This window comes from Geotrypetes seraphini, chromosome 11, assembly GCF_902459505.1.
Source record: "Geotrypetes seraphini chromosome 11, aGeoSer1.1, whole genome shotgun sequence".
Classification (NCBI taxonomy): Eukaryota; Metazoa; Chordata; class Amphibia; order Gymnophiona; family Dermophiidae; genus Geotrypetes; species Geotrypetes seraphini.
The window spans coordinates 110308920-110552712 of NC_047094.1; the positions used below are offsets into that span (position 1 = coordinate 110308920).

The 243793-nt window shown below is 44.3% G+C and overlaps 1 protein-coding gene across 2 annotated transcripts; it reads left to right on the forward strand.

Moving 5' to 3' along the window:
* The first annotated feature begins 33526 nt into the window (after positions 1–33526).
* Positions 33527–238332, forward strand: KCNB1 (potassium voltage-gated channel subfamily B member 1). 2 transcript variants are annotated; one of them, XM_033962685.1, is made up of 3 exons: positions 33527–33933; positions 35618–36294; positions 235647–238332. In XM_033962685.1, exons 2-3 carry the CDS (start codon positions 35728–35730, stop codon positions 237705–237707), a joined length of 2628 nt encoding a protein of 875 aa, XP_033818576.1. In that variant the 5' UTR covers positions 33527–33933; positions 35618–35727; the 3' UTR covers positions 237708–238332. The 2 variants fall into 2 exon arrangements, with proteins under 2 accessions (XP_033818576.1, XP_033818577.1); XM_033962686.1 differs by lacking the exon at positions 33527–33933 and adding an exon at positions 33950–34315.
* Positions 238333–243793: the final 5461 nt, after the last annotated feature.

The following is a 243793-nucleotide window of genomic DNA, read 5'->3' on the forward strand; positions in this document are numbered from 1 at the left end:
CACAACAGCAGCTCTGTTACCAGAGACTTAAACTCTTCACACTAAAGGGAAATGTTATGAGGATGGGCTGGGAGGGGGGGGGGCTGCAAATGCTGGGAGGGTGTAGATGGGCTGGAGTCGGTTTTGACGGAGATTTCGGCAGTTGGAGCCCAAGCACAGTACCGGGCAGAGCTTTGAATTCTTGTCCAGAAATAGCTAAGAAGGAAAAATTTAAATTGAATCAAGTTGGGCAGACTGGATGGGCCATTCGGGTCTTTGTCTGCCGTCATCTACTATGTTGTCAATGTGGACTACTGTTATTTTACCAGAAATTGTGCTAATTTAGCACAGGATCTCATTTTATACACAGCCTTTGCACTAAGGAGGCAGTTCTATAAAATAAGCACTAATATTTGTGCGTGTGTTATAGAGAGATGCGCAGGGACAGAAATCCCACCCGTCCCCATCCGTCCCCGCCAAAGTCCCACCCGTCCCCTCTCCCTTCCCGGCAACAGGAACCTTTTTACTCAGAATCCCTCACCAGCACCCTAAGGTACCCTTACCTCAGGCACTGATGAGTCTGCGCCTTTGGGTTTTTTCCTCCCCAGGATTCAATCTCCCTTCCGCATACACTGCTCTCCGGTCGCCTTTCCACTCGAACGCTGCTGGGCTCGCTCCGGTCCTCGTCCTCCGACCAGGATCTCCGGCCTCGTAGCCTCGTTCTCCAGCAACCTCCGTGAGATTCCACCAAAACTCCAAAGAAATGAGACGTTAATAATCACTGTCCCAAAATAAAAAAAAAACTGTAATCCACAGGCAGTTCCAATATTGTTTCAGTCTCTTTATACTTGAGCAGCACTCAAAACATGCCCCCAAGCAGTATGCGATTTCTTAGTTCAAAAGTCAATTCTTCAAACAAAATTTGAAAAACCAAAAAAAAAATTCACTGTTCCAGCATATTCCTGTGAGTGGCGCTAAATCCCACCGCTGCCACCATATTCCGCTCTGTGGCGGGGCCGGGGGTAAGCCTAGCGCTGGCAACCCAGCTCCCGCCCCAGGCGTAAGGACCAAGCGCTCCCAGGAGGATTCCCACTGGGAAACAGTGAAATAATTAGTGGAGGCTGCGTTAGTGGTAAAGTTCAGCTTTTCTTTTATTTCCCTCAGTTTACAGCACTAGGGTTCCAGCAGTCCCTCTGTGTTGAGGAGACTTAAACAAAAACATACTTTCATACAGTCCAGCCTGCTGTCCAGGCAGAAAAGCCAAAAATAAAAACCAAAACGTTTTCTCCTGATTTTGCTTTTTCTGTTTGAAAAATCTTTAGGAAGCTTTAGCACTGTCCCACCTGAAGCCCAATGCCCCCACTACCCCAAACTCCCAGGGTAGGCTAGGGAACTTTATCTCCCAAACGTTTCAGACTGCTCTTAGTCCCCTCCCAAAGTTCCTGCTTCAGGGTTAAGAAATCTCGGGACTCTAAGTTCCGTGCAAGCTTTCGGGGGAGGTTAATTACAGGTTCTCACCTCCTTCCCTATCTTCACAGGCTTTCCTCTCAGGCTCCAAGTAATTTATTCATACTAGTTCACAGTTAGACTAAGGGAGAAAGAACGCTACATCCAAACATTCACTTTCATTCCCCTCCCCCATTCATACCTCGTTATCTGTGACTCTCCTGGAGATCCCATGCTGCGAGATTGCATTCCATGTCATTGCTCTCAGATAACGCCCTTTCTAATTCCATTAGGGAATCACCGTCCTCTGAGCCAGGGTAAGAACTCCCTTCAGGGCCAGCTAACGGACAGCCCTGTCCTGGAAGTCTTGCTACTTCCCTGCCCTTCTGTTGAGAAGTTAGAAGTCTGGTCACTCGGGAGGGTTGTAAGACCAGCTGTGCTTTAGCTAAGGTCTGGGACAGAGACCTCTTGGCAGGCTCTATCCTGCTTAGTGCAGCCTGGCTCTTCCCTGCATTCCTCCTTCCAGTCTTCTCCCCAGTATTCTCCACAGTGTTCGTAATCTCCTCAGTTCTCCCCCTATTGTTTCCACCTGGGCTCATTTTATGCTGCAAGCCTAATCTCACTCTCCCTCTGGGTTCGTCCTGCTTGCTAGCCACACCCCCCTCATTAACCATGCCTGTGCTGGTTTTCTTTCTCAGAGGTTTTGTCAGCGCTTTGCCCAAAGGATCATAAAAGGAATTATAGTGCCCTAAACTAGATGTCGTGGTTTCTGTCCTTGCCTCTCTGCCTTGCCCTGCCTGTTGGCTCTTAGTGATAGGCACAGGGTTACTAGGCAGTTTCCTGGGCTTAGGAATAGGGACAGCCCTTTGCAAGGCAGGGTTTAAAACCGGGTTTAAACTGCTGACAGGCACTTCCCTGTCACAATGTAAATTGTCAAAACTATAAAGCAAGCGAAGCCATTTCAAACCCCGATGTCAGAAAAGGAAAAGTCTGCCAACATTGATGTTTTAAACAGTTCTACCACTAGCTACTGCGTAATTGCCTATGTCTGCAATTTCCATTCAAAGACCCTTTAAAGTAGCTATAAAGTTGTATTATTGAAAGAAAATACTATTCTTATAGATTGTGCAGACGTAATTGGATTTCAAATTGCTCATAAGCAAATATTTATGATAATCTGAGTTTTGGCTATGCAGTGTAAATGTCTTGCATTCATTACTTGATATAAATAATGCATGTCTATGCTGTAATATTTATTTCACTGCAAGGTGTTTTGAGAGAACTATGATGTATTTATATACAAAATAAAACATATATTAAGTATTTTACCTGGTTCTTGGAATCTAAGAAAGTTATTCTGTGGCAATATGTGAGGGGAAAAAAACTTCCCCTTTGCACGGTGACAGCAGCATTGGTCTCCAGTGGTCCAGTGGACTTCACTTCTCACCCACCCCTTGCTTAGTAGAGGACTGACCCGGCCTCCCCATCGGGACCTGACCACAGTCACCTCTATAGGTCTGAGAGACCTGCCCTGCTGGCTGTCTATACTTTAAAGTGCCAGCAATAAAAGGTCTCAAAAAGTTTATAAAGAATTCAGGCTAGCAGACCTCAGAAGTACCTTACTGTATGTCTATTTTTCTTTAGAGAACATACAGGTCAATTATGGCACCCATGATCGTCATAGGCCTTTATATCATTTTTTATCATTTTTTAAATTTTAGAACATTTTTTTAACTTATCAGCAAATAACTTATCTTTTATCTACGCGGGTGGGGGTGGGCACTCTGACATAGACTATGTTTCGCCCCGAATGGGCTGTATCAAGGACAATCCCCCTGCAACAGTAAAAATACATTATAGTTTATCATCTTTAAATTAGTCATCTTTAAATTAGTTCTAGTAAATCTAAAACCAATGTATAGAAAAAAACATTTAGCAATACCTTATATCCAGCGACTCATGCTTCCCGCTATAGATTTTTAGTTCAGGAAACATGGCCGCGGCGTTCTAGGCTATAAATAGCCACAGCACTTTTTTTGAAAAAACGGGATGACATCATATTTAGCGTGAAACCAACCCCCCGTCTGATTGGATAACTAAATCCATTTTAGATTAGAGAAAACCACTCAATTTCAGCGTTTAGACCTAAAGGTATAACAGTATTTAACATGTATATCCATCTTTGTTCCTTATAATTTAGCTTTTCTTTGATATTTCCACCCTCCCACCCACCCATAACCTGATCTATGACCCGCCATTTCAGATCTGTAATTTTATGCTTTTTCTCCCTCCAATGCTGGACAAGGGGAGCCTCTAAATTCCCTGTATTAATTCTGGATTTATGTTCGGTTAATCGTACATTAATTTTTCTACTCGTCCGCCCTATATAGAGCAGTTGGCAGGGACACTGAATCATGTAAATATTCGAGTCTGGTACAGTGAGTTTGTATGGACAAAAGAAACATGACTCAAAATAAAGGTAGCTTTGAAGGTTACACGGAAGAACAATTCCAGCAGATCCTTCTTAGACCATGTCTGCTGGATGAGGGAGGTGACTTAGTGACGACCAGCTCCTGGGACGATCTAGAGAACGCCTGGAAGAGACTGACTCGTGCCGAATTGCACGAAAGTACTCTAGTACAATACCTACGTAAAGAGCAATGATTCCCCGAGGTCTTCGAATTCTCAAGGAGCCAAAGACGTTTACCATGGACAAGTTGTTCATGGATAAATGGACTGCTATTCTAAATAAATGTAGTAGAGACCTGATGATACTGCTAGTTGAAACTACTTCCACTATAGAAAATGAGCTGCGGGAGCAGATTAAGAATATCGAACATATGATCCAATTGGAACAACAAGTTGAAAACGAAGATTATATACTGAAAAGAAGAACTTGGATGATATGATTGCTGCCTTTAAAGATTCCCTGCGTATAAATAAAATTAAGAAATTTAAGCGTGATGAACGTGACTACCAGTATGACCGGGTTTATTACTTGGATGAAAAAAATCACTGGGTAACAAAACAAGGGGAAATCCGAAAGGAATATATAATAATAACAAAAAAGTGGCATTCGATGGATCCTCTGGCACTTCAGATGGAAGTAGCGGAGAAACAAATGACAGCTCTAGTATACAATCAATTGCTGATGACGGCTCAACGTCGTCTCTAAAACAATTCGAAATATCCAAAGGGAGAGGGAAATCTGTACAGAGACCTCGAGATCAAACAGGCCCAAGTCTAAGATCGAAACAACATCAGAAACATTGATTATTAATCTATCTTCCACTACACTTTCAGACTCTCAGATCCAAGTTCTCCAGTTCGGTCTAGGATTCGTCCCTACTGTGAAATATGATTCGTTCATGATGAGAATTGCTTTTTTTCGGTTCTTTAGGAAGCTTCAATTGAGAGTATTTTTTGAGGAATATCCTCCTGGAATTGATATTTCAATTATGAAACGTCCATCAAAATGGTGCCCCCCAGGATTTTTGAAGCCCTTTCTCTCAACTTTCAGGGATCTGGTATTAAATGACCTTAATAAGCTGGAGGAACAATATTACCAACAAGATAAGAACTTTAATCTTACAAAAAACTTAGGGTTGGCTCTTAGAGAGTTACAAGACAACCCTGATATAATGATTATGAGAGCAGATAAAGGGGGTGCTATTACTGTTCAAGACCGGGAGGCATACCAAATGGAGGTTTGCCGACAATTGTCAGATACTGCGGCTTATGTGAAGCTGAATAAAGACCCGACGGAAGCTCTTAAATCGGAGATATCAAGTCTTATAGAAGAAGGCATCCAGAGAAAATTTTTAACTCAAAAGGAAGCAGCGTTCCTTTTGGAAGAAGGTCCATCTACTCCAAAAATCTATATGTTACCAAAGATACATAAAAGGCTTCAAGCCCCTCCGGGGCGACCCATTGTGTCCACTAGACGTTCGATCCTCGAACCATTGTCTAAATTTGTGGACTATTTTTTTAAATCAGAAATCCCGAAAATCCCATCTTACCTAAAAGACTCTGCCCATCTGCTACGTATACTTGAGAATAAAAATATTGGCAATACTACTCTGCTTGTGACTCTGGATATAACATCTTTATATACACAAATACCTCAAGAATCTGCTTTGAATGTGATTAAAGAGGTTTTGATGCAGAAAGATCTTGGCAGATTCAATTATGAATGGCTTTTAGATCTGGCCAGGTTAGTGATAACTGAAAATTTCTTTTGGTTTGATGGGGATTTCTATAAACAGAATCAGGGGGTCGCGATGGGAGCCACTCTGGCCCCATCGGTAGCAAGCTTATATGTCGCTTACTTTGAACAACATAAAGTGTTTGCTGCTTCTAATTTCCAGCATGTGGTTCTCTGGAAGAGATATCTTGATGATATTCTAATTTTTTGGGACGGATCTGAACCTGAACTGGATAGTTTTTTACAGTGGCTGAACTCTCTCGACCCCCTGCCTGATTTTTACTATGACTTACCATAAGGACTATATTTCATTTCTTGATATTTTTTTGATAAAAGATAAAAATCAACAAATTAGAACAACACTGTTTAGGAAAAAAGTAGACAGAAATCATTTTCTTCATTTTTCCAGTTTTCATCCTTTTTTTCTAAAATTTAATATCCCTGTGAGCCAATTCCTACGTATTAAGAAAATCTGCTCTTCTGACGAAGAATTTGAAAAACAAGCTAAGATACTTAGTGATCGGTTCTATGAGAGGGGTTATTCTAAAAAATCTGTTCGGCGAGCGTACCTTAGGGCGAAGTATGCCCAACGATCCCTTCTCCTTAGAGAGAAAAATGAAGATATTCAGGATGATCACCTGATAGCAGTACTTCCTTTCACGCCTTTGAGCACTGCATTTTTTGCCGTTATTAAAAACCATTGGCAGATTCTTCAGTTGAGCTCTCAGTTTCAGAATTATCCGATGGCTTCCTATAAGAGAGGGAGGACGGTGGGAGAACTTCTTTCTACTTACCGATATGAGATTAATAGAAGAGATGAGGGGACTATTTTTAATCATAATGCCTGTACACAATGTCAATGGTGCGACTTAACAGTACAAGGCCCTACGTGGTCTGATCCGCGGACTAGTAAGATCTATCGGGCCCGTTCGAATACGTCCTGTCGGAGCTCTTCAGTTATCTACATGATTCAGTGTCCCTGCCAACTGCTCTATATAGGGCGGACGAGTAGAAAAATTAATGTACGATTAACCGAACATAAATCCAGAATTAATACAGGGAATTTAGAGGCTCCCCTTGTCCAGCATTGGAGGGAGAAAAAAGCATAAAATTACAGATCTGAAATGGCGGGTCATAGATCAGGTTATGGGTGGGTGGGAGGGTGGAAATATCAAAGAAAAGCTAAATTATAAGGAACAAAGATGGATATACATGTTAAATACTGTTATACCTTTAGGTCTAAACGCTGAAATTGAGTGGTTTTCTCTAATCTAAAATGGATTTAGTTATCCAATCAGACGGGGGGTTGGTTTCACGCTAAATATGATGTCATCCCGTTTTTTCAAAAAAAGTGCTGTGGCTATTTATAGCCTAGAACGCCGCGGCCATGTTTCCTGAACTAAAAATCTATAGCGGGAAGCATGAGTCGCTGGATATAAGGTATTGCTAAACGTTTTTTCTATACATTGGTTTTAGATTTACTAGAACTAATTTAAAGATGACTAATTTAAAGATGATAAACTATAATGTATTTTTACTGTTGCAGGGGGATTGTCCTTGATACAGCCCATTCGGGGCGAAACATAGTCTATGTCGGAGTGCCCACCCCCACCCGCGTAGATAAAAGATAAGTTATTTGCTGATAAGTTAAAAAACTGTTCTAAAATTTAAAAAATGATAAAAAATGATATAAAGGCCTCTGACGATCATGGGTGCCATAATTGACCTGTATGTTCTCTAAAGAAAAATAGACATACAGTAAGGTACTTCTGAGGTCTGCTAGCCTGAATTGTTTATAAACTTTTTGAGACCTTTTATTGCTGGCACTTTAATGTTTGATATCTAAGAAGGTCTAAAATATTCAAGTCTGGTACAGTGGGGCTGTCTATACTGTCATCTTGCAGTACTACCACTCAGGGTTTTACCATGAGACTACAAGTAGGGAGTTACCCAAACAGATAGCTGCCAGAGCAGGAGTGAGTAGCGTTCGCCTCTTCCCCATCACCCCTTGTATCCTTAAGGGTGAATTGGGGTCCCAGGGAAGGCCAAGATGGTAGATCCTCAGGGGTGTCAAATGTCAGTCTTCGAGGGCCGCAATCCAGTTGGGTTTTCAGGATTTCCCCAATGAATATGCATGAGATCTATTAGCATACAATGAAAGCAGTGCATGCAAATAGATCTCATGCATATTCATTGGGGAAAATCCTGAAAACCTGACTGGATTGGGGCCCTCGATGACCAACATTTGACACCCCTGCTCTACTATATTAGGGGTGGAGCTTCAGGGAGGTTTTTCTCACACGTTAGCTCCATGTCAGGGCTGGGGAGGAGAGGGAGAGGATGGTATTGAACCACCAGGGATTGAGGGTCTGAGTGCTGCCAGTGGGCCCTTTAATTTTCTGAATGAGTGAGTGTTATAAGTTATTGTCCTTACAACTATGAGGCTTTTTCCTCTATTTTTATTCTCATGCTATTGGGGGGGGGGAGGTGTTTGGTAACACTCACCCGAAGATAATAAGATCCCTCAGCACTACTTGATTATCTATTGGAGGTGATTTTCTATTAAGTTTATGAATTGTCATTCAGTCTTCTTTTTAATTTTGTTTGTGTTTCAGAACATTTATGTTGCTGTGCTGATCCTGGTGATGTTTTATACATTTATGGTTATAAAACTGATGCTCCCACTGCACATAAATGTCCTTCCCTCCTTGCATTGTACGAGCTTCAGGATATATTGGCATACCTTGTTCTAGAATACTAGCGGAACTTGAGATGTTCCCAACTGGATATCTCAATTCAGCTTTGTATGTCCTTCCTAAAATGCCACTCTATGTGAAATCACTTTAAAACAGAGACAGAGGATACATTTATGTGTCACCGTGTTTATGTAGGAAGCCATATTGCGTCCCTGCATTTTATTCTCACACTCCTCACCAGGTATTTTCATTGTGCCTCAGTTCTTGGAATATGTTCTCGACACTTACTATAAACAATGACTTTGTCCCTCAAATTCTAAACAGGAAAAGTACTGGGCGGGGGGTGCTGTTGGTAGAGAAAATATGTAAGATTTACAATCTTCTGAACACTTTACAAGATTAGACAATTATCTAGAGCAGTGGTTCCCAACCCTGTCCTGGAGGAACACCAGCCAATTGGTTTTCAGGCTAGCCCTAATGAATATGCATGAAGCAAATTTGCATGCCTATCACTTCCATCATATGCAAATCTCTCTCATGCATATTCATTAGGGCTAGCCTGAAAACCCGATTGGCCTGGTGTTCCTCCAGGACAGGGTTGGGAATCACTGATCTAGAGACCACTGAAGTGCACTTGTATATAGTATACAATATAATGGTAAACTAAAATACAGAAATATCTGAGCAATTCTGAAAACAGTATCCCTTTCACAATGACAATATTCTGTTCTGACCACTAGAGGTCAGCTGTGACAGAAACCAAACAATACAAAGGCTGCAGCAGTATACCTGTAGGTCCTGGTATTTAGATTAAATTGGGTGCCATTCACCAAATGTTCACTAGATGGCATAGCAGCTGTGAAAGTAGGAATCTGTAGGTCAAAATATTTCTTTAGAGCCAGGCCTGGTAAAATCTGTGCAGGTAATCATAGGCTTTAAGGAGGAAGAGCAGATTTCTTAACTGGTTAAGCTACAGTTATCCATGAAACAAAAACAGGCAGAATTATCTAAATAAGAGGATCCACTTAGTTTGTTTGCAGTCTCCAAGGAATCAGAGTCATCCTAAAAGTCTATGGGTTATCATATGGCGCCAGAAAAAGGAGGACGGATTGAGACATCTGGGTTTTACTTCCTTTTAAAGCAATGGAAGTAAAACCCGGATGTCTTAGTCCGTCTTCCTTTTTCTGGAGCCATATGATAAGTGTCTAATAAGAAAAGTTAACTCATGCTGTCATTCCTCCTTCCCCAGATGTCTTTGTATCCTGACTGTTAATGGATTAGGAAAAGCTTCATACTCAGTTGTCCTTGTGAAAGGAAACCCAGTCTTTTTCTCTCCTTGGCTTCAATTACATGTAATATATTTGGTCAGTCCCAAATGCAAGGCATTAATTACAGGCACAGGGGCTGAGGCTTGATATTCCATGTTTTCTGTGGTTTACACAATCAAAGCAGTTTACCGTATATATTTTAGAGGGGCACTTATTTGTAACTGGAGCAATGAAGTGTTAAGTGACTTGCCCAAAGTCACAAGGAGCTGTAGTGGGAATTGAACTCACAACTAGAGAATGACACGGAGACAAAATTCATCACCGTTCCCGTCCCCACGGATAACCGCGGGAAATAATCCCATTTCATTTTCTAGTGTCTATTTCAACCTCAGTCCTTCAACATCAGCATTCTTCAAAGCAAAGCTTGCGGGTCAGTGGTTGTGGCCATTCATACTCTGATTCTTCCCTCTCTCCTTAAAGAATGACATGAAGATGGTTTCCCGCGGGGACGGGAACGGTGATGAATTTTGTCACCGTGTCATTCTCTACTCACAACCTCAGGTTTCTGAGGCAGCTGCTCAATCCAGCCATGCCTGCTTTTAGAATTTCAGAGAGACAGGTTCAGACCCAGCACTCACGCATTGGTCATTAAAAATACTGGTGCACACAATTGTAGTCTAGTTGGTTCCTAGTCTGCACCCAAAAGCATCTGAAAATGAACAGATCCTACTCATCTTTCCCCCCTCTCTGAGTCTTATCATTGGTTTGTCTGTTTCTGTCAATTATCATAATTAATTCAATCAGTCAGTTATTGCTCTGTCTTCTTAAGTGCAGAGCAATTTGCAACACTGGCAGACAAATGGGAAAAATTCTCCCTGTCTAGGGAGACTGATTCTTAATTCATGATGGTGTCTCTATGAATTATATGATAAATGAGGCATTTTAAAATGCATCCATATATATTACAAGTAAGGTAAACTGATAGCTCCATGTTATAAGGGAGAATATGGACCTATCCTGCTTTTATATTTGCACATCTATGGACTTATCTTGGCATTTATCTCATTTTGAGGCTTCTGGTGATGTCATCGGTGAGATGTCAGCAGCAGCCTGAAGCTCCATGGAAGCCCGGCATAAAAGATGCATTTTCAGCTTCCCCAGCGCATCTTGCACTGTAATTCCTCTGATCCCAAGCTCGGCTGAGTGAGAGATTCGATTGGATTAGATATGTCTTGGAGGTGCACGAATGAGATAAAACAATATTTTCAAACATAGGGCCAAGAGGACGCTGGAGACTGAAGTGCTTATGCATGATGATTTGAATATGACGGCCTCAGAGAACTCAATCACAATAACCCAAATTGACGCAGCAGAAGCCCCTAACAAAACAAGATCTACAGAATATGGTGTAGGATCTGGAAAATTATTTACAATGTGAAGTGTTGATGCTCTGGTCTCCAATACAAGACCTACAGTATGTGGAGGCCTGGGAGACCTGGGGCTTCAAGTTGAGGAGGCTGAGCAGAATATTGAAGCACAGACCCAGAGGCTGGATACTAGAGAATGACACGGGGACAGATTTGTCCCTGTTCCCACAGGAACTCAATTTCCCTGTCCCGTCCCTGTGCGTTTTGTCAGTGCCCCTGTCTCTGCCCCATTTCTGTAAACTCTGCCTTAACCACACAAGCCTCGAACATTTATGATTTTAAAGTGTTTGAGGCTTGTGCGGATGAGGACGGAGCTTAGGCATTGGTAGAATGAGGCATTATGAAATCACAGTCTGAGCTCTAGAATGTTGCTACTTATGATTTTAAAGTGTTTGAAGCTTGTGCAGATGAGGACGGAGCTTAGGCATTGGTAGAATGAGGCATTATGACATCACAATCTGAGCTCTAGAATGTTGCTACTCATGGCTTGTGCAGATGAGGACGGAGCTTAGGGATTGGTAGAATGAGGCATTATGACATCACAATCTGAGCTCTAGAATGTTGCTACTTATGATTTTAAAGTGTTTGAGGCTTGGGCAGATGAGGACGGAGCTTAGGCATTGGTGGAATGAGGCATTATGACATCAAAATCTGAGCTCCAGAATGTTGCTACTCATGGTTTGTGCAGATGAGGATGGAGCTTGCAGGAATGGGGCAGGGACAGGAAAAGAACTCGTGGGGACGAGGCAGGAAAATGAGTTTCCGTGGGATGGGGAAAAATTTGTCCCCCGTATCATTCTCTACTGCAGTGTCTCGCAAACTTTCTGGCTGGTGGCACACTAAATCCAGTGCCCCAGCCGGAAGGCACCCGGATGCGCGCGAAGTCCCATCTGTCCGTGATTCGCTGGTGGAGGAATCCAGGAGGTGCGGGGAGAGGAGGAGAGACGCCGGCCAGAAGGAGAATCATCTGCCCCAGCTGACAGCTACAGGATGTGCTTCTCACCGCGAGAGGCACATCCTGTAGGCAGGCAGCCGGCGTGGACGACTTTCCTGCTCACCAGACTATGCATGAGATCTATTTGCATGCTCTGCTTTCATTGTACGCTAATAGATCTCATGCATAGTCATTGGAGAAATCCTGAAAACCCGACTGGATTGCTGCCCTCGAGGACCAACTTTGGCACCCCTGCTCTAATTGAACACCGCCACGAGCAACAACTTCGATGTGCTTTCTCATGGCCGAGCTGTCTCTCCCACTGAAGTCACTTTTGGGCACCGCGCATAGGAAGTGGCATCAGAGGGAGAGCCCACGGGGTCGCGGGGAGCATGTTGCTCTTGGCGGTGAACAACTAGAGGTAGGGGGGAGGGAAGGGGGTGCACACGCGGCTGGGGGAGCGGGGCAGGGAAGTGGCTACACCGCCTCGGGCGCCTCTCACCCTTGCTAAGCCACTGCATCCGTCTTTCAGTTATGATAAATGTGTCTTTTGTGAGCACGTAGATTGAGGCACACAAGTAACTATCATCACATTGTTGGTTTTATGACAGTCGCTGAAAATGTCCACAGGCCAAGCCTTTAATATGATAAATGCACATATCTCAGGAGCTCACTGCTTATCCTTGCCGGTTCTCTGCGGCTTTTGCAAGTTGCATGCCCAGATTTAAAGCAAACTCCTTATTTTATAAATGGCACCCAAATTTAGGCGTGCAATTGGGCATGCACTTATCAAAAAGGATCATAAATTCATTGGTGCAATTACTGCTTAATTGGAAATGATGATCAATAATTGGCTTTTAAAAGTGCTAATTGGCACTCATCAGTATTTATATGTGTAACTGTCCTACATCCCATTCTATAAACAGTGCACCTAATTTCTATAGCACACAACTGCAAAGGGGTGAGGCCAAAGGAGGGGCCTAGGTAGGGTTAACTGCAAAAAAATGCAAACTTGAGCTCATATTCTGTATGAGGAGCCATTGAAAAGTTCTCAGCCCAACCAAGAAGAGACTGACGAGGAGCCATGAAACTTAGAAGTTATTCCACACTTTTCTTGACGTTTCAATGATATGACGTTCATGTTCAATGACGTTCCACATTTTTCTTTTCATTTCAATGATATGAAATGAATGAAAAGCGGCAAGAAAAGTGTGGAATAACTTGTCAGTTTCATGGCTCCTCATCATTCTCTTCTTGGCTGGGTTGAGAACTTTTTTCAGAGGCCCCTCGTATTATGATGTTATAATGCCTCATTCCACCAATGCCTAAGAGCCAACCTCATCGGTGATGTCACAATTGCTTGGTTTCCCTATACTTGTGCCCATTTACTAGATGCATTTGCCTCATGAAAAGAAAAGTGTGGAATGACTTGTAAAATTCATGGCTCCTCGTCAGTCTCTTCTTGGTTGGGCTGAGAACTTTTCAGCTGCCCCTGGTATTGGTAGTTCTGCCCATTTTCAAACTCGATGTATTATTTGCTGATTTTAACTCTGAGAATAACATACATGGAAAACTGGAGAAAAATGCTTCTAGTAGCTACTGCTTTAATGTATTTCTCTTTCTACAAAACGCATTGATGTGGTTGATGCCATATTGAAAGCTGATGATTTTAGAATAATTGCTCACCAGCTTGTGATTATACCAATCGATTATTGAAATTCCATTTTCTAGGGTCTTCCAAATGCTATTGTTAAGTACTTTCAAATAATCCAGAATGTTGCTACTTGGTTAATCACCAGATGTAGAAAATGTGATTTTATTATCTTCAATCCTATACAATTACACTGGCTTCCAATTGAATGACGTTTTCACTTTAAATTTGTATTAATGTTGGAAGCACCATTGTTTTTATCTTATCCTTTGTCATTCTGCACCTCGCAGTGTGTTTCATGTTTGCAGGAACAGATATGTTGCCTCAGATATGTTTGTGGCACCATGTGAAAAACATGTTAAAGGGTTCTTTCTGTTGCTGGACAGATTACAGAATCAATTACTGTCTATCTTGTGCCTTGAGACTTTTTTTTTTTTTTTTTAGATAATTAAAAGCTCATTATTTGAGATTAGCATTTGAAGGAACATTATGAGTTTGAATTTGAATTGTGACAGGCTATAATTAATGTATGTTTGTGTGTTATTGTCTGACATTTATGTCTAGGATTATTATTTCAGATGTCTGCATATTGCATAGGACTACCAGCAAAGCGGTTTACACTGTTAGGAGGCTTAAGATAGGCAACTTTGGGTAAATATTCAGCTATCAGTGGTCAACGTTATTTTAGCCACTGCTGGCATTACGCCCAGATTTTCAATGCTGGGCAATGCCTGGGACTGGCATTGAATATACAGGTTTGTGTGGCTGGCCATCCCTTATCCTGGTAAGTGTAATATTCACAAATCTATTAGGCACTCTAACTCTATAAATACTATATCTAGATTTTTCCAAATCCTATTTATAATTACCGTATTTTCACGCATATAACACGCGCGTTATACACGATTTTTACAAACCGTGCATAACCGTGCGCGTTATAGGTGTGAGCACGTTTTACAACTTTTTTTTTTCATTCCGATCCGGCATCCCCCCTGCGAACCGGCATCCTCCCCCCTGCTCGCATCACCCCCCCCTCCCCCGCGATCCTACAACCCCCTCAGCACCGCAAAACATCTCTTACCCGATTGGGCACCAGCACCATTGCACAGACGTGCCAGTGCCAGTGCCCGAAGATCCTCCCTCGTTGGGCTGGGCAGTGCAGGGAGATCCTCCTTCTTCCCTGTGCCGGGCTGGACTGGGCTTTGAGCATTTGCGCATGCTCAAAGCCTTCTGATCTCGCTCTCTCCGAGATTCTCAGATTGACAAAGATAGGACTGAGTTTCATGTTGTCCGATTTGGTCTGTTAACTTAGGCAGTGAAGTGTCGACTACTAGCACTTAACTGCATGAGTACTGACTCCATCTCTGGACGGCCCACAAAATCGCTGGCTACGGCTTTAATGGTTACAGTTGACATTCCCTGATGTGTCCAGACACTCACAGCATAGAAGAAAGCAGTTCCTACAGCTTAAACCTAAAGTTGTAGTTGTCGGAGCTAATTTTTTCTTAAAATTCCCTTGCAAATGTATCGTTAACTTTAAAGCTGATAAATTTGTTTTTGTAGATCTGTCGCAATTGGAGAATTTTTTGATTGATAAGGTTTCACTGAAAGTTTTAGATACTAATGTAATTATTGTTAGAAGTTTAAGGACATATAGGATTTGGTCATTTGGCTTGCAAAGGATGATTATATATTGTTTTTCTATAAAAATTTTTACTTTTTATATTGAGTGGTCTTCCTTAATGTGGACTTGGCGCAAGTTTTATTTTGATATTGTAAGTTTTGGGGTTTTTTCCTTTTGCTTTTCCTGATTTTTGTTATTAATGTAACAAATATTAATAAAATATAAATTAAAAAAAAAAGATATTCAGTGGCACTATCTAGTTAAATGGTGATGGGTCTTAAGCGCGCGAGAGAGACGCACGCCGACAAATGAGTGCCGACAATTCAGCACAGGACTTCATCGCGCCAAAGAAAAACCTTCTTTTAAAGGGCTCTGATGGAGGGTGTGGGGGGAACCCCCACTCTACTTAATAGGGATCGTGCTGGCGTTGGGGGGGGGTGTGGGGGTATAACCCCCACATTATACTGAAAACTTAACTTTTTCCCTAAAAAATAGAGAAAAAGTTGAATTTACAGTATAATGTGGGGTTACAACCCCCTCAACCCCCCCAACGCCAGCGCGATCACTTTAAGTAAATTGGGGAGGGGTTTCCCCCCACACCCCCATCGGAGCCCTTTAAAAGAAGGTTTTTCTTCGGTGCGATAAAGTCCTGTGCTGAATTGTCGGCGCTCATTTGTCGGCACGCGTCTGTCTCACACGCTTAAGACTATGAACCAGTTAAATGCCAGTGAATAGCCCCTTACAGGCAATTTTGTCATTTCTTGGACTGATTTCAGGTTCTTTGCGCCGTCGTCTTCAAACTTTATAAAGCTCAGCAGCTAGGCTCCTTTTGTAAGGCTAAGCGATGATTCAGTTGCCGTGGTTACCAGTGCACTACAGATGCCGGTGTAAACTCTCTCCCTCACTTTCCAGATGTTGCCTTTGGGTGTCTCTTCATGTCGCTCCTTCATTACTATTCCTTACACCCTCCTCTCACAGGCTGGTTCTTCCATCCCCTAAGCAAGCCCACTATGTATCCACTCACTCTGCTGCTTACCCCTTTTCTGTGAAACAACCTCCCACCCCATTTGCAAGCAGAATTTAAGTAAGTTTAAGACCTTACTAAAAGTGTATTTTTTTTACAATGGCATTTGGCGTCCCCTTGAGTTGAGTTTTTTGCCGTTTCCATTGAGTTTGTAGGGCCCCGGCACCCAGGTTGAGGGCCTGATCCTATTTTAAATTGAATGCGTTTGTATTCTTCATGTGTGATTTGGTCTTTTCTTTCCTATCAACAATTTGGCATTCCTTTCCAATTTTTAATTTTATTGTTAATGATTTACCTGCAAGCTGCTTATGATCTCTTTCGGTAATAAGTGGGCTATCAAGATTTTAATAAAAATAAACACAAAACATTTAAGCGGGTACAAGAGGCTCCTGCCAGATTAAATTTCTTTGAATATTGACCCCCCCCTTCCCCCTTGATATTAGGAGGGAAAATCGCTGCCATTAGAAGATTTGGCTAAACAGGTTTGGCTACTTGAGTGCATTGTTGAATCCATGCCAAGGCTGAACTTGAGTTGAGATGAGGTAAGGCTTATGCCACTTGAATTTTGCCTTCTACCTCTTTCTCTCTGCACTGCATTTGAATTATATCAGTGAAATTTCATGTTGACATTTCATTGCATGAGTGTTTAAAAAAAAAAATGCACTTGGCTGAGGACATGACATCATTATCTCCTAGGGGAGAGAGTTTGAATTTTTTGCTAAAGTTCCCATGAAATGAAAGAAAACAGCTATATATATTTTTCATGGGAACATTTCGTATGTTATCGAAGGCTCCCAAAGGGATATGCATTTCTGTATGTTACACCATTAGATCAACTAACCTTTCGAAGTTCCTGGAATCCGCTGCTGATGTTCCATCAAAAGCAACCTTGATTGCCACTTTTGCCTTGGAACACGACAAAGCCTCGGTCCCACGTCTTTATTTTTGCTATAAAGATGAGAAGTTTTGGGGATATAAAATATTAATGTTTCCTGACCTCTCTAGAGCCACACAAGGGAGAAGAAAGGCCTTTTTGGCCTATAAGTCCCAAGTATTGACTTTGGGACAGTGGTCTCAAACTCGCGGCCCAGGGGGGCCACGTGCGGCCCGCCAGGTACTATTTTGAGGCCCTCGGTATGTTTATCATAATCACACAAGTAAAATAAAACAGTTTCTTGATCATATATGTCTCTTTAGCCATAAATTACAATATTATTTGAAAGACTTAGCCAAAAGGAAAGATTTATAAACTATAAAAGAGTTTTACCTCGTTAAAAATTGTCATTTCTTTAATAAGACATTAACTATTTTTTTCTGAGGCCCTCCAAGTACCTACAAATCCAAAATGTGGCCCTGCAAATGGTTTGAGTTTGAGACCACTGCTTTGGGAGGAACCTTTTTTCCTTTGATATCCTTCTAAGGGCTCCTTTTATCAAGGCACGCTACGGGGGTTAAAACGTCGGACATTTTTTCACGCGCTAACCCCCGTGGCAAGCCTAAAAACTAACGCCTCATCAATGGAGGTGTTAGCAATTAGCGCAGCAGGCGGTTGAACGCGCAGTATTCCGCACGTTAACTGCCTACCGGACCTTGATAAAATGAGCCCTAAGTTTTGTGAAGATTGATTTAAAGATTTGTATTTATGGGTCCCACTCTCTTGAAGAATTTTCTCGCAGCAAGGACTCTGATTGTTCCAGGTGCTATGTTCTCTCCTATTTCAGGGGTGAACTTACTTAACTAATTTGTCTCTTTTCTGAAAAATCAACACTACCCCTGCTCTGAGAAAGATTTCTTTTTATTTTCTTATTAATGGAAGGATTCTCCTACCTTCTTATTTTTCCTAATTGCCCCCCGATTATTTCTTAGATTCCTTGAAGTGTGATTAAACATACCCTTTCGATGTTTCTAAATTTGTTTTCCTAGAAGCGATGATTGTTGACGTGGAGGAACATGTTCAATATGATGTCTAAACCCAAGTTTGGATGTTCTGCAGAAGATGCACAAAAATCCAACCCCAAACATGCTCATTTTCAAAACTGCAAAATGTCTATCTTCTTTTTTCAAAAATGGCCATTTTTCAGACGTGTGTCTTTATCTTTTTGAACTATTAAAGAAAAAACACGTCCAAAAGAAAAATTTAGGAGGGGCTAGCATTCTTAATAGACTGACCACATAGACATCTCAGGAGGGCAATGGGGCACCTTATGGAGCATTGCAGTGAACGTCACATAAAAAGGCCCAGGTACACATCTCACCACAACCCCTTTAAAGTGTATGGTGAGCCCTCCAAAACCCACCTAAAACCTACTGGACCCAACTATACACCACTCCAAAAGCTCTTATGCCTGTAGGTGTCACCTATATGTAGGTACAGTGGGATTTGGGTGAATTTTGGAAGAGTCACAGATTCCACTATAAGTGAAGTAATAAGAGTGGAGTTTGGGCCTGAGTCCCCATCTATATGGTTGTCTACACCCCCCCCCCCCCCCACCCACTAGGCTACTCCAGAGACCTGCTTGCTATTAGGACTGGGCATAGCATCTGAAGCTGTCAGACAGGCAGGTATGGGAAGGTTAGGTTTTTACCTCGACAATCTTCTTTCTACTAGAAAAGCATATGAGTCTTGAACCAGTGGATTATTCACCTCTAGTCGCGAGTTTGTGTTGAAGGCATTATCTACATTTCTCAGCTCCGTCTTCCCTATCCCGGCACTGTGTTCTCCTCCTCAGTTTGTACCACAAAAGTTGACAGCCACTACAACAGGAAAAAAAGAGGCCTAGTAGGGGTAGGAGGTGCCCGGGGCTCCCCCAACACCCTCTTCTTCAGCTTGAATATCCAGGAGCTTGTATTTAAAAGTTATTCATAAATAGATCAACTGATCGTTTACTGTTGGTTGCTTAGCAGAACATATATAATAGATGGGCTCAATACTAAGGGACCTGTTTATCAAAGTGCGATAAGGTTGTGTACCTACCCCCAAATTAGAAACATGAAGGAAGCTAACCCCCTCTTTTACTAAGGTACGCTATGCTTTTTAGCACGCAATAAATATTAGTGTACACTAAACACGTGCTAAGCGCTAATGCGTGCATGTTATCCTATGGATGTGTTAGCGGTTAGCGCACGCCTTGATTTAGTGCATGCTACATCCGTGCTAAAACGCTTAGCGTGCCTTTGTAAAAGAGGGCCTAAGTAATTTGCAATTTTATTTTTCTGGCAATGATTATAAGCAGGTTGATCAAACAGTAGTGTTGTCTAGTCTTGATTACTGTAATTTAGGGGTCATAAGAACATAAGAAATGCCTTCACCGGATCAGACCTTAGGTCCATCTAGTCCGGCAACCCGCACACGCGGAGGCCAAGCTAGGTGTTCCCTGATGAAGACCTTGTTTACCCGTATCCCTCAATGTGATTTGCAAGAAGGTGTGCATCCAACTTGCCCTTGAATCCCAGAATAGTGGTTTCCGTCACAACCTCCTCCGGGACAGCATTCCAAGCGTCCACCACTCTCTGTGTGAAACAGAACTTCCTGACATTTGTCCTGGGCCTGTTGCCCCTCAACTTCAGTCCATGACCTCTTGTCCGAGTCACATTTGACAATGTGAATAACGATGTTTCTTGCTCTATTTTGTCGACTCCTTTTAGTATTTTAAAAGTCTCTATCGTATCCCCTTGCAGTCTTCTCTTCTCGAGGGTGAACAATCCCAGTTTTCCGAGGTGTTCTTTGTAGCTCAGATTCTCCATACCCTTTACTAGCTTTGTGGCTCGCCTCTGCACCCTCTCCAGCAGGGTTTAACACGCAGAATACCGCGCATTAAACCACCTGCCGCGCTAGTCGCTAACGCCTCCATTGACGAGGCGTTAGTATTTTGGCTTGCCGCAGGGGCTAGCGCATGATGAAATGTCCGATGCGCTAACCCCCATAGCGCACCTTGATAAAAGGAGCCCTTAGTATTTCGGGGTATGTCATCTTTCGCCATGCATGCATTTTCAAGTTACTCAGAATTCAATTATGCGTGTTTTGTTTGGGATAACAAAATGTGAACGTGTTTCATCGTACTATCCCCCTCTTTTACTAAGGTGCGCTATGCTTTTTAGCACACAGGAAATATTAGCGCTCGCTAATCGCACGCTAAACGCTAATGCGTGCATGTTATCCTATGGACACGTTAGCAGTTAGCGCATGCATTGATATAGCATGCGCTAAAAGCACGCTAAAACGCTTAGCACACCTTTGTGAAAGAGGGCCTATGTTGTACTTTATTGACTGAAGATGGAGTATAAGGTGCAGTATAAATTGTGGCTGTAAATCTATTTTGGCACCACAATATTTGGTAGATTGCGTTCCATCTTACGTACCTCTCTGAGCATTACGCTCTGCTGAACATTGTGACTTAATTATTCCTACCTGAAAAGAGCTGCACTTGGAATCAATAAGAACTAGTGTTTTTTTTCATGCGCAGGCCCTACGGAATGGAATGAACTTTCAGTTTATATTAGACAGCAGGAGGACTTATGCATTTTTTTTTCCCATTTCCTTTTTATAAATTCTTTATTAATTTTCAAAACTACAATAGTGCAATACAACCAGTGCAACTCATACAATAAAAGCACATTCATCTTTCTCATGTTCATAATCATCCTTCCCCCCCCCCACCCGAACAATTATCGTTCCGTATAACACAAAAATATATTATCATAAATATCCTATCTATTCTGAATAATGATTTCTTCACACCCATCCCAATTATAAATATTCAAAATCAATTTATGACATAAAGAATCCCTCTGTCCCCCCTGCCCTGGATATGTACCATAGTGAAGAACAAACTGATTCACAATTAACAAACTATTACAATGAGGTAACATAAGATGCCAATGGGCCCCATATTAATTTAAATATATTACCATGTCCTAAATTTTCAGCATTTATTCTTTCAAATCTTTAACTAGAGCAAAGACTTGGCCACCAGAACGAAAAATTTAAACGATCACATTTTAAGAAATTGTTGATAATTTTAGGCAATCGATGGATAACTTGAGTAAAATCATGAAGTGATATTTGAATCCCTAACTCATCACACCATTTTTGTAACATACGATCAAAGGTTTGGAGGGAATGTACATATAGAATGCTACATAGGACATATTTCTCACAAGTGCAAGCATTCCATGCGGGATTAGTTAATTCTCCCAATTGTATTAAATGTGATAAAGCTCCTAATACACTATCTCATGCTTTGTGGCAATGTCCTCTTATTAAGTCATTCTGGTCTGCTATCCTATTATATTTAGGTTCATTATGGAATAGACCATTAGTGGAATCCCCAAGGGAGGTGTTATTTGGTAAAGCTGCAGCTTGTGGGGTATTTGGACAAGGAAGAAGCATTTTATTTCAAGAAGCATGCATGATTGGTCACAGATGTATTTCGCAATATTGGTTACAGAAAGATCCTCCTAGTTTTTGGAATTGGAGGAACCAACTCCATCGTTGGCATAATCAAGAAGGGTATTACAACAAGGACAAAAGAAGTTATCCTGCCATTGTATCGGGCGATGGTGCGCCCGCATCTGGAATACTGCGTCCAATATTGGTCTCCGTACCTTAGGAAGGATATGGCGTTACTCGAGAGGGTTCAGAGGAGAGCGACACGCTTGATAAAAGGGATGGAAAACCTCTCATACGCTGAGAGATTGGAGAAACTGGGTCTCTTTTCCCTGGAGAAGAGGAGACTTAGAGGGGATATGATAGAGACTTATAAGATCATGAAGGGCATAGAGAAAGTAGAGAGGGACAGATTCTTCAAACTTTCGAAAAATAAAAGAACAAGAGGACACTTGGAAAAGTTGAAAGGGGACAGATTTAAAACGAATGCTAGGAAGTTCTTCTTTACCCAACGAGTGGTGGACACCTGGAATGCGATTCCAGAGGGCATAATAGGGCAGAGTACAGTACAGGGGTTTAAGAAAGGATTGGACAATTTCCTGCTGGAAAAGGGGATAGAGGGGTATAAATAGAGGATTACTGCACAGGTCCTGGACCTGTTGGGCCGCCGCGTGAGCGGACTGCTGGGCATGATGGACCTCAGGTCTGACCCAGCAGAGGCATTGCTTATGTTCTTATGTTCTTATGTTTAATTTTGTTTGAGGATAGGGAGCTGTGCAAGTTTCCTAGAAGAACACGATTCTTTTTGAAAATATGGGACCCCCTATATTCAAAATCTTTCTCCCAGAGCACAAAGTATGATTATCAATATTCTACACTGAAGCTTTGGTATACATTCATTGCATCACAATACCTAGTAATATGTGCCATCTTCCATTCAAGGGGAGGGAAGGGAAGTGGGGAAGGGGAGGTAGGAAAGGGGGAAGGGGAGGGAAGTGGGGGGTATAAGATGTTTTTGCAATGGGTCATTTGGAAAAATATTTTGAAGGAATGATATAAAATATGTATGAAAATATAATAATTGTGAATCTAATTGAAATGAAAATCTATGTATATTATATTATATTTCCTTCAATAAAATGGTATAAATTTAAGAAATTGTTGAACCGGCATTTATTTTTGTAAGATAAAATACAGGCATTGATGTCTATGTATGATGGGAATTGTTTTATTGATCTTTTTATGCATGTTGGTTTGTTATATTAATTATGTATGTGAACTTGTAATATGCCTTGTTAAAGGCGGACTGTAAATAATAAACTCTGACAGCAGATAAACGCCAAATGGCCTATCCAGTCTGCCCATCCGCAGCGTCCACTATCTCCTAGCTCCCTAACAGATCCCGCACGCAACATAATGGTTTAACAAGCCTAGTCAGTGCCAATAATTAACAATTAATACCTCACAATTGATGCTAATTGGCAGTAATTAAAAGTATTCTATAAAGTGCTGCACGCCAGTTCTAATGCTCAAATCTGAAAATTGGGCATGGCCAGGAGAAAGGCAGGGATGGATTATGGGCATTCTAACAATTTATTTATTTATTCAGTTTTCTATACCATTCTCCCAGGGGAGCTCAGAACGGTTTACATGAATTTATTCAGGTACTCTAGTATTTTTTTCCTTGTCTGTCCTGGCCAGCTCATAATGTATCTAATGTACCTGGGGCAATGGGGGGATTAAGTGACTTGCCCAGGGTCACAAGGAGCAGTGTGGGTTTGAACCCACAACTTCAGGGTGCTGAGGCTGTAACCACTCTAGAAATCAAAATGTAGCAAAAGTGAGCCAATTACAGGACAAACAAAGCCATTGTGACATCACTGATGAGGTTGGCTCTTATTGGTGGAATGAAGCATTATGATGTCACAATACCAGCTCTGCTTATTAGAGGCTGAAACTTTTCACATTATTTATTCAATTTTCTATACTGTTCTCCCAGGGGAGCTCAGAACGGTTAACATGAAATTTTCAGGTACTCAAACATTTTTCCCTGTGTGTCCCGGTGGGCTCACAATCTATCTAATGTACCTGTGGCAGTGGAAGATTAAGTGGCTTACCCAGGGTCACAAGGAGCAGAATGGATTTGAACCCACAACCTCAGGGTGCTGAGGCTGTAGCTTTAACCACTGCGCCACACTCTCCCCTTTTATGTGCACTGTTGTACAACACGACTGATGTATTTAGGCCTGGTTTTCTGTGGCTGAATAGGTGCACCTAAAAGTTATGCCACACACTGATGCTTAGAGTGATTCTGTGAGATCCAGGTACCTTTTATAGAATTGCCCTAACCACCATTCTAGTCAACACCAATTTTTTTGGTCATCACGTATAGAATGTGGCCCTTACTGCACCTTAACAGCAATACTTACAGAGCGGTAAGTGTAGGGTTATCGGATTTTAGTTAAATAAAATCTAGACCCATAGCCACAACCCCAGGCACACCCAGTTCCACCCAGCTCTGCTCCATTACGCCCATATCACGCCCCAGCCTCACTCTCTCAACTTGTTCTTGGGTTTTGAAAAGCTGTCCGGACACCCGGACATGTAAATGCAGGGGGTGTGGCCAGCATCGGCCCTCCATTTATTGCACAGAGCAGACACTGGACGCACAGATCCACGTTATATCCGAAAGCAGATAGCATATGTGCTTCAAGGTGACACATAAAGCATGGTCCCTAGTGCTGTCTAACCAAAGTAAAAAAGAATTACAGCTAGTAAATCCCCCGTTCCCACCCCCCCCCCTTTATCAGGAACCCCATTTACCATCATCCCCAACACAAAACCACCTGATGGTCAGTCCGCACCTACCGTGTTCTTGCCCCTTTGTCTACTAAACCTATCTCCCACTCCCGCAAAGCTTCCTGGTATCTTAATTAAAGCAGAAATGCCAAGCCCTGGAACGTAAATGGAAAAAATCGAAATTCCCTTCAGACAGACAATCCTGGAGAGACAACATCAAGTTCTATAACACAGTACTAAAAAAAGCAAGGAAGAATTTCTATGGAGATAAAATCACCAGATCAAAAAACCAAAATAGTACTGTTCAACATCTGGCGCAACCTAACCTCAAAAAACGACTCCACCTATCCCCTTTCCCCCCCATCCGCAAATGACCTAGCTAAATTTTTCAATGAAAAGATTACTACCTTACGGAGTTCTTTCCCCCCAGCAGTCTCTTACAATTCTCTGCCTCCCAATGACTCCAACCCTATCCCTGCTGATAGATCCTGGACTGCCTTTGAACTCATATCCGAATCCCAGATCTCTAAACTGTCTCAAACTGAAATTCCGCAATTGCATCCTGGATCCTTTATCTTCCTATCTTTACGAAAACATTCCCACGCAGGCCATCTCCTCCCTTACTAGGCTCATAAATTCTGCTTTAATATCGGGCCTGTTCTCCACAGAAATGGGACACATTGCCTTGTCCCCTCTTCTGAAAAAAGCCGATCTCGACCCTTCCGTACCATCTAATTACCGCCCCATAGCAAATATCCCTCTCCTAACTAAACTGCTAGAGGCCATAGTCGCCACCCAGCTCTCTTCTTACCTAGAGAGATTCTCCATCCTCCATCCCTACCAATATGGCTTCAGACCCAGCTTCAGCACCGAATCCCTCCTAGTTTCCTTAATTTCTAAGGTGCAACAGCTACATTCTTGTAACAAATTCACTGTCCTATTACAATTCGATCTCTCTGCAGCTTTCGATGTGGTCCACCACGACATACTACTTTATCAACTTTCCGAGATAGGAATTGACTCCACCATCCTAAAGTAGTTCTCGAACTTCCTACGCTCTCGCTCCTACACTGTCAACACAAATGGCACCATGTCTGTTCCTTGGATACCATCTTGCGATGTCCCTCAGGGATCACCCCTATCCCCTATTCTCTTTAACATCTATATGTCCTCCCTGAAACTCCTCCAATTATCCCCCCTTGAAACAATCTACACATACGCTGATGACATCCTTGTTCTCCTTGAGACAGACCAGAACCTCACCAACCTCCACGAGAACATTACAGCTTTCATAATGAGACTCCATTCCTGGTCCTTTTCGGTACAGATGAAATTGAATGAATCAAAAACAAAATTACTCTGGCTCGGCCCAAAATTAGAACACCTGCCCACCCTCTTCACACTACCCTCAGGCGCTGCACTGCAGCTTGAATTCTCAAGTAAGGTTCTTGGCATCATTATCGATTCTTCTCTCTCCCTCAATGACCACCTCAACTCCTTGGCTAAATCATGCTTTTTCAGCCTCCACATGCTGAGGAAAGTAAGATCCTATTTTCGCCAACAACATTTTGCCGTCCTTGTCCAATCCAACATCCTCTCCAAACTAGACTACTGCAATGCCATCTACTTAAGCCTATCAAAAAAAAAGTCTTCAAAGACTCCAGCTAATCCAGAATACTGCAGCCAAGTTGATCTTTGCAAAACGCAAGTCTGACCATGTCTCCCCACTCCTAGCCAAACTTCACTGGCTCCCAGTGATTTCCAGAATCCATTTCAAATGCTCCTGCCTGGCTTTTAAGATCATTCACGGCATCCTTCCTCCCTTAATCCCACTATCTTATAACTCCTCGAGTCTTGACTCTATCAGACCCGCCCAAAGGTATAAACCATCCTTCCCCTCTCTACCCGGTGTTCGCTATGCATGCAAGCTGGGAAAATCCCTTCTCTTCAGAATCACAGGTCTTTGGAACGACCTTACTACCCTGCTGCGGAACCTGGGCTCCCTCCAATTATTCCGCAAGCAACTGAAAACCCGGCTTTTCATTAAAATGTAATTCTATCCCCCCTTACTCTTCTCTTCTATATATAAGTTCATGTAAACCTTTTTTTTCCTTCTCTTCCTATATTTTAAGTTCTTGTAAACCGTGCCGAGCTCCATGGAGATGATGCGGTTTAATTTAGTTTAGTCCCCCTCATCATAAATCCCCCTCATAGTCAAACCCTCTGAACAGAAGATCTTCCCTCCACACCCCCCAGACCACCCATAATGTAGGTACACCCCTAGTGATAATGCTGAAAGACTACTCTTAGGAGTGATATCTGCCATTTTGAACTTAGAGCAGCTACAGGGCAAAAGAGGAGGACCACTATTGCCTGATCCACTACTAGACTATGAGAGAAACCCTCAGGTGAATCCCAGTAGTAGTAGGAGTCCAGGATTGGCTATGGTGAAGTTGCTTCTTATTGTTGGCATAACAGAAAAGAATGCATTTCTACACTTTACTGAATGCTTGAATAGATTCTTTCTTTATGACTGTGAGAATGTCCCTGTGGAATCATAAGCCCAGTCCAGTTCCTTTAGGAAAACTTCTATAAAATGTTGCAGGTAATCCATGTTTGAGCTCTTTTAAGTATTATACAATACAAAGAAATAGACACAACTCCACGGGCGAACTATAGGAACAGCAGCGATTCCTTTTGAGATTGTATGTGTTCTAATATTGTGCCAAGCGGCAGAAACCTTGTAATACTTACCGCAAGTAACCTCGTTTTTGCTTGATTTTATGTCATTTGGCGCCATCTACCGGGCTACTTTTTACACCCCCTGAAGAAGGCCGTTGTGGCCCCAACAAGGACCGTGTTGGGGTCCAGTATATGTTTTATTACAAAGGACTTTATATGCCTGCCACATTTTATTTATATATTTGTGTGATTTTAATTGAAATTTGTTTGACAATTTAAATAAACGTATTTGTCCACACACTGGCTTGACCTGTGTCCCTTCCCCACTTCTTTTTTTGAGCTCCTTTAAGTACATAACAGAAGATACATTTTTGGTCCCATCCTCTTGCAAGATAGTTTAGGGCAGGGATCTCAAAGTCCCTCCTTGAGGGCCACAATCCAGTCGGGTTTTCAGGATTTCCCCAATGAATATGCATGAGATCTATTTGCATGCACTGCTTTCAATGCATATTCATTGGAGAAATCCTGACAATCCGACTGGAATACGGCTCTCGAGGACCAGAGTTCCCTACCCCTGAGCTAAAGCGTTTATATTTTGAGGTGGAGGTATGATGGGCAGAGAAATGCATAGTCATTGGGGAAATCCTGAAAACCCAACTGGATTGCGGCCCTCAAGGAGGGACTTTGAGATCCCTGGTTTAGGGATTCCACATCTTTTTCAATCCTGTCACTGTTTTATTTTTCTCCAACCACCTCCACTGGGAAGGTGTTCTAGGTATTTACCGCCCTTTCGGTGACTAGTATGGTGCTTTCAAGCTTACCTCCTTACGGTTTTGTTTCATCTCTTCTAGTTCTACTCCTCCCCTGTCTTTGAAACAGATTTGTTGGCTCATTAATACCTTTCAAGTATTTAAACATTGGCACACGTGCTCTCTACATGGGTATATTTTTGCATAATTTTATAAAAGCCATTTTGAATATGTAAATGAGGCTTTATTACATTTTAAAATTTACCCCCAAACATAGCTATACCATTGTTTGAAATTCCTATCCCGAGGCTGCCAAGGAAACAGAAGACCTAAGGTAGTAATCAAACCCATGCCTTCTGCTAAGCAGTGCACGTTGCTTCTGAGCCACCCAGCCAGTCCTGAGCCAACCTCTTATTTACAGTAGCTGGGAAAGTTTATTAACTCCCACAGGATCTGGCGTGTCCATGGGTGGGCTGTCTATTTTCTTACTGAAGCTAACACAGCTGTGAGTTAGAAATACCCCTCTCCTCTGCTTAAAATTACCCAGCTGATTACGGTTCTTTACCAAACCTCACTTTCCCTTGCATTTATTTATGACCTAACTCCTATTTTAAAATATTTCCTAAATGTCAGAGGCAGTGAAATCATTTCTTTGTGATGCATTTTAATGAAGAAGCCAAGATTTCTGTACTCTTTCCTGTGCATCTTCTTGGTTTCCCTCCTACCTTCGATAGGCAGCTATGAGTCAATGGATGATGGCTCAGGTCAAAAGTGGGGATGTCAGATACAATCCCCCTCATGCTAGAACTTGGCACTTATGTTAGACACTGAGGAATAGATTAGAGAATGACATAGTGACAAAATTCATCACCGTTCCCGTCCCCGCGGATAACCGCGGGAAACCATTTTCATGTCATTCTTTAAGGAGAGAGGGAAGAATCAGAATATGAATGGCCACAACCACTGACCCACAAGCTTTGCTTTGAAGAATGCTGAGATTGAGCAGCAACATTCCAGAGCTGAGATTGTGATGTCATAATGCCTCATTCCACCAGTGCCTAAGAGCCAATCACCTCAGTGATGTCACAATGGCTTCATTATCCTTGGCTCACATAAGAATCAGAGTATGAATAGCCACAACCACTGACCCTCAAGCTTTGCTTTGAAGAATGCTGGTGTAGAAGGACTGAGGTTGAAATAGACACTAGAAAATGACATGGGATTATTTCCCGCGGTTATCCGCGGGGACGGGAACGGTGATGAATTTTGTCACCGTGTCATTCTCTAGAATAGATTCTATAAATGGCACCCAGGCTTGGGTGGTGAAAAAAAAAAAAATGAGCGATGAGCACTGACCTACAAAACAGTAGGGGCTGATTCTGTAAGCGGTGCCTGTCTACAAAACGGGCGTCTGTCGTCTGTCAATCACCGGCAGGTGCCGCCTCCAAAAACGGGATCCTCGGCTTTCACAGGCCTACATTTCCAGTGCCTAGGCTCCCGTCAGAACCGCGGCCTTCGGCACATAGTGACGCTGAAGTCCGGCTCCGCCCTTAACCCTGCCCACTTCTGAGTTTCAACATCGCTATGCGTCGCTAGCTGCCAGGGACCTAGGCACCGGGCCCGGAGGCCACATAGAGGTGCCTTATTTTTGTTATTACTTTTTAATTAGTTTTAAATGTTGCGGTCAATGATCACGTCGTTTAGTGCCAATGAAAACAGATAAGTTAGGACGCCTACTGCTGCTTACTTTTTCAGCATCCCGATGAGAATCCGGGCTATAGTGCTGGGATCCATGTCCAACTTTTGGCATGAGGATTTACGCCAACTAAAAACTGCTCATACATAAACTAGGCAAGGATCCTCTGAATTCTATAATACCATGGGCATTTTTAGTGAACACCCCAGACCTGCTCACGCTCTTCCCATGGCCACGCTCCTCCTCTCATATGAGGAGAGACCAAAGAGGTTAAGGCTCTTCAGCTTGGAAAAGAGACGGCTGAGGGGAGATATGATTAAAATCTATAAAATCCTGAGTAGAGTAGAATGGGGTAGAAGTGGATCGATTTTTCACTCCGTCAAAAATTACAAAGACTAGGGGACACTCGATGAAGTTACAGGGAAATACTTTTAAAACCAACAGGAGGAAATATTTTTTAACTCAAAGAATAGCTAAGCTCTGGAACGCGGTAAGAGCGGATAGCGTAGCTGGTTATAAGAAAGGTTTGGACAAATTCCTGGAGGAAAAGTCCATAGACATGGGGGAAGCCTCTGCTTGCCCTGGATCGGTAGCATGGAATGTTGCTACTCTTTGAGTTTTGGCCAGGTACTAGTGACCTGGATTGGCCACTGTGAGAACGGGCTACTGGGCTTCATGGACCATTGGTCTGACCCAGTAAGGCTATTCTTATGTTATCTTTACAGAATAGTGCTTCGTAAGATGTGTGCATAAATCCAAATTGTTGCCATGACCAGTAATTGACCGTTAGATCCAATTATTGGTGCTAATTGTCTCACTACTCAATTAGATTGTGTGCGCCAATTGGCCATGCGCCCAAATTTATGCATGTGATTATATAGGATCCAGCGGCTGAATGCAAATGTTTTAGAACATTATCACTTACATACATCAGAGATGGCAATAATTGTGTGTCACATGTATAAATGCTTGGTGTATTCTATAACGTACGCACCAAAGTGAGGGGGACACATGTGTGGGTGCAGCATGGGTAGAATACGACCAGTTGCACACATTCACCTTAATTCTGTATGTGGTACTCAGTTTAATTGATAAGCTCGTTAGTACTGATAATTGGGTGCTAATAATTGTCAGCGCTAATTGTCATTAAGTTAAGTTTGTGTGTGCGTCTTTACGCCCCAGGATCCATTTGTAAATTTTATTTGCAGATCGAAAAAGAGGCCATGGCAATGGAAGAGGCATGGGCACATCAGGGGTGCACCTGGAAATCTGCACGCAGTGTTACAGAATAAGGGAGATCCACCCCTAATTTCGGTGTGAGAATTTATACCAGGTTTCAGTGGGTGTAAATCCTCATGCCCAAAATTGGGTGCGCATCCTGATGCGAAATGTTTTTCTATAAATGAAGCCCCCCAACTGTAAGCACCATTTAAGTTTGGTTGCTTTTGCTTCAAGGTGTTAGCAGGCCTCAGACCCAACTATCTCGTGGATTCGTTAGGTCAAACCACTTTATTTTTTATTTATTTATTCAATTTTCTATACCGTTCTCCCAGGGCAGCTCAGAACGGTTTACATGCATTTTCAGGTACTCAAGCAGTTTTCCCTCTCTGTCCCGGCGGGCTCACAATCTATCTAACGTACCTGGGGCAATGGGGGGATTGAGTGACTTGCCCAGGGTCACAAGGAGCAACGTGGGTTTGAACCCACAACCTCAGGGTGCTGAGGTCGGAGCTTTAACCACTGCGCCACACTCTCCCCACTTTAGACACTCACATGCTCTATTCACTTTTCCATCGGTCTGCCCAGTACTGCCCTTAGTTCTTCAATATTTACCATTATTTTCTGATTCAAGATCCCACCCTTTTTTGAGCTCTGTCACCATTTTCCTCTCCACCACCTCCCTTGGGAGCGCATTCCAGGCATCAACCGTAAAGAAGAATTTTCTTACATTACTCTTGAATCTACCACCCCCTCAACCTCAAATTATGTCCTCTGGTTTTACCATTTTCCTTTCTCTGGAAAAGATTTTGTTCTACGTTAATACCTTTCAAGTCTCTTAACGTCTGAATCATATCTCCACTGTCCCTCCTTTCCTCTAGGGTAGACCTATTCAGAGCTTCCAGTCTCTCCTCATACATCTTTTGGCACAAACCTCCTACCATTTTCATTGCCCTCCTCTGGACTTCAAGTCTTATATCCTTCGCCAGATATGGTCTCCAAAACTGAACACAAGTGGGGCCTCCCTCCATGAGGAGGTAACCCTTTCTGTGCATCTCCATGCTGACATCCAGTAGGTGTTTGTTTATATTTTTGGTAGGCTGCATACATCAGGATTAATGTAGCATTCAATTAAAAATACTGACAGCTGTTTCTTCATTAACCTGATTAAGGTCAGCATAGCTCTTGAAAACTAATTATAGATGCATTTAGTCCTGTAATAAGGTGTCACCTGTAACTGGTTTGTTGGCTCTTATTTCTATGTATCCAAGTAGACTAACATGGCCACCACCGTACATTGCTCCGATTCTGATAGAATCACATCAGCAACAACAATTGTGCATGCAAGAGATGGTCCTTGCCCAGAAGAGCTTACAGTCTAATTTTGACAGACACAAAGAGGGGGCTAAAAGGTGGTAAGGGACTCTAAAGGGAATGACAGACAGATAATTCGGTTGGGTCAGTATTTAAACGTAGTTTCAAATAAGTGTTTTTTTAGTCTGGCTTTGAATACAGCCAGAGGCGGAGCCTGATGTAGCGAACCAGGTAGGTTGTTTCAAGCATGCAGTACAGCAAGGTAAAAGGGATGGAGACGGGAGTTGGCAGTCGAGGAGAAGGGTATTTCTATTGGTACTTTTCCATTGCCACATTCTCAAAATTCCCCCTTATACGTGCACTCTACTCCAGTATTCCTCCCATTCTACATTCCCCCTGCCACAGATGATTTCATTCCAATAAAGTACCATTGCAGACACCAGGCTACCTCATTCTTACCAGCGGTTCTATTCCAGGTGTTGCTTGCCAATTGCCACATGCCACAGGTGGACAAATGCAGAATGATGCATATTGGGAAGAATAATCCAAATCTCGCACTTATCAGATGCACTGGTAGGCGTCATAAGCTTAGCGCCGGTATATTCGTTCAGGGTTTTCTTGGTCTAAAATACCAGCAATTAAGGTAGGTGCGTGCGAGCACCTAGTTCTATCCACACCCCTAACCACGTCCACTTTTCAGGCAGGCATGGCTCCTAAATTTTGGCATGCAAATAAGGACTTAAACTAATATTCTTTGGTGCATGCAATTGTCAATACAGAATTCACGCTGAATGTACATCATCCTGATGCGTAATTTAGGTGATCTATAAACAATTACTCCCCACTTCCTCCAGACCCAATTTGCTTATTTTGTAAAGGGACTTAAGCTACTGCACTGCCTTTAGAAAATAATCATTACATAGGCACCCTATCCCCATTTTTAAGTGCACTGCTGTAAAATTCCTAGTGCAAATGTCTGTTGACAGGAAAATTATGCATCTCCGGTCCTTTAGGGATGCGCATTCATTAGTACGCATTCGGTTACTTAGCAAGTCTTTAAAATAATTAGTGGGCAGAATTGATCTATGGTGCTGTAAAGGTTAATCTGTTAACTTCTAAAGCATATTAAAAAATATTTTTATATTAAAAAAAAAAAAAAAAAAAGCTTGAAAAGAACTGAGAAAAATTCAAAAAATGACCTGGGAAACTAGTGCATTTTTTTGCTTTCTTGTGAACATTTCAAGAAAAGTGTAGTTACTTACCTGTAACGTAGGTTCTCCGTGGACAGTAGGATAGTCAGCCATACATTTGTCCTAAGTTGAAGAAGTTGCGCAGGTATATTCAACGGCAACAGCAGGGAGCAGGTTAAAAATGTCGCCTGGCAGGCTGCCTGCGACCTGAAGGTGGCGCTAGATTTCCTCCGCGGAGAACCCAACTTAACGTGCACTTCCAGGCTACTCAAGACTGCAGGCACCAGCTCTGCCTGATCACAGTTGCACTGGGGTTGGGGGGAAGATTAACCCCCCCCCCCCAACAAAACAACAACTCCAGAGAGCGCAGAAGGTTCAGACCCAGCAGACTTGTTGATCTCCATTAAGAGAGAGCACTGAAACGTCCTTCCTTCACCTCCCCCCCTCTTTTTCATCCTGGAGGATCCCCAGCTAAGCAAGCGAGGCAAGGGGGGGGGGGAGGGGGGGAAGGAAACAGAGACACGAGCCAAGGCCTTGAAAGCGTCTCGCGAAATGCTCCAGGGGTAAATCGGCAGCCTTGATGCGGATGCATCATCGGGAGAGCGCGGGGGCATCTCGGCGCCGCTGGCGATCGGGCTTGAAGGAGGTATGCGAGGGGAAAAGCTTGCATCGATCGCTCGCTGATCACGATCTCTGTTGCACACGAGTGGAGCGTGGCTGCAGTGCAAATGAGTATTTTCATCCATTTCCAGAGCTTTGCTGGCCCTGATCGCGTTTAAGGAGCTACAGCCCCAGTTTAAAGCGACAGTGTTTATTTTTGCTTGAACTGTGTGCGTGTGTACGTGCCTATGTATTTCACGTTTAATGACTAAATATTCTAGGATATTTGCAGAAATGGGCCTTAAGAAATACTAGAATGTAACAGCATATAAAAGAAAAAAATAGTACCACAAAAAAGCATATTTTTGTTGCATTTTATTCTCTTTATTTTCTAAAGCTGGAGCTGGGGATCGTTTTATATTGTCAAGGTAACTCAGATTTTTATTTTATTTTTTAAAAAATTTTGTGCACCTCTCGGATCGTGCTAATTGAAAGCCCTTAACGTATAGCTAATTTACATCACATAAATGACATGTAAATTACTTGATCAACTCACCCTAACAGACAGAAAATAAATGTCACTACCACCTTTGGGAATATTGGTAGACCAAGAGCTGTCAGGTGGGGAACGGTTGTATGGAGAGCAAGGTAGCCTGGGCTGGGGGATTGGTGAAGTCTGCCTCTGTGGGGGGAGGGGATTACCGAGCCAAACCACAAGGTATTTGAATAGTCTAAATTGGTCAACAGGGACTCGCTCTAAGCCCCTGGTGTACCTTGTTCTCTAGCAAACCTGCTTGATTGCTGCAGTTTTGTGTGTTTTTTTTTTTACAGAATTGTTCTTGTCTTATATAAAACCCATCATGTACAGTTTTGCTATTGAACAACTTTTTTAGTGCAAAATGCATCCAGTCTTAGATCCTGATGACCCCAAATCATCTTGGAGCATCCGCAGTGTGTGACATATGTCTTTAAAGAGTTTCATGTGCTGTAATCATTGTTTATGTAAGAACTTCGCATGCCTTGATAATCACGCGCAAAATGCGAGCGGGGCTTTCAGGTTTTTTTGGTTCATGCATTACGGTGCATTCTTCATCTAATGACTTGATGTGAACACAAATTCGATCAAAAGCCGTTGGCTGAGGGACTCCCCCGCTCCTTAAATACCACGGTATTAGTCTCTAATTTTAAAATACACCCACCCTTCTTCCCTCACTGTTGCATTTCGAGTTGGCAGTATAAAACAAGGTGACCTTTATTTAGCTAGATTAAAAAAGCGTAATAGGTTTTCTGTGAAACCGAAACGTGAATCGCTTTGAGGCACAGTGCCGAGATGAACCTGTGCCATCTGCAAGGCTGGTGCTGGGGGAGTGACAGATTCAGCACCACAGTCCGGGACAGCTTTGACTAGTGAAGGACGGTGCAGATGGAGCTTAAAGACAGGTGGCTGTAGCCCAGTGAAGTTCGGCAGCGCTGGAGGATTGCACGATCCAAGAGATCGGGGTTTGTTTTCAGCACCGTCCGAGTGGACAGCGCCCAGGGCACCGCAACGGCTCCCAAGGAAAAGAGGGCTGCCGCTTCTTCCCTGAGCAGCTTAAATGGGCTATTTGTTCGTCTGGTTAATGGATAAAGTCAGCTGATACTGTCTGCGAAGATGCTCTTGCCTACTTTGTAGGTCACTGGGATCCATAAATATACAAGCAAATGACACATAAATGTCTCCTCTTTTGCAGGTTTCAGAATGGAGGTGAGAGAGAACAGATGAATATCCATCATTGACTCTTGATTGCTGGGGTAGAAAAAGCAATTTAATATTCGACAGAGCCTGGTTCCAGTGATAGAAATGCCTTTGGGGATGAATAAGAATGCCTCCCGATCCACTTCCTCGTTGCCTCCAGATCCCATGGAGATTATTCGGAGCAAGGCATGCTCAAGAAGGGTCAAACTAAATGTAGGAGGACTTGCACATGAGGTTTTGTGGAGAACCCTGGATCGGTTGCCACGAACACGGCTCGGTAGACTCAGAGACTGCAATACTCACGAATCTCTCATGGAAATCTGCGATGACTATAACTTGGAGGAAAACGAGTATTTCTTTGATAGGCACCCTGGTGCATTCACTTCTATTTTAAACTTTTACCGGACTGGGAAGTTGCATATGATGGAAGAAATGTGTGCTTTGTCATTCAGTCAAGAGCTGGACTACTGGGGGATTGATGAAATCTACCTGGAGTCCTGTTGTCAAGCGAGATATCACCAGAAAAAAGAACAAATGAATGAAGAACTGAAAAGAGAGGCGGAAACCCTACGAGATAGGGAAGGGGAAGAGTTTGACAACACCTGCTGCGCTGAAAAGCGCAAAAAACTCTGGGATCTGCTAGAAAAACCCAACTCTTCAGTCGCTGCCAAGGTAATTTTAAATTGCCTATAATCATATGAGGATCATTATGTTTTTGCATTAACTGAATAATAAACATGCATTTAATAATAGAATATGCATACCAGTTATGTTTTCTTGAGAATGTGCAAAAATTAAGACAGTCCACAATTTTAAGGAAAGAAAGAATGTGGAATTTTATATATATATATTTTTTTTTTGCATAACTGTTAGAACAATAACTAAGATACATCTCGTTAGCTGGTATGCGATTTTGCAATTGTCTTTGGCTTTTGGATTTTTGGAAAGAGCTGACTTTTTAGAAAGTATGGTCACTTGTATCCTGTGGGTGCTCCCTGAATTGGAAAACCTGGATTTTATAGGATTACTGCATGTTGGGTGTGTGTTACTTTACGTCTCTTTTTCTGTTCCACTGGTAAAGCGTTAGGCAGCTTTGGCCTTTAGAGATTAATTCCTACTTCAGGTGTCAAAGTTCTAGAATTTCTTTCTAAAGTTACTCTGCATGAATGGTTCTAAAATGGTCTAATATACCTTTACAAACACCTCTAACAGGTTAGAGTGCTAGAATGTTAACTTGTTGAATGAATAATTAAGTCTAGTCAAATTCAGGGAAAAATCGTTACAAATAGTAATTGACTCTGCTAAAAGCTATTTTAGAAGAAACCTACAAGCCTTCTGGGGAGTAGGCCTATGTTAACTCCTTTAGGAATTATAACAGAAATGCACAGGTAGAAGAGGAAATAGGATCGGAAAACGCATTGAATGTATCCGGAGATATGATGGAAAATGTCTAGTACATTTTGGAAAGCTACCAATGAAATGGAATGAGCTAAATCCACATACAATGTTTGTAGAGAATAGATAATGGAGCCTTCAGCAAATTTTGGATTTCAGAGGGGGTGATAGGACAGAGTATGGTTTTGGGGTTCAAGAAGGGATTGGATGATTTCCTGAAGGAAAAGGGGATAGAAGGGTATAGATAGAGGATTACTATACAGGTCCTGGACCTGATGGGCCGCCGCGTGTGCGGACTGCTGGGCATGATGGACCTCTGGTCTGACCCAGCAGAGGCATTACTTATGTTCTTATGCTTTTTAAACACAATGACACTACAGGTCTAAATCATTTCAAACACTTCCTGTAAAATATACCTAGAAATAAATTGGTCATGATCATTTCAAACCTCACAAAAAACAGTGGGAACGAACAATGAACACTCCACTGAGGGTCACTGATGTCAAAAGGTCTTTTTTATTTCAATAAAGGACACGCATAAACTGTGGACACGACACAGCACTGTGTTTCAGCGACGAAACGCCTGCATCAGGGGTCACTGTAGTGTTATAATCCACAGGTTACAAGTCCTTTGTTAATACAAGGCTGAGTCGATCAAACACACAAAAAGAGAGCCAAGCGCAGGAGAGTTGTTGAAGCAGTTCAAAAAAACCCCCAAACTCAGCCTTGTATTAACAAAGGACTTGTGACCTGTGGACTGGATTACAACACTACAATGACCCCTGGTGCAGGCGTTTCATCTCCGAAACACAGTGCTGTGTAGGGTCCACAGTTTGTGTGCGTCCTTCATTGAAATAAACAAGACCTTTTGACATCAGTGACCCTCAGTGGAGTGTTCATTGTCCGTTCCCACTGTTTTTTTGTGTGATTTTGAACCCGTGGGGTGTTTTTTTTTTTTTTTTGTCCTATTGGACTTTTGTTGCTTGTCATTTCAAACCTCATTCAGAAAATTGATTTAAGCTGTTCCAACTACCTTCTCAGGGATATTTGTAGGATTTGGGATATGGGCTTGAGCAATTGAAGACTCCGCCTTTGTCTGTACAAGAGGGTGGTTTGAAAAAAAATGTGGTACAAAAGCAAGTTAAACAACATAGGGTCCTTTTACTAAGGCGTGCTAACCGATTTAGCACTAAATGCTAAGGCAGCCATAGAATATAGTATGGGCGCCTTAGCATTTAGTGCACGCTCATCAAGACCATACGCTAAATCGATTAGCACGCCTTAGTAAAAGGACCCCATAGTCTCCATTGAAGGCTATACACCCGTAGTCCAGTGAGTTTCCAGTTTTTCTTTTGTATCATAGGAAAAATAGCGAACAAGAAAACGGGAAACTTGCTGGACTGAGCTAAGTGTATAGTCCTCGGTGGAGACTATGGCCCTCTTGTACAAAGGCGCGCTAAGCGTTTCAGCGTGGATTTAGCACGCGCTAAATCAACGCGTGTGCTAACCGCTAAAGCGTCCATAGGATAGCATGCATGTGTTAGCGTTTAACGCGTGTTTAGCGCACACTGAAAAGCGTAGCACACCTTTGTAAAAGAGGGTGCATGTTGTTTAACTTTTTTTTTTAGCAAATTTTTCAAGCCTTCCGTGTAAGAAATAGATCTGATTTTTTTTTTTTAAGTTCGAAATGTTTATTGGTTTTATATAACAAACAATAAAATAACAGTACAAGCAGAGTCAGTGTATAAAACAAGAACAGTAAACAGTCTGCAGTACATGTTATAACACAGAATGAGCATTAGAAACGCAAGTACAATAAGTAAAATAATCATGAAATAAGGAATCATAAATGTAACAGCTGTCAATGGGAATAGAGACTTATATCCACTAGGGTTCGCAAAATTCAGTTAAAGGCGCCCAGAGTTGCTCATGTTTGTGTACATGACCAAACTTTATCGCATAACATCTCTCATATCTCATTATTAAACATACTTCATGCCACCACAAGTTGTAAGACAAGTTGTCAGCATTTTAAATAGATCTGATTTTAACCTTTTCCTATCGTAATAAATTTTACGTTACGCTGGCTCCAGTCGTAATTATTTTAGCAAAGTTTTGTATTATTCACCGTTATTTACGGCTATTGTAAACATAATGTAAATAAGTCATAAGTCTGTAAATTCAAATATTTTGTGTTCCTGGCTCTTTATTAGTCCATACAGACTGTTTATCCACTGTCTATGTCATTTTTGGAGTGTCCCGTCATCCGGGACACACGATAGGAAAAGGTTAATGTTGTTTAAATTGACCTCAGTCTTCCCAAATGATTTTTCCAACTGATACGCAGATACCGATTTGTGCCTACAGAGATCAGAACTTCCGAAGAGGCACAGTAATGCGTGAAATGGCGTCGGGGCCAGTTCACTGTCCTGTACCAAATGCTCTTGGGAGGTCAGGAAAACCCGTGATGTTATGCGACCTTCAAATAACGGAAGTTTTCACGGGTGTGTGTACGGAGATATTTTTTCCATTCTGTTGCACTAGTGCAGCACTTTAGACTCTAAGGCCCTCTTTTACAAAGGCGCGCTAAGCGTTTTAGCGCGGATTTAGCATGCGCTAAATCAACGCATGTGCTAACCGCTAACGCGTCCGTAGGATAACATGTACGTGTTAGCGTTTAATGCGTGTTTAGCGCACGCACCAGATTAGCGCATGCTAGCCGAAAAACTACCGCCTGCTCAAGAGGAGGCGGTAGCGGCTAGCGTGCGTGGCATTTTAGCACGTGCTATTCCGTGCGTTAAGGCCTTAATGCAGGGGTGTCCAATGTCGGTCCTCGAGGGCCGCAATCCAGTCGGGTTTTCAGGATTTCCTCAATGAATCTGCATGAGATCTATGTGCATGCACTGCTTTCAATGCATATTCATTGGGGAAATCCTGAAAACCCGACTGGATTGCGGCCCTCCAGGACCGACATTGGACACCCCTGCCTTAATGCGTCTTCGTAAAAGGAGTCCTTAGCGCACCTTTGTAAAAGAGGGGTATATTCTTATATTCTTATGTTTATAGAAAATGAATGGTATAAACTGAAGGACTAAGGCCGGTACTGGGCAGGCTTGCACAATCATATAGGGCAGGGGTAGGGAACTCCGGTCCTTGAGAGCCGTATTCCAGTCGGGTTTTCAGGATTTCCCCAATGAATATGCTTGAGATCTATGTGCATGCACTGCTTTCAATGCATATTCATTGGGGAAATCCTGAAAACCCGACTGGAATACGGCTCTCGAGGACTGGAGTTCCCTACCCCTGATATAGGGCAATTCAGTTTAGGATGGGCTGCGGGGGGCTTCGATGGGAACTCCAGAAATTTGGAACATGAGTACAGTGCTAGGCAGACTTATATGATCTGTATCCCACAAATGACAAGATGATCTGGATAGGCTGGAGTGAACTTTGACAGCAGCTTCAGTAGTTGGAACCTAAGGATGGTACTGGGTAATCTTCTAAGGTCCATGGCCCAGAAATATCAAAGAAAAAAGACAATTTAATTTATTCATTCATTTATAATGGGTGTAACTATTGGGCAGACTGGATGGACCATTCAGGTACTTTATCTGCTGTCATTTACTATGTTACTATGTTAGCACTTAGCGTAGATCCTATGCCTAATTTTTGCTGAAACTAGATGTAAATGCCAACATCCAAGTTAGGTGCGCTTAGGCTTTATTCGGTAATTCTGGGGAGGGCTTCGATGATTGGGATAGTTAAGGTGAGCTGGAGTGGGCTTTGAATGAGACTCTGATAGGTGGCGCTTAGGCACACTACCCGTGCAGGACTCTCAGTTTCCGGGCCAGAAATATCTAAGAAAAAAGATCATTTAAATGAAATGATTAATTTATGGAGTATGTATGGTTGGGCAGACTGGGTAGACCATTCAGGGCTTTATCTGCCGTCATTTACTAAGGGCTCCTTTTACTAAGCTGTGCTTATTGAAATCTTCTTTTCCAGATGGCCCCAGCATGGCAGCCATTCTCACAGGCTACCAGTGCTGTGATCTGCCTCCTTCTGACACAACTTCCTGTTTCCACTTGGGTGTTTCGCAGCAGAGGGAAAGCTTCCACTTGGGTGTTTCGCAGCAGAGGGAAAGCTTTTGGGCAGCGCTGGCATCCTGTGAGAATGGCAGAAAAAGAAAAAGATGATTTCAACTTTAAAAGGAGGCTGGGAAGGTGAAGGAAAAAGGAAAAGAAGATTTTGACTTTGAAAGGAGGCTGGGAAGGTGAAGGGAAAGGAGGGAGGGAGATGGACAGAAGGGGATGAGATGCCTGGACTGTGGAGCCCCCTGGAGCTGTTTTAAGTTAGTCTAGGGGTGTGGGTGGGGAGGTATGAGAGCAGGGAGAAACACAGACTGGGGGGGGGGAGAGGGGAGATGTTGCACTGCAAGGGGCAGAAAGGAGGAAGGGAGGGAGAAATGTTACACTGGGAAGGAGGAGATATGACTGAAGGAAGGGAGACATGTCAGATTCCAAAGAAGAGTGATGGAAGCCAGACCATGGGAGAGGAGAGAGATACCACACTGTGGGAAGGAGAGGAGAAAAATGATAGTCCATGGGTGTGGGGTGGGGGAAGACAGAGATGTCAGACCACAGGAGTGGGAGAGAAAGGGAGGAGAGAGAGAGAGAGAGAGAGAGGGAGGAGATGGTGCACAGTGATGGGTGTGGAATGAAAGAGAGATAGAAGAAATGCTTCTTATAGATAGATGAGAATAGGGGAGAAGAAAGAGGGAGGAGATGGTACACATGGATAGATGTGAAGGGAAGACATGAAAAAGTGGATAGATTTTGAGAAGAAAGCAGAAAAATGTAAGAGAGTTGAATGTTAAAAGTTAAAGCCAAAGATGGATGTAGGGCAGAAAGAAGAAGGAGAGAAAACCAGCAAAGCCCTGATACACAATTAAGAGCACAGACAGAAGGAAGTGCAACCAGAGACGGGGAAAAGATGATTAGAAAAATAAAATCACCAGACAACAAAGTTAGGGATTTTCTTTTCAATTTAGTGATTGAAAAGTGTTAGCTTTGAGAATTTATATCTGCTATCTATATTTTGCACTGTTCTGGTGTTGTACTGCATGCGGAGTCTGGCATCTTAGGACTTCGTTTGTGTATCTTCGTACTTTTAGTTTGCGGTTCCGTATTTGCAATAGGGGTTATCTATGTTCTGCACATGTGACCAAGGCCAGGTGGTAGAAATGAATGCTAAGAAGCGTATAGTGTAGTTAAATTTTGTGGTTGACCATTATGTATTGTTAATAAGATTATATGGTGTGTATAAATGAAAAATGAAAGGAAAAATGGCTTTACAATTAGCACTATTGAGAGGGTGGGGTCGAGCTTGAGCGGGAACTGTGGCGAAACTTTGGAGCACCCCCCAAACATTTTGAAAAGTTGGCTTCTATGCTTGTATCTGAGACAGTGGAAGGAGAGAGAGATAGGAAGGGAAGGTAAGACATGGAAAAGTAGATTTTGAGAAGCAAGCAGAAAAATGGAAAAATTGAATGTTAAGTTAATGCCAAAGATGGACAACTCTGAGGCTGCAAAGAGCAGTAGTAGTAGGGTTTGAACCCTGTATTCTTTGTTTCTTAACCCACTGCTTCAACCATTAGGTTACTCCATTGTGTCTGTATTTGCATCAAGAATTCGGTTATCTGTAAACAAACTCTTAAAAAGAGTAGCATTGTTGCAGAACTTAAAAGCTGCAATTGCGATCAATGTATCAGCATTTTTTAAGGCATCTGAACCAAATTCTTTTGGTTTATTTATTCCCCTCCCTCCCCCCCCCATCAAAAAAAAGGTCCAGATGATGATGACTACATTAATAATTGATCAGGCAGTTTTGGCGCGGCTCAGGAATGCTGAAACACATGCCGAAGACTTTGCTGTCTGTGGCACGGAGTCAAAATCCATTAGTGGCTGTTGATGCACATGATTTCTTGTATAGGAAATGGGATCCTTCCTGCCAAATATTTGTCTGGTGTGATTTATAAGTGAAATAAACCCTGGAGTTATCTCCTATGAAATGTCTGAGTGTAAGTTTATTGAATGCTGCCTACGTCTTACTAATTTAGAATAAATTATAAGCACATTACTGAGCTTTTCCATTTTATGGTAACATACACAATTTATACTTTAGATATAGTATGTGTGTGTGTGCGGGGGGGTGGGTGTTTATACAGAGTTCTATAAAGCAGTGGTTCCCAACCCTGTCCTGGAGGACCACCAGGCCAATCGGGTTTTCAGGCTAGCCCTAATGAATATGCATGAGAGAGATTTGCATATAATGGAAGTGAGAGGCATGCAAATCTGCTCCATGCATATTCATTAGGACTAGCCTGAAAACCCGATTGGCCTGGTGGTCCTCCAGGACATGGTTGGGAACCACTGCTATAAAGGATTCTAAAAATTAGGCAACCAAAATTTGGGTGCTAAGATAGTACAGTAAAACCTTGTTTTTGTGAGCTTAATTCGTTCCAGAAGCTTGCTTGTAATCCAAAGCACTCATCTATCAAAGCAAATTTCTCCTTAAGAAATAATGGAAACTCAGACGATTCATTCCACAACCCATAAACTTTAATACAAAATACTATATGTACTCGTATTGCAAGACTTCATTCATTTAGAACAGTAACTACACTCCTGCAGCGTCAGAGAGAGAACCATCAGCTCAGTTGTGATGATGTCACTCGTGTATACTGTATGTACTCATATCGCAAGACTTTGCTCGTATAGAACAGTCACTACACTTCCGCAGCGTCAGAGAGAGAGAAGAACCATTGGCTCAGTTGTGATGATGTCACACGTGTATACTGTATGCACTCGTATTGCAAGACCTCACTCGTATAGAACAGTCACTACACTCCTGCAGCGTCAGAGAGAGAAGATCCATCGTCTCAGTTGTGATGTGTGTATACTGTATGTACTCGTATTGCAAGACATTGCTTGTATAGCAGGTTAAAATTTAATAAAATGTTTTGCTTTTCTTGCAAAACACTTGCATACCAAGTTACTTGGAAATAGGGAGAGAAGGAGAGAGAGATAGGAAGGGAAGGTAAGACATGGAAAAGTAGATTTTGAGAAGAAAGCAGAAAAATGGAAAAACGGAATGTTAAGTTAATGCCAAAGATTGATGCAACTTCGTTAGAAAAACATACAGGGACTCATGTGAATACTAGTCAGTAAATTAGATGAAATAATAAGTAGGAGACTGACTATATTGATACTATATACCAGTGGGAAGAGAGCCTGTACAACCACAATCTTTAAAAAGCTTGCACAGATAAGTGTACAGTTTCCAATGAGCAAGAGTCTTTTTGTAAAAATTTTTGAACATTTTTTGTCAATTTACAAAACATTTAAACTGTTCACAATTTTACCAGTGGCTAGAAAGTGAAGTTCTGTAAAGTAAAATGCAATGACTGGACGGTAAACTCTTGTCCCAAGGGAAGGTATCCACCTCCCCTTCAGAGTTTCACTTCTCTGAGCGTTTTTAGGAGTCATTTGCTCTCTTCCCACTGGTATATAGTATCAATATAGTCAGTCTCCTACTTATTATTAAAGATTGATGCAAGGCAGAAAGTGAAGACGGAGAGAAAAACAGTCATTGGACAAGAAGGCCATGGAAACATAGTTAAAAGCACAGAAAAATAAAGTCACCGGACAACCAAGGTAGGGAAAATGATTTTATTTTCAATATAGTGATTGAAATGTGTCAGTTCTGAGAAAGGAAAGATGTTAAACTTTAACTGTGAGGGCCGCAGAAAAAATAGTTAATCTTTTATTAAAGAAATGACAATTTTGCATGAGGTAAAACTCTTTATAGTGTATAAATCTTTATAGTTTATAAATCTTTCCTCATGCAAAATTGTCATTTCTTTAATAAGACATTAACTATTTTTTCTGCGGTCCTCCAAGTACCCACAAATCCAAAATGTGGCCTGCAAAGGGTTTGACTTTGAGACCACTGCTCTACTGGGAGAGTTTAAGATTCAAATGGAGCTACTTCAACTTCCTCTGGCTCTAGCAAGGGACCAGAAACCTGCTTGCAGTGAGTTAGAGGATAAGGTTTTTTTGATAAAGGTAATTGAACCTTAACTGCCAAGCAAACAGGCATAATCCTACCAGTGGTGCCCCAGATAAATATTACTTGGGTTTTATCATGATTATATAGCTGTGCATTGACTACATTAGGATAGCATTCTGCTGCCTTCTTGCTTTTGATTTTATGTATTAGAAAGGGTGTTAAATCACAAACATGATACAATTTGGAATATTATAGGATAATGGCAATTCAGAGGTCATTATTTGGGAAAATAACTCAAGGAGAGGTGAGATAACTGTGTTTCTTACAGGATGCCTCATCAGTTCATGATGTCCTAGCCGATCACGTCTTTGTAGTCATCAGTGATGGGAAAGAGGAACAGTAGACCATGAAGGAAGAATGGAATTTCAGGCAGACCTGGGTTTCCACATAGGCATACTAGGCCTGTGCCTAGGGTGGCAAAATTCTGGAGGCTTTGTGATGGTTTGACGTTCAGTTCCGCGGAACCTGAGTTAATCTCCACATCATGGACAAATTTTTTAGTTGATCGTTCTGATTGATGTGTTCGGTGAATGACTCAATCATTATAATTTTATAAGATAGAACAGACAACATATACTGTATTGATCAAAGCATTAAGACTTCTGAGGCAGGGCTTCAGGCCGAAGCACGTACGTGTCGAATCTTCATAGAATAAAGATATTGAGCACCATCTGGTTGCTTTAAAAATTCTGGAGGCAGCAGATTTCTGAGAGTGTCGTAAAATGTGGTTGAGGATTTAGACCACAGCATTCCTCACAATGGTGGTTATTTTAGAAGCTTTATTCGTGACTTTGGCATCAAGACTTGTATATCAGATACACATCCAAAGCCCGATTTTAGTAAGTTGGTATGGGCGCATCCAAATTGTGAATATGTGCATAATTTTGTTTTCTTATGCTGTTTTTCTTTATCCCTACCCGACAGCATTTTTCAAGATTTCTAAAGCTAAGTGCAATTTCCAAATTGGATTTTTAGATTTTTGAGATTATTGGGAATAAAGAAAGAACGCTTGATCTTATGAAGATCGCGGTGCGCTAAGTTTCATGTAGCACCGAGTGCAGCTCATGTGAAGCACATCTGAAGATCTTGCAAATCATATATTTAATATGTATTGAAGGGACGATATGATATTGCATATTTGCTTAATATATCAATTACATGCATAGCAAGTTGCACTTAAATGCATGCTTTTATCAGAAGTCCAAACAAGGTCAATATACTACCAATATATTTCTATGATTTGCAAAAAGTGAAGTAGCTGCTTGTCAAGGCTAAGTATACCAAGAAATCTGGCTAATGAAGCTTAGCTTTGATAAACAGCCATTTCTTCGCTTCTTGCAAATCATAAAAATATATTGGTAACAAATTGACCATGTTTGGACTCCTGATGAAGACTTATGCTGAAACATGGCCTCCGTTGAGTCCTGATTGTACATCCTACATAAGAACATAAGAAATGCCTCTGCTGGGTCAGACCTGAGGTCCATCGTGCCCAGCAGTCCGCTCACGCGGTGGCCCAACAGGTCCAGGACCTGTGCAGTAATCTTCTATCTACCCCCTCTATCCCCTTTTCCAGTAGGAATTTGTCCAATCCTTTCTTGAACCCCTGTACTGTACTCTGCCCTATTACGCCCTCTGGAAGCGCATTCCAGGTGTCCACCACACGTTGGGTAAAGAAGAACTTCCTAGCATTTGTTTTGAATCTGTCTCCTATCAACTTTTCCGAATGCCCTCTTGTTCTTTTATTATTAGAAAGTTTGAAGAATCTGTCCCTCTCTACTCTCTCTATGCCCTTCATGATCCTATAAGTCTCTATCATATCTCCTCTAAGTCTCCTCTTCTCCAGGGAAAAGAGACCCAGCTTCTCCAATCTCTCAGAATATGACAGGTTTTCCATACCTTTTATCAGACGTGTCGCTCTCCTCTGAATCCTCTCGACTAACGCCATATCCTTCTTAAGGTACGGCGACCAATATTGGACGCAGTACTCCAAATGCGGGCGCACCATCGCCCGATACAACGGCAGGATAACTTCTTTCGTTCTGGCTGTAATACCCTTTTTGATTATACCAAGCATTCTATTCGCTTTCTTAGCGGCCGCTGCACACTGTGCCGACGGCTTCATTGTCATGTCCACCATTACCCCCAAGTCCCTTTCCTGGGTACTCTTATTCAATAACATCCCTCCCATTGTATAGTTTTACCTCGAGTTTCTGCTCCCCACATGTAATACTTTACATTTCTCAATGTTGAACTTCATTTGCCATCTCGCCGCCCATTCCTCTATCATAAAACAAGGCTGTGATCCCTGCCGCCGTGATTTGTGCCTCCATGGCCGTGTTCCATTTGTGGTGCGTGCAGCAGTTTGCGACGCACGGCGCGTGTGGCTGTATGCGGCGCACGCAGCGGTTTCAACGGCGGTTTGTCTCCTGCGGGTGCTGCAAGACGTCCGGCTGTCAGAAGAGGTGTTTAGTTGTTGAATGAGTCCTCCCATGCTGGTAAGAATTACATGATGTGCTACTGCTGCACAGGGAAGTTGAGGGGGAGAGGGAAAGGGGGCTGCTTTGGGGGGGGAACAGAAGGGGGCCATGGAGAGACAGGCAGGCATGGCACAACAGAGAGAGAGAGGCAGGGATCAGGGAGAGAGACAGACAGAAAGAATGACAGCTAGCCAGGGGGCCAGAGACACAGACAGCGGCAAAAGAGAGAGAGACAAAGAAAAAAATAAAGAAAGACAGCGGCCAAGGAGAGAGAGAGAAAGAAAGAAAGCGCTACTGTTGGACAAGGGGAGCAGGCAAGGGGTGGTGGTGGACAGTCGAGAAGAGAGAGAGAGAGAGAGAGAGACAGAGAAACAGACAGACAGCGACCAAGGAGAGAGACAGAGAGAGACAGAAAGAAAGACAGACAGAAAGTGGCCAAGGAGAGAGAGAGACAGAAAGAAAGACAAACAGCGGCCAAGGAGAGAGAGAGACAGAAAGAAAGCGCTACTGTTGGACAGGGGGTACAGGCAAGGGGTGGTGGTGGACAGTCGAGGAGAGAGAGAGAGAGACAGAAAGACAGACAAACAGCGGCCAACAAGAGAGAGAGAGAGAGACAGAAAGAAAGACAGACAGAAAGCGGCCAAGGAGAGAGAGAGAGAGAGAGAGAAAGAAAAAAAGACAGACAAACACTTCTGTTCTATCACCCGTTAATGTAACAGGCTTAAAGACTAGTTTCTACAACAAAGAGTTGGCTTGATTATATCCCATTTGCTTGCCTGGCATATTCCCTCTCGTTGGATTGCTTTAGTTGATCTTCTTGTGGGGAGGGGAGGTTGTGCATTTAAGTGCAACGCATTTACTCCTGCCATTGACCTGGTGTGAATGAACTTAACTAATTTTAGGAGTACCAATTTGGATTTATGCTTGTATAATGGCATCCTGGCACATAGATGCTGTTGGAGAATTGGTGCTCAGCACACAGCATTGGTGTGCTTCCCTGAGGATGTCCAGTTATAGAATTGCTCCATAGGTGTATCACGCCCTAAGACATTTATAATGCTTCTGGTAAATTTAAAATTGTGAAAATAAGTATACTCTACGCTGGGTTTTACTGAGCCACAGTTGAGGTTTCTACCATGGCCCGGAGCACTAAATGCTCCGACACTCATAGAATTCCTATGAGCGTCAGAGCAGCGTTGGCGCATTTAACACTCCGGGCTGCCGTAAGAACTCCTACCGCAGCTTAGTAAAAGGAGCCCCTAGTTTGCACACGTATTGCGGTTTAAAGTGTTCATAATTCCTATATTCACAAACTCCCGTTTTCTACCAAATGCCGAAATCAATAGCCCTGGAAAGGAGTGTTCCACGAGAAGTTGTGTAATGAAGAATAACGATGTGTTATTAAGATCATTCATCATTTTAACATTTGTTTTACACAACATTGATCTTGGAAGCCGTAGGAAATTCAAGACATTTTATTCAGAATAATTAAAGAAGTTTGTTGGGCAGGAGAAAGCGGGCACATGTTTGCTGCATTAATTAGATTAAAAAAAAAAAAAGAAATCCATCTCTTATGAAATAAGCCCACAGAGTCTACTGGGGTTCTGTTTATTCAGCTGTGTTTACAAAAGCCTTTCTTTCATTTGGCTTCATTTTGTGGCTGTGAGGATTATTCAATAGAGGTTTTTCAGCACTGCACAGAATGGAGGAAAGTTGTTTTTATGAAAGATTCTGCAGCAGAATTAGATTTGTGAATGAGGCCTCTGTGACTATAACCTTGGCATCTTCAGTAACTTAAGAATATGCTGGACATATAAGAAACTTGTGTGTAAATTCACAGGTCAAGTTATACTTCTCCTTCAGTATTCACGGGGGATAGGGGAAGAGCCTGACCGCGAATTGAGAAAAACCGTGAATAACTTCTCGTCCGGCTCTGACAGACCCCCGCCTCCCTCCTGCCTTTCCCCTGGCATCCCATCCTTACCTGGTGGTCTAGCGGGCTTTCGGGGTAGGAGAGAGCTTCCTACACTCCTGCCCCGTGCAGATCGCCAATAGGAAATGGCTGCTGTGAGTTCCCGTAGTCTCTCGAGACCATGACGGGAGCTCACGGCAGCCATTTCCTATTGGCGATCTACACGGGGCAGGAGCGTAGGAAGATCGCTTCTGCCCCGAAAGCCCGCTATACCACCCGGTAAGGCCGGGATGCCAGGAGGAAGGCTGGAGAGAGGCGGGAATGTGGTAAACTATAGGAGGGTTTTCTCCCCCCCCCAAAAAAAATTGCAAATATGTGAAACCGCGAGTGTGGAAACCGCAAATGGGGAGGGGGAAGTGAATTATATGTGTGATTTCTATAGCACATTCCAGGTTTTCATATAACCATACAGGGAAACATACCATCCTCATTCTATAGCTTAGGGCCTGATTCTATAAACATCACCTAGCAGCATCTATACGTCGTTTATAGAATCTCACCTAATAGGGAGGCGTGCCAGATATCCAGGAAAACCCAGACATGCCCACTTCTTAGAGGACTGTCCAGGCTCCCAGATGGACTTTCCGAAACCTGGCATTTGTCCGGGATTTAGAAAGCCCATACGAGCTCCGGCTGCATCGAGAGGGCCTCTGAGCAAGCGCAGTTGATTTCACACACATCTGCGCATGTTCCAGGTCCTCCAGACGCGGCTGGAGCTCGTCTGGAAGATGAGAGGAGGCTCTGTGGGGGCAGAGCTTGAGGCGGTACTGGGCAGGGCTTGGGGCGGAACTGAGTGGCGCTGGGGCAGAACGGGTGGGGTCTATGATAATCCTACACTGCTTAGGCATCCTAGAGGTAGGTGCCGGTATATTAGGCCAGGGTTTTCCCGGCCTAATTTTCTGGCACCTAACTTGGACACCTAACGATGCCTAACTCAACCATGTCTATTCTCTGTCCCTAACTACACCTACTTTTCAGATAGGTGTCGGAAGGCGCCTCCACTTTGTTGTTTACAACCTTCGGCTTCTGCTCTTTCACTGTTCATATGAGCTCCTTCTTAAGGGACCAGTGAGTACCATGACACCTCTGCAAACCATGCCTTTTTCACTGCAACAGACGTCCCACTGAGTTTTGAAAAATCTCGGTTGTTGAAGGCCGTACAGCTCTTTTTCTTGTAAATATCTTAATACTTTATTCAGCAACAGATCAAAGTGTAACAATAAATATGTAACAGAGTCATAAAACAAAAGTAATCTCGGTGTTTATAGACATAGTCTATCGATCCTAGAGTTGTATTTAATTTGTTTCCCTTACATTTCTTGGCATAGCAAAGCAGTGAGTTATGAGAGCCATTGAAACTCGGTAGCTTGATGTTTACTCATCACAAGCATATGCTTGGAGATGTCCTTTGAAAATAGGCTGCCCTTCCATGCGGGTTAGTCCGCTGAACCATTTTTGCAGAGGTCCAGATAATGCCTCCTGATGATGCCAGATGTGCATGTGGGATTCATCTGTACGTGTTAGAATGTGGAAGGCCTTGATGCCTACTGAGTAGAGGTCTGCACGGGAACGGGGATCGCGGGAATCACGCGGGTCCCAAGGGGGTCCCGCTGGAATCTCCTCCTAACCCACGGGACTCCCACAGGGACCCCTCTCTGGCCAACGGGACACCCACGGGGATGGAAGGCTTTGGAAGCAGGGTTCATCCATATAATATAATGGACACGTCAGCCTTAGTAAAAGAGGGGGTTTATAAGTTAATTACCTGAACAGAAAACAAAAAAAGGGTTCCACCAAAGAGATTCCACAAGGAAAACAGCAGCGCAAACACAAAAGAAACTGTGGAATTGATGATCCTGTCAGAAGTAATTGCTGCTTTTTATGGGGACGGGCGGGGATGGAGGTAATTCTTTGCGGGGACGGGTGGGGATGGAGAGGATCCTGGCGGGGACGGGTGGGGACGGAGAGGATCCTGGCGGGGACGGGTGGGGACGGAGAGGATCCTGACGGGAACGGGTGGGGACGGAGAGGATCCTGGCGAGGACAGGTGGGGATGGAGTGGATCCTGACGGGGACGGGTGGGGACAGAGAGGATCCTGACGGGGCAGGTGGGGACGGAGATCCTGGCGGGGACGGGTGGGGACGGAGAGGATCCTGGCGGGGACGGGTGGGGACGGAGAGGATCCTGACGGGGATGGGTGGGGACGGAGAGGATCCTGGCGGGGACGGGTGGGGATGGAGAGGATCTTGGCGGGGATGGGTGGGATTTCTGTCCCTGCGTAACTCTCTACTACTGAGTGCTTTTTGCCGACTTTTGCAAGGAGGCAGGTGGGAGGCAGCCCAAAAACCGTGCTGTGCGAGTGCTTCTTTGGCCGACTTGTGTAGACTTTTGTACAGCACCTAATGCTACTTCCAGAATTAGCCACGCCTACAGTGGCATTAGGTGTCTTAAAGCGCCTCTGTAGGTGCACTTCCAGCACTGTGTTTTTAAGCACCGGTAGGCACATTGAAATTTGTTTTAAAAGTGTTTTTAAATGACCTTTTGCACTTAGAAGCCAGTAGAGGGCCTTCTGGCGCCTAAGTTAAGGTGCCGTTTATAGAATATTGGTCATATTGAACAAGGAGTCAAAATCACTGCTGTATGTAATAAAAGTGAGCCAGGTTTAGGGCAATCAAGCCATTGTGACATCACTGATGAGGCATTATTGGAATGAGACGTCATGACATCACAATGCCAGTTCTGATTACCAGAGTTAAGGGGGAAAATTAACAATGTGGACTATTTTAGCAGAGGCCTCATTTCGTGCCATGAAACCTAGTTACTAATAACTGGGGTTAACGGTGAAATAAGCAGTCTTCCTGATAACCCATGTGAATTGTGGACAGACAGCTGAAAACGTGAGCTTCTTGCCACAATAAAGAAAAAAAAAAAAAAAGCAGAGCAAAAATAAACGGTAAAGCCACATTCCCAAAGTGTAGGCCCTGCACCTTTTGCAGGCGGTTACAATGCATTTGTTCTCTCTTGTCTTCCCTGGAGCGACAGCTGTGGAATGACAGGCAGCGTTGACACGGACGGCCTTTCTATATGTTTTTCTGCCGTCTCTGCGTCCTTTATCCGTATTTTACTTGCTATCCTGTCTAAAATTGCAGTTTGCTTTCTTTTTCCACGGATTAGTATGTAAATTGATCTGCTACTGCTGGTGTGTCTAATAATGGCAAACAGAAAGAGAAAACACTTCTTCCTGCAGTCACTGGCAATGCTCTGCTGTTTCCCAGAATTTAGCCGTTGAGGCCCATAATAACAAAACATAGATGTCCAAAAAGCATCCTAAATCAGCACTTAGACGTCCTAATCCAAACCGTCTTTCTGTACGCCTAGCGAGGTGTTCCAGCCTCTGTATGTTCCGAGCATGAGATGGGCATGGTGGAAGCGCGTTATGGGCCGACTTTGGGCAGTCTCAAGGGTGGGTTAGAGAGGGATGTCTTGCAGCGATAATCGAACATTTTTCAAGACATCCTGAGGTTGGGCAGACTGGATGGACCATTCGGGTCTTTATCTGCCGTCATCTACTATGTTACTATGACAGAACTTATACGATTGGAACTAGATTTGTTTTAGAAGGGTCTAAGTGCCACAAAGGTGCCCAAACTGATCAGATGACTACTGCATGCATCAAGGAAAGACACCCCCACACTCCCCCAGTGCTCATGAACCTCCTCACATCCACAAAGATCACACGTGTATCTTAAATAACTGGGGGAGGGGGGCTAGTGAACCATAGAGATGAGTAGCAAGTCCCATAAGCCACTCTAACCACTACATTCATGGTGGAAAATGTGAGTCCACCAACCAACCCTTCTCTACTGCTATATAGGTGCCATGTGGAGCCATAAAGACTATTTGGGTTCTATACAGGTGGGTATAATGGGTTTTGGGGGGCAAGCCATAACTTATATGGAAGTTCTGGTGAGATGTTTATCTGGCACCCTTTATGTGAAGTTCACAGCCGTGCCCTTTAAGGTGCCCCACTGCTCTGTTGCCATGTCTTGGTGGCCAGTCCATTGCAGGACTGGACCCTCCCACATCCAAATGGTCTTATTCTGGGCGTTTCGGACTTTGGACGGCATTTTAGTCTAAAATGTTGTATAAAGATAGACTTCCTGGCACTCTGGGCATCCCAATGGCTGGATGTCCAGATAGAGGATTCCCCCCCCCCCCCCCAAATTTATTTCTAGACGTATGGTGGTTTGCCTTTTGAAAATAGGCATTTTCTTACTGCTGACTTTGGATGTCACAGCTGAGTTAGACGTATGTTTGAAAATGCTTCTCTATGTCACCTCTGCTTGGTTATGATATTTAGGTCTAAAACTTCCATTATGGTTATGGTTATTTTTATTTGATGCCTAAGTGGTTTGCAGTACATTGACTAGTAATCAGGTATTCTAAGCATTTTCCCTTTCTGTCCCGGCAGGTTCACATTCTTCCATAGATTTCTTTATGGAGTAGAATGGGTACAAGTGGATCGATTTTCCACTCCGTCAAAAATTACAAAGACTAGGGACACTCAATGAAGTTACAGGGAAATACTTTTAAAACCGATAGGAGAAAATATTTTTTCACTCAGAGAATTGTTAAGCTCTGGAACGCATTGCCAGAGGTTGTGGTAAGAGCAGATAGCGTAGCTGGTTTTAAGAAAGGTTTGGACAAGTTCCTGGAGGAAAAGTCCATGGCCTGTTATTGAGAAAGACATAGGGGAAGCCTCTGCTTGCCCTGGATTGATAGCATGGAATGTTGCTACTCCTTGGGGTTCTGGAATCTTTTGTTACTAAGAACATAAGTAATGCCTCTGCTGGGTCAGACCAGAGGCCCATCATGCCCAGTAGTCCGCTCACGCGGCGGCCCATCAGGTCCAGGACCTCTGTATAGTAATCCTCTATCTATACCCTTCTATCCACTTTTCCTTCAGGAAATCATCCAATCCTTTCTCTTTGAGATTCCGGAATCTTGCTATTCTTTAGGATTCTGAATGGAATGTTGCTACTCTTTGGGTTTTGGCCAGGCACTGGGGACCTGGATTGGCCACCTTCAGAGTGTCCTGGGAAAAGGGGGGGGGCTGCCCTGGGCACCATCTTGGTGTTCAGGCATCTCTCCTCCTCTCGTCCCTCATCCCCCCGCTCCTTCTCATTCCTCTTCCACCGTGTGCACGCCTTCACTTCCCCCACCATACCATTAGCTCTTCGCCGGCGCGAACAGCAGCTCCATCCTGCTGCTCACGTCGGCCTCAGCGCTCATCTCTGACGCTACTTCCGGGTGCAGCAACTAGCAAATGACATCAGAGGGAGCACTGACATCGGCGCAGGCAGCAAGTTGGAGATGGTGCTTGCGCCGGGGAAGCTGAACAGGTGTGGGGCGCGCACATGGCAGATGGGGCAGAGAAGAAGCAAGAGGGGGCAGAAAAAAGGGTGAGGTAGGTGCTGCCCACCCTTGCTATGCCAGTGCCTGGAAAAGGTAAATTGTGTTCCGGTTATCACCCCTCATTCAGTTTTAAAAAGTCAGCTTCTACTACGACTTTTTGAAATATATTTGAACCTTTATAAGAAAGAGAGGGAACAGACATTACCTCTGGCCTAAGATCACCTCTTTGGAAAAGTGGGATGAAAAGAAGGAGCAAATAGCTCAGAGAGAAGTAACCAAGCCGGCAAAGGCGACCAGATGAGCTTGAAGAGCAGAATAATCCCACCTTCGGGTTGCAGGCATCCTCATTGGGTGTGACAAGATGATTGCCACATTCTTCATCCTGTAGCAGCCTGACAGTTACTCCTGATGCAGACTATTTAGCTGAAACACAGGCCTGTATCGAGTCAAGTCAGCAAAGAGTAACAGGATTTAATAAAGCTGCTTTGAGTTGCTCCCATTTGGCCATCGCCACTTTTTTCTTCTGTTCATTGATTGTGGAGTATGTGTTCCACTGTTTTTGGATCCTATGTCATAAAGAAAGCTATTTGCAATTTTTTTTATTTGGCTTTAGCTCACACCCTTTTCAGTAGAAGCGAAGACGAGTTGTATACAGATAGATCAAGTATTTTCTTGTCCTCAGAGGGCTCACAATCTCATTTATTCGACAAGTTCGTCTGATTCTTCCAAAAGCCCTCGGCCCCTCTTTTCCCGCTTCACTCCCCTGCCCCCTCTACTTCCTCTCCCTCCTCCCCCTATCCCCCAACTTATATTGACAACTGTCTCTCTTTGTAACTATCAACTTCTGTACACTGTCTTGAACCGAAAAGGTCCATTATCTACTTTGTACTTTCCACTACTGTATACCATCTAGAACTGAAAAGGTATGATGGGATATAAATAAAGCTTTATTATTATTTTATATTTGAGACAATAGAGAGTTAAGTGATGTGGCCAAGGTCAAAAGGAGCAGCAACGGGATTTCAACTAAGTTCCTCTGGGTGATTCCTAGTGGAATAATAAGGGAGGGGGTCCGCCAAGGGCGCTGTCTCAGTGAGGGTGCAGGCACCCGTCCCCCTCTCTGCCTCCCCGCTCCTTTCCTGCCCCCATTGCCATGCGTGCAGACCACTTCCCTTCCCCGTACCTCTGTAACCTTCCCGGCACGAGCAGAAACTTGAAAACTGTGCCGGCGCTGGGAGAAAGTCTACTCGCTCGTCTTTAATCTGCCGAACCAATATAATCCAAATATAGCATGGAGGGGCTGTTCGCAAATTCCCTTCCTCAGATGTGACTCCACCAAAATGAATGGACCTACAATGTCACATCTGAAGAAAGCACCTATGTGGGCATTTCAGTTGGACCATTCCTACGTCAGGCCAATAGAAAAAGCATCACAGTCCGCAAAGAATTCTGATTCAAATCAAATATGATTTTCATTTCTCCAGCTGACGGCACCTGGCATCTTAAAATGTTGTGACGCTGAATGCATTTGAGGTTCATATAGATAAAAGGAAATGATCTGACAGATTTATTGCAAACAATAACTCTGATTTCTGTATTCCTTCCTGCTGCTGTCGTCCTGCTTTTACATGTAATAGCTCTATATCCTTCTACTGCATTAGAAAAAATAATATTTTCGTCAGTGGTTTCTGCAGTAATGTTAAAGCTCTCAAGCAGGGCCAGCTCAATATATAGGCAAAACGAGGCAGTCGCCTAGGACAGCAACTTCTTAGGGGCAGCAAAAAGCAGCCGCAGTCATAGCAAAACAATAGGTCCTAACAGCCACACAAACTGAAAGAACCATCAGAAGGGCGGCCAGATTTCTTCTCCCCGTTCCTCGCCCAGTCCCGCCCTGTCCCACCTCCAGTCCCATTCTGCCCCTATCCCCGCCCCCATCTCCTTTCCCAAGCTCTGGGCTGTGTCTGGATGATGTCACACCTCATCAAGTTTGTTAAAATTTGTTTTACCGCCTATAGGGGGGTCTTTTACTAAGGTGCGCTAGCCGATTTAGTGCGTGATAAATGCTAACGCGTCCAAGGAATATAATGGGCGCGTTAACATTTAGCATACACCACATCGGCTTGTGCACTTTAGTAAAAGGACCCCATAGTAACTTCTAGGCAGTGCGAAATAATAAAATTATTACATATAAAAGACAAATATTAGCACTTACAGGTTGGACAGACAGACAAAACATTATTTATGTTAATTACTTTGATTACAAGAGGTTAGAGGGAAGAACTACAATTTTGAATAGTGAAGAAAGACATTTAAGGTTTATACACTAGGGAAGGGGAGAATTCCACTTGTGCGGGAGGAAAAGAGAAAGAAAGAAATTCATAAATCGAATGCATCCTTGAATGAAAAGATCTTCCAGTTTGATTTAAATTTATCATCACGTCACGCGGAGGCCCTCCAGATGCGGCCCCTAGCTCGGGAAACCCGGACAAATTACCAGACTGAAAATCCGTCCGGGCACTCGGGTAGTCTTCTAAAAAAGAGGACCTGGCTGGGATTTTCCAGACGTCTGGCATCGCTAACCATCAGCATATATTGTATTTAACCTGCATTTTTATAGGACATTCTTTCTGACCATCTTGGTGGGGAGGGGTGCAGGCTACGGGCCTGAAAAAGGGAAAGGGTGTAAGCCTGAAGTTTCATCTAGTGCAGGGGTGCACAACTCCGGCCCTCAAGGGCTGAATCCAGTCGGGCTTTCAGGATTTCCCCAGTGAATCTGTGTGAGATCTGTTTGCCTGCACTGTTTCCATTGTACACATATTGATCTCATGCGTATTCATTTGGGAAATCCCTGAAAACCTGGCCTGGCGAGGGCTGAAGTTGGGCACCCCTGAACTCGTGCACCCACTACCCTAGCACCAGCTTGGCTTCGAAGAGCAAGGGGTGATCAGATGACTGCAGTGTTGGACATATGGTGCATCCCTTGAAGCAGAACAACTCAACCCTTTCCTGTCACCTTTACGGGATTGCCACAATGAATGAGATACGGTAAATGACCATATATTGGAGACCTGTTGTATGCCAATGTATGTCATGTATATTCATTGTGGTAATCTTGAAAAGTTGACTGGTTGGGTATGCCTCCAGCAGAGTGTTGACAAATCAAAGAGGTTGGGCGTGTTTATAGCCAACATTTTTGATGCTCTATAAGCTGTGGATAGCTTTAGTGCTGCCTAAGGTTTCACCTGGCTCTACCCTGTCTTAGAAAAGAGCAACCAACTGCTTTTAGATTCAACATAAATAACTGAACACTTTGTTGCTGATTGACGAGCACACTGTACAACTTGTCTATGTTTACACACAGAGAGTAATTTTATATGCGTAATTGAAGACTTTCGGCAGTACCAGTGAATGCAAATGAAATGCGATCTTGCCAAATGCCTGACGCACAGGGGCAAAAGCAAGTATGAGATATTGGATTTGCAATAGAAAAACACAACACTACCTCCAGCGACATACAATTGGCATTGTATCCAAATGGTGATTGATTCCTGTGAATGACGACTTTACCGCTTCCCGGGGCATGCCTAATTCTGTATTTCTGGCTTTTCATTAAACTATAAAACAATCTGAGGCTTTGTACATCTGTTGAATACCCTGGCTCGTAAGCATATGCAGCCTTGGAATTGTTCTGGAAGACCTTTTTTTATGGAGCTTCTGTTTTGGAAAGTAAATAAAATATTTCCATATTGCCATTTGATCATAAGTGTTCCTTTAGAGGTATGTTTATTAAAAGGCACCAGGAAATGGGATTAGCACGTGCTAATGTAGGACTTTCCCACCTGCTGAGCCTGTTTCCATCACTCCCAGGAAACAGAACATTTTCAGGTACCGTATTTATTTTTCACTAGGTAAAATCTGACCTCTCCTCTCTGAGCACTCTACTGAAAACCTTTATCCATGCTCTCCTCACCTCTCACTTAGACTACTGCAATGCACATCTCTGGTCTTCCGCTCAACCGTCTCTCTCCCCTTCAATCCTTTCAAAATGCTGAGCATGCACAGAATTGGGGGGGGAGGGGTTCCAGCATGGCGGTGGCACATACAGAGTAGTATGAGAGTGTTCTGGCCATGGGCTGCAGAGCACAGATTGTTCCAGCTGCTGGAAAAGGCCTTCTTCAGCCGGTGGGGCTTGGGGATCTCCGTCAGTCTTAATAAGGCTGCTACAGTTTTGGGTGGGCCTAAGCTACACCACGGCTGTGATTGTGAGTCAAAATTTCGTACAGCGGAGGAGTGATATTGTGGTTCTTGAGGGAAGGAGATCTGCCTCCACCATGACAAACATCCTTTTATTCCCCAGGTTATTAGCAATAAATATTCACTATCAGATAGATAACGACATTACATTTTGGTCTACAAGCCAGGTTAATTTCGATGTGTCGACTAGGACCTGTTTACTGTTCTAGAGAACCAGAGCTGAGTACCTCTGTCCTAAGACACTGTGGGGATTTACTATGAATGCCAAGTATCTGCCTAGTATAGTATAAATATCACTTGGAAAGGAGAGGATGCCAGCTGGCTGAATGATGCCTAATTCTGACATTCTCACCAGGGAGCTCCTCTGTTTTTGGGGGGGGGGAGTGGGGTGGAGAGGGTAAGGTAAGATCCTTATATAATGATAACGGGAGATGTTTAGCAAGTAATTAATCTCATTCGTTAATGGTTGCACCAGGTCCCTGCTTCTCTGCTGGTGACAAATCACCTGGCCATAAAAGTTTGGTAACGTAAACAACAACCAGACTTCGAAACCCATTCAGGCAGATTTATCGTTTGATTATGGAACAGAACTTTTGCTTGGGCTATATGCCACCGGAGATTAATACACAACTTGCACTCTGGATTCCCTTTGGAAAATGTATTGAGGAAAACTGCTGTTTCATATCTTACAAGGACTTACCATCTCTGTGGCGCAGTGGTTACAGCTATAGCCTCAGTACAATGAGGTTATGGGTTCAAACCCCAGCTGCTCCTTGTGACCCTGGGCAAGTCACTTAATCCCCCCACTGCCCCAGGTGTATTAGACTGTGAATCAACCAGGAGAGACAGGAAAAAATACCTGTATACAATATAATACAATCTTTATTTGTATACCTCCATGAAGCTCACAGCGGTTTACATAAGTAATTATGGTGATACAAATTAAAAACCAGTGTTACAATATTTAGGAATTATTAGTAACAAATTCATGAAACAGATAGGTCTTTAGGTCTTTGGTGAAACATTTGAAATTAGATTGCTGGTTAATATTAGTTTTGCTGCTTGATATGCCCCCGTGGAGTTAAAAGTTCTATTGTATCTAATGTTCCTAATCCCCGGATACCAAAAAGTATCATTGTTTCTTAGGTTCAAGGATTATTAGAAAATTTAATGAGATGTGGCATATAATCAGGAGTTTCTTTAAACTGTATTGTAAGTAGAATATAATAGAATTTATAAAGTATTCTCCCTTCTATAGATAGCCAGTGTAATAAATTCAAGTAAACCGTTCTGAGCTCCCCTGGGAGAAAAGTATATAAATTGAATAAATAAATAGTGTGAAAAGCTTCAGCCTCTGATAACCAGAGCTGATATTGTGACATCATAATGCCTCATTCCACCAATGCCTAAGAGCCAACCTCATCAGTGATGTCACAATAGCTTGATTGTCCTGTACTTGGTATTTTTCAGGATTATAAGAACATAAGAATAGTCTTACTGGGTCAGACCAATGGTCCATCAAGCCCAGTAACCCATTCTCATGGTGGCCAATTGAGGTCCCTAGTCCCTAGCCAAAACCCAAGGAGTTTCACTTCTCTGGGAGCTTCTTCAGAAACCAATCTTCCCTCGTATCTTATGCACGCTACTTCATTCCAGACCCAGATGACATAGGTTCTCATTGTGTGGCATTAGGCCACCTAAAAGGAGGTGCCCACTTATAGAATTGTCTCCATAATGGATTTGAATCTGACAAAGCAGTAGAATACTAGTGACGGCAGCCAGAGAGAGACTACATTTAACTGCTGTAGGCTTTGAGATTTCTGAGGCTGATTTTAAAGTGCAGCTTGATCTGTTGGGAAGCTGTTAATCTGCTGAGTACTTAAAGCTTCATTTGACGCAGATGTTCTCCATGCAAGAGCCAAAGGCCCTGTAGTCCTTGCCGCCTTCTGGGACTGCCGTTGCTGTCGGGAGCTGCTCTGCCCGCCTGCCTTGACTTTCAACACGATTTGATTAAATCCTTCAACATTCGGCCCCATGCAAGGGAAGAAGTGACAAAAATATCTTTTCCCTTTTCACCTGCGAGATAAAAGAGCATCTAATGACTTTTCGGTTGTGCTGCAGTCTCTGCGCCTGATCTTGTAAACGCTGCCCTAACTGCAGGTTGCACGGAGCAAAGATTTCAAAGCCTTTGAAGCTCTCTAAACAGTTTGAAACTTGGTTTTCTGAGCAGGTTATTTGTCATCTGAAATGTCTGACGTGTTGCATTAAAACGATCTAATTAATCTAATTACAGCACTCACATAAGTATTATAATTGATATTTTGAACCTAAAGCTGAACTTCCCAGATAGCTAAAATACTCTGTCATTATGAAAGTAACTGTAGAACATTTTATTTGAATAAAATAATGACAACTATAAGTGACTGGCATCAGCGCTGATATACCTCATCTCGTCTAGTATGACTATAACAGAAAGAAGTTTAGCTTAGACTACTGCAACTCGCTACTCTCAGACTTTCCGCTTAGCCATCTCGCTCCCCTCCAATCCGTCCACAATTCGGCTGCACGGCTCATATTCTGGGAGAGCTGCTTTACTCACTGCATGAACTTGTGTTTCTGAGCATTAAATTTTAGCTGCCAAAGATCTGCCTTAGAGTAGACACGCCGGATGGCGTGAAGAACGTGAAGAAAGGACTTAGCGAAGCTTGAAGAATGGTCTGAAATTTGGCAGCTAAAATTTAATGCTAAGAAATGCAAGGTCATGCATTTGGGTTGCAAAAACCCGAAGGAACAGCTTAGGGAACAGTGTTTAAGTCTTAAGAATGTGTAGGGATACCAGATTTGTTCAAGATAGAAAGAGGACATGTGGTCTCGCCCCAGCCCCACACAAATTTCATCTCTTCTCGTTCCCCGAGTCCAGGCTACGTCCAGACGTGTCCCTGAGCTCGGGGCCTTCCCAAACCCAGACAATCTGCCGGGTTTTGAAAATCTGTCTGGACACCTGGACAGTCCTCTAAAAATAGTTTTCTCAGACGTCTGGTAACCCTAAGCAGGCGTGAAATAATCATTCTGGCCTGGGCAGCGGTGTAGCGAGCGTGAGAGGCACCTGGGGCAGTGGCACCCCTCCCTGCCCTCTTTTCCGCCCCCTGCGCCTTCACCCCCTCCCCCCTGCTGCACGCGTGCACCCCTTCCCTACCCCGTGCCTCTTTTAACTTCCCCGGTGCAAGCAGCGTTGCCAACTTGGCTGTCGGCGTCTGCTCTCCCTCTGACGTCACTTCCTAGACGCGGGACCCGGAAGTGGCGTCAAAGGCAGAGCCGTCGCTGGCGCAAGCAGGTTGGAATTGCTGCTAGTGCTGGTGAAGAAATAGAGGTACAGCGGGGGGCGAGAGTGAAGGCGCGCACGTGGCGGGGCAAGGAGCGGGAGGGGCAGAGAGGAGGAGGGGTGCCGGTGCCCTCACTAAGATGGCGCCCAGGGGGGGCCTCCCTGTCCCCTCCTTTCTACGCCACTGGGTCCTGGTGTCTTTAACTGCAAAGGATAAAGCTGCTCACTTCCCCCCAGGTGGGCCACATCTTTTGTGAATTTTGGTGGGGAGGATGGGAGGCAATGGTATAATTGAAGAATCAATTACTGGTAGCTTTCAGCAGATAATTCCACTCTTTGTAGCAGAATTGTGAAGCTCAGTCGCTCCTCGGAAACTAAGACAAAAGCAGAGAAAGCCGCTGCCCTCTCCCCATAAACTGAGCGTGATTCAGATGAACAGTTTAACGAGAAACTTCCAAGGTGGTGCCCGATAAGCCTTTGACAACCTGCCTTTTGGAAGCACTTTTGTCTAGAACCGAAGTGACTGATGAAAGTAGGCAACATGAAACCACAATAGATGTACAATATACTTGGGTTGTAATCTCCCGGGTCCTAGCCGCGCCGATCTGTAGTGTGCTTAACCCTGTTCACCTTGTGTAACTTTCATAAATATCAGCCTTACCAGACACATCTTATTTCATTGTTTATTCTGCTTTTATATTCTTAGGCCGTAAGCCACAATCAAATACCCCCAGCGTAATAATAATAATCAGGGTGACACAGAGCCTGTGCTCACAGTATGCCACAGCTGTGTCTTTCTCTCTCTGTCAGGTTTCTGATTAGACAATTGCTGGGAACGGCTTACTTTCTTGCCTTAAATCCAGCATATCGCTCCATGGCGCATCTTCACCTTGAGTATTGCGCACAGATCTGGTCGTTGTAGCTCAAAAAAAAATAAAAAATATATATATATAGTGGAATTAGAAAAGGTTCAAAGAAGAGTGACCAAAATGATAAAAGGGATGGAACTCCTCTCGCAAGAGGAAAGAGGAAAGAAGTTGGGGCTCTTCAGCTTGGAAACGAGACAGTTGTGGCAGAATATGATTGAAATCTACAAAATCCCGAGTGGTGTGTAGAACGGGTAAAGGTGAATCTATTTATCGCCCTTTCAAAAAGTACAAAAACTGTAGGCCCTCTATAGCAGTGTTCCCCAAGTCGGTCCTGGAGTATACCCTTGCTAGGGTATGAAGGAGATTTGCATTTGATGGAGGTAGTATATGCAAATCAATGCCATGCACATTCATTGTGGATATCCTGAAAACCTGACTTGTAAGGGGGCACACCAGGACTGACTTGGGAAGCACTGTTCTGGAATGTGCATGTGTAATTAGGTGCACTAAGCGTAAAATTGTGTGTACAGATTACAGAACAAAAGGGAGGGTACGTAGCCCAAGTACTATTCCCAGATACCCACTTAACCTAGGTGGCCCATATTTGCAAGGGGACATACACATGGGTGGATCGTGGGCTGGACTAGGCAGGGTTTCCAACTTACATACGTAACAGTGCCTCCAGCACTGAGCTAAAATTGTGCAAAGCTCATTTGTAATTATGGCGCCATTGATCTAGGCCAGTGTTTCTCAACTTGGTCCTGGAGTACCGCCTTGCCGGTCAGGTTTTCAGGATATCCACCATGAATATGCATAAACTTGATTTGCATACACTGCCTCCATTCTATGCAAATTTCTTTCATTCATATTCTGTGTGGATAGGGGGTACTGGACTTGTACGTCTTCTTTACTGTCTAATATACCAAGCCTGTTGGTAGATGGGAGCTGCTGAGCATGAAAGGCTGGTGGCTTATCTTCCATTTTAGGGGTGATAAGCTGCTATGACATTCTAGCAAGTGGCGAGATGAAACATGGCAAAATAGCTTCGGTGACTGCCTTTTAGAAAGTTATTTTCTATTGGAAGATGCACACTGGTATGGATATCTACCAACTCTTTTGGTGGAGGATGTCGGGCCGTCTGATGGAATATGAATTGACTGTTTTATACTTGAAATGTCTGTGTCTTTAATATTTGCCGCTAGTTATAAGCAAGATGTAGAACTTATGAGATATTCTTTTTTATGTATAGGATTATACCTATAGAATTCCAAGAAAAATATATTCTTGTTACAGAAATAAAACAAATCTAAATGAAAAGCCGTAAGCATTTGAAGAAAATATATATTAAAGAAAACATTCGATTGTTACTTCAGTCCACAATCTTAAGGGAGCAATCCAAATTACCAGGATAATCTTTATGAGATATTTTGAACATAAGAACATAAGCAATGCCTCCGCTGGGTCAGACCTGAGGTCCATCATGCCCAGCAGTCCGCTCACGTGGCGGCCCAACAGGTCCAGGACCTGTGCAGTAAACCTCTATCTATACCCTTCTATCCCCTTTTCCAGCAGGAAATTGTCCAATCCTTTCTTAAACCCAAGTACTGTACTCTGCCCTATAACGTCCTCTGGAAGTGCATTCCAGGTATCCACCACACGTTGGGTAAAGAAGAACTTCCTAGCATTAGTTTTGAATCTGTCCCCTTTCATCTTTTCCGAATGTCCTCTTGTTTTTTTATTTTTCGAAAGTTTGAAGAATCTGTCCTTCTCTACTCTCTCTATGCCCTTCATGATCTTATAAGTCTCTATCATATCCCCTCTAAGTCTCCTCTTCTCCAGGGAAAAGAGACCCAGTTTCTCCAATCTCTCAGCGTATGAGAGGTTTTCCATCCCTTTTATCAAACGTGTCGCTCTCCTCTGAACCCTCTCGAGTAACACCATATCCTTCTTAAGGTACGGCGACCAATATTGGACGCAGTATTCCAGATGCGGGTGCACCATCGCCCGATACAATGGCAGGATAACTTCTACCGTCCTTGTTGTAATACCCTTCTTGATTATGCCTAGCATTCTATTTGCTTTCTTAGCGGCCGCTGCGCACTGTGCCGTCGGCTTCATTGTCATGTCCACCATTACCCCCAAGTCCCTTTCTTGGCTACTCTCATTCAATAATATCCCTCCCATTGTATAGTTGTACCTCGGGTTTCCGCTTCCCACATGCAATACTTTACATTTCTCAACGTTGAACTTCATCTGCCATCTCGCCGCCCATTCCCCCAGTTTGTTCAAGTCCCTTTGCAATTCTTCACATTCCTCTTTAGTCCCAGCTCCACTAAATAGTTTTGTATCGTCCGCAAATTTTATTATCTCACACTTCGTGCCTGTTTCTAGATCATTTATGAATATATTAAATAGCAGCGGCCCGAGCACCGAGCCCTGCAGAACACCACTCGTGACCCTCATCCAGTCCGAGTAGTGGCCCTTTACCCCTACCCTCTGTTTCCTACCCGCCAACCAGTTTCTGATCCATCTATGTACGTCTCCGTCCACTCCATGGTTCTTCAGTTTCCGGAATAGACGCTCGTGAGGCACCTTGTCAAAGGCTTTTTGGAAATCAAGGTATATGATGTCTATGGGGTTTCCTCTGTCCATCCGTTTGTTAATTCCTTCGAAGAAGTGCAATAAGTTCGTTAGGCATGATCTCCCCCTGCAGAAACCATGTTGGCTTGTTATCAGAAGTTCATTTCTTTCCAAATGTTCATCGATGTGTTCTTTAATCAGTGCTTCCGCCATTTTCCCCGGAACCGAGGTCAGACTCACTGGTCTGTAGTTTCCCGGGTCACCTCTTGATCCCTTTTTAAAGATGGGCGTGACGTTGGCTATCTTCCAATCCTCTGGGATCACGCCTGTTTTCAAGGATAGGTTGCAAATTTGCTGCAGTAGTTCCGCTATCTCTTCCTTTAATTCCTTCAGAACCCTTGGATGGATTCCGTCCGGACCCGGGGATTTATCAGTTTTTCTATCTGCCTGTGTACATCATCAAGGCTCACTTTCATGGATGTTAATTTTTCTGCTTGATTTCCATTGAAGTTTTGCTCAGGTTCCGGTATGTTGGTTGTGTCTTCGTTTGTAAATACAGACGAGAAGAACATGTTGAGTCTTTCTGCGACTTCTTTCTCCTCCTTCACCGCTCTCTTCCTGTCTCCTTCGTCCAGCTGTCCTACCTCCTCCCTAGCTGGCAGTTTTCCTTTAACATATCTGAAGAATGGTTTGAAATTTCGTGCCTCCCTGGCTAGCCTCTCTTCATACTCTCTTTTGGCTTTTCGAACCACACGGTGACATTCTTTTTGATACTTCCTGTGCTCCTTCTGGTTCCCTTCAATTTTGTCCTTTTTCCATTTCCTGAATGAATTTTTCTTATTGCCTATCGCTTCCTTCACTATTTTAGTCATCCATATCGGGTCTTTTGTTCGACTCTTTTTGCACCCCTTTCTGAATCTGGGGATGTGCAGATTTTGCGCCTCGCTCACCGTGTCCTTGAAAAAAGACCAGGCATGTTCTACTGTTTGCCATTTTTTGGAAGTGTTCCTTAGTTTCTTCCTTACCATTTCCCTCATTGTTTCATAGTTTCCTTTCCTGAAGTTGAATGTTGTCGCTATGGTTCTCTTTCCGTTCGGTATTCCTACTTCAACCTTGAACTTGATCATGTTATGATCGCTGTTTCCCAACGGTCCCACTAATTCCACTTCCTTTGCAGGTCCCCTTAGTCCATTTAGGATTAGATCCAGAGTGGCATTTCCTCTCGTCGGTTCTCTAACAAGCTGCTCCATGAAGCAATCTTGTATAGCCTCCAGGAATTCTGTCTCCCTAGCGCATCTTGAGCTTCCAAGACTCCAGTCTATCCCAGGGTAGTTGAAGTCTCCCATAACAACTGTGTAACCGCTTTTGCATTCTCGCTTCATCTCGGCATCCATTTCTTTATCGCTATCTCCGGTTTGCCCGGGTGGACGATAGTATAGTCCCATCTTTATTTCATGCCCTTTCCTACCCGTTATTTTAACCCATAGCGATTCCAGTTTGTTGGTCGTCTCCACTGTGTCCATTCTTGTCAATTGTATGCTTTCTTTTACGTATAGGGCTATTCCTCCTCCTTTCTGTCCATTTGTTTTCCTCATTCCACCACGTTTCAGTGATTCCAATGATGTCTATGTCATCACTATTGGCCATGGCTTCTAGTTCCCCCATTTTGTTTCTTAGGCTCCTTGCATTAGTATATATGCAGTTTAGATCCTGGCATTTTGTGGTCTTCATTTCTTTTCCCTGTGCTTCGGTCTTTGGTGTCTTCTCTTTTGCTACAATCTTTCTAACCTCCTCTTCTGGGTTAGTTGACTCCTGTAATTTGTCCCTTGTTTCTTCCCAGCCTTTTTTCCCCTCAGTATCTTCACTGGATACCTTCTTCCGAATCATCGACGCTAGGTCGACTGTCGGCTTTCCCCTTTCTCTTAGTTTAAAGCCTGTTCTAGTCCTCTCTTGATGTTGTTTGCTAGAAGTCTTGTTCCCGCCGTGCTCAGGTGCAGTCCATCTCTCCTGTAGAGCTTGCTCTTGCCCCAGAACCCTAGAGTTTTAAATAGAAGCAATACAGTATATGCACTTATGGCAAAAAAAATATGTAAAAAAAAAATATAAAAACACAGAAATTGAACCAATGATGATATCTTATGTGCAGAAAGGGGATATCTTTCTCATATACCGTTATCTGGGTTAGTAATTTTCTAGGGCGATCCACAGTGGCGTACATAGGGTATGTGACACCCAGGGTCGATAATTTTTTTAACCTCCCCCCCCACACACACACATCTAAATAAATATTTTTAGTAATTTTGTTTGTTTATTTATTTATTTATTTTTAAATCCTGTCCTCCCCAGAGAGCTCAGAAATACAATGTAACATTACATAGGGTTACAACCTCTCCAGCCCCATGCCAATGCTGTGGTATAAACAAAATACAGTACACAAAAAAATTTTCCTCTCTCTGTTAGCTCATATTTGCTGTCTAACACCAGCTCTGGCAGGATACACATTTCAAATCTGACATATTGTAATCACAGAACAGAAAATACAATTATTTTTTCTATCTTTTGTTGTCTGGTCATTTTATTATTCAAACCATGTTGGTCCCAGGCTCTGGTTTCTGTTTGTCTTCTGTTAATGCGCTCATCAGGGTCTGCTGCCCATTTGATGTTGTTTTCTTTTTCCGTGCTCACCATCCATCTTCCATCTCTGTACCTTCCCTTCCACTGCATTAGCCAACATTTCTGTTTATTTCTCACTGTCTTCCATCCTTCTCTCTCTCTGCCTTGTGCCCTAGGTGAAACATTTCTGTTTTCCTTCATGCAGCATCTCTCCCTTCCTCCCCTCCATTATCATGTGCAACATCTCTCCCTCCCTCCATCCTATGGCCAACATTTCTCCTCTCTTCTCCATGCATGTCTCCTTCCCCTCCCCCATATGCAGGATTTCTCCCTCTCACGCCTTTCTACCTCTTTGTTGCATCTCCCTTCCTCTTCTCCAGCCCATGTGCAACATTTCTTCCTCTCTCCCCCCTTGTACAGCAGCTTTCCATCCCTCCCTCTTATCCCCCTGTGTAGCAGGGCAGGAATTAAGGTGGTGACTTCTGATCCTCTCTCCTCTTTGCCTCCTCCCTCTACACCCCTCTCCTCCCATTACTACCACACATAAAAAAAAACTTTAAATGACTTCTTCACACACACACAAAACATAGACCTTTACTAATAAATTAAACTCAGCAAGAGAAAGAAAAGCAGATGTGCACTTTTTGTACTGAACACTGGGCCCAGAATCTCCTAAAATTAGCCACCACCCTTGCTGATGGGGATCCCAAAGTGTTACCAGTTGAAGATCACCTCCTCTGGTCTGGCAGCCAGAAATCTCCAAGCTCTGCAGCTAGCAGTAGTGTCCCCGAGCTGCCACCAGCTGCAGGTCTTTGAGAGTTCTGGCTAATGGACTGAAACATGGAAACATAGAAACATGATGGCAGATAAAGGCCAAATGGCCCATTTAGTCTGCCCATCTGCAACATCGACTATCTCCAACTCTCCCTATTGCCTAAGGGGCTCATAATCGAAAGAGAAAAACATCCAAAAACCAGCCTAAGTTGGCACTTGGACGAACATTTCTCAAAAACGTCCAAGTGCCTATAATAAAACCGGGTTTTGAACGTATTTCGAAACGACCTAGGCCTTCATAGTGCCGCTCTACGTCCAAAGCTAAACGGGGTGTTTCAGGAGGCGTGTCGAGGGCGGGAGATGGGTGGGACATAGGCCGGCTTAGACTTAGTCGTACAGCATGTATAACCGAAAGTTTAACAACAGAGCCTAGACGGAACTTGGGCGTTGTGACTTAGACCATGTAAAACATGGTCTAAGTCACAAAAAACCACCTAAATTCACCAGATAAGCACTGAAAACACATAAAACAGATCCCCACACACTACCCCAGTTATCACCAACCCCCCCACCGCCATAAAAATTTTATTCACAACTTTAAAAGTCAGCCTCCAGACCATCATCACCTGGCCGCCTGGCATAGGAAAGCCTAGTCATCCAGCCCAGAGGCAGCTTAAGTCGTCTTGGGGGTGGGTTAGGGACCCATAGAGAGGAGGACCCATGTCCATAAGCCCCTGTAATCACTGCATTGATACTTAAACATGTGCACTGCCCTATACATCCCCAAAACCCTCTTTTACTGGCATATAAGTGGCTCCTGCAGCCATAATGGCTTTTGGGGTGGTAGATAAGTGTGTCTAGGGCAGGGGTGCCCAACACGTCGATCGCGATCGACCGGTCGATCGGGAAGGCAACGCCAGTCGATCTCGTGTTGCCGTTCCAATCGGCCGGCCGATCAGCCTTCCTCTCCCCAAGGTTCCCCACCGGAATCTCCCCAAGGTTCCCCATGCACACTCATTCTTGCTGCGCCCTTCCTGCCCGACTGCCAGAACCCTGTCGTCCGACTGGGGGATGATGTCACTTCCTTCGGGAGAAGGCGGGAGGGAGGTCTAGGGAAGTCACGACCCTTGAGAGCTGAGCTCCGGCTGCCCCTGGCGGAATTGACAAGCCAGACTGGAGAAAGGCGGTCGGGAGCAGGAGGTGCTCTGCCCAAAAATGCCGGAGCTGCTGCTGCTGCTCTGACGTCTTGAGCCTGAAAATGGGAAGTTGAGTGTCGTGCTAAAAAGAGACTGGAACGGCTCTCATGGAAGACTGGCTTTTTTTCTTTTCTTTTCCTCGGCCCTGGGGATCCAGAGATTTGGGCCTGCAGAAGCCTCATGCTGACCAGCATTCCTCTCCCCGACATCAATTCTTACATCGGAGAGGAATTTCTGGGCCAGCCAATCGCTGCCTGGCTGGCCCGGAACTTCCTCTCCGACATCAGAATTGAAGGGGAGCAGAATGCTGGTCAGTGCAAGGCTTCTGCATGCAGAGCTTGGGGGGCGGTGGCTTGGAGGCCTGTTCCCCAGTGGCGACGGCAAACCTAGTGGCTTGGGGGAGGGCAGGGAGAAAGAAACAAAGGGGGCAAGCAGGGAGACAAAAAGAAAGTGGGCATGGAGAGAGAGAGAGAAAGAAAGAACAGGAGGCAGGGAGAAAGAAAGAAAAAGTTGGGGGAGAGAATGAGGTATGGAAGAGAGAAAGCATATAGGAGGCTGAAAGAAGGAGTGGGCTGAAATCAGAAGATGTCAGAAGAAGTGCAGCCAGAGTGAAGTGAGAAGAAGTCAGAAGAAGAAAGTGCAACCAGAGACTCATGAAATCACCAAACAAAAGTAGGAAAAATGATTTTATTTTCAATTTAGTGATCAAAATGTGTCTGTTTTGAGAATTTATATCTGCTGTCTATATTTTGCACTATGGCTCCCTTTTACTAAACCACAATAGCGGTTTTTAGCGCAGGGAGCCTATGAGCGTCGAGAGCAGCGTGGGGCATTCAGCGCAACTCCCTGCGCTAAAAACTGCTATGTGGTTTAGTAAAAAGGGAGGGGCTATATTTGTCTATTTTTGTATGGTTGTTATTGAGATGACATTGCATAGAGTCATCTGCCTTGACCTCTTTGAAAAAAACCCGGAATATGAATGATAATTAACATTTTCTCTGCCTTTCAGTGTGCTTTGTGGGTTTTTAAAATTTTTTTTATTGTTGGTAGATCATTTTGACTTGGTCATTTTAAAAGTAGCTCGCAAGCCCAAAAAGTGTGGGCACCCCTGGTCTAGGGGATTCTGGAGGTGGTTTGGGGGAGCTTACCGTCACCTATAGGGGAGCTGTAGTGAGGAGAAGCCATGACACCCTTTTTGTGAGGTTCACAGCACTGTAAGGTACCCCACTATTTAGGTGGCATGTCTGGGTGTGCAGTCTATCACTTTGCAGACCCCTCCCACGTCCAACAGAGCTTGTTCTAGGCGTTTTGGACTTGGACATAAGGTTGGACGGAAATGTGGTATAAAGATGGACGATTTAGCGGCTTGGACGATCAGATTGGCAGGACGTATAATTAGACAATTTTCGAAAGTAAAAAAAAGTTGGACGTATCTTTCGAAAATGTGTCTTAGGCTCTTTTTAACTTTGGACGACTTGCGAGTTGGACGTAAACGGACTTAGATATCCCTTTCGATTATGCCCCTCTAAGGCTCTTAACATTTGCATCTCCTCTCCCTATTGGCTAAGGCTCTTTACAGCTGCATTGTGATGTCATAGAATTTTATGGTTATAGAAACATTATAACATGATGGCAGATAAAGGCCAAATGGCCCATCTTGTCTGCCCATCTACAGTAATCATTATCTCTTTCTCTCTCCGAGAAATCCCAAAGGCCTATCCCAGGTCCTTTTGAATTCAGACATAGTCTCTGTCTCCACCACCTCTTCTGGGAAACTGTTCCATGCATCTACCACCCTTTCTGTAAAAAAAAAAAAAAAAAAAAGTATTTCTTTAGATTAATAGAAGAGGTCTTCAGCTGACAGGGCTTTGGGATACCCCATCTGCTTAGCTATTTATATTTTGCATTTGAGCATGGATCATGGGGAAGGGCAGAGAGAAAATTTGGTGGTCATTCATTTTGGGTTCAGGGCCTCTGCCCACCCTCCCTCCTCCCCCTTCCCCCATCAGTTGTCTGCTGCTTTAAATGATGCTCACTGCCTCCAGCTGAATATCTACCCAGAATTGTATCCTAAAAGCAGAAAAGTGACGTTTTGGGTCAGCGACACTGGTAAACCAAGTACTCGCTTGAACTTGCATTTTGAACATACCACGGTCATAGTGAGATCATCATCACGGCTGCAGGAATAATGCATTATTGTTCAACTGTTTCCATTCCTATTCAGGGATTGGATCTGCTTTCTCCTCACTTTCCTTCTGAACAGCTTGTGATGGCACCCAGCGATTCAATTACAGGGAACCTCACGAGCCTTGTAAACATATGTTGCCGTCCTCATTGTGAGAATGAGCAATCAGGGCTGCCAGGCCGTATGCCTCATTTTCCTGAATTATAGTGCTGTCATTAGCAGGGCTATCGTTAAGGCTGATTTGGCGTTTCACTTACAAACCCCCATTTTTACTTTTCCCTTGGGTTAAAACTCAGTGCAGATTTGTGAATTTGTTTGTTTTGTTTTGTTCTTACAAGCATTTTCAAATTTTGTTGGACTGTGGAGTTTAGCTGGATAATCTAGTAGGAAATAAATTTGGGGCTGTGCTTCTAATTTCTAAAAAAAAAATATATCATCATTATTTCTTGTATTTAGTTTATTGAAATTCTATATGTGGCTATACTTTTATGGATGAATGGGAGGAAGGGGGGGGAGAAAATGATTGTTTTCAGAATTTTTGCATATTTAAAGTGCTTTTCCTGATTCGTTTATTTTTAAAATTTTTGCAATGCACTATTAATATTTGAAAATTAATTAAAAAAAGAAGAAAAGAAAGAAAGCTCATCTTTCAGAAATAGACACAATTTGCTTTTACATCCAGTTAAAAGAAAAAAAAAAAGATTGAGAAGCAGGAAATAGAAATTAACTGTCTGTTAACTTTGAATTCTACCATACGTAGTAAATGTCAAAACCAAGAAAGGGAAAGCTTGTTGAGTCTTATTGTTAGAAGCTCTTTTGGGTCATTTTTTTCCTGCTTCCATTTTTTTTTAATCAGGTTAAATTATGGTGACGTGCAAAGAGCTCCCCTCCATCTCAAACTCCTTAATTGTGGGCTCGGTGGACTGCCATCTGTTACATTCAATGAAGATCCATGAGGCTGAAATGGGCACATCATCTTTGGGGAGAGCTCCCTGATGCTGGATACCTCTTTGTCCCCAGTTGCTAATCTCACTCCTTAGACCCCAATGTTGCTGCCCTTAGAAGTGGCTAGGAAATTGGTGCACTTTGATGATATGAATCAAGTTGTGCAGAGAGGTGGAGTGACAAAAATCAATGAGCCAGCACTGAAGGAGTCTGAGAACACTCTGGAGTAGGGGAGGTTGAGCCCTGTTGCTTTAGAGTGGAGGCCAGTGGGTGATGACAAGAGGAGGAAGCCAGCAGTTTAAGTAGCTGGGGCTGAGCAGCTGGGTATGCTCCAGTAGGAACAAGGGGAGGTGAACTGCGGAGATTCCAGGATGACAAAACTTGCAATTTGGGTTGATTGCTTAATTGTATTTTATGTTCCCTACCCTTTTAATTTTTATACTTACTTATTTTAAACTTTTATTTTAAACCGCTTAGATGTACCCTTGGTTTTATATTTGCGGTTTATTAAATAAATGGAACTTGAACCATAGCGTGACATTTTACTGCACCTGCTTTTGGGGGTGAGGGATGTGTCATATGCTTTCAGTGGCCATGAGAATTGGGGTTGTGGCCACTGAAAGATTGGTGAGTGGCATTGTAAGCCCTCAGGGGATAAGAAAATATATATTATATATGAATGTAACTAGGCTTTAGATACCAGTAAAAAGTTGTGGGCTAATGCTAAATGCCTCCCCCCCAAAAAAGAAAGGAATTTCATTTTAGGGAGTAAGATGGAAGTGGGCTGCACCTTGCAGGTAATACATATTTCATTAATACACATTAACCATTAAGCGATCACCTTTTTTTTTTTTTTTTTGTGCATTAGGAAGTCATGTTAGAACACTAGTTTACATGGCATTTTAATATTAATAAGCTTATTTGCATGGTCGGATAAGGGAATGAGCGAGCGTGCGGAAAACCAAGCGGCGAGCCATTTTCTGCATCGGGGACGGCAAAGGCGATCGTCGCTGAAGCTATTGAAATAGCTGTAGCGACGATCGCTGACTTTAGTGCATCTGGGCATAAGACACACAGGAATATAATGGGATTCTTAGCGTTTAGCATGTGCTAAGCATTAGCGTGCACTAAATCACTTAACAATTCTTTGAGATGGTGAACAAACATATCGATAGCGGAAAACCAGTGGATATAATATACTTGGACTTCCAGAAAGCGTTCGACAAAGTTCCACATGAAAGACTTCTCAGAAAATTACAAAGCCATGAAATAGAAAGGGATATACTGAGATGGATGAGCAAATGGCTGGAGAACAGAATGCAGAGGGTATGCTTAAACGGGAAGTTATCGGACTGGGAAAAAGTAACTAGCGGCGTGCCACAGGGCTCGGTTCTTGGACCCATCTTATTTCATATTTTTATAAATGACCTGGAAGAAGAACGACCAGTAAAAATCATCAAGTTTGCAGATGACACCAAGCTAAGTCGGGCAATCGGGTCACAAAAGGACAGCGAAGAGCTCCAGAGAGATTTGAACCAACTAGAAAGATGGGTAGAAAACTGTCAGATGAAGTTTAATATAGAGAAATGCAAAGTGATGCACCTGGGCAGAAAAAACAAGGAGCACGTATATAAAATGTTAGGTGTAAAATTGGAAAAGTGCGAGCAAGAAAAGGACCTGGGGATACTAATAGACAGGACCCTGAAACCGTCGGCTCAATGCGCAGCGGCGGCTAAGAAGGCAAACAGGATGTTGGGCATGATAAAGAAGGGAATCATGAGTAGATCAGAGGATGTCATAATGCCGCTCTAAAGAGCAATGGTCAGACCACACTTGAATACTGTGTCCAGCACTGGTCTCCCTACTAAAAGAAGGATATAGCAATACTGGGGAGGGTGGAGAGGAGAGCGACGAAGCTAGTTAAAAATATGGAGAACTTGAGCTACAATGAACGCCTTGGAAAACTGGGATGGTTCACCCTCGAGAAGAGAAGAATGCGCGGGGATCTGCTAGAGATTTTTAAAATACTAAAAGGAATCGACAAAATAGAGCAAGAAACAACGTTATTCACGTTGTCAAATGTGACTCGGACAAGAGGTCATGGACTGAAACTGAAGGGAGACAGGACCAGGACAAATGTCAGAAAATACTGTTTCACACGGCGAGTGGTGGACGCCTGGAACGCACTCCCGGAAGAGGTTGTGGCGGAAACTACCATTCTAGGATTTAAGGGCAAGTTGGACGCACATCTTCTTGCAAGACACATTGAGGGATACGAGTGACCAAGGTCCTCGACAGGGAACACCTAGCTGAGCCTCCGCGGGTGCGGACCACCGGACTAGATGGACCCACGGTCTGATCCGGTGCGGGCATTTCTTATGTTTCTATAACACCCGCTGATGAATTCCCCCTAGTTGGTTAGTGCATGGTTAATGCGTGAGCCCTTACCACCTCTTAAACAGGTAGGGGGCAAGCGTTCCTGTGGTCATATTTTAAAATGGGCGCATGAGAATTTTAACATTAGCGCACGGTCATATGTTTAAAAAAATTAGAAAATAGCCCTTTTTCACAGCTGTGGTAAAATGGCCTTAGCGTGTGGGAAAGACCTGTGGAAGATTGTGCTATAGCCATTGCTTACCACAGCTTACTAAAAGGACCCCTTAGTAGACAGTTTTCTGAATAAGAGTTAAGAGAACATCAGGACATGCCATCTGACAGTGCTTGGCTGGAATACCTCCCAGGTAGAACCCAGGGCGAGAGAAAGAAATTCACACGAACACAGACTCTGATAGTAATACAGTGGAAGCTTTCGGGTCAGCGTCCGCTTAGGGGCAGCGACATAACACCTGAATGGCTTAACCCCTCTTGCTTCTTCTGCCTTTTTAATGAGATGTTTCTAACTGACGTTACAGGGGAGTGTGTGGTGCAGTGATTAGAGCTTCAGCCTCCGCACCCTGAGGCTGTAGGTTCAAATCCCACACTGCTCCTTGTGACCCTGGCAAGTCACTTAATTCCCCCCCCCCATTGCCCCAGGTGAGTCTACCAGGACAGATAGGGGCAAATACTTGAGTACCTGTATGTAAACCACTTAGATTATAAGTGGTATATGAATACTGAAATAAATAAAATAACAACAGATCGGCGGTTGCTAATTATTATAAAAATGACCTATCAGCAATTAAAAGATAAAATCCAATAACTTTCAGCAGTTTGATGGAAAATCCTTGGCAAAGTCCAGGTATTACAAGCAACTATGCCTTAACAGGGTATTAATACAGTGTTATACATATATATGCTGTATTACATATGCAATATTCTAGTTCAGGAGATAAAGAAAGCTAAAAAAAATGTAAGTTCAATGTTGTCCTATATGCTTGTTCTTCTGTCAAAAGGCATATTACGACCTTCAGAAGATTTCCAGCATCTGCTTAGGGATACTTTTTCATGTGCTGAAACGTATAAACTGCTTAGTCCCATTTTTTTATTTTGTATATTATGTATATTTATTCAATTTTCTATACCGTTCTCCCCGGGGAGCTCAGAACAGTTTACATGAGTTTATTCAGGTACTCAAGCATTTTCCCTGTCTGTCCCAGTGGGTTCACAATCTATCTAATGCACCTGGGGCAATGGGGGGATTAAGTGACTTTCCCAGGGTCACAAGGAGCAGTGTGGGGTTTGAACCCACAACCTCAGGGTGCTGAGGCTGTAGCTTTAACCACCACCTCTGGATAGGGTGGTCCTATTCTCTTAGATGTTCTCAGGGGTCATCAACAGAATTTAAACTGCTGGCAGAAAATGATAAGCAAGATAAACGTGACGGGGGGCAGCATTGCTTGCGGGAATCACACTTACCTTGCTTACAGCAGAGCATGACCTGTGTTGCATCACTGCTGCACGTCACTCGTTCTGGCAGGAAGTCATCAGAGGGGGCGGGACCAGTCTACACTGAGTGCAGGCTTGAAGAGGAATGCCTCATATCAGTCGCAATGACTGCAAAGGGAGGGGGGGAGGGCAGCTGCAGGCCCAGGGTAGAAGGGGTGCTGATCAATAGTTGCACGGAGCGCTGGCGACCTTAGCTCTGTCTCTGATATACAACCAAATTTGCTAGAGTTTTATTCTCCCCTGCTGTGTCTCGGGGGGGAGGAAACAACTCATAGTTTTTACTGTGGAGTCATGAAAATGTGCCCATAAAACATTCCCTTAATCCAAGAAAATCTCTTCTGGGCTCTGCTGGTCAGTTGCTTTTCTTCAGCAGAGACGGAGGTGTGCTAATAATTCACAGTCTGACTTGGACCAGACAGCCTCTGTATTTCTCCTGGTTTCCTCCTCCATATAGAGATGCATTCACATCACATTCTCTCCTCTAGATTTTAACCTTCTATCCCAGCCAGAGCAACTCTAGACTCCATGAAAGGAGGGCAGGGTTAGGTGAGGGGGCCAAGACAGTGCCAGAAACTATCCTTTTTGCCATGGGTCCAGTGCAGTGTCTAACTTTTATTGGCTTCCACTGCAACTGAATATTCGTTCCATGTTTAATAAGTCATCTGCTGTTTTTAACGAAAAAACATACTTTCAGTTGATTTAAAATTGAAATGATCTACAGCCTGTAGATATCCGTATATTATGTTGAGAGGGATGGTGTCTGTACTAGAGGTCTGCACGGGAACGGGGATCGTGGGAATCCCGCGGGTCCGACGGGAATCCCCCCTAACTCATGGGACTCCCATGGGGACCCCCCCCCTTTGGCCCATGGGACTCCCACGGGGACCCCCCTCTAGCCAACGTGCCTCCCACGGGGATGAAAGGCTTTGGAAGCAGGGTTCGTCCATATAATATAATGGACACGTCAGCCTTAGTAAAAGAGGGGGTTTATAAGTTAATTACCTGAACAGAAAACAAAAAAAGGGTTCCACCAAAGAGATTCCACAAGGAAAACAGCAGCGCAAACACAAAAGAAAATGTGGAATTGATGGTCCTGTCAGAAGTAATTGCTGCTTTTTATGGGGACGGGGATGGAGGTAATTCCTTGCGGGGATCGGTGGGGGACAGAGAGGATCCTGGTGGGGACGGGTGAGGATGGGTGGGATTTCTGTCTCCGCGCAACTCTCTAGTCTGTACTGAGTTTTTCCTGGTTTTCATTTGGTCTTAATTTTGGTTTACTATGGGACCCTTTTACTTAGCTGTTCTAAAAAGTGGCTGCCACCATTATTAACATGTGAGTTTCCCATGCACCGAGGCCACTTTTAGCATGGTTGTAAAATGGCCGCATTTTCTATTTTTTTGAATTAATGGCCACATGCTAATTTCCAAATTAACACCTGGACATGAGCATGTGAGCCCCTAAGGCCACCTATTTACTAAACAATACAGGCTCTCTGCTTCCAATCAGGGCAGGTTTAATTCGTCGAGGGCCGCTAGGCACACAAGTACACTGGGCCCCCTTGCCCCGCCACCATGCGCCCAGGCGGAAACAGGAAGCTGCGTCAATTACAGTTCCCGTTGCCTTTCTTGTCTTACATTCCGTCGATGGGGGGGGCCTGTGTTGCCGATTGGAGGGGGGGGGAGGCCGCATTGCCGATCGATGCTGGAAGGGCCCATCGCTGTTTGGAAAAAACAATATTGATGCCTTCCTTCATCGGGCCCCCCTGAACATTTCAGGCCCTAGGCACGTGCCTACTTGGCCTATTGGTTAATCCTGCCCTGCTTCCAATCACTCCCCCCTCCCCCCCCCCCGAGCTAAGTTCTATTGTAATGTAACATATTGGTTGCTTTTGATGCGGTTGACCATGTCTTGCTGTGAGTGAGAGAGATTGAGTGGATCTGGGATTGGTGGCTCTGTGTTGAATTGGTTGGGGATCTCTTATCTTACAAAATAAAAATCTGTGGCTTTACCTAGAATTTTATACAAATCTGAAGCTAAGTTGTTCGATATATTAATGGGGCTTGCAATACAACATATCTTAACTGAATGGAAGAATAATTCTGTTTTATCTGAGGTTGCATGGTGGAATGTTGTTTGTTTAGTACGGAAGTATGAAGGAGGAGCTGCTTGTCGAAAAAATGTAACTTAATACAGTTTCGTAGGTTGTTCACCCTCTCCAAGGTAGGGAGAATGAGAGGGCACTCTCTAAAGTTAAGAGAGGATAGATTCCGTACAAACATAAGGAAGTTCTTCACCCAGAGAGTGGTGGAAAACTGGAACGCTCTTCCGGAGTCTGTCATAGGGGAAAACACCCTCCAGGGATTTAAGACAAAGTTAGACAAGTTCCTGCTGAACCAGAACGTACGCAGGTAGGGCTGGTCTAGAGTTAGGGGCCACCGCGGGATCGGACTGCTGGGCATGATGGACCACTGGTCTGACCCAGCAGCGACAATTCTTATGTTCCTCTGGGGATTTGCGCTGTCAATCTGCTGAATAATCAGGGACCTGACTTTTGGGATGTTTTAATGGGTGGGTGAAGGGGTTTTACTGTATTACTGTAGGTTAATGCTGCTGTCTAAAATTGAATAAACAATTTGAACTGAAAAAAATAATCTTGTTTCCCAGTCTAGGATTTCATGTTGTGGTGTCCCTCGGGGTTCACCATATTCTCTGTTGCTTTTTAAATTATTATTATTATTATTATTTTTTTTTGCCAATTCAGGTTCTATTGGCTTAGGGGCAGGAGAATTATTGCTTTCATATGCAGATAAATCGTTGATGCTGGTTCCAATACATGATGATTTAGGAATAACCATAAATAGAGAGTATCAGATTATACGGAAAGAATCCAGTGGGCTTTTAGAAAATTTACTTAAGGTAAACACAAGCAAAACTAAGAGATCCTTTTACAAAGGTGTGCGCTAGTGTTTTTAACGCACGCACCGGATTACCGTGTGCTAGCCAAAAAATTACCGCCTGCTTAAAAGGAAGGTGGTTGCGGCTAGCGCGTGGGGCAATTTAGCACACGCTATTCCGCGCATTAAGGCCCTAACGCACCTTTGTAAAAGGAGCCCTAAATTTCTGGGGTTATTCTTGATTCTTCTATGACTTGAGGTTCATGGGAATTTTCTTTGGCAAAGGACTTTTTTTTAAAAATTAAGCTAATTACATTTGATTAGGGCATATTTTAATCAACCCACATTTGCCATATTGGTGCAGCTGTTGATACGATCACATTTGCATTATTGTAACTCACTGTATTTAGGGCTATTTTCCAAATTGTTAGATAAGTTACAATTAAATCAGAATACAGCTGCCCGTCTGATTTTCTTTTAATGAAAAAATTTCAGTGTGCTTCTTCTGTATTAGACTACCCTGGTTTCCAGTTTGTAAGCGTATTCTATTTAAAGCAGTATGTCTAGTCTATCAGACCTTTTATAGATTAACTTTTGAACTATTACTCAATTTAGAAAGGGTACGGCATTCCCGTTCAGCTCTTCATTTACAGAACAAACTTTTACTACACTCTTTAAATTGTAATGGTCTTTGTTATTTACTGATTTTTAATACTGTATTTACGGTCTCTGTGGTCCCTTTTTGGAATTCATTACCTTCTTTTTATTAGGTTACAATCTAACCACTTTTCCTTCTGAAAAAGACAGGAAAGACTAAAAAGGTTAGGGCTCTTCAGCTTGGAAAAGAGACGGCTGAGGGGAGATATGATTGAAGTCTACAAAATCCTGAGTGGAGTAGAACGGATACAAGTGGATCAATTTTTACTGCATCAAGATTTACAAAGACCAGGGGACACTCAATGAAGTTACAGAGTAACACTTTTAAAACCAATAGGAGGAAATATTTTTTCACTCAGAGAATAGTTAAGCTCTGGAACGCGTTGCCAGAGGTTGTGTTAAGAGTGGATAGCGTAGCTGACTATAAGAAAGGTTTGGACAAATTCCTAGAGGAAAAGTCCATAGTCTGTTATTAAGACATGGGGGAAGCCTCTGCTTGCCCTGGATCAGTAGCATGGAATATTGCTACACCTTGGGTTTTGGCCAGGTACTAGTGATCTGGATTGTCCAACATAAGAATGGACTACTGGGCTTGATGGACCATTGGTCTGACCCATTAATGCTATTCTTATTTTTTTTTATTTGATAGACGTGTTTAGCCCAACTGAATGCTGTAATCGATATGTTTTATATCTTGTGTGTAAATTCTATGGAACTTATACTGTAACTGATATACTTTTTATCTTGTATTATATAAATCGCATTGAACCTATATCAGGATAAAATCCTAAGACCCTGATTGGCCCAAGCACCTAAGGCCTTTCCCATAGGAGGGGCTTTAGGCACCTGGGCCAACCGGAGTCTTGGGCCTCTTTCCTAGTGCATTCTGGGATGCACTGTGAGTGACCTAAGACTCTGATTGGCCAGATCCCTAAGGCCCCTCCCTTGCCGTGATCAGCTGAGCGGCAACGCGATTCTCTAAATGGCATCTGTGACGTGGACACCAGTTAGAGAATCGAGGTGGTTAGGCGTCTGTCCGTTAGGATAGAGGTGGTTCTGTATCGCCTGTGTGCGATTCTCAAAAGCCACTTAGGCGGCTGCTGAGACCGGGCGTCCTATACAGATTCAGGCCCTTAGTGCTTTGTAGCAGTGTTTGTGATGGTATTTTCAGTTATCACGCCATTAAGTTCTGTGTGTAAACTGGCCAAGCGCTGCTAAGCACCACTGATTTACAAACATAACGGCGCCTAATTTAGGTGTTATTTATAGAATCAGGTGCATCATCCCAGTGCTTAACATAAGGTGATCTATCAAGATTTACCCCCTGCATGACTAAGGGCTCCTTTTACTAAGGTGCGCTAGCGTTTTTAGCGCACGCAGAAGATTAGCGCACGCTAACCCCGCGCTACGCGGCTAGAACTAACGCCAGCTCAATGCTGGCATTAGCGTCTAGCGTGCGCGGCATTGTAGCATGCGATATTCCGCGCGTTAAAGCCCTAACGCAGCTTAGTAAAAGGAACCCTAAATATTAAGTAAAAGAACAAAAGTGGCCTGGAAGACCAAACAGAACATAAAGGGGTTTTTTTTTTAAAGCTGGCAGAACAGATTTCCCCTCTCGTCTCCCCTCTCTCTTTCTCCTCCCTCTCCATTTTTCACCTCTGAAACCTTTGCTAAATGTTGCCAAAGATTTCTGCTAGATAAGAGGTTGCACGCACAGGGGGACGAGGGTTTTTGATGTTTTTTGTGTTGAAGATTAATCGTCCGGCTGTGTGATTTTTCACAGATATTGTCAGAGATGGAAATTGGGGGCAATCCCATTTGAAAACCTGACTTTAAAGTGTTTTGTCTTCATGCAAAAGGAACCTGTCAATGCTGAGTTTAGGGATGATAGCACAGAAATGAATCTTTCACAGTGGCTGGGTCTAAGATCCATTCCTCACTGTTTATTCATGCCCTCAATGAAATATCCTCCAATTTGTAGCTCCCTGTTAACAAATTCTTAATAATGATCCCTTCACAGCTCTCTCATCTTGATACGAACAGAAATGTGAACATCTTTGGGAAAAAGTGACAAAGTCACCAGAAAAAAAAAAAAGTTGTTTTTTTAAAAAAATTAATCTTTATTAATTTTAAATTTGAGAACAGTGCAATAAAATATACAGCACTTACAATATTATCCCCCTCTCCCTTCCTCCCATCCTAATTTGAGAACAAAGACAAAGTGCTTTAAATTATACATGCAATTAATATCAAAACAGCACTTGTATTTGATCAGTGAATATTACAAAATATATTACCCCCCTCCCTCCCACCCTTCCTGGATATGCAAATCAACAAAGAAAAATAAAGGCATAATCCAAATAATCAGAGTTAACAAAATTCGTCAATGGACCCCCATGTTAATTTAAACAGCTTATTATGACACGATATTTATGAATTCATTTTTTCATATTTATAACATAAACATAACATTTCCCACCAAAAGGAAAAATTAAATCTGTCCCCGTTTTTCCGGTTCTTGGTAATCATTTGCATGGCTATCCCAGTCATAATGATAAAGAGTCTGCTTTTATACCTTTCTAACGAAGGTTTAGTTGACAACAATGTCCCACAGATTACCACCTCATAGGACAATGGAATCGAAATCAAATTAATTTGTCCCCATATTGAGTTCCAAAAATGGAGTATCAAGGGACAATAGAAACAACAGATGATCCAGTGTCCCTATATCAAGATGAATAAAGTTTTAATGAATTCTGGCCCTTTTACAAAACTGCAGTAGCAATGCTATAGTGATAAATGCAGTGAAGCCAGTGGCGTAGTTAAGGGGGGGGGGAGCAGTCTGCCCCGGGTGCCATTTTGCTGAGGGCATGGCACCTCTCCTCCTCTCCTTGCCCTGCGTGCGCCCCTTGCCTTGCCTTCCCTTTCTTTTTTTAATTTTTAAATGTTTATTGGAAATTTTTTGTTTAGATAATAACAATAAGCATAATCAAATTATAAACCACTATATAAACGGTTCATAGTCTAAAGCGCGCGAGGACAAAGGCACACCGACAACCGAGCGCAGGACTTAATCGCGCCGAAGAAAAAATGTATTTTAAAGGGCTCCGACGGGGGGTGTTGGTGGGGACACCCCCCCCCCACTTTACTTAATAGAGATCGCGCTGGCGTTGGGGGGGGGTTTTGAGGGGTTGTAACCCCCCTCATTATACTGGAAACTTAACTTTTTCCCTGTTTTTTAGGGAAAAAGTTAAGTTTTCAGTATAATGTGGGGGGTTACACCCCCCTCGCCCCCCAACATGGCAGCGTGAGGCAGCGCGATCCCTATTAAGTAGAGTGGGGGGGTCCCCCCCCCACAGCCCCCATCAGAGCCGTTTAAAATACGGGTTTTCTTCGGCGCGATTAAGCCCTGCGCTCAGTTGTCCGCGCGCCTTTGTCCTCGCGCGCTTTTGACCCGTCACCACATAAACATTGCAAGAGAAATAACAAGGCCAGTCGCTGTCTGCTAATACCTCTGGTCAGATAACATCATACCAGAGAGAGACTGGTGAACCCCCCTCGGTCAACACACTAGAAAACCAACACAAAACTACTATATAAAATCCTAACCCCTACTTTCCTCATCATCCTCACAAAGCAATCAATAAAACCCCCTTACCCACCTCCCCTCCCTGCATATATATATATACCCCATGAGATGAACCCTCTGTGGTTTCTTCAGAGGATCCACCAAATATCACCACTTTCCCCCCCCCACCCGCAGAATTAACTAAGGCACTGAAATATTTTACTTCAGGTGTGTTCTTATTGTTCAAAATATCCTAAATGTTTAGCCGCCAGACATTCCATCTGGGTCAACTTATTACACTTAAGTAACCATTCTTCCTTAGAAGGAGCGACAGAGCATTTCCAATACAGGGCTATAAGACATTTCAAGTTTCAAGTTTATTAGGATTTTATATACCGCCTATCAAGATTATCTAAGCGGTTTTACAATCAGGTACTCAAGCATTTTTCCTCTCTGTCCCGGTGGGCTCACAATCTATCTAACGTACCTGGGGCTATGGAGGACTGAGTGACTTGCCCAGGGTCACAAGGAGCAGCGCGGGGTTTGAACCCACAACCCCAGGGTGCTGAGGCTGTAGTTCCCCGTACCTTTCTTACTTCCCCCGGCGTGAATTTGCTCTCCGCGTCGGCATCGGCACTCTCTCTGATGTCACTTCTGGGACCCACGCCTAGGAAGCGATGTCAAAGGGCGCTCCGACACCAACGTGGGCCTGCTGGCCGCACCGGAGAAGTTGAAAAGGGAAAGGGGTGCATGCGCTGCAGGGGCGGGGCAGGGATGAGGGCGTGGGAGGGGCTCCAGCAATTCCACATTGCAGTACATATAAGATTCTGCTTTAGACTTTCGAGATTCGTTCCACTGAAACCCCTGTCATACCTCCTCGGGCACCTAACGCCTTACTGCGCCTCTCGTTCACTCTGATCAGCCAACCCAAACCTCCCTGTTGTTCCAAGCGATCGCAAAATCGTATCTGCTACGGTGACGGGACAATCACGCGTCAGACACCAGCACGCTGACAATCGAGCGCTGACAATTTGACGCAAGACACAAGCGCGCTGCGGGAAAACTTAGTTTTAAAGAGCTCCAATGGGGATGTGGGGGGGGGAATATCCCCCCCACTTTACTGCATACTGTGCGCGCTGCCGTTGGGAGTGTGGGGGGGTGCAACCCCCCACATTATAGAGAAAACAAAACTTTTCCCCCCAAAATTGAAAAAGTTCCTTTTCTCTCTAATGGAGGGTTCCAAACCCCCAACCCCCCCAACAGCAGCACGAACACTATGCAGTAAAGTGTGTGTGTGGGGGGGTTCCCCACTCACACCCCGCTTCGGAGCTCTATACAACTAAGTTTTCCCGCGGCGCGATGGTGTCTTGCACTGAATTGTCTGCCCTCCATTGTCGGCACACTGGTGTCTCGCGCGCGACTGACTATGAACTTTCGCTACTGCCCATTACGCGCTCTTTTCAACTCAGGGACCAGAATTGTGGAACCCTCTTTCCATCCCGCCTAAGATTATAAACGTCCCTCGAAAAATAGAAGCATCGTGAACTTGCCGCCCACGTCGTTGTCAGCTCTTCCTCTGACGTCACTTCCTAGGTGGGGGGGCCTGGAAGTGACATCAGAGAGAGCCGATGTGGTCGCAAGTTCGCGATACTGCTCACACTGGGAAAATGAAAGAGGTACGAGGGAAGGGGCGCATGCGCATGGCAGGGGGGGTCAGGAAGGAGCGAGGGAGCGAAGATGAGGATGGGTACTGGCACCCCCACCAAGATGGTGCCTGGAGCGGAGCACCCCCCTCCTTACTATGCTACTGGGAGGTGGTGAGCCTGGAGCAGAGCAGAGGTTGTGGTAAGAGCGGACAGCGAAGCTGGTTATAAGAAAGGTTTGGACAAATTCCTGGAGGAAAAGTCCATAGTCTGCTCCAGTCCTGGCCCTTGCCGCCGTCCCCTGCTCCATAGTTTGATTTCTTTTTGATGTACAAATTAAGCCCTGTAGATAAGTGCTATTGAATATTGACCCTAGCATATAGATATAGATAAATTTATTTCTCTTAGAGACTGCCACTTTATATTTTTCTTTCTGTTCTTTTCTGGATTCAGAAGAAAGGTGAAGTTTTAAAATTTGACAACTAGCTGATTACCTGGCGTTGCCCAGGTATGTATTTATACCATACCATACCATACTGATTCTTGTATCCCACAATGTCGACTAGGAATCATTGTGGCTTACATAATATTAGAAATGATACAGAGTAGAGAATGACATGGTGACAAAATTCATCACTGTTCCCGTCCCCGTGGATAACTGTGGGAAACCATCTTCATGTCATTCTTTAAGGAGAGAGGGAAGAATCAGAGTATAATTGGGCACAACCACTGACCCGCAAGCTTTGCTTTGAAGAATGCTGGTGTAGAAGGACTGAAGTTGAAATAGACACTAGAAAATGACATGGGATTATTTCCCACGGTTATCCGCGGGGACGGGGACGGTGATGAATTTTGTCACCGTGTCATTCTCTATCTAATACAGAGGTACATGCTACATGTACATGAATGCGTTGTAACAGATCAGTGCAGTGAGGAGAACAGATGTGTTTTCAGTGCCTTCCTGAATTGGAAATCTGTGGCAAGTCGTCGTAAGCTGCTTGGGAGTTCGTTCCAGACTTTGGGTCCTTGGAATTCAAAGGTGGACTTGAATAGAGCTTTTCTCTGGACCTGGCATGGGGAGGGGAGTTGCAGCTTCCACCATTGAGTTGTCCTCAAGTCATTGAAGGACTGTAAGACCAGGATGGCAGAAGAGAGTCCAATTGAGTTTTCTCCATATATGCAATTTTGAACTGAACCCTGCTTTTAACTGGTAGCCAGTGCAATGCCTTAAGCGGTGGACTTGCCCTCTCATATTTGGTTTTGCGAAGGATGAGCCTTGCTGCTGTGTTTTGGAGTACCTGCAATTTCTTAAGGTCTTTCTCCACGATGCGGCAGTAGAGGACGTTACATTAGTCCAAGTAGGGTAGAAGGACTGCTTGGGCCACTGTCCTGAAGTTTTTTGGGGCTTAGAGCTGATCTGATTGTTCTCAGCTGTCTTAATCGAAAGAAGACCTTCTTGACCAGTGAGTTGACTTGGTATCTCATGATCAATTTCGAGTTGAGTATTACCCCAAGCACCCTTGACGTTCTGCTTGTAGTATTTGCTCGCCCGTGTTCAAAGTGATTTCCTGTGGAGGTGGTGTGTTTTTGGCTGCCAAACCCGAGCACCTTTGTTTTCTGTTTGTTCAATTTGAGGAAGCACTTGTAAGACCATGAGTTTGAGTCTTTTATTAGTGTAATAATGTACTGAATTGTGTCTTGTACTGAGTCTTTAGCCAAGCATAGGAGGTAGACATAAAGGTCATCTTCTATTAATCAGGAAAAGGCATAAAATGTATACGTAGTGCATTTCAGAGTTATCCTCGAAAACTATGGATTAGACACTAATATCTTTCATTTTCGATAATTTTTAGATGTCACCCCCCTTCTCACCCCCACAGTACTTGTTCCCAGATAGTAAGTGATATGTATACCAAGTTTGGTTGAAATCTCTCCATGCGTTTCAGAGTTATGCTGGAACATACACATATACACATACAGATACATCTGATTTTATATATATATAGATGTTACAGAATTGCAGTGAAGGTCAAAGAGACATTCCATTTATTCTTAATAATATCTTGCAGTACTGTTGAAGCTCCTTACAAGTAAAATAACACTGATTACTTTTAGCAGCCAGAGTTTCTAAATTGCTCTTCCTAATATTTTGCTGAGAAATAACCGTGGTACCCTGAGAGGATTATAGCTCTGGGAAAGCTCATTTGCACTCCACACCAGTAGGCTACACGGCAACTAGAAATAACTTACTAATGAGCTATAAAAGCGATATCTCTGCTCACAATGTAGAGTGGCGTTTTAGAAAGGTGGTGCAAATCGGAACTGAGACGTGGCTCGGGATCTCTCAAGTTTCTCTAGGATTTTACAAAAGGATTTGCCAGGTTAGAGCCTGTTCTAAAGTAGACGGAGAAATGGAGGTGAATGTGCTGGTGTACACAAAGAAAGGGGTAAAGATCTGCCACAAGTTAAGCATGAAACCAAAAGTAGATCGATCAAATAGAAAGGTTTGGACAATTTCCTGGAGGAAAAGTCCATAGTCTGTTATTGAGAAAGACATGGGGGAAGCCACTACTTGCCTTGGATCGGTAGCATGGAATGTTGCTTCTATTTGGGGTTCCAGAACCTTGCTATTCTTTGAGATTCTGCATGGAATCTTGATACTCTTTGGGGTTCTAGAATCTTTTGTTATTCTTTGGGATGTTGCTACTCTTTGGGTTTTGGTCAGGTACTAGTGACCTGGATTGGCCACCGTGAGAACAGGCTACTGGGCTTGATGGACCATTGGTCTGACCCAGTAAGGCTATTCTTGTGTTCTAACCAATGTCCTGACATAGCCATGTTTTGCCCACAGTTCTGCATCAGGGGTGACAACTGTAGGGGAAAGCCATCAAACAAACCCCTGCAAGTTAGCACTTCTCTCTACATGTCCAATCAGAACCACCTCCTTCAAAATGGCAGCATCTTCTCCTCTCAAACATTGGTTCAATAAATCGGACTTCTTTCTTTTTGATTCAGTGGCCATAGTAATAGGGGTGGAAGAGTGGACCAACCCGGGTGCTATCTTGGTGGAGGCATCAGCAATTCTCCTTCTCTCTGCCCCTCCCTCCCCCATACCTCTTTGGTTATTTGCCGGCTCCAACCTCAGCTCTCCTTCTAAAGTCGTCTTCATTTTTTTGTTTGTTTTTTCATTTTGTTTTATTTAGGTTTTTTCTTTATTAGCTACTATTGTGCAATGAGAATGGGAGCGGGAGGCTATAACCCTATTTACTGCAGTTTCCATATTTCAAAAACCCTAATGAATATATATTACCACATTTCCTCTTTGATTATGATTTTATCACCTTTAATTTTACAGTAATATAGGGCCCCTTTTACAAAGCCATGAAAGCAGCCCTGGCATGGCTAATGCGATAGAAATTGAATGGGCTGCGTTGCATTTGTCACACGGGACTTGCTATTGCAGCGTTGTAAAGGGTCCCATAATAACATAGCAAATGACGACAGATAAAGACATGAACGGTCCATCCAGACCGCCCAACAATCACACTCATTAATTCGTGATTAAATTGTTTTCCTTTGGCATTTTTGGGATATAGATTGTAGCAGTCCACCCCTGTCCTCATGTTTAGGGTTACCAGATGTTCGAGAAAACCCGGACATGTCCTCTTTTTAGACTTTCCAAAACCTGGAGGACCTCTGAGCATGCACAGATGATGTCACAAGCGTCCGGGCATGCTCAGAGGCCCCTAGGCGCTGCCCAGAGGTCAGGGATTGAAAGATGAGCCTTGCTGGGGGAGGGGCTGTGGGTGGAATGGGGCGGGGTTAGAGGCAGAATGAGACTGGGCGGAACAAGGTGGGATTATGGGACACAAAATCTGGTAACCCTACTCATGTCCCAGATTACTGGCGTTTCCATTGAAGCCCTCTCTAGTCCATCTTAAACCGAATTGCCATATAAGGGAATTGCCATATAAGGGAAGCATTCATTCTCAGTAGCATAAGTTCACATTAAGAGCCAAAATGCAAATATTTTGGAAAGGGTTTCCATGATGGGGGATGGGGGGAGGATAGAGGGAGAGGTCTACCTCAGGAAATGTAAAAGGACCCCTGCTTTTTCTTAGGGTCGCAATGCACTGCAGGGGCTGCTTCCAAGGAATTTATGCTAATAATTGTTCTGGGAAATCAAAGAGAATTTCTTCCTCCTCCCAACAACTTTTCTCAGTTTGGCGTTCTTTCACTTATGGGAGCCTAATTAGTGCCTTAGGAAAATGACCTTTAATTTTTGAAATAGCATTTCGTAACCTCAAGCTGCTGCATTGCTTCTGGAAAAAAAAAAAAGGGTATCTTTGGGAGCTGACAGGAACTAGAGATATCAGCTAGTTTACCTCCATTGTCTTCCTAGTGAAGCTGGCAGCTTAGGCCTGAGCTACAGCTTTTCCCTGGCTGCATTCAACGCAGCGTCCCTGGGACCAAGTTCTAAAAAGGAATTATTTACGTTTTCTGCATATTTCTGGACTTCACTGCCAAAAATGGCAATCAGCACTCGGGAACGATTATAGGCCCGATGAAAAAGGAGGATTCATGGGCTGTCACAGGGAAAGAAACACACAGAATAACTATAATGTCTGACAATCCCATGCATCGGGGGGGGAGGGGGGAAAGGTCTTAAAGAAACAAAGTGGCAGCTTAGGGTGAATAGTAGCATTCCTTGGGGTCGACCCCTAAGCCATATTATGCAAGATTTCACACTGTGGCTTGCAAGAGAAGAACAAATTCTGTAACGTTAAAGTTTTTGTCTACATTTATGTGGCGTTTGAGTGAATCCGATACACTTGTTTTTCTTCAGAGATTAAAATTAGAAGTCGGTGCATGAAATATGAGTTCAACTACAGTGCCTCAGCGACCTGTCATGAAAAATACAAAGCCCGTTGGTAAAGAGGCCATAATAATTCGAGAGCTTAGCCAGTGACATTTTTATTTAAAAAAAAAATATTTTATTAAATTACAACAGTGTAATACATTTGGTTAAAAGTGTCAACTTATTACAGAAAATACACCATTTCATATGAATAGTATATAGAAATATTACTATATCCCCCCTACTAACAATAAGTGATAATACTAAACAACTTTATTACTATAATAACAATATTCCATTTCTATTTTTCCAGTATATTTCCCTCCCCTACCCTTCTCCCACCCCGGATGAGTAATGAAAAAAGTCAGAAAGCAAAATATTCTCATTTACTGTGAATCAACAAATAAAGCCAATGGACTCCATATCCTATTTAATAAAACGCTAGCCGCGCATGCGCACTCAGACCTGCGTGATCTGTAATCCCTGATCTGTGATCCGTAGGTCCCTGGCCAGAGTGCGTATGCGGCGCACAGATCGGGAAAGCACAGCACAGCTGGCGACTCCCCCCCTCACTCAGCCGGCGACTCCCCCCCTCACTCACTGCCAAAACCACCACCTCCTCCTTCTCGCCGGCTCACCCGCTTTTAAATGAAGAGAAAAGCGCTGCACCGCAGTAACGCTGGCTTTGCTGTCTTCTGTCCACTGCGGCCCGCCCTATCTGACTACTTCCTGTTTCCGCTAGGGTTGGCCGCAGCGGATAGAAGACGCCGAAGCCAGCGGCTGTAGCCGCCGATCTCCGTTCCTCCGGGGGGGGGGGGTGTCTGGGAGGAGAGGGATCGCGGCCACTCAGCGCCCCCACCAAGGAGCCCAGCAACTTTCCGCTGCCCGGGACCCGAGTCATTTGCCGCCCCCCCTCTTCCCTTACCGTGGGCCCGACTGGCGATTTAAGCAGCGTGTGCAGCAGTCTTCACACGCTGCTTCGGGCCCTTCTACTGCCCTGATTTGCTCCGGACGTGCCAGAATAAATCAGGGCAGTAGAAGGACCCGAAGCAGCGTGTGAAGACTGCTGCACACGCTGCTTGAATCGCCATGTGTAGTCGGGCCCGCAGGAAGGGAAGGGAAGGGGGGGCGGCAAAGGACTCGGGCCCGCGTTTGTAGTCACGACTGTGGGAAGGGAAAGGGGGTAGAGGAAACGCTAATGCTGCTGTACAGGGAACTGGTGTGGGGGGAGGGAAATGGAGGGGGAGGGAATGCTGCTTCGGACAGACAGACAGAGGGAGGAAGGGAGACAGAAAGACAAGAAGAAAGACACAGGGGCAGGTGCACAGGGAACTGGTGTGGGGGGAGGGAAATGGAGGGGGAGGGAATGCTGCATCGGACAGACAGACAGAGGGAGGAAGGGAGACAGAAAGAAAAAAGAAAGACACAGGGGCAGGGAGATATACAGAAAGACAAACAGACAAAGGGGGCCTGGGACAGAGACAGACAGAAAGAAAGACAGCGGGAGTCGCGTCAGGAGGGGTGCGGGATGCCACAGAGGGAACTTTTCCAATGGGTGCAACTGGGCGGCTGTCGGGAGCCTCTGATCAGGGGCAGAGCAAGGTAAGTGTATCATAGGGATAAGAAGGAGGAGGGGGGGAGAAAAAGGAAGGGACGTCTACTGCTGGACAGGGGGAGAAGGAAAGAGGTTCTGATGGACGGGGGGGGTGAAGAAAAAGAAACGGAGGCCTAATGTTGGACAGGGGGGAGAAGGAAGGTACTGCTGGACAGGGGGGAGGTAAAACAAAGGGAGAAGGGCTGCTGCTGCATAATGAGAGCTGTGAAGGGGTGGTGGTGGACACAGGGGAGGTAAAAGGAAGGGAGAATGGACAGGGGGAGCAGGCAAGGGGTGGTGATGGACAGCCAAGGAAAAAGAAAGACAGAAAGAAAGAAAGCGGCTAAGGAGAGAGAGAGAGAGAAAGAAATAAAGAGAGACACACACACATATATTCTAGCACCCGTTAATGTAACGGGCTATAAGACTAGTTTTTTATATAAAGCACTAAATCCTAAACATTCCGCATACATTCTTTCATATTGATACGTAGTACATACAGTTGTCCACCAAAATGTATAATTTAATCTATCATGGCTTTTCCAATTTTTTGTGATCAATTGAACTGCAATTCCAGTCAAAATCAAGAGAAGACGGCTTTTAAATTTATCAAGGAGAGGTTTAACTTGTAACATAGTGCCACAAATTATTACTTCATATGTTAATGGAATATCTGATTCTAAAACTATATTAATTTGTCCCCAAATTGACTTCCAGAACTTAAATATCAGCGGACAAAAAAATAACAGATGATCTAAAGTCCCAATATTAGCATGACAGTGCCAGCATCTATTATATTTGGAACTATCTAATTTTTGCAAACGAACTCCAGTGACATTTTTTGGGGGAAGATGCTGGAAGCAGGGTGGGGTCGTGGCTTGCACTCTTTTACTGGTAGACAAACAGGAGAGCCCCTCACCTTGCAGCACAGACGAGTCAACAAGAAAAGGCAAGAGGGGATGTCTTTTCACTGCGTTTAACACACTTTGAGACTGCCTGCGAACAGGTCACCCGTTGTCGTTTTTTCTACGTTTGTTTACAACAAAGTGTCCCCTGAAGAAGGTGTCTTTCTGTACGCCGAAACAGGTATCCTTGTTGGGACTTGTTTATTTCGAATAAAGATTTTATTGCACTCTTTTACTCCCATCAGCACTGGGGCGGGGGCCCTTCAGAAAGGGTAAGGCATGAAAAATCTACCTAGGGATTGGGGGGGGGAGTGAAAATGATAGTGGACATGGATCAACTTGATGAGGATGCTAATTATGTTTATGTGTATTGTGCTGTGTGGGGTGTTGCTTAGGTTATCGGTAAAGGACCCAAATCTAAGGTTACCACAAGTCCGGATTTACCCAGACATGTCCTCCTTATAGAGGACTGTTCAGGCGTCTGGATGGCTTTTCAAAACCTGGCACTGTCTGGATTTTGAAAAGCTTTTGAGATCAGGGCCAAGCCTAGAGTGCATCCGTGTATGCGTGGAAATGACGCATTGATGTCACATGCATGTGCACATGCGTGCAACCTCTTCACGTCGCATCTGTGCATGCGCAGATGCACTCCTGACTCGTCCCAAAGAGCCAAGGTTTGCGTGGGTCTGCGGGCCAGGGGTGGGCCAGGGCAGGCCCAGGGGTGGAATGGAGCAGGCCAGGGGGCGGAACAGGGCGGGGTCACGCATCTTCTTTTTCCAGATGTAAAATCTGGTAACCCTACCCAAATCAAAATGGCATTAATCTACTTAGAGTTTGAGAAGGGATGTTACTAGATTAAATATGTTAAACAAATACTCTGAGCACAGTTTAGAGAATAGTATTTAGAGCTAATTTATATCATGCCCAGATTTGTGTGCTGTTTACCGAATTAAGTCCATAAGGGCCACATGGCACATACGGCTTGAAACGAACAAGATCCGTTTCTTGGTCCCGAAACTGCCCTGCAAAACACTCTGTCATCTGGAGGCAATTCCCCTTAGAAAGAAAGATACGTAGACAGTGTTCTAAAGAGATTTGCCTGTTTTATTATCAGTGTACATTCAGTTATATATCCTTCACATGGGTCAGTGGTAACCATCACAGGAAAAGGGGGATGGACAAGAGAGAGGGGAGGGGGTGCATGAGCAGGATATGTACATGGCAGGGGGGGGGGGGTTGAGCCTTTATTGTCTCAGAGAGCTAAGTTCGTTAACATAATTAAATGACCTCTTCTCAAACCATCAAGAGAGTAAATACGAACATTCTGCATTTGATTACCTCCAGCACAGGCTGGAACAAAAGACATAAAATATGTGTGTCCTTTTTAAATGTGTCCTTTCACGGCTTGATTCTATAAAGGATGCCTATAATAGGTGCCATTAGGTACCCTAATCGTAGAAACTCAGCGATGAAGTAAAATCTGCACAACCCAAATTGTTATAATTAGCTTAAATTTACCACACCCTTGAAGTTAATAATAATTTTAAAAAACTAATTAAGAGTTTTGTTTTTTTTAAATACAAATTTAATAATTACAATATCAGATGATACCAGGAAAAAAAGGTTTCTTACACATAATTAACAATATTTATAGTTTCAAGTTTATCAAGTTTCAAGTTTATTATAATATGTGATTTACAAAATTAAAAGTAGGTAAAATAGAAAAAAAAAATTATCAACAAACAGTGTATAGAGGACAATTATGATGTAAAAACACTAAAGAAAATAAAGGGGGGGAAAAAACATACAAACAAAATTCCTTTCCAAGCCCACAACAATGGGAAGACATGCTACCATTTCTAATTACAAAAAAAATAAGAAGAAAACTAAGAATTGGTTCTTGATTCATCCTTGTGAATCTTAAACCCTTCCCTACTATTTGGGACTCTAACATCCACCATTTTCTCAGTAGTGAAACACCTTAAAGAAAAAGACTCATTTCTGTTCTCTAGCTAATAAGAATTGTTGCAATTGAATGGGATCCCAAAATGCATATTCAATGTCTTGTAATTTAGACATTTACATGGAAATTTGAGATAAAATGATGCCTCAAGAGCTAAAACTCTTGTTTTTAATTTTAAAAATTATTTCCTTCTTAGTTGTGTAGCTCTTGAGACATCAGGGAAAATTCTAACCAAATCTCCACAAAATTTTGTCAATCTATTTTTAAAGTAAGTTTTCATTGTTAACATTTTATCTATCTCACTCATGCATGTTATTACCAGAGTGGACCTACTCTGGATCACATCCTGACTATCTTCCAGAAACTCTGTCAAATTTATTTCATTAGTTACCAGGTGGTCCACCTCCTGGGCGGATTGTATTTTCCTTTGCGGAACATAATAACAATTATTTATTGGGAAATTTTCCGCATTGGGTAATCCCAGTATTTCTTTAAAATATTTCCTTAACAAAATTTCAGGAGACAATAAATGAGTTACTGGGAAATTAACCAAGCGGAGATTTCTCGATCTATAAACATTTTCCATCGTTTCCATTTTTGAATGTAACACCATAGAATCCTTAACAGCAGATACTGAGACAGCTTGAAGTGTATTACTTTGAGTTTCAACCACACTTAATCTTTTATCCAAACAATTCAAATTGGAATCCACATTTTCAAATTTTTGAGACACAGACTTTGAAAAGTCCAGTGTTTGTTTCACTGTTTCTCTGAGAATCCCTTCAACTCTAGATATACCTAACCACAAATCTTTAAGGGCAATATCCTGTGTTTCCACTGCAGGGGTTGATCCTCTACTACACTTGAAAATTCAAGTGGTTTAGGTATTTCAGAAAAAGTTAATTTACTTATCTGAGTAGAGGGTCCCACATATTCGGTGGAAATAGCGGGAATGGCTACCACCTGATACCGGGTGAAGGGGGGGAGTTCTTTTGAGGGGACTCATTGATGCTCCCGATATGGGAGATGTCATATCAGATAAAGTTTGTGGAGGATTATTAATAGAAAATGTCAAATGCCTATCCATGAGACCAGTTAAAGCAGGTGTTGAACTCTTAGGTTTAATTTTTCTTTTCCCCATGACCTGGAGGATTGCTCCAAGGGGCTCCAAGGGGCAAGGCCTGCCCCTTAGGGCACGCCCCTTCGGCCGCACCCTGCGGCCGCAACCGCAGCAGCGGTGTTCAATTTAAAGTAAATCTATGGAGACCCTAATTAAGAGTTCTATGTGTAACTTAAGAGTGGTGCCTAGCGATGCCTATATCAATGCACTCTCCAACGCCTACCTGGAAAGTAGGCATGGTTAGCGGCGGAGAATAGACGTGGTTCACTTAGGTGTTGCTAGGCCAGTAAATTAGGCCAAGTAAAAGCTGGCCTCTGGGATGCCTAGTGATGCTTAAGCATGCGTAAGAGCCACTAAGCGGGATTCTGAAAAGGACACCTAGCAGTAGATTGACATCCATGTGGAACAGGGCCTAAAATGTAGGTGCGCTTAGGTGCCGTTTATAGAATCTGACCCATAGTATATACTAATGTCTATTAGCACATGCTAAGCTTTAGTAAAAGGGCCATTGCCTGACAGGAGAGGGAGGGCTGGGGGATGGGTGCAGTGCATGGCAGGGAGGGGGATGGGTGCAGAGCCTGACTTATATTAGTCAACCATTTTTCCCCTTTTTTGGAGGAAAATGGAGGTCTCAATTTATATTCGAGTATATATGGTAAATTCTTCCATTTAGTGTCTATTCCCCTCTTTTCTCTCCTCCCCACAGGTGGAGGGGCATAATCGAAAGGGACGTCTAAGTTTGCGTCCAACTCGCAAGTCGTCCAAAGTAAAAAACAGCCTAGAACACATTTTCGAAAAATGCGTCCAACTTTTTTTGACTTTCGAAAATCGTCTAATTATACGTCCTGCCGATCTGATCGTCTAAGCCGCTAAATCGTCCATCTTTATACCACATTTCCGTCCAACTTTCCGTCCAAGTCTAAAAAGCCTAGAACAAGCCCTGTTGGACGTGGGAGGGGTCTGCAAAGTGATGGACTGCACACCCAGACTTGCCACCTAAATAGTGGGGTACCTTACAGTGCTGTGAACTTCACAAAAAAGGTGCCATGGCTTTTCCTCACACAGCTCCCCTATAGGTGACGGTAAGCCCCCCAAACCACCTCCAGAATCCCCTAGACCCACTTATCTACCATCCCAAAAGCCATTATGGCTGCAGGAGCCACTTATATGCCAGTAAAAGAGGGTTTGGGGGATATATAGGGCAGTGCACATGTTTAAGTATCAATGCAGTGACTACAGGGGCTTATGGGCATGGGTCCTCCTCTCTATGGGTTCCTAACCCACCCCCAAGATGACTTAAGCTGCCTCTGTGCTGGATGACTAGGCTTTCCTATGCCAGGCGGCCAGGTGATGATGGTCTGGAGGCTGAATTTTAAAGGTGTGATTAATATTTTTATGTGGGGGGTAGTGTGTGGGGGTCTGTTTTATGTTTTTTATGTGTTTTCAGTGCTTTATAACTTTCGGTTATACATGCTGTATGACTAAGTCTAAGCCGGCCCACATCCCGCCCAACTCCCGCCCTCGATACTCCTCCCGAAATGCCCCATTCAGTTTTGGTCGTTCAGCGGCCTAGGTCATCTAGAAATACGTCCAAAACCTGATTTTATTATCAGCACTTGGACGTATATGGGAAATGTTCATCCAAGTGCTGACTTAAGTCGATTTTTGGAAGTTTTTCTCTTTCGATTATGAGCCCCATATGTTTTTAGATGTCTCCTAAATTCCCCATAAGTATCAGTGAGCAGAAGCAATTGTTCTAGATCTTTGCCCCATAACGCTGCCTGATATGAAAAAAGATGTTGATGATATTTTTTAAGTTTACATCCTCTAACAGGCGGAAAAACAAAATTCAGGTGTGAGCTTCTCTTATGTCTGTTGGTCGCAAAAGAGAAAAGCTCAGTTATGTATTTAGGAGCTAAACCAAATAAAACCTTAAAACAAAAAGAACAAAACTTCAACTTCACACGCGCCTCCATCGGCAGCCAGTGCAGCGCTTGATAGGAAGGTGTTACATGATTGTATTTCTTCAACCTGAAAATTAGCCTGACCGCTGCATTTTTCACCATTTGCAATCGTTGCATATTCTTCTGAGAAATTGCTGAATAGGCAATATTGCAGTAATCAAGTTGGCGTAATATAAGAGATTGTACCAAAATTCTAAATGATGAAACATCAAAATATGCCATAACGGACCAAAGCTTCCAAAGAGTAAAGAAACCCTTTCTAACCAGAGTCCACCTGATCCTTCATAGTCAAGCCCTGGTCTAGTATTATACCCAGAGGCCGGGCCTAAAGGATGTTTTAAAATTGTGTGTGTGCGTGTGTGCATTATTTCAGTACAAAATTAACCAGTTAATAAATAGAGAAATTAGAATTCAGCATGTGTAGCTTTATCCTTTGCTAGACAAAATTACAGTTTCCATGATACAAGCTGGGAAAATTCCATAGTGCTTCTGCAACCGAATGCCTCTAAAAGTCTAGTTTTTGCAGTCAGTGGTGCTCAGCACGGACTGAATATTTGTTGATTTTCTCTAGATAAGCCACCCTAAGAGACATTGGCTTGAAAGTCCACCTACAAATACAATGGTATTTATCTTATAAGCCTTGTAAATTTTGATTCAGCTGAATGGATCTCTTGAGGAGTACATTGTATTCAGATTGGTGTCTGTAGAACCTTTTTTTAAAATGAATTAAATGCATAACATACCATGGACTCCATGTATTGTAAGTGCAGTTTTTAAACCCAGTGAGTCATGTAAGTTAATGACATTATTATTTTCAACAGACTGTAAACAGGCTGTGATAACCTTTTATTAGAAAACAATTATTATTCAAAGTTGATACAATATACGGATACTTTCAGAATTAAATGACACCCCCTCCCCCCCCCCCCCCCCCCCCCCCGTCCCAGCTCATTGAACTTAAACTTTGTCATCAATTATGTTGGAAGATGTTTTCCGAGTGTAGCTTTTTTATGAGAGCAGAAAGGCAGGGAAAAAACCCAATCATGATATACAGTAGAATGTAAAGATAACTTGTATCTCTCCCTAGTGATTTAATAAGGATGAATTGAAATTTCATTTTCTAAGGGTATGAGACCACATAGATTTGGGAGCTGGCTAGCAAAGGGAACAGAAGCAACTTCCTCCGGGAGATTGAGAGTACCCACAGATCTGGTGCTAGCTGCTGGCTGTAAATTCCTGCAGGTACGGGCACAACTCAGAGTAGATTCTGCATCCGAAGCTAGAAAATTCTGTGGCAATCCTTCTGGAATCCCCTGGCAGTTTATATGGCAGCTTGGCAAAACATTCTGCCTTTTGAATAATGAAAACTTATTTTGCATAGGAAAAACAGTGAGAGATTGGAGAAACTGGGCCTCTTCTCCCTTGAAAAGAGGAGACTGAGAGGGGACTTGATCGAAACATTCAAAATACTGAAGGGAATAGACTTAGTAGATAAAGACAGACTGCTCACACTCTCCAAGGTAGGGAGAACGAGAGGGCACTCTCTAAAGTTGAAAGGGGATAGATTCTGTACAAATGTAAGGAAGTTCTTATTCACCCAGAGGGTGGTGGAGAGCTGGAATGCTCTTCCGGAGTCTATTGTAGGGGAAAACACCCTCCAGGGTTTCAAGACTAAGCTGGAGAGGTTCCTGCTAAACTGGGACGTACGCAGGTGAGGCTGGACTCATTTAGAGCACTGGTCTTTGACCTGGGGGCCGCCACGTGAGCGGACTGCTGGGCATGATGGACCACTGGTCTGACCCAGCAGCGGCAACTCTTATGTTCTTAACAATGTTCCAACCTTCCTTTGTGTTGGAACCATTGTCTTTTCCGTTGGGAGGTTTATGAATGAGGAATCTCAAGTTTCAAGAGGGAGAGGCAGATGAGATCTCAGGAGAGAGAGGGAATAAGGACGGAGTGAGGAAGGAAGAAAAAAAAGGAATAATGGGGTGTGGAAGGCAAAAGAAAGGGAAGGATCAGAGACGGTGAATGGAAAAAAGGAGAGAAGATTGAGTTAGAAATGAGGTGAGTATGATTCTGAGATCTTGGGGGAAGAGATCTGCGAGGGGAGGAGAACGCTGAGGGGACGTAGAAGCATCTGAAGATAGGACAGGGCCGTGTCCCTTCCCTGGCTCCAACTCTGCTCCTCTTTTCTTCCCCTTTTCTCCTGGTCCTCTTTGTCTGCCTTTCCCTCTTCCAGGTGCTTTCTCATCTTCCTCTGTTTTCTCTTTCAGTGCATCATTTTCCAGCCCCTCTTTCATATTGTCCGGGTTTTGAAAAGCCTCCTCTAAATTGCGTTGGGCAGGAGGAAATCTGCACATGTGTGGATTTCCTCCTGCCTGATGAGAGCAGGCAGCGGGAATTGGACTAGGGATAGGGGGGGGGGACTGAGGCATAACAGGGTGGGGATGGGTGGAACTAGGCAGGCCTGGGGGCGGGTCTAGGTGGTCTGGATTTTACTTTAGTAAGATCTGGAAATCCTAGACAGAGTCCTCAAAACCCGGACATCTGGTAACCCTACATCTATCATCTGCTTCTCAACTGCCGCTGTCACTGTTCATTCTAAGCTGAGTGAGCGGTAGTTCTCCAACTGCATTGCTGCCAGAGGAGGATGGTACTTCAATATTGTGCTTTCAATTACTAGGGACAAGCAGGTTCCCTGGAGTTTTGCAGAGCTCACCTGTCCCTTTCTATTGAAAATGATAGTGAAACAGCACCCTCTACTGGCAGAACTGTAGCTGGAGGACTCCTGCTTAGCTTAGAGAGAACAGTGGCTGCAGCCCTTTCTTCTAGGCTGTCTGCTCTCAGTCAAAGCTCAAAATCTGTCAGGGTCTTCTTCCTTCAGAGGGGTTTGCATTGCTGTGGGTAATCGCTCTGACACCCGTAAGGATTTAATAGGCACTGGAGCATTTGCCGCGCGCAACCCTAATCCTTCATCTCCCCAAAACTCCTGGCAGGCAGGAGGCATGTTTCAAACATGCATCTAATGCATAAACCATGTTGGAAACTGGATATCAAATGACCAACTCTACACATGACTTTTTCCGCTACGCCTCATCTAAGCACTCTCTAGAGACGGAATGTTGGGCGAGAGGGACCTCTTGTCATACCCAATCTACCAATTCTTACTTATGCCAACAGAAATGAATCCAAATGTGTTCCTTATGAGTAAGTGGCATTGACACTTTATATCCAGAGGGAATGGTTTTCCAGTGTTTCATTTTAAAAAGCTTAAAAATCATCTGAAAGCAATCAATTAGAAAACAGAGCACAAACTGAATTATTTTGCTGTGTTTTGATGCTGAATGTCAAAACGTTCGTACTGTAGAACGAAGACTAAATCTCAATAAAGTGATCCTTCTCAGGGGTAAGCAAAGGAGATCAATCAATGTGCTTTAGTTTACTAAACGTTACAAAGTGGCGAGAGAAATTCAGAGGAGAGGTGATTATGTTTCACAATGAAATCTTAAATCAATAAGGGAGTAATTTCATAAAGGGATTTGTTTTGCATATAAGGCTTTTTACATACAGAAAAAAGGATTTTTTAAAAAAAACTATGGGCATAAAAGGTGATACTTTCTATGCAATCCATGTATAGGGATCGGGGCCAATATTCAGACTGCGGGAGTTAGCCGGGCTGATTCTCGCGGTCGGCATTTAGCCTGAATATTCAGTGCCAGGCCTTTACTGGCAATCAGCATTGAATATCTGGTCTGTCTTTGGCCTTCTCAAACTTAGCTGGATAATAAATATTAAGTGCTGGCTAGCTAACCTCCCTTTTACTAGATGTTTCTACCGCGGCCTGGAGAGCTAAATTCTCCAATGCTGCTCCAGCGCTCATAGAATTCCTACGAGTGTCAGAGCATTTAGTGCCCTGGGCCTTGGTATACACTTTTCATGACACTTTTCATTTCAATTCATACCATTGAAATGAAAAGTGTCAAGAAAAGTGTGGAATAACGTGTAAGTTTCATGGCTTCACATCATTCTCTTCTTGGCTGGGCTGAGAACTTTTCAGTGGCCCCTTGTATTATGATGTCGTAATGCCTAATTCCACCAATGCCCAAGAGCCAGCCTCATCAGTGAAGTCACAATGGCTTGGTTTCCCTATACTTGTACCCATTTACTAGATGCATTTTCCTCATTGAAATGAAAAGTGTCAAGACAAGTGTGGAATAACTTGTAAGTTTTATGGCTCCACATCACTCTCTTCTTGATTGGACTGAACACTTTTCAGCAGCTCCTTGTATTGTGATGTCATAATGCCTCATTCCACCAATGTCTAAGAGCCAACCTCATCGGTGATGTCACAATGGCATGGTTTCCCTATACTTGTACCCATTTACTAGATGCATTTGCCTCATTGAAATGAAACGTGTCAAGAAAAGTGTGGAATAATTTGTAAGTTTCATGGCTCCACATCATTCTCTTCTTGTATGGGCTGAGAACTTTTCAGCGGCCCCTCGTAGGGAAAAAAGAACCTATGGGAATTTTATCTTGACATCCCTGTGTGTGATTTACAGTATGCATGGACTTTGTATACTCACTTTACAGTGGGCGCAGTCGTCCTTGAATTGTCAAAGGTAAACTCCATGGGGCTAGGGGGTATTCCCTTGAAAATTTGTTTGCAGGCCTCGCATACATTTTGAAAAGTGTCCACTGCACATGTCGAAATGACACAGAAAATCAAACGAAGCTGTCCTTATATCTGGAATTACCGATATCTCCGTGGGAGAAACAAGTTAACCATTTGCAGACAGGATATTTCTTTAAACCGAACATCTTGAGTGTGTTGGAGTCCTCAGCATTATGTTTTCCCTTTCTTGCACAACTGGGTTTTGTGGCTGTCCTTCCTCAAAATGATGCAGGCTTCTTGGCACAGACTGGGATTAGGAAAACTACGAAGCGCTCATTGTTTTATTGCTGGAGCCTGCTGTTCTCCCAGCTGCAAGCGGCTAAGTCAGACTGCCCACCATAATTCAACTTGTTCTTCTCTCTGCTTTGTAATAATAATAATACTGCGTGTTGATGTAGCACCCTTCATATAAAAAGCATCTCAGCAAGATTTATGCCTCTTACCTTGGAGACGTGGACTTAGCTGCCTTTGAGAGAGATTCATCTCGCAGAAAATTCTTAACACATGGGCGGCACAAAAGCTTCAAAAGAGTGTAATCAATAATTTTGTGAGTACCTGGTTACAGCTGGATAAAACTGAGGTACTGGGAGTCACAGTGAAGCCCAGGGTCATACACAAATCAATTGCAAAGCCACGTCCCAAAATTGAGTTTAGTTATTATCGAAATACATAGTAACTTAGTAGAAGATGCCAGATAAAAGACCTGAATAGTCTAGCTCAGGGGTAGGGAACTCGGGTCCTCGAGAGCCGTATTCCAGTCGGGTTTTCATGATTTCCCCAATGAATATGCATGAGATCTATTTGCATGCACTGCTTTCAATGCATATTCATTGGGGAAATCCTGAAAACCCGACTGGCTTCAGGCCCTCGAGGACCGGAGTTCCCTACCGCTGGTCTAGCTGGTCTGCCCAACAGCCAACAATGAATGTGCCAATAAAATACATGATCGTGGTCTTTCGTAGCCATCTCTGGGACTTAGATCATAAAAGACCACGATCATGTATTTTATTGGCACATTCATTGTTGGCTGTTGGGCAGACCAGCGGTAGGGAACTCCGGTCCTCGAGGGCCTGAATCCAGTCGGGTTTTCAGGATTTCCCCAATGAATATGCATTGAAAGCAGTGCATGCAAATAGATCTCATGCATATTCATTGGGGAAATCATGAAAACCCGACTGGAATACGGCTCTCGAGGACCCGAGTTCCCTACCCCTGAGCTAGACTATTCAGGTCTTTTATCTGGCATCTTCTACTAAGTTACTATGTATTTCGATAATAACTAAACTCAATTTTGGGACGTGGCTTTGCAATTGATTTGTGTATGACCCTGGGCTTCACTGTGACTCCCAGTACCGCAGTTTTATCCACAAAACCCAGGCAGCTAAGAGTTTGTGCCAGCTATCATGTTGCAGAAATGGAGGGGGTTTCATCCTATTTTAGCAGTCCTGAAACAGAAAAATATCAGATACCAATGGTGGCTTCCATTTGGAATGTTTAATTACTGTCAAGATAAAGTTAGACAAGTTCATGCTGAACCCAGAACATACGCAGGTAAGGCTAGTCTCAGGGCACTGGACTTTGACCTAAGGGCCGCGGCGGGAGCGGACTGCTGGGCACGATGGACCACTGGTCTGACCCAGCAGCGGCAATTCTTATGTTCTTAAGTTATAACCACACTTCGATTTTATCAACAGCACGGTGTACAAAATATATCAAAACAAGAAACGAAAAGGACGCCATTGAAAATCGGAAGGTAAAGAAAAGATGAAGCCCCCCCCCCAAAAAAAAAAAAAAATTAAATCCAAGTAATCTGTAAATGTAAAAAACTAAAACCAAAACAATTTTTGTTTAAATCTTATTTAAATAGTTGCCGAAAAGAAACTGAATCCTGAGTCACCAAACCTCTCATAAAAATGCTAAACCGAAAAGATGCGTCTTAACCATTGAGCTGAATTTTACATAAGCTAACTCAGCCTGTCCCAGTCTGTCTTGTCATGTACGGGACTTAGACCAAAGATGTTCGCCCGGCAGCGTCCTCACATTACAACTGCCAGAGCTGTTGTCGAATCTCTCTCTGGCCCATCCTAGCCTGTCTTTCCATGTAGAGGACATAGACCACAGAAGCCTGCCCAGCACTGTCCTTAGGGGTCCTTTAAGGCGTGCTAGCCGATTTAGCGCGCGCTAAACGCTAACGCGTCCATTATATTCTATGGATGCGTTAGAATTTAGTGTTCGCTAATATTTAGTGTGTGCTAAATCGGCTGGCACGCCTTAGTAAAAGAGGGGGTTAATTCTTCACAGCTGAAGTTACCGTCTAAGCACCAGTCAACACATCAACATACATGCTGTCATTTGAGTTTTGTTTTTTATATCATCCATGCAGTTACCAAAAAAAAAAAAAAGTCAAGACAAAGCAGTTTAGAAATGATAAAAGCAATGGGCAGTAATTAACATCGATAAAAACAAACAAGGGAAATAGGCGTAGACAAATCAGCTAAACTGGACACAGGTAGGCAAACAAGGGCAGGAAAGGTTTGCAATATCATAGGAGGAAAAACAAAAAGGATAGGGACAAGACCAGGGTAGGTTAAAATGTCTATTCTCCGCCCCTAACCACGCCTACTTTTCAGGTAGGTGTCATTAAGCTTCGGAGGGTTCATCCACTTAGATCTGGGACCCCTGAGGAAGAAGTGTTTTATTGACCTTAATAAAGTCTTTGCAGTTTCTTTTTTTTGGGGGGTGGGGTTTGTTGTGGACATTTATGTCAGATAAAGGTTGACGGTAAGTGCTGATTTTTGCTCATCTCAAAAGCGAATAGGGCTTGCAAAACAAGATTGTTATGTCCTATGAACTTCAGAAGGAAGCTCTCTTTAGCGGCAAATTTGGAGAGACTGAGATCAGAGATCATACTCCACATACCTTGGCTTAGGAATTAGGTTCATTAGTGTCATGGTGTTCACAAAAATTAGGCTATGAGTAGGCATTGTCCCCGGAAAACACGTATAAAAAATCAGACCATTATGTTATCTGACTTAGGGTTACCAGATTTTACTTTAGAAAAATCTGGACCCATAGACCCACCTCCAGGCCTGCCCAGTTCACCCATCCCTGCCCCATTACATCCTAGTACCGCCCCCAAGCCTCTCCCCCCCCCCCAGGAGGGCATCCACACACGCACGGATACGACATGATGATGTCACATCAAGCGCCGGGTTTTGAAAAGCCATCCGGACAACCAGACATGTCCGGGGAAATCCGGACGGCTGTTAACCCTAGTCTGACATCTCCGCTGAAACCTGTCCTCCATAGGAAGCTCTGCTGGTAGTGAAACTACCGACGGCATAGCTTTCAGCTTCTCAGACCATCATACTAATAGGATTTATTTTTGATGAAGATGTCATGAGTTTGACTTTATAGTGTGCTTCTCTAGCATGCATGGAATGCTCCAACCGCAAATACTTCAATATTAGTTCTTCAGAAGTATGTCTAATTTATAATGTTTTACATTGAAATCCAAATAGTTCCACTTGGCAGTTACACTTTTAAGCAAGTTTGTGTATAAAGTCTTGGACAGCATTAGATGTTTTGAGTTGATGCCTTACTGTTGGTAGTTATAAATAGCGTATTACGGAATATATATATTTTTTATTGAGTTGCATTTGCTTTGACAAGCGTTGGAGCGTATTCAGAGTTGTTTGTTGACAGGCCGGCTGTCTCTGGTGGCTAGAACTGGGGAAAAACATTTGGTTTGGAAAGCAAAACTGACAAGACAAAAGGAGGAAGAAAAACTTGCCACTTTAGCTTTCTGTAAACTAAAGTAAGTTGGCAAACAGATGGCTGAGTGAAGTGAGAATAATTCTACCCTGTTGAAGTGTTGTTTCACTCAGCTGCATCTTTGCAAACTGGAATACAATTACAGTGTAAAACCCTGAGTTTAAAAATGCCCTGGACAGACACTACCAAATAAGGGGTAAATTCCCTTAATTGGTAAACTGATGCTACTCAGTACATCCCAGGGCACTTCTGTTTTCAAAGATGGCGGCACCAAGGCAGCACTCCTGCATCTTTTAAGGTTTACCCTCTGAGAGGGTGGGGCCCTTAAGGTGATCAGAGATGGGATTGCCACTCCATACCATAAATTTTTTTTTTTAAAGGAGGAGGGGAAGGGTGGAGTGCCACTAGATACCAAGGCTTGTTAAATTTGGAGGAAGGAGAGAATAGATTTGTCATGTTGAGGGTGGGGGGGGGGGGTATCCATGGAGTGCTGCTAGACATCAGAAATTTTAAATATCATTTTGGAGGGAGCAGAGCTCAATTAGGTTAGGTCAGGGTGTGGTGGGTGCAATTGGGGACATGGTTTTTGATGCGGGGCTGTTAGTCTATCAGGGCCAACGCCAAAAAAAAAGTGCTGAAAGATGTTTTTTAAATGTCACCCTCCCTGTCAGTACTTGAGCCGGTCACCACTCTGGTACTGACAGGAAGGAAACAGTTTACAGTAAACTGTTATTAACGTGGCAGTAATTTTCATGCTCATTGATTACTGCATAGCCACGGTTTATTTTCTCATTAATTTCTGCATTGGTCCCTTGGTCTTTAGGACACACTGAGCCAGCTGTATTGTCAAGATATCCACAACAAATATGCATGAGATAAATGTGCTTGCAGGGGAGATATTGCATGCAAATATATCTCATACATATGCAGTATGGAGAGTCTGAAAACCCAACTGGCTGGGTATGTTCAAGGACTGGATTGAGGACCACGGCATTTCAAAGCTGCGCTGTTGGCCGCTACTTTGTTTTCGAGCAGCAGGAAGCACCGAGTGTCTCAAAGGTCTCCACAGTACATAACCAAAACGTAATTGCTAATGCCTCTTTATAGGACTGAGCAAGGTAACACACAAGAAATGTTATTATATTGTGAGATTTCACTTACTTCTCCTGGGAGCTAATCATATCCTTCTATCTGGGAATTATTACATTATTTGGTCTAATTATCCTAGACGTAATATCCTGGTCTTTGTGGTCTCGAAGGAAATCATTTAGCCTTGTGAGAATCTAATTTTTGATTTGAATTTTAAGAATATCTGCTTTTATTTATGCTTTACGCGTTCCATTTTGTCATGACTGGGCTGGCAATCTGGCAACCTCCTCACATACTTATCCCTCTAAACCAGTGGCCACAAACTGGCGGCCCGGGGGCCACATGCGGCCCACCAGGTACTATTTTGCGGCCCACGGTCTGTACTAGTGCTGCCCGCTCTTTGCAGCATCCTCCGGCTTCCCCCCTGGCCTCCCACTCTTACCTTCAGATAATTACCGCAGCCTGCAGAGAGGATTACCGGTGCTGTAGCGATCCTTGTAGGCTGCCGTCGTCCTCAGCAGCACGTTCCCTCTGCTGCGATCCTGCCCCTGATGTCAGAAGAGGGGCGGGACCGCGGCAGAGGGAACGTGCTGCGGAGGCCGATGGTAACCTGCAAGGAATGCTACATCACTGACGATCCTCTCTGCAGGCTGTGGTAATTAGCTGAAACTAAGACTGGGAGGCCAGGGGGGGAAGTTGGAGGATGCTGCAAAGAAAGGGGGAACATGCAGGCCTTTGGGGGGGGTAAGATTTATAAACTATAAAGAGTTTTACCTCATGCAAAATTTAATAAAACTTTAACTATTTTTTCTGCGACCCTCCAAGTACCTACAAATCCAAATTGTGGCCCTGCAAAGGGTTTGAGTTTGAGACCACTGCTCTAAACCCTATAAAATAATGCTTATGTGATAAAATCAGAGTTAAGGAATGATTCAGCACAGCCTCAATCTGCCGTAAACTATCAAACACAGTGAAGGTGTGGAACATTCTCTAATAGCAAGCATTCAACCATGACCTGCCTGTGCTTTCTGCTCATCCACCGACGTCTGCGAATGGTCAGGAATGAACAGCGATCATGAACCTGTGAAATGTCAGTGCGTTATGGAGTGAAACAGAAAGGCTTTTCATGGGATGTGATTTTATCTCACGAGCGAAGACCTAGCAGCCCTTTAACCATGGTTTCGTGGACCAAGTCGGCCATGCAGTCTGAGCTTCACAAGGTGGATGAAAACATCTTATTCTAAATGACAACATGCCTCGAGCACAGGTTGAGAATGGCAAGACGTTAAACCCAGAGGTCGGAGAGAATTTGCAGGCAAGAAATGTGGAACGAGATCCTGCCTCCTCATTGCTTTTGTCAAACACCCATCACGTATCGCTCTCTCCCATGCTACATTTGGCTTCCAGAACCTCCCTCCCGCATTTCCCAATGTCATTGGTACCCACATGTACCAAGACAGCAGATTCCTCCCCAGCACTGTGCAAAATCTTATCTAGGTGACAGGTGAGGTCTGCTACCTTCACACCAGACAGGCACGTAACCAAGAAATCCTCACATCCAGCAGCCAACCACATGCCTAATGATCGAATCTCCCACTGGACGGTTGTCTTAATCCTTCCCTCCTAGGCAGAAGCTGCTGGAAACACATCCTTGGTGGGTGTGAGAGGACATTGCATCCCCTGGTGCAGTGGCGTAGTGAGGGGGGAGCGGAGGGGGGCAGTATGCCCCAGGCACCATCTTGGTGGAGGTGTCAGTGCCTGGGGCACACTGCCCCTTACTATGCCCGGGGCATACTGTTCCCCCCCCCATGCTCCTTTCCACCCCACACTCTTTCCCTGCCCCCACCCCCCACTACTGCGCAGGCGTGTCCCATTTCTTCCCTTGTACCTCGTTAATGTTCACAGCAACCCCAACCTGCGGCTCGCGCCAGAGTTGGCTCTTCCTCTGATGTAACTTCCTAGACCTGTGCCTAGAAAGTGACATTAGAGCAAGCGGCATGGGATTGAAACCCACAACCTCAGGGTGCTGAGCCTGTAGCTCTAACTGCTGCACCACATACTCCCCATATCCAGAGCCTAGCAATGATCCATTGTACCAGCTGCCAGTCTAGTGATAAGGTATTTTCATGTTACTAGAGGAACAAAAGGTAATGGCATCATCATTCATAATACAAGGATTTATCTTCCTGTTTGCTATCCCACCTGACAAATTAGATATCACAGTTTATGACAAAACAGTGCTCATGTAGAACTGGCCGGCAGGGGGAGAGTGTGATGCAGTGGTTAAAGCTACAGCCTCATGCACCCTGAGGTTGTGGATTCAAACTAGAGAATGACACGGGGAAAAAAATCTGTCCCCATCACCGCCCCGTCCCCGGCCTACCGTCCCCTTCACCACCCCGTCACCGCCATTCCCTTCACCGTCCCGTCACCGTCACCGCCATCCCCTTCACCGCCCCATCACAGTCACTGCCATCCCATTCACTGCCCCGTCACTGTCCCCGCAGCATCCGTATAAGCCGTAGTACTGCAATATTTAACTTATTCCTTTCTTATAAATTAAAGTTCTGGCTGCTGAACTAGAGAAAGAGATGTTCAGCTGGCAGGGCTTTGTTTATAAATTTTTATCAACACAACTAATATACTACTTTATCCTAAAGCAAAAAAAAAAAAATAAGTATAATTTTTTTTCTACCTTTGTTGTCTGGTTTCTGCTTTCCTCATCTTCTCATTCAATTCCTTCCATCCACTGTGTGTCTTCTCTCTGTGTCTTCTATTTGCTGTTACTGTGCCCAGTGGCATACCTAGGGTATGTGGCACCCGGGGCCCATCATTTTTTGACACCCCCCATCTATATGAAAAATATGATTTTTAGTAACAATCCACATATCGCTCCACAAGAGTGTACCTAGGAAAAGGCTGCATCTTAAACACTGCAGTGAGCAATAGAACACCAACACATACATTGTAAAACTAAACAAGCCAGATCCCGCACAGTCAATTGATCCTGTAGTCAATGCCAACTGAAAACTGTGAGACAGAACTATACATCTCAACTGTCCTTACCATGGTAGAAAACTGGACCACACGCTTCAAACTGAAACTCAACCCAGAAAAAACTAAGTTCTTCCTTGCAAGCCCCAACCACAAACTATCGTCCACCACCCTGCAACTTAATGGTTTAACATATCCAATCAATTCCACTATAAAAATCCTCGGAGTCATCCTGGACCGATGCCTCACTTTAGAAGATCACACTAATACCCAGGTCAAAAAATGCTTTTCCACCCTCTGGAAACTCCGTTCCATCAAACATTACTTTGATTTCCCCACCTTCAGTTTGCTGGTCCAATCCCTAATCCTAAACTCCCTGGATTACTGCAACATCATATACCTGGGCTCCTACAAGAAAACCATTAAACGACTACGACTTATCCAGAACACCGCCGTCCGCCTCATCTATGGGCTCAAAAAGTCAGACCATATTAGCCCTTTCTATAGAAAACTTCACTGGCTACCGTTCGAAGCAAGGATCATCTTCAAATTCGCCTGCCTCTGCTTCAAAACCCTAACTGGCTCAGCCCCGATATATCTGTCACGCCACTTCGCCTTCCCAGGCACTAACCATACACGCAATGCCCACCTGTTTGCCTACCCCTCCCCAAAAGGATGCATCTACAAAAGATTTTTCGACAAGACCCTCTCTTTCCAAGCTGGCAAATGGAATGACTGCTTGTCCACTCTCATCTCTCTTGCCCCTACTTATCAATCGTTCAGGAAATCTCTCAAAACATACCTCTTTGATAAATTCCTCTAACCCCCGCCCCCCCTACCAAACCAATAATCCCAACCTCGCCTCCCTCCTTTACCCTTACCCTCCCCGGTTGCACCCCCCATGCAACAATTATTGGATCATTTTGTAACTGTTCACTAGTTTATACCAAATAATTGTTAACTATTCTCTGTACCTGCAATGCATAAATTGATTTGAACTGTTTTTCTGATATGCTGTAACTTCGCTGTAAATGTACAGTCTCTTAACCTGTAAACCGCTCTGAACTGATTTGTGGTATTGCGGTATACAAAAAATAAAGTTATTATTAGTTATTATTATTATTCTTTTCATACACACAGAACAGAGATACACCCTCGCCCAATATGGAATAATCACAAAATAAAAATAGAAATATGTAGACAAAAGTTAAACTGAACCGCCAAGAAACCAGACCCTGGATACAATGCAACACCACAAAAAACAGTAACACATGTCCTCTAATACAGTGCAAACTATAAAGACAGTAGATGTAAATTTGAAAAAACTGATACATAACAATCACCACTTTACAAATTAACAAATAAAAATAAAACAAATGAGAAATAAAAAAAATACCATTTTATTGGACTAATCCCAGTAAGCTCGGTTCCCATCCCCGCAAACCACCTGATTAGATCCACACAAGCCTTGAATTGTTTATATTAAAGTATAAAAAGAAACAATATTCTGTACAATTGTCAATTTATAAATCAGCGTCTTCTCCCCACTCTCTTCCCCATTTCCCTTCAGCATCCTCAGCCCACTCTCTCTCTACTTTCCTTCAGCACACGCACATAAAAAAAAGCAAGTAATTTTATATCATTTTCATTCTATTCATTCATAGAAATTAAAGTCTAGATAATGCCAGTCACATAACAAAACATGATTTTACATAAATAATTCCCTGCACAGTCAAGCCTGCAAGGATTACTAGATGTCTTTCAGCAGCTCCCCTCCCTCCCTCCCCCTTACCTTTGTGGCCAAGTCAAAATGATCTACCAACAATAAAATTTTAAAAACACAAAGCACGCTGTACGCAGAGAAAATGTTAATTATCATTTATATTCTGCGGGTTTTCAAAGAGATCAAGGCAGATGACTTTATGTAATGTCACCTCAGTAACAACTATACAAAAATAGACAAATATTCCCCTCCCTTTTTACTAAACTGCGATAGCGGTTTTTAGCGCAGGGAGCTGCGCTGAATGCCCCACGCTGCTCTCAATGCTCATAGGCTCCCTGCGCTAAAAAACGCTATTGCGGTTTAGTAAAAGGGGGCCATAGTGCAAAATATAGACAGCAGATATAAATTCTCAAAACGGACACATTTTGATCACTAAGTTGAAAATAAAATCATTTTTCCTACCTTTTTGTCTGGTGATTTCATGAGTCTCTGGTCCTTCTTCTGGTCCTTCTTCTTTCTTCTCCTGCCCCCCCCCCCCTTTCTTTCTCTCTCCCCCTGGCTCCCCTCTTTATTTCTGCCTTTCTTTCTCTCTCCCCCTGGCCCCCCTCTTTATTTCTGCCTTTCTTTCTCTCTCCCACTGGCCTCCCTCTTTATTTCTCTCTCCCCCTGGCCCTCCTCTTTCTTTCTGCCTTTCTTTCTCTCCCCCTTTACCCCCTCTTTATTTCTGCCTTTCTTTCTCTCTCCCCCTGGCCTCCCTCTTTATTTCTCTCTCCCCCTGGCCCTCCTCTTTCTTTCTGCCTTTCTTTCTCTCCCCCTTGACCCCCTCTTAATTTCTGCTTTTCTTTCTCTCTCCCCTTGGTCCCCCTCTTTCTTTCTGCCTTTCTTTCTCTCTCCCCCTGACCCCTCTTTATTTCTGCCTTTCTTTCTCTCTCCCCCTGGCCCCCCTTCTTTATTTTTTCCTTTCTTTCTCTCTCCCCCTAGCCCCCACAAAGCCATCGTGCCAATTTCTCCACTTCCACGATTCTTTCCCTACCCTCACCTCCAAGCCAGCAACCGATTTCTCCCTGCTCCTTCCCCGATGTCCTGATGTCCTGAACTTCATTGGGCAGCAGCAGCATTCACAATTCACTGCTGTTGCCCGCTTCAGGCCTTCCTCTCTGTCGGGTCCTGTCTTCATGAAAACAGGAAGTAGGCAGGACCCGGCAGAGAACAAGGCCTGAAGCCGGCAACAACAGCGAATTGTAAACGCTGCTGCTGCCCGAAGAAGGTAATGGAGCACCGAGGCAGACCGCTTCTCCCCCTCCCAGCCGAACTCCCGCTGACCCTCCTATCAACCCCCCCGTGAACCTTTCCGACCCTCCCAGCGAGAGCAGCAAAACTCCTTCGCAGCTTTCTCCTCCCTCTGCCGCATCACTGATGACATCATCAGTGATGCGGCAGAGGGAGGAGAAAGCCGACGCTACTGGAGGGAGGTTTGCTGCTTTCGCTGGGAGGGTCGGAAAGGTTCACTTGGGGGGAGAGATAGGAGGGTCAGCGGGGGTTTGGCTGGGAAGGGGGAGAAGCGGTCTGCCTCGGTGCTCCAAGGCCTGGCGCCATTACTTTTTTCGGTAATGGCACCGATGCTGCTTTCGCTGGGAGGGTAGGAGCGCGATAGGGATCGGGCCAGCGGGATCGGGCCAGCTGTGCACCCCCCCTAAGGCGGCACCCGGGGCGGATCTCCCCCCCTTGGTATGCTACTGATTGTGCCTCTCTCTTCACCCCTCCCCCCAATTGGTCTAGCACCCATCTTCTTACCTCCGCTCCTCCATAGTCTGGCATCTGTCTTCTTCCCTTCCAGCGTCTTCTCCCCACTCTGTCTTCCACAGATGCTAGAAGCAGGGAGGGGGGAAGATAGGGGACTGTTAAGGGTCTGTTCCTCTCTACCTCTTTCAATGTCTGTTCTATTCCTTTCCACCACCACCCTCCCTCCCTCCTTTACCATCTGTTCCTTTCTATCACCCTTCAGTTCCTCTTGCGTGGCCTATCTATCTACCTCCCTCCCTCTTATTTTCATGGCATGTTACAATGTAATTTGTGCAAGCCGCTGGAGCCTGCGAGCTCGGTCCCTGTCCCATCCCCACAAACCATCTCGCTTCTGTGTTCATATTTTCCCCATTTCTAATATCTAATATGGACACAGGGGGGGGGCAATGCCAGATACATAGGGGAGCCTATGTATCTGGCATTGCCCCCCCCCCTGTGTCCATATACTATCCCCATGGCATGTCCCCTTTATGTCTCTGTCCCTATGCCCCATGCACATAATTTCCCCTGTTTCTGTTACCTTCCTGTGTCCAGATTTCCCCTATCTTCCTCTTCCATACAAGTGTGTCTCCTCTTTTCAACCCCATCTAGCTTCTCTCCCTCTTTCTTCCCCCCCCCCCCCCCCTGCTTGTAGCATCTGGCTCACCTGCCTGCCCTCCCCTTCCTTTCCTGCTGTGGGTTTCTTTCTTTCCCTCTTCAGACCCTTGGCCCAGAATCTTTTTCCCTTTCACTCCCTCCTTCCTAGTGTGAGCCGGGAACACACGCAATCGCGGGGTCCAGCAGCCCCCACCCGCCTGATCGCAGAGTTTAGCCAGCTCCCTCCCTCCACCTCACTTTATATGCCGAGTTTGCCGGCTTTCTTTTTCCCGAGCCGCACGCATTCAAAATGACACGCATGCGCGGCTGCGCAAGTTGATCAATCTTCTCCTCTCCTGCAACTTCCTGTTTCCTGTTGCGTCAGAGGAGAAGATTGATCAACTCTCGCAGCCGCGCGTGTGCGGCTTTTTGAACGCGTGTGGCTCGGGAAAAAGAAAGTTGGCCAACTCGGCATATAAGATGAGGTGGAGGGAGGGAGCTGGCTAAATGCTATGATCGGGTGGGTGGGAACTGCTGGACCGCGCGATCCTTGATGCTTCACTGCGGAGACAAGACCATTCACCGCTCCACGGGGCGGTGAATGGCCTTGTCCCCATCCCCGCAGCGACTACTATTTTTCTTTTCCCGTTTTGGCGGGTTACCCGCGGCTATTCGCGGCTAGCCGCGGGTAACAACCACCGTGTCATTCTCTAATTCAAACCCACACTGCTCCTTGTGACTCTGGGCAAGTTTTTGATGCGATTTGTTATGTCTTATTTTGTATGTTAGTATGTAATTGAGCCTAGATAAGGGCAGGTGATAAATAAACAAATTTAATCCCCCCATTGCCCCAGGTACATTAGATAGATTGTGAGCCCACCAGGACAGACAAGGAAAATGCTTGAGTACCTGAATAAATTTATGTAAACTGTTCTGAGCTCCCCTGGGAGAATGGTATAGAAAATTGAATAAATAAATAGTGTGAAAAGTTTCAGCTTCTGAGAACCAGAGCAGGCATTGTGATGTCATAATGCTCCATTCCACCAATGTCTAAGAGCCAACCTCATCAGTGATGTCACAATGGCTTGATTGTCCTATACTTGGCTCACTTTTATTACATCTTGATTTCTAGAGTGGTGCAGTGGTTAAAGCTACAGCCTCAGCACCCTAAGGTTGTGGGTTCAAACCCACATTGCTCATTATGACCCTGGGCAGGTCTCTTAATCCCCCCTATTGCCCCAGATATATTAGATAGATTATGAGTCCACCAAGACAGACGGGGAAAATGCTTGCGTACCTGAATAAATTCATGTAAACTATTCTGAGCTCCCCTAGGACAACAGTATAGAAAATTAAATAAATGAATATCTCGCCCTCTCCTACTTCCTGCTGCTTGAAAAACTGTGCCACAGGAGAAATCTAAAGCTGGGTCTCTTATCTGGTAACATGCAGTGATACTATTGGGCCAAATGATTTTCTATATATCATGTTGCGCTCATGGTTCCTGCATATGGCTGCCCCATAGCTAAAAAAACAGCAAAATATCTCCCAGAGCAGGAGCAGCAGAACAGCATAATCGAGTCACAGATGCTGTGTGTGTTTTGATGCGTCAGTAATTGCCTGGTGCAGACACACTTCTGCGAACAGGTGGTAAATATATACCCTGAAAGTAAACACGAAAAATCATGCTGCAGTTTGGGCTCTCGACAAAACAAAGAAGAGAAATTCAAAGGCCGTCAAACTCTGCAGGTGGGTGACATTTGCAACAAATGGGGGCTTAAGTCCAGACGTGATGGCTTAGTTCCCGAGCAAATCTTGTTTTCAAAAATGTTGGCCTCAGCAAGCACCGCTCAGATTTGTGTTCGGTAATGAGTGAGCACAGAGGGACTGGGAATTTTTGCAGTGATTCTGTTTTTGACCATGTGAAGTCTAATATGAGAGTAATGCATTTGGGGATTAGTAATCGGAAGGAGCCATATGTTCTGGGAGGTAAGCGGCTGATATGCACAGATGGGGAGAGGGACCTTGGGGTGATAGTGTCTGAAGATCTTAAGGCAGAGAAACAGTGTGACAAGGCGGTGGCTGTTGCCAGAAGGATGCTGGGCTGCATAAAAAGAGGTGGAGCCAGTAGAAGAAAGAAGGTGTTGACAAGAACATAAGAATTGCCGCTGCTGTGTCGGACCAGTGGTCCTTCATGCCCAGCAGTCTGCTCACGCGGTGGCCCCCAGGTCAAAGACCAGTGCTCTAAATGACTCCAGCCTCACCTGCGTACGCTCCAGTTTAGCAGGAACTTGTCCAACTATGTCTTGAATCCCTGGAGGGTGTTTTCCCTTATAACAGACTCCGGAAGAGCGTTCCAGTTTTCCACCACTCTCTGGGTGAAGAAGAACTTCCTTACATTTGTACGGAATCTATCCCCTTCAACTTTAGAGAGTGCCCTCTCGTTCTCCCTACCTTGGAGAGGGTGAACAACCTGCCTTTATCTACTAAGTCTATTCCCTTCACTATTTTGAATGTTTTGATCATGTCCCCTCTGTCTCCTCTTTTCAAGGCAGAAGAGGCCCAGTTTCTCCAATCTCTCACTGTACGGCAACTCCTCCAGCCCCTTAACCATTTTAGTCGCTCTTCTCTGGACCCTTTTGAGTAGTACCGTGTCCTTCTTCACGTATGGCGACCAGTGCTGGGTGCAGTACTCCAGGTGAGGGCGCACCATGGCCCGGTACAGCGACACGATAACCTTCTCTGATCTGTTCGTGATCCCCTTTTTAATCATTCCTAGCATTCTGTTCGTCCTTTTTGCCGCCACCGCACATTGTGCGTATGGCTTCATCGAGTTGTCGATCAGAACTCCCAAGTCTCTTTCCTGGGAGATCTCTCCAAGTACCGCCCCAGACATCCTATATTCGTGCATGAGATTTTTGTTACCGATATGCATCACCTTACACTTATCTACGTTGAACCTCATTTGTCATGTCGATGCCCATTTCTCGAGCTTGATTATGTACAGTCGTTGGTGAGGCCCCACCTGGAATATTGTGCTCAGTTTTGGAGACCGTATCTGGCAAAGGACATAAGAAAACTTGAAGCAGTCCAGAGGAGGGCAACGGAAATGGTAGAAGGTTTGCGCCAAAAGGCATATGAAAATGGTAGAAGGTTTGCGCCAAAAGACTTATGAGGAGAGACTGGAAGCCCTGAATATGTACACCCTAGAGGAAAGGTGGGACAGGGGAGATATGATTCAGACATTCAAATACTTAAAAGGTATTAAGGTAGAACAAAATCTTTTCCAGAAAAATGAAAATGGTAAAACCAGAGGACATAATTTGAGGTTGAGGGATGGCAGATTCAAGAGCAATATAAGGAAATTCTTCTTTACGGAGAGGGTGGTGGATACCTGGAATGCGCTCCTGAGGGAGGTGGTGGAGAGGAAAATGGTGACAGATTTTTAAAAAAAGCATGGGATGAACAAAGAGGATCTCGAATCAGAAAAAATTAAGGCCATTACCGGGCAGACTTGCACGGTCTATGTCTGTATATGGCCTTTTAATTGAGGATGGGCTGGGGAGGGCTTCAATGGCTGTGATGGTTTAGATGGGCTGGAGTGAGCTTTGATGGAGACTTCAGTAGATGAAACCTAAGCATAGTACCTGGCAGAGCTTTAGGTTCTGGCCCAGCAATAGCTAAGAAGAAGGAAATATTGCTACTCCTTGGGTTTTGGCAGGTACTAGTGACCTGGATTGGCCACCGTGAGAACAGGCTACTGGGCTTGATAGACCATTGGTCTGACTCAGTAAGGCTATTCTTATGTTCCTATGATCTTAAAGAGTGGATAAGGTTGGGCAGACTAGATGGACCATTCGGGTCTTTATCTGCCGTCATCTACTATGTTACTACAATTAGTGGCCTACTCAAAATTTTAACTAAAATATATACAGAAATATGAATGGAATTCATATGATGGGTTTTTATTAGATGTATAATCTCTATTTAGGGAAACTGTAAATTAGGAATGCATTGTGTACCATTCTTAGTTTTTAGAATTAATACTTGTGCTTTACATTCTCTCTCTTTATGTATCTTTTTTTTGAGGGGGGAGGATTGTTTTGAGAATTGTCTCTGTCTATTCTGATATGAATTTGAAGAGCAGTGCAGCAAACAAACCTCCATAAATGAAGAAAGGCCCAGGTTCTTGGCGTCCATTCTTCTCATGCATTATGTAGCCTGGAAAAGAGAAAGCCAAGGAACAACTTCATAGTAATACAGCCACTGTGCCACTGAGCTAGCCCACAATGATGCCATAAAAGTGTGTGATTCACTTTCCTTTTTTTATTAGTTAAGTTTTCAATTTACAATACAAATTGCCCTCTCGTGCTCAAAAAAGGCAATCAAGGTGATGCAATGGGAATTTATGCTCTTAGACCACAGTACAAAGATGACCCAAAAACTAAACCCTAGCAAAATGCAGGAGCAGGTACTGCACAGATGTAAACTGTTGCACCCAGATTAATTGATTGTCCTTTGACTATCCTTGAAACCTCAGAGAAACATCAGAGAGAAGCTTCTGCACACACGCTACTGCAGGGCGGCACAAGCAGGCTTCGCTGGCTTCAGTTTCTTTTCTAAAGTGCCGCGAAGGTAAGGGGGAGGGAGGGAGGGAGATAGATTTGGCCAGAGGGAGGGAAGGGGCTGCACGCGCGATCGGTGACCGCACGCCTTCCCTCCCTTAAGTTTCTTTACGCTGTGAAGGTAAGGGGGAGGGAAGGAGAGTCTTGTGCCGCTGAAGGGCGGTGAGGTGGCGAGAGGGAAGGGTGGATGCTGCGGGGACGGGGCGGTGAAGGGAATGGCGACGGGCGGTGAAGGGGACAGCGGGTTCGGGGACAGTGTGGTGAAGGGGACGGTGGTCCTGTGACGGGGCAGTGATGGGGACAGATTTTTCCCCATGTCATTCTCTAGTTTAGCCTTTTCCCAAGAGCAACAGAGAAGATTATGGGCTTATCGAACCAGGGTTGTCCTTAAGCCCTGGAGCAATAAAAGCACCTGAAATTGATGCAGGCTGCAAATAGCCCATAATGGATATCTGCTGAGCTTGCCCAGCAGATAACTTTGTAGAGGAGGTCCCCTGAAGCGTGCTTTTCCTCTTCAACCCAAGAATATTGCAATAGGAAATAAAAGCTGAAGCATCAAATCTCCCAGGCTTTGCAGGAACATTCAATTTCTTGGTCTGTGTTGTAAAACTTCCGTGGTACAGAGAGTCACAACAGTGGTCCTGAGTTGATTGTGATCTAGAAGAAATCATCTGTTATCACATTCTTTTTTTCTTTAAAAATTTTTTTTTTTTTTTTGCAACAGTTTCAGCCCAGTTACTCTGGCTGCCGACTAACCACTAGGGGATGGTTGCCATGGCTACTCAGTGCACTGGTTCACACAGACTACATCATTACATTATCCCCTCAGTGGTGAGAGCCTTTCACAGCAGATAATTTTTAAGAGCATGACTCATCATTAAATATATCTCCGTAGTTTCCAATTGCCATTCCATGAAATATAACATGGAACTGTGCAGTTATTGTAGGCTCAGATGTTATAGAAGACAATAACTACTTATGCACAAGCGTGATAAACGCGGTTTAACAACTTTATGTAGGTATTAGCATATCCATTTAAATGCTTAATTAAATACCTAGACATTAAGGCCCGGATTCTCTAAACGGCGCCGTTGTCAGCAGCCCCCTGCGGCCACCGATCGCATGCCAGTCACGCTACAGCGCCGTTTAGAGAATCGTGCCTCCGCCAAAGGTAGGCGCCGGAAATGAAGGCCAGGGTTTTCCAGGCCTACATGTCTAGCGCCTACCTTTGATGTGAATCACACCTACGTAGGTGCTTTACGACGCCTAATGCCAGTTCCGACATTAGCCATGCCTACGGTGGCGTTAGGTGTCATAAAGCGCCTCTGGAAGTGCGATTCCAGCGCTTGGACATTTCTTTTACGTCCTCTTTTAAATGGTATTTTGGACTTAAGTTAGGCGCTGGACGGGGCTTCTACCAGCGCATAAGTTAAGGCACCATTTAGAGAATAGTAGGCTCATAATAGAAAAGGTTCATAGACATAATCGCAGAAGACAAAGGCGCGCGCCGACAATTGAGCGCAAGACGGAGGCGCGCGCTGAAGAAAATTACTGTTTTTAGGGGCTCCGACGGGCGGTTTTGTTGGGGAGCCCCCCACACTACTTAATACAGATTGCGGCGGCGTTGTGGGGAGTTTGTGGGGTTGTAACCCCCAACATTTTACTGGAAACTTAACTTTTTCCCAAAAAACAGGGAAAAAGTGAAGTTTTCAGTAAAATGTGGGGGGTTACAACCCCCCAAACCCCCCACAACACCCCCACAACGCGGCGCGATCTGTATTAAGTAAAGTGGGGGGGGTTCCCCCCCACGCCCCTCCATCAGAGCCCCTAAAAACAGTAATTTTCTTCGGTGCGCGCCTCCACGCTGCGCTCAATTGTCTGCTCGCACCTTTATCCCGGCGCGCTTTTGACCTGACACCATAAAAAAACATAGACGTCCAATAAAGCATCCTAAATCTGCCCTTGGACGTCCTAAATTACGCCAGGATGTCCAAGTGCCGATAATCGAAACCGTCTTTATGTATGTCTAGTGAGGTATTCCAGCCTCTGTACATTCAGAGTATGAGATAGGCGTGGTGGAGGCTTGTTATGGGCCAGCTTTGGGTGGTCTCAGACATGGTGGGTTAGACATGGACACCTTGCAACGATAAGCAAACATTTTGCAAGACATCCTGGATAGAACTTATATTTTGGAACTAGACCTATTATAGAAGGGTCTCAGTGCCACAAAGGTGCCCAAACTGAACAGATGACCCCCCCAACACTCTCCCAGTGCTCACCACACAAAAATGAGAACAAAAAGGTACAACATACCTGGCTCCGAAACAGCAGCCTCTGATATGGGGAAGCCTAGTAGAGCTGCACACAGGTGTCTTAAGTAGCTCGTTGGGTGGGCGAGTGAACCATAGAGAGGAGGACCCAGGCCCATAAGCCACTATAACCACTACATTTATAGTAGAACAAGTGAGTCCACCCAAACCGTTCTATATTGCCATATAGGTGCCACCTGCAGCATAAGTACTATTGGGGTGGTATAGAGGAGGGTATAGTAGGTTGTGGGGGGGGGGGTTGTGGGGCTCACACAAAATTATAAGGGTGTTATGATGAGATATAGAGCTGGCACCCTTTATATGAAGTTCACAGCAGTGTCCTAGTCTAAGGTGTCCCGTTGCTCCGTTGGGATGTCTATGTGGCCATTCCATTACTATGATGGCCTTACCCACATCCAAATGGTCAGAATTAGGACGTTTTCAACCTGGATGTTTTTCTGATCGAAAATGGGGTATAAAGTTAGATGATCTAGTGGCCTAGACGTCTCGGTGGCCAAGACATCTAAGTAGACGATTTTCCCAAAAAATATTTGGATGTTCAGCAGTTTGCAATTCGAAAATGGCCATTTTTGTTCCTCCAACTTTGGACATGTAGCTGGAAACATCCAAGTTGGACTTAGATGGGGTTTTTTGTTTTTTTTCGAAAATGCCTAAGTACTCTTTTTTTTCTCTCCAGAACATCTAAGAGCTTTTATAGATATGAAAAAGATGGTCTCTGGTGATAATTATTTGGTTAGGAAATATATAAAGCAGGAATTATATTTTAAGCTTTTTCCTAAATTATTATCTTTGAAATGCTGCCAGAGGTTGTGATAGGACAGAGTACACTACGGGGTTTTTAAAGAAGGATTGGATAAATTCCTGAAAGATAGGGGCATTGAGGGATACAGATAGAGGTAGAGATGGGATATAGAGAGAGTATAGGTAGAGACCAAGGGGGATTTACGGGTTCAGACAAAGATCACCGTACAGGTCATGGGCCTGATGGGCCGCTGCGGGTGCCGACTGCTGGGCGCGATGGACCTCTGTCTGACCCAGCAGAGGCAACTTCTTATGTTCTTATGTTCTTAAGGAAGATGTATAAATATATTAATGGTGGATATATTTAATTACTATATAATTATTTTCAGAATATCCGGAACGTCCGTGCTTCTTAAAACAAGATTCTTCTTGCGGAATATATACTGAAATTATAAATAAAGATTAACACCCCCCTCCCCCCTTTATCAAGCTGCGCCAGAGGTTCTTAGCGCTGGTCAGCGAAGTAAGTACTCCAGCACTCATAGGAATTCTTTGAGCGTCAGAGCATTTACCGCATCAGCTCACGCTAAAAATGATTAAGGTTGAAAACTTAAATCACTTTCCTCTCTTGAATATGTAGAAACAGGAGCGAGCTTGACCAGAAAGCTCTGATGTTCAGGAAATACAATGGTCCACATATTACTGCCACTGCTAAAAGGATGCATTCATCCAGCAGCGATAATTATAATTGCTCACACAAATCCCGTAAATTAATGGGATTAAGCAGCACTCATCATCAATGCAGACGATGTACTGGTAGAGCACTCTGTTTCACATTACAGCCCAGCCTCGAGGATTCAACTATTTATACCCTCCTCATGCTAAAGCATAACAAGGGCTCATGTCTGAGCATTACTTGCAACTTTTTAAGTATCATGGCACTGTTACTGGTGGAGGTGCAGTCAAGAGATTTTCATTTTGCGTCGTTTTTCATGCCCATCACAGGAATATTTATTTTGTTTGGCGTTTTACAGGCAATTTTTTTTTTTCATTTACAGGAGCTATGTCATCAAGCGTGTGCACTCTATGGAAAAGAACATGCACTATTTCAGATGAGTTTGCACGTTTCAGGAAAAAAATGTGTGCTCTATTTACAAAGAGGAGCATTTTCTTTTTTTTTTTTTATTCTTTATTCATTTTTAATTTGAATACATAGGGCTCCTTTTACAAAGGCCCGCTAGGGGTTTAACGCGCATAATAGCATGCGCTAAACCACCGGACGCACTACCCGCTACCGCCTCCTCTTGAGCAGGCAGTACTTTTTGGCCAGCGCGGGGGTTAGCACGTGATGAAAAGCCGCGTGCGTTAACCCTGCGGCTTTGTAAAAGGAGCCCATAGTGCAAACAGATGAACAATCAAGTAATATAACATACTGCACTCTATTCCAACAAATTATATCCAGCTATTAAACCCTCCCCCCTCCCCTCCTGGATGTGTATAACAATCTTTCATGAATCAAAGGGAAATAATATTAATAATTCATAACTTACAATATTTTGTTAAAGGGCCCCAAATTTCCTTGAATTTGCTATGGTGTCCCCTCTGTATAGAATTAATATTTTCAAACTTATAAATCTGACATAAGGATTCCCACCAAAAACTATAATTCATGTTATCCCAACTTTTCCAATTTTTCATTAGCAGCTGCACGGCTACTCCTGTCATAATGAGAAGCAATTTATTCTGATTTGCATTAATTGGTTTCTTGGGTAATAATATCATTCTAAATAATATTATATCATATGATAGTGAGAGGGGAGCTTCCAATATCATAATAATTTGACCCCAAATGGATTTCCAGAATTTGAGTATCAAGAGGGGTATTTTCGATAGGTTGTCTAAATCTAAGTCTAAGTCACCAGAACAGGAGGGGAAAATGAGTTTCTGCGGAGATGGGGAAAAATTTGTCCTCATGTCATACTGAAGAGGATACACCAACAGATTTACAAAGGTGTGAATAGTTAGGTAGAAGGAGTGCGTCGATAGAAACAAAATTAAAATAAGAATGAAGCTGAGAAAGGCCATTTATGACTCTAATTATTTTAACTGACAACAATATATATCATCAACTTCTTGGTTTCCACTCATATTCGGACCTAATCTAACCTAATTGAGGCTTTCATGAGGATTTCAAGAGATGTTCAAGATGAGGTTCAGCAATGTGCAGCGTTACTTATTCTCGCCATTATGTCTGCCCTCTGTAGGCCTGGCAGAGCTGCATTTCACTTTCCTATCAAGTTAAATTCTCATTTAGAGTACCAGGGAAACATTCCAAGTTCTACTGTGGGAGACAGATTGCCTTGCTAGGTAATAGAAAAAAGATAATCCGGGAGAGAAAGGATAGGTAACACGTGTAAAAGAAGAATCAATAACTGACTGATATCCTCTTGAAGAACATATTTATCCCTGGCTGACGTGTTAAATCAATGAAAACCCAGGACTAATTAATAGCTTTGAAAACACGTAGGGCCTTTTTCTGAAAATATTACATTAATCTGAAAATGGCCTGTACATGTACGAGAGAAATCAACAAGCAATATTCAGTCTTGGGAAAACGTTCATGAACAACAACTTTTCATATATAGATTATATTTAATATAGAATAGGGACTCCCCCTTACCATCCCACCCTGAGACCCAAAACCTCCCCCTTGGCATGCTCACCCCCCACACTGGCTGTTTTGTGATTTTATTGATCTGCTTTGTTTGTATTTCATGAAGAGTTTTCAATTTTAAAAAAACCATTTAAACAACAACAAAAATATATATCTAAAATAATAAAACGCTAGCCGCGCATGCGCACTCAACTGCGTGCTTCTGTAATCCCTGTTCCGTGAGATGTAGGTCCGTGGCTTTGCAGGAGTGCGCATGTGCGAGTCCCCAGCCTTTCTTAAGTTTCCAGCACCTACCACTCGCCACTAGCACTGGACTTCCTGCTCTCCGTGTCGGCTCCTCTCACCCTAAACTCGACAGAGGAGCCGCGGCACCTTTTCAAACCCTCCCCAGCACTGCCGCCATCGCTAAGTTTTTAAAGTCCGGAAAAGCCGTCGGCCGTGAAGTATGCAGGTGGCGTACTTCATGGCCGATGGCTTTTCAAACCGCCCCCCCCCACCACCACCGCCGCCATCGTTGGTAAGTTGTTTTTTTTTTTGTTTTTTTTTAAACATGGTAGTCCAGCGGTATCCCTACCTCGCACTCGCGGCTGCCAGAGGGAGCTGTGTTGTTAAGGCCTGGCTTCTTCGGGCAGCAGCAGCATTTAAAATTTGCTGCTGTTGCCGACTTCAGGCCTTCCTCTCTGGCGGGTCCTGCCTACTTCCTGTTTTCATGAAGACAGGACCGGCCAGAGAGGAAGATCTGAAGCCTGACAACAGCAATGAATTATGAATGCTGCTGCTGCCCGATGAAGTTCAAGGAGGAAAGGGAGCAGAGGGAGAGAGAATGGCTTAGAGGGAAGAAGACATGGCAGGGCATGTAGGGAAGGAGGAAGGTATGCCACACCAAGTGAAAAGGAAGGGGGAAGGGGGAAAGGAAGGAGGAGATGCCATATGGAACAGAGAGAGACAGAAGGCGGACACTGGATGGAAAGAGAACAGAGGGCAGTGAATGGAAGGGGAAAAACAAGAGGGTGAACAGTAGATAAAAGGGGTGAGAGAGGGAGACAGACACTGAATGGAAGTGTGGGGGAGAGGAGGGACAGCCGCTGAATGGAAGTTTGAGGGACAGGGGGAGCAGACGTTGGAAAGAAGTGGGGAGAGAAAGAAAGACAGATAGTGGGCGGGAGGGAGACAGAAAGGACAGAAAAAAGAGACAGGGGCAGGGGGAGAGACAGAAAGAAAGAAAGACAGCGGCAGAGAGAGACAGAACTAAAGAAAGACAGACAAACATATATTCTAGCACCCGTTAATGTAACGGGGTTAAAGACTAGTATATATATATATATTATTACAATTAGAATTACAGCCATATTTATATTCTGTAAGAACTTTCCAGGTTCAATACAGATTACAATAAGAGTGAGATTTAAACAAGCTACAGAATTAAAAATCCCATCAAAAGTGAGTTGATTTAATGTGTAAATAAATAGGTTTTCAAATTCATCATTTTAATTCCAATCTAAGCACATTTGGCAAGGAATTCCAAATCCTTGTTGACTGATAAGAGAATAACAGAGTATGTGCATGTTTATATTTCACCTGCAAGAACAGCGTCCCATGGATATGCAAAGAAGAAAAGCAGGAAAGTGAGATGCCTGGAGAAACAGGATTCTCACACAATCTTTGCTCACAACAGAACAAAAAAATGTGTGCAAAAAAAATCTCTCTTTCTCATGCAATTTTATAAACACGGTAGATCAAAACAGGTGTACAAGAAGGTCTCTCGAACGACGTGTTTCGGCTGCTCAGCCTTCATCAGGAGTCAAACGGGCTGTTAGGGAGGCGAAGGGTAGAAGCCACGAAGAGTAGAAGCCAAGCCACAGCTTCCTGGCTCCACCTGAGGACAGGATGCGCTCTCCAGCTCCAATAGCTTCCGCACTCCACCGCAGGAGCTGCTGGAGCTGGAGAGTGTGTTTCGTCCTCAGGTAGAATTGGTGTTAAAGAATGACATAGGGACAAAATTTTCCATGCCCCCGTGGGAACTCATTTTCCTGTCCCGTCGAGTTTTTTTCCTGTCCCGCCCCATTCCATAAAGCTCTGTCCTCATCTGTACAAGCCTCAAACATTTTAAAATCCTAAGTAGCAACATTCTAGAGCTCAGACTGTAATGTCATAATGCCTCATTCCACCAATGCCTAAGCTCCATCCTCACCTGCACAAGCCTCAAACACTTTAAACTCATAAGTAGCAACATTCTAGAGCTCAGATTGTGATGTCATAATGCCTCAGCTCCATCCTCATCTGCACAAGCCTCAAACACTTTAAAATCATAAGTAGCAACATTCTAGAGCTCAGATTGTGATGTCATAATGCCTCAGCTCCATCCTCATCTGCACAAGCCTCAAACACTTTAAAATCATAAGTAGCAACATTCTAGAGCTCAGATTGTGATGTCATAATGCCTCAGCTCCATCCTCATCTGCACAAGCCTCAAACATTTTAAACTCATAAGTAGCAACATTCTAGAGCTCAGATTGTGATGTCATAATGCCTCATTCCACCAATGCCTAAGCTCCGTCCTCATCTGCACAAGCCTCAAACACTTTAAAATCATAAGTAGCAACATTCTAGAGCTCAGATTGTGATGTCATAATGCCTCATTCCACCAATGCCTAAGCTCCGTCCTCATCTGCACAAGCCTCAAACACTTTAAAATCATAAGTAGCAACATTCTAGAGCTCAGATTGTGATGTCATAATGCCTCATTCCACCAATGCCTAAGCTCCGTCCTCATCTGCAGAAGCCTCAAACACTTTAAAATCATAAGTGTCCGAGGCTTGTGCGGTTAAGGCAGAGCTTACAGGAATGGAACAGGGACAGCGACAAAACACGCAGGAACGGGATGGGGAAATTGAGTTCCTGTGGGGACGGTGAAAAATTTGTTGCCATGTCATTTTCTACTGGGGAGCCATGGCATGGCTTCTACCCTTCACCTCCCTGACAGTCCATTTGACTGCTAATGAAACAGAGCCATGCCAAGAGACCTTCCTGTACACCTGTTTAGTTCTGTTTCTGCAGGCATCCCACTTTCCTGTTTTTCATATACAGTATTTCCCCTGGGACACTGAGGGAAACGTAAGCACTGAGGGCCAGATTCTACAAATGCCTTAAAAAACGGCCACCGAACACGTGTCAATCGCACACTGGTGCCGTTTGTAGAATCGCGGCTTCTTGAAAGGTAGGCGCCGGAGAGGTAAGCCAGGATTTTCAAAGCCTACATTTCCGGCGCCGACCTTTCACGTGAATCGTGGCTAGGGAGACGCTTCGCGATGCCTAATGTCACTTCCAGCATTAGCCACGCCTACAGTGTCATTAGGTGCCATAAAACGCCTCCGAAGCCACAATGTAAGCGCCTTTTCTTTTTAGGTACCAGTAGGCACCTACATTTTTTTTAAACGCTTTAATTTTTTAAACAGCATTGTGCACTTAGGTCCTCTTTTACTAAGGTGTGCTAACCGATTAGCGCTAAAGCGTGCATGTTAGTCTATGGATGTGTTAGCGTTTAGCGTGCGCTAATTCGATTAGCACGCTTTAATTGGTTAGCGCACCTTAGCAAAGAGGGGATTAGTTTTCAAGAACCATTCACCTCTTTCCTCCATTTATTTTCATTTTCTATCTCAATGTATTTATTAACTTACTTAGTCCCTCCTCCTCTTTGTTTCCAGCATGTTAGTTTGTCATACATTCCTCTTTTATTATTTTCTTACTATTCTTTTTTTAATTCTTTTTAATTTTAAATTTTTTAGACTTATTCCATTGTAAACCGTTTATCACTGTTGTTTTTAATTAATAATTTTAATTTAATTTTATTGTTTATCACTGTTGTTTATCACTGTTGTTTTTAATTAATAATTTTAATTTTATTTTATTGTTCTAAAATGCTTAGGGGCTCATAATTGAAACGGAAAAATGTCTAAAAACTGGCCTAAATCGACACTTGGGCGATCTAAAAGACAAGTCTTCCAAGTGTCGATCATCGAACCGGGTTTTAGATGTATTTAAAAACAACCTAGGCCTTCCCAGTGCTGCTGAATGACCAGAGCTAAAAGGGGCGTGTCAGGAGGAGTGTCGAGGGCGGGATTTGGGAGGGCCGTGGGCCGTCCTAGACTTAGTCGTACTGCATGTATAACCGAAAGTTTTACAACACTGCCTAGACGGAACCTGGACGTTGTGACTTAGGCCATCTAAAACCAGGTCTAAGTCACAAGAAGGTATTCAAAGTGACCAGATAAGCACCGCAGACACAAAGTACAGACCCGCACACACTGCCTCAGTCATCACTGATCTCCCCACCCCACCTCCATAAAAATCGTAATTACAACTTTACGTATCTGCCTCCAGAACATCAACACCTGACAGCCTGGCATAGGAAAGCCTAGTGGAGCTGCACAGAGGTGGCTTAAGTGGTCTTGGGGGTGGGTTAGTGAACCATGGAGAGGAGGACCCAGGCCCATAAGCTACTCTAATCACTGCATTCATGGTGAAAAATGTGCATCCCCCCAAAAAAACCCTAACCCTTTTGTACTGCCATATAAGTGGCTCCTGCAGCCATAAGGGCTATTGGGGTGGTATATAGGTGGGTTTAGTAGATTCTGGGAGGTGTTTTGGGGGGCTCACCATGACCTATAAGGGAGCTGTAGTGAGATGTTTAAGTGGGACCCTTTTTGTAAAGTTTACAGCAGTACCCTGTAAGGTATCCCACTACTCTGGTGCCATGTCTGGGTGTCCAGTCAATCACTTTCCTGACTCCTCCCGCGCCCAAAAGGTCTTTTTCTAGGTGTTTGTGACTTGGACGAATTTATGGACGAAAATAGGGTATAAAGATGGACGACTTAGGGTCTGGACGATCAGATGGCTGGACGTACAGTTAGACGATTTTTGGAAAAAAAAATATGTTGGACGTATTTTTTTGAAAATGGACCTTTTCCCATGTCCGACTTTTGTCCGACTTTGGGCGACTTAGACGTTTCTTTTGATTATGCCCCTCTGTGTATTTGATAAGTGTTAAATCAAATTTACAATAAACTTGGAAACTTGTTTGATAAACGGTATATCAAAGAATAAAGACACATGGAAACTCGGTTGTATCCTTTTGCACGCAGATGCTTAAAACATTAAGAGACTCTTGTGTATTCTTGTCATCTAGTCTAGTGAAGTTTTAAGAACATAGGAATTGCCGCAGCTGGGTCAGAGCAGTGGTCCATCCTGCCCAGCAGTCCGCTCACGCGGCGGCCCTCCAGTCAAAGACCAGTAGAGGTCTGCACAGGAACGGGGATCGCGGGAATGCCCCCCTAACCCACGAGCCTCCCACGGGGACCCCCCCTCTGGCCCACAGGAGTCCCACGGGGATGGAAGGCTTTGGAAGCAGGGTTCGTCCATATAATATAATGGACATGTCAGCCTTAGTAAAAGAGGGGGTTTATAAGTTAATTACCTGAACAGAAAACAAAAAAAGGGTTCCACCAAAGAGATTCCACAAGGAAAACAGCAGCGTAAACACAAAAGAAACTGTGGAATTGATGATCCTGTCAGAAGTAATTGCTGCTTTTTATGGGGACGGGCGGGGATGGAGGTAATTCCTTGCGGGGATGGGTGGGGACGGAGAGGATCCTGACAGGGACGGGTGGGGACGGAGAGGATCCTGACGGGGACGGGTGGGGACGGAGAGGATCCTGGCGGGGACGGGCGGGGATGGGTGGGATTTCTGTCCCCGTGCAACTCTCTAAAGATCAGTGCCCTAACCGAGATCAGCCCTATCAGCGTACATCCTTGTTCAGCAGGAACTTGTCTAACTTTGTCTTGTATCCCTGGAGGGTGTTTTCCCCTATGACAGACTCCGGAAGAGCGTTCGGGTTTTCCACCACTCTCTGGGTGAAAGAAATTGTTAAAAGATAAAGTAAAATTCTGAAATTTCTCATGGCACACCTGGAATTTCTTTTTGGGCATAGCACTGTGCCGTGACACACGGTTTGAGAGACACTGCTATAGAATAATGTCATATCCGCCCCTAAGCAAGGCACCGGCTTTACACTAGTTTTCAGCAGGCTTAAATCCAGTGCCTGTTAGTCGCAAGATCCGTGCTAAGTTAATATTTTGCAAAAGATAAGCGCCCTTTGTAGAATACTAGCGTAGCTTCAGTGCCTGTCTTTGGGTGCCATCTACTGAATTCAGCCCTATGTTTATAAAATTACAGTATGTCCAAAATATCCCAAAACCTGAAGTTCTATATAAATATGAAGGGGTCAATTTCAAATATAGTACATTCACACAGACCTGCTTCAGCAAGAATGAACTGTAACAATTAAGGCCCTCTTTTACTAAGCCATGGTAGAGGTTTCTACAGCAGCCTGGAAATCTATGAGCATTGGAGCATTTAGCGCTCCAGGCCGCAGTAGAAACCTCTTCCGAGGGTTAGTTAGGTGAATAACCTGCACTAAACTATATCTTGCACACAAAAGTATGTGTATCACTGTCCTACTGTACATTACTGACTGCACTTATACCTTGAAGCACTATTCAGAACACAGCTCCTTGGAATCTGTTCATAGCGCCATCTATATGTAGAAATGTTGCATTTTCTAGCGCCATCTATATGTAGAAATTCTGCATTTCTAAATCACTGCTTATTATGTATATGCCAATTTAATATGTATAAAGTATCTTTTATAAGTGTTAACACCATCTACTCTTCTAAAAATTCACCACTAAATTACCTTTCAGGTACTTTTGTAAAGTATATTTGTACTAAAACACATTTCTTGCTTTCTAAGTGCCCAGAGAAGCACAGTTCATACATAATTAAAGCTAAAGTTTAGTCGGCAGAGCATTTTACTGTATGAAATACAAATCCTGGTTTCCATAAAGAAATTGTATTAGAAAACTCGCTTCAAAAAAATGTATTCATTGCACTTTAGAGACCTCGGAGCTCTCAAGGCCAACTTTATTTTCCCCGTGATGGATTGTTCCAGTTGTGCTGTGCCAAAATGTTGCACAGTAAAATCCCATGGAAATGCGAATGTGAAAGTTCAGATATTGTAGTGTTTCAATTCTTGCGCACGCCAGGGATGATTTGGGTTCAGTGTTCCAGGTCAGAATCTGTAAAGACTGTTTTGAAAAATGATTTCTTGAAACAAGATTTCCTGTTTTGTGGGCAGAAATGACAAATGTTTCCAGATGTTTGTAGGGCTACCCAATATAGGCGGAAACAATTTCTTCAGTATAAATCTCGAGGATTATCATCGGGAGCTTCTTTTTTCTTAAAATGTCCTGCCAAATGTGTGGTTACCTATTTAAATATTTCATATGCTTTTTTTTTTAACCCGATCGGTCGGAAAGGTGCCTGTTAGAGAAAGAGACGGATGTTCAAACTGAAACTTAAAATATGTTAATTATAGGCATGGTTTTTGGGCTCCTTTTATCAAGGCGCGCTGCGGGGGGTTAGCGCGTCGGACATTTCATCAGGCGCTAACCCCCGCAGCCGCCTAAAATCCTAACGCCTCGTCAATGGAGGCGTTAGGTACTAGTGTGGCAGGTGGTTTAACCCACGTTAAACCGCTACCGCGCCTTTGTAAAAGGACCCCCTTTATTTGGTTTTACTTCTGGTGAAATATGTTTTAAGTGCATTCTCTCTTTTCTGTGTTGTGGACTCGTGTTTCTTTAGAATATTGTATGTATAATAAATTGTTATACTCAAATAAATAAATACCTTTTTAAAAGAATCTGTAAAGATCAGAATGATGGTTTTGTGGAGAGAACCATTTATCAGCACTGGCCCCAGAATCATTGTTAAAATGATCAACAGAACAGATGTTTCATAAAATTTTATCGGTCTTCTTCAATGTCTCTTTCATTGTTCATACCTTTTGTCTTGCAACAGTAAAAGATGCTGGAGATTTATAAGAGCTTTTTTTTCAGTAAAGGACCTAAATGCCAGTGCTTCTATTGTATGATTGGATTATTTCAATACTAGTGTTTAAGCCCGTTACACTAACGGGTGCTAGAGTAGATGTCTGTATGTCTGGGTTTTGTTTTTTTTAAATTTGTCTCTTTCTCTCCCTGGACGCTGTCTGTCTGTCATTCTTTGTGTCTGTGTCTCTCCCTGGTCCCCTGTCTGTGCGTCTTTCTTTCTGTCAAAGCAGCCCCCTTTCCTTCTCCCCCTGTTGTGCAATGCCTGCCTGCTTCATGGCCCCCCTTCTGTTCCTCCCCCCCTGATTGCTGTCTGCCCCCAGCACACCCCTCCCCCCAAAGCAGCCCCCTTTCCCTCTCCCCCTGGACCGTGGTTGTGCCATGCCTGCGTGCTCCGTGGCCCCCTACTGTTCCCCCCCATGATTGCTGTCTGTCCCCAGCATACCCCTCCCCCCCCAAAGCAGCCCCCTTTTCCTCTCCCCCTGGCCCCCGGTTGTGCCATGCCTGCCTGCTCCTTGGCCCCCTTCTGTTCCCCCCATGATTGCTGTCTGCCCCCAGCACACCCCTCCCCCCAAAGCAGCCCCCTTTCCCTCTCCCCCTGGCCCCCGGTTGTGCCATGCCTGCTTGCTCTGTGGCCCCCTTCTGTTCCCCCCCATGATTGCTGTCTGTCCCCAGCACAACTCTCCCCCCAAAGCAGCCCCCTTTCCCCCTGTTGTGCAATGCCTGCCTGCTCCGTGGCCCCCTTCTTTTCCTCCCCCATGATTGCTGTCTGCCCCCAGAACACCCCTCCCCCCAAAGCAGCTCCCTTTCCCTCTCCCTCTGGCCCTCTGTTGTGCCATGCCTGCCTCGCAATCGCGTCAGAGGGAACGTGCTCCATGTGGAGAGTGGCCTGCGAGGTTCGCTACAGCCGGCCGCGAACCTCAGCAGGCCGCTTCAAACAGGAGCGGCAGCGGTTGGTGCGAGAGGAGGGAATCGTCGATGTGTTCCCTACCGGACACTGCCGCCGCCAGCGCTGCTCCGCACCGCCTTCATCCTGCCATCTGGTGCGCCAAGCTTAAGCCGCCGAATACGGCCACAGAGGGACACAGCACATGTCAGGTACCCACAGCCTCCTAAGTGCACAAGCGCGCTTAGAGAATTATTATTATAGATGTCATTATGAAGCCAAACTTTGTCTGTTATTAACATCTTACCAGCCAAATGCATCGGAACCAATTTTCAGTGGGCCAATATCTACTTAAAGTTAACCAGTTATGCAGAGAACCTATCTGGTTAAAAGGGACAGGAATTAAGGTATTTTAAGGGAATAACACACAAAGGAGTTCTTTTACTAATCTTTGGCGCGCGCTAAATCAGTTACTTCGCCTTAGTAAAATGACCCCAAACTTTGCTAAATAGCACATGTTAAATGGCAAACTTGTGTGTTATTTGCTTTTATTGCAGATTCTGTAGCACAATGTGAACTAAGGGCTCCTTTTATCAAGGCGCGCTATGGGGGTTAGCGCATTGGAGGCGTTAGCGAATAGCGCGGCAGGCGGTTGAACGCGCGCTATTCCGTGCGTTAACCGTCTACCACAGCTTGATAAAAGGAGCCCTAAATAATAATGAGATGCAAAGCATGCAAATGCAGGCAAAGCAGCTCATTGCCATGCAAATTGAATAATGGAGTTTGTGTTTAACCTTGAAAGCTGTGTTATTTGTGAAAAGATAATGCAAGTTTTGAAACAGTATTATCTTTCCTCCTAAGGAGCAATGGGCAGTTAACATAGACCTGGAACTACTTGATAGGGTTACCATATGGCTCCCGAAAATAGAGGACAGATTGAGACATCCGGGCTTTACTTTCCGTGCTTTCAATGGAAGTAAATCCCAGATGTCTCAATCCGTCCGTCTTTTTCTGGAGCCATACGGTAACCCTACTGGGGAGCCTCTTAAAGGGGCTATTGCCTAAAAACAAATAATGCCCCATAATCCATTCAATCCCTCGACAGGTAGAAATGATATCCAACCTGGTTAAAGCAACAGCCTCAGCACCCTGGGGTTGTGGGTTCAAACCCATGCTGTTCCTTGTGACCCTGGGCAAGTCACTTAATCCCTCCATTACCCCAGATACATTAGATAGATTGTGAGCCCACTAGGATAGACAGGGAAAATGCTTGAGTACCTTCATAAATTCATGTAAACCGTTCTGACCTCTCTTGGGAAAACAGTATAGAAAATTGAATAAATAAATAGTGTGAAAACCTCTGATAACCAGAGCTGGTATTGTGACATCATAATGCCTCATTCCATCAATGCCTAAGAGCCAGTGATGTCATAATGGCTCGATTGTCCTGTACTTGGCTCACTTTTACTACATTTTAACTAAACTAAACTAAACTAAACTATTAGGTTTGTATACCGCACCATCTCCGCAAGCGCAAAGCTCGGCACGGTTTACAGAGGATAAGAGGAAAGGAATTACAAAGAAGGGGTATAGGAGAGGGACAGAGAGGATAGAGAGGGGCAGGGTACTAGAGAACGGGAGGAGATTAGATTTCTAGAGTGGCGCAGTGGTTAAAGCTACAGCCTTAGCACCCTGGGGTTGTGGGTTCAAACCCACGCTGCTCCTTGTGCCCCCAGGACAAGTCACTTAATCCCCCCATTGCCCCAGGTACATTAGATAGATTGTGAGCCCACTGGGACAGACAGGGAAAAATGCTTGAGTACCTGAATAAACTCGTGTAAACCGTTCTGAGCTCTCCTGGGAGAACAGTATAGAAAATTTAATAAATAAATAAATAAAAACTCCCTCAATTTCTCCCCCACAACAGGGCTGAGCAGCAAAGTCACCCACCTTCCTGCATCTATGGGGTTTCCCTAGTGCAGGGGTGCCCACACTTTTTGGGCTTGTGAGCTACTTTTAAAATGACCAAGTCAAAATGATCTACCAACAATAAAAAATTTTTTAAAAACCACAAAGCGCACTGTATGCTGAGAAAATGTTAATTATCATTCCTATTCCGTGGTTTTTTCAAAGAGGTCAAGGCAGATGACTCTATGCACTGTCACCTCAGTAACAACCATACAAAAATAGACAAATATACCCCATCCCCACCCTTTTTACTAAACCACAATAGCAGATTTTAGCACAGGGAGCTGCACTGAATGCCCAGCGCTGCTCTCAACACTCATAGGCTCCCTGCGCTAAAAACCGCTATTGCGGTTTAGTAATAGGGGGTCATAGTGCAAAATATAGACAGCAGATATAAATTCTGACACATTTTGATCACTAAATTTAAAATAAAATAATTTTTCCTACCTTGTTGTCTGGTGTTCATGTGTCTCTGGTTGCACTTTCTTCTTCTGACTGTGCATCCAATCTTTCTTCCCTTCTTTCAGCCTGTATGCTTCCTCTCCTCCAGACCTCATTCCCTCCCCCAACTTTTTCTTCCTCTCTTCCTTCCCTTTCTTTCTCCCTGCCTCCCTTTCTTTTTTTCTCTCTTCATGCCCCCTTTCTTTTTCTGTTTCCCTTCTTTCCTTCTGTCTCCCTGCCCTCCCCCAAACCACTGCCGCTAGGCAGGGACAGGGCAGGCAGGCAGGCCTAGTGACAGGCAGGCCCCATACCCCTCTCGTACCCTATACCATCCCCTATGCCCCCAGTACCTTTTTTAATCATACCCCCTGTACTTTTTAAAATCCCTCCTTCCCTCCCTAGACGGCTAACCTGGTATTTTAAACATCTCCCCACCCTCAGTACCTTTTAAAATCCCTCCCTCCCTCCCTCCCTAGATGGATATCCTGATATTTTAAACATCCCCTCACCCCCCGGTACCTTGATGCAATCCTGGCGGTCCAGCACTGCATCGGCAGCCTTCCCTGCTGGACAGCCACCCAAGTCCCCATCTGCCGCGGTGGTAATAGGCAGGTGTGAGCCCCGAGCGCGCCTGCCTGGTCTTGTGCTGCCCGAATGGTGTCAGCTCGGCTGGCTCCCCCTTCTGTGCCGGAAGTGAAATCCAGACACGAGTCCGGAGCGCGTCTGCCTGGTCCCGCACCGCTGCTCGAATGGTGCAGTCAACTCCTGCAAGTCTCACGAGAACCAACAGCACCATTTGGGCGGCGGCACAGGACCAGGCAGGCGCGAGCCCCGAGCGCAGACTGGGGGAAAGGAAGGGCAGGAGGACACGGACCTGACCGGCTGTGCACCCGGGGCGGACCACCCCCCCATTGGTACGCCACCGACGTTCACCCCGCCCTGCCAGCACTCTGATTGGCTGGCATTCTTCAAGAGGTGGGCCAGTCAGAAGGGGAAAAAAGAGAAGGGGAAAGGGAACCCGCTCTGCGATCGACTGGGGTCGCCTGAGCGAGCGACCTGTCGATCACTATCGACGTATTGGGCACCCCTGCCCTAGTGACTAGTAAAAAGGGATGAATGATTCCCAGTTGTTCCTGATTAGACCACTGGGGGAAGCCTGGATCAAATACCACTGATGCTGTCTGTGACCCTGGACAAGTTGTTTAATCCTTCATTGTCTCAGGTGCAGCCCTCCAGGTACAGGGAAGTACTTAGTGTACCTTAATGTAATTGATCTTTAGCTGCTGCAGGAAAAAAATTTGAGCTAAACCCATTGTTGCCGGCTGAATTTCAGGGGGCTATTATTTAACTTTCCAGCTGTAGTTCGAGGTGAGTTACTTCAGGCACATTAGATATTTTCCTGTCCTCAAAGGGCTTACACTCTAAGGGATCCTTTTACTAAAGGGTGTTAAACCTTCATCATACACTAACAAGAATATCACATGAAAGTGTTAAAGCTTTCTGTGGTCTATATGGCTGTTAGTGCATGTGTTAGGGCAGAATTCTATGCAAAAAAATTCAAAATTCTGCGCCAAAAATAAATCAAAATTCTGTGCACAAAATTTGCAAATTCAGCAAAGTTCTGCAAGTTCTTTTGACAACATTTAAACAACATTTTTGCTAATTGTCATCCAGAATTTCAGTACAATTCAGTATTTTCATTAAATTATACTCAAGAAAACAAAGAGCCAAAATCTGTCTCATCTCTGCCCTCCAGCCAGAATCTTATCCTTGTGGCCCACCCCAGTCAGAATCTCTCTTACCCCTGTTCCCCACAGCACACAGCCCACATCTCTCTCACCCCCCCCCCCCCCCCCCCTCAGCTAGCATCTTTTACTCTCTCCCCATTGTCCCCAATCCGGCATTCCTCTCCACTACCTCTGCGATACTGATTCCAGTTAATGTCAACCTGCTGCCGGCTCTGCAAGCTTCTTTCTACTGCGGTCCTGCCGAAAAAGAGGAAGTGACATCATCGAGTGTGGGACCACAGTAGACTGAAGCCTGAAGAGCCTATGCAGGCCGCCCGAAGATATAGCCAGCAGTGATTCAGGCTGCAGTGAGGGATTGCCGACCTGACACTAAAATATGCGCAGCCCTCAGGTATTTCCCCCCTACAATATCTTTCACACTCTTCCCATTGTCCTCAATCCAGCATTCTTGTCCTCTACCACTGCGACAGCAATTCCAGTTAATGGCAACCTGCTGCCGGCTCTGCAGGCTTCCCTCTACCACTGTCCTGCCGAAGAAAGAGGAACTGATATCGTCAAGGGTGGGACCGCGGTAGAAGGAAGCCTGCGGAGCCTAGGCAAGCTGTCCGAAGATGTTGCCGGCAGTGACGGAGGGCCGAGTCACCGACCCAACACCAAAATCTGCGCAGTCCTCAGGCGATTCTGCATCCCTGGAGAATTCTGCGCCAATTCTGCATTGTGTAGTAGCGCAGAACTCCACCAGGAATAATATTCAAAGCAGTACAAGGCTCTTCCCCATCCTACCTAAACAACCGCTTAAACCAGATCTCCACCACAAGACAAAGAAGAACCCCAAATCCTTTTGCCTTCCCTCCACTCAAAGGCACACAACGCAAGAAAATGTTTGACAACCTTCTGGCAACACAAGCAGCAAAACTCAACCATTCCATCTCCAACCTGCTGACAACATCGGACGACTTCAAAACATTCCGTAAAGAAATCAAAACCCTGCTTTTTAAAAAATTCATCCAAAAACCTTAAACCACTTCACCTACCTCCAGCTAAGTTCACCTACCTCCAGATAATTCACCTACCTCGACTGAACTAGAGAGTTGCGCGGGGACAGAAATCCCACCCGTCCCCACCCGTCCCCGCCAAAATCCCACCCATCCCCACCCGTCCCCGTGAGGAATCCCTCCGTCCCCACCCGTCCCCGTGAGGAATCCCTCCGTCCCCACCCGTCCCCGCGAGGAATCCCCTCCGTCCCCACCCGTCCCCGCGAGGAATCCCCTCCGTCCCCACCCGTCCCCGCGAGGAATCCCCTCCGTCACCATCCTTCCCTATAAACTTCAGAAATAGTTATTTTATTTAATTATGCTACTGAATTAAAGGCTCTGGTAGAGACCCATTTACAAATAAGCAAAGAGACTATTAATTTGGAAATATTAATTGGGAAGAATACATACTTTGTAAATGGGTTTCTACCAGAACCTCTAATGTAAATATAAAATATAAATACTCAGCTGATGAGAACCCACAAACTGTCAGCTGAGGACTTCCTTTGCAGTTGGCCTGGGGTCCCTTTTGCCAAGCTTGGCAGGCAGCAGTAGCGTCCCTGAGTCACAGATGCTGGCACCTCAGTGGCTCATGGATGCTGCCAGCAACTGCTGCGCTTGGTGGAGGGGAGTTCTGACCATCTCTAGAGGAGGTCCTCTGCTGGCGGTGCTTGGGGATCCCCACCAGTCACAGCAAGGGCCAACAAGTACTTCAACACTGTAGAAATAAAACCAGAAATGCATTTCCTTTTCTTTTGAACACAAAACAAAGATATCTGCCATATACATTTCCCAAGGCAGATGACTCTATGCAATGTCACCTCGGTAACAAAATACAAAAATAGACAAATACACCCCCTCCCTTTTTACTAAACCACAATAGTAGGTTTTAGCACAGGGAGTTACGCTGAATGCCTCGCGCTGCTCTCAATGCTCATAGGCTCCCTGCGCTAAAAAACAATATTGCGGTTTAGTAAAAGGGAGCCATAGTGCAAAATATAGACAGCAGATATAAATTCTCAAAACAGACACATTTTGATCACTAAATTGAAAATAAAATCATTTTTCCTATCTTTGCTGTTTGGTGATTTCATGAGTCTCTGGTTGCACTTTCTTCTTCTGACTGTGCATCCAATCTTTCTTCCTTTCTTTCAGCCTCCTGTATGTTTCCTCTCCTCCAGACCTCATTCTCTCCCCCAACTTTTTCTTTCTGTCTCCCTGTTCCCCCTTCTTTCTGTCTCTCTGTCTGCCCCCTTTCTTTCTTTCTCCGTGCCCTCCCCCAAGCCACTCGGTTTGCTGCCACCGCCATCGGGGCATAGTCCCCAAGCCACCGCTGTCCCAAGCTTTCCCTGCAGAAGCGTCGCGCTGACCAGCATTCCGCTCCCTGACGTCAATTCTGACGTAGGAGAGGAAGTTCCGGGCCAACAAGGCATTTCTCCTCATTCCATCCAGCCTGAGCCCCATCTCTCCTTGATCCAGCATTTCCCTTCTGTGTCTGTCAGAATTACCATTCCACCTATTTTCCAGCATCACCCTTCTTTGTGTCCATCTCACCTATATCCGTATCTCACCACTTTTTCAGAATCTTCATTTGTCTCTGTCCTTGTCTTTACCCCATATTCACCATTTGCCCTTTCAATGTCTTTATCTCCCCCCCCCCCCACACACTTTTTCAGCATTACTTCTATGTCTCTATTTCACCTCCTCTTCATGTCCCCTCTGTATCTCTATCCTTATTCAGAAGGTCCTGCTTACCCTTTCTCTTCTTTGTGTCACTATCTCCATTTTCAGCTTTCCCCCCTTTTCCATTGTTAATGCACCCTGTAGCCAGAATCTTTCCACCCTCCCTCCACTCCGGCCCAGCCCAGTATGAAATATTTCCTTTTGTTTCTCTCCCCTCTCTCTTCTCCTCCCTCACCCACGAGTCCTGCATCTGGCCCTCTCCCTTCTACCTGCACCTGGCAACACCCCCCTGCTCCGCGGCTCTCTTAAGCAACTCGTCAGCAGCGGTGATCAAGACAAGCTGCCGACATCGAGGCCTTCCCTCTACGAGTCCCACCTTTGTGGAAAAAGGAAGTTGAAACAAGCGGGACTCGCAGAGGGTAGGCCCCGACGCCAGAAGCTTGTGTCGATCGTTGTTGCCGAAGAGAGCCGCAGGTAGAAGGGAGAGGGAGATAGGAAGGCTGTAGAAGCTCCGGAGCATGACACCTAACCCGGCCAGGATGATTTCTTTTTCAGGCTGCTGCTGCCGCTGCCGCTGCCATCCCCTACCCGAAATGACAAAAAACAGCCTAATGCCCGCGTCGGGAAATAGCCATGCTGAGCAGTGAGCTCAGCACGTACACAGATGAAAGCCTTGCTTGCTGATTGGTCCGGCGGCACGGTGGGGCGGGGCCGCCGGACCAATCAGCAAGCAAGGCTTTCATCTGTGTACGTGCTGAGCTCACTGCTCAACATGGCTATTTCCCGACCCGACGCCAGACTTGCATCGCCAGACTTGCATCGCCAGACTTTAGGTAGGTTGTTTTCATCCCCGTGGGAGTCCCGTGGGCAAGGGGGCGTCCCCGTGGGAGTCCCGTGGGTCAGGGGGGCATCCCCGTGGGAGTCCCGTGGGCCAGGGGGCGTCCCCGTGGGAGTCCCGTGGGCCAGGGGGGGAACCCGCGGGATCCCCGCGGGACCCGCGGGATCCCCGCGATCCCCGTTCCCGTGCAGACCTCTAGACTGAACTCATCTACCACCAGATAATCCTCCCCCAAATATCACACCTAATCACCCTTCAAGTAAACAGACCATAAAAAGATTGTAATCTTGCCTACTCTAACTGTATTCCATTTGCTAATATCACACAGCTAGGCACTGTCAGTTTTCTATCCAACCCATAAGATCCCCAAGAAAAAAAAAAAAAATTGTATCCTCACTGGAAAATGTCCAGTAAAATCCTCTGTAATGTGATCATCACTGGAAATGTCCAGTCAAATCTTTTGTAATCCGCCTTGAACTGCAAGGTATAGGCGGAATAGAAATCCGTAATGTAATGTATTTTGTACTTGGGGCAGTGGAGGATTAAGTGGCTTGCCCGAGTCACAAGGAGCTGCAGTGGGAATTAAACCCAATTCCCCTGGTTCTGAGGTGGCATTCCGCTCCTCCATTTTAAGGCAGTGAAATGGCATTACCGCTCTCTACTGTGTAATATGTGGGGTTTTTTTTTGTTTTTTTTGACGTGATACAACACAGTAGCATCATTGTTCATACAGTTTATATATCACACAGATTTTTGAAACAAATGTTCTTTACTCGTAATCAACCGCCTCTTCTTATTGGCGTGGCTAATAAAAGGCTGGAACATGCATGACAATCCATGTCATTGTGCCATGCACACCAGATTCTCTCTTGGAAACAGATTAGATACTAATCAAGGAGGAAATGTGATATTTACTGGGTAGAGCAGGCTAAACAAATTGCCATTTTCACATTCTGTGACCCATGAAATGAGTTGCTCAGTCTCCATCAGACACAAAGAGATGCAGTTTGTTAAATACAGAGGATGAGAAATTAAAAGGGGAGTTTTATCACCTAAGTGTTTAGAATAATGGCTTAGTAAAAGGGGTTCTGTGTTTCTTTAATAAATAAAAATAACAGCAATGAAGGTGACCAATTGGTGCTCAAACTCTTTTATTCTAATTGAATCTGCACGATTGTGTTTCGGCCTAGAAGGGCCTGCTTCAGGAGTCTTGTAGTTAAATCATATTAGATAAGATGTGCAATTCATTCAGTGTGTCATGAGAAACACCATTGCTTGAAGAACCGGCCAATCATGACCCCTCCCAGTGCAGTGCAGGGGCCTAAGGGACTCTGAATGGCCTAGGTACCTAAGGCCCCTCCCATAGGAGGGGTCTTAGGCGCCTGGGCCAATCAGAGCCTTAGGTTCCTCCCTGGTGCTTCCTAGGATGCACTGGGAAGGGAAAGGCTGCCATTATGAAGGCGGACCTGTTTGCGGGAGGGAGTGAGCATCTCTCCTGCTGGATTGTCATTGAAGGTATGGGGTTGATGTTGGGACGAGGTGCCTGGAGTTCGTGGAGTGTCGTGGTGGGATGCCAGGAGTTTGGGGAGTGTCAGGGTGGGGTGCCAGGTGTTTGGGGAGTGCCAGGGTTTGGAGTGGGGTGTTGGAGTTCGATGGAGCCCAGCGGCCGGAAGGAGTGGGCATCCCTCCTGCCAGTTGTGCTGAGGAAAGGTACAATAGGGTGTGTGTGTTGTTGGGGAATGTTGGAGGGAGGGGTATAGGGTGGGGGTTTGTGTAGGGGGCTGCGGGATCGGTGAGTGTGCATGAGGCAGGGAGAGAGGAATTGGATCTCCCAGTTCATCTGATCCTGGCAGGGGACTCCCCGAAACCAGCTCAGCCGATCGGGATCCCCCTGCCACGATCAGACAAGGTAGTTGGGTACATCTGCAAAACTTGCTGTTGAGCGGTTTTTTAGGTAGACATTTTTATTTTTGAAAATGGCCAAAAAAGATAGACGTCCTAAGGGGCCAAAGCGTCTACATGGGTCATTTTCAAAAATAAAAGATAGACGTTTGGCTGTTTTGAAAATGGACATTTTCTGTACCGGATTTCTGGACATTTTTTCCAAAACATCCAAATTTGACTTACATACTATCGAAAATGCCCCTCTTTGTCTCCAGTGTGTCTAGATCTTAAGGGGGGCATGTTAGAGGCGTGTTTTGGGTGGGATTAGGGCGGGCTTAGCACCTGGACGTTTTACAGTGATAAACATTTTACAAAATGTCCAGGGCACAATTTGGATATTTTGGACTAGACCTGTTTTTAAAATGAATAAAGGACAAAAAGGTACCCAAACTGATCAGATATCCACTGGAGGGATGAAAACAGAGCCCACACACACTCCCCCAGAGGTCACTGACTAGGGCAGTGGTCTCAAACTCGCAGCCCGGGGGCCACATGCGGCCCGCAGGTCCTATTTTGAGGCCCTCGGTATATTTATCATAATCACAAAAGTAAAATAAAACCGTTTTGATCATATGTCTCTTTACCTATAAATTACAATATTATTATTAAGATTTAGCCAAAAGGAAAGATTTATAAACTATAAAGAGTTTTATCTCATGCAAAATTGTCATTTCTTTAATAAAAAGAAATTAACTATTCTTTCTGCGGCCCTCCAAGTACCTACAAATCTAAAATGTGGCCCTGCAAAGGGCTTGAGTTTGAGACCACTGGACTAGGGTTACCAGATTTTCCTGAAGGAAAATCAGGACCCATGGCTCCGCCCCCCAGTCCCACCCCATTCCGTCGCATTCCACCTGTGTCACACCTTGGTCTGCCCCCCCCAACCCCGCCCCAGATGGCATCCGCTTATGTGCAGATGCGACGCAATGATACTATGCACACATGCACGTGATGTCACCGCGTAGCGTCCTTCCACGCGCGGGTGCCCCTTCCCCACGCACTTTTGAGGGCAGCTTTTCAAAACTCGGACAAAGGGCTGGGTTTTGAAAAGCCGTCTGGACTCCCGTACATGTCCTCGAAAAAGAGAACATGTCCAGAGAAATCCGGACGCCTGGTAACCCTATCACTGACCCCCTCCCACCTCCCAAATATATGCATCAAACAGTACATATCTGTCTCTACAAACAGAAGATGACACCTGCAGGCATAAGGGCTATTGTTGTGGTGTACAGGTGGGTACAGTAAGTTTTCTCATCTGAAGGTCCGGGGGGGTGTCCAGGGATATGGGAAGGGGACCCAGGAATGTTGGGGTGATATGGGAAACTCTGTGGATGTTGGGAGCAGTGCAGAGCATTCAGCGCGCCGGCCTGCACTAAAAACCGCTTCCACTGTTTTGTAAAAAAGGGGGGGAGGTTATGTTTTGTCATCTCTGTCAAACAATGTCCTGCCATGCCATATTTGCCATCACCATGCATACATTCACTTTAATATGTATGTAAACTTTTATTGCAAACTGTAGATACTCTGGCCAATCCTAATAGAGCTGCAAGCAGGTCTCTGGAGTAGCCTGGTGGACAGTGCAGTGGACTGCAGAGAAGGGGATCCAAGCCCACATGCCACGCTAACTAGTACACTTGTGGTGGAAAGTGTGAGCCCACCAGAACCCACCAAAACCCCACTGTACTGCTAAATAGGTGACACCTGCAGGCATAAAGGCTACTGGGGTGGTAGACAGGTGGGTCCAGTAGGTGTGTGGGGGGGAGCTTTGGAGGGCTTATTATATAATTTAGGGAGGTTATGCTGAGATGTGTACCTGGCACCCTTAATATGACATTCAGAGCAGTGCCCCCTAGGGTGCCCCACTGTTCTGCTGGCATGTCTGTGTGGCCAGCCCATTAAAATATGCTGGCCCCTCCTACATGCAAATGACTTGTGTTGGATGTTTTAGATTTGGACTTTTTTTTTTTTTTTTGTAATGGCAAAAAAAATTTAGACATATAACTGGACCATTTACAAAAAAAAAAAAAAAAAAAAAAAGACATCTTGCAGATTCATAAATGGCCATTTCTTCGCTCTTTGGCCGTCTTGCGGGAAGCATCCAAAGTTGAACTTAGATGCCTTAACAAAAATGCCCTTCTGTTTTCAGGGAGCCTTTTGTAAAATACCTGGGATACTGTACACATCCCAACCTGGACATTCCAAATTCTACCCTGATGTCCTATGCAAAATCAGGCTTTTATAGCTAATAAGAATTTAGGTCTGCTTCAGCTGTGTATGCCAGGCCTCTGGCACGCAGCGGTAATCTAACAATGAGAGAATTGCCCTTTGATTAAGCAGCACTTACAAACCTTGGATGGTTTTTTTTTTTTTCTCTCAAGCTAACACTGTCAGTAAATGCGTCTGGCATTCATAAGTAGCTTTCTAAAATAAATGCTAAACCTTGGAAAGAAGGCATGCCTGTCTTCCATCCTACCCCTTGCAGTCTGCTTGAACATAAAAAAAGAAAAACAGTGACTAATTAAAGAAGCTTTCATGTGGGCATCTCTTTTTATTTGTTGCTGACTTTGTGATTCATTGCCTTCTAATTCCAAGCATTTGGTGGAACCTGTTGGTAGAATTTATATTTTCTTTGTGTGTGTGTGTGTGTTTAGTTTTAAAATATAACACGAATATTAGAAAAAATCGAATCTTTACATTAAGCTTCTTTCTGGGGGGGGGGGGATTGTGCTTGAGGGGGACGTACCTGAAGAAACAACAGGGGGTCCCTACTGAAGGGTGCTGATGCTGGAGGGGTGGGGGGGGGGGGGTACTGTGGAGTTCTGGTTACTGATAAATGTTGGGGGCTTGTTACTACTGTTGGGAGCTATTTTTGATATTTGTACTGATGGAGGAGCATTCTGTGTATTGGTGTGTTTATTAGGTGCTTACCTCACATTTGTTGTCCCTGACATTTATATTCTGGTTTGTATATTTTCACACTACAAAACTTTTAATAAACATTTATTGATTAAAAAAAAAATATAATACGATATGACCTTCAGACAACAGGAAAAATGAAAGCAACCAGTCCACACTATTGGGAAAAGCCATACCAGTCGAAGAGGTTTTGTGTACCTGGGACTTTTTATGCAACGTTCACCTTGTGTGCTCCACTGCTCTGATTTCTGTGTGCCGAAGAAATATATATATGTCTAGAATATATTTCTATTGAAAAACCTGACGCCTCAGCCCCACCACTCCACCGCTAAAGTTCCATTCAAAAACAGCGGGAGATTTAGTGTGAGAACTTCATCATAGGCTGTCGGGTTTGTTGTAATTTTATTTGTTATTTGTTTTTTATGTGTATAAATATTTTTCTTTCTATATCTTAATTCTAAGAATAAATAATGTACTAGTATAAGACTCTTCAATCTCTAAGCGTCTTAATATGAAACTCTAAAAGTAATTTTTATACTCATCTTCAGCAAACCGGCTTAAACCCAGGGAGTCAGACCCGACATGTTTCACAAAATGTGTTTTATCAAGGGTCTCCCAGGGGTGCCGCTGTCATCCGACTCCACATAATTCATGAGGAAAAAGATTTCTGTGTGGCCAGTATACTAAGAATGCTGGTCCTTCCTACATCCCAATGGCTTGCTCGTGTGCATTTTTTTTCTTTTGGACCGGTTTTGTTGTGGGGGGGGGGTTTCAAATATGGTTCAAAAAATAGATGCACTGAGCACAAAACCACCTAAGAAATGGTCATTTTCACATCAAAAAGATAGACCTTTTCCTGTTTTGAAAAGGTGCAGGTTGTGAAGACTTTGGAACAGCCTTTCTCCGTTGCTTTCGTGTACATATCTTCCTGCATTCAGCTTATCTGTCATCATATCTTTTAACCAGAAGAAATACAACACAGTCTGTTCTGTAGAGATGAGAGGGAATAAAGGATCTGAGGTGCTGTCAAGCAGGCAGCAGCTTATTCAGCTCAGTAGTAGTGTCTGTTTACTAGTTTTTCTGGAAAGGACTAGAACAAAAGAATTCCTGAAAATGGAAAATATTTTGCAAAGGTTTTCACCAAACTCCCTAGCTTTACCATTTTTTTTCTTTGCATTGATATCTATGACACCATCGGGCTAATTTTCAATAAAGATCGACGTCAAAACGACCAAGTGGGCATTCTCCAAACAGAATTTCTAGATGTCTTTCTGGTCGTTTTGACTCCAATGCATCTAAATCTTAAGGGGACCTGTTAGAGGCATGTTTTGGGCAGGCTTATGGCTGGCTTTGGACTTGGACATTCAGCAGGCATAATCAAACCTTTAACAAAACCTCCTTGGCTTTTTTTTTTTTTTTTTAGACATTTGGCGCTAGACCTGTTTTAAAACATTTAAAAAGGTTCCCAAACTGACCAGATGACCACTGGAGGGATTAAGACATGATTCCCCCCCCCCATTCCCCCAGTGGTCACCAACCCTCTCCCACTACAAAAGATATGTAAACCCCCAGTTCCTAAATTCTGAATGTTATTTTGCCACTGTAGCTGAAAAGAGTGATATCTCATTTCGTTAAGTGCCACTTTGCAGAAACAAATTTCTACATTTTGACATTGTTTCAGATCATTGATTGAACCATATCCACGTCATTCTCTTCTTGGTTGGGCTGAGAACTTTACAGCACCCCCCTCTTACAGCTTCAGACACAGACAACTGATCCCAGCAGAGAAGAGCAGAGGGGGCACTCGTAGGCGATACTGCACTGAATTTCACATTTAAAAGTCACAGGTACACACGTCACTATACCCCCACCCAAAACCTGCTGTACCTACATCATGGGTGTCAAAGTCCCTCCACGAGGGCTGCAATCCAGTCGGGTTTTCAGGATTTCCACAATGAATATGCATGAGATCTATTAGCACACAATGAAAGAAACCAGTGCATGCAAATAGATCTCATGAATATTCATTGGAGAAATCCTGAAAACCCGACTGGATTGCGGCCCTCGAGGAGGGACTTTGACACCCCTGACCTACATGAAGATGACACCTGCAGGCATAAAGGCTATTGTTGTGGTGTACAGGTAGGTACAGTAAGTTTTCTCATCTGAAGGTCCGGGGGGGGTGTCCAGGGATATGGGAGGGGGACCCAGGAATGTTGGGGTGATATGGGAAACTCTGTGGGTGTTGGGAGCAGTGCAGAGCATTCAGCACGCCGGCCTGCACTAAAAACTGCTTCCACTGTTTTGTAAAAAAAAGGGGGGGGTTATGTTTTGTCATCTCTGTCAAACAATGTCCTGCCATGCCATATTTGCCATCACCGCACATAAATTCACTTTAATATGTATGTAAACTTTTATCGCAAATTGTGTGCCGCGGCACACCAGTGTGCCACCTGAGATTTCAGGTGTGCCGCGGGGAACAGGAGAGATGCCGGCGCCAGCTGTCTACAGGACATAGAAACATAGAAGATGACGGCAGATAAGGGCCATAACCCATCAGGTCTGCCCACTCTATTGACCCACCCCCAAGTCTACTATCCTAGGGATCCTACTCCTGGTGACAGGTTCCCTTGGCTTAACCCTCTAAGGGATCCCACATGGGCATCCCATTTGCTCTTAAATTCTTGCACACTGTTTGCCTCGATCACCTGCACCGGGAGCTCGTTCCAAGGATCAACCACTCTCTCGGTGAAGAAATATTTCCTGGTGTCGCCATGAAATTTCCCGCCCCTGAGTTTGAGCTGATGCCCTCTTGTGGCTGAGGGTCCTTTGAGAAAGAGAATCTCTTCTTCCATCTCGATACGGCCGATAATATACTTAAATGTCTCGATCATGTCTACTCTCTCCCTACGTTCCTTGAGTGAGTACAGCCGCAAATCTTTCAGCCTTTCCTTGTACGATAGATCCTTGAGCCCCGAGACCAACCTGGTGGCCATCCGTTGCACCGACTCTACTCTCAGCACATCTTTTCGGTAGTGTGGCCTCCAGAATTGCTCACAGTATTCCAAATGAAGTCTCACCATGGTTCTGTATAATGGCATTATGACTTCAGGCTTCCGGCTGACGAAACTCCTGCGGATGCAACCTAACAACTGTCTTGCCTTAGATGAAGCCTTCTCCACATGATCAGCAGTTTTCATGTCTGCGCTGATGATCACTCCCAAGTCTCGTTCTGTTGAAGTTCTAGCTAAGGTCTCACCATTCAAGGTGTAAGTTCTGCACGGATTTCTGCTGCCGAGGTGCATGATCTTGCATTTCTTAGCGTTGAAGCCTAGCTGCCAGGTCGAAGACCAAAGCTCCAACAAATGTAGGTCCTTTGTCATACTATTGGGTGAATTGCCATCTCTCACTATATTGCGTAGTTTGGCGTCGTCAGCGAATAACGTTATCTTATCTTGAAGCCCCTGAGTTAGGTCCCCTATGAATATGTTGAAAAGGAGCGGGCCCAAGACTGAGCCCTGCGGTACTCCACTGGTCACCTCCGATGTTTTAGAGAGGGTACCGTTAACTACCACCCTCTGAAGTCTGCCACTCAGCCAGTCATTGACCCATGTAGTTAGTGTTTTCCCAGCCCCATTGATTTCATCTTGCTTAACAGCCTGCGATGCGGGACACTATCAAAAGCTTTGCTGAAGTCTAGGTATACGACGTCCATGGATTCTCCCAAGTCTAGCTGTTTTGTTACCCAGTCAAAGAAGCTGATGAGATTGGATTGGCAGGACCTACCCTTGGTGAATCCGTGTTGACTGGGATCCCGTAGATTCTCCTCATCCAAGATTGCGTCTAATTTACGTTTGATTAGTGTTTCCATGAGTTTGCATACTATTGATGTGAGACTCACTGGTCTGTAGTTTGCAGCCTCTGCCCTGCAACCCTTTTTGTGCAGTGGAACGACGTTAGCTGTTTTCCAGTCTATGTGGACTCTCCCCGAACTTAGGGAGAGATTGAAGAGTCCTGATAGCGGTTCTGCCAGGACATCATGCAGCTCACTGAGCACCCTGGGGTGTAGATTGTCCGGTCCCATGGCTTTGTTCACCTTGAGTCTTGCCAGTTCGTAGTAGACGTCGCCAGGTGTGAACTCGAAATTCTGAAACGGGTCTTCCACGCTGGGCCTTGCTTTCAACTGTGGACCGTGCCCCGGTGCCTCGCAGGTGAAGACCGAGCAGAAGTATTCATTCAGTAGTTCTGCTTTATCGGAATCTGATTCTGCGTAGTTTCCATCTGGTTTTCTAAAGTATACTATCCCGTCTGTGTTCTTTTTCCTATCACTAATATACCTGAAGAAGGATTTGTCCCCTTTCTTCATGTTCTTTGCCAGAGTCTCTTCCACTCGAAGTTTGGCCTCCCTGACTGCCGTTTTGACCGCTGCAGACCTCACCCAATGTTCTACTTTAGCTTCCCTAGTCTTCGTTCGTTTGTAGGAAATAAATGCTTTTTTCTTCTCCTTGACGAGGTATGAGATTTCTTCGGAGTACCATTGGGGTTTGTTGTTTCTCCACCATTTGTGTACTGATTTAATGTAGAGGCTTGTCGCTTCATGTATGGTAGATTTCAGGGATGAACACATAGCTTCCACATCATCGGTCGTAGCTTGGTTCTGCAGTGTTCGGTGAACGAAGTCTCCCATGCGTTCGAAGTCAGTGCCTCGGAAGTTGAGTACTTTTGTTTTCGTGTTTGATCTAGGGAAACCTTTCCTGAGGTAGAACCACACAATGTTGTGGTCGCTGGAGGCTAGTGTATCTCCTACCGAAACCTTCAAGACGCTATCCCTGTTGGTGAGTACCAAGTCCAGGATCGCTTGGGCCCTAGTGGGTTTCAATACCATTTGTTTGAGTTGTGCTCCCTTTATGGATGTTAACAGTCTCCTGCTGCCACTGGTTGTTGCTGAGTATGAGTTCCAGTCTGCGTCAGGCATGTTGAAGTCCCCTAGCAGAACAGCGTCTCCCCGTAGAGTGATATTCTCTATGTCTTCAATTAATTCGGAGTCTTTGTCTTCCAGTTGTCTTGGAAGTCTATATACTACATCAAGATACAGGCATTTTTCCCTGCCTCTGGCCAGGTTCATCCAGAGGGATTCCCCGGTGTACTTGACATCTGTGATTCTGGTAGTTTTGATGTCTTCTTTAATGTATAGTGCCACCCCTCCACTTGACTTTCCCTCTCTGTCCTGATGAAATAAGTTGTATCCTGGTATAGCCATATCCCACCCATGAGAGTCTGTGAACCAAGTTTCGGATATTGCCACCTCGTCAAGGTCGGCATTCATTATTTCGGTCTCTAATTCTAGAATCTTATTGCCTAAACTGTGTGCATTAACATACATAGCTCTCCATACCCCGCGATTGCTAAGTCCCTGTGGGGAGTTCCCACCTGGGGTAGTGTGACTCCTAGAGAATTGTTTGCAATGGGGGCACTTACTTTGGACTTAGAATCGGAGTTTCGACTCACCTCGTCAGGATCGTTACTTACTGCACTTGTATCTGAGTGGGTACTCTCCCCCAACTTACCTAGTTTAAAGCCCTACGAAGCAGGCGGGCTAGTCAGTGTCCAAAGATGTGCTTACCCCTGCTGGTCAGATGGAGTCCGTCTGGTCCCTGAAGTCCTTGCAACGCCTCTCCATGGTTCAGGATTCCGAAGTTCATTTCCCGGCACCATCCTTGAAGCCACTCGTTAGTCCTCAGTATACGCTCATCCCTGGCACTTCCTTTTCCTCCTAACTGGGAGGATTGAGAAGACCACCTGCGCTCCTGTCTGCTTCAGCCTCTCACCCAGGGCTCCAAAGTCTCTAGTTATGTTCTCCGGGGTGTTCTTAGCAGTGTCGTTTGTGCCAATGTGGATGAGGACCATGAAGAAGTGATCTTGGGGCTTGAGAAGCCTATCAAGACAGGCGGTGACATCTCGGACCCTGGCTCCAGGCAGACAGCAAACCTTCCTTGACTGCATATCTGGTCTGCAGATTGGTCCCTCAGTGCCCCTCAGCATAGAGTCTCCAATGACTATTACTCTGCGCTTCTTTGGGGGGAGCCGATCAGTTGTCCCCGGAGTTGGAGCCGTGTGCTGGACTACCTCCTGCTCCTTGTCGGCATCCTCCTGCTCCTTGTCGACATCTTCTACTTGTAGGATCTGGAATCTGTTCCTCAGGGTGAGTTGTGGAGTGGATGTAAAGCTGCCCTGTTGGTGAGAAAAAGAAGAGAGTGAAGAGATTGAAAGAGGGGGGTGGGATCTCCGGTGTTTGCCCGTGGAAGAGGTCACCAGCTGCCAGGAGTCAGCGTCTCCAGCCATCTCCTGTACCCCGTTGGTTTCAAATCTGGTGATTTGGGTGTCTCGAGGGAGGACATGTCTTGGGCCAGCTCGATGATTTGGGACAGCTTCTGGATGACTCCGTCAATGTAGGCCTCATCCTCTCGGATGCTTCTCAGGTGTTTCACCTCCTCCCTGAGACTCCTAAGTTCCTGCATGATGTCTCCGTCTAGCTGGTCGATCTCTTCTGTCTGTGTAGAGACTGTGGAGAACAGGGGGGGAGGGGGATGATCTCGGTCTGCACGGAGACCTCTGTCCACATTCCTGAGTCCTCCTCCTTCGGCACGCATACCGTGGTCGCCCCCTGGGTCCCCCCAGTTAACGGACAGTTGGTCTTGATTGCAGACATGGCGCTTCTTGTTCTCCCTGCCATAACCAAGTTGTAGCTGAGGTCTGCCTGATAGTGAGTAAGTTAGAGAGTTAGAAGAAATATCTGTCTGTGAGTCAGAGTGAGATATTGAAAGATCAGAGTGAGAGTTTGAAAGATTAGGGTATTTGAGAGGGTGTCTGCTTGTGAGTCAGGGTGAAATTTTAGGATAAGGTTTAAAGAATAGAGTTTGAAAGATTAGGATATTTGAGAGGGTGTCTGCCTGTGGGTTAGGATGAAAGTTTAGAATAAAGTTTAAAGAATAGGGTAAAGATTAGGCCCTTCTTGAGGCCCTTCGCAAAGGTGCTCTCGCTAAGACGAGCGCCTCGGCGCGCAGTGCTCAGGACTGTTCTACCATGTGCTCAGGACTAGGCACAGCTCCTACAGTCTCCCTTCGGCTGGCCTTGCACTGTGGACTCTCTGCCGTTGGCTCGTCCCCTTTTATGGGGGGAGTTTGGCTGGTGACGTCGGGGGTGGGTGGAGTTAGCTCTCGCCTCTTCCCCTGCTAGCACCGCCTTCTCTGCTCCTCTCTCCGCTCCTTCCTGCTAGCACACTCTCTGCTCCCTGCTCCGCTCACTGTTCTGCCATGTGCTCAGGACTGTTCTACTAGGTACAGCTCCTACAGTCTCCCTTCAGCTGGCCTTGGCCTGGCTCGCGAAAAGAGGCACGTCCTGTAAGCAATCTACCGACGACAGCACCTCTTCTCTCTGCAGGCCCTTCTCTCCTTTCAGCGCAAGGCCCGTTTGAAGGGCCTTTGCGCATGCGCCGTCAGCGTGCTGACATCATGCATGTGCGTGACATCATCACACCGACGCCGGCGTACTTCCAGGTGTCTTGAGCTGGGGACACTAGGGCCCTCTTTTAGTGCACACTAAACGCTAACGCGTGCATGTTAGGCTGTGGACGCGTTAGCGTTTAGCGGGCACTAATTCACTTATCACACGCTAATCGGTTAGCGCACCTTAGTAAAAGAGGGGGTAGGCTTAGTGTGGCCCAGCTCGAAAAAGTTTGCAAGACACTGTTGTAACCCATTCTGAGCTCTCCTTTGGAGGATGGGATATCAAGCCAAATAAATAGTAATAGTTGTCTCCAAGTCAGAATCCTGCTTCTTCTACAGCTTCGAGCAAGTCTCTTTGTCACCTTGGACAAATCCTTTTATCCTCCATTGCCTCAGGCACAGCTCGGATTGTAAGCTCGACTGAGCAGAGAAATAACTAATTCATCTACAGTATATTGTTACTCAACAGGAGCTGAGATTTGGAAGTTGCAAGTAATGAAATCTAAAACTCAAATCCAGGTTTAGAAATATCTAATTTTCATTGAATTATTTAAGTAGAAAGGTGAAATTGCTTACGAATGCTCCAGAGAAAACCAAAAAACACTGTGGAGGTTTTTATGTGGATTATTTTATATTTTTGTGGATTGCTAAATTATAGTTTTGGAACTTTGAATCTTTCAGTAAAGTCCATTTCAGGAACAAAGCCCCAGCCTCTCCAAAACCTTTCATATGCGGAGAGGCTGGGGCTTTTTTCCTTAGAAAAGCAGAGACTTAGAGGGGACATGATAGAAACTTACAAGATCATGAAGGGTATAGACAAGGTAGAGAGGGCAGATTCTTCAGCCTTGCGGGGATAGCAATAACAAGAGGGCACTCGAGGAAATTGAAGGGAGACAGATTCGGAACAAATGCTAGGAAGTTCTTCTTCACTCAGAGGGTGGAGGACACCTGGAACACACTTCCAGAGGAGGTGGTAGAGCAGAGTACGATTTTGGGGTACAAAAAGGGATTGGACGATTTTCTGAATGAAAGGGGAATTGAGGGGTATGGTTAGAGGGATACTATACAAGGCAAAATGTTGTATGTAAAAGATCACTAACAGGTCCTTGACCTGGAGGGCCGCTGCGGGAGCGGGCTATTGGGCACGATGTACCTATGGTCTGACTCAGCAGAGGCGATGCTTATGTTCTTATGTTCTTATCGTCACTCCACAGTGTTTTATTGGTTTTCTCTTGGGTTTTCTTCTCTGTGGATCTTCTAGGGTCAATTGTTGTGTTTTGGTTTTATGAATGCTCCAGCTATCAGGAACGGAAATAAGGCTTTTTCTAGCCAAGATCTGGTTTTGGTTTGACGAACAGCTTATGCGATCAAGTAGATGTAGTGAATTTGTGAGTTTGCGAAATATTAAAGAATAGTCACAATAACTTACCAACAACGGGGTCAGTTAAATCCTGGGGAACTATGCAATTATTTGCCTCTGTAATGTAAGGGGTATTATTGTTATTAATGTTAATGCTATGTCTTCTTGAGCCAGTTGGTACTTAAGCTAGGCAGACTCATCTTCCACACCTGTCGCTCTTGTATTTCATCAACTGTTTCTAACATAGTAACATAGTAACATAGTAGATGACGGCAGATAAAGACCCGAATGGTCCATCCAGTCTGCCCAACCTGATCCAATTTAAATTTTTTTTTTTTTTTTTTTTCTTCTTAGCTATTTCTGGGCAAGAATCCAAAGCTTTACCCGGTACTATGCTTGGGTTCCACTTGCCGAAATCTCTGTTAAGACTTACTCCAGCCCATCTACACCCTCCCAGCCATTGAAGCCCTCCCCTGCCCATCCTCCACCAAACGGCCATACACAGACACAGACCGTGCAAGTCTGCCCAGTAACTGGCCTTAGTTCAATATTTAATATTATTTTCTGATTCTAAATCTTCTGTGTTCATCCCACGCTTCTTTGAACTCAGTCACAGTTTTACTCTCCACCACCTCTCTCGGGAGTGCATTCCAGGCATCCACCACCCTCTCCGTAAAGTAGAATTTCCTAACATTGCCCCTGAATCTACCACCCCTCAACCTCAAATTATGTCCTCTGGTTTTACCATTTTCCTTTCTCTGGAAAATATTTTTTTCTACATTAATACCCTTTAAGTATTTGAACGTCTGAATCATATCTCCCCTGTCTCTCCTTTCCTCTAGGGTATACATATTCAGGGCTTCCAGTCTCTCCTCATACGTCTTCTGGCGCAAGCCTCCTATCATTTTCGTCGCCCTCCTCTGGACCGCCTCAAGTCTTCTTACGTCTTTCGCCAGATACGGTCTCCATAACTGAACACAATACTCCAAGTGGGGCCTCACCAATGACCTGTACAGGGGCATCAACACCTTCTTCCTTCTACTGACTACGCCTCTCTTTATACAGCCCAGAATCCTTCTGGCAGCAGCCACTGCCTTGTCACACTGTTTTTTCGCCTTTAGATCTTCGGACACTATCACCCCAAGGTCCCTCTCCCCGTCTGTGCATATCAGCTTCTCTCCTCCCAGCATATACCGTTCCTTCCTATTATTAATCCCCAAATGCATTACTCTGCATTTCTTTGCATTGAATTTTAGTTGCCAGGCATTAGACCATTCCTCTAACTTTTGCAGATCCTTTTTCATATTCTCCACTCCCTCTTCGGTGTCTACTCTGTTACAAATCTTGGTATCATCTGCAAAAAGGCACATCTGACCAATTGATACCCAGCTCGGTGAGGTCCTTTTCAACTGCTTGACACCATGTCTGTGGTTGCCTTCCCGGATTTCTTTGCACGTCTGGTTTCCCGTTCATGGCTTGCCTTTGTAGGTGCTGTATATTGATTCTTTTCAGGTGCCCAAACCTTCTTGCAACTTTGCTGTAGGATCTTACGAAGTGGTGGTTGTTTAGTTGTCACTCGTAACACTTTGGTTTTAACCTTATTTTGCCACTTTGACGTGCATGATTCTTCCTAAGCTGCATGAATCAAAACAATCTACTTTGTTTCAGAGAGTTTTTGTCACTGGCCAGATTTCTACACCATATAACAGCGTGGATATCACGGTTCTACTAGATAGGCATTGTCATTCCAGTTGTTAGCTTCTTACCCTTCCAGATAAGGGGATGAGTTTTGATATACTGCCTTTTTATGGTTACAAAGCGGTTTACATATATACAGGTGCTTATTTTGTACCTGGGGCAATGGAGGTTTAAGTGACTTTCCCAAGGTCACAAAGAGCTACAGAGGGAATCAAACTTACTCTCCCCTGGTTCTCAGGCTGCTACATTAACCATTAGGATCTTACCCAATCTCATCAAGACTAATGCCGCTTTACAAATTCTAATTCACATTTCTTTTTCAGTCTTGTTAACGGACCTCCTAAAAGGTGAATTCTGTCAGGTTTTCTAGGGGGGGGGGGTTGTTTGTTTTTACACGTTTTCTCCACCAGCATGAATGGTTAGTACGAAAGTACCAGCACTAGCCTATGGTTAGGACGAAAGGACAGAATCAAACCTGTCACTACTAGAATCAAGCCTGTCCTCAACCACCCCATAAGTAATCTCTTCTGTCACTGTCCGTCCACATAAACTTCAGAAGTAGTTATTTCATTTAATTATCCTACTAAATTAGAGGCTCTGGTAGAGACCCATTTACAAATAAGCAAAAACGCTTTATTAATTTGGAAATATTAATTGTGAGGAATACATACTTTGTAAATGGGTCTCTGCCAGAGCCTCTAATGTAAATATAAGTACTCCAGCTGATGAGAACCCTCAAACTATGTCAGCTGAAGACTTCCTCTGAAGTTGGCCAAAAATCCCTTTTACCAAGCTTGGCAGGAAGCAGCAATGTCACTAAGCCACAGATGCTGGCACCTCAGTGGCTCAAGGATGCTGCCAGCGATAGCTACGCTTGGTAGAAGGGAGTTCCAGCCACCTTTTGGAGGAGGTCCTCAGCTGGCGGTGCTTGGCGATCCCCATCAGCTAGGGTCAGCAAGTACTTCAGCATTGGAGAAATAAAACCAGGAATGCATTTCCTGTTCTGTTGAACATAATACAAAGATTTAGCGCATGCTAAGATGCCCATAGGATATAATGGATGCCTTAGCATTTAGCACACCTTAATAAAAGGACCCCATAGTAATGACCTTCCGCAGAGCAGTAAAGACCTTCCTCTTCCGCCAATCGGGCCATTAAAAACTGCCTCCTCAATAAACTTCTCCTGGTACTCTTCGCTGTGACCAGTCTGGTCTCTAGAATAAGCTCCGTTATTGTCTACTGTAACCGGTTCATAGACAACGACGCGAAAGACAAAGGCGCGCCCAGACAATTGAGCGCAGCGCGGAGGCACGCACCGCTCAAAATTACTGTTTTTAGGGGCTCCGACGGGGGGTTTTGTTGGGGAACCCCCCCACTTTACTTAATAGACATCGCGCCGGCGTTATGGGGGTTTGGGGGGTTGTAACCCTCCACATTTTACTGTAAACTTAACTTTTTCCCTAAAAACAGGGAAAAAGTGAAGTTTTCAGTAAAATGTGGGGGGTTACACCCCCCCCCCACAACATCCCCACAACGCGGCGCGATGTCTATTAAGTAAAGTGGGGGGGTTCCCCCCCCACGCCCCCCCGTCGGAGCACTAAAAACATTAATTTTGTGCGGCGCGCACCTCCGCGCTGATCTCAATTCACGTGCCTCTGCGCTGCACTCAATTGTCTGGGCGCGCCTTTGTCCCGGCGCGCTTTTGACCTGACACCACTGTAACCTATTTGTTGTCACGACTAGTCTGTTTTCAAACGATTGTGAATGTCTACTTGTAACCCGTTCTGAGCGTCTGGGAGAACGGGATAGAAATCGAAATAAATAAAATAAATAGTAAGTTGTCACTTGAGCCTTAAGCTATGAATCATTCTACCGTCTACTTCTTTGGGTACAGACAATGACTAAGCAGAGCAATTCCTCTGCAATTATTGCTGTCCAATAAATCTCCTTTCTTTGGTTGTTTTACAATTATACCTTTCTTCCAGTCATCCGGTGTTTCCCCCCCTTTCTCATGCCATAATACACAATTGTAGTAACCAGTCATTTGATTTGATCCTTTCTTCATGAGTTCTGCACAGATGTTATCTAATCCTGGCAAATTTTTTGTTCCTCAGACCCTTAAAAGTTTCATCCATTGTGATGCTTCAGCAATTGGCTGGTCTTATTGTGTTTCAGGCTTTGAGTGATAAAAAGAGCCCGAGAGCTGGTTTCGATGGGCGACTATAACGAGAGCTGGATGGCCCGGGTTGGTCGCCCATGGAGAAGCAGCTCATAGGTGATGGGGAGGGGGGGAGGGGGGAGGAGGAGCAGGGCATGATGGGAGGAGGGTTGAATAGTACGTGCCTCCAAGGTTCAGGGTCTTTCCTGTCCCTCGGAGGCAGCTTTCCCTCCCACCCTCTCTTTTCGCACAGGAGACTCGTTTAAGACACGGGGTGCTTGGGGCTGTCTCAGCGGCAGTGATCCCGAGCTACAAGGTTTGGCTCATCAAAAGATGAGCGGTTATGTGGTAGTGTGATCAGCTGAGGGGTGATGTAACAGGTCATGTGACCTGGCAGGAGGGCATGGAGATACATGCCTTACCCCCGCAGGCTCATCTGGGGATGAGCCGTTAGGGGGAAGTGAGCTCAGGGGAGCTAATAGGCTTTTAGGTACATGTCACGGAAAAGGGGCATGGATGTAACATAGTAACATAGTAGATGACAGCAGATAAAGACCCGAATGGTCCATCCAGTCTGCCCAACCTGATTCAATTTAAATTTTTTAATTTTTTCTTCTTAGCTATTTCTGGGCAAGAATCCAAAGCTTTACCCGGTATTGTACTTGGGTTCCAACTGCCGAAATCTCTGTTAAGACTTACTCCAGCCCATCTACACCCTCCCAGCCATTGAAGCCCTCCTCAGCCCATCCTCCACCAAACGGGCATATACAGACACAGATCGTGCAAGTCTGCCCAGTACTGACCTTAGCTCAATATTTAATATTATTTTCTGATTCTAAATCCTCTGTGTTCATCCCACGCTTCCTTGAACTCAGTCACAGTTTTACTTTCCACCACCTCTCTCGGGAGCGCATTCCAGGCATCCATCACCCTCTCCGTAAAGTAGAATTTCCTAACATTGCCCCTGAATCTACCACCCCTCAACCTCAAATTATGTCCTCTGGTTTTACCATTTTCCTTTCTCTGGAAAAGATTTTGTTCTACGTTAATACCCTTCAAGTATTTGAACGTCTGAATCATATCTCCCCTGTTTCTCCTTTCCTCTAGGGTATACATATTCAGGGCTTCCAGTCTCTCCTCATACGTCTTCTGGCACAAGCCTCATATCATTTTCGTCGCCCTCCTCTGGACCGCCTCAAGTCTTCTTACGTCTTGAGTCGGTCCAGAGGAGGGCGACGAAAATGATAGGAGACTTGCGCCAGAAGACGTATGAGGAGAGACTGGAAGCCCTGAATATGTATACCCTAGCAGAAAGGAGGGACAGGGGAGATATGGTTCAGACGTTCAAATACCCCCTAGACATTCAAATACCCCCTAGACTCTTGCTCTCATGGCGGGGTCAGGTGGAATTTAATTTTGATTTGTCAAATTGCAATGTTTTTGTAGCTTGGGAGGTGAAGCAATTGTTAATTGCTTATTCACTTGTCCCAATAAACAAAGCTGCGGCCTGGTTATGACCATCAATAAAGAGTCTGTGGTTTATTTATGGTTGTCATTATTGTTGAGGTTATATGAGATTTGATAAACAGGAAAGCGAGGAGGTTTGGTGTACAAGAAGGTAAGGGGGTGATGGGGGAGGTGGGGCAACAACTGGGCCATTCCAGATCCATATGTTATTAGTATTTCCTTAAAATGTTCTTAACACAAGAACATAAGAATAGGCTCACTGGGTCAGACCAACGGTCTATCAAGCCCAGTAGCCCATTCTCATGGTGGCCAATCCAGGTCCCTAGTATCTGGCCAAACCCCAAGGTCTAGCAACATCCCATTATCTCAGAATAAGCAAGATTCTGGAATCCTAAAGAGTAGCAACATTCCATGGAACCGATCCAGGGCAAGCAGTGGCTTCCCCCATGTCTTTCTCAATAACAGACTATGGACTTTTCCTCCAGGAACGTGTCCAAACCTTTCTTAAAACCAGCGACGCTATCCGCTCTTCCTAATGTTTGACTTTCTTTTTTGTCTGTAAGACTTTGCCGCCTTTGTCTCCAACAGATATGTAGCGCTTTTCTTCCTTCTGTTCCTATGAACGGATTGATTGTGTGATACAGCATTTTCAAGACTCTTGTTGCACTGTCTTTTCTGCTAAATGAGCATTTTCTTCAGACCATCTTCTCTTATCTCATCTCGTACCTTTTTTTAACTTCATGCAGACTGTACTGCTGCAATATAACTTGTGTCTTTTCTCTTCTGATGCAATTAATGACTGAATTTCTTTTTGCTTCCATTTCCAAGTTTCTTCAGTTTTTCTTTTTTGCCATATCCAGTGCATTCAGTGAGATGTCATTGAACAATTACCACATATTTTCATCACCTGGTTCACCTGAATATTTGTCTGCCAAAGCTTTGAATCATTTTGATGGGAGTGTTCAGAACTCCTTGGCATTCTGCTGGGTCCTTCAGATTACACTGGCCAACACTCATTTTGGTGCCTCAAAGGTTAGACCCGTTTCTGGGCATATTCGACCTGCTGATTCCAAAAAGGGCACCCGTTTTCTCCCGTCAGCTCTAGTTTTTGAGAGACAGAGCATGTGCCATATACCACTTTTCACTCTGCTCCCCAAAAATCTGGATATTTTAATGTAGTATTTAAATGAATATCTTTTTTAAATTTATTTATCAATTTTAAACAATATCAATTTATACAAATAATAAGAAAAGAGAAAAAGAAAAACCAAAATTTAACAGACATTGAAGGATTAAATTAATATCTTTTAAGCATGAAGGAAACATATTAAAAATTACAAGAAAAGCGTACAACATGAAAATCCACCTATTTCATCCCCAAAACACAAGTTTATGATACAAATGTTCCAGTTATTCCACACACAAGAAGCTCCTTCTGTGCGACTTCCAAGAGTGGGATCTGCCAGGACAATCCCACATAAGATTCCAATAGTCTGCCATCATGTGTGCATCCCATCTTCCTTGGTATTTGGCTTCAATTGCTTTTATGTCTTGGTGAAATCTTTCACCTTGCTCTTCGCTTAAGTCACCAAGGTTCTCTGGAAAGCGATCTAAGTGACTGTGCAGATAATGGACTTTAACACTCGTGTTACATCCAATCCATTTGAAATGAAAGAGCATATCCTCTGCTAATTGTGTGTAGTTGTCTGCTTTCTTGTTGCCAAGAAAGTTTTTCACAAGAGCAAATGAAGCCCGAAGCACATGGTTCGATTTCATTCGTTGATGCTATGAAATGTGGGTCATTGATAAACTGTCTGATCTGTGGACCATCGAAAATGGCTTCCAAGTGACGGCGGCGGGGCTGTTCCCTCTAAGCTGAGCAGGAGTAGGGGGGCGCTGTTGAGCCCACGTGTGATGGCAGCTTGAACGTGGAGCTCCTGCACCCGAACGGAAAATCACAATTTGCAGCGCTGCGTCGGCGCTCAGAACCGCTTTAAAAATTAAGAACAGGCAAGTTCCAGGTGTCCCCATTCAGAATCGCTACTTTTTGCTCGGCGAAATGGCAGACAAAAAGGTAAATAAGCGCCACAAACCGGACCCCCCGTCGCCCTCTAAAGTACCGTTGCCGGGTCCCGATTCCGGAAGTGCTTCAGAGATACTAGCTGAACTTCGGGAGTTAAAAAATTTAGTCTCTGACACTAAAGCTGCAACGGAGGAAATAAATGAAAAGCTAACTACCCTGACTACTGACTTTTCACTGCTCCAGACCCGAGTTCAGACTCTGGAAGACAAAATGGAGTCCACATCACAGCACATGGCTGAGCTGAAAGCTCATACAAGGAAAATTGCCTTCCTAGAGTCAGAACTGGAAGATAATAATAACAGGTCACGTCGCTGTAATATTCGTCTACTTGGGCTTAAGGAAGGATCACATGACAACAATTTGGTTACATTTCTGGAGGATTTAATTCCAAAACTGCTGGACCTTACCTTCACACGTGAGTTTGAAATTGAAAGGGCACACAGAGTACCTTCTGCTAAAAATCCGAATGACCGCTTCCCTCGACCGGTGGTTATTAAACTCCTCCGTTACCAGCATGTCTTAGACATTATGCAGCGTGCTAAAATCAGAGCACCTATTAAACACGACGGAGCCACCATTCTTTTCCTGCCTGACCTGAGCAAAACCACGGCTGCAAGGAGAAAGAAACTGCTCTCATATCGGCCTCAATTAAAGCAGCTCAACGCTAAATTTGGCATGTTATACCCTGCTAGGATGAGAGTCACTCTCTTCAATCAAACCAAAGATTACACTAACCCAGAGGATTTAGCAGCTTTTATTGAATTGCAGTCTCCTACCCCCATTCACCAGGTTTAACCACTACACTGGGGCTGTTTTCTGAGCCATCTTGTCTGTATTATGGTATCTTGCTGATTGCAATAGTTCATTAATTGTTCTGTCTCTTGTTCTGATTTATCTCTCATTGCTCATTGTTTATTACATCATGTTGTTCTTGTTTATTCCACTGCATATATTGTACTGTCTCATTCATATGGGTGCTTCGCTTTCATAGCTGCTGTTTCACTCTCACAGTGCACATGTGTTTCGCAATGTTTGACTTTAGGTCATTTCTTAGATATTTTGGTCCTTTACTGTCTCAGGCACTGCAGTATATTAACTTGTCTTTTTTCCATAGGTTGTGCAACAGATATTTACAATTATTTTATATTACTGCCTCCATGAAGCTTGTATGTCTCCAATTTTCTGTAAATCCATATACACACTTACATGACCCTTAAATGTATATCCTTAAATACTAAGGGGCTTAATAACTCGATTAAACTAAAGAAAATACTGCTATACCTTGAACAACAAACACCTGATATTATTATGCTACAAGAGACCCATCTGGACAGTGTGGCCTCTGATAAAGTCAGATTTGGGTGGTCTTTGCCTGCATTTTACTCCCCTGCCATAGAGAAAAAGGGTGGGGTGTTGATTCTAATCCGTAACAATCAAAATATCAAAATTATCGCCTCCTCGCATGATCTCCAGGGCAGATGGGTCAGAGTTCTAATTGAACACGGAGGTCGGAAAATAACTCTGTTTAATGTATATGGACCAAACATAGATTCACCCGAGTTCTTTAATGGAATCTCTTCATCGATTTTACAGGACTCTGATTCCCACCTGTTATTGGGAGGCGACTTTAACCTGGTTTTGAACCCTGAAATTGATAGAAACTCCCAATTCAAATACAAAAAATCTAAAGCGTGGTTTGCTCTTCATCACATGATTACGGATCTACACTTAGTGGACATTTGGAGAACTAATCATGGCTCTGATAGAGGCTATACGTTCTATTCCAATCCCCATATGTCATACTCTCGTATAGATTATTTCCTACTTGATAGAGCCTTGTGCGACTCTGTTAAAGCAGTTGACATTTTACCCATATCTGTATCAGATCATGCAGCCATTTTACTCCAACTCCAGTGTAGTACGCCCCAATTACCACACCGACAATGGCGCTTTAATGCCTCCTTGCTCCAAGACCCTCAATTTAAAATTGATGTGCGCAAGGCTATTGAGGAATACTTCTCCTTCAATACCCCAGAACATACCTCCTGGATTACCTGTTGGGATGCTTTCAAAGCATACATTAGAGGGGTCATCATTTCTCTCACAGCGCGTTTACGTAAATCACAGACGGAAGCTACCCTTCAGATGGAACGTGACATTACAGATCTGGAAAAAGTTCATCAACAGGATCCGTTGGATGTCCCCACTCTCACTCGACTAGCTAAGGCTCGTTATGTATACAACTCAATGCTCAGTAAATCAGCTGCTAAGTCGGTGTTTCAACAATCAGCCTCATACTTTGCCGACAATAACAAGTGTGGACACTTGTTAGCTTCTTATTTAAAGAAGAGAGCAGATAAAAAGAATATAGTTGCTATTGAGCTGGAAAATGGGGTCACTTTAACCACCAACCAGGACATCTCTCAAGCCTTCAAGTCATTTTACGAGAAGTTATACACTTCAGAATTGGACAATAATGAGATCGCTTCAAAATTTTTGGATACTTTACCTCACCCTACCCTATCCCAAGAGGACAACATACCACTGGATGAACCCTTGACTGTATCAGAACTTGATCACGTGATTGAAGACATGGCTTCCCACAAGGCACCCGGACCTGATGGTCTAACAGTCGAGTTCTACAAGGAATTTAAGGATGTACTTCACCCCCATTATCTACAATTTCTTAACTCAGTCATTGAGTCAGGGCAAGTGCATGGGTCATTCACTGAAGCTCACATCATTGTCCTCCCGAAACCTGATAAAAATCCTCGCTCAATAACGAATTACAGACCCTTATCTCTCATAAATGTTGATGCGAAGATATATGCCAAACTCCTTTCTAACAGGTTACAGAATGTAATAACCTCCTTGGTCAAGTCGGAGCAGAGTGGTTTTATCACTGGGAGGTTTTCCTCTGACAATTCCAGAACCTTTTCACACATCATTGCACAATCTCGTAATCATCATCAAGATCTTATTGCGGTGGGGCTGGACGCAGAGAAGGCCTTTGATCGTGTGGAGTGGGCTTTCCTATTCAGAGTCCTAGCCTGGTATGGATTCTCAGCGAACTTCATCAAAAAGATTAAGATCCTTTACTCATCTCCATCTACCAGAACTTTTATAAATGGAACGTTGTCTTCCACATTTCACCCGACACGTGGTACCCGACAAGGCTGCCCCTTGTCCCCACTACTGTTCGATCTGGCGCTGGAACCTCTGCTCACCTCCATCCGTACCAATAGTCTCATTGAAGGGTTCAAAACCAATGAAGCCGAAATCAAAATCTCGGCATATGCCGATGATATACTTCTATATATCTCTCCTCCATCCTTTCCGCACCTACTCACAACAATCACGCAATACTCCGCGTTGTCTGGATACAAGTTAAACATGAATAAAACGCTGGTTATGCCTCTCAACTGTCCAGAGGTCAAGACAGATGTGGAATCATATGGAGTCCAATGGTCCGCTACTACAATGAAATACTTGGGAGTCTACTTTGGACCCACTCTGGAAGAAACTATACAACTCAATTCTGATTACTTATTACGCATAGCCCGACATACAACATCTAAATGGTCTCCTCTCAACCTCTCTTGGTGGGGCAGGCTGGAATCGATACGCATGATGATTGTTCCCAAAATCAACTATGTTCTGAACATGTTACCATTCTATTTACCTCGCTCCTTCTACAAGAATCTAGACTCTATTCTCACGCAATACCTCTGGAATAAGAGACAGCCTCGAATTGCTCTAGGTAAACTCAAATTAGCGAAGATGGAGGGGGGGGGGTGAATTTTCCAGATTTTTATAAATACCACAGTGCATTTCTCATTAGACATTGGTCTCAAGGTCATGCTGCTAACAGATCTCCAGATAGACCTGGCTGGATTGATTTGGAAACGTGCCTGTACGGGGTGTCACGCATGAAATACCTTCCTGGACACAACCTATCTCGCCTAGATAAAGCGGATTACATACTTATGTCCTACAAATCCGCTATACATACCCTAGATAGCATACTGCCTCATAGCTGGGAAACTTCTTCTCTAATACCGATTTGGAACAACCAAAGATTTTTGATCCAAGCTAAACCTTTTTGTTGGCCTATATGGCAGCAGAGGGGTATTGAGACGATCAAGGACTTAACTGATGCGAAAGGATGGATGTCCTTTCACGAACTCGTAGCTGCCAGAGACATCCCCAACAATCAATACTATGCATGGCTCCAACTCACTCACTGCCTACGGGCCGCCCTTCCAGATCTTCAGGTCCTAGTTGATATACCGAGCCTAAGTACGCTTTTGGATAAATCCTCTGTGTTCAACTACAAAGCCTCTGTATGGTATAAGTTGATTCAAACAGCCTCTGACAAAGACCCCTTGTCTTTTGAAATTAAATGGCAACATGTATTAAACTTACCTTCGGATGCCATCGACTGGCCTAAGATTTGGCAAACATTCCACAAATCCATAAGATCAGCTTCTGTTCTACAGTCACTATTCTTCTTGTTACACCGTGCTGTCTGGACCCCTCAATTATCACACCGAATAGATCCATCTACTCCATCTAAATGCTGGTCTTGTGACAATGATGATGGGTCTTTAGAACATATGTTATTCAACTGTAAACACCTTGGGATCTACTGGAACAAAGTGTGGGGCACAATTTGCTCTATCTTAGACATTTCAGAACCTCTCTCTCTCAGAACCCTTATTTTAATGTCTCATAGTTTGACCGCTCCACTAGACAAGCATAAAGGCTCTCTCCTGACAATCATGCTGTCGTTAGCAATCCAAAATGTTCTTTTTAGTTGGAAACATTTGGAAAATGTTGAATACTATACTTGGTGGAATACACTATGTCTTCATAGTAAATATGAACGAGTTATAGCAGAAAAAAATAATGCCCTAGTAAAGTATAAGAATGTCTGGTCTCCCATACACCATTACTGTTTGAATGAGTGAATTGATATTGTATATTCTTATTGAATTCATATAGCTCTTCCGCCGCTAGAATCTGATACCTCTCAACTGCACTTCCTTAGACGAGATATTTCTTGTCACCTCCTGCTTTACTTTGATAGTATGCCTACTTGATACTTAACTTCAATGTTGTTTTCCTGTACATGGACCATATACTCTCTAATGTATTTATGTTGTCTTTTGTATTATGTTTTTGGAAACTTAATAAAACATTTTTGAACTAAGCTGAGCAGGAGTCCTCCACCCACAGTCTCACCAATAGAGGGTGCTGTTTTACTGTCACATTTTTCAATTGTGAGGGACAGGCAAGTTCTGCAGGACTCCAGGGAACATACCTGTCCTTAGCGACTGAAAATATTCCACCCCCTAGTGGTAGCAATGCAGCTGGAGGACACCTGCTCAGCTTAGAGGGAACACTAAGCCCCAATGTCATGTTTGGCAGTGTGGGTTTGAGCCAGGGTGCTGAGGCTCTAGCTTTAACCACAGCACCACACTTTCCCCCCTCCCCCCCATCTCTGTATCTACTTAACTGGAATTTAGATTTCCTGTGAATATGTCATGCGTTGGGACTTTAGTTGATGGATGTCTTGTAGAATTCAGTAGAAATTGTCCTTCTCCACAGCTCCTGCAGGTTCTGGGGGTGAGCGGGACTGTATAATTGTGACTTTAGCTTGTTGAGTCATATACTTGTAGCGTGCTGTAATTAGTCTCTCAGTAATTAGTTTGCATTCTACCATCGTCTTAGCTGCAGCTGATGACATAAAGATTGCAACACCTTTCCTTCCGGACTATATTATTGTTTTTCCATCGGAAGTCCTATTGTTAACATACTATTTCATTTCCTTAATCAACTATGGATATTTGGTTGTTTACATTAGTATATCATATATTCCAGCATCCAATCTGGGTGATGGACTGTGCCGTGAGTCCTGAGCTCCGCACCAAGGTGTCTTTTCGGCTTTGACCTTGTCTTATCATGTGGCAAGTCTAGTGCTGCCTTTTGACATTCCACATGCTTTCTTTATTGCAAGGTCTCGTGCTGGTAGTGTAGTCAGTCTTGCCAACTAACTTTAGTGTGTCTCAATGAGTTGTCTATTTTTTGCAATCTTTATAGGGGTAGTTATGGCCAGACATGAGTGCACGAGAGAGAGTGAGGCTGGATGAAGGCTGGGGAGGGGGACAACACACCACTGTATTTTGCCACTGTTCGACAAAACATGTGACAAAATAAGACGGTGCATGTTTTGACTCTCCGAGTGTTACAGAATGTAAAATGTGACCCCCCCTGATAGAAAAAGGCTGGACTAGCCTGTTTCAGTGGATCCCATATTATGCCATTTTTGCCGTGTTAGGCACCCATTAGTGGCTAATGTAGCTTAGTAAACCAGCTCTAAGTGATTTGTCATGGTGGTATATTTGTCTGCAGCATGTGCCAGGATGCGATCCGTTGCTGGACCTGCGTTGTGAAATTTCTTGGCAGTTACAGTGGACTCAGTTCTGTAAATGGCAACCAAGTGCGGGCACAAAAAAAAAAAAAAAAAGTACCTTAACTGCTATTCTATAAAAGGTGCTCAAAGTTGGCCACCCTATGCTTAGCGCCAAGATCTGTGTCCAATATTAGGCACGAGGATTTATACCAACTGAGCTTTGGTGCCTACATTAAACACAGATCCCTCAAATTCCATAACACTGAACGATATCATAGAAATGCCCCTCACCCTCTCATGGCCATTTCCTGTTCCCTGTGTACAGTGGTGAAATATTTTCCTATTAAAACTCGGGGGGGGGGGGGGAAGATTTAGTGGGGACACCAGGAAATACTTCTTCACCGAAAGGGTAATTGATAGATGGAATGGTAGTTGAGGCCAGTACAACGCTCGACTTCAAGGGACGATGGGACCGTCAGGTGGGGTCGCTCCAGAGGAATGCTTAAAAGACGGATTCTGGAGGAGGGAGGGTTCTTGAGTGGGCAGACTTGATGGGCCGTCGGCCCGTTTCTGCCGTCATACTCCATGTTTTTATGTTTCTAGTGGAGTTTTTTTTTGCCCATGATACAGATTAAGAACAGCTAAAAAAACTCATTGGGTTGCCGTCTGCATATAAAACTAGTTGAGGCTTTTTTCTCCACTTTACTTAAATGGTTTTTCAAAGGATATTTCCACCGCTTGGCTTATAACATTGTTGCAACATTTTTTGCTGCAGTTATTTATCTATTTAGATTGTTATTGCTAGTATTGTTTCTAGTTGCAGTGGTTAAAGCTACAGCCTCAGCACCCTGAGGCTGTGGGTTCAAACCCATGCTGCTCCTTGTGACCCTGGGCAAGCCACTTAATCCCCCAATTGCCTCAGGTACATTAGAAAGATTGTGAGCCCGCCGGGACAGACAGGGAAAAATGCTTGAGTATCTTAATAAATTCATGTAAACCGTTCTGAGCTCCCTTAGGGAGAACAGTATAGAAAATTGAATAAATAAACAGTGTGAAAAGTTTCAGCCACTGATAACTAGAGCTGGTATTGTGATGTCATAATGCCTCATTCCGCCACTGTCTAAGAGCCAACCTCATCAGTGATGTCACAATGGCCTGATTGTCCTTTACTTGACTCACTTTTACTGCATTTTGATTTCTAGAGTGGTTGAAGCTACAGCCTCAGCACCCTGAGGTTGGGGGTTCAAACCCACGCTGCTCCTTGTGACCTTGGGCAAGTCACTTAATCCCCCATTGTCCCAGGTACATTAGAGAGATTGCGAGCCTGCCGAGACAGACAGGGAAAAATGCTTGAGTACCTGAATAAACTCATGTAAACCGTTCTGAGCTCTTCTGGGAGAACGGTATGGAAAATTGAATCAATCAATAAATAAATTTTGAGCGTCACAGTATATGTGGAATTAGGGGGAGGATGTCTAAAGTTCCAGTGGGGGCTCAAGGCACTTTTGGGCTCCTTCTACAAAGCAAAGAAGCATTCAGCACACCTCTAATTGGTAGCACGGCTTTATAAAGTGAGCCCTTTGTTTGCTAATGACTTTAGGGCTTAATGATAAATGTGTGCGCAACTTTTGTGTGAGTGCGATACTTGTTTTTCTGTTTTATGCTGATTCTATTTCTTAGATGTACTGCACGTTTTAAATTGCTCCTTGCCTCGAACCAGGTCCCTATATACAGTATCTTAATAAATAAATGCATAGCTAGGGAAACAGAGGCCCAAAATAATCGTCCACTTTCTGTAATACCCGTAATTAGTCTTTTCTTTAGGCTATAAAAGCCTTTGAATCTGGGAGCTCTGTAGATTTTGAAAGAAAGTTAACGACGGTCGACCGTACAGAAAACATGATTGATTCATGGGCTTTGCAAAAGATTTTTGAATTAAAGAAATCTCCCAGAAGATGAATCATCGCTAATTTGCATTTAGTAACTGGCAGAGTTTTAAGTGGATGGGGCCAACCGAATCTATTCTGTCTGTGTACACCAGATAATTGCCTTAATTTCCACTCAAATGGAAGGCCTCTCTTCTTCCTTCACCTCACAACCCCAGCACAGTAGTTATAGAAATACCTCCTCATGACGTCGTATGCTCTGTTTTGTCAAGGTTTACTTGAGAGAAGCTGGAAATATGGATTTTTTTTTTTTTTTTTTAGTTTTAATTACTCATCTTTCTAAACCTAAACTCAGCCTGAGTGATATTCAGATATATAGCAAGAGCTTAAAGTCCAAGGGACCTATTTATTAAGCTCCGCAGAAAAAGCAAATTAATGAAGATATATTTATAAATGTGAAGAGTAATGTCTCAGAGCACCACTAAAGGGATCACATAGGCTTTCACCCTTAATTTCCGTGGTGATGGTTTTCTTTCATGGACAAAACCTCCACAACACTTCCTACTCTCTCGTAGCTAATGTAATACTTTATCGTTATCAATATATATATATATATATTTTCAAACTTCTTAGACTCATAAATTAATTCATTTTATTTTCTTTGTGGCATGTAAAACTTTTTTTTTTTTTTTTTTAGAATTATTGTTTTTTATCTTTTCACAAAGAAAAATGGGTAGACCCAATGATCCACAGTGAAAACAATCCTCCGATGAAAACAAAAACAAAAAAACTGTGGATACAGATGTTCTGGAGATAATTTATTATATATTGACATATATTATAAGTTTAAAAATGAATAAAGAAAAAAAATAAAAATAAAAAATAAACAGCCTCATCTCTCTTCTTCTCAAAGTGGATGCTATCTATCTTATGTTCAAACTGATCGCCTTACGGATTGATACCTGTGGTTCCTTTCTTCGCGTCTGGAGTGCATATGGTATATGAAGGGGCCTTGCATAGATGCCCAGACCTTGACTTATGTAGAAGCTTGCTTGCTATTTTGGACCTGTACAACACTTGGTCGGGGGAGTGGGGGGTAGGGAGGTTGCTCTGCTGGGGGATTTCTGTTGTTATTGCTATTGGCATTCAGCCTGTGTATGCTTCATTCTTTGTTCAATAAAAAATTTGACAAACAAAAAAAAAATGCTGAAGAAGGAAAAGCCCCCCCCAAAAATATATATATATTGACATATAAAAACATGAAAATTCAATGAAAAAAGTACACTGATAAAAAATACAGTGTAAGGTCTGGTTGGAATTTTACCACTGTATTTTTTTATCATTGTACTTTTTTCATTGAATTTTCATGTTTTTATATGTCAATATATAATAAATTATCTCCAGAACATCTGTATCCACAGTTTTTTGTTTTTATCTTTGAAAACTTGTTGTTAGGAATTTTATTTTTACTTTCATATCGGGAAAGGTTATGGCTGTCTTACTGCCTCACTTGCAGTGCTACAATCGTAATTCTGATTTTTTTCAAGAACAGAATTTTATTTTTTTTTTTTACTTACCTTGCTCTTGCCATTCACTTGATGAATTGCTTAGAAAGGCCCAAACTGCATTTTCGCCAAAGTGCTCAAAATCATAGCTGACACTCGTACGTGACAGTATCACCGACGAGTCCCATTTCGCCGCACATAGCAGCTTCTTCAGGGTTTTATAGTCGGGTTTTTCTTAACGTAGGCCTCTCTACATTCAAGCCTATTTATTAAGCCACATTATGACAAAAATGATAAAAAGGGGAAGGGACGAGTCCCCTGTGAGGAAAGGTGAAAGTGGCTAAGGAATGTGAAACGAAAATGAGAATATTACTCCATGGCGTGACCGCAGCTCGAATACTGTGTACAGTTCTGGTCACCACATCTCAAAAAAGGGACAGAGAAGGGTGACAAAAATGATAAAGGGGGTGAAACGACTTCCCTGGGAAGAGAGACAAAAGAAGCTAGGGCTCTTCAGCTTGGAGAACAGACGGCTCAGGGGAGATTTGATAGAGGTCTATAAAATACTGAGTAGAATACAAATCTGCCAAGTCACAAGTATTTGGCTATGTAAAGAAATGTGGGCGATACGATATTTATATACCTTAACTAAGGATTTCTTTTAAAATGCTAAAAAAATAGCTACTGCCTTAAATTCTGTTTTACACAAATTCTTATCAGGAGTGTCAAATTTTATAGAGTTTCCATGTAAAGAATATATATAATTTTTTTTTTTACTTGGGATTAGAGGTGGGCAAATCAGGCATGCTGGATAATCAGATCATAAGATCTCCTATGATCTATATATCATTTCAGGTCCGATCTCTCATAGACCCTCCCCAAGCCTACCTTATGAAACCCTAGAGGCAAACGGCCTCTTTGAGGTAGGATTGAACCCCACAAGTTCCTACCTCATGCCGCTGCTCTGTCGCGAAGGGCTGCCATTTTGCGATTGAAACCAGCATGAGTAGCATGGGGAGGGCCTATGGGTGGTCAGGCGGAACGGGGGAAGACAGAGAGTGAGGGGTGGAGCTGCTGCCTAGGGGGTTGGGCTGAAGAGGGGGCTTTTTTGTTGGGTATGGATGAGGGAGCCAATTTTAGTAACATTCGTTTTCAGCAGAACCTGAAGATCCTGGGTCCAGTCGGGATAAGAACATAAGAATTGCCACTGCTGAGTCAGACCAGTGGTCCATCATGCCCAGCAGTCCGCTCACGCGGCGGCCCTCTGGTCTAAGACCAGCGCCCTAACTGAGACTAGCCCTACCAGCGCACGTTTTTGTTCAGCAGAAACTTGCCTAACTTTGTCTTGAATCCTTGGAGGGTGTTTTCCCCTCTAACAGCCTCTGGAAGAGCGTTCCAGCTTTCTACCACTCTTTGGGATCTAGGCAGGGCCTGCATAACACAGTTACACAGGCCTTGGCTGAATATTAGCTGGGACCTGTATAACTAAGATGACCATACGTCCCGTTTTGAACAGGATGGTCCCGTTTTCAGACCTCCTGTCCTATTGTCCCCACAGACAGCTTCGGGACACCGAAATGTCCCGTTTTCAGGGACAATGTCCCGAAGCTGTGCTCAGGGACAATGGGACAGGCGATCACTTCCTGTCCCTCCCTGCCGCAAAAAAAAAAAAAAAAAAAAAAGCCTCCCCATCTTTCTGCTGCTCTTACTGCCCTGCTGCTACAGCTGCTAAACCCGACAGGAAGTCTTCTTTCTGACGTCAATTCTGACGTCGGAGAGGATGTTCTGGGCCAGCCAATCATTGCCTGGCTGGCCCAGAACATCCTCTCCGACAGACAGGGGGAAAGATGGGGAAGCTTTTTTTTTTTTTTTTGCGGCAGGGAGGGAAGGAGATAGGTATGCAGGCAAGCAGGCAGGCTTTGGCCAGGGAGGGAGAGAGGTAGACAGGCAGGCAGCCTAGTTTTGGCCAGGGAGGGAGGGTAGACAGGCAGGCAGGCTGGCTTGGGGGTGGGGGTGGGACAAAGTGTGGAAGGCAGTGAGAGGAACATAGGAAGGAGGCACTGGGGGCACTAAAGACATGGGAAGGAGGCACTGGGGGCACTAAAGACATGGGAAGGAGGCACTAAGGACTTGGGAAGGAGGCACTGGGGGCACTAAAGACATGGGAAGGAGGCACTGGGGGCACTAAAGACATGGGAAGGGGCACTAAGGACTTGGGAAGGAGGCACTTGGGGCACTAAAGACATGGGAAGGAGGCACTGGGGGCACTAAAGACATGGGAAGGGGCACTAAGGACTTGGGAAGGAAGCACTGGGGGCACTAAGGACAGAAAGGGGCACTAAGGACATGGGAAGGAGGCACTGGGGGCACTAAAGACATAGGAAGGGGCACTAAGGACACAGGACGGAGGCACTGGGGGCACTAAAGACAGGATGGAGGCACTGGGGGCACTAAGGACATGGGAAGGAGGCTCTGGGGGCACTAAGGACATGGGAAGGAAGGAGGGAGGGAATAGAAAGGGACAATTGTTGGGCCTGAGTGCAGAAAGAAAGAAACAAAAGAAAGGATACACAGACAGAAGGAAACGCAACCAGAGACTCATGAAATCACAAGACAACAAAGGTAGGAAAAATGATTTTATTTTTAATTTAGTGATCAAAACGTGTCAGTTTTGAGAATTTATATCTGTTGTCTATATTTTGCACTATATTTGTCTTTTTTTCTTTAGTTACTGGGGTGACATTGCATATTTGAAAGTCATTTGCCTTGACATCTTTGAAACCCCCCCCCCCCAAATATAAATAATTAGCATTTTCTCTGAGTATAGTGTGCTTTGTAGCTTTAAAAAATTTTATGGTTATCATTATGAATTAATAAAATATGTGTACATGAAAAATGAATGGAAGAAATTGGGGGCGGGATTGGGGGGTGGGGCTAGGGCGGGGTTGGGGTGTGGCCAGGGTGGGATTGGGGGCGGGACTGACAATTAATAGATGTAATGTAATGTAATGTAATTTATTTCTTATATACCGCTACATCCGTTAGGTTCTAAGCGGTTTGAAGAAAATATACATTAAGATTATAAATGAGAAGTAAGAAGGTACTTAAAAAATTCCCTTACTGTCCCGAAGGCTCACAATCTAACTAAAGTACCTGGAAATTAATAAAGAAGAGAAAATAAAGATGGTTGAAAAAAGAAAAATTCTATGTGAACTTATAGGATGGAAATTAAACTGACAGTGAAGAACTGTATGAAAAATACATATGGAATGCAGTTAGATGTCCCCTTTTGATGAAAAAAATAAATGGTCACGTTATGTATAACTCTAAATATAGGGCCCTAGCCCCTCCAACTCCCTCCCTCTTGAAAGAGCCCCCAATTCATGAAATCAAGACATCTCTCCCATCCCACCCCAACACCCTCCCTGGCCATGATAGGACCCCCCCCCCCAGACCTAACAGCTCCCTGGTAGTCCAAGGGATGTGAAAGGGGCAGGAGTGAACCCTATTCACTCCCCCTAGCTCAGTGGGCTCAAACTCAAACCATTTGCAGGGCCACATTTTGGATTTGTAGGTACTTGGAGGGCCTCAGAAAAAATAGTTAATGTTTTATTAAAGAAAAGACAATTTTGCATGAGGTAAAACTCTTTATAAGAACATAAGAACATAAGAACATAAGCAATGCCTCTGCTGGGTCAGACCTGAGGTCCATCATGCCCAGCAGTCCGCTCACGCGGCGGCCCAACAGGTCCAGGACCTGTGCAGTAATCCTCTATTTATACCCCTCTATCCCCTTTTCCAGCAGGAAATTGTCCAATCCTTTCTTAAACCCCTGTACTGTACTCTGCCCTATTACTCCCTCTGGAAGCGCATTCCAGGTGTCCACCACTCGTTGGGTAAAGAAGAACTTCCTAGCATTCGTTTTAAATCTGTCCCCTTTCAACTTTTCCAAGTGTCCTCTTGTTCTTTTATTTTTCGAAAGTTTGAAGAATCTGTCCTTCTCTACTCTCTCTATGCCCTTCATGATCTTATAAGTCTCTATCATATCCCCTCTAAGTCTCCTCTTCTCCAGGGAAAAGAGACCCAGTTTCTCCAATCTCTCAGCGTATGAGAGGTTTTCCATCCCTTTTATCAAGCGTGTCGCTCTCCTCTGAACCCTCTCGAGTAACGCCATATCCTTCCTAAGGTACGGAGACCAATATTGGACGCAGTATTCCAGATGCGGGCGCACCATCGCCCGATACAATGGCAGGATAACTTCTTTTGTCCTTGTTGTAATACCCTTCTTGATTATGCCTAGCATTCTATTTGCTTTCTTAGCGGCTGTTGCGCACTGTGCCGTCGGCTTCATTGTCATGTCCACCATTACCCCCAAGTCCCTTTCTTGGTTGCTCTCATTCAATAATATCCCTCCCATCGTATAGTTGTACCTCGGGTTTCTGTTTCCAACATGCAATACTTTACATTTCTCAACGTTGAACTTCATCTGCCATCTCGCCGCCCATTCCCCCAATTTGTTCAAGTCCCTTTGCAATTCTTCGCATTCCTCTTTAGTCCCAGCTCCACTAAATAGTTTTGTATCGTCCGCAAATTTTATTATCTCACACTTCGTGCCTGTTTCTAGATCATTTATGAATATATTAAATAGCAGCGGCCCGAGCACTGAGCCCTGCGGAACACCACTCGTGACCCCCATCCAGTCCGAGTAGTGGCCCTTCACCCCTACCCTCTGTTTCCTACCCGCCAACCAGTTTCTGATCCATCTATGTACGTCTCCGTCCACTCCATGGTTCTTCAGTTTCCGGAGTAGACGTTCGTGAGGCACCTTGTCAAAGGCTTTTTGGAAATCAAGGTATATGATGTCTATGGGGTCTCCTCTGTCCATCCGTTTGTTAATTCCTTCGAAGAAGTGCAATAAGTTCGTTAGGCACGATCTCCCCCTGCAGAAACCATGTTGGGTTGTTTTCAAAAGTTCGTTTCTTTCCAGATGTTCATCGATGTGTTCTTTAATCAGTGCTTCCGTCAGTTTCCCCGGAACCGAAGTCAAACTCACTGGTCTGTAGTTTCCCGGGTCACCTCTTGATCCCTTTTTAAAGATGGGCGTGACATTGGCTATCTTCCAATCCTCCGGGATCATGCCTGTTTTCAAGGATAGGTTGCAAATTTGCTGCAGTAGTTCCGCTATCTCCTCCTTTAATTCCTTCAGGACCCTGGGATGGATTCCGTCCGGACCCGGGGATTTGTCAGTTTTAAGTTTTTCTATCTGCCTGTGTACATCATCAAGGCTCACTTCCATGGATGTTAATTTTTCTGCTTGATTTCCATTGAATATTTGTTCAGGTTCCGGTATGTTGGTTGTGTCTTCGTTTGTAAATACAGACGAGAAGAACATGTTGAGTCTTTCTGTGACTTCTTTCTCCTCCTTCACCGCTCCCTTCCTGTCTCCTTCGTCCAGCGGTCCTACCTCCTCCCTAGCTGGCTGTTTCCCTTTAACATATCTGAAGAACGGTTTGAAATTTCGTGCCTCCCTGGCTAGCCTCTCTTCATACTCTCTTTTGGCTTTTCGAACCACACGGTGACATTCTTTTTGATACTTTCCTTTTGGCTAAATCTTAATAATAATATTGTCATTTATAGCTAAAGAGACATTTGATCAAGAAACTGTTTTATTGTACTTTTGTGATTATGATAAACATACCGAGGGCCTCAAAATAGTACCTGGCGGGCCACATGTGGCCCCCGGGCCACGAGTTTGAGACCACTGCCCTAGCTGCATCATTAAAATGGCTACTGCAACCAACCTCTTGCGGCAGCCTCACGGTACTGCTTAAATCGTTTTGAATATCGGGCGGCAAAGATATAATATAGAGAATGACACACTTAAGACTAGATACTTGGAAATATATATGTATATTTCAGATTTCTAAACTGCAGTTGAAATGAAGAGGGAGCAGAAGGCTCTTCTTGTTAGAAGTGTCTCTAATCTTTTCTATAATTAGCCACAATTGAGCAATGACGCTAAATCATGACCCCGGAAACAATCCGTAGCATCTTACAGAAATAGAAAAAGCTGCAGCCTTTGCACAGGCCTAAGTGCATATTTATTATGAGGGTGTCATGTGTAATGGTGTTTCTGTTCTCAGTATTGACCAGCTGTCTCTGGCCTCCTCCCTCCGCCTCTGTGTCTTGCTATTGATAGCTGATTTCTGTGCTAAGAAAACGTGCGTATCTGATCACAGATAGCTCCTGACAGCTTTAATTACATTGCCTAAGGACAACTTGTAAACTAAGTGACTTTAATTAATTATTGCTGGTGATAAATTATTTACCTTATATGTAAAGACTAGTTTGCAGTGTGCCTCCATTTATTTTGCAGCATTGGAAGGCGATTAGTTCTTGGACTGTGCGTCTAATTTTCAACCTAAAAAAAATCACAACATGTAACGCCAAATGATCGAAAGTTGCATCGGCTTCTGGTAGAGTAGTCGCAACCTAAGAACAGTACCGGGCAGAGCTTTAGATTCTTGCCCAGAAATAGCTAAGGAGAAGAAGAAGAAAAAAAACAAAAAAACAACACAACAAATTTTTAGATTGAATCAGGTTGGGTAGACTAGATGGACTAGAGGGTCTTTATCTGCCGTCATCTACTATGTTACTATGAGGCAAGAATATTTTTTAAATGTGCCTGTATTTGTTATAAAACGCTATGGGGTCCTTTTATTAAGGCACGCTAACTGATTTAGCGTGCACTTATTGATTTAGCATGTGCTAAAGATTAGTGCACGCTAATCTTTAGCATGCACAAAATCAATTAGCCTTAGTAAAAGGACCCCTATATGGTCTTATACCAAGTTACCTTTTAGATCATTTGGAGCAAGTAGAAACAGACATTCTTCACGAAACACAACCTTATTTTTTTCCCCCTCAATAAAAGGTTGTGTCTACAAAAGATTTCTTAATAGAACCCTCTCCTTTCAGGCAGGACTTTGGACAAAAGTTTTAGTGGTTTGATCTTAAATTCTTCTTCTTACCCAGGCCTATAGAAGATCGTTAAAAACTTATCTGTTTGATAAATATGTATATTCTAAATAAGTTAATAATTTCTTAATGTCATATTTTATATATAACTAGTCTTTAAGCCTGTTACATTAAAGGGTGCTCGAATAGATATATGTGTCATGCCTTATTTCTTTCTTTCTTTCTCTCTCTCCTTGGCCGCTTTCTGTCCGTCTGTCTTTCTTTCTTTCTTTCTGTCTCTCTCTCTCTCTCCTTGGCCACTGTCTGTCTTTCTTTCTGTCTCTCTCTCTCCTCGGCTGTCCTCCACCCCCCCTTGCCTGCTCCCCCTGTCCAGCAGTAGCCCTTCTCCCTTCCTTTTACCTTCCCCCTGTCCAGTAGCACCCCTTCACTGCTCCCCCCTGTCCAGCAGCACCCCTTCACTGTCCCCCCTGTCCAGCAGCATCCCTTCTCCCTTCATTTTACCTCTCCCCTGTCCAGCAGCACCTCTTCCCTGCTCCCCCTGTCCATCAATACCTGTCTAGTAGCACCCCTTCACTGCTCCCCCTGTCCAGCAGCAGCCCTTCTCCCTTCATTTTACCTCTCCCTTGTCCAGCAGCACTTCTTCCCTGCTCCCCCTGTCAATCAATACCTGCTCCCAAACCACAGCTGCTTCCATTGCGTGGTCCTCTTAAACTGAGTGAGGGTGGGAGGGAGGAGTCGCCGGCATGTTCTACCTGCTCCCAAACCGCGGTTGCTACCATTGCGCGGTCCTCTTAGACTGAGTGAGGGCGGGAGGGGGGAGTCGCCAGCGTGTTCTCCGCCTCCGTGCGTCCGTGGTCGCCATTTCAAACTGCGTACCTCCGCATGCGCAGTAGGAGCCAGAAAACCACCGCACACAAAACGCCACAGGCTTGTTCTACTGGCATGGAGCTACGGATCACGGAGGCAGGGATCAAGGCGATAGAAGTGCACATGCACGCTTAGGGTTTTAATTTTTTGTTGGTTTTGCAATTTTATAATTTCAATTATAATGTGCCGCAAAAACATTTGCATACACTGCCTCCATTATATGCTAATTTTTGCATGCATATTAATTCGGCCTCTTTTACAAAGCCACGCTAGTGGTTGTACTGCACTAACGGCCTCGAAGCCCATAGAGATTTAAAGGGTTTCGGGGCTGTTGCTGCGTGGCTTTGTAAAAGAGGCCGATTGTGTTAGTATTCTATACCAGTGTTTCTCATCTCAGTCCTGGTGTACCCTCTTGCCAGTCAGGTTTTCAGGATATCCACACTGAATATGCATAAACTTGATTTACATACACTGCCACCATTATATGGCAATTTCTTTCATGCATATTCAGTGTGGATATCCTGAAAACCTGACTGGCAAGAGGGTATTCCAGAACTGAGTTGAGAAACACTGACCTAGACTACTTGATCTTTTCCCACACCTGCAGAATCGGTGATGGGACAAAAGCGCGCCGGATAAATCCGCGCCGACATTTCGGCCCAGACAATTGCGCGCAAGACTCCAGCGCAGCTCTCTAAAAGTTAATTTTAAAGAGCTCCGACAGAGGGTGTGGGGGGTAACCCCCCTCACACTTTACTTGATACTGTTCGTGCTGCCGTTGGGGGGGTGGGGGGTGCAACCCCCCACATTATACAGAACTTTTTCCTAAAAAATCGGGAAAATGTTAATTTTCCTCTATATTGGGCGGTTCCAACCACCCAACCCCCCCTAACGGCAGCGTCAACACTATTAAGTAAACTAGGGGGATTCCCCCCTCACACACCCCATCGGAGCTCTTTAAAATTAACTTTTCCGGTGGCGCTGGAATCTTGCGCCCAATTGTCTGGGCTCAAATATCGGCGTGGCTTTGTCCCGCAAGCAAATGATTGTGAACCGCAGAATCACAGGGTATTGAGTGCCCTGACTAGAAGTTGCTGTTTCTTTTTGCCAATTAAGCTGAAAGTTACTAGGAGTGCAGGAAATATTATTATCGATGTGGTCCTAAATTCTATGAGAAATATGTTTGTGAGATTTTCCTTTTTACTGGGCTCTAACTTGGTTCTCTGAAATGAAGCAACCTGTGTGGTCAGTAGTGTTTACTCATTTTCGCTCATGTAATTGTAGCCGTACATTTATACAAGTATGATAGCATTCTCCGATTTGGAAGATGAACATGCTGTACTTTGGTCCTCAATGAAAGCCTTGTTGTTGACTACAAAGAGAAACAGGTAGATTTTTAATGTCACAGGTTCATTTCCTGATTGCTCAAAGCTCTCCAGGGCATGGACCTTGCCTTTGCAATATACTTAAGGCATCCGGCAGTAACTGAGCGCCCTGTCATGTCTCCAAGTTCTAATCTTTTTCCTAATGTTTCTCTTTAGATTTTGTGTTCTTTATAATGTTTCCTGTGTCTCTCATCATCCATTCAAGCTCTGGTACACCCAGAGCATATTTTCTAAATAAATATCCCCATGCGCTGGATAACGTCCTCAATAAAATAATTAGAAATATGGATTTGACAGGCTTGACCTTTAACCCTTCTATAGTGGTCCCAGAACTCTTTGAAGTACATTGATAATATTTGGAGTGGTAGTTGCTGGCAGTATACTGTCAAAACCACAGAGGACAATCCCATGCTGACATTTGAGTGCAGGACAAGTGCGCCATCGCTCTGAGGCCTTCCTTTTACACTTTGAGAGGTTGTGGGAGGGGACCCCCCCCCCCCCCCCGACTACAATTAGAACTCCTTGTGTTCCCGTTGGAGCCCCCCCCAGTACACTGAAAACTCCCGTTATCCTCTTCAGGAGTTTTCAGTGTATGGGGGGTTCCCCTCCACACCCCCTCAACGGGTGGGCGAGGACTTCTAAGTTTAGTGGGGGGTTTCCCCCCCCATAACCCTCCCTCAGAGCTTCAAAGCAGCAGAAGCAGCGGTGCACACTTATCTTGCACTCAGAGGTCGGTGTGGGATTGTCGGCGTGCCATTGTCCTCTGCGGTTTTTACGCATCCTGGCAGATAAACCATTGGGGGTGGGGTCTTTAACTAACAAATATTGGAAAAAATAATCCACCTCCAAATCATTCCTTCTGCTAGAAGCTCCCCAAACCTGAGATGTGCTGTCGGTCTGTCCAAATTAGATTGTAAGCTCTTCAGAGCAGGGACCGTCTGTTGAATGTTAAATATACAGCGCTGCATATGCCTTTCAGCGCTATAGAAATGATAAATAGTAGTAGCAATTAGTTCAAGTTATCTGCTGCTGGACCCATTTGATTCCTGTGGGTCTGCTCACATAACATACACTAACGCTAATTATTATATTTTTCAATGTTAACTGTGTTTTACATCCCCTTGAGTCAAACTCTATCAAAGTCGTCATTAGTGAACAATAATGAGCTGTGTTTTAGGAATGATTGATGCTATGCTATTAAACCAACTTTCTGGCAGGTCAGAAAAGAGAAGAGAAAGGTGTTAAGTGTTTTAACGGTGACGGGACAAAAGCACGCGGGACAAAGCCGCGCCGACATTTGAAAGTAGACAATTGAACGCAAGACTGAAGTGCGCCATCGTAAAAGTATATTTTAAAGGGCTCCGACGGGGGTGTGGGGGGAACCCCCCCCCCCCACTTTACTTAATAGTGTTCATGTTGCCGTTGGGGGGCGTGGGAGGAAATAGGGAAAAATTAAGTTTTCTCTATAATGGGGGGTTACAAGTTGTTCCCTCTAAGCTGAGCAGGAGTCCTCCACCCACAGTCTCACCAATAGAGGGTGCTGTTTTACTGTCACATTTTTCAATTGTGAGGGACAGGCAAGTTCTGCAGGACTCCAGGGAACATACCTGTCCTTAGCGACTGAAAATATTCCACCCCCTAGTGGTAGCAATGCAGCTGGAGGACACCTGCTCAGCTTAGAGGGAACAACCACCCCCAACGGCAGCACAAACAATATTAAGTAAATTGGGGGGGGTTCCCCCCCACACCCCCATTGGAGCCCTTTAAAATATACTTTTACGGCGGCACGTTTCAGTCTTGCGCTCAATTGTCTGCTCTCAAATGTCGGCGCGCTTATGACTGTGAACCGTTTTAACAGTACAATGTTTGTCCAGCCTGGTGGCTACCTGGAAGACCTCCATCTGAAGCACTATTTCTCCCCTTGAATTTCTCAAACTTTTGCCGATTGTTTTTCAACAGCAGATGGGGGAGGTTGCATTTCAAACAAGGGGAAAAAAAATCCTGGCAAGCATATGCAGTCAAACCTTGGATAGCGAGTAATGTGGTTTGCGAGTGTTTTGCAAGACAAACAAAACATTTTATTAAATTTTAACTCGATAAACCAGCGTTGTCTTGCAGTATGACCACGTATCGCACGTCGCATCATCAGAACCCACAGTTGAAGCACGCACATCATACGGTGAGTGCAGCTGAACGTAATTAAAGCGTCACGCCCAATTTACCCACAATTGAAGCACACACGACATACGCGCATCTTACGCTGAGCGCGGCTGAACGTAATTAAAGCGTCACGCCCAATTTACCCACAATTGAAGCGCACACGACATACGCGCATCTTACGCTGAGCGCGGCTGAACATAATTAAAGCGTCACGCCCAATTTACCCACAATTGAAGCGCACACGACATACGCGCATCTTACGCTGAGCGCGGCTGAACGTTATAATAGCGTCACGCCCAATTTATCCACAGTTCAAGCACGCACAACATATGCACATCTTACGCCGAGCGTGACTGAACGTAACAGAAGTGTCACACCCAACTTACCACTAGCTCAAGTGCTCACAGTATACAGTATTTTGAATTAAAGTTTTTGGGTTGTGGAACAAATTGTCTGAGTTTCCATTATTTCCTATGGGGAAATTCGCTTTGATTTACGAATGCTTTGGATTACGAGCATGCTTCTGGAATGAATTATTTTCGCAAACCAAGGTTGTACTGTATGTGTGTGTTGTTTCTTGCTGTGTTTGTGATTGGCGGAGAAAATGAATCGGGGGGGGGGGGGACTGTTTCTCTCTTCCGTCTCCCACCACCAGTGGATTTTGAATGAAATGGTGCCTCTGCAGCCTCACACCAGCATCTGTTTTGCAAAATGTCTGCCCACCAAACCCTGGCTATGCTTCTGCTCGCCATCTTCCTTTGTGTAACGAGCTGCCTTTCACAAACAGGTCGGCCAGACTCACTCACATGGGGGAGGGGGAAGGCATTGGAGAAATGCCGATAAGAGTTTTTAAAATCTGGAAAATGTTCACACGTTTTAGCTATTCTTCTGGCTTCTAGACATGAATGTAAAAAGCCAGATGGTTGCCGCTCGCAACCTCCAAGTCTTGAGCACATCTAAAGGGGCTCTGCTAAACTATGGACTCTGGGTATGTTCCTAATTTGCCATTGTTCCTAAGGGCTCCCTCAAACGCGCAAAACTTACAGAATATTTAGGTGTCTGCACTTGGACCAATTCTAAAGCCTGGAGTTAAGGTTACCAGACTCCAGATTTCGCTGGATATGTCCTACTTTTCGAGGACATGTCCGGGAGTCCGGACAGCTTTTCAAAACCCCTTTTGGGCTTGTCTGCATGGTCGGGTGCTTCTTCCTGAACTGGGACAGATGCTTTCTGCTATAATGCAATGTTCTGGTAGCCCAGATTGAAACCACAAGGCCTGATACTCAACCAGAAGCGATCAGCGTTTTACTGACGCTAAACCTGGAAATCCAATGCCAAGCAATGTCTGGGCACCAGCACTGAATGCCCAGGTTTCCAGAGGCAACTAACACATGACCAATTAAATGCAATAGTCAGCACTGACTGACTTTTATGAGGTCCTATTTATGTGGTTAACCGGGCCGGTTAAGTTCTGAGCGTCAGCATTGAACTGGCTAAGTGCTGATGTTGCCACCGAAACATCCCTAAAATAGTCATTTTTGAGTTTGGCGCTAACCGGTTATTTTCAGCAGCAGTAACTGGTAAAAAAAAAAAAAAAAAGACCAGTTAGCCCTGAAGAGGTGATTTAACAAGCCAGGAGTCATTTCTGGTAATTAAATCCTATTGAATATCAACCCCAAGATGAAGACATGTCAGCTCAATCCTAAGATGATGGTACTAATACAAATTCATAGTCACAGATAGTGCTTTTCAGAAGGCGTCTTTATTCGTGGTTATACCAATTTTCATCAGCCTCAACACTGACGGTGTTTCGACGCCACACAGGTGTCTTCCTCGGGAGTCTTCAAATGTGGTGTATGTGCTTTTGGAGCTGCGAATCTACACAAATCAATCCAGCGAAAAAGCTTCGTGGAGGTCTAACGCTGAACAAACTGTAAATATCGTACTGCAGCAGTACGCTATGCGTAGCGATTCGGCAAAGAAAACAAAAGTTTACTGAGCATGCGCCTACTTCCTTTTTTAGCCTACGATGCATACGCCTACTTTTTGCCGCTACGCATAGCGTGTTGCTGCTCTCTACGATTTTATTACATTTCGTTCAACATGTTTGTATAGACTTGCAGCTACAAAAGCATATACAGCACTCCCCCGCGAAGTCGTGGTTCGGAGTTCGCGGCCCCAGCCATTCGCAGTTTTTCCCTCCGCGATTAGAAATATCCTCTGTCCGCCTCTTCCGCAACCCCGCCATGCGCATCCTTCAGCCCTGCGACATCACCGGTCCGCTCTGCCTGACCTGCGATCCAGGCCCGGGTCAGAGGCACAAGCCCACATAGGCACTCACAGCAGCCACCGCCCATGCAGCCCTCTCCTGCCTCCGATCCCTGCTCCTCTTCCGCATCTAATAGCGGTTTTTCGCAATTCACGGTCACTCCAGGAATGTAACCCCCGTGAATTTCGGGGGAGTACTGTATACCAGTGGTTCCCAGCCCTGTCCTTGGGGACCCCCAGGCCAATCGGGTTTTCAGGCTAGCCCTAATGAATATGCATGAGAGAGATTTGTATATAATAGAAGTGACAGGCATGCAAATCTGCTCCATGCATATTCATTAGGGCTAGCCTGAAAACCCGATTGGCCTGGGGGGGGGGGGGGTCCCCAAGGACAGGGTTGGGAACCACTTCTGTACACCACATGTGAAGACTCCTGAGGAAGACGCCCGTGTGGCATCGAAACACCATCGGCGTTGATGAACACTGCTATAACCGCGAATAAAGATCCCTTTTGAAAAGCATCTCTCGTCCTCCCGCTTTCTGTGACTGTGCTCCTTGCCTCCACGGGGATCTTGCGTCGCTTTCGTTTGTGTCGTTTCGATTGTGCCACATCCCCTGGCATGATGTAGTAGATGGCAGAGACAGAACACTGTCTCCCTAGAGCACATTTGGAAACGGTGTGTCTCCAGGTGGAAGTGTGTAGCCAGGATCACAGTTACTGTCTCTGAGAAATAGCAACCGTGAGATCGTGTGAACAACAGCTGGAACTTGGAAACCACAATTAATAGAGAATTAAAGGCCATTAGCTCAGAATGTTCTGAGAGCCCCTGTAGAAACCCTCTGTGTTAATTATTGCTGGAATGAATTTAGTTTCTGCCCCCATAATTCCTATCCACCATTATTCAAAGAAACGCAAGAATTAGCCACACCTATTAAGACCTATTATATTAAGTCAAATTGAAATAAGTAGAATAAATTACATACTTCCACGATGTAACACTATAACTATCTATTATTATCCTGCCTTTTTGCCATCAAACATGACTGTTTCATTCCTTTTAATCAATAGCAAATCTTCGCTGCATGGTCCAGACCCCTGGGCAGATCTAAATTATTTATTTAAAATTAATGCTCACGATCAGGCAGTTACAAAAGATTGAAGGAGTAGATTTTTAACTTGTGTAATTCCACTAATCAGCTCTCCCGTATGTCCTGAGAAAGTGCTTCTCATAGTAATAGGATTTCACCCAGTGCCATTCTTGTATTGCGGAAAACTTACTGAACTGTGGTGCCTGGTGAGGTTCCTTGAACACAAATAAAGAGAACCAGACTGCAGAAAATGCAGATGTTCAAGACTGATGCTGCGTAATCTCATGTCACCCCAACCAAATGACTGAGCTGGGGATTGTGCTCATTTGAAGTGAAATCAAAGACTGAATTAGTAGGGTCACCATAATTTTGATGGGGAGGGGAAAGAGGACATGTGGCCCTCACCCCATTCCAGAGGGTCTGTGATTAGGTGAAGCTCTTTGGGGTGGGAATCTATGATGGGGAAAGCTATTTGGGGGAGAAACAGAGGTGTGTAAAAAGCTTTCCCTCCCCCCCCCCCCAAATACCATCTGGCAACATTGGGCTGCGACATATGGTAATTCTTGGCCACAGAAATGACCATCCTCGTATTGGGCTACTGCAAGTACAAGTCTGAGATAAAATGCAATATTTAGCAGAGAAAAATTTAACCTGCTCATACCACAGGTTAGTAATTCACACGGAAATTGAATATTGTGCTGCTGAGCCATTTCTTATTCCTAGCATAAGCAGCATAAAATCTGTTTTACTACTTGGGATCTAGCATGGGACTTGGGTTGGCCACTTTTGGAAACAGGATGCGAGGCTCGATGGACCTTTGATTTGTCCCAGTACGGTGACACGTATGGTCTTATGTGAGCCAAGTATAGGATAATCAAGCCATTGTGACATCACCGATGAAGTTGGCTCTTAGGCATTGGTGGAATGAGGCATTATGACATCACAATTTCAGCTCTGGAATGTTGCTACTCTTTGGGTTTCTGCCAGGTACTTGGGACCTGGGTTGGCCACTGTTGGAAACAGGATACTATAATAATAATAATTTATTTCTTATATACCGCCAAAGCCATAGTAGTACTAGGCTTGATGGACCTTCAATCTGTCCCATTAAGACAACGCTTATGGTCTTATGTACTTAGAGTCAAGTGTATAGGATAATCAAGCCATTGTGACATCACTGATGAGTCTGACTCTTAGGCATTGGTGGAATGAGGCATTTTGACATCACAATCTCAGCTCTGATATGTTGCTACTCTGCCAGGTACTTGGGACCTGGGTTGGCCACTGTTGGAAAAAGGGTACTGGACTTGATGAACCTTTGGTCTGTCCCAGTATGGCAATTCTTACGTTCTTGGTCACAACAATGTGAAGATAACAGACCGAACATGGACCTGCTATCTTGTAAAAAAGCAGCTAGGTGTAGGACAAAATTACTCTCCCCTCCCACCCACCCCCAGTGCCCCAATGCATCTCACCTCTCATTCCCAGCCCCCTTTTCATACACTTACTCACCCCCTCATCACTTACCAGAGATCTCCCTGATAGCTAATGAAGGGAGCAGAAGTGATCACTACATGCTCGTGCCTCCTTCTTGAAAACGACCACCTTAGCCTCTAGTGATAGTGTTGCGGTACTACCACTAATGGGTCAAACTGTCAAATAACTTTATCATATTAATTCCTTTCAGGATAAGGATGGGAAGAGTGATCCTTGGATTGCCCTCTATTGTTACTGGCACAGGACATCCTCACCAGCTTTTTAATCTTAATAGGAGGAGAGAAATAGGAAGGATATTATTTTATTCTGGGGATGTTTTCATTTTCCTTTCATCTCTACCATTTTAATACAGTCTCCAGGAACACCTACACATATCATGAAAAAAGTAGGTACACTCTGTGAGCATACATTATTATTATTATTATTAATAATAATTTATTCTTGTATACCGCCATACCCAAGGAGTTCTAGGCGGTTCACATCCGTTCATTAAGATCCGCGATGATACACGGATTTACAAAATTTTGACAAAGTTACAAGTAGAGAATGACACGGTGACAAAATTCATTACCGTTCCCATTCCCGCGGATAACCGCGGGAAACCATCTTCATATCATTCTTTAAGGAGCAAGGGAAGAATCAGAATATGAATGGCCACAACCACTGACCCTCAAGCTTTGCTGTGAAGAATACTGGTATAGAAGGACTGAGGTTGAAATAGACACTAAAAAGTGACATGGGATTATTTCCCGCGGTTATCCACGGGGACGGGAACGGTGATGGATTTTGTCACCGTGTCATTCTCTAGTTACAAGCAACGAAGAAGGGAGCGTGGGAATGCTTTAACAGAGTTTTATCCAAAGTACAAGCAGCATCGAAGGTAGGGATGGAAGGTAAGAGAAAATGAGAGAGAGACCATTTAGGGGGAGGGGAGGAAGGGGGAGAGCAATAGGAGCGGGGTGAGAATGGGAAGGGGTAGTTGCAGGTAGAAAGGGGTTAAAGGACCTGGTCATGCAATTTTATAAAAGTCCACTTCCACGTGTAAAACAGGTTTTACACACTGGAAAAGCTTTATAAAATGGCCTCCCTAAAACGTAAAGCAAGTAGGAAAATCTTTAACTTTTGTAGACCAATCACTTGCAGAAAAGGATTGTGGGAGGCCGGCCGGCTAACTCCCACGGTCAGCGCTTCATATATTCAATGCCAGGCCATTTCGGTGACCAGCATTAATATCTGGGGAGGGAGGGGTTGGCTGCTAAAAGGTTAACTGGCTAAATCATTGTTTAGTGCTGGCTGTTAAGTTTATAGTGACCAAAGATAGGATTTGTTATTTACATAGACCAATTTGGCCGCTAAACTTAGCCATTCAGTGCTGAAAGTTGCTGGTTATTGCACGATACAGCCAGTTAACTTATAGCTGTTAACCGCAGATATTCAGCGGAGATAACTGGTTATCTCATAGTGAATAGTCACATTTAACTGGTTAAGCGCTATTTAACCAGTTAAATAGAATTGAATATCGGTGGGAAAGTGCTTGCAAGGAGCACAAAATGAAAGGACCTTTTTTTTTTTTTCAAATCCATAATGAATAGTTATTTATTAGTGATCAGCAAATGGCATGCAGGATACCGTGGCCTGCCCAAGTGCTTTGATGTCTTTAATTAGTTCAGAATTCAGTTCTTTCTGAGATTAATTACCCTTTAACGATTTGATTAACCTTTTTTTTAGAACTTGGGTCTTTTCCAAAGTCCAATCAATACCGGGGCCAGTCCTCCTGGGTTCTAATGACCTTGTGATGTCTTGTACTGTAATCGCTCACAAGTGTAGCAATCTAAGATGCTAATGCATCCAGCCAGGGTATCAACAGGGCTCTGATTCAGTTTTATCTGGTGTAGCATCGCTCTAGAAACTGATTAAAGGCAGAAACTGCAAAAGCGGTAGGGAATGGGCAACCAGAAAGTTTCCATTTCATGTTGTTTCCAGGAAGGTTTATTTCTTTGTTTTTGTGTGACCGTTTTGATCCTGGAATTCCTCAAATCCAAATTCCACTAGATCCGCCCAAAAACTAAAATTATCCTTCCCCTCTTTAAAAGGCATAACCCATGTTGGTAAACTAGGGTCTTCCCTCCCCTTCAGAATCACGGAGCTCTGGAATAATCTTACCTCCCCACTTCGTAACTTGAGCTCCCTTCAACTATTCCGTAAGCATCTGAAAACTTGGCTATTCTCTAAAATGTAACTTTTCTTTCCCTCTCTGGTACACTAAGCCCTCTAACCTCTCTTCATACTTATTTCTATAATTCCATTGGAGCTCCGTTCTTTTCCCAACTCCTGTAAACCGTGCCGAGCTCCAAGTTGTGTAGAAGATGCGGTATATTAGATTGTGAGCCTTCGGGACAGTGAGGGAATTTTTCTAAGTACCTTCCTTACTTATAATTTAATGTATATTTTCTGTAACCGCTTAGAACCTAACGGATGTAGCGGTATATAAGAAATAAATTACATTACATTACATTATATAAACCCAAGGTTTAGTTTAGTTTAGGAGTAAAGTCATCGAGAACCTGCTCTTTCAAAAGAGAAATTCACTATTTGCAAAGAGGGTGCGTTCTTTCGGAAAGAGTGCTCACTTTTTTCCCGATAGTGCATGCAGTGGTTCGCGCATGCGCGATGGTATGAATGGGCACGCTATATTTTTTTTTTAAAAAGGGTTCGCTCTTTCAAAAGAATTTAATTTAGTTCAAAAGTATTTACTTTAGTTTCATTTATCCAAGATTTGATATAGCACTTTGCCAGAAAGCTCACGAAGGTGTACATTGAAATTAACATCAATGAAAGGAAAAAGAACTCCAGAAATAAACATTTTTCATCATACACAAAGAAAATCTCCAGACAACAAGAGGAAGTTCCAGTCAGCCCAAGGATTGGCCATCAAAGGTAAGTCAAAAAGGTGAGCTTTTAAACTGGCACCTTCTTTTCATATAATCTGCACTCTTTTAAGTGAGTGCAAGCTATTATCAGCAAAGAAAAAACATGAATCCCCATAAGAACATAAGAATAGCCTGACTTGGTCAGACCAATGGTCCATCAAGTCCAGTAGCCCGTTCTTACGGTGGCCAGTCCAGGTTCCTAGTACCTGGCCAAAACCCAAGGAGTAGCAACATTCCAGCATCTCAAAAGAATAGCCAGATTCTGGAACCCAAATGAGAACAACATTCCAGAGCTGAGATTGTGATGTCATAATGCCTCATTCCACAGTGCCTCAGAGCCAACCTCATCAGTGATGTTACAATGGCTTCATTGTCCTATACTTGGCTCATGTAAGAACATAAGAATAGCTATACTGGGTCAGACCAATGGTCCATCAAGCCCAGTAACCCGTTCTCACGGTGGCCCTAGTACCAAGCCAAAACCCAAGGAGTAGCAACATTCCAGCCTCTCAGAGAATAGCAAGATTCTGGAACCCAAATGAGAACAACATTCCAGAGCTGAGATTATGATGTCATAATGCCTCATTCCACAGTGCCTCAGAGCCAACCTCATCAGTGATGTTACAATGGCTTCATTGTCCTATACTTGGCTCACATAAGACTAGCTATACTGGGTCAGACCAATGGTCCATCAAGCCCAGTAGCCCGTTCTCACGGAGGCCAATCCAGGTCACTATTACCTGGCCAAAACCCAAAGAGTAGCAACATTCCATGCTACTGAACCAGGGCAAACAGAGGCTTCCCCGTATCTTTCTCAATAACAGACTATGGACTTTTCCTCCAGGAAATTGTCCAATTCCTTCTTAAAACCAGCTATGCAAATGGTCTCAAACACGCGGCCCACGGGCCGCATGTGGCTCTCCAGGTTTTATTTGCGGCCCGCGGACTGAAGACATCATTCTCTTCCTTTTGGAGCAGCAGCCGGCTTGTTCGTTCAAAGCTGAGGGTTGACGGCTCCTTGCGCTATCCACTCCTGCATCGTAAGCCTCTCTGATGTCACAACAACAGAGAGGCTTCAGACGCAGGCACGGATCTCGCAAGGAGCCGCCACTCGTGGCTTTGAACGAACACGCTGCTGCTCCAGTGGCGTACCAATGGAGGGGGCGGTCCACTATTCTCCCTAGAGTGCGGCTCGCGGCTCGTCTAAAGCAGTGGTGCCCAACCTGCTTCCCTTCCCTTCTCACTACTGCCATCAGGGATCAGGCCGGCACCGTGTTCTTTGATCTCCCTGCTTCTCTTACCTGCGGGGCCGACCAACTCTCGCGGCCCGACGTCAATTCTGACGTCGAGAGGACGTTCTGGCTAGCCAATCGCTGCCTGGCTGCCCGGAACGTCCTTTCCGACGTTAGAATTGACGTTGGGCAGCCAGAGTTGGTCGGCCCCATGCAGGGAGATCTCGGCCTGTTCCCGATAGCGGCAGCAGCCTATTCCGTGGCGGCAGTGGCATGGGGAGGGCAGGATGGAAGGAAGAAAGAAAGAAAGAAGGTGGGGTGGGGACAGGGAGCCAGAAATAAAATCAAAAATTGGGGCACGGAGGAAGGAAGAAAGAAGGAGGGGGGGACAGGGAACCAGAAACAAAGCAAAAAATGGGGCACAGAATCAGAGAAAGACAGACAGAGAAAGAAAGAAAAAGTTGGGGGAGGGAATGTGGTCTGGAGGAGAGGAAGCATACAGGAGGCTGAAAGAAGGGAAGAAGTATTGGATGCACAGTCACAAGAATAAAGTGCAACCAGAGACTGACGAAATTACCAAACAAAGGTAGGAAAATGATTTTATTTTCAATTTAGTGATTGAAATGTGCCAGTTTTGAGAAAGAAAAGATATTAAACTTTAAATGTGAGTGCTGCAGAATAAAATAGAGTACTTGGAGGGCCGCAGAAAAAATAGTTAATGTCTTATTAAAGAAATGACAATTTTGCATGAGGTAAAACTCTTTATAGTTTATATATCTTTCCTTTTAAGTGTTAAAGGAAAGTTTTATAAACTATAAAGAGTTTTACCTCATGCAAAATTGTCATTTCTTTAATAAGACATTAACTATTTTTTCTGCGGCCCTCCAAGTACCTACAAATCCAAAATGTGGCCCCACAAAGGGTTTGAGTTTGAGACCACTGAGCTACGCTATCCACTCTTACCACACTCTCTGGCAATGCGCTCCTCTCATACAATTGCACTCCTAGGTATAGAATAGTCAGTTATATGCATAACATAATTAGTTAATTGGTGCTAAGTTGACATATAATTGAAGATAAGTGCCATGTTATTAAGCACTAATTGGCAGTAATTAAAAGTTGCATGCAGAACTGTCACACCCCTCTTCTGCAAATTAAGGCCCTGATTCCATAAGTGGCGCCTCGCCTAGCTGAGTTCTGTTCGAAACTCAAACTTGTTTAATTGGCTGTATTGGCGTGGTACTAATTATAGAAACAAAAGATTACTTATGAGTTCTGCATAGAACTTGGTGAAGCGCCTACCTAAAAAGTGGGTGTGGTTAGGGGCAGATAAAGGCGTGGTATGACTTGAGGCATCGGTAGGCAACAGTGTTAGGCGCTGGCAAATTAGGCAAGGAAAACCCTAACGTTATTATGCCTTCTGGCACCTAAGTTGAAAATAGGCACGACACCTATCAGTTGATTGACAACTGCGCCAAAATTCACCTCGGAATTAGGCACCACAAGGGGCTATTTATAGAACCAGGCTCTAATGGCTGAATTCTGTATATGGCTGCCGCTATCAGTGGCTGACTAAAAAGAAGCTGCCAATCGCGTGTCATACAGAATTACGCCTCCGGGCAAGATAGGTGCCAGAAATGTAGGCCCAGGTTTTCTGGGCCTACATTTCCAGCGCCTCTCTATACTGTGAATCATGCCTATGTATGCACTTTCCGGTGTTTTTAGCCGTTTCTAATGTCATTTGTCAATTAGACACCGGTAGGGCAGCTACCAGCGCCTAAGTTTCGGCACTAGTTATAGAATTTCCACCTAAGTACCTAAACCCTCCTTTTACAAATGTGTAGCAGGGTTTTTAGTGTCAGAGCTGTTACCGCCACAGCCAGTGCTAAAAACTGCGCTTGTAAAAACGGGGGAGGGGGGAGGGGGAGGGGGGAAGTTCTGTGGTGCACAACTGCAAAGGGGGCATTAAAATGGGAGGGGCATGGATATATCAGAGGTGTTCCGACTATTCCTGTGCACACTTTATAGAATAGTTGCCTTTTGTTGTAGAATGAAAGAACATTCCAGAACGCTCTACTTCTACCCAATACCATGGAATCTGATGGACATTTTGGCCCTGATTCTATAAGAGACACCTAGAGTTAGGTGCCGATCAAGGCGCCAACTCAATTGTTTAAATAGCCTTAATTGACACCGTTAATTGAAATTGCTATTAAAAAGCAATTAAATTACAATTAATTAGATGGTAGGTACCGGATTTGGTAGGCACCTGCCACTTCAAGGTAGGCATCTCCTCCAAGGCACCTACCAGAAAGTAGGAGTGGTTTGGGGTGGATCTTGGGCATGGTTTGACTTGGGTGCATTCATTTAGGCCAAGAAAACCCTGGCATGAGCAGAGTGCGCTTAAGGTTTCAACGCCTACCAGTGCCTAAGACAGCTTTACGCCTACTGGGCATGATTCTATAAACAGCACCGAACTTGTAACTCGCACTTGTGCTCAACGGCGCCATTTAAAGAATCGGGGCCTTTGGGAACATCATTTTGGTTACCGCACCATCCCTCTGGAACTCTACGCCAAATCATTTACGGGAATAAACCTCTTTAACTTATTTCAAATCCAAATTAAAAGCCTACTTGTGTAAGGACGCTTTTAATCTATAACCATCCTGCTAAGGATGCGATATTTTTATCTATGCATTTGATCCCCAACTTTACGTTTTTTTCCCCTTCTTTGTGCTTTACTATAAATAATGTAGTTCTACCGCCTCCCTCATGTTCCAGTTAGCCTGTTATGTCCTTTTGGTCATAGACAAATCCAACAACAAAAAACCTCCCAAACCCCAAGAATAGTAACTAGACAAGGGAGAGAGACAAAAGCAGAGACGGCTCAACTACATTCACCAACCTATCAATGATGTTTAAGATGTAAGTAGATTAAACGGGAGAGCCCTCAGTAACACAGCCACCCACTAGAGAACCAGTGGAAAAGGCTGTCACATGGCTTACACCCAAACGAGTGTTAACTGTGAAACATCCCCGGGCTCTACTCCGTATTTTTTACAATAAAGTGCACCCAACAGTGCTAAGTGTGAAAAAAGATATACATAAATCAAACAAACACACTTTACCATCCACTACGATTGTCTCTGCCCCTTGTCCAGGGGGCCAGAAAACGTCCAAGTCCAGCCAAGCAAAAAACAACAGGAAGTACTTAGCTTCTCCGTGAAGACAAACAGCCAGCAAAGATATTCTTCGTCCAACGGGACTCCGTTTCGGGGGTGCACACCCCCTTCTTCAGGAACAGCTGGACTGCGCTGTGACCATCCAAATCATCCGGCACAGCAAGGATTGACAAAGCAGGAAATGGCACTGAACCGAACAGAACGCCTCCAATTTAAACAGCAGACCCAAAAGGTAATTGGACAAGAAAAAAGAAAGAAAAAGCACCTGACTCCGGAGAACTTCAAAGAGACCAGAAAAACACGGCCCGGAGTCAGCTGAAAAAATGAACTGCAAAAAAATTCAATAAAAAATAAAGCAAAACTAACTTTCAAAAAACAATAAATTAAAAGGTATTTTGCCATTCAATATAGTCATTATGTCCCATAGGAGCTAACGCTTGGAGTTCAAAAATCCAATATTGCTTCCTCCGTTGTAACCACAGTACTTTATCTCCCTGATGACTCTCATAAACCTGTTCAATAATAGACCAACGTAAATCCTGAAAGGTATGTCCCAACTGGATACAATGAGGCACCAGCGGAGAATTCATTGACCGGGTATTGATACGTGAGTGGTGCTCAATCAAGCGTGTTTTGATTTTCCTTTGAGTACGGCCCACGTATACCATACGACAAGAGCATGTAATAACATATATCACCCACATAGAACTACATGTGGTGACAGATTTGAGAGCATATGTCTTAAGAGTCTTAGGGTGTTGCTATGTCTTACCCTCAATAGTAACCTTGCACAAATCACAGGTATCACTGCATCTTGAGCGCTGTCCCTCCTGGATCTTGTGGTTATGTTCAGCAATATATCTGGAATGAACCACATAGTCTGCAACATTTTTGGCACGAGAATATGCTATGCAGGGAGGTTCATGAAAGATGGAATGAAGCTGGAGAATATGCCAGTGCTTTTTGATGCTTTGAGCAACAGTGGCCGCTTGATCAGAAAACGACAACACACAGACTGTTTTAACCTCTTTTTGAGGGGAAGTGGAGGACAGCAACAAGGCCCGGTTGGCATAAAGGGCTCTGTGATAGGCATTCTGCAGGACACGATGCGGGTATCCTCGCTCTCTAAATCTGTGGTATAACGTCCGGGCTTGAATGCGGAACTCATCAGTATCTGTACATAACCTCCGAATACGGAGGAACTGGCTTATAGGAAGAGATTGTTTAAGCTTAGTGGGGTGACAACTGGTGTAGCTTAAATAATTGTTGACCTCCACCGCTTTTCTGTAGACAGTGGTGGTTAGGGTTTGGTTGGACTTCTGGACCCATACGTCCAAAAAAGCTATTTGATGTTGATCAGATGTTATAGTAAATCTCAAGTTTATGTCCAACGTATCGAGCCAATCCACAAAATGCACCAACAATTCTGGAGGGCCCATCCAGATACAAAAAACATCGTCAATAAATCTATACCAGACTTTAATATAAGCAAACCACTGGGATGGATACAAGTGGGTTTCCTCAAACCGGGAAACGTATAGATTAGCGATGCCGGGGGCCGCTGCGGTGCCCATGGCTACGCCATGTGTCTGCAGGAAAAACTGATGGTCAAATTGAAAATAGTTATGATTCAAAACTAGCTGCGCCAGTTGGATAAGTAAATCCGCTCTAATACGCTCATGGTGAATGTCCTGCATGAAAATCCCGGAAATTAATTCAAGAGCAGCGTTTTGTGGTATGTTGGAATATAAGGATTCTAAATCCATGGTGACTAAAAGGTAAGTATCGCGAACGTCCGTAATCTGTGCAATACTTGACAAAAAGTGGGTGGTGTCTTTCAAGTAAGACCAATGAATTTGGACAAAGGTTCCAGGACGGCGCCTCTAAGAGACACTATTGGTCTACCCGGTGGGGGATTAACGTTCTTGTGAACCTTGGGAACGATATAGAACGTCAGGCGGCAAGGAGACGGCAATTTGAGGAATCTTTTTTCAGCTCCCGTGAGTTGTCCTTCGTCAAAAGATTTCTCAAATTGCCGTCCCCTTGCCGCCTGACGTTCTATATCATTCCCAAGGTTCACAAGAACGTTAATCCCCCACCGGGTAGACCAATAGTGTCTCTTAGAGGCACCGTCCTGGAACCTTTGTCCAAATTCATTGGTCTTACTTGAAAGACACCACCCACTTTTTGTCAAGTATTGCACAGATTACGGACGTTCGCGATACTTACCTTTTAGTCACCATGGATTTGGGTGTAAGCCATGTGACAGCCTTTTCCACTGGTTCTCTAGTGGGTGGCTGTGTTACTGAGGGCTCTCCCGTTTAATCTACTTACATCTTAAACATCATTGATAGGTTGGTGAATGTAGTTGAGCCGTCTCTGCTTTTGTCTCTCTCCCTTATCCAGTTTCTATTCTTGGGGTTTGGGAGGTTTTTTGTTGTTGGATTTGTCTATTCACCTTCCAATTTTTTCGGGTTTTTCTGATTTCTTTTGGTCATAGAAACATAGAAGATGACGGCAGAAAAGGGCTACAGCCCATCAAGTCTGCCCACTCTGCTTACCCACCCCCCTGTCTAAGCCCTACTGTTTTTATAACTAAGGTCATTACTGCTAGGATCATGAAACTGGTCCTTTGTCAATTAAAACTTAAGGTTCTGTATTTACAACTGTATGTTATTTTACCTTTTTTTAAATATGTACACCACCTAAGAAGCTTGATTTGGCGGTAAAACAAATTTTTAATAAACTTGGAAACTTGGAAGGCCTGTTAGCATTAAAATCAAGGCCTCAAAATCATTATTTATTTCTTCTATTTATTAATTTATTAGTTAGCTTTATTTATTTATCAATGTTCTGCGCTGTTCCGTTCCAGACCCTGCTTCTCTGGTTGACCGTGGTAGGAGTGCTCCAAAAGAAAGCATTTAACCACAGGGAGAATGGGATGAGTAGAGGTATTAGATGGACCGCTGATAAGTGGCTAAAGTACTCGCTCTAAATGGGTAAGAATGTGAGAGACAATGAGAAGGTACTACAGGAAAGGTCAGGTTATTTTACAAGTGGGAAAGATTTATGAAAGAATAACGGGAGCATATAGGATGGGCCTTAGCTGGACTAAACGGGAGGGTTCTTAAGAACAATGATGAAAATTCTAGAAGCAACCAGAGCCAAAATAAAGGCGTTCAGGGAGGGGGGTAAAAAGGAATAGTAGGAGGTTAATCAACAAGAATGAGTGAAGTGAAGCCTCGTTGAGCTATAACTTCTAAACAAAAACAATTGAAAAGTAGAACATGGATAGTGTCAGGGATGGTGTATTAGACATAGACACTCAAAAACTCCAAAAAAATTCTGCCAGAGGAACTTGCAAAGACACAAACAAAAAGGCAGTGCAGTCAATAGATTCTCAGTGTGGTGTTATGGCCGAGCCCTGGAAGCAGAATAAAAACGCCCTGTAAGCCAAATAGAAATATATAAGTGATAAGGGGATATCCTCAGTGTGAAGGATTAGCGAGGGGAGGAAAACCTCCAGCGCTTACTACAACAAGATAGCGGCGGGAAGCCACCACCTGCACACCATCACTGGATATCACCCGTGTGCTTAACCAAATGAAGTACCGTATTTTCACGTAGATAACGCGCACCCGTGTAAAACGCACACACGGGTATAGCACGCGAAAAACACAAATTTATGTACAGAAATTTTTATATACCGCGCACACCCGTATACCGCGTATGCTGCCCGACTCTCCTTTCGCCCACCCCGACTCTCCTCTGGCCACCCCGACTCTCCTTTCGCCCGCCCCGACTCTCCTCTCCCCCTTGAAGTCCTGTCCCAACCCTGAAAGCCTGATGCCCCCCCCCGACGTCCGATTCACCCCCCCTCCCCACAGGACCGCTCGCACCCCCACCCCGAAGGACCGCTCGCACGCACTCCCACCCGCACCCGCACCCCACCCTGAAGGACCGCTCGCACTCCCACAGCCTCCCGACCCCCCCATCATGTAGAAGCTCCTACCGGTGTCCTGCTGCTTCCTCTTGGCGGTCCCGACTCCCCGACACGATCGGGGCAAGAGGGAGCTCAAGCCCTCTTGCCCCAGCCAACCGCGGGACCCCCGACACGATCGGGGCAAGAGGGAGCTCAAGCCCTCTTGCCCCCCCGACTCCCCGACACGATCGGGGCAAAAGGGAGCCCAAGCCCTCTTGCCCCACCGACTCCCCAACTCCCCGACAATATCGGGCCAGGAGGGAGCCCAAGTCCTCCTGGCCCTGGCGCCCCCCCCCCGCTAGTTCGGGCCAGGAGGGAGCCCAAACCCTCCTGGCCACGGCGACCCCCTACCCCCACCCCGCACTACATTACGGGCAGGAGGGATCCCAGGCCCTCCTGCCCACGACGCAAACCCCCCTCCCCCCAACGACCGCCCCCCCCAAGAACCTCCGACCGCCCCCCCAGCCGACCCGCGACCCCCCTGGCCGACCCCCACGACACCCCCACCCCCCTTCCCCGTATCTTTGTGTAGTTGGCCGGACAGACTGGAGCCAAACCCGCCTGTCCGGCAGGCAGCCAACGACGGAATGAGGCCGGATTGGCCCATCCGTCCCAAAGCTCTGCCTACTGGTGGGGCCTAAGGCGCCTGGGCCAATCAGAATAGGCCCGGGAGCCTTAGGTCCCTCCTGGGGGCGGGGCCTTGGGCACATGGTCGGGTTGGGCCCATGTGCCTCGCCCCAACTCCCGAGCGAGTTTGACTCCCGTCTGTCCGGCCAACTACACAAAGCTACGGGGAAGGGGGGTGGGGGTCGGCCAGGGGGGTCGCGGGTCGGCTGGGGGGGCGGTCGGAGGTTCTTGGGGGGGGCGGTCATTGGGGGTAGGGGGTTGCCGTGGCCAGGAGGGTTTGGGCTCCCTCCTGGCCCGAACAACTAGCGGGGGGGGGGGGTCGCCAGGGTCAGGAGGACTTGGGCTCCCTCCTGGCCCGATATTGTCGGGGAGTTGGGGAGTCGGCGGGGCAAGAGCTTGGGCTCCCTTTTGCCCCGATCGTGTCGGGGAGTCAAGGGGGCAAGAGGGCTTGAGCTCCCTCTTGCCCCGATCGTGTCGGGGGTGCCGCGGTTGGCTGGGGCAAGAGGGCTTGAGCTCCCTCTTGCCCCGATCGTGTTGGGTGTCGGGACCGCCAAGAGGAAGCAGCAGGACACCGGTAGGAGCTTCTACATGATGGGGGAGTCGGGAGGCTGTAGGGGTGCGAGCGGTCCTTCAGGGTGGGGGTGCGGGTACGTGCGAGTGGTCCTACGGGGGGGGGGGTGAATCGGACGTCGGGGGGGAAACTATGTAAAAAAAATTTTGTACAACGTGCTCACGCGTATAACGTGCAAGGGTATGCGCGGTACGTAAAAACCACGTATAACGCGCGCGTTATATGCGAGAAAATATGGTAATCAAAATGAAGTAATCAAAATTATACAGTGAATCAATAGTGAAACACACAATACAGGGAAGCCAAAACACAACTCTATGAACCCCCCAGCCAACTCCACAAGAAATAAAACTTAGCTTGAATTGAAAGAAAGTATATATGTCCTTCCGATGTTAGCAGGTCCAGGATGATATGAATTCAAGAACTCGTTCTCTGGGCTGGATTCCAGGTCTTGAATTCATATCATCCTGGACCTGCTAACATCGGAAGGACATATATACTTTCTTTCAATTCAAGCAGCATCCACTACCACCTCCTCTCCCTATTGGCTAAGGCTCTTAACATTTGCATCTCCTTTTCCTATAGGCTAAGGCTCTTTACACCTGCATGGTGAGGTCATAGAGCTTTATGGTAATAGAAACATGATGGCAGATAAAGACCAAATGGCCCATCTAGTCTGCCCATCCGCTGTAATCATCATCTCTTTCTCTCTCCGAGAGATCCCACGTGCCTATCCCAGGCCCTCTTGAATTCAGACACAATCTCTGTCTTCACCACCTCTTCTGGGAGACTGTTCCACGCATCTACCACCCTTTCTGTAAAAAAGTATTTCCTCAGATTACTCCGGAGCCTATCACCTCCTAACTTCATCCTATGCCCTCTCACTTCAGAGTTTCCTTTCAAATGAAAGAGACTCAACTCTTATGATCGTTGCCTCTCTCTTGGGCAGACTTCTGCCAGTCTTCTGCTGCTGTGGCCTTCTACAGTACATGAAAAGGCAACAGAACAGAGGTGTGGTACCGTCGCAGGAGCTGTGTGCAGTAAGGCACAAATACAATAATGAGCACTCCGGGGAGGTTTTTAACAGGTGAGTGTTGGCTGGAAATGTAAGCAGTGTAGGCTTCCTTGACCTCGAGCTGAACCAGGTGGATTTCAGCCTAATTTGATTCTATAGAAACCCACAGATTCTACTGAGATTTAGCATTGGTAAAGTGCAGATGTTTTCTGCATCTACAGTGGAACTGTAGAAAATTAACAGCAGTTCCCACAGAACCCAGGAGATTTGTGCCATGGGGCTATGATGATTTTATACGACAACTTCATTTACAGACATAGATGCCCTTTTACTAAAAAGCATTTAAGAAATGGGCTTAGCGTGTTCTTGGCAGTGGTGTAGCTATGGGTGGACCAGGTTGGGCACAGACCCGCCTGTTCTTGACCCAGGGCCCACCCTGCCTGGCCACCCCAAACAGTTCCGCAGCAGTTGCCTCACTTCCCTCTCTCCCATCTCTGGATCTGGCATTTGCCTTCCGACTCCAGCTCGGCAGCATCCTCTCCCCAGGGTACCTCATCACCTTTGTGTTGGCGGCAGCGACGCACATCCACTGTCTGCACCGACTCCACAAGTTTTTCTCTGCTGTGTCCTACCAGAGAGAAACAGGAAGTGACATCAGTGAGGGCAGAATGCACCAGAGGGAAGCCTGAAGGGCTGGCAGATAAGTGACTTTGCTGCCACCTGCGAAGATCAGGTTTCAAGTTTAATATAAATTTGATTGATCGCTTATTCAAGATTCTAAGCAATGTACACATCAATGAAATTACAGATGTTTAGGGGACAACAAAACAAATGACAAAAACTAGATCTTATAAGACATATTAAAGACTAACCTTACAAACATATTAAAACAAAAAGAACGAAAAGGAAGAGAAATACAAGTTGTTTGGTAGTAAATAAGAGAATTATGGGAAAACACAATGGGGAGGGAGAGATCCATGTACTTCAGAGAAGTTATGAAGTGCAATTGAAATAAGACTCCTAGTCAGGCTTTCTGATTATGATCAGATACACTGGGGAGAGGGAATTGCTGGGCTACCGTCAGGAAGCAAATGCCAGATCTGGAGATGGAAGAGAGGGAGAGAGATGCGGAACAAAAGGAGGGGTGATTTGGAAGGCCCACCCATGTTAACTGTGGACCCACCCAAAATGAGAAGTCTGGCTATGCTACTGGTTCACAGCACTTTCTCATGCGCTAAGCGCATTTCTAATGTAGTTTCAAAATAGGGCTTTTTTTTGCAGGACCCAGGTTAATTTTTCCATTAACATGAGAGACCTGAAAAAATATTAAAGCAACAACACGTACTACCTCCTATTTAGGAGCAATGAGTATTTCAATGTTAAGACTGTGTTATCCACTTAGCTGATGTCCCTTGCCATGATTATGGCAAAAAATACAACTGTGTGCTGACCGGCAAATTACTGCAAAATGTCTTAACTCATTTTGTAGTAATCCTGTTTTCTCACGTTAAGCTCGTGTTAGCACTTGACACAGTTATCCTAGAAATAAACAGTGGGTTTTGCCGAGTCCATCTTAATAGTAGCTTGTGAACTTTTCTTATAGGGAATTATCCAAATGTTTTTTTAAACTCTGCTAAGCTAACTGCTTTCACCACGTTCTCTGGCACTGAATTTAATTACACGTGAGTGAAGACAATTTTTCTCCCATTTGTTTTAAATTTACTACTTAGTAGCTTTATTGCATGTCCCCTAGATCAGGGGTGTCAAAGTCCCTCCTCGAGGGCCACAATCCGGTTGGGGTTTCAGGATTTCCCCAATCAATATGCATGAAATCTATTTGTATGCACTGCTTTCTTTGTATGCTAATAGATCTCATGCATATTCATTGGGGAAATCCTGAAAACCCGACTGGATTGCGGCCCTCGAGGATGGACTTTGACGCCCATGCCCTAGATGCTGTTAGGTGTGATTCTTCATCAAACGCAGGCGCCAGTAATGCCGGGTTCTATAATCCTGTCCTACATTACTGGCGCCTGCCTTTAACGGGAGCTTCGATTCTGCACATGGCACCATAGCGTGATTGACATGTGATTTGGGGCCATTTTTGTAGGTGGCCGCCAATTACGCCACCGTTTGCAGAATCTGCCCCAAAGAGCTTTGACTTTGGCTCTTAACAAACACATTAGATACAAAACTGTAGGACAAGTTAGAGAATAGGCCTTTCAGAGACTGGGAAGTGGGGGGGGGGAGGTTAGTTGCTAGGATACACGAAAACTTGGCCTTTTACTGCACCTGACTTTTCTGCAGGAGTCACGCACCCGTGATATTTAAGCAGAATTGGTTAATGACTCCCATGGTTCATGAATAACATTGCTTCTGTTCAGCCTTTCAAGCTGCATTATTCATCCTCCCTGGGAGCACTAGGCAGCTCGATGCTCTTGTGAAGCATTATTATAGAGGCTGGGGCAGCCTTGTTTCCTGTCCCCCCATCTCCGACCTAAAGACAGCCTTCTTAAATTGGACCTCTTCCAAACACTGACCCAACCCCCTCCCAACAAAGATCCCCGAACATCTCTGTAGAGCTCCTCTGAACACAGCCCTCTTAGGAAGCCCCTTCTTGTCGGGGAGCTTAGATTTCATACATATGCTTTTGTCTCTTGTTTGTGTGGCTCAGTATCCCACAGGTTCTGCTGCCTGTACAAAAGACAGTTTCTGAACGTACACCTAGGGTTACCGGTACACTGGCAAATGAGTTCAGGACAATTGCGCTCCAACGAAAGCGCCCCGACAATTACACGCACGGACAAGTGCACGCAGGACGACTCCCCAGACCCCGTCCCTTAGGACAGGGCCTGAGGAGTGTCAGCAAATCAGGGCCTTAGTGTTAGGGTAAGGTTTATATCATGATTTGGGTTCCCATAACCATGATATAAATCTTACCCTAACACTAGATAGCAAGTGAATTTTAAAGTGTAGTGGGGGGTGGGAATCCCCCCACCCCCCTCAAAAAAGAGGGTAACGAAAAAGACAAAAAAGTATCCACCACCGCAGTTGTCCTGCATGCACTTGTCAGATACCTATACCCACTATAACCTCCCCAATCCTGAAATGTCCTGTCTAAATTTGGTTGTAAGCTCTTCTGAGCAGGGACTATCTATTGTATGTTAAAATGTACAGTGCTGCCTACGCCTTTCAACGCTATAGAAATATTAAATTGTAGTAGTAGCCCCTGCACGCAATTGTCGGGGTGCTTTTGTCGGAGCGCAATTGTCCTGCCCTCATTTGACGGGTCACCAGGGTTACCAGATATCCAGAAAAACCTGGACATGCCCTCCTTCTAGAGGACTGACCGAGTGCCCTTGGGGATTTCCAAAACCCGGAAGTTTGTTGGGGTTTTGGAAGGCCCCCAGGCTCCGGGCCACGTCTGGAGGGTCTCCAAGCTTGCGTGGATGCGACGTGGCATAGTCACATCGCACCTGTGCATTCTCAGAGGCCCTCCAGATGCTTCCTCAAGCTCAGGGAAGAAGAGATGGCATTTGTGTGGGGGCAGGGCTGGGGCAGAACAGGACGGAGTGGGACGGGGCTGGGAGTAGAACAGGGCGGAGCCACGGGGGTCCTCATTTTTTTTTACTGGCGAAATCTGTTAACCGTACTGTACCTGTCCAGCATCCTGTCTGACAGTTGCTAAGCATGGATCACCGCCGCTGATGAACCCCGGACACATGGGAGTCTGCAGTTGTGCTCTTTGGCAGGATGCCACCCCTATTTGCCTGCATTACCTGACAGTCTTTAATTCTACCCCCACAGGGTTTCTGGGGTAATCCTTTGCATGTGAACTGGGAATCTTTGGTTCAGAGCATTTAGGATTCCTTTTTACTAAAACATTCTAAAATCTGGGCTAGGGATTTCTGATGAATCTACTAAGTAGTAGATTTAAAAATAATCCGTAGAAAATATTTCTTACCTCAATATGGAATTAAACTCTGGAATCCATTTGCCGGAGAATGTGGTGAAAGCTGTTAGCTTAGCAAGGTTTAAAAAAGGTTTGGCTAATTTCCTAAAAGAAAAGTCCATAAGCCATTGTTAAGATGGACTTGGAAAAATCCACTGCTTATTGTCCGATGGATTTGTAGGAGAATGGTTAAGGACAGAACTGCAGCGACTCAGTCACTGTTGGATCTGGACGGTCAGCACCCCTACAAGATCTCTGGATGGAACAGCACCACTGCTGTCAGGAGATTAGCTCACAGACACAGGGTTACACAGTTTAATCGCTTATTTTCTGATTCGCAGATTCCATAATTAAAAGCAAACCTCTACCTGCGGGCGTTTTTATTTATTGCATCCCATGTATATATTAGCCGATGATCCGCAGAACTGCCCCAGACTGTATTTTTTTTTGAAGATTTGGAAAAAAACATTTTGGAAACCACTGGCATTGCTTCTTTAATAACTCCGTGTCTTCAAGTGGCTTCATGTCCTTTGCAAGTACGTACATGCACAAACTGAAACACCGCAGGTGGTACCTTCAAAGGTCACAGCTGACTTCATACATCTCCCGTATACGCTCTTCAGCAGAGTCTTTGGAAGGCAGGTGAAAATGTCATTCTACGTTGTTACAGTTTCATCATGATTATCCGTCTCTGACAAAGGAAGCACACACCGCGCAACCATTAGGCAAGACCAGGTAGACACCTTGGGCGGCTTCTGGAGGAAAACAATGAGGGGCCGCAATTGAAGCAAAGCAGTAGTTCCTGACAGCTACACAAACTGAAAGAACCCTTGCGTGGGCAGGTTATTGGCCTCCTAAAATACCAACTAGAGTAAAAGTACGCATATTCACATGATGACGGGTGTGTTGACAGAGGGCGTGCACATTGGAGTTTGGGCGGAGCGCACAAGTACACATGGAGGGGCATTTTCGATAGAACTTCTAAGTCTGGTTTTGAAAGTTTCTCACAAGACGTCCAAAAGCTGGGGCAGGGAAACGTCCATTTTCAAACTCGCTAGATGACCACATTTTTTAAAAAAATGATATATTTAAACATCTTGTCCCTTAGGACGTCTAACTTTATGGGTCATTTTTGAATACAAAAGCGTTCAAGCTCAAAACGTCCAAATCAAGCCCATGTGGACATGGGAGACACCAGCATCTTAATGGGCTAGCCCAAGGGTAGGCAATTCCAGTCCTCGAGAGCGACAGGCAGGCCAGGTTTTCAGGATGTCTGCAATAAATATGCATGAGATAGATTTGCATCTCAAGAAGGCAGTGCATGCAAATCCATCTCATACATATTCATGGTGGATATCTTGAAAACCTGGCCCGCCTGTGGTTCTCAAGGACTGGAATTGCCTACCCCTGCCAAGATTCAATATCTTAGTTTTAATATTGCACTCCAGTTCCATTGGGCCACTCCGGATTTGCTCAGCCTGGAGCCTGTGTTGGGGGCATATGGGTTTGATAGACCACCCAGCCCACTCCCTGACACAATATATAGGATGAAGATATAGTATGTAATTGCCTACCCCTGAGCTAGCGTCACCGACATGCCAACAGTGTAGTGAGGCACTTAGGGGGCACTGCTGTGAACTTCACATAAGCAGTGCCAGGTGCATACTTTACCAGAACCCCCTTATAATTATGGTGAGCCTCACAGATCTCCTCCAAAACCTACTATACCCAACTGTTTACCACCTCAATTGCCCTCATGGCTGCAGGTGTCACCTATATGGCAGTTTTCAAAAATTGGCATATGGACATTTTGGTGAGAAAAACATCCAAGTGCCCGTTTATGCTGGGTTTTTTTAGACGTCTTTGTGTTTTGAAAATGAGCCTCATAGAGTACAAGAAAGTTTAATCTGAACTTGCAAAACATAGAAAATGGCGGCAGAAAAGGGCTACAGCCCACCAAGTCTGCCCATTCCAAGTATCCGCCCCCCTGAATTCACTCCCTTAAAGATCCCACGTGAGTATCCCATTTTCTCTTAAAATCCGTCACGCTGCTGGCCTCAATCACCTGCAGTGGGAGGCATGGACTTTTACACAAGTTCCAGGGCGGATGCAAACGTCCATACCTGCAATGTCAGTGCGAGTTGGGTGATACTTAAAAGCATGGCATCCGATTTACAGGAATGTTGTAGAATCATGATCACTGAATTTAATTGTTAAGATCTTGGGACTAAGGCCTTAAAATTAATAGAGGTGGGTGAGTGTGTGGCGCAGTGGTTGGATCTACAGCCTCAGCACCCTGGGGTTGTGGGTTCAAATCCCGCGCTGCTCCTTGTGACCCTGGGCAAGTCACTTAATCCTCCATAGCCCCAGGTACGTTAGATAGATTGTGAGCCCACCGGGACAGATAGGGAAAATGCTTGAGTACCTGATTGTAAAAAAAAACCGCTTAGATAACCTCGATAGGCGGTATATAAAATCCTAATAAACTTGAGTAAGGGTATATGGCTTAATACTGTCTAGTATCTTTGCACCATTGATGTGTCAATCAAAAATGTCTCGTAACCTCTATGTTCATACACTTCTCCCTCCATAGTCACGGTTTCAACATTTGCGGTTTCGATTATTCATGGTTTTTAGCTTGCTGGCTCCTCCCCCCCCCCCAAAAAAAAAAAAATTACATCAGCTTGCATAGAGAAATCACTTATTCCCAGCACTGTCTTCACCGTGTTTTGCCTCACCTTCAGGAACAGACCCGGGTCTCCCACCGTGTTATTCGCGGTTTCACTATATTCACGATGGTTTTTAATAGAAAACAGCGAATAACATATGAAAAAGTTATTTGCGGTTCTGTTAATCCCCTATCACAGCGAATACGGAGGGAGAAGTGTAGTCTTGATTTATTTTGTGGGTTAGGCCCAGTCTCACTCTTAACCATAATAAAAACTCTTTTTCCCCCCTTACTAAAAACATATCAATATTGATCCAGTGGCATTCAGTACTTTTAGAATCAGATATTCAGTTCCAGACCACGTCCGGGTACCGGCACTGCATATCCGGGTCAGCGGTGGCACCCAGAAATTATGTGGGTATGGTTGATATTCAGTGGAATATCTAGGGTTATCAGATGCCCAGTTTTACCCAGACATGGGTAAAACTGGGCATCTGATAACCCTAGACATGGGCGCCCGGACAGCTTTTCAAAACCCGGCGCTTTGTCCAAGTTTTGAAAAGCTGTTGAGATTGGGGCCGAGTCTGGAGTGCATCTGCGCGTGGGCGGATGCAGTGTGGTGATGTCACATCCCTGCATGCGCAGATGCACTCCAGACGCGGCCCGAAGAGACAAAGTTTGCGTGGGGCTAGGGTTGGGGGGCAAAACGGGACCACGTGTCCTCTTTTTCCAGATGCAAAATCTGGTAACCCTAGGTGTACCCAAATAGTTAACTAGAGGGGAGATACTCAAAAACTTGCTGTGGAAGTAAGACTGGCTGTAGCCAGTTTTAGTTGGAAGGCAGCTCGGTCGCTGATGCACAAAAGGGTTCTCGGGGGCTTTTACCAATGGCGGTAGCAGCCACCGAGAACCCTATGCAAACGTATTACATCCAATTTATGTCAATTACCAGGTGCTAATTGTCAGCTATCAGCGCCGATTAAGGCCCTCTTTTACTAAGGTGCGCTAAGCGTTTTAGCATGTTCTTAGAGCACGCTAAATCAATGCGTGCGCTAACCGCTAACGCATCCATAGGATAACATGCACACGTTAGTGTTTAGCGCGTGATTAGTGCGAACTAATGTTTATCGCGTGCTAAAAAGCATAGCGCACCTTAGTAAATCCATTAGAAACATAGAAACATGGGTGGAGCTGGGGAGGAGCGTGCTTGCACGCACTTACACATTATATCCCCCCCCCCTTTATACAAAAACACGGAGGAGGTTTTTAGCACCAGCCAGCACGCTGAATGTCTGCGCTGCTCCAATGGTCACTGAATTCCTACGGGGGTCTTTTACTAAGGCACGCTAGCCGATTTAGTGCGTGCTAAATGCTAACATGTCCATAGAATATATAATCAGCTAGCGCACCTTAGTAAAAGACCCCCCCTACGTGCGTTGGAGCAGTGCAGAGCATTCAGGGTGCCCGCCGGCGCTAAAATCCTCTTCTGCGCTTTTGTAAAAGGGGGGGGGGTGGTTTGCATTTTGAAAACGGGGGACCAATTTGCAATAAAATTGTACCCACAGATTTTGCAAAATGCAGTTTAAAAAAACAAACCCTGTAACATATTTGCCAAACTCCGTCATGTTTTAAGCTTCAGCAATAACAATCTTTTTACTGAAATCTATCATGTATATAAGTGAAGACTCTGCTTTTGCAACAGTGAATGTGAATTTACAGCAGCAGCATGCACCCGTTCCAAATATTATTTAGCACAAATGGAGTCCTGTAGGCTTTTCCCACTTTTCTTCATCAGAACCACAGCACAGACGCTTACCTTGTCAAATCTCAAGGAAACCCATCTACTGTGTTTGCATTTGAAAGGCAACCACAAGCCCAAGGACTTTTTCCTTAGCAAGTCAAAGGGAATATCATTCTGAAACTTTATTCTGCATTCAAGAACCACTTACAAGCTTTCATAAACACATGTCTACAATATTAATCAATGGATGGAATTCATATCAGTTTGTGCGCCAGAAAACACATTTCTTCTGTAAACTGTTTGTAGAGACATCAGAGAGAAAAATGGGAGTTTGCCGACACTGAACCTGCTGAGAGCAAACATGATCCCACCCTCTTGGGCAAAGGAAGCCCGGTTGGGAGCAATTTTTATTTTTTTTTTTGCCGGGCTATGCTCAGCACAATAGCATGCAAATCACATGAATGCTAATTGTGCAGAGCAGCCCGGTAAAAAAAAGGGGAGGAACCGTGCCTGCTCAGAAGAGCAAAGCAGTAGGCACTGCTCCTCCCCCATCCCTCCTGTCACAGCTCTGTTTTTTGCTGGTTCCTTCTCCTACCACTGCCGTTCTCCCCTGCTGGCTCAGCTGATAGTGGCTAAGGAGTCGCGATCAGATGAGCCGGCAGTGAGAGCAGGGCTGCCGGCTCAGCTGCAGCTTGTTCTGTAATTTTTGTAAATGCTGTTCTGCGTGTGTTGTGTGCGGTGGAAATACAGGCACACAACACACGCACAAATACCGGCAGTTCCTGATCTTCCAGAAAATTCCGCCCATAAAAAGTGGGCGTTCTTTTTTGAGCATTACACGGAGTGCTCGTTATAATACTAATGAGCTCCTTGTAATACATTTGCATAGGGTTCTCGGCGGCTGCTATCAGGATAGGTAGAAGCTGAGCTTCTGTGCCAGTAAGACTGATTTGAGCCATACCAGCACGGAAAACTTCTGAGTATCGGAGCCTTAGTATCTTAACTCTGTGTATCATTTATTGTGCTATTATATTGAGGTGCAAAATGATTTTAAGGAAGGCATTTGAGTTTGCATTCCCTAGTCTTGAACGGAGAAACTTTAACTAGGACTTCAGCAGAATGAGATTTAGGAGTAATCATCAGTGCAGACATGAAAACTGCCAATCAAGTGGAGAAGGCTTCATCTAAGGCAAGGCAGATATTGGGTTGTATCAATAGAAGTTTTGTCAGCCGAAAGCCTGAAGTCATAATGCCGTTGTACAGGGCCATGGTGAGACCTCATCTGGAGTACTGTGTGCAATTCTGGAGGCCACGTTACAGTAAAGATGTGCGCAGAATTGAATCGGTTCAGCGGACGGCCACCAGGATGATCTCGGGGCTCAAGGGTCTCTCGTACGAAGAGAGACTGAACAAATTGCAGCTCTACACTCTCGAGGAACGTAGGGAGAGGGAGACATGATCGAAACATTTAAGTACCTCATGGGACGTGTTGAAGTGGAATATGATATTTTCTTTCTCAAGGGACCCTCGGCCACAAGAGGGCACCCGCTCAAACTCAGGGGCGGAAAATTTCATGGCGACACCAGAAAGTATTTCTTAACAGAGAGAGTGGTTGATCATTGGAACAAGCTTCCAGTGCAGGTGATCGAGGCAGACAGCGTGCCAGACTTTAAGAATAAATGGGATACCCATGTGGGATCCCTACGAGGGTCAAGATAAGGGTCAAGATAAGGGTCATTAGGGCATAGACAGGGGGTAGGTAAGCAGAGTGGGCAGACTTGATGGGCTGTAGCCCTTTTCTGCCATCATCTTCTATGTTTCTATGTTTTATGATGTGCAAACTGGCCTTCCTTTGTAAGGTCTGGCAGATCATAGAACAAGAACAAATCATCGCCATTTGGAGGGGAAACAAGAATTTAATAAGATATGCTCAACCCTGACAAGACAGTGGCTCGGTGGGTTACTGGCCCCCCTCTTGGAACCCACATTAACCCCAGTTCTTTTCAACAGGCCAATTCAAACAGCCTCCAGCTTTAAGTACCTAAGGGTTATACTCAACTCTAAACTATTATTTCACGAGTATGTTTCATGCACGGGAAGGGGTAAAACGTGGACCTCATGGACCTGACGGACCTTGCGGATCTAAAACCGCACATCCTTAAAAATCTGAGGTCCGTTCCACTTGTAGTTTCTGGCTCTGACAGACCTCGATGACAATTTAGCGCTGACGGATCCGTCTCAGCATAGGGAGGGAAAAGTATTAGAATCCGTCAGCGCTAAAATGTCACAGAGGTCTGTCAGAGCCAGAGACTAAAAGTGGTGCGGACCTCAGATTTTTAAATTTACTGAAAATAAACAATGTATATACTCTTTAAAGAGCACAGAAAATCTTATACGTGCTAATCTGTGAATGCAAATTTCGTGCTACTTTGCTGGCAATAATTGAATGTTTATAGAGCCCGGCGGTTGGGTTGGGTCCCCGCCACTGGTATGTTTTGCAGGCAGGGCTGGATTTTCCTATAGGGTAACTAAGCTTCAGCCTAGGGCATCAAGATCAAGAGGGGCCTACATTCAAATTGTTAGCAAAATTAAAATTACACTATTCTAAAAACAGTGAACACTAAAACACTGAACCGAAAATAAGGAGAAATTCTACGCTTCGGGATCGGAACCGGCTCCGGCTGCAACGGGGCGCCGACTCGGCTTCTCCCTTTCTTTTTCTCGCCCTGGGAGGAGGATCGGGGAGGGAAAGACGTCAGTCCGGAAACAGCTGGGCAAAGCCCAGCCCCGCGGGGAGGGAGGCAAAACGTGGATCCGTCAGGACAGGGCAGCCCAGATTGGCATCAGGGGGTGGGGTGGGGGGTTTCAGTGGAAGGGGGATGGGAGGCAGGCAGGCTGGCATCAGAGGGGGTGTGGGGGGTTTAATGGAAGGCAGGCAGGCAGAGGGGGTGTTCAATGGAAGGGGGATGGGAGGCAGGCGGGCATTGGAGGGGGGTGAGGTGAGGAAGGACGCACTGGGGGCATTATGGACATAGGAAAGGGCAATGTTGTGTGTTATGTTTGATTAGTTATTGTTACAAGTACTATATATGGTGCTGAGAATAAATGTCCAAATAAGTGTTCTCGACTTTTTTTTATTTATTATCCGTGTCACATTTTTTATAAAGGTTAGTACCAATAACAACATGTTTCATTTAACATATTGATATATATCACAGTAGTGATGTATTTTATTATCTCTCGTGTAATTTACAAACTTAAAAATGGGAGGTGAAAGGGCCTCATAAGTGGAATAGCCTAGGGCCTCTTTTCATCTAAATCCGGCCCTGTTTGCAGGAGAGATTTTCTGCAAAAGTTCATTAAGGGGAATGGTTTTAGTAGAGCCTCCCCTCCTGCAAATAACGAAGTAAACTGAGTGGAGTAGCCCTTAAGCAAAAATCACTGTATTGTTCAGAAAGTATTCATTTTAGAGTCGCTCCTGCACTAGTCTCTGGCTCTGACAGACCTCTATGACATTTTAGCGCTGACGGATCCTAATACTTTTCCCTCCCTATGCTGAGACGGATCCGTCAGAGTTCAATTGTCATCGAGGTCTGTCAGAGCCAGAAACTACAAGTGGCACGGACCTCAGATTTTTAAGGACGTGCGGTTTTAGATCCGCAAGGTCCGTGAGGTCTGCGTTTTACCCCTTCCCTTCATGCACCATCCAGCCAGGGTTCTTCTCATCACACCAGCTTCATTTCCTCGGCTCGATCCTAGATTTCAAAAATTTCCACCGGCTAACGGAAGCGCCGATCATCTCCAAACTAGACTGTTGGCTGAAATGGCTGTGCCTGAAGGGAGATCCTCCAAGGTTCAGTAGAAGTTCACCCTTTACTCCACCTTGACGCCCTACAGTTTCAGGTTTCAATTTTTATGATATACCGCTCATAATAAAACCAAAGTTAATCTAAGCAGTGTACAATAAAAATGCTATTTAAAATATATAACATGGGGAAATGAACAAAAATAAAACCATACCCCCTCTTTTACTAAGGTGCGCTAACTGAATGGCGCACGCTAAATGCTAACGTGTCCATAGACTAACATGCATGAGTTAGCGTTTAGTGCACGCTAATCGGTTAGATCAGTGTTCTTCAACCACTGATCCACGGACCAGTGCCGGTCCACAGAAATTTCCTGCTGGTCCACAGGGCCAGCACGTGCATCAGGCCCAAAACAGTGTTCTTCAACCGCCGGTCCACGGTGCGATTGATGCGGCATTATCTTCGAGCCAGCTCCCTTTTCCTAACTGATTCAGTGCACAAAGCCACGGGCAGCGGCTCCTACGGGCGTCCTGCGCCTAAACCGGAAGCCTTCTCTCTGACGTTGCAACGTCAGAGGGAAGGCTTCTAGATGAGGCACAGGACGTGCAAGGTGCAATTAGTACTATTATGGGGGCGGGGTCTGGGGTGGAGATTGGGTAGAGATGGGCGGGGTCTGGCCCACGACTTAGCCCAGTGTTCTTCAACCGCCGGTCCACGGACCGATGCTGGTCCACAGAATAATTCTTTTATTTTTGCCGGTCCATAGGTGTAAAAAGGTTGAAAAACACTGGGTTAGATAACAAGGATACATGAGGGAAGAATAAGATTGGATAGATTACAATAATAACAAATGGCTGGGAATGGAGAGGAATGAAACAATATATGGTAAGGGAAACAAACAGAAATTAATTTCAGCCCTAACTGATAAAGATAAATCTAAGGATAGGGAGAAAAGGGGTGACTTAAGGTTATGACGCGGGAATGGTGTTAGGAGCAAAAAGCCAAAAAGAAGTCGTATGATTTTAATTGTGCCTTGAATGTAGCAAAAGATTTTTCGGAGTGGAGGTAATAGGGTAAGGAATTCCAGAGGGGGGGGGGGGGCCATGACAGAAAAAGAGGACTTCCCGTGAAAATTAAGAAATAATTGCCGAAATGCTGTTGCTGAGATGACCTAAAGGTCTTTGTGGTGAATATGAAACCAGGAAACTAAATTAAAATGGTGGAAGACCCGTAGACAATATACGATGGGAGATAATATTGTATTTAAAAGGGATGCGGTAAGAAACCGGAAGTGTATGTTCTGATCTTAAAAGTGGCCTAACGTGGTCAGATTTAGAACAGTGGTGGAGTAATTTAACTGCAGAATTCAGGTTGCTGAATCCCATTTTATAGGAATTATGCTGCTTGTGAGCTACTGGGCTGCAGGGATAAATTCTTCCCTCCCCTCCTACTCCAACCCTTCCATGTACTGACTCCCCACCCCACCGGCCCCCAACCCCCCTGCCTCCTGGCCTCAACTCCCCCCCCCATGTAAGGCCCTTCTAGTGACGACCTCAAAACTCTATGGTGGTTCAGGGGGCTCCTCTGGTGGGGTCCAGAAGAGGTCTGGAGGGGTCCAGGTGGATCAGCCTGGAGTGATTCCCAATCACTCCTGGCCTCTCCAGTGCCTCAGATAAAATGGTACCCATAGCTGCAATCTTATGAGACTACCACTAGGGATCATATTTCCATATAGGCAATTTGCATAGTAATGAGATGCAAAACATGCATTTGCATATTTTGCATCTCATTACTTACTAACGCGCTACAGGGATACTTACTAATGGGCTGCAGAGATAAATTCTCCCCCCACCTGCTTCAACCTCTCCATGTACTGATCCCCCACCCCCACCAGCCCCTAACCCCCCTGCCCCCTGGCCTCAAACCTCCATGGTGGTTCATGGAGGTCCTCTGATGGGAGTCTAGAAGAGGTCTGGAGAAGTCCAGGGGAATCAGCCAGGAGTGATCCCCAATGCCTCTCCAGTGCCTCAGATAAAATGGTACCCTTAGCTGCAGTCTTATGAGACTACCACTAGGGATCATATTTCCATATAGGCAATTTGCATAGTAGTGAGATGCAAAACATGCATTTGCATATTGTATATCTCATTACTTACTAACATGTGGCGACTTAAATATCACCAATCTATTTTTAGAACTGTTGCGTTAGGGCTTTTTAAGCCACAGTAAGGGCCATTTACCATGACATAGAGCCCTAACACTGCTTGATGAATTCCCCCCTAAATGTTCATCAAGCAGACAGGCACTACGCATGATTCTAGAAACCACGCCTAACTCCGGAGCTGGTTTACAGAATCGTGCAAAGTGCTGTCCGTTTCAGCACCAATTTTTTAGGTGGCATACACCATTTGGTCCTCGGTCTGTGCAATTTGTAGGGTCTCATTTGTTCTTATGAATGCTTATTGTATTCCACCTTGTCAAAGACGGAATAGAAATACATTTTAACCTTAACCTTAAACTGACAAAAATAAAGCTAATCTAAATTTTCTTTGTTTTTGTCTCATTTTGAAGTAACACAAAACAAAACCTCATTTGTTGGCGTTTCCTTGTCATTTGGAAATGGCAGCACCTCTCTACTGCTTGACAAATGATGATAGCAGTATTTTGAAATGCGCATCTTAATGTATTGCCAGTGACAGTCTGATTTATTATTTATTTTTAGTATTTATAGCCTAAGTGGTTTATATTCAGATACTCAAGCATTTTTTCCTGTCTGTCCCAGTGGGCTCACAATCTATCTAATACAGTGTTTTTCAACTGCTGTTCCGCGGCACACTAGTGTGCCGCAAGATGTTGCCTGGTGTGCCGCAGGGCCGCCATCAGGGCAGTACTACCAGTCCTGCATTCAGGGGCCCGGAGCTGACAGGGGGCCCGAGGCAGGGGCGCCAGTAGCTCGCTAAGGCAAAGTGAGTCGATCACCCAGGACTCACTTTGTCTTGGCGATCTAATCTATCGAGCCGATAAGTCTTCTTCTCCCCGACGTCAATTCTGCAGTCGGAGAGGAAGTTCGGGCCAGCCAATCGCTGCCTGGCTGGGCGGAACTTCCTCTCCGATTGCAGAATTGACGTCAGGGAGAGCATGCGTCGGCGTCGGCTTTGGGGCCTGTTATCCATTGGTGGGTCCTGTTCCCCGATGGCAGCGGCAATGGCAGTGGCTTGGGGAACGGCAGGGAGAAAGAAAGAAAGGGGGCAGGCAGGGAAACAGAAGGAAAGAAGAGAAACAGAAAAAAAGAAAGAAAAGTCAGGGAGAGAGGAAGAAAAAGTTGGGGGAGGGAATGAGGTGTGGAGGAGAGAAAGCATACAGGCTGATAGAAGGGAAGAAAGATTGGATGCACAGTCAGAAGAAGAAAGTGCAACCAGAAATCACCAGACAAGGTAGGAAAAATGATTTTATTTTAAATTTAGCAAAGTGGAGGCAGTATTACCACAGTTTTCAAAGGAATTTGCCCAAATAACTTAATAGTTAACTGGGTAAATTCCCAGAGATGAAAACTTCCCTTCACTTACTATGCACAGTTCTGAATTTATATCTGCTGTCTATATTTTACAATATGGTCACCTTTTACTAAACCGCAATAGTGGTTTTTAGCGCAGGGAGCCTATGAGCGTCAAGAGCAGCGCTGGGCATTCAGCGCAGCTCCCTGCGCTAAAAACTGCTATTGTGGTTTAATAAAAAGGATGGAGGGTATATTTGTCTATTTTTGTATGCTATAAAAACCAAATACAGAGAGAGACTGAGAGCTGTTGACGAAGAGCTACGTGTGTGTCTTTCTTCGATTCCAGCCAGAATATCAGCTTGTGTTCAGCCAAACAGGCCCAGGTTTCGCACTGAATAAAGTATTTTATAATTTTTCACTATTCTGTTTACTTAATATTTCATAATAAAGTAATTATAAAATACTTTCTTTGTGTTTATTTGAGTCCTATTCAAGAGAATTACTTTATATATAGTCAATATAGGCACAGAGTTAAATTTTTTAACATTTTCTAATGGTGGTGTGCCTCGTGATTTTTTTCATGAAACAAGTGTGCCTTTGCCCAAAAAAGGTTGAAAAACACTGATCTAATATACCTAGGGCAGGGGTAGGCAATTCCGGTCTTCGAGAGCTGGAACCAGGTCAGGTTTTCAGGATATCCACAATAAATATGCATGAGATAGATTTGCATCTCAAGGAGGCAGTGCATGCAAATCCACCTCATACATATTCATTGTGGATATCCTGAAAACCTGATCTGGCTCCGGCTCTCGAGGACAGGAATTGCCTACCCCTGACCTAGGGCAATGGGGGGATTAAATGACTTGCCCAAGGTCACAAGGAGCAGCATGGGTTTGAACTCACAACCTAAGGGTGCTGAGGCTGTAGCTTTAACCACTGCACCACTGTAGTAAAATTGAGCCAAGTACAGGACAATCAAGCCATTGTGACATCACTGATGAGGTTGGCTCTTAGGCATTGGTGGAATGAGGCATTATGATGTCACAATACCAGCTCTTTGTATTTATTCAGTTTTCTATACTGTTCTCCCAGGGGATCTCAGAACGGTTTACATTTATCCAGGTACTCAAGCATTTTTCCTTGCCTGTCCTGGTGGGCTCACAATCTATCTGGTGAACCTGGGACAACGGGGGATTAAGTGGGTGCGGGATGTTGTCTGACTTTTAAGTTCATGGTTGAATGGGGTTTTTTTTGAGAACTTGAACTCAAGCATTATAGAGGAGGTTTTGGCACCAAAGAGGTTCTGCTTTAGATAGTCTGTTTGCTTGAAAGATTGATTGCAACAGGTTATTTTCTGTGGCTTTTCCTCCTCTTCACGCTGAAGCTCGAGATTAAGAACTTGAGAGAGAACAATCATTCAAAAAGATACAAAGAGAATTCATTCATAATTATCTGTTATCAAAGGCTGGGAATAATTTTTCAGTTTACGAGTTCCCCTTATCTAGACACTGCAAATTTCTTTGTCACCACACCCCCCCCACACACTTTTACTAAACCGCGATAGCAGTTATTAGCGCAGGGAGCCGCGCAGAATACTCTGCGCTATGAGCGTCGTGAGCAGCGCAGAGCATTTAGCGTGGCTCCCTGCGCTGATAACCGCTATCGCGGTTTAGTAAAAGGGAGAGGAGGGGGTAAGTGACTTGCCCAGGGCCACAAGGAACAGCCTGGGATTTGGGCCAATAACATCAAGCTGAGGCAGCAGCTCTAACCACTTGGTGCCAAACCATGACAGAACACTTTCCACCTTTTATCTCAGTTTCTTGTTTTTAGTTCAATAAATTTTATTAGATTTTCGCAATATATGAAAGGACATTGGTTAATAACAATAAACCTAATAAAAATAACATCACAGATATATTTCATGTTTATCTTATATTAATTACACAATCATGCTCATCTTGCTGAAAATCTAACATGTAATTACTAAGAAGAGTGATAATGTAAAGCGATCTAAGGTTTAGAGCAGTGGTCTCAAACTTGCGGCCCGGGGGCCACAGGCGACCCACCAGGTACTATTTTGAGGCCCTCGGTATGTTTATCATTATCACAAAAGTAAAATAAAAGTTTCTTGATCATATGTCTCTTTACCTATAAATTACAATATTATTATTATTAAGGCGTAGCCAAAAGGAAAGATTTATAAACTATAAAGAGTCATTTCTTTAATAATAAATAATAATAATAATTTTATTCTTATATACCGCCATGCCCATCGAGTTCTAGGCGGTTCACAACAATTACATTAGGATCCGCATTGACATGCCGATTTACAAACAATGAATTGGGTTTACAAACAATGTATTGGATTTACAAACAGTGTATTGGATTTACAACATCTTCAGCCGAACATGGCTGAAGGAGCGGAAGTGGGAAGTAGAGAGGGAGGGAAGGGGTCAATAGAGGGGGAGGGGCCGGGCCGAATGGGCCGATTTATTGGATTTACAACCACTTTAGCCGAACTTGGCTGATGAAGAAGGAGGAGGGTAAGTGAGCTGGAAGACAGCTCACTTAAGACATTAACTATTTTTTTCTGAGGCTCTGCAAGTATCTACAAATCCAAAATGTGGCCCTGCAGAGGGTTTGAGTTGGAAACCACTGGCTTAACTGTATCCACGACATCCTGTTTGTCTTTGGGAAGCAGAGCTGAGATTGTGATGTCACAATGCCTCATTCCACCAATAAGAGCCAGCCTCATCAGTGATGTCACAATGGCTCGATTGTCCTGTTCTCCCCTCTGCCCTCCAACCCAGCCATCGGATTAACCGTTCCCCTTAACTCAGTGGTCTCAAACTCTTTAATAAGACATTAACTATTTTTTTCTGAGGCCCTCCAAGTACCTCCAAATCCAAAATGTGGCTCTGCAGAGGGTTTGAGTTTCAGACCACTGGTTTAGAGTCACAATAAGCTTGAAGTTGTGACCAGATAATGTATGAACATAGGGGTCCTTTTACTAAGGCTAAATCAGTTAGCACACCCTAAATTGGTTAGTAAAAGAACTCCATAAAGTTCTATGTTTTTCAGCTATAACTTTTTTCACATTTAGCAGTTAAACAAAGCATGTTCTACCGGGTAATATATTCAACTTTCGACAGTCTTTCCAGCAGTGTGAAGTGTTATTAATTGACAAATGAATGAAAGTGCGAAAAATTTAGCTTTGTGAACATTAAGGTGGGATTTTTTTTTTCTGTGTAACTACCCAAAATTCTAAGGAAAGGACATATAACCACATATAAGATTCTCAATTTATGTCCTATTGGAAACACAACAGGGGAAACCCACCGAGACACTACAAGGAATACCCACGGCACTCATACACAAACACACTCACTCTAAAAAAAGAAAAAGTGGAGGAAAAAGCCTGAGTTCAGCTTCATATGGCAAAAAACGCCACTTAAAGACCACAAAAAGTAAGGTCACAATCTGTATCAATTAATTCAGCAGTGAGAAAAAAAACACAATAGTAGCCCTCACAGGAACCACCTTAAAAAACATTAGCATGCCAAATCCTCCCACTCCAATCAGACCAATCCAGAGTTAGCATTAACCAAAAAAAAAAACCCACTGCTGACTCTGGATTGGTCTGATTGGAGTGGGGAGGAGTCTGGACTTCTTTTTGAAGACATTTGCTGAAGGAGTGTTCCACGCCTGAGCTTCTATGTGTTTGGATGTGTGCGGTTCCAATACTTGGTGAGCCTCAACGGTTGCTGGTGAAGTAGGCTGAAATCTTTCCCCTGACGCAGCTCAGCGAAACGGAGATTTCCCCGACGGGCAGGAGTGGCTGCGGGGTCGAGCAGGCTTGATGCCATCCGTCTGCAGCTAAGTGACTTTGTTCTTCCTGCTTACCATTGACAGTGTTTGAGACTTTAATACGTGCTGTATGCTGTGCTCACACTTTGGGATGTTTTGAAATTTGGCGTGCTGATGTTTTTTAAGGTGGTTCCTGTGAGGGCTATTATTGTGTTTTTTTTCTCACTGCTGAATTAATTGATACTCATTGTGACCTCACTTTTTGTGGTCTTTAAGTGGTGTTTTTTTTGCCATATGAAGCTGAACTCAGGCTTTTTCTCCACTTTTTCTTTTTTTAGAGCGAGTGTGTTTGTGTTTGAGTGCAGTGGGTATTCCTTGTAGTGTCTCGGTGGGTTTCCCCTGTTGTGTTTCCAATAGGACATAAATTGAGAATCTTGGGGATTTTTTTTCCCCCTGAGCCGTAAATGCAAGAATTTTAAAGTTGAGTTGATCATTTTCAGGGAAAGAAAACTGGCTTTTCTTGTGAAAAACACAGCAACCCCTCCCCCTTTTACAAAGCCGCGGTGTCGGCTGCTGTGCGGCAAACGTTCGGCCGCCCATTATGAGTGTTGGAGCGATTACCAGGACTTTGTAAAAGGAGCCCAGGAATGTCTGTCTGCAGTTCCCAAGAGAAACATACCATGACTGTTACACTGAAATCCATCGAAGACTAAAGTATGCACTTATTACGACGAGTCACGTCTATTTTCCAACAAACATATCAGTTATTGAATTGTATCTTTGTATATATATGTATATATTTTATTTAGCATTTATATACCGCTTAAAGTAAGGGAATTTCTAAGTACTGTACCTTTCTTACTTATAATTTTAATGTATATTTTCTGTAAACCGCTTAGAACCTAACGGATGTAGTGGTATATAAGAAATAAATTACATTACATTAAAGCCTCACGTGGTTTACATTCAGGTACTGGGGCATTTCCCCTCTCTGTACTGGTTGTCTCACACTCTACCTAATGTACCTGGGGCAACGGGGGACTAAGTGATTTGCTCAGGGTCACAATGAGCAGTATGGGATTTGAACCCACAACCTCAGTATGCTGAGGCTGCAGCTCTAACCACTGTGCCACTGACTACCACCCTCCCACAGCTTCCTCCCCCAAAGATAATATTCCAGCCATTCACAACTCTTCTGAACAGGAGATCTTGTCTCGTACCACCTCCTGGATCTACAAAGTTTGCATCCCATTCCACCAGTGGCATGCAGCAAGGGCCCCCAGGGGACTCACCCCACTCCCTAAAGGCTTTGAGGGCAGCGCTCTGAATTTGATTGGCCGAGCAGGCAACAGGCAGATGCTGCTCAGCCAGTCAAATCCAGATCAGTACTGTCAGGGCCTTCAGGGGGTTTGGAGAATCCCCAGCCCCAGAGCCCTGCCCCTTTCTTTGGTTTACACTTTGCTTAATGCAGTTTGACTGGCTAAGCATATATATAAGTATATATGTTTATTAGGAATTCTGTTCAAAGTCTTGAAAGCTTTTCAGGGATGGCCTGGGCTGTACTGAACCGCTCTACTTAAGGTTTAATTGAATGCCTGGTTTATATAACTTAGAAGCATCTTATGTCAATAAGATGCATGGAAATTGTTATTCATGTCTACAGTGTTATTACTAACTATTTTAGCGCATATATATAAGTTATATAAACCAGGCATTCAATTAAACCATAAGTAGAGCGGTTCAGTACAGCCCAGGCCATCCCTGAAAAGCTTTCAAGAGTTTCAACAGCATCCCTAATAAACAGGCCTTAATTTGTACAATAAAGAAATGGAACTGTGGCGCCCGGGAGGGGGTACGACAGGCCAGGAGCGGGAGCAATGGTGGATGAAAGGCTGGATTAGGGCGAACTGTTTCTGCTCCAGACTCATTCCCTCCCTTCCTCTTCCCTGCAAGCTGCCTAGAAGGAGGGACTGGAGCAGAACGCCAACCTTCCCTGCTCCCCTTGCTCTGGAGTCTGAAAAAAAAGTAATGGAATGTATTTATTTATCCCTCCCCTTTACAAAACTGCGCAAGAGGTTTTTAGCGCCGGCCTGTGCTCTGCATGATCTGCGCTGCTCCGACGGTCATATAGTTCCTATGAGCATCGGAGCAGTGCAGAGCATTCAGCGCGCTGGCCAGCACTAAAAACCTCTTGCGCAGTTTTGCAAAAAGGGAGGGGGGTAGTTATTCATTTTCTATGCCATTCTCCCAAAGGAGTTCGGAACGGTTTACATGGATTTTATTCAAGTACTCAAGCATTTTTCCCTGTCTGTCCTGGTGGGCTCATGATCTATCGGTGTTCCAGGCAGTTCCCACAAAAAAATTAAGCTCTGCTATTAGCTCTGGTCTGGTTTCCTAGCCTACCTGCACTGTTCTGCTAAGATCTAACTGTTGAAGCTTTTCACAAGAAACCATGATGCCCAATTAAGCTTTCGGCACAAATTTCTTTTCACTGTTCAACAGAGGACAATTACAGATTGGCATAATAGGTTTGCAGTGGCTACATACAGGGGTGTAATCCAGGAAGCCCTAATGGGCCTTTACCTAGGAGGAACGACTTTTCAAGTGACCTGTGAATGTGTATATTTATAAAAATAATGCAGCTCTCGCTCTTGACCTCACTTCCTATGATGTCAGTTCTTAAAATGTGTCACAATATCTTAATTCCTATGTCTATTAAAGCCAAATCTTCAGATGTGCCCCCTGAATGGCTTTTTTCTTGTACCACTGGAACTGGTAAGCACTCTGCATTCATCGGTTGTTCTAATATAGGGGTCCTTTTACTAAGGCGCGCTAACTGATTTAGCACGCGCTGACCGATTTAGCGTGTGCCGCGCTACCATGACCAATGTGGCAAATGCCAGTGGTGTTCTTCAACCATTAGAGTTGAAAGTTCCGGGTAGAGAGATGAGTCTACACTCTAGAACGGTTACGGATTGTAATTCATGGGATGTCATTTATGCGATCGTTTGCCCCTGTGATTTAGTTTACATTGGACGGACAAATCGGAAGATAAGGGTTAGACTAACTGAACACAAATCACGCATTGCCAATAATGTCACTCAAGCTCCTTTAGTAGTGCACTGGCAGAGGTACAATCGTACTGTAGAGGAGATGAGATGGCGTGTCATTAGTAGGGTAACTGGGAGGGATGGTGGGAAAGATCAAAGAAGGTTGAACGAGAGGGAGCAAAGACTCATTTTTACACTTGACACTGTGGAACCTCAGGGACTGAACAGCGAGATTGAATGGGCTACTTTGATTGGTGGTTGATCGAGCCAATGGGCTATGCAGGGGGGAGGTAGTATTAATCACAAGGTTTACATTTAAACGCTAGGGGAGGATGCCACCGCCATCTTTCCCATATACCTTACTTGGAGTCGGATGATGGCAGCGACCTCGGTGAGTGTGGGGTGAATGAAAAAGGGAAAACCAGGTTTGAGTTTGAACGGGGGAGGCAGCGGTTGAAGAAGGTTTGATTTCAGCTTCCTTTCCTTTGTTATTATATAGGGAGACCCTTGAGACAGCACTTGTTGTGCGAAACATGTCGGGTCAGACTCCCAGGTTTGGCTGTGATTAAGTTAAGTACAAACGCACTTTATATCAATATTTATACTATTTATCTAATTTATAATTATGAAATATGACTAAGTGGAAAATTATCACAACTGTACTCAAGATGGACAGCCAATTATGAGGCACCATGTAATTCTTCCCGCGATTATGAGATAACATAGTGGTGGAGAGGTGGGGCTGAGGCGTCCTTTTGAAGTTTACATGAGTGGGGTAGAATCATATCCTATTATATTACAATCCAGTTCCCTAGAGATATATATGGACTTGTAAAGACAGGGCTGGATAATATATAAACAGATAGGTGTTTGCCATTGACTGTTATACGCTAAATTCTGAGGCACCCGTAGAATATAATATAGTAACATAGTAGATGACGGCAGATAAACACCCGAATGGTCCATCCAGTCTGCCCAACCTGATTCAATCTAAAAAAAAATTTTTTTCTTCTTAGCAATTTCTGGGCAAGAATCCAAAGCTCTGCCCAGTACTGTCCTTATATTCCAACTACTAAAGTCTCCGACAAAGTTCACTCCAGCCCATCCTCCACCAAATGGCCATATACAGACACAGGCCATGCAAGACTGCCCAGTACTTGCCTTAGTTCTTCACTATTTACTATTATTTTCTGATTCTAGATCCTCTGTGTTCATCCCACGCTTCTTTGAACTCAGTCACCGTTTTCCTCTCCACCACCTCTCTCGGGAGCGCATTCCAGGCATCCACTACCCTCTCCATAAAATAGAATTTCCTAACATTGCCCCTGAATCTTCCACCCCTCAACCTCAAATTATGTCCTCTGGTTTTACCATTTTCCTTTCTCTGGAAAAGATTTTGTTCTACATTAATACCCTTCTAGTATTTGAATGTCTGAATCATATCTCCTCTGTCTCTCCTTTCCTCTAGGGCAGGGGTCTGCAACCTTTAAGACATAAAGAGCCACTTGGACCCGTTTTCGAAAAGAAAAAAAAACTTGGAGCCGCAAAACCATTATAAAACAAATCTAACACTGCATATATTGTTTCTTATCTTAATGCTATATACAGGATCACTAAATTGAAAATAAAATCATTTTTCCTACCTTTGCTATTTGGTGATTTCATGAGTCTCTGGTTGCACTTTCTTCTTCTGACTGTGCATCCAATCTTTCTTCCTTTCTTTCAGCCTCCTGTATGTTTTCTCTCCTCCAGACCTCATTCTCTCCCCCAACTTTTTCTTTCTGTCTCCGTGCCGTCCCCCAAGCCACTCGGTTTGCTGCCACCGCAATCGGGGAACAGCCCCCAAGCCACCGCCGTCCCAAGCTTTCCCTGCAGAAGTGTTGCGCTGACCAGCATTCCGCTCCCTGATGTCAATTCTGACGTAGGAGAGGAAGTTCCGGGCCAACAAGGCATTTCTCCTCATTCCATCCAGCCTGAGCCCCATCTCTCCTTGATCCAGCATTTCCCTTCTGTGTCTGTCAGAATTACCATTCCACCTATTTTCCAGCATCACCCTTCTTTGTGTCCATCTCACCTATATCCCTATCTCACCACTTTTTCAGAATCTTCATTTGTCTCTGTCCTTATCTTTACGCCATGTTCACCATTTGCCCTTTCAATGTCTTTATCTCCCCCCACACACTTTTTCAGCATTACTTCTATGTCTCTATTTCACCTCCTCTTCATGTCCCCTCTGTATCTCTATCCTTATTCAGTAGGTCCTGCTTACCCTTTCTCTTCTTTGTGTCACTATCTCCATTTTCAGCTTTCCCCCCTTTTCCTTTGTTACTGCACCCTGTAGCTAGAATCTTTCCACCCTCCCTCCACTCCGGCCCAGCCCAGTATGAAATATTTCCTTTTGTTTCCCTCCCCTCTCTCTTTCTCTCTCTCTTCTCCTCCCTCACCCACGAGTCCTGCATCTGGCCCTCTCCCTTCTACCTGCACCTGGCAACACCCCCCTGCTCCGCGGCTCTCTTCAGCAACTCGTCAGCAGCAGTGATCAAGACAAGCTGCCGACATCGAGGCCTTCCCTCTACGAGTCCCGCCTTTGTGGAAAAAGGAAGTTGAAACAAGCGGGACTCGCAGAGGGTAGGCCCCGACGTCAGAAGCTTGTGTCGATCGCTGCTGCTGAGTTGCCGAAGAGAGCCGCGGAGCAGGGGATGTGGCCGGAAGCAGGTAGAAGGGAGAGGGAGATAGGAAGGCTGTAGATCTCCGGAGCATGACACCGACCCCGGCCAGGATGATTTCTTTTTCAGGCGTACATCTTACAAGTCCGGCGTCGCGGCGGGAAATAGCCATGCTGAGCAGTGAGCTCAGCACTACACAGATGAAAGCCTTGCTTGCTGATTGGTCCGGCGGCACGGCGGGGCGGGGCCGCCGGACCAATCAGCAAGCAAGGCTTTCATCTGTGTATGTGCTGAGCTCACTGCTCAGCATGGCTATTTCCCGCCGCGACGCCGGACTTGTAAGCTGCATGCCTGCGTGACACACTACCGGAGCCGCAGCAAAGGTGGAAAAGAGCCGCATGCGGCTCTGGAGCCGCGGGTTGCCGACCCCCGCTCTAGGGCTTCCAATCTCTCCTCATACGTCTTCTGGCACAAGCCTCCTATCATTTTCGTCGCCCTCCTCTGGACCGCTTCAAGTCTTCTTACGTCCTTCGCCAGATACGGTCTCCAAAAGTGAACACAATACTCCAAGTAGGGCCTCACTAACGACCTGTACAGGGGCATCAACACCTTCTTTATTCTACTGGTTACGCCTCATAGCATAATGGATGCCTTAGCATTTAGCGTGCACACTAAATCGGTTAGCACATGCTAAATCAGTTAGCACGCCTTAGTAAAATGACCCCTTAGTGAAACCTTATTAATTAAATTAAAATGTATAAAAATCTACCCAGTGTTTTCCAAGCAGCATGTGGAGGAATGGACCGGAGAGGCACAAATAGGGGACATCCTTGAAATAGCTGGTTTTGGCGAAGCACGTTGGACGAAAAGATCCCCGGCCGACATTATTAATTGACAGATAAGTGAATTTAGAAGTATGAAATGCATGAAAAATATTGAGTAGATTTGTATAAGGTTTAATTTAATTCATAAGGGTTCTCTAACTTATAAAAGCCGATCTATGAGGAGTGCGTGACAGTTCCAATGGTACAAGACAAAAGCCATTAAGGGGGCACATCTGAAGATTTGGCTTTAATAGTACAAATAGAGAAATTCAGATACAGTTCAGGAAATCAGGCCCATAGATTGTAAGCATCGCAGTTCGGACAGGCAAATTTCATTGTTCCAAAGTACCTGAATATTTTATAATGCTTTTCTAGTGGCAGGGCGATCTGCAGGTGGCTTTCTGTCACTCTGTCTTCTTAGCACTGAGCAAGGCCAACGCTGACTCACGCACTTCATTTTCCTGGAATCACCGTTCTGCTTCGCTCCTCTCTAGAGGACAAACACTGCCACATAAAGGAGTTCTGTCTTTCCTTCAAGTATGCTTCTGCTTATGCATCGACCTGGCACCAGATTCTGATTCTGTTCACGGCTCCTACTGGCGTTATTAGGCTCAGCCCTTCCCTTCCTGTGTGGATGCCCAGAAAGCCTGTGTTCTTTTTACAGGGTAGAGTTTAATGCTTGTATTGGCATGGGTGTAAATACCTCTGTTTGGGACAACAGAATAATTATAGAACTGCGTTGTACAGTTGCTCTTGAAAGCTCACAAATAGCTTCATCTGTGCTCCAAGAAAAAGGATCAGAAGAAGCTCTTTGAGGAGGGTTTTTTGATGCATGCTACACACTGCCATCTGGTGGTAACAAACCTTATTGCACTTCAAGGTATTCTGTTATTTTTTATTTACGGCCTCTTTTACAAATCCACGCTAACGGTCCCGAAGCCCATAGAGAATTAAAGGGCTTCGGGGCTGTTTCCATGCGACAGCCACTAGCTCGGCTTTGTAAAAGAGGCCGTTAGTATTATAGGTATGGCTAGTGGTCTCAAACTCAAACCCTTTGCAAGGCCACATTTTGTTTTTTTAGGTACTTGGAGAGCCTCAGAAAAAATAGTTAATGTCTTATTAAAGAGTTTGAGACCATTGAGTTAAGGGGAACGGTTAATCCGCTGGCTCGGTTGGAGGGCAGAGGGGAGAACAGGACAATCAAGCCATTGTGACATCACTGATGAGGTTGGCTCTTATTGGTGGAATGAAGCATTATGACATCACAATCTCAGCTCTGCTTCCCAAAGACAAACAGGATGTCATGGTTACAGTTAAGCCAGTGGTCTCAAACTCAAACCCTCTGCAGGGCCACATTTTGGATTTGGAGGTACTTGGAGGGCCTCAGAAAATATAATTAATGTCTTATTAAAGAAATGACAATTTTGAGGAGCACCTACGCCTGACAAAGTCTGGCGTAAGTGCTTGTGCCCAAGTGACGGCAATTAGGCATTTGAATGCAGGTATTGTATAGCCTCGCGCCAATTTCTGGAAACACCCCTGACCCACCCATCCCATGGCCAACCTTCTTTTCAATTGTGCGCTATAAAATTTAGGCGCGCATGTTATAGAATAATGGATAGGGCAGATCTTCATCCTAATTACTGCCAATTAAGTGCTTGGTAACCAGTAATTGGTTGTTTGCCCTTAATTCACTAATTAGTTTACACACAGTTCTGGGATCCAGTAAATTTGAGCATTCAAATGTGGGTGGCCTATAGAGGATCTGGAGAGAGGGGGGGAGGAGAGTAAGTTCCTTGGAAAAATCTACTAGGGAAAGAGGAGGAAAAACTTCCTAAAACAAGAATTAGCCCTACTGAACTTTGAGAAAGTTTTGTAGTATTTTCCCAAATATTATCCAGCCCTGAGCACCAGAAAATGTTACTTGACAAGCATCGGTTATACCAAGAAATGGAGAGTTGCTAGTTCTGGCTCGATGGGCAGGGACAGTCCTCAGGTTCCTGACAACTTTAATTAGGGATAATTCACCATGACTGCAGGCAGTACTTAATCCAGAGGCTAAATCACTCGCTGGATGGCTTCTATTTGACCTTGTAGTGGATTATACGCTCATCTCAAGGGGAATGGTTGACTTAACTGTGACCCGTACAGGAAAACTAATTAAATCATTAGTCCTTAACAGAGAAATAAGAAATTATCTATTTCAAGTCAATGCAACAAATCAATAATAACCAAGACACTGGAAAAGTGCATCATGAATCCATCGCGTTTTCTGCTTTCACATACAGGGAACTCCCCAACCTCATCATTTGAATAAAGCTGGTTTAAACTTTAGACAGAGGATCTGGAGACAATCGTACTCACCGTTTTATTAGAATATTCAGTGTCAGTCACTAGCCGCATTGGGCTCAATTCTAGTAACAGCACTGAAAAATTAGCATCAATGAGAAAACACACTAAGAGCTCTTCTATAAATGGCCCTCAAAGTTAGGCTGGGATCCATGTCTAACTTTAGACGTGAGGATTTACATCTACTAAACCCCGGTGAAAATCCTAAAGCCTAAATTAGGCGCAGATCCCCAGTATTCTGTAACAGTGTACATAAATTGCAGGAATGCCCCTGATCTGCCCATGACCCTCCCATAGGCACGCCTCTTTTCTGGAACCACACATAAAATTTGCATGCGGATCCCGGTGCCTAAAATTATGTGGGTAAATTTTAATGCCAATTAAAATTTTAATGCCAAATAAAATCACCTAGCCTTAGGCCTTCTTCCTGGTGCATCCTGAGATGCACCAGGAAGAAGGCCTAAGATTCTGATTGGCCCAGGTGCCTAAAGCCCTTCCTATGGGAGGTGCATTAGGTGTCTGAGCCAATCAGAGCCTTAGGCCCTCCCTGCTGCATCCATGATGCACCAGGAAGGGGAAGGCCCGTCATTTTGGAAGAGGTAGGAGGGTCTGGGCATTCCTCTACTTCAAAAGGTATGGGTGGTCTTCTTCAAAAGCTGTGTAGGTGTCAGGGAGTGTCAGGTAGGGTGTCAGGGTGGGCTGTTGGTGTGTCAGGGAGTGTCGGGAGTTCGGGTTGGGTTGTCAGGGGATCGAGGGGGCCCAGCAGCAGGCAAGAGTGGGCATCCCTCCTGCCAATTTCAGGGTGGTGCATCAGGGGATCAAAGGTGTTAGGCAAGAGGGAGTGGGCATCCTTCCTGCCGATTTCAGGGGTGGGGTGTCAGGGGATCAAGGGTGTTAGGCAGGTGGGAGTTGGTATCCCTCCTGCTGATTTCAAGGGTGGGTGTCGGGGGTCCTCTGCTGCAGCCAGCTCAGCTGATCACAGCAGGCATTTTTCTCCCAATCAGCTGAGCCAGCAGGACTCTCCAAAGCTGCCAACTCAGCTGATTGGGGATTCCCGTGCTGCAATCAGCTCAGCTGGCCATGTCTACTTTTCCGATGAAATGTAGGCCAACATTTCACAGGCCTACATTTCAGGCATCTGTCGCGTCTCTAGGCACCTCCTACCCTTAGTACGCCATGGATGATGAATTTAGTCTAGACCTTTCTCAACCCAGTCCTTGCGACATACCCAACCAGTCGTGTTTTCAGGATACACAGAATGAATATGTACAAGATAAGTTTGCATAGAATGGAGGCAATGCAAATGTGCCTCATGCATATTCATTGTGGATATCTTGAAAACCAGACTGGCTGGGTGTATCCTGAGGAATGGATTGAGAACCTCTAGTCTAGACCCTATTCCCCAACCCAGTCCTGGGGGCACACCTAACCAGTCCTGGCAGTGCTGTAATGAGGGAGGTTGGTATCCGGGGCGGTGGCATCTGGCATCGCCACGCCTTATGCCCCCCCAGCTCTTCCCCACCGCTTGAGCGCCCACCTCGCGTACCTCTTGAAAAGTTCACTGACTCGAGCAGCCCCTAGCACCTGCTGCTCGCGCTGGCCTCAGCTCCCTTCTGATGTCACATCCTGATCCTGTAACCAGGAAGTGATGTCAGAAGGGAGCCGAGGCCAGCACAAGCAGCGAGTGAAAGGTGCTACTCATGCCAGTGAACATTTAAAGAGGTACATGGGAGCAGAGAGGAGAAGAGGCATTGGTGTCCCCAACGAAGAGGGCACCCCCTCCCCCCCTACATACACCACTCCTGATTTTCTGATTCCCCCATACTGAATAAGCCTGATTCTCATAGACTATATGCAGTTCTCCCTCATGCATATTCCTTTACAGGACCCCCTGCCTCCCCCATCCCCAAAGCGCTGCTGGGAGACACTGGTCTAAAGAAATTCATGGCATCCTGTAATAGTGCTCATATTGGTTTAAAGAAATGGATGCTAATTGCTTTCATGAATAATAATGGCAGGAAAGCTATATGAGCAGTCATGCTATTATATATTATTTTGTTGTATTTTGTGATTTCGTGCTCTTTTGCCACTCTGCTGATTGAACTTTTAGCCAGAAAAAAAAGACATATAACAGCAAAATAACATGAGCTATTAAACACAGCATCCCACTGTGCCATTAAAGCAGTTTTCAGTACCAGATTCAGTTTCCTTATAATAGTTTTTGCTGGATTATTGCTTTTTCCCCACATTTATATATACATTTCAGCTCAAATCTCTTTAAGTTGTCCTCTTATTCAGTGAAACTGCTTCAATTTTACTTAGCTTCCTTAGAGGAACATTTCCTTAGCACATTGTCCAGGCAAAATGTCATCCTGATGCCATCTGAAAAACACTGTGGCGTATCTAAGGTATTTGACACTGTTCATATTTTAACACTCCCTCATATAAAAAGAAATCGTAGGAGCACCCCCTAGGAGCTGAACCCAGGGTGGACTGCTCCCCCTCTCCTTGATACACCACTACCTGAGGAAGGGGATTTTGGTCTCCAAAAGTTACTAAATATGTATTAAAATTAGTCCAATAATTTTCATTATTTCCATTTTCTATTTATAAATATTTATCAATACAGCTACAATACTATTTTATTCCAAAGCAACAAAAAAATATTTTTCTACCTTTTGTCATCTCTGGTTTCTTCTTTCCTCATCTTCTCTTCATTCTCTGTTCCATCCAGGGTCTGCCCTCTTTCTCTATCCTGTCCATTTCTCTTTCTATCTCCACTCACTCTCCCAATCTCTGGCCTCTCTTCTCCTTTCCTTCCCTCCATCCCACACCAACTCACCCCATGCTCTGGCATCTCCTTTCCTTCCTTCCTGGCATCTCAGTCTCCTTTCCTTCCCTAATGCTCTGGTATCTCTCTCCTCTCCTTCCCTTCCATCTCTCCCTCCCCCTCCATGCTCTGGCATCTCTTCTTCTTCCTTTTCCTCCCTTCCTAATGGTCTGGCATCTGTTTCCTTCCCATCCTTCCCCCCATGCCTTGGCATCTCTCTCCTCTCCTTCACAGTCATCTATCCTCCCCCTCCATGCTCTGGTATCTCCTCTCTTTCCTTTCATTCCCTCCTTTCTCCCTGGTCTGGCATCTTTGTCTCCTTCCCTCCCCTCCATGGCCTGTCATCGCCTTTCCTTCCTTCCTTTCCCTTCCTACTTTCCTTCCCCATGGTCTGGCATCTCTCTTTTGTCTCCTTTTCTTTTCCTGGTCTTCCTTCTCCCTACCTCCCTCTGCCCAATCAGGTGCAGCATCTCTCACCCCTTCCCCTCCCTCTCTCCTTCCCTTTGTCGTTCTGCAGTCAGCAGCACAATATTCATAATTCGCTGCTTCTCTGCCGGGTTCTGCCTTCACGGAAACAGGAAGTAGGCGAGACCCAGCAGAGAGGAGGACCCAACATCAGCAAAAGCAGTGAATTGTGAACACTGTGTTACTGTCTGGAAGAAGTTCTTGATATCAACGCCAACCCTTAGAGGAGTCATTGGAGCACCCTCTTATGAGCTGCACCCAGGGCAGACTGACCCCCCCCCCCCACCTCCCCCTAGGTATGCCACTGGAAAAACATATTAGTACTGTTAAGTTATTCTATTAAGTAATGCTTCCATACGGCAATCAGTATTGCTTTGCTTTAATTTCAGCAGTTCTTTGCTGCCCCCTCCCCTCCCTCCCCCCCAAAAAAGCAGCTGCAGTTCTAAGTAAATGTCTAGTTTCACAAATGGATAATCTGGCCCTGCGTGCAGTTTTCTGCAGTCAGCATCATACCTTTCAACCAGATTGGTGGTACTTTGTTATGGCTGATTTGTCTTTAGTTAAACTGGAGACCTGACATTACAGTACTGTATTCAGTCACAGTGAATTTATTTGAAATGGTAAAAAAATCAGATCATTGGATTATAACACTAACAGATTTTCTTTCTCATCCTCTTCCATCATGAAAAAAAAAATTGGGAGAGAGACGGAATATTCAGTGTTTGATTTTAGACTGTTTGGTACAATTTATTATCTGTTGCCATTTTCATATCAATGAAGAGATTTTTTTTTTTTTTTTTTTTAATAATTCTTTTCTTTGCATATTTGCTTCTTATTATTTTGGTAACTGCTTTGTTTTTATGTGTGTAAGATAGCCAATGCTTTTGCAATGAACTAACACGGCTGTCTTTTCTTTTACAGATCTTGGCAATTATTTCCATCCTGTTTATTGTATTATCTACAATTGCCTTGTCATTAAACACGCTTCCAGATCTACAAGGAACAGATGAATATGGACTACCGACAGACAATCCTCAGCTTGCTCACGTGGAAGCAGTATGCATTGCATGGTTTACAATGGAATACCTCTTGCGATTCTTATCATCACCTAACAAATGGAAGTTTTTCAAAGGCCCTCTCAATGTCATTGACTTGCTAGCCATCTTACCCTATTATGTCACGATTTTTCTCACCGAATCAAACAAAAGTATCCATCAGTTTCAAAATGTAAGGAGGGTAGTTCAGATATTTCGCATAATGCGAATACTCCGAATTCTAAAGCTGGCCAGACATTCCACAGGCTTGCAATCCTTGGGATTTACCTTGAGAAGAAGCTATAATGAACTTGGGTTGCTTATTTTGTTTTTGGCTATGGGCATTATGATCTTTTCAAGCTTAGTGTTTTTTGCAGAAAAAGATGAGGAGGACACAAAATTCAAGAGTATTCCAGCATCCTTCTGGTGGGCAACCATCACAATGACCACAGTAGGATATGGAGACATCTATCCAAAAACTCTTTTAGGTAAAATAGTTGGAGGTCTATGTTGCATAGCAGGGGTGTTGGTGATTGCTCTGCCAATTCCTATTATAGTAAATAACTTTTCCGAGTTCTATAAAGAGCAAAAGAGGCAAGAGAAAGCCATCAAGCGAAGAGAAGCTCTTGAAAGAGCAAAAAGGAATGGAAGCATTGTATCCATGAATATGAAAGATGCATTTGCCCATGATGTCGAACTGATGGACGTTGTTAATGAAAAGAACGAAGAAAACACAGGGCTAAAAGAGAAGAAACATCATAATAATCTATCGCCCAGCAAATGGAAATGGACAAAAAGAACTGTGTCTGAGACTAGCTCCAATAAGTCTTTTGATGCTAAGGAACAGGAATCACCAGAAAAGGCTCGGTCGTCTTCCAGCCCACAACACCTCAATGTCCAGCAGCTGGAAGATATGTACAACAAAATGGCAAAGACTCAGTCTCAGCCAGTCCTTAACACTAAAGACTCAGGTCAGGCTGGGAAACCTACAGAGGAACTAGAAATGGAAACAATTCCTGGTCCAAGGGTTCCCTTACTAGCCACTCGAATTGATGGGATCATCGACATTAGAAGCATGTCAAGTATAGACAGTTTTATAAGCTGCGCGACTGACTTTCCTGAGTCTGGGAGGTTCTCTCATAGTCCACTTGCCATGCTTCCATGCAAAGCGAGTGCAAGTTCAACAAGGGAGATGCCCCGAGAACATAAAGCTATGAAAAACAGGCAGCTATCTACTGATATCAGTGAGGATTTATTCACAGAGATTAACCCAAATTCTGAAGACAGTCCTCATGCAGTGTTATTCATAGAAAGTCCTAAACGCTCGATGAAGATCAGCAATCCTTTGAAACTAAGGTCTCTGAAAGTCAATTTTATGGAAGGTGATACCAGCACATTACCGCCAGCCTCAAATGTACTGGGGGCATTTTCAGATTCTCTGAGGAACAGAGACAGTCTAGCTACAATGGACAGTTCTTTACACTCCGACCAATCATTGCAGAGCCCGGAATCTTCTGTGTATACTACTGCCAGTGCAAGAATGCCTTCTCAGTCGCCAGATAAACACACAGCATTACCTTTTACTTTTCATGATGCTAGCATACATAAATTCATAGATGCTGACAGTGATGACGAAGGTCAGTTGCTTGACGGTGTGGATTCCAGTCTTTCCAAAGAGCCACTTGGAAATATAAGTCCAAAGTACAATATTTTAAACAGGGGTTATCAAAAGCAAAAGGATTCTGTTTACAGAACACAGAGAAACCATCTGGAGAGTGCTGCATCACCAATGTTAGTAGGCCAAAATTGCATTTACTCCATGGAAGGTCTGATCGGAAAAGGCCAAGGAAATCGAGAAACTGTCAAGGTGGAAAACCACATTCCCCCAGAGATCCATGCACTGCCGGGTGGAAGTGGACATTCCAACACACATGCTCCAAGCATTTGATACATGCTCTACAGAGCTTCTTAAACGTTGAAAAGAATGTCTCTATCCACAAAGAGCTATGCATGGCATCAACTTTCACGGAAAGAAACTACATGTTTCTAAAGCCTAAGGGAGTGCACAGAAGGGGAATAGTAAATTGTTATTCTCTGGAACAACTGTAAAGACAGTTCCCAAATCATACTAGAAAATTAGCCGAGACTCATCATCTTAGAAATCTTATCTATTCCTCTTTAATGACCTTCTTTAAAGCCATTTGACCAAATATTCTCCCCATTTATTATGGACCTCAAGTTTTGCATATTTCAACATTTAAATGCTTTTACTTTCATACTGAAAATAAAAGCAAGTAGACCAGAACACTAGGACCAATGAGCTTGGCTTGTTCTGATTAGAAAGTTGTCATTTGCTGCCCAAATGTAGCTCTTAATACCCTTATTCAGTCTTCTTCTTCCTGAATAACAGGATAGCTCTGTGCTCTGATTTCATTTAAGAAAAACAAAAAAAATCACATTATAAACCAGAATGTAGTGTGCTATCATATTGGATTCCCTTGCATATGTTTTAATATTTCAAGGTACTGTAAAACCACAAGAGGTTTGAATTCTTGAAGTGTCATCAGGGTGAGTTGCACCACTTGTATCAAGTTTAAAGTGACCCGGGAATTTGTACAGCTACTCATATAGGAATTATAGAAACTTCCCATTGGTCGGCCCCATTCCCTGTGGGTTTTACCACTGGAAGAAAATGGGGAATGGGGGGGGGGGAAATGTATTGAATGTGTGGGGGGGGGGAGTACAAAATGCACTGGAAATGGTTAATGTATTCAAAATGCTGTATTCTAGAATGAAATATGTAATGAGTTTTACATTTAGTTGTAAAAGAAAAATTTAGATTGCACTTTTAAAAATGTACATGGAAACACATTTTCAAACAAAAAACAGTATCCATCATGTTTTTTAATCATTATTTCATCATTTTTTAGTCCAGCAGTTTCCACCTCATTCTAGGGGATTTCAGATGGTGCTGGCCTCTCCCAAGGGTTTGGCAATGTGAACCTTCATTCGCAGCACGGGTGTCAAAGTCCCTCCTCGAGGGCCGCAATCCAGTCGGGTTTTCAGGATTTCCCCAATGAATATGCATAAGATCTATTTGCATGCACTGATTTCAGTGTATGCTATCATTGGAGAAATTCTGAAAACCCGACTGCATTGCGGCCCTCGAGGACCAACTTTGACACCTGTGATTCACAGGAAGGAACTGCAGATAACTGTGAATGAAGAAACCCAGAAACCCCCCAATTTACCTTCTTTCCTGATCCCAACCATCACCGCAACAATCACTGGCTAGGGAACACAGATCCTAGCTTTGAGTTTAGAACAGGGGTGGGCAACTCCGGTCCTCGAGGGTCGGAATCCAGTCGACTTTTCAGGATTTCCCCAATGAATATGCATTGAAAACAGTGCATGCAAATAGATCTCATGCATATTCATTGGGGAAATCCTGAAAACCCGTCTGGATTCCGGCCCTCGAGGACCGGAGTTGCCCACCCCTGCACTAGATGCTTCTTTCTTGACTAAAGTTGACTAAAATAATTAGACGCTAGATCAGGGTTGGGGAACTCCGGTCCTCAAGGGCCGGAATCCAGTCGGCTTTTCAGGATTTCCCCAATAAATATGCATGAGATCTATTTGCATGCATATTCATTGGGGAAATCCTGAAAACCTGACTGGATTCTGGCCCTCGAGGACCAGAGTTGCCCACCCCTGGTGTAGAACCTGGTATATGTACACCTGAATTTGGCTAATAGATGTCACTGCTCAGTAACGAGTGGAACATTCATCCAGTGGTTATGGGTAGTGATTCAACAGCATCCCCAGCCTTGGACGGCCTGCGGAGCAAATGCTGAACCCAGGCAGAACAATTCACTGCTATTGAATCAGGTCAAACCAGGTGGGGGGGGGGAGGGAATTGATTTTTGCTTGTTTCTTTTTTTTTTTTTTTTTTACTGAACTTATCATGCAGGTATGTCATCTGCTATTGCAGGATTTGATGTTTTTTAATATTTTTAAAAAAAAAATATTTTTGCATAGAAAATGTTATAAGACTATAAAACTAGCACTTTAAAATAAGCACTGTTTTAAGTTGTGCCTCTTATTTAATGAAACCATATTTGTTTTTTGTAATAAAACACTAACAATAACAGGTAATATATTTTGGGATCCTTTTGCTAAGGTGTGCTAACAGATTTAGCGTGCTCTAATGATTAGCGCATGCTAAATGCCCTGCAGCTCATAGGAATATAGTGGACTTATAGGGCTCCTTTTATCAAGCCGCGCTAGCGGGGTTAACGCGCACGACGTGTCATCACGCGTTGACCCCCGCGCTGGCCTAAAAACTATCGCCTGCTCAAGGGAGGCGGTAGCGGCTAGCGATTTAGTGCGTGGTATTACGTGCGTTAAACCACTAGCGCAGCTTGATAAAAGGAGCCCTTAATGTATACTAATCTTTAGTGCATGCTAAATCCATTAGCACAGCATAATCAAAGAACCCTTTTCTTTTCAAGAGATGTACCACTGCGTGGCATTCATGGATGCTCTGGGGTCAATTTTCAAAATATTTAGGTGCTTATATTAAGATAGGCGTCTAAGTTACCCTCTTTTACAAAACCGAAGGGCCGCGGCAGGAATAGCTCTGATGCTCATAGGAATTCTTTTTTTTTTTTTTTCCATTTATTTATTTATTCAATTTCACATTATTCACAAACATAAATCATGTTCCATGTAATACAGAGAAAGAAACAATTCAAAACAAAATTTTTACATAAGCAATATAAATTTGACCCCTGCCTTAGACCACTATATGGGGAAGCGGTAATCAGAATATAATAATAATAATAATTTATTTTCTTATATACCGCCAAAGCCATGGTAGTTCGAGGCGGTTTACAACAAGAATATAATGGAGATGAACAAAGGTATCAACAGAAAAAAGGCCTAATGCGCTATCGGCTGTAATATTCTAATTTAAAAACCCATTCCTTAATCAATCCTTAATGATCTTTTTAACTTTTAGAAACTCCTCAAGTGGTCTGGAGAATAAAAAATACTGTATATTTTATTCCCAAATACTAACCAGGCATTTACAGGGGTATGCTAAAAGAAATGTAGCCCCCAGTTTAAGAGTCTTTTGATGTAAGGAAAGAAAATCTTTTCTTCTCTCTTGCGTAACTTTCGAAACATCTGGGTACATCCAAAGTCTTTGATCTCCAAATAGTTTTTGAGAGTTTTTGAAATATAATTAGAATCATATTTAAATCTTGCTCAAAAACGAAAGATACTGCAGTATCTGCAGACAAGGTTTGTTCCAAAAGAGCAGAAACATTTCCAAAATCTATCTGTCTTCTCCATTATCTCCCCCCCCCCCCTTTTTGAGGAATCTTTATTTGGTAGGTAGTAGATTTTATTTAATGGAGGAATATTGTCAGGGGGAATTGCTCATAGGAATTCTAGGAGTGTCGGCCGGTGCTATAAACCATGCTATGGTTTTGTAAAAAAAATGGGGGGGGGTTTAATTTCTTGAAGACTGGATAGAACTGAGTATCTAAGGCCCCCTTTAATCAAGTCAAGGTAAAATGCTATAACGCAGACCAATGAGTAAATGCTCTGACGCTCATAGGAATTGAATGAGCGCCAGAGCATTTACCTCGCCAGCCCATTCTAAAATGCTCTACCGCTGCTTGACAAGAGGGGCCCTAAATTGAAGAGCTTATTTTGTATAGAGATGGAGTTATGGTGGGGAGGGGGAGTTTGGTGATTAGCACTGATTTTCAGCGCTAGCTTAGGTGCCTAGAAGGAGGGTTTTTTTCTGAAGAAAAAAAAATCCGCCTAATTTAGGCACTGAACATTCTTTGAAAATTGACCCCTATGAGTATTAGTACAGGCTTGTTGCAGTTGGTTATATGAAATCATAAACTGTGAGCTAACTTCATCCTGGTACAATTTCTAGAGGCCGCAATCCCCACCAGCTCAGATTGTCCCAAGATGGCATTCTAAAGCGCTTCGGCTCCTGGTTCAGGATGTCCCCTCTGCGGTTTCAAAAGCTGATCTACAATAATAGTTCGGTCAGTTGTATCGTCCGGTGAAAGGAATTAAGAACACACAGAGGAAATGTAGAGGGTCTAACAATATGTGGTTTGGTATGCCATGTGTGGTTTGGTAGGCCACTGTAGATCGTTCTTGTTTTATGGCAGTCATGTTTTTCTTATCATGCAAAGTGCTGCATAATTTAGTGCAAGCGAAGCTCCGCGTAACCACATCGGGAAAACACGGGTGATTCTTTGAAGCCGATACTTTAGATTCATATATTGTTTATGTAGGGCTAACATTTGTCACCTGTCCAAAAAACAGGCCCAGGTGATGTTCATGTCAGGATTAATTTTATAAGTGCTTATGAGTATGTTGAATAATGACGTCTATGCTCTGATAGGCTCTTGTGAAATTTGCCTTGTGTGAGCAGACACAAAATTAGATGCAGAGGTGTTACAGCACTTTCTTTTATGTGTGATTCAAGCCTAGGTATTCGTAGGGGCCGGATAGGCACCTCTGTGCATGTTTATAAAATAAACGCATATATGCCTGTTCTTATAACCACATATATGTGCCTTGGAGCAGGCGTATATTTGCACATCTACTTTTCCTGGGGTCAATGTATAAATGCACAGAAGTGCAGATGTTAAAATAGAGACCTCATATACACCTGTGTGCACAGAGTACAAAATGCAAGCAGATGATCAACAGACCATAGAGGCTGAATTCTATAAATGGTGCCGAAATCTGGTTGCTGTAAAGGGGCGTGGCCTCTACAGAACAGTGCCAAGCACCGATTTCTATGCCCAGCTCTGGATGTCAGACTTACGCTTGCTGAAACTCGGTGTAATTGCCGGCTCCTGAGTTGAGTGCGGAGCCCCCCCTCCACCCTATTCCGTAACTCTGCGCTGATTTTCTCAGAATGCCCCCCCCCCCCGCCTCGCCTCTTCCCTTCCCATGGCCATCCCACCTTTTGGGTTGTGCACTATGGGATTTAGGCAGCCAAGGTTACGGCAGATGCAAGCGCAAATCCGAATTGCTGCCAATTATTTTATTTATAGTATTTAAAATATTTATCATCTGTCTAAAACCTAGGCGGCTTACAAAAAAAAAAAAAAAAAAATTCATAGTCACTTGAACAAAACGAACATCAAACAAATACCACACCAATGATTAACCTCAATTAATTGATATCAGTTGGCTCATTACCCAATTTATTTCTACGCCCATCTGTGATCTATGTCCAAATTTCAGTGCCATATATAGAATCAGGGGGATATGGCAGTAATTTCATAAAACTTCCAATTTCTATGTATGCTAGTTGGATCCACTTATGTGGCTGGTAAGGGGGGAACTAATCAAAAGGCGTTACCAGGTTAGCGCGTTCTAATGATTAGCACGCACTGAACTCTAAGGTGCGCTATGTGTTTTAGCGCACGCTAACCGCTAATGCGTCCGCAGACTAACATGCACTAAAACACAGCGCACCTTTGTAAAATGAGCCCTAAATATGCCCATCATATTCCTATGGGCATCTTTAGAGTTTAACATGCACCGATCGTTAGCATAACACCGTAAGCATGCCCCAGCAGAGCAGCATTCTTTGATGAATTTCCCCCTAGATGTTTTAAAAAGCTGAAGTTTTATGAAGAGAAAAAGCACTTATTCTGTGGCTTATACATAACTCTCCGTATATACTTACACCTGGATCTGCTTGTAACTGTCTCCTCCTCCCCCCTCCCCGGGACACCTTCTTTCAGGATTGCTACCTGCGCGTACTTTGTATCTGAAGCTCTCTTTTGTAAATGGCTCTCTCCACCTGTAAATCTCAATTTGACATAGAGAAGGACCTTTATAAAATGATCCTCTAAAGAACCAGCAAGCAAATTAATGAAAATAGCATTTTTAAAAAAAAACATAGTCAAAAAATACAATCGCCATCAACACCCCTGCTCACAAATGGGTCACATAAACTTGAGCACGGGTTAATGCGTGCATTCA

Bases quoted from the DNA above. Each gene is read 5' to 3' on its own strand.
- KCNB1 (XM_033962685.1), top strand. From the start codon at position 35,728: ATGCCTTTGGGGATGAATAAGAATGCCTCCCGATCCACTTCCTCGTTG. The intron at 36,295-235,646 runs GTAATTTTAAAT...TTTCTTTTACAG, and splicing joins ACTCTTCAGTCGCTGCCAAG to ATCTTGGCAATTATTTCCAT.